This window comes from Phascolarctos cinereus, unplaced genomic scaffold (genome assembly GCF_003287225.1).
Source record: "Phascolarctos cinereus isolate Bilbo 61053 unplaced genomic scaffold, phaCin_HiC Scaffold_726;HRSCAF=1367, whole genome shotgun sequence".
NCBI lineage: Eukaryota > Metazoa > Chordata > Mammalia > Diprotodontia > Phascolarctidae > Phascolarctos > Phascolarctos cinereus.
The window spans coordinates 84,036,898-84,282,877 of NW_027556098.1; the positions used below are offsets into that span (position 1 = coordinate 84,036,898).

The 245,980-nt window shown below is 37.2% G+C and overlaps 2 protein-coding genes across 2 annotated transcripts; both read left to right on the forward strand.

The window, feature by feature from the left end:
- Window positions 1-91,248: 91,248 nt before the first annotated feature.
- Window positions 91,249-194,654, forward strand: RPS6KA3 (ribosomal protein S6 kinase A3). The gene is given in 23 exon segments (XM_020989910.2): window positions 91,249-91,653; window positions 106,984-107,040; window positions 131,628-131,744; window positions 134,560-134,641; window positions 139,603-139,683; window positions 140,859-140,938; window positions 141,612-141,718; window positions 148,425-148,462; window positions 148,641-148,783; window positions 151,355-151,425; window positions 152,819-152,907; window positions 153,039-153,103; window positions 155,042-155,144; window positions 160,108-160,232; window positions 168,432-168,471; window positions 168,474-168,556; window positions 171,070-171,159; window positions 176,566-176,724; window positions 179,844-180,005; window positions 181,891-181,967; window positions 183,639-183,756; window positions 186,781-186,921; window positions 188,085-194,654. Coding segments are annotated over 23 exon segments (2,220 nt in total). The 5' UTR covers window positions 91,249-91,584; the 3' UTR covers window positions 188,208-194,654.
- Window positions 194,655-205,925: 11,271 nt separating this feature from the next.
- On the forward strand, window positions 205,926-240,610 carry EIF1AX (eukaryotic translation initiation factor 1A X-linked). Its single transcript, XM_020989911.2, has 7 exons — window positions 205,926-206,270; window positions 226,557-226,640; window positions 228,880-228,983; window positions 231,931-231,981; window positions 233,279-233,360; window positions 234,086-234,177; window positions 237,294-240,610. The coding sequence occupies exons 1-7, from the start codon at window positions 206,255-206,257 to the stop codon at window positions 237,297-237,299; spliced, it is 435 nt and encodes a 144-aa protein (XP_020845570.1). The 5' UTR covers window positions 205,926-206,254; the 3' UTR covers window positions 237,300-240,610.
- The last annotated feature ends 5,370 nt before the right edge of the window (window positions 240,611-245,980 follow it).

The window sequence follows — 245,980 nt, forward strand, 5'->3', positions numbered from 1 at the left end:
AAATTTCCTTATAAGAAACAGTGGGACTTTGGGAAGTTTTTGTCAAGACATCATTTCATTGAATCAGAATTATACCTGTTTTGTATCTTCTACACTCTGCTCCCTGACTTGTTATTTCCCGACCAACAGTACATTCTCAATATAGATCTGATTAGTTGAACTCAACTATGTACAGATCTGATAAATGATAGGAACAAAGGCAAGGTGCAGCATAGAATGAATGTGAATTTGTCTCATTTCAACAAAACTGAAGTTAATTGAAAATCTGAATAGAAAGTTATACAGTTCATGTCAGCTTCCATTTCACAAATGGATCTTGGAGGAAAGTGTCTATTTTAATTTTGCTTTACATGAATGATTCAGTGGTGTCTGCCTTTGAGAGAGGGAAAAAAAAAAACTGGCAAAATGGTCCTGAATGTTGGATGGCCTCTGGCTTTTTTTCCTTTCTGCCTACATCTCTTTCTCACTCTGAAGAAGGGACATGCAGCTGCAGTCTGTCCCGGATTCTTCCTTCCATTCAATTTTATCAAGTATTTTGGAAGTCTTTGCCATGTGTTCCAGTGACTTCATTGGAAGTAATCATGATGCCAACTCACATTCTTGACCCTGCTTGTCCTTTCCTGCTCTTGAGAGCTGCATTGCTGCACCCTCAGACATAGCTAGGATGCTTATAGGTCCAGGGCAATCTTGCAGGGGCTATAAAAAGGGGTAAATCATTCTATGTGAACCCAAACCCTGATAACAAAGATAAAATCATGTTTAGATGAACATCAAGGCTTCTTTGAAAAGGGGAAAAAAAGGACAGGATATTTTAGCCTGACAAGAGTATGTGTGATAGTAGAGGGTGTGTGATGAGCTTTGCCTTGGGGACAGGTAGAGGTAAGAATTAGGAGATGATATGTATTTGAGTATTTGATATGTATTTGAGGGCAGCCAGGTGGTGCACTAGTAGAGCTCCAGGCCTGTAGTTAAAAAGACTCATATTTTCTGAGTCTAAATCTGGCCTCTGACACTTATTAGCAAAGTGAGACTGAGCAAGTCACTTAACTTCTTTGTCTCAATTTCCTCATTTGTACAAATGAGCTGGAGAAGGAAATGGCAAACCACTCCAGTATCTTTGCCAAGAAAACCCCAAATGGGGTCATGAAGAGTTAGACATGACTGAAAAATAACTGAACAACAAATGAATTGGAGTGTCAGGTCTTTTCTCTGATTATTATCCCTCTTCTTGTCCTCCTCTTCAGTTTACCAATCAAAATTTTTCCAAGGGACATGGAAGAGGGAATCTGATTTTAGTTTTTATTTTAGAGTGTGTATTGAGGCCAATAGGAGTATAGAAGCCTTGAATCAGCACCTTCCCAAGTCCAAAATGTTCGTGACCCAACTTGGTTTGCCATTTCCTTCTCCAGTTCACATTATAGATAAGGAAACTGGGGCAAATAGAGTTAAGTGACTTGCCCAGGTTCACACAGCTAGTGTCTGAAGCCAGATTTGAACTCAGGAAGAGGAGTCTTCCTGACTCCAGGTCAGGCACTCTATCCCCTGTGCTACCCAGCTGCTCTCAAGTTTGAAATACTCTGGGGATTTTTATGCCTTCAGGCACCTATTTTCTACCATTCTAAGGCAAATTTTCACTACTCTGGAAAATAGCAAGGATGCCTACAGCCTACAAGTTGCTAGTAAAGCTAAAAACAATCATCTTGGAAAAGGGTAGGTAAATTTGATGACAGATTTAACACAGAACATATGGATTGGTTCCTCTATCTAGCTATACAAATAGCCAAGCATGATACAGTGAAAAGAACTTTGGACTTGTAGCCAGGAAACCTAGGTCTGTATTCTGACTATATAACCCCAGGGAAGTCTGAACCTCAGTTTTTCATCTCTAAAATGGGGGTAATGATTGATACCTGTGCTTCCTACTTTGTAAGGCTATCAAGAGGAAAATGTTTTGTAAAACCTGAAAAACTATATAAATGTGGTTTATTTTTTACTTCATTAGCATATTCTTTCTTATATAATTTTTATGTTTATTATGGAAGTTTGGGAGTTTTGTTGTTGTTTTTCTTCAACTTGAGAGTACTGGGAATGATGAGGTCTAGAGGTTAGGGGTCCTGGAATCCTAACATCACAACATGTGGGGCCTCCCCGAAAGAATTCGTCCCAAGCCTTCTTTCAGCCAAAAAACAAGGTTTATTGAAGATTTATTGAAGATAGCTAGACTCGTAAGGAATCTGAGCATCTGTGACCTATGGCTAGATTGTGAAAATCTGAGCAGTGGCTAGATTTTAGGAATCTGAACAGTGGCTAGATTATAAGAATGTCAGCATCTTAACGGAGATGAGATGGACCTTATTTACAGAAAGACTAAAGGATGGATCTAGGAGTGGCCAAGTAGTCTATGAGGTAATGAACTCCAGGGATAGACAAGGGAGAATGGAGCCTAGATAGGATTAAGGGTGGGAAGTGGCCAGGGGACATAGGGAGGTCTAGGCTAGGTTAAAGATAACAGATTGGGCATAGCCTCCTGAAGAGGACAAGAAGAGGGATGATAATCAGAGAAAAGACCTGACACTCCAGTATAAATTGGGCAGCTAGGTGACAATGCACAGAGTGCCAGACATGGAGTCAGGAAAACTAATCTTCCTGAGTTCAAATCTGGTCTCAGACATTTGCTAGCTGTGTGACCCTGGGCAGGTCATTTAACCCTGTTTGCCTCGGTTTCTCATCTATAAAATGAGTTGGAGAAGGAAATGGAAAACCATCCCAATATATTTGCCAAGAAAACTCCAAATGGGGTCACAAATATAGTCAGACACAACTGAACAACAACAAATGTATAAATTGTAGAGGGGGGTGTGTGTGTAAAACTTTGGAAAAGGCAATTCCAGTTGAATTATGAGGTCAGAAGTCACACTGAAGAATGTTTGGAAGAGAGGAAGTAGAGGCAATGATTATAGTTGTCTTTCTCAAAGAGTTTAGCTGAGAATGAAAAGAGATATCAGATTATAACTAGCAGAAGATATTAGGATCTAGTTAATTGTTTTGTTTTTGTTTTTGTTTTTTAAGAATAGGGTAGATCTGAATGTGCCTGTAAGCAGCAGGGAATAAGCCAGTCAACAGGGAGAGTTTTAAGATAAGAGCAACAGTGAGCACAATTTGCTGAAGAGATACAGTCTAAATGTCTCATTTCAGTAGACCAGCCAGAATACAGCCTGGCCCATAACATTACTGTATGTGTTATTGTCCTCATTTTACAAATCGGAAAATTGAACTTCAGCAAGGCATAATTTATCATTCGTAGTCACACAGCTAGTTAAGTGTCAAATTCAAGATTCAAACCCAGGCCTTTCTGACACTAAGTCCAGCTGTCTATCCAGTAAACCATAATGTCTCCGTTATAAAATGAGATATTTTTCTGCTATAAAATAAGGGATAATGACTTGCTGCATTTTAGATATCCTTAAAGGTCGCTTCTAGCTCTAAAACTGTGGTATTATTGTAACATCCTCTCTGAGCCACTCAGATTGTAGGGTGTCCTGTGAGTAACATCCCCACTACAGTTGCATATGAACCTTGTAAGCACATTTCCCATTAACAATCAGCAAGGAGACACAATTAGCTCTTAACAAAGGCATTTACTAAGATGGCATAGTATAAATAGTAGTTACACAACATCCCCCCCCCCGCCATTAACCTGGAGCATATTCTCTTATTAATGCAGCGTCTAAACAAAGAGTGGGCACAAATTTAGAGCACAGTGGTGGGGAGGTACATGAGGGAACGTTTGAGGCCAACACCACAATTCCATCACCATAGTCGTCTCTCCCATAATAGATCCCTCACGAAGCTCCTCTTTGGATGCAGTGTCTCTTCTAAATGGGACACTCACTGTGCTTCCTGTGTCTAATCCTCTCCACATCTTAACTCTTGATTGCCAGGACTAGCTCTTTCCTGAGTCCATAGCTTGTTCTCTTTTCTGCTGCTAGAAGTTCTTCTCATTGAAGTGGCCGCCTCCCTTAAGCAAGAGTCTTTCTGTATCTGTGTCTGTGTGGAGTGTGTGTTATTCTCTCAACTATGTCTCTAACTCTCTCCAATGGCTGGATGGAGTGTCTCAGGGCAAGTAGCTCCTCTGATATCTACAATGGCCAAAGATGGAGTTTGGACTATACATGTTCTTAAAGATCCCTTCTAACATTAAATCACCTAAATTTATAATCCTCCTCAGTTAGGAGTCAACTTTGGAAATGTTTCTTGATGTTGGTTTACATAATGTAGCACCAAGCAATCTAAGAGGTAGACTCTCTCACTACAGAGTTACAATTAGAAAAAAGAGTTCTCCCTATCCTAAGGCCAATTTATATGGAATTTCATTGGACTATGGGACAATCTATATAGAACCAGTATTTCTTAGATCACTCTCCACATCTCCTCCAGAATCTGCATTATCCGAGAGAGAGAGAGAGAGAGAGAGAGAGAAAGGAGAGGAAGGAAGGAAGGAAGGAAGGAAGGAAGGAAGGAAGGAAGGAAGGAAGGAAGGAAGGAAGGAAGGAAAGAAGGAAGGAAGGAAGGAAGGAAGGAAGGAAGGAAGGAAGGAAGGAAGGAAGGAAGGAAGGAAGGAAGGAAGGAAGGAAGGAAGGAAGGAAGGAAGGAAGAAATAGTGAATGGGGCTGATGTTTTCCTGGTAGTTTAAGCTGGATATGAGAACAAAAGAGATACCAATTCAACTGTTAACAAAAAGAGGTCTGTTTACTCATAACATCAATTTTCAACAAAAATTCAGCACTCACTTTAGGAAGCTCAGTCCCAGGTCCGGTCAGCAGGGCAAGTGTGGTGACTCCCATAGCCTTGGGATATCCACCAAGTCTAAAGAGCCTAATTACATGGTGGACAGGCCTTTTTATGCCCTTATGTGAACAGGAAGTCGCATCATCAACAGGGGTCCTTGAGCCTTGGGCCCCCTGTGCTTGGTACTACTTTTATGGTTTTTAGGGCACGAAATGGCCTAAACTAAAGAGGGGAGTGCGTGCAGTAGGGAAATTCTACCTCATCACAGAAGGGGACATTGTGCAAAGCAGTCCCGAACAAGATGATGCCATTGATTTCAGTGCAGAAGATGACTCAGCTGAATTAATCTATCACCACTCTTTTAATTTCCAAAAGATATCATTCTAGGAAACCTCATTTATGTGAGCTGATACTCACAAGTTTACTTCGTTTTTCCCATTTGAATGAAATATGGTTTGGAACACCACCACCCACACCCACCCACATACCTTGGGCAGGAAAGTTTTGAATCTTTAGGTTCCTTGATGTCTGGGCCCCAGCCCTGTCAGCCCTACATATATACAAATGGATTTGTGTGCCTTTTGTGTCCAAAAATAATAATAACAAAATCTCTAAGTAGAGTGGTAACACAATCAAAGTATATTGTGCCTTTTATGCCTCTGGTTATGATACATAACATCCATTGTGTATCTATAATTCCCAATAAATTGCTGCAATTTGGACACGTGTGAACAACTTATTTTAACATCATTTCATATTGAACTTATATTTGGTGAGGAGGATGTTATTTATAGTCTTTTATTAATCATAATAACATTTTTACTGTACTTGTGTTCATCTTCTTCTAAGTTGAGAAATCCAAGTATTACCCAGCAAAACCTAAATAAGATTTATTATAGGACCCAGCTAGAATTTTTCCCACAGTGTTATTAATAATCATATGATACATCATCCCAGTATGGAAAAATATTTACTGAATTCAGTATGACATAAAATAAAAGCCCTATTTTCAACAGTTAATATTAATTCTCTAAATATGACTCAGAGAATAACAGTTTTATAATGCATTATTCTTAATAACTGCTATTTCATGTGAGAGGGGACAAAAGATTATTATTTGATACCTATGAAATATCTTTTTAAGTTTTTTTTTAATTAAGTACTCCCCACAGAATCTCACTGACTTTTCATTGAAATCTTTACATCACAACAGAAATTGCTCTCATAGGGGAAAGAATATTTAGAAACAAAGCTTGTCATTAGTGTAAGACAGAATCCATTTCTAGTATTCTGCTGCCTTTTTCATACAGTCATTCTCCTACGTAGTGTGGCACAATGGATGGAGAGCCAACCTGGAAACAAGAAAGACCTGGATTCAAGTCTTGACTCTGATAGGTAGTGGCTGTGTCATCCAGGGAAAGTCACAAACCAGCAGCGTGCTAGGCAACTTTTTAAGATCATAGATTGTAAAGACAGTATTAGCATATATTTGTAGAGGGAATTTTTTTACCCAGGAGTTTCCTTGGTGAGGAAATAACAGGTATCCAGGAATGAAATAACAGGCCAAGTTCCTATCCCTTTCTTCAATATCCTAAACCAAGATAATCCAAAAAGCGTTTAAGTGCCTACTATGAATAAAGTACTATGTCAGGCACTATAGACATACAGATATTCAAATTCACACTAGCTGAAATTATAATTATGTAAAACCTGGTACAGTCAGCTTCGCTATGAGGCTTTTTCTGAAAATACTATTTTATTCTAATGCAACTGATATATTAGGGAATAATTTTAGCATAACCAAATTTTGAGTTTGTGTATGTGCCATTTTGTCCAGAAGAAACAGTGAGAATACAGAAAAGTGAACCATTCCACAGTAAGTCCCAAGTTGCAATCCTTTAGACACCCACAACAACAATCAGACTTCAGGTCTTTTTCAAGGTAAAGTGCCATATTTATTGTCTATCTTCTGATGCAGTAGGAGCATGTGGGAGGAGAAAGGCTGGTCTTCACCCATCCCTCCTCCCCTCCCCTCCCTACCTAGCCTACCTTCCACCATGGCTAAAGGGCTGAGCCAGGGATGCAGCGCTACCCCCACCCCAGGCCACCTTCTTGCCCACATATACTTTGTCAGCCAAGCCCACTGACCAAGCAGAAGCTTTAAGCCACAGACATTGCCACTATTTATAGTAATATTTATGTATTTCTTAACCATTTAACATGTATAAAACTGTACCACTGTTTTTATCTCTTTTTTAATGTTTCACTGAGGAAGTTTTGGACTCCTGTATCCCTAACTCCTTTTCCATATAATTTCTGACATTTCAATTGCATAATTTTGTATTTCCCAGTATTTTTAGGAATGTATATGTCCATTATAGCAGAATTGACTATACATAGTTCCAGCCCAATAAAATAAATTAAGATGACTTCAGGATATTCATTAGTGTATTAGCTATACAAAGATAAAACAAGCCAGCAAAAAGGAGTTCTTACACTCAAATAGCTTTACACCTCCAGTAAAGTATTAATCCAATACCTTATCTTGTCAAGAACAGTTTTCTTAAGCTGGATGACTCAAGTGCAGCCATCAGTTGCAGTCTGTCCACTAAGTACCAGTCCAGCTAAGTTCAAAGTAGTTTCTGACTACTGACCTCCTTTAAATCCCAACTAAAATCCCTCCTTCTACAGGAAACCTTCTCCCAACCCCTCTTAATTCTAGTACCTTTCTTCTCTTAATTATTTCCTATTTATCCTGTATATAGTTTTCTTTGTATATATTTGTTTGCATAGCATCTCTCCCATTAGACTACATCCCCAGCACTTAGCATAGTACCTGGCACTTGATAAATGTTTATTGATTGATTATCAAAGATTAGCTACTATATAATTATTTTTGGTCATAGCAACTCAAGACTGTATAATAAAGTAGGAATCACTTCCAGTTAAGATGGTGGCATGAAAGGTCAGCATTTGGATGTGAACTTGGTAGGACCAACAGTATGTCAAAACCGTATTAAGTGTGAGCCAACTCTCCCCATACACTGAAGAGGTATGGGGGAAAGTATGCTCCTCCACCCCCTGGTGTTGAGGAGGAAGTACATTTATACATCTAATTTTGCTATATCTTTGAAGTAAAAATCTCTTTTAAAAGCTAATTGATGTTAATTAATTAAATGGATCTAGGATGATATTCATTGATGGGTAACGGTGTAGAAGATAACACTAAAATGAGGACTAGAGACAGTAACATTGAAGAAAAATACTCCCCACCTCTCAGGGGTACCCCTGGAAGTCTCAGGGAGATACATTGCTATCTTCACTCTGGAAGAGTGACCACAGAGTCCTTTACTATATTTGTATAACGAAATGTTCATGTTTGTTGGTGTGTGCCAGGTGCAGAAAAATAAAAAGCAAAAATTTAATTTAAATATGGATTGTAGAGGTGAAGCAAGAGATGGAGGGAGGTATGGGGAAAAGCCAAATTCATGGCCCCACAGCATTTATAAAATATTCAAATAGATTTCTAAAATTAGAATGAATGGGAAACCATAGTAAAAAATCATTGAGGCTGCTGATGAGACAAAATTCACTGCTATCGATATGCCAATTTTAATCTAGATTGTATGAATAATAATTTTGGATTGCTTCTCATAAATTTGGTCCTTATATATGCACATTGGAAATCAGCAAAGGTGAGCGTTAAATTTGATCTTTGGCTGTTGACTCTTAATTCCACTCAAAAATGTCTTTGCTCTTCTAGAAATAGAAAGTGAATTGTGCAGATCTCTCTCCTCTGTGTATTCTTCCTCTCTATCAATATTTGCAGTCTTTCATCTCCTTTTTATTTGCTTTGCTTAGATGATTTTTAGACCAGCTATTCAATTCCTTTTGCACCTGGGGAAAGGTAGCAGACTAGGTAATATTGAAAGAGATGAGATGATTATCATGAAATAAAGGCAAAAATTGAAAGTACAACATTCTGTGAAGGAAAAAACAATTTTGAACAAAAATTAAATCACATTCTATGAAGACTTTCAATTAAAAACAAGGAACTTTGTAAATAATTAGCACAGACACATCACTTGAACTAGTCTAAATTAGAAGTTCTGATTTAATAATACATAATATCTATTACCACATTTATATAGCGCTTTCAGGTTTGCAAAGATTTACATATATTATCTCATTCATTCCTCACAGCAGTGCTCTAAGACACATGTTATAATTATTCCCATTTTATGGCTAAGGAAACCGAAACCCAGAGAGGTTGAATGACTTGTCCAGGGTCATGGAACCTAGCAAGTATCTGAGGTAGGATCCAAACTCGAGTCGTCCTGACTCCAAGTCCACTGCCCTAACCACTATTTCACCCAGCTGCCATAAATAATTTCCCAGATTGAATATTATGAACATTAATAATCCCTGAGGGAAGAATTTATGATTTTGTATTAAATAATCTATTCAGCAATCGAATGAAGTCGTCATTGTAGATTTTTTCCACTAATGACTCTTGCAATCAGTGAATTTTAGAGATACTCCGAGCTTTCCTTTTTTAGCGTGGACATGGTGCATTTGCCACTCTTGCAATATTGCCTGTCAGATATTTCTATACTGTTCAGTGCTCTTATGACATTCAAAATGAACCATGTCAGTGAGATAAACAATCCTGAACCACAAGCAAATGAATTAAACTTTCCTGATAGTCATCGTCTATTCGGTCTCTTATGCACTAAAGCATCTGTTGCATCACAGTGACTCAGTAAATCTTGAAGAGAAATGTCACATTTAATCTATTCATGCGCATGTAATGTATATCAGGATGGTATCTGTGTCATAAGAGAATTTGTTAAAAGAACTGGGATGTGTAGCCTGGAGAAGAGGAAAACTAAAGGGCAATGTGATAGCTGTGTTAAGTATTCAAAGGCCTTTCATGTGGAAGAGCGATTACGCTTGTTCTCTTTGATCCCAGAGGGAAGAATTATTAACAGTGGATCTGCAAAGAGGCAAAATTAGACTCAGTGTCAGAACAAGCTTTTCTAACAATTAAAAGCTCTCCCCCAAATGGAATGGGCTGCCTTAGGAGGCATTGAAGAAGATCCCCTTTCTAGAGGCATTCAAAAAGAGCCTGGAGGATCACTTGCCAAGCCTACTGGTAGAGATTCTTTTTGGTTATGGGTTTTACTAGGTGGCTGCTGAGTTTTCTTCCAGCTCGAACATTCTGCGAAGCATTGTTCTGCTAATGCAATTTTCATGTGGACCTTGGAGTATACACAGACATTCTAGAACTCGTTCTGGCCTGCTAACTATCTAGTGAAGAGGAACCTTGTTGATTGCTGGGTTGTGGAGCCAGAACTGGGATACATTTAAAAGTCCCTAGCCAGTGTGGAAGCATATTTAAAAATCTCCTTTTTAGTGAAACCGAAAATATTAAGAAATTACATTTTTCTCTAGAATCTTTTCCAGACTCCCAGGAATAATCCCTTGGAAAGGTGATGGTTTGAAGGTTAAAAAGGGTCTTTCTTAGGGAAATAGATTAAGGATGATAAGCAAACAAATCTTGCTTTTTATAACATTGTTTTCCCCACACCTGCAACAATTAGCACTTGAGCCCACCCAAGGGAAATATCCTTTTTTCCAGTGAAAGGGAGGCACAATTGTTGCTTCTTATTCAGAAAAGATTCTCAATATCCATCTCACATTGCTCCCTCAAGGGGAATGGTCCGGGAAGAAATGGGATGGTGATTTGTTTACTTTACTATTCTGAAATGCTCATCCAAACTATAATTTTTGCATAATGAGACCTTTTCCTTAATCAAAATTCCCAGAAATGTTACCTCAAATTCTCTTCAAGTAGAGAGAGTACCATTTATGAGAAATACCTTTAAATTAATGTTGGAGGACATGGGGAACCATGCTAGTTTGGACATCTCTGACTCGAAGCAAGAAATGCTTGGATATAGATTAATGATAATTAAATAAAATTGTTTCTGACAGATTTAAGCCTAAAAACACAGAATATAATATTAGTATTCATATTTTTTTTTCTTCAACACCAGCCAGGGCAAGTCTCTTGGCTCTGGCTCTTTCTTGCCTGACTGGCATTGAAGAAGGAGGATAAACTGCTGTGGGCCTCTGGGTTAGGGAGAGGCCTTAGATCCTCTCTTACCCCGAGCCAGCATGAAGCTGAGAGTCAATGATCCTGCTGCTGTTTCTGCCATTTCTTTTTTTCTTTTCTTTTGTATCTTGCTTTTTAGGCGAAGGAGATCAGAGATGACTACAACTTTGTGAACTTCAAAAAAAGATCAGAATGGCAAGCCACCAAAGGTCCAGGTGCTGTAGTCCATGCTGGGATCTGCCAGAAACCAGAAGTTGAGAAACAAAGTACTTAGAAACTTCTGTGACTCAGCCCGTCAGTAGCAGAGATATCCGTCCCTCAGCAGCATTTAGAAGTGAACTTGCTATGGAGAAACTGCTATAAGTTCTAGTCCAATCTCTCCATGACCAAGGTATAATATGGATAACTGTGTCCCTAGATATTGGGAGAGTGAAGAATATCTATAACATCTGCTATTGCTATATTTTTACAATAAATATCCCTTTCTAGAAGTTAATCAATACTAAATGGTTAATTGAAGCTGGGCACTCATCACTATTGTTTAACCATAAGGGGGGGCCACACTAGAGTGGGGCCCCAAGCTGATGGCGTTAGAGAAAAGATTCCCCAACCCTTCAGGGGTACATACCCCAAGAACCCTGAATCAGTGACGGAGCTGCTCATATTGGGAAAGTGTGTGCAGAGCATCAATACACTCTGATTCTGTGAAAATCATTGAACCTTTTGCTCAGAAAACTGAGACAATGATTCTTAAAGATTAAGTTCCTGGAATGCATTTCCTGAATAGATCAAGGACAATATTCAGTTCTTGGAAAGCATAAGAACATTTATTCAAGACATAAGGTGCTAGAGAGCTCACTACTTCCTGAAGCAGCCCACATGCTACTCTTAGACAACTATGATTGCTGGAAAGTTTTTCCTTATATCAAGCTTAAATCTGCCTAAATCTAGTTACTTCCAGCCATTTTTTTCTACTCTGGCCACTGGGACTATGGAAAACAAGTTAAGTCGCTCTTTCACAGGGCAGCCCACTAAATAATGGAATGGGAACATGGAAAAAAAAATAGAGGAATGCTTCAACAATATCAGCCTCTAGAAGAGAAAAGTATTAAGCGCAAAGAGGAGGAACAGAAGCAGGGGACCAAGCCATCCTACAGAAGAGAAAAAACCTGGATTTTGCCCTCTACTGTTACTATGAGGCTTTTTAATTTTTTTATTGTGAACTTAACAATCATCAACAAACACAAATAACTCAGGGTACAAATAAAAATAGGAAAGAGAATTATAAGGAAAAATAAAATGCTACTTTAAAGTTTTCTAAAAGAAACATATGAATTTAGCTTAACAAGTTAGGAACAAAATTTTTGTCCTTTTACACTTTTTTTTTTTGCTGGGTATTTTAAAATGTTTTGTTGACTTTCTTTTCGTGCTTATCATTATCTACTAACCAGTCTCTCCCTCCACAAGTAAGAATCATCCATTATAACAAATACTGATAATCAAGCAAAAGAAAGCATCATATTGGTCACATCTGAGAATGCATGTCTGAGGCCTTTACCTTTGGTCCATCACATTCTCCCAAGAGGTGGGAAATATGTTTCATTACCAATTTTTTTTAAAGTCATGATTAGTTATTGCTTTGGCCAGAGTTCTGAAGTCTTTCAAAGCTGCTTTCCCTCCCATTATTATTGTGGTCTTTACATAGCTTGTTCTCACTCTATATCAGTTCATATGAATTTTTGCATATTTCTCTGAACGTTTCATAGTCATCATTTCTTAAGGCGCAACAAAATTCCACTACATCCATATGTCATAATTTATTCAGTGCTTTCCCAATTGATTGGCACCCACTTTGTTTCCAGTTATTTGCTACAATAAAAAATGACATAAAAATATTCTTGTACACATAGGTCCTTAATATCCTTGGGATATGTGCCTAACAATGGTATTTTAAATCAAAGGATATGTACAGCTTACACTTATTCATTTGTTCAGTCACATCCAACTCTTTATGACCCCATGGACCATAGCATGGGGTTTTCTTGGCCTAAAGACACTGAAGTGGTTCGCCATTTCCTTCTCTAGCTCATTTTACAGGTAAGGAAACTGAAGCAAACATGGTTAAGTGACATGCCCAGGGTCCCACAGCTAGTGAGCGTCTGAGGCCAGATTTGAACTTAGGAACATGAGTCTTCTTGACTCTAGGCAAAGAACTCTTTCCACTGTGCCACCTAGCTGCCCAATAATAATAATACCTAGCATTTATACAGTGCCTACAAATATGATCTCGTGTAATCCTCATAACAGCTTTGGGAGGTAGGTACTATTATTATTCATATTTTATAGTTGAGGAAACTGAGTCAAACAGAGGTTAAGTGACTTACCCAGGGTCACACACTTAGTAAGTGTCTGAGGCCAAATTAGAACTCAGGTCTTCCTGACTCCAGGGCCAGTACTCCATCTATTGCATCACTTAGCTGCCCTAGATGCAAATGTGCTCTGTGTCTTTAAGAAGCATACCACAAAGATGATAAATACTATAAACTATCATTTACTGAATTTCTCATAACTTTTGTTATTTGAGGAAAACATTGATCACTGTCAGCTATGACACTCTTGGGTCCTCCCTAAAAATGAGGGGAAAAGTGGGCTACCCCGGCTCAGACCAACAATAATAGCTAGCTAGGTGGGCCCATGTAGAGCTATATTCCAAAATTCTCAATAGCATTTGGGAAAATTTCTTCACCTATCCCATTTTAGTCCCAAAGTGCCTGAGCAAAATGCTAAATGACCATCTTTGTGATGAGGCTTCATTTGCTACAAACGGATTAGACATTTAAGAAAGCCCCTGTGAACTTAAATAGGAGAGTAATTCATTGGCATCTGAGGTCTATTTCACATTGATGTTAGGACAGAGAAATCAGATGGTGCCAAATGTTCTTTTAGGTCGATATTAGATGACTTCATAGCCTCTCACCAGCATCATTAATGGTTTGACATTTAGCACTCAAGTCCAACATAGTTCTTTGATAGCTACTGCATGAAAGAGAAAAATAAAAAGATGCTATTGAGAGGTTTGAGTATTTTTTTTCCCAAAAGGTTGGTTAATGCATTAAGGCATGGATTTCGTTACATGATCACATAACACTGACTAATGGAACATATAGTAGTATTCTAAAAATAATTACTGTACAGCTCTAGATGAACCAAGAGACGGAATAGGCATAGGCTTTAGAAATCTGAGGCCTAGAATAAGAGAGCGGATTCTTGGGATCCTGGATTTCCACACGCAAGACAGGTGAAGAGAATGTTGTTAAGTCAGGGACGTGGAGGGTCAGTAGCTGTCCTGGGCCATGACTGGGAAAATTTTCGTAACACCAGTTGAAGAATTCTCAATTTGGGATAGTAGGGAGCTGTCATAATGAGAAAGTTCCTGCCCAAAAACATTGACATTTTCTGGGTATTACCGCAGCTCTCAGGCAATCCATCTGTTACTCCTTATTCTCTGCTCAGGAAGAGGTCATAGTCGGGGAGGAAAAAGCCAAACTAAGTCACCAGGTATGGGTCAAAGAGCTAAAGAGTAAGAGTTGGAAAGCAATGTCTAGAATGGAAGAAAATAAAAATCCAAATGACCAACATCCAAGGGGAATACAAGAAATAAAGTCCAGAATCAAACTGAAGGGATTCAATTCTGAGTTTGACAGCAGGGGTTTCCAATTTAGGAAAGAGGTCACTCAATTTGTTGTACTCAGTGTTCCGTATGTATGTACATGTTCTTATGTGTAGGTGTACATGGTAGGTCCTACCCACTGTCTTAGAGTTTAGTATTTAGAATAAGAGGCCTAGAAACAGGAAGACCTAAGTTCAAATCTGACCTCAGATATCTACTAGCTGTGTGACCCTGGGCAGGTCACTTAACTTCTGTTTGCCTCAGTTTCCTCAATTGCAAAATGGGAATAATAATAGTTTCTATGTCCCAGAGCAGCTGGCAGGATCAAATGAGATAAAATTTTCCAGGCATTTATCACTGTGCCTGGCACAAAGTAGGTGCTTAATAAATGCTTATTCCCTTCCCTCTGAATTTGCCTCAACTGGTTAGCCCCCACTGTGCCCATTTTTATTTTTCTCCATGACAATGGCCTTCTCTGTCTCACTAGCTCAGTTACCCTGGCTTCCTTGTTGCTTTCAGTATCTTCCCTCTTGACTCTCCAGCAACACTGCCCCCATATTTGCCATAGTATTAATGGAAGATGTCACTTGACTTCTCAGCTCAGGATCCTACGATGTCTAATTTTATCAGGGTCCTCTGACCTCTGAAGTAGAGACAGCTGAGAAAATAGGGGAGGATTCAGAAGAGGTTACCAAAGCTTCTGTTTTCAACCACTGAGTAGGCCTGGCCTTGTGAAATTGAAGCCTAGAATAAGAAAACAGATACTTGGGATCCTGGATTTGCACATGGCGGACAGATTAAGAGGGTATCAAGTTTAATCCAAAATAAGAAACAAGGATGGGGTTAGTCCCAATCTTGGCAAAGAATCATCATCATCATCACACTCCTAAAAAATCTCTGTGCCCAAGATTTAGAACAGCTCCTCCTACCATGTAACCACCTTGGCTCAGCTCCTCACACCTCACACGTGGACTTCAAAAGGCTGCTGGTTGGTTTCCTTGCCCCAGGTCTCTGCCATTACAGTCTGTCTTCCACTCAGCTGTCAGATGGATCTTCCTAAAATGCAGGTCCAACCATAATCACCCCACTGTTCAATAGACTCTGGTGACTTCCTAAACTACAGGATCAAATATAAAATCTTCTGTTTGATTTTTAAAACCATTCAAAACCTGTCCCCTTTCTATCATTTCAATCTTCATATACCTTACTTCTCTCTAGTACTCTTCAATCCAGTGACTGGCCTCCTTACTATTTCTCAAACACAATACTCCCTGTCCCAACTCCAAGCATTTTCGCTGGCTGTCCTTTCTCCACCTCCTAGTTTCCCTGGCTTCCTTCAAGCCTCACCCTCTAAAAGAAGCCTTTCCCAATCCTCCTTTATCTTAGTGCCTTCCCTCTACAGCTTATTTATCCTGTACATATCTTGTGTGAACATGGCTGTTTGCATGTTGTCTCCCCCAGCAGACTGTGAGCTCTTTGATAGCAGAGACTGATTTTTTTTTCCTTTCTTTGTATCGCCAGCCCTTAGTATAGTGCCTAGCACATAGTAAGTTCTTAATAATTGCTAGTTGACTGACTAATGGTGGTCAGCAATGCCCAGCTCAGAAGACTTCTCCAGGGACACACATACAGCACAAGAGAACAGAAACAGATACACATGACAAGACTTCAAAGAACCCCAGACCCCCTTAGCTACATCAGACTGCCATAAAGGGGGCTTGCCTGGCTCTTTTTAAAGACAACTAATAACAATAATGATAGCTTACATTTATATAGCCCCTACTTTGTCAGAAGCACCATGCTCAGTGCTTTACAATTATTATCTCATTTGCTCCTCACAAAACCCTGAGAAGTAGGTGCTATTATATTCCCCCCCCCTTTTTTTAATTATTTCTTTTTTTTTTTTAGGCAACTGGGGTTAAGTGACTTGCCCAAGGTCACACAGCTAGTAAGTGTCAAGTGTTTGGTCTGAGGCTAGATTTGAACTCAGGTCCTCCTGACTTCAGGGCCAGTACTCTATCTACTGTGCCACCTAGCTGTTCCCTATTATCCCCCTTTTATAGATGAGGTAATTGAGGCAAACAGATGTTAAAGGACTTAGCCCAGGGTCACATAGCTAGCAAATAAGGCTGGATTTGAACTCAGACCTTCCTGACTCCAGGGCCAGTACTCTATGGACTTTACCACCTAGCTGCCCCTAAAAATGAGAAGATAACGAATGAATTAGCTAGAAAACTACTTCGCTTGCCTTTTTTTTTTTTAAGTGAAGGCAGCCTGGAATGTAACAAAAATTGAGAATCCATGCCAGAGTTATTGGCAGCAGCTGCTACTTTACTGTCTCTACGACTTAGCCACCCTGGATTCCATGTTGTGGGAGCACCTCAGGGATTATATTATCTCATGCTAGAATAACCAGGAGTGAATATCCTTCCTCCTCCATTGTTTAAGTACTGGTAAGCATCTTCTTCCTTGCATGTCTCACGCATGTTAAATATAAATCTACATTAATACATCATTGCATTCTCAGTCCACTGTTGTGGATAATTCCTCAAACAGAGCAAACTGCAACCTGTCCATGCCTTCTCATCCCACGCAGTTCTTCTCTGTATCTTCCCACAAATCCTCCATAAAGGATCTAATTAATGTATTCCATAGCCCTTTCACTAAGTCTTTAAGCATTTCCTGGGTATTAATGCAGATTTCAGGCAATCCATTTGTTATCCTTTACTCTCTAAATATGACTGGCCTTCCTCCTTTTCCACTTGCATAATCACTATTTCTTGGTAACAAGCCATTTTGATTAACATGCTATAGTCTCCATATGACCACCAAGCATCCCTCCATTGTTGACCTCAGCATCATCCACAATTTTGGTTCTTCAAAAATTATGGCTTTCTATGATTTGTAACCATATGGCCTCATCAGAAGAATGTTGCTGTTGAGAAGATGAGGTTTTGCTTCAGTGAGCAGCTTGGGATTATTGAAAGGTCTATACAATTGCCCAGATGTGACTCAGTATGCTTTTTTTTTAAGGCAATTGGGGTTAAGTGACTTGCCCAGAGTCACATAGCTAGTAAGTGTTATGTGTCTGAGGTCGGATATGAACTCAGGTCTTCCTGACTCCAGTGTCAGTGCTCTATCCACTGCACCGCCTAGCTGCCCTTTCAGTATGCTTTCTTCCTCCCAATTGTAATGTGGCCATTGATGGCCTTAAAGCATGCATGATATTTCCTGCTGGTTCCAATCCATGCTTTGGAAATCCCTTTTCCAGTCATGAGTGACTGATAAATTGGTATTATGTGATAAAGAGTTTTCTGGTTATCTTAAAAAAACATAGTCAGAATTGAGTTTGCATACTCTTCCCTGAAAGCTTTCCAGTGAGAACTGCAGTACTCCCTCCCCTCACATAGTCAGTCCTGTGTCCAGCTTACTGTCCATCTGCCTTGCCTATCCAAGATCCGTGAGCTGTCAGAATAACACGGGGCTACAATTCTACTGCACATCATATTTTCATCAATTTGATTTTTTCCTACATGGATTGTTAGGCTAATATCTCTTGAGGGGTCAAGTGAGCACTCCTAAAAAGTTCATAGTACAGTTAAAGCTATTCTTTGACTTTCATTCTCAGAAATTCACTTTGATGATGCCCAGGTTGTTTTCTTGATGTCCTGATTGTCCAGGCAATCCTTCCACTGAGTCATGCCCTATCTGACATTCTGATAATAGATTTCAACTTAATCTTCCTTTGGGAGCTTTGGTAGGTTTTTGATGACATACTTTATACTGAATCCGCCAGCCCATGTATCTATCAATTCCAGTGGGGAAGAGTCATGTGGAACATGTCAGCAGTTTCCCAGAGAAATCATCCTACCCTGATGGATCCATTTTTGGAGAATCTGGTGGGTCTCTACCCTCCTAAGACTCATCAAACATCGCATAAATATATAGGCATACCTCAGTGCCCCACCAAAGCAACATCAGACTCCTCATAAGCCACATCCTGCTTAATTCTTCAAATTCTCCCCTGACACACAACAGTCTCATATCCAGAGAATGCTGATTGAGAACAAAACCCAAGCCTGAAAAAAAAAAATTTGGAAAAAGTTTATTATTTCACATTGGCAGAGAAAGAACTGAAGAAAGGTGTGGTTAGTTCCCCTTAAGTGTCTGTAAGTTTTACATTACATAGAATTTCCAACAGGATACAAGAACACAATCAGCTGAGTGGCCTGCGCATGGGTAATTTCCAAAAAGGGTACAAGCACACAAACTGCTACAAGTAGGCAGTTTCCAGAGAAGACACATAGGACGCTTGAGATGTAAGCATAAACATTCAATAAAATTTTGGTAAAGCCGAAATGCAAGGTATTGACTGAACCCAAAAAAAGCCATTGGCCTAATCCAAAACACAAGCTTTGGGTAGAGTCCCAACCATTCCTTGCAGTAATATCTGGGTCTCTGGGGTCAGCATGACCTGCACATAAACAATATCTCACCACACAAAGCTATGTTCAAACAGTATTTTAAAAAAACAAGATATTTTCCCCACAGGAAACCGTATGGCTCAGAGGAATCTCAGCCCAAAATAACATTAGCAGAAGTCAAAAAAAGCACTTATTAAGTGCTATGTGCCAGACACTTATCAGGATTTTTATAAAAGTCAAAATCAAGCCCCGACTTCAAAGTGCTTATATTCTAATGGGGGAAACAACATGTAAATAACGAGGTACAAACAAGATAAATACAAAGTAGATGGAAAGTAATCTGAAAGAGGAAACACTAGTGGCTGGAGGGGAAATGAGCCAAATCTTGAAAGGAGCCAAGGAAACTAAGAAGTGAGGGTGAGGGGATAAAGCAGGGGTGGGAACCTGTGGCCTTGAGGCCACATATGGCCCTCTAGGTCTTCAAGTGAGGCCCTTTGACCTCTAGGTACTCAAGTGTGGCAGTCTGATTGAATCTATTCCATCAAAGGGCTGCACTTGAGGACCCAGAGGGCCACATGTGACCTCAAGGCAGCAGGTTCCCCACCCCTGGGATAGAGCATTTCAGGATTGACCAGATTAGTGTATTGTGGAAGGGAAATGTTTACATGGTAGACTTCTATGCTTTTCCTCAGCAGCATGTCCAGGAAAAGGAGGTCCAGTAGTAAGGTGGCTACTGATAAAACCAAATCCTTCATTGTTTCCCAAATCCTGTCCATTCAGAATGCCAGCTAGTGCCAGAATTTGGCAGGCTTAATAGCTTTCTCCACCTTCTTAGACACAAACCAGATCAGTTTCTGCTAAAACCCTGGGCAAGGGTGGTAGTGCCAGAGATCATCAATGTTTGGCACCTGTAATTAGGACCAAAGATACAAGAAACTAAACCTTCATGGGCCAAGGTGAGGAAACATGGAGAACACCATTCTAGAAATTACTTCATCCCCTGTATTGCCATTGGCCACAGAGATTGAGTGTTTGGCTCAACATAACACAGATTTTTGGACAATTATACTGCATAATGGATATAGTGTGCGACTTGGAATCAGGAAGACCTGGATTCAAATCCTGACTCAGATATTTTATAGCTGTATAACCCTGGACAAGTCATTTAACTTTTCTTCGCTTCAGTTTCCTCATCTGTAAATGGGGAAACCTCCTTCACAGGACTTTTTGTAAGAATCCAAAGAGACGTGCATGGTGCTTTGCAAATTTTAAAGTTATAAATACTAGGGGTCATGATGATGACGCAAAGGTGATTAGATTCCGCTCCATTAACTGTTAAGAATATTATATGGAAAGCAGACAAGGGGACATTGTTATCCTCTTCAGAGCTAGAGACCAAATCACCACCCTGCTATCGACAAGACCAGATCTCATTGATGCTATCGAAAAGCAGATAATACTCTCCTCCTTCCTCCAACAACTCTGGATTATGCAAATTTTTCACAGAAACTATTCACAACAGAAAAAAATTATACAGTTTAGGAGAAAGAGCTAATAACCTTGAGGGTAGCATTTGAGGCTCAATACCATCACCAGGAGGGGAAGCAGCAGCCCATAATAGTTGAAAAAAAAAACCTGGGATACCTCCAACAAGCTAGAAAACAACAACAGATAATTTGAGTATTTTTCTTCAATTTGATTAATTTTTCCGTAGCATATGTTTCAGACTGCTACAATTGGCATGCAAATGTCTTGCCATGAAAGGCAGGCTATGGCCCACCCCTCCCCCAGCCACCTGTGCAAGGAATATCACGTCTGGAGAATTTTGCAACCACACAAACTTGCCTAGGTTTCATAGAGCTAATCCAGCGACTCTCTCTTCTTGCTAATATGTTCTGGAGAACATCAATATTGGAAACTGTTTCTTTAATTCTATTATGAACAATTATGAACAAACATGAGTAGGAGATGAATTGGGAACCAAACGTGATAGCTTTGGGTTTTCTTATGTTTTCTGTAATTTATTAACAAAAATTATTTATTAACAAATTCTTTGACCAGGGCTTGGTATAACAGAAACGTTATAAATGTCAAATTTGATTCAGTCATGAGATATCACCAAAGGGCTTCTTTGTGAATCCTATGTACACAGAATTCCTACAAGATGCCCTCAAATAAATCCCTAAAATTTCAAGGTTGAGAGATAAATCATAGCACTCTCATATATATTTAAAAAAAGCAACGTCATTGCTTATTCCATTTGTGAAATCTAGTTCCCTCCATGACAGTTGATATTATTGATGAAATACATACTTTCAACAATCCCATAAGTTCCCCAAGTGTCTTCTTCATAGATGAAGCAGGGGCTTAATGAAGAATGTTTATGACATGTGTTCTACAAAAAGAGCACAACACACTTCTTCTATTTTGTTTGTTTCAAGAAGTAAAATCTTCTCCAGTATACAGGAAGATAGACATCAAATTCTTCATTGTATCCCAAGCAGCCATTTTTAAACACATGGTCTATTAATTTTCAAGTGCAGGAGCTCTTAACCTGGACTCCATGAATTTGCTTTTTTCAATATTTTGATAACTGCATTAAAATAAAATTCATTTCCTGTGTGATCCTATAAATTTTATGTACTTAAAAATACTATTCTGAAATGTCCAAAGTCTTTATTAGACTGTCAAAAGGGTCCATGAGACAAAAAAGGTTAAGAACTCTTGTTATAGAGTAAAATCCTCTCATCAACCGTTAGTATAATATGGTGTGGTTATTTTTTTCTCTTTATGTACTCCTGGCTATGGTGTCACTGGAATAGTACATTGCTTCTTTCCACCCAACCTTGTCACCCTATCTTTGGTAGGTAGAAACAGCATAATTTGAAAAATTCTACCCAGTTGTCCCAGATGTGTTCATTCAAATCCCAAAAGACTACTGAACAGTTTCACTGAGCTCCTATACTGGGAGAGAGACACTTACTCTGACAAGAGAAATATTCCAGAGGAGCCTGAGGGAAAGAGAACTTTAGACTTTGGAATTGCCATGCCTGAATCTGGATTTAATGAATGAGACCTGCTTGAAGATGAGAAGGGTGGAATGTTCCAGATTCCTGGGCAAGTTTCTTTGAGTCCAGAGGTTAGCAGAAGCCACAGCACAAAAAGGAAACTCCAGGACAAAGGCCCTTTGTCTGTCTGTCATTGCAATTGAGTTGTGACGCTGAAAGAATTGTGTCTTCTGCCAAGGCAGAAAACCATGGAGATCTTTTTCCTGCAATGGCCATATGACACCCAAAACAGCAGGATTTTTTTTTTTTTTAGAAAACAACTGGTACCACCTAAAGAGTTAGGCCACCTAGAATGTCTGGAGAAATCTCAGTGAAGTCAACAAGTCAACAAGCATTTATTAGGCACCTTCCAAACACATGCAGAGAAAGGCAAAAATCAATACCTGCCCTAGAGGGCCACACATTCTAATAAGAGAGATGCGAACAACTATGTACAAGATATAAACAAATTGGGGCAGCTAGGTGGTGCAGTGGACAGAGCACCGGCCCTGGAGTCAGGAGGACCTGAGTTCAAATTTGGCCTCAGACACATAACACTTAGCTATGTGACTCTGGGCAAGTCACTTAACCCCAACCACCTCGCAAAAAAAAAAAATCAAAAAACATAAAGATATACACAAGTTAAAGTGGAGGCAATCAGAGGGAAAGCACTAGCATTGAGGGGGAATGGGAAAAGCATGTCGTAGAAACTGAGATTTTTAACTGAGTCTTGAAGGAAGCCAAGAGGTAGAGATGTAGAGAGAGATCATTCCAGGCATGGGGGACAGCTAGTGAAAGGAAGCAGTGTCAGGAGATGGAACAAGGAACCGCAAAAGAGTCATTGTTGCTGATAGAGTACATGGAGAGAAGCAAAATGATTGGAAAGGTGGGAAGAGGTCAAGTTGTGAAGGGCTTTGAAAACCTAACAGAGGATTTTATATTTGATCATCGAAGCCATAGGGAGCTACTGGAGTTTATTAAATGAGGGGAGAGTGACATGGTCAGACCTACATTTTGTGAAGATTATTGTGTCAGTTTAGTGGAGGCATGGCTATAGCATCCTCTGATGGGAGTTTTGGAAGATTGTAGGAGTCACAATAGTGAGTAATGATGATGTCATCTGTAGGAGGCAATGCCTGCCTAGTGACTATAAATGCCTAAGACTCTATAGGACCCTTGGAAGTACATTGCTCTCTGAAGGTTGTGTTCATTTTCCATGAGCTCTGAGAAAGGAAAGAGAGAGAGAGAGAGAGAGAAAGAGAGAGAGAGAGAGAGAGAGAGAGAGAGAGAGAGAGAGAGAGAGAGAGAGACAGAGAGAGACAGAGAGAGAGAGAGAGAGAGAGAGAGAAGAGGAAGAGAAGAGAAGAGAAGAGAAGAGAAGAGAAGAGAAGAGAAGAGAAGAGAAGAGAAGAGAAGAGAAGAGAAGAGAAGAGAAGAGAAGAGAAGAGAAGAGAAGAGAAGAGAAGAGAAGAGAGATGGAAGGAAGGAAGGAAGGAAGGAAGGAAAGGAAGGAAGGAAGGAAGGAAGGATGGATGGAAGGAAGGAAGTTTGTTGCATTTTTCTCCCTTTACCTAGCAATAAAACTTTTCATCTTTGAGTTTTGAGAATTGTACACTTGTAAAGGGATTTGAAAACAACACACTGAAAGTGTGGTAGTCAGTAGTAGTCAGTTTTTCCCAGATCTTCCATCTGGCAGCTATGAGCCAAAAGAAATCAATCTCCCAAAGGATCCCAGAGGCCCTTTGTGGCATGTGAAAACCTCTGACAAGTTACTTAAAAGAGGAGTCGCACTGGCTATAGTTGGTCAGATTTAATAAGACCCCAATCTCATTGCCAGAAAAGGTATTGCTTTAGATATCTGTAAACAGTCAAAGGGCAGTTAGGTGACTCCGTGGATAAAGCACAGGACCTAGACTCATCTTCTTGAGTTTAAATCTGGACTCAGATATACTTACTAGTTGGGCAAGTCACTTGACCCTGTTTGCCTCAGTTTCCTCATCTGTAAAATGGGTTGTAGAAGGAAATGTCAAACCACTCCAGTATCTTTGTCAAGAAAACCCCAAATGGGACCACAAAGAATTTCACATGACTGAATAACAACAGTCAAAAATGAGAAGTTCTTCAAAATGATAAAATTATATTGACGTAAAAACTAACCTGGGTTAATCTGATTTGGATTTGAAGTCTAAGGCTCTAGGTTCAAATCCTGACTATTGCCTATATGATTCGAAGGTCCTTTACAACTCTAGATCTATGATCCTATACATAGGGTTTACTGTGAAGGAATTCAAATCCTGCCTCAGATACTTAATAGTGGTGAGATCCTGGGAAAGTCACTTAACCTCTTAGTGCCTTGGTTTTCTGATCAGTTAAATAATCAGGTTGGATTCAGCGGGGCCTCTAAGGTCCCTTTCAGCTTTAAATCTACAATCCTATGATCCCTCATTAGTTTTATAACCCTGAACAAGTAATTTGACTTTTCTGAGCCACAGTTTCCTCATCTATAAAATCATAGGTATAAGCTAGGTTGCCCTAAAAACTCTCCCAATTCTAAATCTATCTAGAGCTATCACGTAAGAATTATAACACCTCATCCAAGGCATGATGCATCAAGCTAATCCATTCAGACATTCACATCCTCACCCCTTCAGCTCCCTTTTAGGTATTGTCTTCCCCTCATTAAACCATAAGCTCCTCGAAGGCAGGGACCATCTTACTTTCTGCTCATATTTGTATTGCCAGTGCTTAGCACAGTGTCTGGAACATAGTAAGCACCTAATAAATGCTTATTGACAGGCTGACTGACTGAAGAGGAGTAAGAGGCAAAGTTGTTTTCCCAAGAACATAGACAAAGACAAAATGCCCCCTCCTTGTCACTTTTCATCTCTTGGGCATTATGTAGCAGTAGTGATTACAGGGAGCCTTTATTGCCTAAGGTTTTCAGTAGCCCTTATATTTTGTCACATATTTGCAAACTATAGTTCTATTCATCACTGCTGCCCCCACCCCCAGCCTCACCCCTTGGAGCTCACCAAAGCACAAGACCAAGGACATGTGTATTTATCACCCACATGGTGAGGGAAGCCCTGGAGCAGAAGAATTGCTTCACATTATCGGTGAATCTGGCATAGCATCTCCAGAAGATAGGGAGCCTTTGTGAGAACAGGCTGTACAGCCAGTAGAGAGATACCGGATACCAGCCTGATAGTACGAGATGACAGCTTTCTCCCAGAAGCAGACTGACCAGGAACATGTCTCAGCACGGACACAGACATGAAGTAAAGGAACCACATGTACCACATTCGTCATAATAATGTAATGCTGCCAAGTGTTTTCACTTGTTCAAAAAGGACCACCATGTTTATACACAAAGCCCAGTCACTGGGGCCGGGTCTCTCACTACAGTAGGCTCAACATCAGGACACAGGAATATACATACAGGTGCCCCTATGTCACTTCAGAGGAATCAGAAACTATCCCTTCCACATCCACTCCACATAGTAGTGCAGTGCCCCCACAATCTGGAAAATCCATATAAAAATTTTTGGGCCTCCCTTCATACCAAAGAGGACTTGAATTTTTTCCTTTTTTTTATGGAGTGTTTACAGTATAAAAAGATAAAATATGTTGATATTATATAATACTATGCATATATTTCATGCATTTCTGAGTTTCTAAACTTTTTCTGTGTCATCTTTTGGCCTTTGTGTGACATCTGTGGCTTCTGCAAAACTCCCAAAAACTTCCCATTTGATTTCTCATGCCAACTCTCGATGTATCAAAACCACAATGGGGAAAGTCGTGATGTGGAAGGGATGACTGTATTCTGTACACAGTAGCTACTCAGCCAAGTACAAGGGTTCAAATCCTTCCTAGAGCCAGGGAGTCAAGGAAGGCTTATCTTGGCAAACCTAGAAGTACTATGTTTGCATACCTAAAAGCATTATTTTCATTATTATTATTATTAATAGATATTGGCGCATTTCAATAGACAAACTTATTAGCAAAAGGCTATAACTTGCCAAAGCATAGAATGCTGTAGTTTTTAAAATAACAAAAAAAAAAACCTTGTCCTACCAAGATAAGCCATGGTAAAAAGAATACTACTTCTTTTTGTTTGTTTGTTTTTTAGGCAATTGGGGTTAAGTGACTTGTCCAGGGTCACACAGCTAGTAAGTGTCAAGTGTTTGGTCTGAGGCCAAATTTGAACTCAAGTCCTCCTGACTTCAGGACCAGTGCTGTATCCACTGTCCCACCTAGCTTCCCCAAGAATACTATTTCTAAAGTCAGAGAACCTGGATTCAAATTCCTCCTCTCAGTTCTACCACTTGTATGACCCTGGGGAAGTCACCTAACAGACCTGAGCCTCATTTTCCTCATTCGTAAAGTGAAAGACTTGGACTAGATGGCCTCTACAATCCCATCAAGCTTGACATGAATGATCATTAAAATTTTCATTTTCACTATGCCTTCTAAGTGAATGCAAAAGGCTTTTGATTAACCAGTCAACAAATATTTATTGAGCAGCTGATTGTGTTTTTGCTAGACCCTACAGAGGAAACAAGGAAATATAAGGCACCATCCCTGCTTTCATGGTGCTTGCCAACATAAACAGAAAAGATAACTAACAGTACAGGCGGTGGGTAGTGATGGCCAGACAACCGAGACAAACACTAAGCGTTACAGGTGCTCGGAGAAGGAAGTGATCTAGCCACAGTGTACAGGGAAGGCTTTCCAGGGAGGCTGAGAGCCAAACAGGGCTTTGGAGGACTGGAAGAGGAAAAAAGGGGAGAGAAAACAGAGTAAACACAGACCCAGAGGCCAGCAAACACAAGGAATGTTCACAGACACAGTTGGTTGATCAATTTGGCTCCAACAGAGACGTTTGCGTCTGGGAGGAGTAAAGGAGAAAACTGGGAAGGTCGACTTGGGACAAATTGTTGATGTCTTCCAATAACAAAGGTGATAGTCCAAAAAATCTTTTAAAGCAGGGGTTCTTTTTTTTTAATTAATTAATTTATTTTTATTTTTCAACATCCACTCTTATAAGATTTTGAGTTCTAAATTTTCCCCCATCCCCCTCCCAAGACAGCATGCAGTCTGATATAGGTTCTATATGTACAGTCATGTTAAACATATGTCCCCATTAGTCATGTTGTGAAAGAAGAATCAGAACAAAAAGGAAAATCCATGAGAAAGAAAAAATAAAGACAACCAAAAAAAGAGAAAATGCTATGCTTGGATCTGCATTCAGACTCCATAGTTCTTTCTATGGATGTGGATAGCATTTTTCCTCATGAGTCTTTTGGAATTGTGTTAGATCTTTGCATTACTGAGAAGAGCTAAGTCTGTCATGGTTGGTCATCATATAACGTTGTAAAACAGGGGTTCTTAACCTGAGGTCTATGAACTTGTTTATAAATAGATGGATTGATGGATAGATAGATTGGTAGACAGACAGACAGACATTGATAGCTTGTATTTCAGCATAACTTATTTCCTTCATAATTCTGTCTTTTATTTTATGCATTTAAAATAATCATTATAAAAAGTGCCTTCCGGGGCTGCTAGGGCACAGTGGGTAGAACACCAGCCTCAGGCATTTGACCCCATACTAGCTGTGTGTCCCTGGGCAAGTCACTTAACCTCGTTGCCTAGCTAAAAAAAACAAAAAGTGCCTTCCCTCAGAGACTGTCCCCAATTTTTTCCTGCATATTTCTTGTTTGTATAGTTGTTTGCATGTTGTGTCCCCATTAGACTGTTAGCTCCCTGAGAGCAGGGACTGATTTTTGCCTTTCTTTGTATCCCCAGCACAGCACACAGTGCCTGGCACATAGTAGGGTTTTAGTAGTAACTGTTAGTTGACTATGACTGTGACGGGATCCATAAGCTTCACCAGGTGGCTGTTGAATGGGGCTATGATGCATACACACACAAAAAGCTAAGAACCCCTATTTTAGAATCTAGACATACCTTCTCCTGTGGCCTGATACTCACCATCCCTTCTCTGTTCTTGCTGGAGACTTCTAACTTTCTAGCTAATTGGAGTTTCTCTACCTGTAACAGGTAGAAAATCAGTCAGAGGTAAGACCCTGAAGCAAGATTTTGCCACTTGCCCTCTTCTGCTTGTGGAAGCATCTCTGTTCACTATTGACCCAGGTTATACCCACACCGAACAGGGAGGAGTGAGAGCCTGGACCAATATGAGTGCTGGGATCAGAGAGCATCTCTCCCCAACTCCAGGACCTAAGATGGCCCTGGTAGAGGGGCACCAGGATAATAATATTCCGGCAGTGATTGTGCTGCATGACAACATGGACTTGCAGAGATTTACAATAATGATGTTAATAGCTGTGTTAATTGATATTGATTGACTTCCTGCTATAACCTTAAGGTCCTCTCAGCCATTTCTCAGACTCACTTGCTGGCTAGGTCACAGCTACAACCATTTCTCTTACGAGAGGAATAATGAGATATGGGAGAATTCTGGTCTTGTAATTGGAAGATCTGAGTTCAAATTCTGTACCTAGATGCTTCCTACCTGTGTGAAACTCAGTTTCTAATAATAATAATACCTAATCCCACTTAGGTAAAGAGATTCAGAGATTTTTCTTTTTGAAGAAAGAAAGAAGCAGAGCCATAACAGTGGCACAAGGTTTGCCCTTGGGAGCCAACATTCCAGGTAGGAATTGGATTGTACTTCCTCCGCCCCCTCTCCTGGGCATTGGAAAAGCTAGGTAATGCATTGGATAGAACACAGTCACCCCATAATAATAACTGACATTAATATAGAACTTTAAGGTTAGCAAGGCCCTTTACATACATCACCTCATTTAATCCTCACAACATCCCTAAGAGACAGGTGCTATTATTGACATTACTATTACTATTAGATTGGATAAAATGCAATTCGTGGAGTGAGTAAAATCCAAGTTCAAATCCAGCCTCAGACATTTATTAATTACACGACCCTACACAGGTCACTTAACCTCTCTGGGCCTCAGTTTCCTCATCTGCAAAACGGGGACAATAATAGCACCTACCTCACAGGGTTACTGGGAGGATCAAATGAGTTAACATATGTAAAGCAAACTTTAAAATGCTATATCAATTAATATAGCTAGTGATATCATTGTTGTAAGCCTTTGCAAGTCCATATTATCATGTAGCACACCCACCACCAAGATTATCCTGGTGCCTCTCTACCAGGGCCACCTGCCCCTTGAACCCTCTTAGGTCCTGAGGCTACACTTGGGAAATGAATGTGCCTGGTTTTTTTTTCAACATGACTATGCGGGCAGTCAGACCACACCGTGAGTCACTAACCACCTGCATTTACCCTAGGTACAAAAATTCCTAGTTAGCATTTTAACTGGAAACAACCATGGACATAATTCAATCCTGCCCCCCACCTCCATTTTACAGATGAGGAAACAAAGGTCTTCAATAGTTTAGGACTTTGCCAAAGGTCACACAATTAGTCAGCAGAGTCAGAACTAAAACCAAGATTTCCTGACTCCTCATCTAATGCTATTAATTCCTTACAGCAGACAACTGTGGAAATTCACTGGTTTTCATGTACAAAATGGATCTGATAAAGAACTGAAGGTTTTCCCCATCCTACCCTAGAGCAACAGCATAGGAAATCCTGAATTTTACTGTGATCTCATAAAGCATTCACTCTGCCTGTTCAGCACATGAGTCTGAAGCAAGCACTCTGAGAAATAAAATATTGGCAGGTTGGTCCAGCAGCTGCTCAGCCTAGTGACTGAAGCTTATTTTGGTTCATTTGCATTAACTCATCCATCTTAAACTCTTTTTAGTGCTTAACTAAATGCTGCTACCAAAAATATAAACCTCAACTTGAGAATCATTCATACTGATGACAAAACTCTTCCTTAAAATACCAGATGCTTTCCCTTTTGTTTGTATTAAGCTCTTTCCTCTCGGCAGAACTACACCCACATCATATTTTCTCTTTTCTTCCTGCTCAATCTTTTACCCCTCTAACCCAATGGAGGTAGCATGGTATACCAGCACTGGGCTGGGCATTAAAAGTCCTGAGTTCTAATAGGAGCTCACATTTTTAAAAAGGTTCTTGACTTCCAAAAACCCAAGGAGCGGAGGTGTGCTGGAGCCAGCTTGAACCAGGTCACAAGAGTCCACTCTCAAACTATCAGTATGAATATTTACACTTCAGAAATTGGTAAAAGCTTTAAGTCAGAGGTTGATTTACTGTTTTGATTGACTAGACATAAGAAAGTGATAAAGAAAATGTTATTGATACAGATGAAACTTTAAAAGTATGTCATCACTTCTGGTTTTGTTTGATTTTGTTTTTAGGAGAGCTGGTTGTTAAACATTTACTAACAAACTGATGCCTGAGGGTTATGTGCCATGGGTTGCCATAACCAACCCACTAGTGAGGGAGATAGTACCGGTATGATTATACCCATCTTACAGATGAGAAAATTACAACTGATAGAGTTTACACTTGCCCAAGTTGTTAGAACCAAGCTTAAACCTCAGACCTTCTGAATGAAGGTCTAGTTTCTTTTCACTATAGCGCTCCCAATGGGCTCATTCTCACAACCTCTACTCATGTTGGCCACTTGGGTAGAAGTTGACTACTTCTCCCCTCAGAGTTCTAAGAGTAGCTAGTGAGGGGCTGAACTTTCTACTCCCATTATTCCTAAGCCCTCATTTGCTGTGTTCCTTCTAGTTTCAATCAACTAGTTGACATCAATTAGCTTTTACAAAGGGATGTTTACTGAAATAGTCCTCAGCAAGGACAGGGAAAAGGGAAGGTAACAAGCATGCAATAAGTTCCTAGTATTTGCCAGAAAATCTGCTAAGTATTTTACAAATATTACCTCATTTAACATCCTCATGAGGTAGGTGCCATTATGATCTCCATTTTACAGTTAAGGAAACTGAGGCAGGCAGTGATTAAGTGACTTCCCCAAGGTCACATGGCTTGGAAGGGTCTGGATCTGGATTTGAACTCAGATCTTCCTGACTCCAGGACCTACTCTCCATTGTGCCACCAAGCTGCCTCCAAATTAATGGTATACTCTCCCCTCTGCACAAATTCTATTACTAAGGAGAGTGAGCTCAGACTTAAAGCACAAAGATCTTGTGTGACCTGTGTAGGGAACACCTGTGGACAAGGGATTTCGGGGGGGGGCATCATTTCTCCCTTTGAGGAGTCTCAACCAAGTTCACTTCTGGGTGTGATACAACAATAGATGGATTGATTCTTTGCTTTTATAAGACTCAATACCTCAATTGTTGGATCAGTTCACTGCTGGGCTGAGTCAAGAAGGTTGATTGGCTGTTGCACTGGCCTCTCCTTGGGCTCAGCCGATGTGCTGTCCTAGGTTCCAGGACTCTGGCTGTCTGCAGGACTTCATAAAGATTTAATAAATCTCCAGGTCTCATCAGATGCCTCAGTTCTCTCATCACAGGATGCTCATTCAACTTAGATCAGGAAAGAAGAGTCACAACAGGAACAGAGGTGCCACGTGCTCACATATATATGGTAACCAGGGGACAGATAGGGCCACTGCCTCTCCCCAACATGGATGATCCATAGCAATCTTCCTCAATCAGAAGTTGCCAGGGAAAACAGTGAATGAATGTGACTGCTTAGGTATTTAATCTTGACCAGCTCTTTTATCCCCTCTGACTTCCCACATCTTTATCTATAAATAAGAGAAATTAACACCATTTGTTCACTGCATATGTGTGTAAGTCCATTAACCTGACAGCAGTATCAAGGTATAGTTGGAAGGAAGAGATGCCTGAGACTATTAAAATAGTTGAAGTAATTGGTGATGTAGGCCTAGAGGTACTAGAGGGTTGACCATGGAATACAGAGATAGATTAGGAAGACTGCAGAAGTAGACTGACAGAGATTAGCAATTATTTGTATGTAAGAGGCAAGGGAGCAAGCAGTCAAGAATGAAGCCAAAGATTTCAGCACCAGTTCTGAGAATAATAAAATTAGACTTTGTTGTCATTTTTTTTAAAATTCAGATTCATAGTTGTGATGTATAAGTAAATTTCACAATGACACAGCTATGAACGAGAGTACCATCCAAAGTTTCAACAAGGATAGAAAACAGTGGTTTTAAAGATGTGATTTTTTTTTTACTGTGGAAACAAATTAGCAAGTGGCATTAAAGAAAACAAGCAGCAAAACAGGAAGACCCAATTGAATATACACAGAGAAAGATAGTTATGGGCACAATTTTCAAAACTATTAAGGACTGCATCACAAGATATATGAAAGGGGAAAGACACCAAATGACTAGCAAATAATAGACATCTTTACCACCAAAATGAAGATTATAAAAAAGATATCAACAATAAACACGTCTATTTTCTCACTTCTACAAAATCTTTAAGAATTTATATACATACTATATCAAGGACACCCTTGATGAAAGTGTGATAATAGGAAAGTCTTTTATGAAATGCCACATGTTCTGAGGAATCAAAATTGCAAATCATCCCAGTGGCAATGGAAGTAGCCATGGCGAGTGACTAGAGACTTTAGCATATTACCAACAACAAATTGAGGACCAAAAGTTGTGTAAAAATAGATATGTGACCTGAAGATGAGAGGGATCTAGTCATGCAGCAGGAGTGAAGGATAAATGGACAGATGACCTGCATGTTCCACTAGTACTCATGTAATGTCAAGAGACTTACAAGGTGACCCCAAACCTGGGGTAGATCTCTTGTGGAAGATTAATAGGCAAATAAGAGAAAAAGTTATAGCCAAACTCTTTCCAAGGAGTTGAAATGGTTTTTCTGCATCACTTAATCTATATCCTGGGCTCTGTGGAGCAGCCATATAGGATGGGAAGGCATGGGTGGATTGCCATATGAACCATTGGAAGTACTCACATCAATGAGTTCAAAGGGTGCCTGAAGTATGGCAAAACTTCTGCCATAATAAGCAAGCTGGACTTCAAGTCCATTCACTATGTGGATCTAGGCAGGAGCTTGGGGTGATTAAAACATAGCCCAATTTCTAGCCCAGAGGCAAATCTGCCTGCTGCAATCATCTATTTATCCTTCACTAATAAACGAAAAGATCAGTGTCTGTTGGCTTTGCTGAACTGTTAGGGGTTCTTTAATCTTTGTTACAAAGGGAAGTCTCATTATGCAGAGGGAAGAAAAGCTGTACATTCAAAAGTAAATGTTGTAAAATAAAAATTCATCAATAATTTTTTTTAGGGGTAGCTAGGCGGCTCAGTGGATGGAGCACTGACCTTGGAGTCAGGAGGACCTGAGTTCAAGTCCACCCTCGGACACTTGACACTTACTAGCTGGGTGACCCTGGGCAAGTGACTTCACCCCATTGCCTAGCCAGAAAAAAAACACCTTTTTTTTTTAATAATGGAGGGAATGAAATTTAAAAGGAAAAAAAATTCTTCTCTGCCCAAAACATCTTGTTTGTCAGCTACTGCCCATTTTGATATGCTTAAAATTGAATATGCATGTATCCTCATGGTATTTAATTAGCAAAGTGGTTGAAAGCAGCAGCTGCTCCACTTTCATTCACAAATTTTGGTTTAATTACATTCAGTACCCTTTTCCTAGCCAAGATGGTTAGGTTTCAATCTCCAGCTTTTAAAATAAATAAATAAACCCTTCTACCCACTAAATGTTGCATCATTTTAATTCATTTATTTTTTAATCTGGGAACCTTAAAACTCATTGCTGGTCCTGCTCAGCAGGAGAGACAATTACATTGCTTCTCCATTCCTGTTGTATCATCTCTTCATGGAAATTCTAAATCACTTTTCAAGAAGCTATTTGACTTCAATTACCCCCCAGAGATCTGGTGTAATTTTCTCATTTTATATGTAAAGAATTCTGAGCTGCAAACTTATATTTGTTTCCCTGGCACCTCAAGGCTGGCTTTTCTTTTGACCTTTAATGAAGATTCTTAAGTGATTCAAAGCCACCCCAGTAGAACAATTATGATATTTAGACTTTAATTCCACATGTATCCTTCTTAGTATAGGCGTCTTACTGGGCTTTCTTTAAAAGCAAAACAGTGTTACATTTTATTATTATCTGCTGATGCTAGGATATAGATCAAATTGGGGGGGGGGGGGTAAAGGGGTATTTCTACTCTCCTGAAAGGGGCTAGCTATAACTTTTTTCCCCCCTTACTTTAAAGGTTCTAAATAACATTCATGTAATTGAGAATGAGAGGTAGTGTGTCTTAATTATGTAGAGGGCTGGCCTCTAAGACAAAAAGGACTGAGCTCAAATCTTTACCTTGGATATATCCTGCCTGTGTGACCTTGAACAAGTCACAAGCTCTCAGTTACCTCGTCAATTTCCGGAGACTAAAAGTTGCAGAATAATCGATGATCTGTAATCGTTTCCTATACCAATTAAATCACAGGTCCTAGCCAAATGAAAATAAACTTGACACCTTGTTTTACTCAGAATAAAACTAAAAACAGAAACTTGCCCTGTTTAAAAAAAAAAAGTCCTCCTCAAACCAGCACCAAGCCCTAAAGAAAAAGGACAACATGGAATTGTCAGATTCTATGCAGCCATTTCATGGAAGGGCTTAGCTCAATTATTCAGGATACAGATGAACCGAGGGGTATCCACTTGTAATAGTCTTACTTTGAAGATTACATTTTATTGAGTTTCTAATCAGGAAAAAGAAACTTCAGACAAGTATCATCATAAACAATAGTGAAAATCAATAATTTTTTCTTTATGATTCACATATTCTCAGGAAGACAGTAATTGTTTTTCACGATTATTGCACCAAGAGTACAATAAAAACCTAACTGATAACACTGGATGGAGAAAATTCAGGTGTTCCTTAGGCACGCTGATCTCAGCAAGAATTAGTCCTGCGAAATTTAAAGAAAATATTTGAGAACAGCGGTGCCATTGAACAGTATATAAGGATCCCTGCGAGCTACATATTCACTTAGAAAATCACATACTAATATTATTTGTATTCTATTGTATTTTTATTTATATTGTTAATATTGCCCAGTCATATTTTAATCTGATTCAGTCATACTCAATAGTGTTCCCATTGCAGAGAGCTGTGTATTTGACACTGCTCTTGTATATATTCATCTGTTTATTTTAAATAATCTTTCCACACCATGGTTAAACTGGCACAATTTAATCCTGTAGCATTTTTTAATGAGGAACTAGGAGAAAAACAGTAATTAAGTTGTCAATAGTCTTCCAGTATATTCTTGACTCAGAGAGCAAGTTTGTCCAATTTAGAATTTCATGTTACCAAAATTTGCATACGGAAATCACAGAAAATGTTACTGAATGCATCTTTCACTGAGCTACTTTTTCTGGCAACATGAACTAACTTAAAATCTATTTAACACTAAATTTGAATGGCTTCTTAGAGGAAATATTTACATTTCATGCAAGGTGCATGATTAAGCAATAAAGCATGAAAGTGATACATGATAATGTAATAATTCTCATTTACTGTGTGGCTCAGCCTGAGCTAAAGAGCCAGCTACCATCTACTGAGCTCAAGGTACTTTGTATTAAGTGACAAAAATAACTCCTGCAATGTTCCATCATGATTGCCATTTTAAAAAGCAATAATCAAGAAAACACAGTTTTTAAATTCATATGTAGTAATAGAACTTTTCTTTTTTTACTGATCTTTCAGTTAAAAGGTAATGCTCAACCAGGAGATAAAATAGGTAGCTCTGAGTAAGAGGGAATATGAGTTAGTTCTATGAGTATCATTATCCAATAAAAATGCTTCCTAGCTGTGGGATGCTTTGGCCTTGGTTTTGTTGATGGAGAATACCTGTAGTCATCTGATACCATGCATGGCCAGATTGAAAGGATATTCCTACAAGGGGAAAATGCTAATTCTTATAAGGATAAATGTTATTAGATGATTGTTCTAAGACAAGTGAACTATTTTTCCAACTTGTCTCTTAGATTTTAACTGCTATTGATTCAAATCCAATGAGCCTTTATCATTCTTTATTTGATTTCAGATTAAACTATAAATGAAAAAGAATCATACAATTTTTCTTAGACCTCTAGGTCCTCAAGTGTGGCCTTTTGACTGAATCCAAACTTCACAGAACAAACTTAGTCAGAAGGCCATACCCAAGAGCCTAGAAGATCATGTGTGTCCTTGAGGCCGAAAATTTCCCACCCCGATCTAATCCAATTTTTATCTTATTTTTAAATTTGTATTGATATCTTTTGTTTCTACATTACCTTCATTTCCAAACATAGCCCTCTCACTTCACCTACACAGTTAACCGAGTTTTATAACAAAGAATAAAAAAGGGGGGGGGGGAGTAGTTCAGCAAAACTAATAGACACATCAATGAAGTCTGATAATATTCGCTATATTCCACACCCAAAGTCCCCCACCTGTGCAAAGAAGAGAAGAGAAAACATTTTCTCATCTTCTCCAGGGCCAACCTTGGCCATTACGCTCAGCTTTATTTGTTGTTGTTGAGCTTTTCATTTATATTGTTATAGTTTTTGTACATATTGTTTTCCTAGTTCTGTGAACTCTGCATCAATTCTTATATCTTCCCACATTTTTCTGAATTCTTCATATTCATTGTTTCTTATGGAATAGTAACATTCCCTTACATACATGTACCACAATTTGTTTAACTATTTTGTAAATAATGGCAGCCTCTTCATCTTACAGGTGAGGATTCAAGACCTAGAAGGTTGTTAGTTGCTCGAAGTTACCAGACTTAAATAGTGGCCAAATTAGAACTCAAACCTAGCTCTTATCATTCTCAGCTCCTCTTTTATCAACATTTTGACTATTCATACCTGAGCATAAATAGCAAAATTAAATAAGTGAAGTTTGTGTTCAGAACCCCTTCCCTGCTGGTATCATAACCCTTTAATCTCATGGACAATCAAAAAGAATACTTCATTCAACTTTACCAATGACAGCAAACTAATCTGATTTAATGTGTGTGTGTGTGTGTGTGTGTGTGTGTGTGTGTGTGTGTTCAGTGGGTGCTACTGGCCTAATTTGTTGCTCTTCACTTATTATTCCATTAACCAAAATTCAACTAATTAATATTTTCAAATAACTAAATTTGTTTTGCTACTCTCTCCTATAAGAAGAATGAAAAAAAAAATACAAGGAAATGTTTTAAAGTGATTTATTTTTTTAAATTCAGACTATATCCTAAACTCAGTATAAATTGAGTTCAACCTTCCCCCACCTCTACATCTACAACCTAGGCACTGTACAAGAATTGACCTTCAAAATGATAGTCCTAAAGTGCTGAGAAGTTATCAGTCATGGTAGAATCACAGAAGTTCCTCATTTGACAGTCTTATCTGTAAAATGGGGGTAATAATAGGCCTGCCTCCCAGGGTTATTTTGAAGATCAAATGAGATAATATTTTAAAACATGTTACAAACTTTAAAGTGCTATATAAACTTCTTGTTGTTGTTGTTTTGTTGATTAGTTGAGTCTGACTCTTTGTGACCCCATTTAGGGTTTTCTTGGAAAAGATACTGGAGTGGTTTGCCATTTTCTCTTCCAGCTCCTTTTACAGATGAGGAAACTGAGGCAAACAAGGTTAAGTGACTTGCCTAGGGTCACACAGCTAATAGGTATCTGAGGCAGGATTTCACCTGAGGTCTTCCTGATTCCAGGGCCAATGCTCTATCTACTGAGCCACCTAGCTGCCCCAAATAAACGCTACTTATTATTATTATTATTATTATTATTACTTATATCATTTAGTCCACTCACTCCCAAAACACTAATCTCCTTACAATATCCCTAAGTGATTGTTTAGGCCCCACTTGAACATCTCTAGAAATGGGGAACTCATTGCTTTCTGAGACCATCCTTTTCGTTTTTGAAGAGCTCTAATTCTTGGGAAGTTTTCCCTTGGTCAAACTAATCTCGACTACTAAGTAATTTCTTCTCAGAATTCTGCCCTCTGCAAGTTGATGTTTGTTGTTGCTTGTCTTTCATCCTCAAAGAGGACCATGACATCTGGAAGGTGAATTGGATTTGAGTGAAGGAGAGCTGTGCAAAGTTACCAGCCTCACTCTCTCCTCCAGAGCCATTTGGATCCAGTGGTGAAATATAGATCAGGACAACTGGATGCAGTAGGAGACCTTAGCCGTTTTAAGCAATAGTCTTTAACAGGTCTCAATCTGTCTGAGGCAACACCCATTCAGCTAGGTAAGAAAAAAGGCCAAAAAAAAAAGGCCTCTTTTTACCTATTAAAAAAAAAAAACTGGGAAGGCAAAAGACCCTAAGGGTTTCTGGCCTAAACAGAAACAATTGCTATTTACACTCACTCTGAGCCATCAAAACCAAAACAATGACCAAGATAGGCTTGAGCTGGGACCTATTGTTGGCCAATCAGTGAGAGCCAGAACGATTTAGGTTTTAGACGTGTTCCTTACTACCTCTGGGAAGTAAGCGGAAAAGAAATGATGGCAATAACAACAGCTTATTTTATTCAAGCACTTTGCAGTTCATAAAGCAATTTACTCATAAGAACTCTTGCAAGTATTATTACCCCATTTTATGGATGAAGAAACTGAGGTTCAGAGAGATTAAAGAACTAGAGCTCACAGTAACTCAGGGAGTATATACTGCAGTTGAATCTCAAACTCAAGTCTTTTGACTTCAAATCCTGTGTTCTTCCACTATAACTACACCATGTAAGTCTTATTTCTCCTCCATACTATATTCTTTAAATAGTCAAAGACAGTCGTCTTATCACCTCAAAGTCTCCTCTTCTTCAGGCTAAATATCTCCAATTCCTTCAGGTCATCCTCTTATGGCATGAGTTGGAATCACAATCACAGGCCCCTTCCTCTGGACATGCTGTAGTTTGTCAATGTACCTCTTAAAATATGAGCTGAACTCAATGCTCCAGATGAGATCTGACCAGGGTGGAATGCAGTGAGACTGTCATCTATCTCATTCAAGACAGTATTATTATCTTAAAGAAGCCTAAAAAGGAATTCTTTATTTTTTTACTGTCACTTCACGTTGATAACTCCTATTGAACTTGCAGTCCATTACAACCCCCAAATGTTTTTCGTATGACCTTTGGTCCTAGCACATATGCTTGTGCACTTGATCAAAAAAAAAAACCCATAGCAGAGAATCACTGAACTGCTTTGGGCAGAAGAATAATATGGCCAGATCATGGTGCCTTCAAGAAAATATTTTGGTTATCTACATGGATATTGAATTGTATGGGGGAGAGAATGGAGGTGGGAAACCCAGGTATAAAGTTATGAAATAATCCAAGCAAGGGGTGATGAGGGCCTTAACTGGGATGATGTCACTGTCATTGAAAAGAAGGTGACAGATACAAAAGACGTATGCAGGTATTGTCCAAAGGACTTCATAGATTATTGGATGTGATGGTTGAGGGAGAAGAAATAGTCACAGATGATTCCAAGGTTTCAAGCTTGGCTAAGTGGGAAGATAATGAAGACAATTACATAAATAGGGAAGTTAAGAAGTTTAGGGGATAAAATTGTGAATTCAGTTTAGATATGTTGAATTTGAGTGGACTGTATTAGTGGACATGGATAGCAGACAATTGGGGATACAACATTAGAGCTAAGAGGGGAAATGAGGGCTGGATATGTAGATTCGGGAGTCATCTGTATAGTCTTCATGCTCTCCATGAGTGGATGAGACTGCCAAGACATATACTGTGGAAAGAGAAAAAAGAGGCCCCTGAGGGTCTTCTTTGTTAATCCTTTTTTCTTTTTTTTCTTTTTTTTTTTTTAGGCAATTGGGGTTAAGTGACTTTCCCAGGGTCACACAGCTAGTAAGTGTCAAGTGTTTGGTCTGAGGTCGGATTTTGAACTCAGGTCCTCCTGACTTCAGGGCCGGTGCTCTATCCAGTGCACCACCTACCTTCCCCTCCCTGAAGGTCTTCTTGAAGAACATCCACACTTGGAGGCCAAGAATAAGATGAATCAACATAGGAGACTAAAAAAAAAATGGTGGAACAGGTAGGAGGAGAACCACAAAGGAACACTGTTAGAGAGTCAAGAAAAGAACCGAAAGAGTATAGAATTTCAGAAGCAAAGGAATGAAAGAATATCAGGGAGAGAGAAAAGTTCCTGGGTTAGAAAATTGTAGACAATATTTCAAACTATATAGATGTAAAGGAAGATGAAAACCAAGAAAAGGCAATCAGATGTGGCAAGTAAGAGGTCTTTGCTGACCTTGGACAGAATAATTTCAGTAGAGAAGTGGAAGATTTTTTTCAAATACTTTTTTTTTGCTAAAAATCTAAGTATAATTTTGTGTCTGGTATTTTCTTGACCTGCCAATCTAGTAACCTTGTCAGAAAAGAAAATTAGGTTAGTTTCAGATGATTTGTATGCTGAACCTATGCTGACTCATAGTGATCACCACTTCCCTTTCTAGGTATTCATAATATTGCCAGGAACTGATAACTGGTATACATTTTTCAGAATCCCCTTTCTCCTTTTAAAAAAATCAGGCTATTTCTTCACCACATTTGCCTGCTGCACCTCTCCTCAGTTCCTCAAAGATCATGAACATCCTTCAGCAATCTCATCCACACTGAGAGATACACAAGACCTCTCAGTGCCCCAGATTCATTTCATGCCACAACTTGAACTGATTTAAAATAACTAGGTACTGTCTTATATCTTCAAATCATGAATTTCACTATCTTAGCCACTTTTGTTTTATTGTTTCCAATTGGATTTTTTTTTGCCAAAAAGCAATTTAACTATTTCCAAATATTATACATACTAAGGAGAAAAGCTAAAACATTTTATTTGCTTGGTTTTTTTAAGTGATAGGACACGACACTTCCTGATGAACAAACAACCCCTCCCACAAAGAATATTCTCCTAAAACAGCTAAGCAAAACTATCAAATAATGTGATTTTCAAAGTACAATTTACTTGACACTACCAATTGTTAACAGAATGGAAAAGTTTGTACTTTATCTTGATAGTATGATACTAGTAATACCTGTTGTATTTTACCTCAGTTAATTATCATCATCATCATCATCATCAATCTCTGACATTTATATAGAACTTTAAGGTTTAATGACCTTGGGAGATTGATACTATTATTATCCCCATTTTACAGATGAGGAAACTAAGGCAAATAGGAATTAAGGGACTTGCCCAGGATCAACACAGTAAATGCCTGAGGCTAGATTCAAATTAAGGTTTTCCTGACTCCAAGTCCAGTACTCTATCCACTGTGACACCTAGCCATCTTCTCTGTGTTGTTTTCATTTACATTATCTTAATCATTGTGTATATTTGTATACTGGTCTTTTGGTTCTGCCTTCTTCGCTTTGCATCATATAAATCTGCCCCTATTTCTCTGAATTTTTCATATTTGCCATTCTTTATAGCACAGTTATAAGGAAAGGGGTAGGAAAGTGGACCTAAGTGATTTCACTGAAACAAAGAAAATGCCTCTACTAACACAGGTCAACAACCATCTCTGTAACCTAGAGTCTTAGAGTTGACTAGATCACTGAGAAGTTAAGCAACTTAACCCAGGTCACACAGCCAGCCAATATCAGAGATGAGATATGAGTCAAGATCTCCCTGACTATTACACCAAATCTGCATGTCAGGGTCTGTTCAGTCATTCCCTAGTCACTGAGTCCATATTTCCTGTCCAGCTTTTTATTACAAATAATACTGCTGGAAACATTTTTGTACATATGGACTTTTTCTTGCTGTCAGTGACTTCCTTGGGGTTTTTATTCCCAATAGTAAGCTCTCTGGAGCAAAGAATGTAAACAATTTCATCATTTTCCCTCTATAATTCCCAGGTGTTGTTTTTTTTCAAGAATAGTTGAAACAATTCAAAGCTCCACCAGCAATGAATTAGTGAGATATATAATTTTTTGAAAGCTTTTTTGAACCATGTTAAAGGAAAGGGGTTTCTCAATTGCAGCCTTCAGTTAATTATTAAAAATCAGATATTTTAGATTAGAAATGTTAAACGTGCAGCCAACAGCACACACTATTCCCAAGTGTTGACAAACTAGATTAAAATGTAATTGGGAAATATTAAACAAAATAAATGAAAGTACAATAAAATGTAGATGATGTTAATATTTGGTTTTCTAAATTAATATGAGACTTCAAGGATCCTTATATATAGCTTAGTGACCCCTGTTTCTGTTTGAGTTTTATACCACCGGTTTAGATGTTTAATTCAATAAATATGTAGAATCTGCTAAGTGGAAAAAGCACAGAAAAAAATTATTTTATCCAAATTCTAACATATGCTAGGCAAGTCACTCCATCTCTGAGCCTCAGTTTCCCTTCTGCAAAATGAAGGTAATAATACACACACTGCTTCCTTCACAAGGCTATCATAAGGAAAGCACTTTGTAAGCCTTAGAGTGCTGTATAAAATCGATTTATTATGAGGATGATTAGGTAATAAAACGGAACCCATATCTTGACTTTTCTGTTTAACAGAGGAGTATTTGTGTTTGTGGATAGACAGATGGCTTCAGAGTCAAGAAGACCAAGGTTCATATTCTGCCAGACACATAATGTGTGACCTTGGGAAAATCGCTTAATCTTTCAATTCCCCAAGGGCAACTCTAAGACTATCAGGTGTAGAGTAGCTGCTAATATGCCTTGGTACCATGAGTTTCCTCAACATTTAATAATATTTAATAAAGGGAAAATCTCAGATGCCATCAAAAATATGTTTTAATGTATTGTTAAGCAGAGAACTTCTGGACATCACAATGACATCCCTGAAGAATGGCTGCAATGATGGATGTTTGACAAACCAAGGAAGGAGAGTAGAAAAAGTATTTAGAGGTAGGTAGGCAGACTTTTAAGCACTCTGGAGTTTACCCATCCCCACCCCAACACATACTCTACACTTATGGCCAACTGCCCTAAGGAACACTGCTTTAGTTATTTGCCATTTCGCACCTTCATTATTAAGTCCTGCATGAACCAAAACCTTGCAGTTCAAGAAGAGTTTCTTTTCTATTGCTGTATTCTTGGATTTTATGCTAATTTTAAAGACTATTTTTGAATATGAATTAATCTAAATGTCAGACCCTGAATTCAAATGCCATAAACCATATACATTTCCCCGGCAATAAGTACTATATAAAAATGTTCTCTTTTGGAAGTGAAACAGCATTTATGAGATCAAGAGGACAATTTGAAAAAAAAAAAAAAAGGAAGCATGAATATTTTAAGGCAGGAGATATTGTGGCCTCCAGATTCTGACAGAATCCCTTCAATAAAGCATGCTATATGAATCCTGTTCTATTGGAAGCATAGTAAAGATTAATAGTATGTTTCAGTGCAGAAACTATACTACAGCTGCCTGGTTTTTCAAAGGGAGTTAGGGGGTCCATATGTATAAGTGAAAGATGGGCAGATTCAACCAAGGTCATTGTGCATCCCCAGATTCTCTAAGAGCTTATTCCTCATTAGATTTATCTTTCTGAATTAGAAAGATACCTTATTCTGAGATTATTATCCTTAAATTAACTTTTTTATCTTGTTCTGAGAATTTTATCCTGTTCAGGCATTTTTATCCTTGAATTTTACATAGATTATCAAGAGGCAGCACTGAGGACCTACTGAGGGCCTTGAAAGCCAAGAGGAAGGAATGAGGAAATGTGTATTTATTAAGTGCCTATTATATGCCAAGCATTATGCTAAGTGCTTTACAACTATCTCATTTGGTCTCACAACAACCCTGGGACATGGAGCTATTATTCTCCCCCATTTTACAGTTGGTGAAACTTGTCAAGTGATACAGGATCACAAACATGTCTGAGGCTGGATCTGAACTCAGGCCTTCCTAACTCCAGACCTATCACTCCAGGCACTGCGTTACCTAGCTGCTTCCAAGGAAGCAGGAGGACCTGGGTTCATACTGATTGGCTATCCTGGGTAAGTCATTTACTGCAACTAGAATTGCTGTAGGCAAGTGTTGGGGGTGGGGGGGAACCTACATTGGTAGAAGGCGTTTCCACATTTGGTAATTCTCCACATCTAAATCACAACGTCCAGTCCTTGTCCCCTTTTGTCTAATCTTTTTAGTATTGATTTCTGACAGGGAATTTTTTTAGCTTTAGTTCAAGCTCTTGCTATTATTGAAAGCATAATTTATTTTAGTGATTTGTTAGCTCCTCCCTCAAATGCTGGTTTTGCTTATCAGAACTAGAGAGAGTAGATGGAGGTCCATAGGTTCAAAGACATGAGTTGAATGTAGAAACTAAGAAAGAAGGGAAGAGGGAATCAAAGATCAAAAATAAGGAAGTGGCAGGCATAAATTAACAAAATCAAAGAGCAGATGGCTAAAAAGATACAGTAGGGATTAGCATGAACACCTATACATATATCATGGAGTGGAGATAAAGAAAAATTCAACCAAGAGATTTTTCAAAGTACCTGAAAGTCTAAGGAAGCAAGAGGGATATCCTATTTGTGGGACACACATTATTAGGACATTCATCTTATTAGAAAGGTGTGCTCTTTGTAACGGAAAAGACCAGTTACCCAGGCTATTGCATCAGCTGGATAAAATGTCCCTCAAGATCATCCAGTTTCCTTTCTCTGTAATTCCATGCTCACAAAAGCAAACCTTTCATAAATAATTGATTGCTCATTCTAGGAGCATGCAATACTTTTCACTAGACTCTGCTTAAAGGGTTCATTGCCCAGTCACCATCCTTTTAGCCAGTATCTTGTAGCATGAGTAGGACGTGATAATTCAGGTTAATAAAGAGGAATATATCCTTCCCCTTCATAAAATCATAAAATTGACATTTTGATTTACAAATAAATCTCCTGTGAACTGGGCTTTTTCATGATTAGTTTTATTCAAACCTTATAATTGAACTAATTCACAGTCCTATAGTATTTTAAGGTTTCCAAAGTGCTTTCCATAACAAATGAGCAACATTTACTGTCAGCTATAGCTAGGTGGGTTAAAATTGGGCATCAGACACTTACTAGCTGTGTGACTTGGGGCAAGTTATTTAACTTCTGTTTACCTCAGTTTCCTCATCTGCAAAATGAGAATAATAATAGTACCTACCTCCCAGTGTTATCGTGAGGATCAAATGAGCTAATATTTGTAAAGCTCTTTGCAAACCTTAAAGTTATATAAATTACTACTACTAGTACTACTGCTACTGCTACTGTTACTACTACTATTACTGCTACTGCTGCTACTACTACTACTACTACTACTATTACTGCTGCTGCTGCTACTAGTGCTGTAACTCCTCCTCCTCCTCCTCCTCCTCCTCCTCCTACTACTGCTATTGCTACTGCTACTGTTACTGCTACTACTATTACCATATGACTGGGGAATTGATAGGTAGCTCAGTAGTTAGAGTTTGGGGCCTAGAATCAGAAAGACTCATCTTCCTGAGTTCAAATCTGGCCCCAGAGACATATTAGCTGTATGACCCTGGGCAAATCACTTAACCCTATTTGTCTCAGTTTCCTCATCTGTGAAATGAGCTGGAGAAGGAAATGGCAAACCACTCCACTATCTTTGCCAAAAAAGCCCCAAATGGGGCAGCTAAGAGTTGGATATGACTGAAAACAGCTGAACAACAACAAAGCTATGTGACAGGCACTACAGTAAGCCAGAAAGTACAAACACAAAATGGAAACAATCTCTGCCCTCTGGTAGCTTACATTCCAATAGAGCATTGGATCTGAAATCAAAGACCCGAGTCCAACCTCAGACATTTACTAGATCTATGACCCTGGTCGAGACGCTTAGCCTATGTGTGCTTCATCCATAAAATGGGGATAATAATAGCACCTACCTCCCAGAATTACTGTAAATATCAAATGACAAAATATCTATAAAGCACTTTGTAAAACTTAAAGCAATATATAAGTGCTAGCTATGATTGTTAACTGTTTTTAACTTTTAATTTAATAGTTTAAAAAATAAACTTCTTTTGGCGATGAAAAGAGAGCTCTCCTTGGAGGCAAGAAGATTTGGGTATATGTCTGACTTCTGCCACACATTGGCCATGTGGCTCTGGGCAAGTTACTTAACCTCAGAATATTAGATTCAGAGAAGGTGTGGATCTATATTCCTGGAGCAAATTCCTTACCAAGTGCTCCCTTTATTGATGAAATCACAGATTCAATTTTAAAAGAAAACCAAACCATCAAAGCCACCATATAATATGCAGACCACTTACCATCAAATCTCATTAATGTGAACTAAATTGAAGAAAGGGCAGCCTGAACTAGGGAAAATTCTTGATCAGGTACTTTCTTAAAGAATTCAGAGTTTGTTTGGGTTTTCAGGGGTTTTTTAAAATACACTCAGTAATTGCTAACAATTTGTCTACTGGTAGATATGCTAATGAGCCTGCCCCAATGAGTGAAAAGTTTTGTTTTGTTTTGTTTTGTTTTGTTTTGTTTTGTTTTAAATCAGATCCTGAGATAGCATCTGCATAGGAAATTTCCGATGAAGAAACTCCTTTCATGTGATGCAGATGAAATGAAAGCAATTTTGTCTGTAATAATCTTAAAGTTGCCTGGGGAATTGAGAGATTGAGGGACTTGTCCAGGGTCACATAGCCAATACATGTGTGAGGTGGGACCAGAACACAGGTCTTCCTGACTATTTTGATAAATTTACATACCACAGTTTATTCAGTCATTCACCAATTGCTGAGCACGGTTAAGGCACATCTTGCACCCCTAACTTCCTGCACCAAGGCAAGTCTTCTGTCATCGCAATATGCTATATCTCCATGAAGATACAAGAATAACAGCATTTATATAGCACTTTAAGGCTTGCAAAGTGCCTTTGCATTTATACTTGATCCTCCAACAGCTGTACAAGGTAGGTGCTATTATTATCTCCATTTTACAGATAAGGAAACTGAGGCTTCAAGAGGATAAGTGACTTGCTTGGGGATCGTACAGCTAATAAGTGTGTGAGGTGGGATTTGAACTCAAGTCTTCCTGATCCCAAGTCCAGACCTCTCTCCACTATGCTACTTAGCTGCCTCATAAATAAATATAGATTACTCATAAGTAATCACTACACAGTGCTTAAATCATTCAAATTACTTTTTCTCGAGTAGAATAAACATAATTCCCACAAGTCTGCTAGATATTCTGCAGTCTTGTTTAATAACACCTTTTTTTAATATAAGGTAAAAATAAAACTTCAACCTAGCCCAAGTTAAATTATCACACATTTCAAATTACTAGAATCCAAGTTAATGATGTTTTTACCTTGCAGTCACATATCAGCAGATTCCATATTTACTCCACTTTATGTCATTTAATTGCTCACTCAAGGTAAATGCAATTGTTTTTTCATTCTTCTATGTTTAGAAATATAGTGCTCATTGTCAAGGCCATATCTCTTCTAGAATCCTAACCAAATTCTGATAGAGTTACAGGATACTAGAGAAATAAGACTTGTTTTTATAAACTATGAAAGCGAGGCTCAGAATCAGGACTTGAATCCAAGTCTCCTGATGGAATTTAGAGTATTTCATTATAATATCAGAGATCAGCCAAAACTGGGCCACATTTCAGTAGCAAAAGGAAATGCCATCATCTTCCTTCAGTTTGGGTTACCAAATGTTAATATATGGTGATAATACCAATCAAACTAACAGAAGCAACAAAAATCAATATTAGTAGAATTGTGGAAGAACACATCCACTCATTCATTGCCTGTGGAATTACAAACGCAGAATCTCTTTGAGGTACAATCTGATAGTACACAATAAAAAGTTCCAAATATAATCATATCCTTTCATCCAATAATTCTATTGCTAGAAATATACCCCAAAAGCTCTCTCAAAAAGAAAAAGCTATTAAAAAATATTCATGGAAGTATTATATGTAATTGTGAAAAAAACAAAATATTGGAAACAATCTAAATGTCCAGCAATGGGAAAATAATTAAATTGTGGCACGGTAATGAAATATTATAATGCAATTAAGACTGAAAAGTATGAGAACTACAAAAAGTCTGAGAAGTTCTTTATTAAATAATGTACAACAAGGAAAGCAGAGAAATGGGGTACATTATGATCATATGAGGAAGAATAAGTAAGAGTGAAAGACCAAAGAAATCTCCTAGGCCCTTGGTAGAAGCGACTGAAATAGTGTTATGATACCTTCTATGATTAAATTAATTAATTAAATGTAAGTCATTTATCAAATTTAATTATACTGATTTTGATCAAACATTTACATATAAATAAATGATCTAGTAATAAGATTAATTTGGGAGCATGTCTCATTTATCCTTCATTTATCAAGAGGCTACGATCTTATTATGTTATAGATATATTTCATGTGCTTTAATTAACTCTTTGTGGATGGACCTGTGTGGATTGAGATAAGCAATTGAGACGAGGGTTGTGGTTGTCAGGTCTCCAGACTTAGGAGAAAATTAGCAGAAAGTAAAGAGCAAAGAGGGGAGGGAGGGGACCTTTTATTTTGAAATTCAATTCAGTTCAACAAATATTTATCAAGCATTTACTATTGCAAGGCAGTCTACCAGACGGAGGGATACAAAAACAAGAAAACCCTGCCTTCAAGAAGCTTACTCTGTGAAGTGAGCAGAACCAAGAGGACTTTGTACACAATAACAGCCACATTCTGCAATGACTAAGACTGTTAAACTGAACCCTTCTCAGCCTTATGAGGATCTAAAACATCTCCAGAGGCCTCAGGATGGAAAATGCTGTCCACATCCAAAGAAAGAGCTATGGAAGTCGAATCGCTAGCACTTATTTTTACCTTCTGTTGAGTTTTGTTTCATCTTTCTGATGGTTCCTTCTATTGATTTTAATTTTTACTTACAACTTCACTAATGTGAAAATATGTTTAATGGGTATGTAAATGTAAAGCCTATATCAGCCTGTGCGCCGTCTTGAGGAGGGTGGGGGGGAGGAAGGGGGAGAAAAAGCGTATGGAAGTGATTGTTGATAAATCAAAATAAATTAATAAAATTTTTAAAAAAAGAAAAGAAGCTTACTCTGCACTGTGGCAATGCAACATATACTTAGGTAATTATAACCGAAATTAGGGAAAATGGAGGAAAGGAGAGACTAGACAAGAAGTTCTAGAAAAATTTGAAGATCTATATGACCCTTTGGGAGGTTGGGGGTGGGGGAAGAGTAACATGGAAGACTTAATAGAGAAGCTGGAACCTGAGTGGAGTCTTCTTAAGATTCTGAAAGGCAGAGAAAGCAGGGTGTGCTTTTCAGGCAGAGTGGATGGCTTATGTTAATGAGCAAAGACATGAAACCATGTGGCTGGAATGTAGGGGACTAATGCAAAATAAGATTGAAAAGATGGACTGTAGCTAAATTGTGAAGAGGCCTTAGATGCTAAGCTGAGGAGTTTGTATCTTACTTTGAAGGCAATTAAAAAAAAAAAACCTGCTGAAGGTCATCGAGCAAGGAAGTGATATGGTCAGACCTGAACCTGAGGGAGATTATTTTGCCAATTGTGTGAAGGACGGTTTGGAGAGAATGGAAAATGGAGGCAAGGACTCCATTTAGCCTTCTATTACAAGAATCTAGGCAACAGGTGGTCAGGGGCCTGCACTACAATGATGGCAGTATGAATGTATGGAAGGGAACAAATGCTGTAAAGGTTGGCTTGCCAGAAATTTGTTGGGGGGACAGGGAAGTAAAACAGAGGGAAGAGTCAAAACTGACTCCAAAGTTTACAAAGTTGGGAGACTTGCAAAATGGCAGATCCAACAATTTAAACAGAGAAGACTGAAGGAAAGACACATTTAGGAAGGAAGGTGATGAGCTCATTTTTGGATATGCTGAGTTTAAGGTGACAAGATTACCAAAGAAGATAATGTACGAATAGAAGAAAGGAAACAAGCATTTATTAAGTACCAACTATATGCCAGGTATTGTGGTGAGTGCTTCACAAACATCATCTCATTTGAGCCTCATGACAACCCTATGTGGTAGGTACTCCAATTATCTCCATTACACAGTTAAAAAAAACTAAGGCTAAGTGACTTCCCCAGGGTTACACAACTAGTAGGTGTCTGAGGTCAGATTTGAATTAGGTCTTCCTGACTCCAGGGACAGCTAGGTAGCATACTGGAAAGAGTTCTAGGCCTAGAGTCAGGAGTCCTGAGTTCAAGTCTGGCTTAGGACATGTATGAGCTGTGTGATCCTGGGCAAATCACTTGACCCTGTTTGCCTCAGTTTCCTCATCTGCAAAATGAGCTATAGAATGAAATGGCAAACCACTCCAGTATTTTTGCTAAGAAAACCCAAATGGGGTTGTGAAGAGTCAGACATGACTGAAACAACTGAATGACAACCATTTCCTGATTTTGGGCACAGCACTCTTACCCGCTGCACCACCCAGAAGACTTTGTGAAATACTCTCATTAAGATGAACAGGAGGAGAGTGAATCAGCAAAGAAGACCAAGAAGGAGTGATTGTACAGATGGGAAAACCAGGGGAAAGAAGTTTCAAGGAAGTCAAAGTAGAAGGGAAGCAGTCAACAATGTCAAAAACTGTCAAAAGGTCAAGGAAGAGGAATGAAAGAAAGGTCTTTGAACTTAGCAGCTAAGTGCTCATTAGCAAGTTTTGCAAAAGAAGTTCTGTCCAGTGGTAGGATCCGAAGTCATATTGTTGAGAAGGAAGGAATGAGCTAAAAAAATGGAAGCAGCAAAAGTAGATTTCTCTTTCTAAAAATTTAGAAGTGAAAGGAAGGATTAAAGCCTGAGAACATAGCAGGGTTGAGGGAAGGTTTTAATCAGAGCACAGCAGGGTTTAAAACCCATGAATTATGAATGGCAGTGGACAGTCTAGACTTCCCTGTTTCCTTGTCTTGCTGCTTTTCATGTAAACCCCAAGACACTTTCATCACCTGTCTTCTCCACTCCTACTCCCATGTTGCTGAAGAAGGAGATCCTGCAAACCTGCTGCTTGGGTTATTTTACATGAACAGATCGCTTAGTACTGCATAGTAATCCTTTTAACCATCTCTGGTGGATTCTTTATCCCCCTGGAAGCCATAGTTTAAAGATCAAAATGCAAGTGTTCAGTGGTGGCACTACTGACTGGAGAATACTGGGATTATCAGAGACAAGACTTCAGGTGTCATCAGGGTTCTGCGTCACAGATTTTGTCACAAGGAAGCAAGAGGAAATTTTTAATGTTTGTCACAGTATGTTTGCCTTGCTATTGGACTTCTTACTCACACTTCGCTTTGTAAATGATACAATTATGAGCTAGACCATGGAAGGGAGGAGGATGGGGCATCATGACCTGGCAGTGCAGAAAGACAAATTGTCTTCTCAACATATTGCACATTATGCTTCTTTACCAAATCCCCTGTTATAACTTTGATTTGCTTCTATAGTTGTCACTGGCCATACCTCCTGACTTTTTCTAGTGTTTATTTGTTGAAAGACCCATTTGTTATCAGATGAACAACTTGCTCTCCTATTTCTGTGTCAGTATAGTAGGGAGAGAGAAGAACAGCTGAGTAAGGCAGCAGGAAAGTGGGAAAATGGAGAGATTGTGCAGGAGGCTGCCCCAAGAGGATACTATTGTGATCTGTTAAGCACAGCCACAACCAGCATCATGAAGGAAAACAGACACAGGGAAGGCTGTTGCCACATCATTTACTGGTAGAATGATTGACTACGATTTCTAAGGGTTACAGAGAACTTGAGGGTAAGGATAGAACTAGGCATAATTCAGGTAAGGTTTAGGGACATGGATGACATAGACCCATATTTGGAGTCACTGGGTATGTCTCATATGTGAGGCTTATATGATCTCCTGAATGCTGCCGCTTTAGGAAATGGTGCTGGGAACATGGGCTCTGGGTGTCCCTGAGATGCTGAGTATGTGTTTCTGTATCTTGCTATATCTCCTGCCTGAGAGCTCTATATCTATACATGATGTGAGGGGCTGATATGATAAGACATTGGAGGCCAGTGAGCTCACAACCCATCCCTTAGACTGTATCACGGTCAAGGGTCAGTGGGCATCATAGGTCACTGAAACTTCAGATCCATTCTTAGCCCCATTTCCCAACTGAGACATGACTGTAGCCTTTCGAAGATTTTTGTAGGATTTTAAGGACTATTCTCTTTGATGGGTAATGAAAGGGAAAGTTCCCTGAATGAAAACTAAGGCAGACCAATGACCAGATTTCATCAAAAGATGATTTCCCTTGTGATTTAAAAAGGCTAGATCTTGCCTGTGGCTTACTCCCACTGTGCATGAATGGACAAGACAAACAGAACCTCAACCCACAATCCTTATTTCCCTAGAATACAAATAGATAGTACTCAGTCCCTAGAGCCCAAACCCTACACATGGCAGTTTGCCAGGGAGTTGCACCAACTTTACCATGAGGATAAATTTATTTTTTCCACTTAACAGTATTATATTTTTTTCAAATTACATGCAATGATAGTTTTCAAAATTCACTTTTACAAGATGACAAGTTCCAAATTTTTTCCTCCCTTCTTTCCCTCCCCCTTCCCCAAGACAGCATGCAATCTGATGTAAGCTATACATGTACAATCATATTACACATATTTCCACATTATTCATGTTGTGAAAGAATAATCAGAACAAAAGGGAAAAACCATGAGAAAGAAAAAGAAAAGATAGTATGCTTCAATCTGAATTCAGATTCCATAATTTTTTCTCTGGATGTGGACATCATGAGTCCCTTGGAATTGTCTTAGCTCATTGCTTTGCTGAGAAGAGCTAAGTCTATCGAAGTTGGTCATCAAACAATGTTGCTGTTACTATGTACAATATTCTCCTGGTTCTGTTCACTTCACTCAACATCAGTTCATGGAAATTTTTCCAGATTTTTCTGTAGCAAAACAGAAATCAGAGAAAGTATACACAGGGAAAAAAGAAAATATACATACATATATATATATATATATATGACAGTACAAAGATACAAAGTGAATGAACTCTCCCATTGGGAGAGAGAGAACTCAGCTCAATCAAAAGAGTACCAGATTTCACCCAAGGAAGCCAGAAGAGTCAGAAGGAAGAGAAGATCTCTTCTCTCTAGCTCTCAGCAAACTCTGCCTTACCCTCATGGAGGCACAGGAACATTGAGTGATCAATCTCCACCAAAGAAAAGAGCCCATACCAAGGGGCTTTGAGGATCAGGTTATATATATAAACTTCCCTTCATCCAAGACTTCTTCATCTCACACTTGTTCATCTTCTTACTCTATACTCTCCTTAAGATCAACCAAAGAACAAGACTTCGAGGTTTATAAGATAGTTTTGATGTGAACCTATACACACACACACACACACACACACACACACACACACACATTAACAAATAGTTCAGGCAACTAGAGGGGCTGAGCAAGAGGACCTCTTCTGCATTCTGAGAATGTGTTGTCCAGAAACTGTCACACATAATATATAATGACAGGGTTCCCCATCTTGATAAAATTAAAATTTACTATTCAAAAGTCACCATTGATACACCAAATAAACACAAAAAAAAATTTAAATAAACTTTCAAATGATGCTTGTATAAGCTTGTAGCATTTATATCTCTGAAGTTATTAAAATTTGCATCCTATAAAGTAATAGTAATAATATTGCACCCAGAGAACTGATTTAGGCACTGGGTAAATACAATGTTTAAATAATATACCATAGAAGGATATGACACATATACGTTACCAAAGGGAAGAATTTAGATGGATAAGAAAAGAAAGCCAAGGAAAGAACCTTAAAAAACAATCACTTCAATAGATTAGGAAGCAGACATAGGTCTCTAGATTTAAAGCCAGAAAACAAAGGGCTATGGGCCCAAGCCAAGACCTTTGCCCTCACCCCAAAAAGACTTTGGGTCCCATTTGTCTACAGGCCCCAGAAAACCCTTCAACCTTATGTGAACTCTTATCTGGTCAAAGATGTCTAGCAGTCTCTTGAGGTTATTATTATTATTCCTATCAACTGGCTCTTCCTTATTGTCTAGGCCCTATCTCCCAGTTCTTTGTTACCCTAATTAAGCCTAGCATTCCACTGTCTATTACTGGCCTAATAGCTCTGGGGTCTGGCCTATGTGTCTCATGTTTAATAAACCTTGTGTTTGGCTGAAAGAAGACTTGGGTCGAATTCCTTCAGACAGGTCCCACGTGTCATGATTTTGGGGTCCCAGCACCCCTAAACCTCTACACCACAAAAGGAGCTGAGAAATCATGTAGTTCAAGTCTTTCATTTTTCTTCAGAGGAGGTAAGAAAGGGTGACTTGCCCATGCCAGAAAGCAAGACAAGAAGAGTAGCTAGAAAGGTAGGAAGGGACTCAAGGAAAGAAAGTGCCCCAAGCAGGAAGAGTTCACAACAAGAAGTCATTGGATTTGACAATTAGGAAGTCACCAGTGAACACTGAAAGAGCACTTTCAGTAAGTGGAAACAGAAACTAGATTGCAAGGAATTAAGTAGAAAATGGATGGTAAAGATGTAGGGATCTAGAAAAAAAATTTTGTTGAACCACTAAAGAAATAAAAGATATGGAATGTTAGATGGATATGATGGGGTACAGGCCCAAGCTGAGACCTTTGCCCCTCACCCCAAAAAGAATTTGGGTCCTATTTGTCTACTGGACTCTCCTTGAATTCTCCCACTTGATCAAAAAAGTCTCTAGCATTTGCCTGAGGCTATAATCTTATCAACTGGCCTTTCCACTATTGCCTATGCCCAATCTCCCAATTGTGTTACCTCTGACCCAGCCCAAGCTCCATTGTCTGTTACCTCCCACCCATGACCCTATTTAGACCCCATTCTTCAACTTCCCAGTCACGCCCATTAAGATCCTCCCTAGATTCCTCCCTAGACCCCTCCCTCCCTCTTTCTGTATATAAGGTCCATTTTGTCTGCATTAAGGTGCTCAGATTCCTAAAAAACCTAACCAAGGGCTCAGATTTCTATAATCTAGCCAATAGCTCACAAATGTTCAGATTCCTTAAGAGTCTGGCCAATATGGTGGGTCTTTCATAAACCTTGTCTTTTGCTAAAAGGCTTGGGTTGAATTCATTTGGACAGGATCCACATGTCATGATTTTGAGGTCGCAGCACCCCTAAACCTCTAACTCTCAATAGATATGGAAGATGATGGAGATTATAAAGGTTAATGAGTCTTAAACATGTTTTTAGAGGATAAGAAAGAACAAGTGGAAAGAAGAGATAGAGGGTGCATTAGACAGAGGGGACAATCTATGGAACAAAAGTCCTAGGTAGTCTTATAGGATGAAAATAAGATCAAAGGCAGGTAAGATAAATGAATCAAGGACAAGTATGAGAATTTGTATTAGCAAGAGGTATTGATACCTCTTCTGAAAAGAGGAGAGACTAGGTAATGATGCTGAGAAGTTTTGAAAAGTGGGGGGAAAGGGGAGTTGAAGGAACTTGCTTTGGAGAGTCTTGATCTCAGTTACATCAGAGGTTAAGTCATAGTGTCAAGGTTGGAACAAGGCTTGGTGCTTGAGGAAAGAGGAAAAGGTTTAGAATAGTCAGGATCAGAAATGGGTATCAATGAGAATAAATTAGGATTGTTGAGCAGCAATAGGGGTTCAAATAAGATTATAAACTCCACATTTATAGTGGGTGAAATCAGGTTGATTCCATGACTCTGTACAATAACATGCAAGAGGCTGAGAGCAGGAAGAAGAAAAATAGAAAAAAAAATCTATTACTCAAAATTTGAATTACTCAAAATTGAACATGAGCAGGTCAGCATCAGTATAAGTCCTGAATGTCTAAGAAGTTGACTTGTGGGTAGCAAATCACTAAAATGTTGAACCAAAGGACAAAGATAGGTTCAAGTGGGATTGTTAAGCATTTTTTGTATTGTGGATCCATTTGCCAGTCTAGTGAAGCCTATGGATTTTTTAGCAGAATAAGGTTTTAAATATGTAAAATAAATTACAAAGATTACAAAAAATGATCATTTTGAAAAACAATTATCAAAATATTTTCAACAAGTCCACAGATCCCTGGTTAAGAACCCCTGGTAAAGAAGCAAGTGAAGCTTGAAGTGGGAAAATAGATTGTAAAATAGGAAAGTATCAAGATAATACTATGAAAAGATTGAGTGTGAATTGATGAGGATGGGATCTGAATCCCTAAAAGGAAAAGACCATTTCTTTGAAAGCAACCCAGTCCCTAAATTTTCCAGTACATTTCAGTAGCCCAGGTCGCTGGTGTCTCCTTCCAAGGCATCTGGAGAATTCCAGCCCACCTTGAATACTTTATTAGCTTACTTGACACTCTTTTATCCCATCTAAACCCTTTCTCTGTTACCTCTAGACCACCTCAGACTGCTTATCACTCCTTAATCCCATCCAGATCTTCCCACAGTCTTTTTTTGGTATAAAAATATCAGTCCCATCCTCATCAAATGCCCAGATTCCTTAAGAATCTAGCCCTCTTGTTTTGGAGTCACAAACCCTTCAGTCTCACTAGGAAACTCGCCCTCCCAACTGATGTCTTAATAAATGTCTTGCTACTTGGACTGAAAGAAGGCTTCAGTGGTCAAATTCTTTCGAGGCAGACTCCTGCCCTGTACCCTTGCATTTCGGGGTTTCTAACACCCTTAGACTGAATCATGAATGAATGCATGGGAGAGTTATAAAGATAAAAGCATGGAGTCAATGTGGAATTTAAAAATTCAAGATTTGGGACAGTCCATTAAGATCATTAGTTTTAACATGTATGATGTGGTCATTGGTTGTGAAGAGGCTGAGGAGTGGTGTGATCAGGATGTTAGAAAAATCATTGGCATAATTACTCCAAGAATAATGGAAAGTAATGGGATGGAGAAGAAGAAACGAGTCAGCCAAGTGCCAGACGAGGAGGATGCAACATAACCTCTTTCAGTCTCTACTTCCTAGGTGGCACAGTGGACACAACCATCAGCCTGAAGTCAAGCAAATCTGAATTCCAATCCTACTTCAGAGATTTACCAGCTCTGTAACTCTGAGTAAATCACTAAAGCTCTCTCTCTCTCAGCCTCGATTTCCTAGTTGTTAAGGTAGGGATGATGATAGCACCTACTCACTGGATGGTCATGGGAATCAAATGAGTACTTTGCAAACTTCAAAGTACTATGTAAATGCTAGCTATTATAATTATTATTATCTGTAAAATGGAGATAAGAATGCTTACAGGGGGCAGCTAGATGGCACAGTGGATAGAGCACTGACCCTGGATTCAGGAAGACATGAGTTTAAATCTGGTCTCAGATACTTGACACTTACTAGCTGTGTGACCGTGGGCAAATCACTTCACCCCATTGCCTCACAAAAAATGTTTGCAATACTTAGCCAACTAGACTATGGTTACTCCCTTGCCAGGATGAGATGTTTAAGCCAACTAGACTTTGGGAAACTTAACTGAGATAATGTATACAAAGTGATTTACAAACTTAACCGTGCCGTTTAAATGCTTGTTATTGTTGTTTTTCAGTTGGTCTGATTCTTCATGACCGCATTTAGGGTTTTCATGGCAAAGGTACTAGAGCGGTTTGCCATTTGATAGATGAGGAAATTGAGGCAAACAGGGATAAGTGACTTGCCCAGGGTCACAAAGCTAATAAGTGCCTGAGGCCAGATTTGAACTTAAGAAGAAGAGACTTTTTGACTCCAGGAATGGCACTCTACCCACTGTGCCACCAACTTGCTATTATTATTATTATTATTACTACTACTACTGCTAATATTACTATTAAGGAAATATACATCTAGGAAAAACAGTGGTAGTTCTAGAAAATTTTCTGTGTGTGTGTGTGTGTGTGTGTGTGTGTGTGTGTGCGCGCGTGTGTGTGTGTGTGTGTGTGTGTGTGTGTGTGTGTGCTCGTGTTTTATCTTCTGTTAGCTGAAAAGCTTCCTGAGAGCAGAGGACAGGTCTTATTGTCTTTGTATTTGTCCATTTTATCTATCACTCTTGTCTTCTACACACTTCAGCACTTTCAAAGATGTGTGGTTTTACCTGTCTGGGGATCCCCTGCACTGACATAAAAATCACAATCCCTCCACATCTTCTTAATCATTTTTATTAGTTGTTTTGCCCCCCTCCCAAAAAAAAAGGTCACTTTCTGGTACCCAAACTTCTGGTTATAGCTTCTTTCAGCTTAGCCTCAGAAAGAGAGTCAATTGTGGGATATGCACTGGAAGGATTTCCAGCTGGGTAGGGCCCTATTATGGTTTGAGCTATTCCCCCAAAAATTTTGAGAATCTATGGTTACTCCCTTGCCAGGGTGAGATGTTTAAGTAAGATTTACTATAGGGCCTTGCACTTGAGTAATATTTATCAATATTTCTGTTTTTAATTTTTTAGCAATTTTTTTCAAGTAACAATTGTTTTTAATTACTCTGTCCCTCCCTTTTCCTCTCTCCCAGTGAGTAAGGTAAATTAACAATAATAAAAATAAATCCTTCACTACATATGAACACAGTCTGGCATGAAAAATTCCCACATTAGTCATATCTAAAATTTATGAATATTTGTTAAAAGAATGAGTAAATCTAGGGAAAAAATATGGGGAAAAATTACTCCTGAAGGCAGTATGGTATATAGGAATAGTGTGGAGGTCACAAACCCTGGATTAAATTTCAACATTGCCAATTTACCTTGTAACTTGGGCAACTTGAATAATTTCTTTGGGCCTCAATTTACTCACCTGTTAAATGTGGGGGAGGGGTGGTAGACAAGAAAACCTCTCACATCCCCATTCACCTCTAAATCTACAGTTAATGGTTGGGTCTTCTAATTGCTGACCTTAAGGTTATTATTAGGCAAAACAAAATTGCAATTAAGCTTCCTTAAGACTGAGGGAAGAAGGAAGGAAAAAAGTATTTATTAAACACCTACTATGTGCCAGGCACTATACTAAGTGCTTTACAAATGTTATCTTATTTATGCGGTTACTAGGAGCAAATAAGCTTCCATAAAGTAATCAATAACTCCCCAATTAACTGTAAATACTTTTCTATGAATTCATTCATACAAAAATCTGTTATCACCTATCCACTAAGCACAAAAATGGATGATCCTGCAGAGCTCTGGGCTTGGGTTCAGATAGCGCTTGAGACACTAGCTGCTCGACCCTGGGAAAGTCACTTAATCCCTCTGTGCCTAAATTTCCTCAGCTGTAAAATGAGAGGGTTGGATTTGATGGCTTCTAGAGTTCCCTGTAGATACCACGATTCATATTAATGTAAGTAACTATTGATTAGACCATCATCATCGACAAAACAACACAAAGTACTTACTATGTGCCAGGTACTGTGTTAAGGCCTAGGGAAAAGATGAAAGTACAGTCCCTGCCCTCAAGGAGCTCACATTCTAATGAAGGGGATGCTATGCAAATAGCTATGTAACAACAATTACATACAGTGTAAATGGGAGTGGGGGTTAATCTCAGAAGGAAGGTACTGGGGGGACAGGAGGTTAACCAGGACAGACCTCTGTTAGAAGATGGGATTTGAACTGAGTTTTAAAGGAAGCCAGAGAGTCTGAGAGGCTGAGGGGGCCATGCACTTTATTAATGAGAACTACATAATGGCATGTAGATGGGAGAAAGAATGTTGTCTGTGATGGGCATCGAGGTTAGCTATGCTAGACCCCAGAATATGTGAAGCCGTGTAATGTACAATAAACTTGGACAGGTAGGCTGGAGCCAAATTGTAAAAGGTTTTAAATGCCCTTCACAGATCATCAAGCATCTGTCACACAAATCTGTTACCAGTCCTGTACATTAAACCTTTCTGGCTTGCTAGTAACTGCCAGAAATTGGACTCCACCACTGTAGCTTTCAAGGACTCAGGGTCACCTCCACAAAATGATAAAGCATCTGAATAGACTTTAATGAAACGACAAAAATACTTGTGGAAATTTTATTGAACTAAGAAGATCTTTTTTTTTCCTCAATGCTATCAGATCAAATTGTGCTACTGTTCATTTTTATTTTTCTTAATGTAATCTATTCTCTTAAAAAAGCATCACAAATATATATATTTCATCAATCTTTTATTTTGATATAGTTTCTCTACTAGTATCCTTACCTAGGCTATACAGACTTTTGGGACATTGTATAAAGGGACTTGCTGTGCAAAATAAGTGAGATTTCTTCTAAGATATTGATAGAGTATAGAATAGGGATAAGGACTGGATCTCTGGTATAGAGAACTCATAAGTGAGAAAACCACTGCAGACAACTTCTCTGTAGTTTATTGTCTTAAAGAGACTCCTAGAGCAACTTAGCTTTAACTTATAACCTATAAGTGACTGGCCCAGGATCACATACAGCCGCTATGTGGCAGAGACAGGATTTGAACCTAGGTCTTCCTGACTCTGAGGCCATCTTCTATTCACTGCTCCATGCTGCCTCTCTTTCACAGATCATAAACATTGTGGGGGAGGAATATAACCACAGGATTTGTTCCGTGGATCTAATCCCACTAATTGCCAAATTAAGATGAGGGTCTAAGATAGTGCTGCTTCCAGCATTCTGAGAACAAGGACTCCTTCAGCAACCACCCATTTGCCAGTGGTCCCATCAACACAGTCTTATGTGACCATCTGGTGATTGTCCATTCCAAAAGTCTAGTAAATATAATAAGACCCTAGTTTTCAAACAAACAAAAAAAAAGGTATCCCAGCCTGAGCCTGTGATCAAAGTCCCTCTAGAAGAGGATATTAGGAATTCTTACAATAATTGGACAGGAATCAAGTCCCCCACAGCTACCCTAGTCATATACTTTGGGTCTTGTGGTCTTATGACATAATGGTGTTACAAGCACAGCCTTGGGCTGATACACTGTATTACTTCAAGAAGTATACATAGGGACATTAATCAATGTCACTTGGTCAAAAAGCATTTATTGAGTGCTTACCATGTGCCAAAGCACTGAGGATACAAAAAAAGGCAAAAAATAAAAAAAATAAAAATCCCTGCCCCCAAGGAGCTGCCATTCTAAAGAGGGAGAACATGCAAATAACCATGTGCATATACAATATATACCGTGTAGATGGAACGATAATCCCAGAAAGAAGACACTATTAGTGGGCAGTAAGGTGGAGGAAGGGGAGAATAGGAAAAGCTTCCTACAAAAGGTGGGATTTGATGTGAGTCTTGAAGGAAATCAGAAGGCTGAGATGACAAGGGAGAGCATGCCAAACATGAAGGGCAACCAGTGAAAATGCACAGAGTTGGGGGGCAGTTAGCTGGTGCAGTGGATAGAACACCAGCCCTGAAGTCAGGAGGACTGGAGTTCAAATCCAGCCTCAGACCACACTTAACACTTACTAGCTGTGTGACCCTGGGCAAGTCACTTAACCCCAATTGCCTAAAAGCAAAAACTAAATAAACAAATGCACAGAGTTGGGAGATAGAAGGTCCACTGTGAAGAACAGCAAGAAGCCCAGTGTCCTTAGATCATCCACTGCATGAAGAGGAATAAAATGTACAATGACTGGAAAGGTAGGAAGGGACCAAACGGCGCATTTTATATTTTATCCTGAAGATAATAAATAAGGAGCCACTGTGCCACCAGGTACATAACTCTGTTAAGCAACCATACTACAAGACCTATCTCCAAAATAAGGGGAGGGAATGGCCATTTGTTAAGTGCCTCCTATGTGCCAGGCACTGTGCTAAGCACTTTACAAACATCTCATTTGATCCTCACAATAACTCTGTGAGGTAAGTGTTATTATTATTCCCATTTCTCAGTTGAGGAAACTGAGGCAGATAAAGGTTAAGTGACTCACCTAAGGTCACACAGCTAGTAAGTTTCTGAGGCCAAATTTGAACTAAGGCCTTTTCAACTCCAGAACCAGTGCTCTATCCACCGTGTCACCTCGCTGCCTCTTAAGTGCCTCTAAAATGTGTTCTGACAGCTATAGGCAAGTGTTTCTGGACTGGCCATATGGTGGGCAGCATTAAGTGGGTTTTAAAACGCCAAGCCAAAAGGCAATGTCCAAAAGCACTGGTGCAAAACCTTCATGCTATATCTAAAAAAACTTTAACATGAATGGTTGAATTTTTCACCTTAATGGTTCAAAAGATCAAGTAAGTAATCAATCAATAAACATTAATTAAGCACCTACTATATGCCAGGCACTATGCAACAAAAAGAGGCAAAAGACAGTCCTTGCCCTCAAGGGGCTTACAATCAAATGAAGTGATATGCAATCTAATGCATTTGTGATTCATATACTCTCTTTGCTGATGCAGAATAAAACCTCCTCCATTGTACTATATATACCCTCGCATGAGTTGTGTGTAGGTTAAAGAAAAAATTTGGATTTAAAAAAAAAGATACTTATTGACTAACTTTCTAGTGATAAATCTGAACTTAGCCAGGCTGGTCCACAGAAAACAGTAGCATTCATCTCACACCCTAACCCTTTCCAGATTGTCAGGTCCTCCTGGTACATAGTTCTTATGCCCTTGAAGAGCCATAGTACCATATCTTAATCAGGCAGCAGGTCTGGATTTCATTAGAAGGGATCCAAATATCCTGTAGGTGAAGACATGCTGTTCTCCCTCAGCCCTTCACCTCTAACATACAGGCAGCCTCTTCAGTTGTGAAGACCCAAATTTCAAATAGCCAGTTTACATGCTGCTCCTCATTCCTCCCTTCCACCCCTCTCTTCCTCTTACTTGTAAGCCAAAAATTAACCTTTATCATGTATAATAATCATAATCATACTCATCAGCACTCATGTAGTGGCCTACTTTATGTGTTACCAAGCTTGAGTCTCCCAACAACCCTGTAGAGTAGATGCTATTATTAGCCCCATTTTACAGATGAGGAAGCTGAGATTTGAGAGGTTGTGACTTGTCTAGGGCCCCACAGCTAGTATGTGACTGACGCAGGATTGACTTCCTGACTCCAAGTCCAACACTCTACTACCTTATTGTTACTGAAAAGAGAGTGGTAAAGGATGTGCCCAAGATCACACAGCTAGTTAGTGTCTGTGGCAGAATATGAACTCAGGTCTTTCTAATTCTAGGTCCAGCACCCTATCCACTGCACAATCTAGTTGCCTAATTTCTTTCTCCAGTACCACATCTTCTTCTAATTAAATCTGATTTTCAGATTCACCCACATTCAAGAGAAATAAATAGCTATTTCTTCTTCAATTCTATTGCTTTCCTGTTTTGTTTAATTACCAGCGCTGTCGTATTTCTATTAGTTTTCATTTCCCTCCCACTAGCATGAAATAGAGGTGGCACTCTATTATAATTACATTATCACCTGAAGCACATCTCTTTCTAATCTGAAGTAGTTTAGCTGTAATAAGAGGAAAGTAATAAGATAATGGTAGTGATTAAACCATTTACCACTCTGTAAGTCCCCCTCAAGAGCTTAACCTCTTCATGCTCCAGGCAACTCTCCAAGACCATAAGCTACAAAGAAGGAACCAATCTGCATTGGTGAAGGAAGTTTCCTCACCCAGGAATTCCCTATATCAATGAAATCACCGAGTCTCTATTACCTATCCCAATAGCTGAAGTTCAAATTTGTGTGAGGGAAGAAACCATTGTTTTCTCTTCTGCTCTTACACGTTAGGATTTTCTCATTTTGATGAGACATTTGTGTCTTTACCTCTCCTTGAGAAATGGGAATTTTTCATTTTACACCCAACAATTTCAATCACAGTGCTGTGCCGAGAGAAAAAGAGATAATTCATCTTTAGTCTAATGCTTTTATCCAGATAACTGTGACGTCAACTGCCTTGAATTATTGATTACTTTGTCTTGCAGTGTGGGTGGGTATGAGCAATTCCTTACAAAGTTCAATAATAGAAGCTGTTCAAAGCAGCACTTACGTGCCATAGTCACATAACCTTTGATTATATATTGTTCTGCATGGACCATGTTTTCAATTTGTCTTTTCAATTTATTAAACCTATTCTGATTGCCCAAAGGCAATGGAACATGGGCAAAATACAGAACTAGGAAAAAATCATGATGAATGAGACAGTCTTGAAACACAATTACTACAGGAGAAAGGGAAAAGTACCTAAATTGTAAAACTTAACTTTGGCACAATAGGAACTTATGAAACAGAATGAAAAACAGCCATCAGGATACAAGGAAAACTAGCAACACAACAACAAAGATTCTTGAAAAGTTTTATTAGCTAAAGACAGTTCTCTACAGTCTAGCATAAATAGATTTACTAAGCAAAATTAATGTCAGTCGAAGAGTAGATGCTGAGTAGAAGATGGGTATGCCAGCAGGGAAAATCAGCATTTAGTAATCCAAAGATGAAAGAGTAAAAAGGATGTTTTAAATGGAAAGGGATGAAAAATATGACCCTCACACACCCCCTCCCAAAAGAAAAAGCATCTGGTCAATGTTCACGACTCAAATTTATATAACCAAAAGCAAAAAATTTCAATTTCAGCAATTAGAGTTGTATCGTATCCCATTTTTATAATAATCTTCATTCAAATTGCATGAGTCTATAATTGTCATCTGTCTATTATACAGGCTGTCCCAAAAGTCTCAGCAAAAGCTACTGAAGCAATAGATAGAGTGCTGAGCCTGGAGTAAGAAAGACTTGAGTTCAGTTTTGTCATCAGATACTTATTAACTCTGTGACCCTGGACAAGGAGACCACCTGGCAAGCTATTGCAATAGTGTAGGGGTGAGGTAATGAGGGCCTACACCAGGGAGGGAAAGGAGAGAAGGGGGTATATACGAGAGATGTTATGAAGGTATAATCAACAGGACTTGTCAACTGATTGGATATGGGAGTTGAGAGAGTGAGGGGTTGAAGATGACACCTAGGTTATGAGCCTGGTTGACTGGGTGCCCATGATTATAATAGGGAAGTTAGAAAAAGGGGAGTGTTTTAGAGAAGATGAGTTCAGTTTGGGACATGTTGAGTTTAGGGAGTCTACATCCAATTCAAAATATCCAGTAGGCAGTTGGAAATGTGAGACTGGAGGTCAGCAGAGAGGTAAGGGTTAGATAAATAGATATGAGAATCATCCTGATAGAGATGACAACCAAATCCATAGGAGGTGACGCTATCACCAAGCAAAACAGTATAGGGGGAGAAAAGGACCCAAAATGGAGTCCTAGAGAAAACTCATGGTTAACAGGGGTGCAACCAGAATGAAGATCCAGCAAAGGGGATTGAGAAGGAGCAGTCAGAGAGGTGGGAGAAGAATCAGAAGACACCAACGTCACAAAAACCTAGAGAAAAGAGAGTATCAAGAAGATGACTGACAGTGTCAAAGCTTGCAGAGTCAGAAAGGATGAGGATTGAGAAAAGGTCTTTAGATTTGGCAACTAAGAATGGACAATTTTGGAGAGAACAACTTCAATTGAATGATGAGATTGGAAGCCAGACTACAGAGAGTTAAGAAGAGACTGAGAGGAAAACAAGTGGAGACACTGCCTATAGATGGCCTTCTCAAGGATTTTAGCCACAAAAGGGAAGAGAGATGTAGGATGATAACTAGGGAAGATCAAAGAAGCTTTTTTGAGAATGAGAAAGACATGGCGGTGTTTATAGGTAGTAGGGAAGCAGCCAGTAGATAGGAAGAGATTTGAAATTAGTGAGAGTGAAGATGTAGGTAGGGGCAATTTGCTGGAGAAGGCAGGATTGTGCGAGATCACTTGTGTTTGTAGTGGGGGTTACCTTGGGAAAGAGGAAGGTCACCTTTTCACATGAGACATGGGTGGAAGAGGTAATAATAATAGTAGAAGGCATTTGAGTTAGAGGACAAGGAGGAGGAGATAAGAGGGAGTTCTCAGTCAATGGTCTCAGTTTTTTTTCAGTAATATATGAAGCAAGGTTCTCAGCTAAGAGACAAAGAAGAAGGGAGCCATGGAAAGGTTGAGGAGGGATGAAAAGGTTTGGGAAAGCCACTGTAGTGAGTGAAATAGTGAATCAATTAGGGAGGTATAGAAGGATTGCCTTGCTGTTGTTGAGAGTCCAGTTGAGATTACATAGCATAAACTTGTAGTAGATACAATTAGCATAGTTTCATGATTTTCTTGAGATTCATTTAGCAGCACATGAGTAGGAGCAAAGGCAGTGGACTGTGGAAATAATCCAAGACTCAGAAGGATTAGATTGGTGATGGAGTAAGGGGCCAAGGGACTTGAGAGAAGGAGATAGTATTGTTGTTGGTGTAGAGTTAAAATGATTCACCAAGAAGTCAAGAAGGGGGAATAGAATAGAGTGTAGCCAGTGCAGGGGCAATGGCCTGGGAGAAAAGCAGAGGGGTAGAAGGAATACAGGTCAAGGTGAGGACAAAGAAGTTAGAGTTTATGGGGCGGAGAGATAGATGAAGTAAAAACAAATTGTGACCAGATGAAGGAACTTCAGAGTACATGGACATGGAAGTGGAACACTCATGGATGATAGCTGAAGTGGGATGGAGCAGTAGGAAGTTGAAGAACTGAGAAGTTAAGGTGTCTGAGGGAGTTACGTATGTTGAAGCTCCTTAGTATGAGGATAGGAACAGGGATGAAGAGAAAGACTTTGAAATAGGCATTGAACTCCTTTAGGAAGGAAGGAGAATGTCCTGGAGTTCAATAGGTAATAGTTGCCAGAATATGGATTGACTAAATCTCAGGGGAGATTTTCCAGAGGATGGCATTCCATCAGAGATTCCAAACTATGTTTTAATTCAGGATTTTTTTTTCCTTCCAGATCTGGTCTAGCACTCATAGTTTGTTTCTTCAATATTTAGATGGATCCACAATCTCATCAGTGTGGGTACTCTCTTCGCCAGGATAGAATACAAATTCTATTTGCATTTTTATCATGTGTAATTCTTAAGCACATCTTTCCATAAGTTCTCCATAAAGAATCTCCCTAGTGCTCAGGAGGCCTTCCTCTGCTTTGAGGTTTCCATGGTAGCAACTGATCTGTCCATTTATTGTATATCCTTCACAACATACTTTTGGCCCATATGTTTTTGTGGACTTTCACGCCAATTCTCATGCATAGTCATCACTGGCAAAATGTAGTATCCTACTTATGCTTACCATGTGTTTATCCACTACCTTTTGGGTCATCTTCAATTCCAATTCTTCCAAAACCATAACTTCCCATAGTTTACAACCATGTAATATTATCAGGAAAATACTAGTGATAAAGATTGGGTTGGTAGCTATTTGCAGCTTCACATTTTTAAATATTAACATTATGACTATAAGCACTAATTGTGATCCACTTCAGTTTCCTTCTCCAACTCAATTCTAGGCCAACTGAGTGTCCATCTGCAACTCCTTTCTCAGATAGTTAGTAGGAGATATAGCTAGATAGATACACACATATATGTATGTGTGTATGTATAGATGGATACAACTTGATACACATATATACACACATTTACATACACACACTAATTCAAAGGACTGTTCATTCCACTATATGCCACAGTCTGGACAATATTCATTTTCATTCATTTTCCCCTACTAAGGATAGATAACTCAATCTATTATGAATTATTATAGATTTCATAGAAGATATTTCATGAATTATTATAGATTTCATAGAAGATGTTTCAAGTCTCAATTCAAGCAATTAATATAATGAAATCTATGAATAGGGACATTTGTAGAATTTCATCATCAATAAAGAATCCTTATTTTATTTGGACTGTTTACATGATATCCTCTAAGATAAGGCTAATACCTGAAGTGAACATATGTCATCTTGTTTTATTCATCACTTGATGTCAATACTCAATGAATCATTAAACAAAACATATCTCTGTGAAAATAATTGCAGCTTATATGGCAACATCTGTTGTAGCAAATGAAAAAGCACAAAAATTTTACAAATAACTCACTAAGATCTTCCAAATTAAATCAACATATACTTTGACATTCAGTAACTTCAGTGCAAAGGTGAGCATAGGTGAGGATGCTAAAAATATGTTGAAAAATATGGTTTAATAGAAAGGAATGGGAAAAACTAAAGACAAGTAGACTTCACAGAAGCCTCATTCCTATATATCTTGAATACCTTCTTCAAAAGAAGAATTACGTGGTGCTAACCATGATGAGTAACAATAACATCACAAAATTAATTTGATTTTATTTTATCACATAGGAAATGAGTCATTCTTGATGTTGGAGCTATTCCTGAATCAATAGCCTGTATGCGGTCAGAACACTGTCTTGTCAGAGTAAAGATATAAATCAATAGAAAAATAATAAGAAATAAGGTTTAAATTAAAAACAACTTCAACCTGGCCTATTTAAATAATTACTGATGCTGAAAACTGGAAATAGATGAAGGAAAGGAGATGAACCCTGATTATAACAATTTCATGCATAAATTAATCTGATGTATATTGTCATAATAATGAAAACAAAATAACTTGAAACCACCTATGTCAGTAAATATATGCTTTACTTGTCAATTAGTGGTGATGTGTCAGCCAAAGGCAAGACTAGTTTAGAATATAGACTCATTTGTAAAATCTTATAGTTAAGAATAATGGAAGATTTTAAGCAGTATCATATCAAGTTAGAGTAAGTAGGAGAAGGAAAAAAGTTTAAATGAAACTTGCCAAGAGTTCCAACCAAGCATTCAAGGGCATTTAAGCATCAAACCAGAAAGGAGATAGCAAAAAGATAAAAGATGGAAAAGATCTTCCAACTTTTTTTTATAACAAATGTTTTTCATCATCAAGAACAGTAGAGTCACCACATGGAGAAGCTAACATCACAGTCATGTGATTCTTGAGGAAATGAAAATGGCGCTTAAGAAAACAAAGGTGGGAAAAGAAGTTGTACTAGACCAAGTATATATGGAGGTGATAGACACAATTCTAAAGACATACAGGAATTGATTCTCAAGGTATTTGAAAAAAGAAAGGTTAAGTTATTGGGGGAAAAAATCTTTTACTTTGTGATTACCCAAAATAGTATCCAAGAGACCATCTTGCCTCATATGCCTACTTTCCCATATATATAAAATATTCATTAGAGTAAATCTATGCATGTTTCATAGTAAATTGATGAGCAAATTAGGAAGAAACCAGCAAATTCTTGAAAGTTATATTCCGCAGTAGAACGCACCATTATCATCACACAACTGACCTAAAGATGTGTATTTATTTTTTATTAAAAAGTATTTGGTTGTGTAGAACTGACTCACCTATGCCAACAGACTAACTCCAACAAGATACCTGGAGGAAGAGAAATACAAACATCACATGTACACACACACACACACACACACACACACACACACACACACACCACACACCTCCACTGGCCACTTTCCCAAGACCCAGCACATTAGGAGAGACAAAGAAAGAAATCCCCAAATCAGAGAAATCTTTCTTCTGTACAATGTCATCATGCCCTTTCTGAATCCCAGAGACTTATCTGGGTCTGAATTGTTCTCTATAAGTAATTAAATCTTCCATGAGCCCCACTATAGCAGTCAGTCAATTATTACCAACAGTAGACTTCACTTTTCCTCTCCCTTAAGTTTCCCTACTACATACCAACTTCACAACACCCCCTATGACATCACAACACAACTCAGCAACAAGTAGTTTGGGGCCCTGTCTTGTAATAGTGCTGACCCAACTTCCCACTCCTAGATTTTTTTCTACCTTGGCCATAATACTATGTGTTATCATCCCTCCTACAGCCCCTTCTTCATTGCTCTAAGGTGTTTGGGATGGGGGGGAGGAAGTGAAGAGGGGAAGATTCTCTATATGACTCTACTGAAACCTCCTAATCAAGCTGAAATATAGGCATATTCAAATAATTCCCACATATGATCCCCTGGGTCATATAATCAAATGGTGATCCTACTTCTATGATACTTGCTTATATTACTTCTTCATCGATGGGAATGGCACACCTCAAATAGTGCATATCCAAGTCTATTCATGCTTTTTCTTTCTTTATGACTCTAGTTTATACTCTATCCATCCTCCAAAGGGATATCTGCTCAATTTTCTAGGAACCTTTCTCTAGGCTCAGTTTTTGATAATCCTAGGTAATAATAGAGTATAGGGGTTATCCATCTGTGATCTCTCTTTGTTGCTGCATAATTTTTTTTAGCCTCATTTTCCTACTGTATGCAGTAGGAATTTGGAGACCAACTTAACTAGCCCCAACTCCATACCATTTGATGATTATTTTGTGTATGTGTTAATTTTTGTTTTCAATTACAAATTCTCTCCTTCCCCACATATTGAGAAGCCAAGAAATACCATGTGCATTATATACATGGTCATGCAAAATGTATTTCCACATTAACCATATTGTGAAGAAAAAGTAAGAAAAATAAAGTGGAAAAAATATGCTTTAATCTTCCCTCAGAGTTTTTCAGTTCTCTGAAGGTAGATAGCACTTTCATTTGATGTTTTGTTGGGTTTGTTTTGTTTTGGTTTTTTTACACAGCTTCTTGTATACAATTCTTGGCTGGCAATGTGCTAAAACCTATTTGTGCCTACTTCTGGTGGCAATCCAAAAATCTCCCATGGGTCATGCTTATCTCTTGACTCCCCATACCATCTTCCCAAGGCAAGTCATTCCTGTTATTGCCATGAAAATTAAGGGGCATACATTGTTTCAAGGTACAAAACATAATGCCAGGGTGAATTTTTCTGCTCTATGGTAGTCCTAGCCTTTAAGTCACTAGGTTTGGTCATTAGGGGTTTTTAATTTCTGTCATCTGAAGCCCAGGAAAACCTATGTGCCAGAAGGTGCATGTGATTTACCAAGAATTGGTTTTCTACATCATGCTACCTATATTCCTACATCTTTGTTCTACACATTCTCCCTACTGCCTTCTCTGCTTCTGCGTGCACTGTAATGTTTGCTAAGAGGTCCAAATTTCTTTTTTGTAACTGTTGTTTATGGTTCACCAAGTCTGATATTTTTCTGAGAGTCTGGAATGCCTGTCAGGTATACAGGTGGGAAGAATTCATTGGCCTTCTGAAAAGGTGAGTTTCCAAAAGCAGAATGGATTGTGTTATTCTTGACAATATTTCCCATCATCAAGACCCATAACCGGACCAAATCCTGCTGTGTCTAGTGCAACAGTGTTGATACTATTTAAAGTCACAGTTTGCACTCTCTTCTGTCCAGTGACTTATAGGTGATAGAAACTAATCCCTAAGCTCTTTTGAAAGCTTCTCTAGAACTTGGAATGAAACCACGGGCATCTATTCAAAGGAACTGAAATAGGAAGTCCATGCGAGAGAATGACCTCCTTTAGAAAATAACACAAACATTGTCTGTAGGGCAGATGGTAGCTTTGGACATAGGATCAAGTGACACTTGCTTGAAAAATGACCTACCATCCTGAACAGATTAAGTGGTCAAAGGATATAAAGTTTTCAAAAGGAGACTTGTAAGCTATGAGTGACCAAATGAAAACATGATCTGAATCATTAAGTAAGAGAAATGAAAAGCAAAAGGACAATGAATTTTACCTCACTCCACACAAGTGGGCAAAAGATGAAAACATCCAAAATTGGAAATATTGTGGGAAGACAGGCCTTCTCATGCTCTGTTGGTAGAATTGTCAAGTGGTCCAGTCACTCATGTGATTATAGATCTAGACTTGGAAAATGTTTTAAAAGTCCATTGAGGCTGACTCCCTCATATTATAAGTGCAGAAACTGAAGCAAAAAGAGATTAAATGACTTGCCTAGGGACCTGAGGCAAAATTTGAACTAAGCTCTTACTAACTGCAGGTCCATTGACCTATGCATTCTGGGTTTCAGTTTGAAATTAGGCAAGAAAAGTGATTAAACTATCCATATCCTTTGAACCTTCAATTGCACTACTGAGTTTATACTCCATGAAAATGAGAAATTGAAACAAAGGTCCAAAATATTTCTAGCAACACTCTGCATCTGCAAAAAACTAGAAGCAAAATAGGCCCTTATTAATTGAGGAATAGCTACAAAAAATTGTAGCATATGATTATAATGGAATATTATTGTATGGCATAAAATGATGAACATGAGGAATTCAGAGTATGGTGAGATTTGCATAAACTGATACGGAGTGAAATAAGTAGAACCAAGAAAACACAATACGCAATGACTTCAACAATGTAAATGTACAGATCACTAAAAGGGTCACTCAAACTCTTAATGTTGGAATGACCACTGAAGGTCCTGGGGAAGATATATCAAAATACACCTACTCTCTCCAGGAAGGGAGGTGGTGTACTACTGGGACATAAAGTTGTACACACTGGAGACAAAGTTTCTATACTGTGTGGTTTTGCTCAGTTACTTTTCTTTGTTAAAAGACAAGATTCCATTTGGTAGGATCTTTCCAGAACTGTACACAACTGCCAAAATTCTTGGATACAGACAACAACCAACCAGCCCCCTTAACATTTGTGCTCCTATCATTGTGGTCATTGTGCAGCCTATCTCATAGAGGTACCTAGGCATCACTAAATATGCATCCCTTAGTCCTGGTAGGGAATCTCCCCATTCTGTCAGAGGAAATATCCAACAGACAACAGTTACTCCTGATTTTCCTATCACAAAGGAGCGACAGCATGCATAGAAGGATCACAAGATGTAGAGTTAGAGGACATAAATTCAAATTCTTGCCCTGTTCCCTATTACTCTGGGATCTTAGTTAAGTTCATTAACCTCTCTGGGTCTAAGTCTCTTTATCTGTGTAATGAAGGGGTTGGGTTAGTAGGCCTCTAAATTGCCTTGCAACTCTTAATCTATTATCCTATTCAAGGCCACCTGTACCTGATCCATAACAACAGTAGAAATCTATTAAAAGCTTATTCACATGGTCAAAAAAAAGTCAATGTTTGCTCTCACTGACCCTTGAAACTGATGCCAGCATGATAATGGATTTGGGTTAGCAGGAGGTGGGGAGAGGGGAGTGAGAAGAAGCCTAAAGCTTTTTGCAGTATTGAAGAATTGGTCATGGTGACATCAATGGGACAATCAAGCTATATGCCATTCTCAGAGGCTTCATGTCGCTATTCCCTGAGACTGTGGACAATCTGGGTCAGGCTCTCCAGTGAAAAAGGACAAAAGTGGTCAGGATCCATGATCCCAATAATTTTGTATAGTTTTATATCTTGGACCCTTACATTTACCCTAAAATAAAGGGGCAGAGTCTCAGACAGTAACCATATTAGAGGAGCAACCTAAGTTGCCTCAGGAAGGCCTTATCCACACATCCTCATTTATACCAGCAGGCTGCCTCCTCCCACCCCCATCCCCCCATACCCTTAGCCAATGAGTGAGTAGAAGTAGGAAACACAAACATCCCCCACACCTCCCCTAGCCACTTGTCCAAGGGTTGATAGGCTAAGAAAAACTCATGGCAAAATGCCCAAATCAATGAAGCCTCCCAGATATACCAAACTATGTAACCACACCCTTCTTGAACCCAAGAGGCTTATCTGGACCTGAGTCACTCCCTGTAAGCAACTGAATTGGTCATAAATCTTCATCTGTGGTCAGTCTTTTTATTGCTTTCTACAGGCGCTGCCTTCCCACCTTTTAAAATCTCTGCCATTACATGATACTCCTGTAAACCCTTGTGGCAGGACAATACAACTCAGCTGTGAGTGACTTGGTGTTTTCCCTTGCCAAAGGGTTGACCCCTCTTATAGCTCAGAGCTTTGCCCTTGGTCACAGGGTGGACAATATGTTTGGGAGACACTTTATTTAAAAATGCAGAGCCTTAGGGGCAGCTACATGGCGCAGTGGATAGAGTATCGGCCCTTGAGTCGGGAGGACCTGAGTTCAAATTTGGCCTTAGACACATGATACGCACTAGCTGTGTGACCCTGGGCAAGTCACTTAACTGCCTCGCCAAAAAAAAAAAAATGCAAAGCCTTAAAAACTTCATTTTATCGTCGTTACTGTTGATGTTATTATTGTTGTTCAGTCACTTCATGACTCTTCATGACCCCATTTAGGGTTTCCTTGGCAAAGATACTGAAGTGATTTTCCATTTCCTTACCCAGCTCACTTACAGATGAGGAAACCGAAGCAAACAGTTATGTGACTTGCCCAGGGTCACAAAGCTAGCAAATATCTGAGGCTAGATTTGAACCCAGGTCTTCCCAACTCCAGGCCTGGCCACTCTATCTACTGTGCCACCTAGTTGCCCTCATTTTGTTCTTCCAAGTCAAAAACAAAAACTTTTGATAAAATACAACACTCATTCCTCTTAAAAACACTAGAAAGCATAGGAATAAATGGAGGTTTTCTTAAAATAATAAGTATCTAAAAACAAGAGCAAGGTTTATCTGCAATTGGGATAAACTAGAAGCCTTCCCAATGAGATCAGGGGTGAAGCAAAGATATCCATTATCACCATTATTATTCAATATTGTACTAGAAGTACTGGCTAGAGCCATACAACAAGAAAAATAACCTGAAGGAATTAGAATGTGCTATGAAGAAACAAAATTATCACTCTTTACAGATGATATGGCAGTATATGCAGAAAATCCTAGAGAATCAACTAAAAAACTAGTTGAAACAATTAACAACTTCAGCTAAGTTGCAGATACAAAATAAACCTACATGAATCATCAGTATTTCTATGTATTACCCACAAAGTCCAGCAGCAAGAGATAGAAAGAAAATTCCATTTAAAATAACTGCAGACAATATAAAATACTTAGGATACTGCCTACAAAGACATGCACAGGAGCTATATGAATACAATTACAAAACACTTTTCACACAAAGACAGACCTAAATAATTGGAGAAATATTAATTGGTCATGGGTAGGTAAAGCCAATGTGATAAAAATGACAATACTACCTAAGTTAATTTATTTATTCACTGACATTCCAATCAATAATAAAATTACTTTATAAAGCTAGGAAAAAATAATTTAAAAAAATCATCTGGAAGAACAGAAGGTCAAGAATATGAAGGGAATCGGTGAAAAAAAAATGTGAAGGAAGCAGGCCTAGCAGTACCAGATGTCAAACAATATTACAAAGCTGTAATTATCAAAATAATTCAGTAATGGAAAAGAGAGTAATCGATCAATGGAACAGATTAGGTATATAAAGGAATACTACGATTTAGTGTTTGATAAACCCAAAGATCCCAGCCATTGGGTCAAGATACTCACTATTTAACAAAAACTGCTGGGAAAACTGGAAAGCAGTCCCATTTTCCAGAGTTGGCATCTTGTTTAAACAGATCTAGTTGGAAGTGTTGTCATTGCATAGCGTCTTCTCATCTATGTCCTTTGGTATTTACCTTGACCTTTTATTCTAACCAGTTGATGATCTGACTACAACAAGACATTTGATTGTGAAATGATTGCTCCATCTGTAACCATTCATTTTCTGTCTTTTAAGAAAGATCTAGTCAATTTTTTATGTATATGAGCATTGGGTACTCACTAAGTCCACCACTTGCCAATTTTCTTTTGAAGAAAGAATTTATGATATAAGACCTCTACAGATATAAGATATGAGCTCTACAGATCTTTTACCTTGTGATGGGAACAATATTTGCTAAGCCTGCCTCCTCTTCTGTACAAATTAGGGTATTTTTTTCCTCATGGAAGATGTATATTGCCTATGTAATTTGTGTATGTACACATGGGTCATCTAAATGCAGCTTATGGGAAGACATGAATAAATAATTTTGGAATTTCACTCACCCTTCTCCAAGGGATATGCCTGACTGGAGGAGAGCTGAAGATTAGAGTCACAAAGACTGATTACTCTGGTACCCAAAATTAGGTTGCCCTGTCAAAATAATAATAATAATAATAATGCCTCATTTTTGTATAATATTTAATATTTTCAAGTGATTTTCACCCTTGTTTTCTCATGTGACCCTTACAAAAGCATCATGCAGGTACTATTTTTTTAAACAATTAACAAAAGGAAATTTACTCAGCAAAGCAGGAATATGTTAAACAAGAATAAGTATTGAAGAAGACCAAGTTTATTTATTTGAGATACCCATCTTGGTCTGTCATCCATGCATTTGAACCCAACTATAGCTACTCCTCCTGACTATTTGGTATTTAGTCAACCAGGAAGTATTATAGTCAATAGACTGAGCTTTTAGTCCATTGAGCCAATAAAGTCTCAAAGATGGTATTTCATGCAGGTACTATTATTCCTATTTTAAGGTTAAGGAAACTAGAGCTGAGGTTTATCTTTGGCAAATTACTACCACAGCCAACAAATGAAAAAGCTGGAACTAAAACTCTCTACACTGCCTTCAGAGTCCCACACCAAACCAAATATACAGGCTTATCCATTTGGAGAGTGGTATAAGATAGGGAAGGATATATATCCAGCGATAAATGTTGGCAGTGGATGGAGACATCCTTCCTAAACTCTCTATCCCTCTGACTTCCTCCTCTATTCTTTTGCCCTTTCTCTAATCCTCTTTCTTATTAACTTAATCTATTATCTCTAATATGTTGTCTTCCCCTGCTCTACTTTTCCTTTTTCTGCACTCAACTAAGTTTGTTCCTTTAGGCTCCCTATTCTTTTCTCACTGTGTCTCCCAACAAGAATTCAAACTTTATCAAGATTCAACTACTTTATATTGATCAAAGTCATAGGTAGGAAACTTTGCACAGGGGGCAAAGGGAAAGAATGATACCCTTAATTAGGGTAAATGTAAAAAGAGAGACCTCAGGTTACTAGAGCAAGTAACAGAGAATCTGGCAGGTTCCTATTTTCACTAATTGTTCTTCCTAAGTAGTTGTTAGCTATGTTTGACTAGTCCAAGACCCTAAGAATGGCAGCCATGGTGAAAGAGACAATTGGGTGTTCCTTCCCACTCACCAGCCTTTCCTCTCCACTACCAACATAGCTGTTCACACATATATTCAATATGGTGTACCTATCTCTTTCTTTTTATACTGATAGTGAATGAATCCCAGCCCAAGCTAGAAGTAGCAAAAGGACAGTACCCTCCACCAAGGCATGAAGGCCATAGGGGAAGAAGCTTATCTACTAATTTGATCCTGGCTAAGGATAACAATGTCTGTATGGTATCACTCCCCACTGTGTGTATAGCAAATGGATAGAAGAAGAAGGCCTTGTTTCTGGGCCACCTGTGGTAGAGAGGGGTGGGGAAAATGAACTGTTAATTGCTTATGTGAACGGTTTCTTCTTCCGACTCTTTGGGTAGAACAGCTGTAGGTAGAAAAACCTGGTACAATTACAAAGAAGGGGGCAATGGGAAAGTGTGACAGTGGCAGTGGCACCGGCACCTTATCCTATGCCAATCAGATGAACTTCCCATCTGTTCCACAGTGGTTGAAGGTCAGGCACTAATAACCCTTTTTTACATGTTGGGGGAGGTCCATGGCAAGGACTAGATGGGCAGGGTATAATTGTCAGCTGAGATTTGCTTTAAAGAATGCTTCTTAGCACCAGCCCTGGATTCAGGAGGACCTGAGTTCAAATCCAGCCTCAGACACATCACACTTACCAGCTATGTGACCCGGGCAAGTCACTTAACCTGATTGCCTAGCCAAAAAAAAAAGAATGCTTCTTACTCTCCGCACCCTACATATATAGAACTCCTTAAAACAGAGATTTGATTGGGGGCCACTCATCATTCCAGTCCCTACACATACCTCCTGGTCTCAGCTTAGAAGAGAATCCTTAAGGTGGTGGAGCCATAACACCCCAAGGGAAGAGGAGATCCCTGTCTCTAATTTCCCTTCATCCTGGTGAAAAGGCAGTGGTAACTAGTCAGGCCAAACCTCTTCCCTGTGAGAAGCTGAGGTCACTGCTATTCCTACTTTTCCCACTGCTACCTTCCTCAGCATGGAACTATAGCCTCTTCCCCCACACCTCCCATTGGTAAGGTTGACCCTGAACCTCTAAACTTGGTGTACTTTAAATTCATCAGCACCGATTCATCCCCCTCCAAATTCAGTGGCATCAAGGGAAAATATTCACGTGCCCTACTCTGATTATTATTCTAATGATGATGACACCTACATCTAATCTCCAATCTAATCCTCTTGCTTGATTTCAATACAACCTTCCAAGTTTATAACCAATCTCTCCATGTCTCAAACTAAATATTTCCCTGACTTTATCACCTTCATATCAAATAAGCTTATTTTTCTAAATACTATGTCTCCATTGACAGCCATAGTCTTTCAACTTGGAAACATTGGAGTCATTTTCAATTTAGCATTACCCTTCATCACCTACATTGTCACTCATGAAGTCCTGTCATTTCTCCCTTCCAAATATCTCATAACTGTCCTTTCCTTTCCATTCCTTCTTTCACCACCCTAGTACATCACCTCAATCCTAAATTAGTCAATAGGCCTCCCAGCTAATCTCTTCCTCCTCTAATCTACCCAAAATTCTGACAAACTTGGAAGATGATGCAAAAACCAACTTTTTTAGGCATTAATGTGAAATAAATATAGTAAAATTAGTAGGAGTATTAAGGCCAATAGCACTATGAATGGGGTTTATAGACATCATTAACAGGGACATCAGCAATCACAAGTTTATAGATAATATCTGAATGGAAAACTTCTGTTTAGGAGAGTTTGCCAACTACTGACCTTCTGTACAGATGGAAGGACTTAGCAAAATGGTTATTGGTCACTTCACTAATAATAATAATGATAGCTAATATTTATATAGCACTTAATTATGTGCCAGGAACTGTGCTAAGTGTGTTACAATTAGTATCTCGTTTGATCCTCATAATAATCCTGGGAGGTAGGTACTATTATTATCCCCATTTTATAGATGAGCAAACAGAGGTTAAATGACTTGCCTAAGATCATACAGCTAGTAAGTATCTGAGACCAGATTTGAATTCAGGTTCTCCTGACTCCAGGCCTGGCATTCTACCCACTATGTCATTTAGTTGCCTAGAGTATAAATTATGAATGCATATCAAGCCTTAAGAACTAACACAGAACCAAATTTTAATTCTTATGTGTCTTTTACAGGGATTGAATTGAAATACCACCCCCTCTATGGTGTTTCACAGATCCACTCCATAAGTCACAACCTTCCCTCTTATACTTTATATCACTTTTGTTTTGCATCTCTCTTATGCATTTTAGCATGTAATACTACATATTAGAGTTGTCTGCAGATAACTAAACTATAAACTGAGAGCATAGGAACTGTATTTTATCAAAACTTTGTGTCTTTCCCAGAGTCTAGCACAGCACTATGTACATCCCTAATAATATTTAATATTTTGAATGAATTAATTTCAAACTTAATTTTAATTTATAAAATGTTTGCTTAATCTAGAACTCAAATTATAACATAAAACAGTAGTCATCAGAATTATTCAGTAGCAATCCAAAAGTTGAAAAGTAGATCAGGGCACAGAGTAGAAAAAGAAGAATCAGAAAAAATTTGAACTCCATAACTCAATATTAAATAAATCCAAGAATATAAATTACTTAGGGAATGACTTCCCATTGCACAAGAATTGCTGGGAAAATTGAAAAATAGTTTGATTGAAATTAAGTTCAGACCAACACCTTATGTACTATAATAAAATCAAGAAAAAACATAACACAAATATTAAAGTTGAAAAATTATAGGACAATTGTTCAGATGCGTTTCATAGCAATGATTGGAGTAAGAATTCTTTACCAAAGAATGAACAAGAGATGACTAAAGATAAAATAGATAATTTCAATCACATTAAATTGAAAAACTCCTACACTGACAAGCTCAATGCAACTAGAATAACAAGGGAAATGATCAACTGGGGAAAAGTCTGTATACTAAATATGTCTTACATGGGTCTGATGTCAAGATATTTAGAGGACTACTACAAATATATGGCCAAAGGCTATGCTCCAAAGGATAAGTAATCAAAGGACCTGAGTAAACAACTCTCAAAAGAATTGCAAACTATTAACCACATGAAAGATTATTCAGCATCACTAATGATTTCTTTGGAAAAATTAAAATTAAAACAACTCCAAAGTTTCTAATTCAGAAAATTACCAAAAATGACAAAAGATGGGAATAATCAATATAGAGTTGTAAATTGATCCAACTCTTTTGGAAAGTATTTTGGAATTGTGGTAAAAAAGTGACTAAAAAGTCAATTTTTTAAAACATCAATATTTTTCACCCAGATGTTCCATTGTAAGGTATATATTCCAAGGAGGGCAATGATAAAAAAAAAAAAAGTTCTCATACACACAAAAATATTATAACAGCTCCTTTTGCAGTAGCAAAGAACTGGAAACAAAGATCAATGCCCATTGATTGAGAAATGGCTATTACAAATGGTAGTCCATAAATGAAATAGAATCAATTAATAAGCATTTATCAGTATTTCCCATACATTTTTTAATTTATAGACTAAAACAAGCATTTCTGTAACATAGTACAATAAAAAGATGATTACATGTGAAGTTGCAAATCTACTATGTACAACTTGCTATGCCTTTCAAATATACAAAAAAAATTATCACGTAAATTTCTTCTTTTTCTTTCCTCCCTCCCACCTCCTATCCTAGAGACAGCTACCATTACACACAAATAGGTATACGTATATGTAAAATTATTCCATATATACCTCTCTTTATCAATTCTTTCTCTGGATGCAGATAGCATATTTCTTCATAGTCCTTTATAGTTAATGTATATATTCATAATAGATGAAATAACTTATTGGCTCAAATTTTGTTAAAACAATATGGTTATTACTGTATGCAATTTTATCTTGGTTCTGCTCATTTTTATTTGTATTTGTATTTTATTTTTTGCTTTTTGGTGAGGCAATCGAGGTTAAGTGACTGGCCCAGGGTCACATAGTTGGTAAGTGTCCACCTAGCTGCCCCTTATTCTGCTCATTTCATTCTCCATTATTTCCTGCAAGTTTTCTCATGTTTTTCTAAAATCATTGAGCTCATTGTTCCTCATTTCTTATAGCACAGTATTCCATTACAATCATATACTACAACTTATTCGGCCATTCCTCAATTGACGGCATCCCTGCAGTTTCCAGTTCTTTGCCACCACAAAGAGACCTTTTATAAACAAACATTTTAGAACATATGGGCTCTTTTTCTTTTTCCCTAATCATTTTTGGAAATAGACCAAGTAGTGGCATTTCTGGATCAAAGAGTACAGGTAATTTAAAAACTCCTTGAGCATAATCCCAGATTGCTCTCCAAAATGGTTGGATCAGTTCATAATTCCTCTTAATTATTTCTGATTTGTCCAGTATCTAGCTGTTGCTTGTTTTCCTATTGTCTCTTCCATTAGATTGTGATGTCTTGAGGGCAGGGACTGAGTTTCACCTTTTTCGTATCCCCAGGGCTTAGCACATAGTAGGTTTTTTTGTTGGGGTTTTTTGTTTGTTTGTTTGTTTTTGGTGAGGCAATCGGGGTTAAGTGACTTGCCTAGGGTCCCACAGCTAGTAAGTATCATGTGTCTGAGACTGGATCTGAACTCAGGTCCTCCTGACTCCAGGGCCAGTGCTCTATCCACTGTGCCACCTAGCTGCCCCCACACAGTAGGTTCTTCATAATTATTTATTGACTAACTGATTTATCAAGCGCCCACTTTGTGACAGGTGCTGGGGATACAGATACAGTAAATGAAATGATCCCTAATCACATTCTAATGGATGCTGTAAGAAAAGATGAATATGATGAATACTTTATGTTTATTTGCCTACCGTAATTCTTATAAAACTGATTTCATAAGACTTGTTTTAAAAGTTCCTTAAAAATCCCATGACATGAGCTACTCCCATATTTCGACATGACCAATACAGAGGGAGAGCACTGGATTGTGAGTTAGGAGGCATTGCTAAGTTTGAATTCTAATTCTGCTTACTAGTTTTGTGGCCTTGGGTGAGTCACTGAAAGTCCCTGGGGCCTCTGTTTACTTATAAAATGGAGCTAATCATGCCTGGGTAACCTACCAAACTGTTATGAGGAAAGAACTTTGTATACTGTGAAGAACTTTGCATACTGTGAAGGTCACTATTATAATTATAAATAACAAGTTGACCTACTCAGACTGCTTATCAGTCATTGAGAAACAATATATTTGTTCTCATTCTTATAGATTCTGCAAGAATAGAGATATTAGGAAGGAGATTTTTTTAAACATTTTTAGTCACTTTGTTTCATGTGTTGCCAAGTGATATTCTGTCTAAGATATTATCAAGGAAATGCATGATCAGAAAAAGACTTGGGCCAGTTATATAGGAAGATTGAGGGATAACAGATAAACAGTTGAGTTCTGCTCCCACAATATGTTGAAAAAAAAAAAAGACACAGAGGACTGTGGCTACATCCTGCCTGGAGAATTTATGTGGAGATACGAAAAACAATAGCTGAGGGTGGAAAAAAATAGATAGATGGTGATCTGTACTGGTGAACATCTGTGAAATTAGAGATCTAGTGGCTAAATAAACTTTTTCAATAATATCTGAATGACATTTGTCAATGAAATCTTTGCCCCATGGCACTTTTCACTGGTGGCACCGTAGATAGAGCACTGAACTTGAAATTAGGAACAGTCATCTTCATGAGGTCGAAATTGGCCTCAGACACTAATTAGCTGTATGACCTTGGGGAAGTCATTTAACCCTGTTTACCCCAGCTCCCCCATCTGTAAAATGACCTGGAGAAGGAAATAGCAAACCACTCCAGTATCTTTGCCAATAAAGCCCCAAATGGGGTCACAAAGAGTCAGACACACTGAAAAATGACTGAACAATAAATGCATTTGAGTATCAAGTCTTTTCTCTGATTATTCATCCTTCTTCTTGCCCTCCTCTTCAGTTTACCAATCAAATATCTTTGCAAAAAAAAAAAAGAAGCTAATGGGGTTGCAAAGAGTAGGACCCAACTGAACACGAACAAACTTTTCACTAAGAATTTTTTTTGATAATTTTAAAAGCATTATTCATAATGAAAAAAAATTTTTTTCTTCATTTCAGAGGTATGCTGGGGTCAGTATGAGTTAATGGTTAGAAAGCCAGCTCAGACTCAGGAAGATGGGGTTCAAATCCTGGCTCTAACCCACACTAGTTGTTGTTCTTCCTTTGTTTTTGACAAGGTCCAATGACATCACGGGAGGATGTCTTGACGTGCTCATGAATTGGATTTAAGTGAGGCAGAATTGCATAAATTCATCAGCCTGAATCTATCTGCCAGACTAGAAGTCCAGTGGCAAATCAAAAGTCAAGATGACTGGTGATGAGCCAGGATGGCCTTGGTGTCTTCGATGTCCGACCAAGCTCTAAGCATTCCACTGTACCTGCTTCAGCTGCCTTCATTGCTCTTTGAACAAGTTGTTGTCATCTGCACAGCATGTGAAGACACTGACTGGATGACCCTGAGAAAGTCACTTAACTTCTCAATGCCCCAGGCAGCTTTCTAAGAGGAATTTTACTCAGAGGGAGTTCCCTATACAGATGAAATCACAAGGGAGGGGAGAGGGAAATGAAATACTAACCTCTACTTGACAGCAAGGATGACATAAATAAATGATAAACATAAATAAATTTCTTATACTTGTTTCAACTGGTTCATGCCATTTTGGGCTTCTAATTTCAATATATTTTATGAAGTATATTTCTTAAAATTCCCTAAGGGCCTCTTTATCTTGGGTCCTGTAAAATCAATCCCTCATCCTTCAATTAAAAAGTATGTGGAAATGGTTGCATTTACAGTTAGCTGCAGATACAATTATTTGCTTTAAATGTTATGAGAAAAAGAATAATTGCAAGTAAATAATCCTTTAAAGTCTTTATCACACTAAAGAAATCTCCCAATAGTTTAACAAAATACAATTTTATAAAATACAAAAATCACTTGGAAATGAGACATTTAAAAAATGTGATTGATGTGATTCTTGATTTTTAAAAATGGTACATTTACCATTATGGTACTATTGTCATTTGCTCCTCATGGTGGTGATGGTTTTGTATTGCTCCATACATACACTCTTTTGCTGTCTTTCTTGGGACAGAAGGCTCATGTTTTGTTTTGGGTTTTTTTGGAGACAATTGAGGTTTGGGATTCAGTCTGCTGCCATGCAATAGAACATAATGTGATCCTATAGTGGGTTCTCAAGGGCCTTTCAAGTTGAGTTATGGTTGCAGGCTGGTCTTAAAAGCAAGTTACAGGGGAAAAAACACATTTGGATTTTTAAAATCATATTTTCCCATTGCAAATTCAAATCAACATTTAAAAAACACAAAAACAAACATTAAAAATACTTTCCAGGTACAATTTCTGCAAGACTGGGTTTTTTTTTCTCACAGTAGCAAGAAGAAAGGGATGGTCCATGGGGCCTTTTGTCCCACCACCAAAGTGGTTTGTGGATTGAAAAAAAAAAAAGAACCTCGGCTCTTACAAGCAGAGCTAAATTGATAGGTGGAGAAATGGATTGTTGATCAGATGAATTACTCACACAAGGAACACATTGTATTGTGTTCTCGCTTAATGTTATTACAGCTGTGTTTAATTTCAGTTTGAAATGGGAAATATTTTTCCTATGTATTATTTCCCTCTTATGAATTAACATTTACTAACAAGAACATTTAGTGAGAACTTTCTACTCTACTAAAATGAATACTGGAGGGAAAATTTGGGATTATTAAAACTTCCAGAATGACTTCACCACCTTGTCAGACCTCAAAGTCCCCTAATTCTTTTCTACCATGCCACTCTGAAATAAAATAATACCTCTTAGGACTGAACTTTTCAGAAATCAATCTAAAGAAGAAAATATTCCCTCCTTCAAATTACCTATCCTTTCTTCTCTTCCCAACCAAGCAAGACTCAGGTAAAGCTGCTCACTTTGAATCATACTTAGGTGAGTTTATTTGGATCACTATGTAAACAAAGTTTTGGTCATAGTCCATAATCATTTACATTTCAACAGATGTTGCAATAAAAGCAGAATAGTAGGTCATATGACACGCCATTTTAATTTAAGCTTTTGTACTCCATTAAGTGAAATCATCTGTAGGGATCACTCACAAAATTATTCAGTGTTACATACAGACACTTGGTTTAGAACAAGCACTCATAGGTAAGGCCACACATTTCATTAGGGTGTATAATTTAGGGAAATTTTTTAGGCATACATTTATTGAGTACTCAATAATAAAGGACATTTTTATTCATCAAACTAAAGAAGCCAAGACTTAACTAACCTTATTTTTTAACAATCATACTTTAAAAAGAAGCTAACAAATGAGACACCAAATATCCATTTTTTAAAAACATTTGGGTGTATGCATACCAAATAAGCTCACTTATATATTCAATTAATTTATGTTTATTAGATGAATGAATGAAAAAATGGACAATGTACAACATATATATGACAGGTTTTGTTTTTGTTTTTGTTATTAACCATAGTTTTAAGAAGGAAGAACTACATTGAATGGAAAATAATAAGTTGTTAGGATTAAGTACTTGATTTCCCTTTTAAACATAGAGTTTTTAGATTTCTGAAGAAAGCAAAAGGAAATATTCCAAATGTAAATAGAGCCTTTAAATTCACCATTACATTTAGTTTTCTTAAATAGATGTTATTTACATTCTTCCAAGTTCCACCACATAGAATCAGAGGCTTTTAGAGTTCAAAAGGACTTGAAAGAAGGTTGCTTTCCCTTTAATTTTCATTTCTTTTGGAAAAAAGTGTGAATTTTTATAGACCATCTAAAAATGCAGACAGAAAGATAATAAATGTGAACTTTATTCTTTCAAATAAAAAATGTTTTTAAACTTTCAAATAATAGTCAAATGTATATTTTACTATTTTCTTTCTTAAGCAATGTTGAAGACATTCAAAGGAAAAATTAAATTTTAGATAAGATTATATTTCCATGCATTTTGTTAAACTAATTAGCATGTATTTATAAATTTGGGGTGAAATTTGAGTAGGATAATATAATAATAATAATAATAATAGCTAACATTTATTTAGAATTTTAGGGTTAGCAGAATGCTTTACAACTATCATCTCATTTCATCTTTACAACAACTCTGAGAGGTAGGTGTTATTCTCCTCATTTACAGATGAGGAAACTAAGGCAGACGGGAGCTAAGTGAGTTGCTCAAGATTATAGTTAGTCACTGTTAGCTGGATTTGAAACCACGTCTTCCTAACTCCAGGTTCACTGCTCTATCCACTGTACCACTTAACTTTCTCTAATATAGCAGCTAAGAGTGTTGGACCTGGAATCTGGAAGACTTGGATTTGAATTTATTTCATTCAACCCTGAGCAAGTTACTTATCCTCTGTCTGCCTCAGTTTCTTCACCTGTAAAATGAGGGGGTTGGACTTGGTGACCTAAGGTCTCTTCCAGTTCTAAATCTGATATTATAAAATCTTTTTTTTCCTTTTTTTCCTAGGAACAGTTACCAGTGGTTACGGTTTTCTTTTGCGAAAAATAGAAGATGCTTCAGATAATGTAAAGGAATAGAAAACTTTTGAGAGATGTGATGATTCTTTCTTAACTTTCTAAACTGTGACAAATCTGTAACATTGTTCAGCTGTGAATCTGGATTTATATGAAGTAGAGATTGAGCTATGAGCCATAGTTAGTCATCTTGAACTTGTCCAGACTGACGTAATTCTACTTTTGAACAATGTTAAATACATGCACATTTAAACTATGTACAAAGGTTATAATTACAGCAGGAAACTAGTGGGGGTGAGGGAGGTTAAGTCTGGTTGTGCTGTCATGCATTGGGAATGATTTCTTGGAAACCTATTCCATAATTTCTAGTGATGTTTGCAGTTATTCTAAGCTGCAATTTCAAGCAATAACTTTCCAATATTATGCATGAGTAGGTGGGAGGAATTGAGGAGAGAGAACTAGTACAGGACAGAGTTAAAGGGGCAGGGGTGGGGACAGGAAGCAATTGATTAATTCCTTATTTTCACTTTGAAAACCAAGAAACTGAAAAAGGAGGACCAGAAGACTAGTGGAATGTGAGGTCATTACACTGCAGAAGTATGTAGTAAGTTTCACTCAGTGAAAGGAGTAGAAGGTTGGAGTACATTCTTTGCCAATTTTTCTTTACCAACACTACATTCAGATCCATTTTCTACCAATCAGTAAAACTCAACCCTGCCTTAGGCAAAACTGTCAGCTATCATTTAAAGTAACAGCTCTTTTTGATGACCCTCCACAGAAATTTCTCCCAGTCCTTACATTTTACTTGCTTAAATTTACCCAACTAAAGAAGAGGCAGTAATAAGAGTTAACATTTAGTATTTTAAAGTTTACAAAGCACTTTACATGTGATCTCATATAAATCACATGCAAAGTGATCTCATTTGATCATAATCTATGTTGCTCTAAAATTCAAATGAACAAAATATTTTACTCCTGTCAATAAGAAATGTAAGTCATTCCTTTCAGGTAGAAAGAAAGAGAATTGTATTTTTGTAAATCAAAGAATTTGAAGGTAACATCAGACCTTAGAGATGATTCAACCCTCGAATCTAGCCTTCTTTCTTTTATATGAAGAAAATCAGGCTAACAAATATTTATTGAGTGCATAGGTACCAAGCTATTATTAGCAACTTATTTAATGTTTAACACTAGGTACTAGGACTAACTCATCCACTGGTCTCATATAAGCTTATCAATTAATTTTTTGTCAAAAATATTCTAACATTTTTTGTGGCAAAATAAACGAATAAAAGCTTGAAATTCTATTTATTTTTTAAGATAAACTTTAAGAAGCTGATTACTGTAATGTTACACACACACATCAGTTTTATTAGCCATAAAATACTATTTTAGTCAACCAAGGATAGTGACTTGGAGCATTAGTCACAGGTTTGCTATTAATTTGCCAGTTGTCATGAAGCACAACATAGCACGCTTACTGTGTTTTCATTTGTTATGTAGGATAGTAATGTTTTTAAGTATGTTTGGAGGACACACAAAAAATTTTATGCTTAAATGCAAAATAATAGCAATATGCAACTTCAACCTGTTAGTCCTCAGACTTCTGTATGGCTGAATTATCACACACAAGGATGGTTCACTATAACAGATAAATTCAGATTGGGTTTTTTTAATTCATTTATTCTACAATCCAGTGTAATCACAGCATCATAAAAATATAGAACTCAGAGTAGCCTTACAGAGCATCTAGTCCAATAGCTTTCTTTTTACACCTGAGGAAACAAAACCTAGAAAAGTGGAATAACTTACTCAAGGACACAAAATATGAACAGATTTGGGGGGGAGGGAACACACCCGTGATTCGCTGGGTATAGAAAGGAGCTTCCAGTGACGAATCTCTCCCTACTAATACAGAACAACTGTTCTGCAATTTACAGTCTCAGCAAAATGACTAGAGGAACTGAGAGGATAAGTGAGTTGCACAGGATGACCAAGCCAGTATGCTTCAGAAGTGGTACTTAAACCCAGATCTTCCTCACTTTCCCTGATGTGGGTTTTTTATCCACTATACTATGCTGTTTTTCATACTAGATACTATGTCCAGCATTTTTCCATCCTACCCTTGGCTTTATTTTTTTGGTGGGTGCAAGGAGAACTGATTGGTCTCTGGAAAGACTCTGGTTCAGAATAAATAAGGAAAACCAAGCTTAGCATAAGAAATCCAAAGATCATAGGGTCAGAAGGGACCTTAGAGGGCATAGAGTGCACTCCTCCCCTTCATTTTGCAGATAAGGAAACCGATACCCAAAAAAATTAAGTTACTTGTCCAGCATCACAAAGCTAATAAGTGTCTGAGGGAGGCTTTGACCCTAGGCTAGGTCTTCCTGACTCCAAGTCCAGCACCTCTATTTACTATCCACCTCTACATTGTCCCAACTATTCAGACCAGTAGGGATGCAATAGAAGAAGGACAAGGGAGGAAGGTGGTATTGATATACCCAAAAGCACTTACTATATCTAAAAAATGCCTAAAAGCACTTAATATATCTAATAATAGGAGCAGGTATAGGCAACTGACTAGCCTGATGCCCTCAGACAATCTTGCATCGTTGTAAGGGGAAGGACAAATAGAAAACTTTTAAAGCTTCCCAAAGTTGAGTGGTTGGTTTGCAGTCTGGTCAGTTACAGGCTGGTGGTCAAAGAGCTAACTTACATCGATTTTGCAGTTGTGACCACGTAGTTATAGCGTGAGCTGAGGGCTAACGAAGGAGAAGGGTGATAGAGAAAATGGAAAGAGGATGATCAACATCTAGTACAGTTGAGAATGAGGGAGAAAAAAATTCGGCAGTTCATTAAGAACCCAGTGTACTAGTTTTCTTTACATCCTCGGGATTAACCAATTAGTTTTCCTAGTAACACTGAAATTGGTGCCTCTCCTCTAATAAGGGCTTGATTCTGAAACCAAGCTAGTAATGATAGACACCTGTTAGCAAACTGTAATAATTCTCACCTGCTTTAGAAAGGAAGCTATAAGCTTGTCAGGTATTCGAAGCCAGAAAACAGATCGATTCTTTTGTGTTATATGAAATGGAACTTTTTTCCCCCCCAATGTTGACAAAGAGCTAATCTATTATGTGAAATGTCTTCTGGCACAGTGCGTGGGTGGGGACCAAGAGGGAGTTTTGGCTGGGAAGGAACGGAGGTGATGCTATTGAAAACAATGGCACCAGAGAAATAAGTAAATGGAGTGTGCAACAGTGACTCGTCCGCTGATATTTTTTTTTCCTCCTTAAAGGCACTTAGTAACTTCAGTCGCCTTTCATTGTACAGTGTTGCCTTTATACACTTCTGAGAGAGTGCTTTGAAAGTTCCTATAACCCGGGCTGAATTAGGCAATCATACACTCATTTATATATGGCATGACTTCCCAGTCCTTCCCAACACTGGCATTTCTGATTTTTTTTTTAATTTTTAATGCTTTTGAGAGATAAAATTTCTAGTACCATTCGATTTGTATAGTGTGGTCCTTCCTCTTTATGGCAGAAGGGGGAGTCAGACCCTCTCTTGTCCTCTCCGGTATCTTACTCACTCCCACTTACTCCGCCCCCAACCAGACCTACTTTCTAACCTCATCTTTTATTTTAAATCAGCGGAATGATAGGAACCCTACTCTTCCTGCCTACAACATATTTTTAATAACTCCCTACCCTGATTTCTTTGGAGAGTGGCAGGATCAATTCATCTCGTGCTTCTGCGTTCGTGGAAGAATATCACTCTTCTGTAGCGCCGGCCACAGTAGTAAGCCCTGGGCTGCACAATATTGGAGGAATGTCGGGTTGGGGAGGATGAGCTGGGGGAGATAGAGATGGGGACTGAAACCTGAGTCCTTTTTGTGGACCACAAGGGTTCCTACTGGTTATCTGGAATCCAGATTTCGGGAATTTTACTTTGGGGAGAGTAAATCTTTCTAAGAGAAACAGGGCTCGAAGCAGAGCCTGGAAAAGCTAGTACCTCAAAGGACCCCCCAAAACATCCTTATCCGAGGCTTCTCTAGAAACAAGGGAATGGGGCATTTTAACTGAACAGAGGATGCTGTTATTATTCTCCCATGCTGTGTATACACACACACACACACACACACACACACACACTTAGTAACAGTTTGCTTTGTTATTATGATAAACCTAGCCAGAGGTTTTTCTTATACTGTGGGTCAAGGTCATTTGCCCAGGGATGGTCAGCCTGTACAGCGCCTTTTCTGCTACAGGCCGGCCTTCGGAGAGACAGACGGACAAAAGTGCCAAAGTGACAAACTACCCTGGGATTTTCTCCCACCCCACAGGAGTGAGCAAAATCCCCGGGATAATGTCATCCTCCCGTACGCTACACCCAGCTCTTACAGTAAGAGGGTTTCCCGGTCTCCCACACCTTCCGGTTTGGAAGCATTTGCCCCTTCCTCCTTTCCCTATCCATACCACTCGCGCAACACCCACTTGGTTTCCTTAGTCTCACCCCGCCCTAGGGTTGGGAGAGGCCAAGAGGAGAAAGAGGGGGAGGGTGGGGGAACCGGAGAAGGAGGCGGCATCGAAGGGCGTGGCCTCGGAGTCCCCGCGCCCCCTCAGGGGGCTGCGCACGGCTGCCCGAGCCTCGCTCTGAGGGACAGGTATCGTTTAGGCGCCATGTTGTGAGCGGAAGTGGGGGAGCGAGTGGCGGCGGCGGCGGCGGCGGTGGCGGCGGCGGCGGGGGCACAGGGAGAGGGAGCGGGGCTGGGAGGAGGAGCACAGGCGGCGGCGGCAGCGTTAGAAGGAGGAGGAGGAGGAGGAAAAGAAGAAGAAGAAGAAGGCGAGATCCCCACCGACGGCGGCCGCAGCCACCGTCTCGCCGCCCGCCGGTGCGGGCGCCTCGCCGAGAGAGTGCGGCGTTTCGGGGGGGTGTCGGCCCCCGTGCCTCCCCCCCCGGGGTCCCGCGGCCGCCGCGCGCCGGGGCTCTGGGGCTCAGGCGGAGGAGCAGGATTCCCCGAGAAGGAGGAGGCGGGAGAGGAGGAGGAGACGGTGCCGGTGGCTGCGGGTCAGGGGGGAAGATGCCGCTGGCGCAGCTGGCGGACCCGTGGCAGAAGATGGCTGTGGAGAACGCGAGCGACAGCGCCGAAGTGAGTGAGGGGCTGCCCCGGGGCGGGGAAGCCCGTCCGCCTCCCGGCCTCTTCCCCTTTCCCTCTCCTCCTGCCGGCGCCTCCGGCCCCTTCCCTTTCCTCCCTCCCCCGAGTGCCCACAGAGTCGTTCTTCCTTCCTCTCTGGTCCGAGATTCCGGGTTGGTTACTTGTTTTGTGGGTGTGTGTGTGCTGTATGTGTGAGTGTGTGTATGTGTTAATTTCTCCCCACGCACACACTCTGCTCACCTCATTTTAGGATGGGATGGGTATTTTTGTTTTAAGTGTCTGTGTAGGGGTTTTTTTTGGGGGGGGAGGTGTCTATTTCCATCCTAGGGTTTAAAGATAATGGGGTGGGGGCTGCGTTTTAATCCATTCAGTGGTTGGATGGGGGAAGAAGGAGACTGAGTCTGGAGTTGGGAAGTTTGACCCTGGCTGGATTCTCGGAGCTCCTCGGGACCCTCTGGGTTCATCGCCGGAGTTGGGGGTTTTGGGGGGGTAGGGGGGAGTTAGTGGCCGCGTGTGACTCGTAGGAAAGAGGGCTGCTTGCCGAGGGACGCAACTGCTCCGATGTCCCCACGGCTTTGTGCCAGATGCCGGGGGAAGCTGCTGAAAGGATTTTCGCCTCCTGCCGCAATGGTGACTTCTGCTGCAAAGGAGAAAGTTGACTCTTAAGGTCTCTTCTACTTTTTTCGGCTACCCCGCCCCCACTCCCTTGCATCAGTTTCTCCGATCTTTGACCTAGAGTTCCCTGGCCCTTTGAGCTTAACGAGTTTCCTGTCGCTTTGGGGTGGGGAGAGGGCTGGGCAGTGGTGGAGATAAGAATATTTGTAGAGAAACTGCATCTTCGTGAAGTACATTCTGGTTTCCTACCACAGGGATCCAGTGACCGTCATTCAGTTTCCCTGTGCATGCACTTTTTGGTCCCTGCCCTTGTCCAGAGCGTAGTACTTAACGTTTTTCACCCGGTTGCTGTAGCTGTCCCGGGATCAACTCTGCGGTAGCAAAAATATTATCCAAACGGGACGAGTTCTCTTCTGAGTGAAATGATTCCGAGTTCCGGGTAGTGGTGCATCATTATTCATTCCCGCTTTGCTTCTGCTGCTTCTCTGGTCTTTTCTACACGCTGCTGACTTTGGGAGATTATAGGATTGTGCATGTGTAGTTGTTACTGACTGACCCCATTTCTAGAAAGCATGACTGAAATGCGGGGGTGGAGTGGGGTAGGGTATAGTGTAGTGATGTGCTTGGTGTAACAGCAGCTTCGGTCAATGCCGGTCTCCGCAGTAAGAGGGACATATTGGGTTACAGTTTACGTCAGGGTGACCGTGGTTGAATTTAATACCGAACGGGACATTTGTATTCTCCAGTTTGTGAAGGAGGGAGGGGGAGAGATGCTGACATAATTTCAGGGTTTTTTCTCCCAGTTATTTCCACTGCCATAAAATGTTGTTTGCACACTTCTTGTTAAAAAAAAAAAACCAAATCTTATAAGTTTTAATAATACTGATTTTGGATATACTTTATGACTTGAATCATGCTTTTTAAAAAAAATCTCATTTAAATGCTACTTTTGAAAAGAGAACACAGTGCCCTCAACTTAGAAAAGAGAAATCTTGAGTACTGGCTACGGTACTAATCTTAAATAGAATTTATGTAGTATTAGTGATTTTGCCAGTGTTTTAATATGCTATCACTTAAGGATATCAGATTTAAAATGCTTTGTTCTTTAACAAGTATTATGAAAAATATAACTTTAATTCAGTCCATGTATGATCCAGATGTGACCATTTCAACTCATAAAATCTTCATTTAAAAATTCCAAATATGTGTTTAATGTCAATTTTATCCTATTTCTGGTAAACTCTTGGTGGAGATTTGGAATTCTTTAGAAATTCAGAAATCTTGCCTGTTTTCATGAAGGGTTTATATGAAAATTAGTTAAAATGTTAAATCAGTTGATTTACTTTAGTTATTGCCATGTTTTCTAAAACCAGCACATAGGATCTTGCCTTATCACTTTAAAATATTTTTTTCCTTGAAATTCTTACATAAGCTTTAAATATGAGAGGTTGGGCTTCAAATGTTTAATCTCATAAATTCTCAGAAGTTAAAAACTAGGTCGGCGATTCACTATTTAGATTAGAGCATGATATATAGTCTAGAGACCTTTAGGAAAGACCATCAGGGTTTGAATCCCACCCCTACAGCTTTAGACCACTTGACCTCTTTAAACTTGAGTTTCTTCATTTAAAAAATGTATATAATAAGCTATTTTACCTAACTCACAGAGTTTGTAACCAAAAACCACTATATAAATATCAGCTGTTATTATTAAAGTGTGGTGGTTTTCTTTATGGTAAAACCAAATGCTTAATTTGCCATTGGGGTTTTTTTTGTTTTCATCTGGACATCCTATGATTTTCAGGTGTATTTATTCTGATACAAATTTGGACTCTTGAGTATGGATGCAAGGATTTTCATCCAGCTTGAGTGTTTTTCTCCTTGTACCCCTAAGCATTCATATTGGAGAATAAAGGACCAAATGTTAACAAGCTTTTTATTTTTTTTGTCACACACACACACACACACACACACAACCCCCCCCCCCCAAACTGTGCTCCGTGTTTAACAAATGTTGTTTGGAATGGGTAAACATTTATACATCGAAGCTACAACAACAAAATGCAGTCTTTTTTTAAACCCAGAGAAAGTTTTCATTATTTAGTCCAGCATATGTTAATTCCTACCTGGGACACCCAGTGGTATTTTGGCTGGAGACAAAGTATGTTTATTGTTAAAGCTTTCACGAGTCAAACTTGGGAACATAAAAAAAGTGCTATTTAACATAAATGAGTAGAAAATAAGAATAAGTACATGCTGAAAAAAATAATTTCTGAAATGTTTTAGAGTGGTTAGACATGGCAGATTCATGGGATTATTATATGAAATGAACTTAGTGTGTTTGGAGAATACATCTCTTTGAGGATTCAAGAATAGCCAGATTCTTCCATAAGCAAATCTGTAGATAGGAGATCTCTCCAGTGTACTGGAACCCTTTCTCTAGGTCTTTTTACATTTCATAGATACCAGTACAGGTAGGGTATAGTGTAGTGATGTGGTTGGTGTTTGTTATGCTTCATTTTCAATATATGAGTGCCCTAGACCAGTTTTTTCTTGATAGATGCATTTACTCCCTAATAGCCGTTAGCTCACTTCTTGCACTTAGATCATCATTGGAAATATGTTGCAGCCTCTTTGCAGCCATTGTATACCTCTTCAGTAATATATCTTTTGCCGTAAGGAAGCAAACAAACAACAAACATTTATTTAGCACCTACTAGGCACTGGGTATACAAAGGCAAAAATGAAGTGAATGAACACTGCCCTCAAGGAACTTATATTCCATTGGGTGAAAGAATGTAAACTCAGAAAACGAAATATAAAACATGTTCAAAAGGGTGGCACCTGAACTTAACTTGGAAAGATAGGCTTGAACCATATAATGAAGGTCTTTAAATAACAAAAGAGTTTATATTTTATCCTAGAGGAAAAAGGGATCTACTGTAGTTTCTTTAAGCAAATATGCTTTAAAACTACCAGTTTGGCAGCTGAGGGTGCATTGGCAAGACCAGTTAGAAGGGGCTGGTGCTGTAGTCCAGGAGAGGGGAGATGAGGGCCTGAACTAGACTGGTGGCTTTGTGAGTGTGGAGGAGATAATGTGAAATATATTGTAGAGGTAGAAGGAAAAAAGAAAACCAAGTATTTATTAAGTGTTTACTGTGTGTATGGCTAAGCACTGAGAATATAAATATAAACAAAAAGAAAGATGATCTTTTCCCCCTAGGGAGTTTATGTTCTAATTGGGTAATACAATCCACAGAAGGGAACTAAAGGGTGAAGGCTGGGGTTTGAAGTCCAAAAATTTGCAGTTGGTCCAGGAGGGAAATGAAGGTTTACCTGGCCATTGCACAAAATGGAGGCCCCAGTAGAAATTCACCAGTGGGAGAATGGAACAAGCCTTCAAGAAAGACCCTGTGATTGTTAAATGTTCCAAGGAAAAGAGGTGATAGTAGCCCAGGGAAGTACCTGGATGAGGCAGCAGCAGACACAGGGTTTTTAACATCAAGAATTCAAGAACAGGACCTGGAGGGGAATTTGACAAACCTTGGCAACTGACTGGATATGAAGGCTGAAGGAAGAAAAAAGTTGAGGATAACTTCTTGTAAATCTAAGTAATTTGAAAGATGGTGATGCCCTAAACAGAAACAGGGAAGTTTAGGAAGAATAATGGGTTTGGGAAGGTAATGATTTTTTGGAGGTTGAGGGGATACATTATATGGAGAATATGTTTAAAACATGAAAAATACTTGAGCTAGAGATCAACTTGGAATTATTGGAAGAACTGTACATTTCTTAAATGTAATCCAATCTCATCCTATTCAATTCTGAGCCAAGCTCATTGGCCATCTGCATTGCTTATCTCAAATGTGTGTACTGATATGCTAACTCAAAGAACTGATTTTCCAAGTGAACTTGTAAGCAGTTTCCATCTAGTTAGTTTTTTCTGTATGAATTGTTGGTCATGCCAGTTTTGAATTATTTTGGCTGTCATTGAGGGAGGCCCTGTGATGACATAGGGCTTAATGCAATTAACACAATGTCATTTGCAGACGGGAAGATCTGGAGGACCTCACTATCTTTCCCAAAATTTCAGTCTCCATATCTCTTTGCTTTTTGGAAAACCTACCCATGTCCCCTGTTTAATGTGAAAAGGTATCAGTTCTGGAGTTTACTGTACATATTCACATAATGTACAAAAATTTTTCATATACAGTGTATGAAAAATGTACAAAAAATTTTCATATAAAGGATTTTATTAGGTACAGAACAATTTTTTTTAGGATCATAAAGTTGTTATATGTTAGAGTAGTCTAATTAATGAGGTCTTTGATTCTGTTTTTTGTCAACCACTTCTGGGTATAGTTTTTGAAGAGGTGTAGCATGGTGTGAAGTATAGAGAAATGGCCTTGAAATCAGGAAGACATGGGTTTAAATCTTGCTTATGAGAAATACTGGTAGTGTGACCCTGGACAAGTCCTTTAAACAAGCTCTTTGTGACCCTAGGCAATTCTCTGAGACTCTTGAGTTGCAGAGAAAGTTCAACTTAATTGGTAGAGGAAATTTCTGAGAACTTCCTGTAATGAAATCACAGGTCCATTCTCTCTGTCTCTATTCCCTTTAGTTTTTGAAAGAGATAACCCACATATCAAGTTCAGTTTCCAGTTCAGTTCTTGGTTTGGATTTGATTGAGAACAGGATCCAGAATACTGATTCACGGAAATGAGTTGTGATTTAAAAAAAAAAATTTAAAAAGAATTAGTCTGTAAGCAAGAATAGTATGTGCTTCTCCGGCAGTATAGCAAAAAAAAAAATTGTAACTTAGTTGATTGGAAATTAGTTTTGAGTTTCTGTTTATTATGGAGATTAATGGCTCATCTTTCATTAGTGGTTGTCACTGATTTATTTTCCAAACCTCATTTATTTGGTGTTGGTCAGTAGGAATTATTCCATCAGCTATCTCAAATTTTTCAGATACATGGATTAATGCCCCTTCCTTTATCAACCTTTTTCCTTCCCTCACTGTTCTCTCTAAACACAAATGTTCTCAGAAGCACTACAATTTTGGAATATTTTATTAGGGAAAAAATGCCACCAATATTACCTATATACCTTTGACAAGTTTTGTGTCCTCCAGGTGAGAACCCCTAATGTAGGTCCCTTTATTTTACATAGGAGAAAGCCAAGCTCTGGAGAGTTGAAGAGAATTGCCCTTAACTGCACAACAGATTACAGATATGAAGTTTTCATTTTATGCAGAAAACATGTTCAGGGTTGTCTGTTGATATATTTGTTTTTATAACTGAGATAATTTTGTAAAGTCAGTTTAAGATTAAAATTGTGATTAATAATCTCCCTGCTTGTCTAAAATTCAATGCAAATAATTCATGCCTCTTTTCATCTTTTCTTGTGCCTTACAGCACCTAACCCTGTTGTTTGTCCTTACCTTGAGCTCCAGTGCCTCTAACCCTCAATTCTTTCCCAGGCCATCACTCATATGCTGTTTACACTCTTCTCCATTCCTCTTCTTGACTCTTTCTTCTCTCAAATCCCTTGCCCCCTTAATTCTCTTCCTAATATTACCATGCCAAGACTCAGCCTTGGTTTATTCTCATCATCTACCTTCACTCCTACTCATGTGCTGCTGAACGAAGCACTTCTCCATTCAAGTAAGAGAAAATCATGAAACCATGTTGAATGAATCCACTACAGATTTATGTTATATAATCTCAGCTGGGCCCTCACTGCAGCATGGCAGTCCTTTTATACCTCTCTAATTTATTCACTCTCCAACTTAACCATGGCACCTTTTCTTAACTTTTCTATATCTCCTCAATCCTCTGATGACTCTTCTTCCCCTTCTCTTCTCATTTGAGAACGTTGCCTCATTTCACTGAAAAATTTGAGGCCATTCACTAAGCTTCCTCTTTTTCCCTTCTCATCTCATATCATTCAGATATCTTCTCCACCCCTATCTCAAAAGAAGTGGTTCTTCTCCTTGACATAGCAAATCTTTCTAATATAAATTTATTTATTTTTAGTTTTCAACATTCACTTCCACAAGTTTTTGAGTTCCAAATTTCTCACCCCTCCCCCCACCCCAAGATGGCATGCATTCTGAATACCCCTTCCCCTGTTCTGCCTTCTCTTCTATCTCTCCCCCCTCCCTTCTCTTATCCCCTTCCCCTTCTATTTTCCTGTAGAGCAGGATAGACTTCTGTACCCCATTTCCTGTATTTCTTATTTCCCTGTTGCATATGAAAACATTTTTTTAAAACATGTGTTTTTAAAACTTTGAGTTCCAAATTTTCTCCCTTCCTCCCTCCCCATCTACCCTCATTGAAAAGGCAAGCAACTCAATATAGGTTGTACATGTGCAGCTATGCAAAACACTTCCACAGTAGACATGTTGTGAAAAAACTAACTCTGTTTCCCTTAATCCTATCCTGCCCTCCCATTTATTCTATTCTTTCTTTTGACCCTGTCCCTCCTCAGAAGTATTTACTTCTGATTACCCTCTTTCCCAATCTGCCCTCCTCTCTATCACCCCTCTGCTCTCTTGTCCCCTTCTCCCCCTATTTCCTGTAGGGTAAGACAGATTTCCATACCCAATTGAATGTGTATGTTATTTTCTCCTTAAGCCAAATCCTATGAGAATAAGATTCCCTCATTCCCTCTCACCTTCCCCTGTTTCCCCTCCACTGTGAGAGACTTTTCTTTTCTGTTTTATTTTTGTGAGATAATTTACCCCATTCTACCACTCCCTTTCTTCTCCAAGTATCATCCTCTCTCATCCCTTAATTTTATTCTCCAGATATGACCCCTTAATCTTCAACTCACCCTGTGCCCTCTATCTGTCTATATATACATACATACAATTTTTTTCCTTCAACTACCCTAATACTGACAAAGTTATCATGAGTTCAAAATATCATCTTTCCACATAGCAAATCTTTCTACATGCACAATTTAATCCTGCTTTTTCCACTAGGTTGCCTTCTCTCATCTGCACGCTCTTTTCCACTGACATGCTGTAATAAAAAATATCCATGTCTCCCTTATTCTCCAAAGTAAACCCTCATGTGATCTCTCTGTCCTTGGTAGCTATTATATCTTTCCTTCATTTCATGGTTAAATTCTTTGAGAAAACTACCTACCATGCATGCCTCCACTTTCTTAACTCTACAGTCAGGATTCCAACCTTATCATTCAACTGAAACTATTGTCTCCAGAGTTAACAGTGGTCTCTTAATTGCCAGATATAATGGCGTCAATCCTCATCCTTCTTGACATCTTTGCAGTCTGCAACACTGTCAGTCACCATCTTCTGGGTGCTCTCTTCTCTGTAGGTTTTTGTAACATTGCTTTTTCCTGGTTCTCCTACCTGTCTGATTGTTCCTTCTTAGCCACCCTTTCTGGATCTTCATCTAGGTTGCCCCCACTAACTAACTATTCTCCAAGGCTTTTTCCTGGGTTCTGTTCTCTCAATATGCTGTTTCATTTGGTGATCTCAACAGCTTCCATGAATTAAGTTATCATCTCTATATAAATGACTGTCAGTTATATTTGTTCAGCTCTAACCTTTCCCCTTAACTCTCTAGTCTTGCACATCCAACTGACTATTGGACATCCCAAACTGGATATCCGGTAGACATCTGAAACTCATTATGTCCAAAACTGAACTCATCTTTCCCCCTAGAAACCCTTCCTTGTTACTGTTATGGGTGTCACCATTTTCCAGTCACCCAGGCTTAAAACTTAGGTGTTATCTGCAGTTCCTTACTCTCCCTTTCTTCCCCTAACTAATCTATTGCCAAGTTGTGTCCATTTGACCTTTGTGACATCTCTCACATATACTCTCTTTCTCTCCTCTGACACCACCACCATGCTGGTGTATAACCTCATCACTTCATGCCTGGACTATTGCAATAGCCCTCTGGTTGATCTCCTACCCCATCTCTTCCCACTCTAGTCCATTCTCCACTCAAGCATCAAAGTGATCTTCCTAAAGTGCAGATCTAATCCTCTTCCTATTTAGTGGCTCCCTATTACCTCCAGGATCAAATAGAAAATCCTCTGTTTGGCTTTTAAAGTCCTTATAACTTGGCCCCTTTCTGCCTTTCCAGTCTTCTTTTACCTTACACTTTCCCCCACCACATATTCTGTAATTCAGTGACAATGGCCTCCTCCCCTTCCCCCTCCCTCTCCCCGCTGATTCTACATTTTCACTGGCTGTCCCCCCATGCCTACCTCCTGACTTCTTTAAGTCTCTGCTATACCTACTGCAAGAAACTTTTCCCAGTCGTCCTTAATCTTAGTGCCTTCCCTCTGAAACTGCCCCTCAGTTTATCTCGTATGTGTATTATTTATACATGGTTTTTTTCATGTTGTCTTCCTCATGATACTGAATTCCTTGAGGACAGGGACTGTCTTTATAGCCTCATGGCTTAGCACACTGCCATGGTGATAATTTAATCCTTCAGAAGATAAAGGAACCAACTAGGGGAGAGTCCATTCTGTATCAGGTTCTCAATAGTTGTTTTGAACTGGTTGATGGAATGGAAATTATGGAATCCCTAAGAGAAAGTGAATTATATCCTCCACCCCCAGAGTTTGTGGTAGATAATTTGAAATGTACCCAAGATTTTGGGAAAGCAGATCTCAAAAGATTCAGAAGAAAGGTAGTATCACATGAACTAAAATGACCCCTGGGTGGGGGGAGATACTAAAAAATTAAATTCTCAAAGCAAAGGAAAACAGTTTCAAAAAGAAAGAAAAATGAGATTTGTCTTGAAAACTGTGTGAATGAACAGCCAATTCACCAGCTTATTTAGATTTTTAAGAAGAAATATGTAAGATAGAAGCAAGGTCAGGTAACAGTGAATATAAGAGTGTGGTGCAGTAAAAGTAATATAAGGAATACTAAAGCTCAGAATGAGATAACGCTGCTGACAGGAGCCTAACAACAAAAAGGGGGAAAGGAAGGAGTTAGCCATTTCCGAGATGAAAGATCAGAGAAAGGATTGCAACTTTTGCTTGAGTGGAAGAGACAGTGGTAACTGACAACAGAGAGAAGGCAGAGATGTTCAGTTCTTGTTTTGCTTGTTTTCTCTGCCTAGAAGAATGACCTTTGCACTGGAAATGACAGAACAAAAATGAGTAACGTGAAATTGATACCCAAGATTAATAAGGAAATTAGAACCTAGCTGCCCTTCATGTATTCAGGTCACCTGGCCCAGATAAGCTACATTCTTGGGTACTGAAGAAATTGGTGGATGTACTTTCTGAGCCACTGTCAGTAATATTTAAAGATCATGGAAAATGAGAGTGGTAACACAAGGTTGGAAAAGGGCAAATAACCTAATTTTCAAAAAAAAAGGAAAATAAATAAAATCTGTAAACTATAGGCCAGTGAGTGTTATTTCCATTCCTGAGAAATTTTTAGAACAAATCATTAAAAAGATGATTAGTGAGCATCTCAAAAGGGAAATGGTGATTATAAGAAAACACCATGGCAGTTAAGATCGTTATGCCACTCCAATTAATAATTGATTAAAGAATATGAACAGGCAGTTTTCAGAAGAAATCCAAGCTATCAATAGCTATATGGAGAAAATGTTCCAAATCACTAATAAGTAGGGAAATAAATTACGGCAACTGAGGTTGTACTTCACATCTATCAGATTGGCAAAATTGGGGGGAGGGGGAGGAAAACTAGAAATGTTACAAGGGCGTTGGGAAAACAGACACATTAATAAACTGTTCAAGGAGCTGTGAATTATTACTGCCGTTTTAGAAAATAGTTTGGAATTATTCCCAGAAAGTTACTAAACTTTCATACTCTAATTTTAACATTCCCTTTGACCCAGCAATACTACATTTCTGAAAGAGATCAAAGACATAAGAAAAGAACCTAGTGTACAAAAATTTATAGAGGCTCTTTTTGTGGTAGCAAAGAACTAAGATGGTGCACGTCAACTGGAGAATGGCTGAACGTTTGAATTCATGACATACCAGGATTGGTTGAAGGAATTGGGGAAATTTGGAGAAGCAAAGATGTTAGTTGTTTGGAAGTATTTGAAGGGCATTCATTTTAAGGAAGAATTCGCCCTGTTTTCTTTGTCCCAGAAGGCTGAACTAGGAGCTATGAAGAGAAATTGCAAAGAGGCAAATTTAAACTTGATGGCAGGAAAAGCCATCTAACAGAGCTATCCAGACATGGAATGAATTATATTTAGAGGTAGTAGATTTCTCATCCTTGGAGGTCTTTAAATTGATGTTGTTGGGTATGTTAAGAGTGGGGGATCCTTTCAAGTATGTGTTTAACCATATGGCCACTGAGATCCCTTCCAACTCAGATTATGTGCTTCATTAATTACCATTCTTAGTTTCCTATCAAGTAGCCTTCATCTGTCCATCTTGTCCACAAATACAGCATGAGTTTTACAGGATCCTATGGAACACAGATTTAGATCTGGAAGGGACAGTAGAGGCCATCTTATTCAACTCCCTCTATGGGTCATTCTGGCTCTGTATCTAAATCCAGCTCTAAATAAATACAACTGACCTTTCCAAGTGTTGGCAAACCATCCTTTTAAATATGCTCTAGACATTTGCCAAGAAACAGAGTCAGGCTCACTGGTCTATAATAAAAATGTTGTCCCTCTTTCCCAGTTTAAAAAAAAAAACCTGAAACTTTTTGTGTTTTCAGATCAGCAGCACCTTTCTTTTTTATCCATGATTCTTCAAAGATTACTGACAGTAGACAGCCCAGCAATCATATCCATAGGTTCTTCAAGGACTCTTGGAGGCAGTCTAGCTAATGATCTGTGAGATTTCATGGTCACTTCCTTCCAGGGTTTTGTAAAATTTCTTTTATAGCAGTCTGTTCTTTATTAATCAGAATCAGATCTAGAAGTTCTACTGTTTGAAGAAATACATTTTTATTGTTAAGGATAGTCAAGAATGTATTAGCTGATTTGCTTTTAGTGGAATGTTCCAACAGATGTCAGAGTAGTTCCTCTCACATGACTGTTATATGCCACCTCCATTCAGTTTATCTTCTTTTTCCTGAACTCATCATTTATTTCCTCCTCCAGCCTAGGGTGTCTCAGTATTTTTTTGCTTTGTTTTGTTAGTATGGGCCTAGGATTTTGTTAGTGTAGGGGGGCTCCCAGGGCAGTTGAGGAAACATACCACTGCAAATCTTAAACTGAGATCAGTGACATTGACCTTGCTGTCCATCTCCTGAATCCACATTTTCACTTCGCTGCCCCCTGTGCCTGTCACTTTCTCCCTTACTAGCTTTCCTAACTTCATTCAAGTCTCAGCTAAAAACCCCACCTTCTTTAAGAAGCCTTTTCCAGTCTTCCTTAATGCTAGTGTCTGCACTCTTGAGATTATCTCCAATTTATTCTGAATGTATCTTGTTAGTACATAATATTAATAGCCAGCTTTATATAATGTTTTAATGTTTGCAAAGCGCTTTACAAATACAGTGTTGTCTCATTGTAGCTTTACAACAGCACTGATGGTAGGTGCTGTTATTATCATCAGACTAGGAAACTAGGCATACAGGTTAAGTGACTTGTCCAATGCCACAAAGCTAGTAAATGTCTGAAGCAGGATTTGAATTCAAGTCTCTGACTCCAGGTCCAGCATTCTATACACCTAGTTCTCTCTAGTTGTTTACATTAAACTGTTAGCCCCTTGAGAGCAGGGATTAACTGGTTTTTGTCTTTCTTTGTATCCCTAGCTCTTAGGCACTTAATAAATGTTTGTTGAGTTGCCTATTCTTCCTGTGTTATACTTGCCATTCTTTATGATAAATGGCTTAAAAGATGTTTCTCTTTTGTCTTTGTGCTCCTACTATATTGCCTGGCACATAGTAGGTTCTTAATGAATGATCCTTGATTGACATAGGTGGATAGTTTTCTTCTCCCCTTCGTTTTTATTTTAAAAGCCAATTGATCAGTAATGCATGTCTCTAGGCAAATACATTTTTTTTCATAAATCTTACTTAGTATGCTTCATCCTTGACCAAATATTTACTATTCCTGTATTTCAAACTATAACCCAAAAATCAAATCCCATTTTTCAGATATTTTAATCAGTGTACATTTCCTATATCTTTTTTTCTTCTGAAATTCATACCTTTAGTCAGTCACAGTAATAAAAATACCACCTGTGCCTCCAAGTTATTGACTTTGCTCAGTATTCAGTATTATGGGAGAATAGATTTAGAACTGGAAGAGACCTTCCTTATCATCTAACCTTTCCCCACTCATTTTACAGGTGAGGAAACCAAGGTCCAGAGAGGTTGTGACTTGCCCAGGACACACAGGTCATTAAGTGGCAGGGATAGGATTTGAACCCAGTTTTTCCGAATCCAGTGTTCTTTCCACTGCATCATGCTGTTCTTAGGACTGGAGCTTAACTCCACACAATGATGAGACATCTTAGTAGGACTTAAATAGAAGTTCTACAAATGATAGTTTGTAAAAATGTGAATTTTTTATAACCCATCTATTGACCACTTTGTCAACATAAAACTTTGAAAGTAAGTTTGCTTTTTAGGGATTTTTTTTTTACTATAGGTAGTTATTTTCATTGTACTTTTTAGAGCAGCAGTGTTACCTAATGGGGAAAGTACTTGGTTTGAGGTCACAGAATTCCGTGATCGTTACTAGGTTCACAATCTGGCTCTGGCACTTCAAAGTTGTGTTATTTTGGCCACACAGAATAGTGCAGTTGGAAGGGGATCCCAGAGGCCATCCATTCCACCTATACCTGACTGAGAATCAGCTTTATAGCACTGCCCACAACTGGTCAGTCCAGCAGTTTTTGGAAAGTGTTCAGAGAGGGAGAAACTCATGGCCTCCTGTTTCAACCCTTTCACTTTTTGGACAACTCAACTTTTCATCAAACTTGAGATTCCATCTCCTACCTTCATACTTTTGTACAAGCTGTCACCCAAGGCCTGTAATAGGCTCTCTTCCCGTCTCCTCTTCAGAAGAATCCTTTTTTCAAGCCTCAGGTCAGGTGCCACATTATCCTTTCCCTGATTTTGTCCCCTTGCCCCAAGTTGCTATTTATTTCTGTACATTTTATTATTCTCCTTTACCAATGTAGGCTTCATAGGGACTGAGCTGTTTTATTTACTGTACTTTATACATAGTAAGCACATAGTTAGTGCTTGTTCAATTAAATTGTTATGCATTCTTGGAAATCCAAGTTGAAATACATTTTCCTGTAGGAGCATTTTTGTAATTGATTAGTTGCTGAAATATTATCGTTCAGTTAAAGTGTTATGAGTTAAGTCTTCCTGGTAACCTCATCAGTTGTCATGGCTTTAATTGACATCTCTAGGCACCTGACTCCCAGATCTAATCTTTCTCTTCATCTCTAACCTCATGTCACCAATTGCCTATTGGACATCTCAAAACTGGTTGTCCCATAGACATCTCAATATATCCAAAGGAGAACTCATTTCTACTCCCCAACACCTTAGCCCTTTCAACCCACCCTTACTTTTGAACTTCTCTATATCTGTTTAAGGTACCATCATTCTTTTAGTCATTGAGGTTTACAGTCTCAAAGTTATCCCTGACACTTCACTCTCCCTCATCCCAAGTATCCAGTCAGTCACCACATCTTTCTGGTTCTGCCACATTTGTCCCCTCTCTCCATTCCCAGCCACCACCCTAGTGAAGACTCTAGTCACATCTCTCCTGGACTATTGTAATAGCCTTTTAATTGGTCTCCCTGTCTTAAACCTTTCTCCTCTTCAATTCATACTCTGCTCATCTGCCAAATTGATTTTCCTGAAGCACATGCCTTTACCATGTTGCTTTCTGCATATCCTAGGCCTCCTCAGGGATAAAATACAACCTCCTGCTTGTCATTTAAAACCTTTCACAATTTCATTCCAACCCATCTTTCTAGACTTTGTTGTATATTACTCCCTGTCATGTACTCTCAGAGGTCTAGCCAGACTGACTATTTTTGCTCTTCCTCACACATGATAATCATAGCCAGCATTTATATAGTGCTTTATGACTTGCAAAGCACTTTATATCTATTATTTCACACATTACACTCTTCTTCATCAGTGCTTTTGTACTGGCTTTTCCTCATTCCTGAAAAGTATTCCCTCTTCACCCGTATCCCTTAGGAACCTTCCATCAAACTTAAACTCAAATTTAAATTTCAGACTTCAAACTTAAACTTTTTGAAACTCAGGAGCTACTTTCTACATGAAGCTGTACTTGATTTCCACCTCACCCTGGCAGTTAGTGTCCCACCCCCATTAACTTACATTTATTTTGTTTCATAAATGGTATATGTGCTTTTATGTACATATTATTTGCCTTGATAGAATATAAGCCCTTTGAAGGCAGAAACTTTTATTTTTGTCTTTGAATTCCAAGCACCTAGCATAGTTGGTATTTAATAAATGCTCATTGTTTGGCTAATTGCCACCATTTATAATATTGTTTCTGTAGGAAAATTCATCCCGAATTACCTACAGCTAACTTCAAAGCAAACTTTTTTAACATACCAATGAATTCATTGGAACCACCTATATAGTCCTATGTCATTCAAGCTGTAGACAACTTGTAGGGAAGAAAAAGAACTTCCATATATGCCCACATATTTTTAACTGAGTTAAGAACTGTTTTAGTAACATTATACTTGGTCCCCTTTTCACAGAATGGGCAGCAAATTATGGATGAGCCTATGGGAGAAGAGGAAATTAATCCACAGACTGTAAGTAAAACCAACCTTATTAAAATATAGCATAGGTAATTAACAGATCACTAGCTTTAGTTAGCTTTAATTTACGAGAAGGAAATTCCAGGATTCAAAATTTCAAGTGATATTGGTGGTGTAATATTGTAATATTAATATTACATTATTGGTAGCAGTAGTAGTAAAGAGTGATTTATGCTTTCAAAAATTGTAGTTGTCAAATATATTTTTTCTGTGGGACAAGTTCATTCAGCTGGTTGGTTGCAGAATGGAAACTCAAGTTTAGGAAGCCTTTGTGTCCAGGTTTGGTGTTCGATCTACTTCTTTTTAAAATCCATTTCTAATAAGCTTTTAAAAATATTTTTTGAAACTGTCTAGCTGATTTTGATATAAAGGGGAAATGACTTATTTCATGTTATTTATTGCTGACTTAGTTAAAACTTGGGCATTTAAAAAGGTTCAGACTGATCATAAATTTAGTAAGAATAAATGTCTGACATACTGGGAAAAATCCCCCCCCCCCAAGAAATAAACATCATGCTATAGTAAACTGAGTACAAGACTCAGGGTCAAAAGGCCTGATTACTGACAAAGTAGGTGACTACTAGAAAATTATTTTACCTCTCTGTGCCATGGTTTCTTCATCAGTACAGTGGCATTAATAAGACATTATAGGATTGTGAGGAAAGCACTCTATTAGTATGGTTTCTTTTTGTTTTGTTTTGTTTTGTTTTTAGGCAGTTGGGGTTAAGTGACTTGCCCAGGGTCACACAGCTAAGTAAGTATCAAGTGTTTGGTCTGAGGTCTAATTTGAACTCAGGTCCTTCTGAGTTCAGGGCCAGTGCTCTATCCACTGCGCCACCTAGCTGCCCCTGGTATGGTTTCTTAATAGGAATGATAAAGGTTCTGTATGGTCTCCTATACATATGTCAGTATCATAGAAGTTACCTTGAAAGATGTAACAACAGAATTTTATTTGATCCTCTGATTATGATCTGATTATGATTTTTTAGAGGATAAGCCACTAAATTTCTGGTTGTTCTTAATATAAAAATGAATATTTCCCACTCTTTTGTTGGTAGGATTCTTATACTTTTTTTCCTGTTGTGTCTATTACAGTATTATATTTGAGTAGATGAAGGCATTAATAAATCAATGTAGTCCAGAGCCCCATAGAGTTGGATTCCATTTGAAAGCTACAAAGAGTGGAAGTTTAGAAACTGTATAAAAAAGTTTTATAGATGAATGAGCCGTGGGGTACCTTCTGCATTTTAGTGGAAAGTATGCAATGCAAGGTTTGGAGATAGGGGGATTAGGTTCAAATCCTGGCTCTACTGCTTAATACCTCTGTGACCTTGAGCAAGTCATAGCTTCTCTGAGCTTCATATTCATCATCAGTAAAATGATGGAGTTGAATTTGCTTAATACTTTTAAATTATACTTAAATTCCAGGCTGTTGATTAAAGTGTGCTAATTCCTTCAGACAGATAGGTGATGGACATGCAGAATGAGACGTATATTTTGGTCGTAGCCAATGTGGGGAATTTGTTTTGCTTGACTGTGTATATTTATTACAAGATTTTGTTTTTATTTCAGAGGTTGAGATAAAGGTGGGGAGGAGAGAAAAATTCTATTAAAAATTAACTTTAGGGGTAGCTAGGTGGTGCAGTGGATAGAGCACCGGCCAGGGAGTCAGGAGGACCTGTGTTCAGATGTGGACCAAACACTTGACACTTAACCCCAGTTGCCTTTTTTTTTTTAAAGGGGGAAAAATTGACTTTAATTTAAAAAAGAAATGTGTAGGTGATGTTCGCGCACGCGGGTGTGTGGTGTGTGTGTGTGTGTGTGTGTTACATATAGTCTGCTGTTGAACTAATTCAGTAATTAAAATTCAGTAGCCAAAATAGGGAAAGGATAAATTTTGTGATGAACTCAGCCTGGAAAAAGTTTACATTCTAAAGCGCTGCAAGTAGATTGGTGGGGGAGGGGGTCGGACCTTATAGCAAATAAGAATGCACTTTGTTTAAAACAAGTGTATTTTGCCCACTGTTTTGCAAGTGACTTACTAGCAATGAATGCTATCCAAATATAGCTAAAAGATGAATTTGTGACCATCTCTTTTTCTGTATTGTAAAGAATATTTTATTGACGATAGTGGCTGCCTCTTAGGCTCATGTTTTTCTTGATGCCTTTGCAAAAAGAAAAAAGTTTCATTTACAATATGATCATTACATGAATCTCTGATTCTCCTGTGTCCTGTTTGTCTCTAGCTCTATACCATGCTGTTAGAATTTATATTCACCATTTCTTGTTTTAGCTTAATAATTGCTTTTCTGTCCTGTTGGCAGCTAGGTGGGACAATGGATAGACTACCAGGCCTGGAGTCAGGAAGAGTTCAAATCCAGCCTTAGATGCTTACCAACTGTGTGACGCTGGGCGAGTCACTTAATCCTGTTTACCTGAATAACAGCAGCCTGTTGTCATAAGATCATAGATTTAGAGTTAGAGAAACCATAGAGGTCATCTAGTCTAACCCTCTCATTCAGGTCCTATTTATATCCAGCTCAGTGTAGTTATTTTATGGAGTCTTTTTCATTGCTTATAGGCAGTTTTTCAAGATGTCATGGGAGATCTCATATACCATTAGCTTATAGGTGTTCCTAATAAAACTGATTAAGTTGATTATGCCATCTTGTAGTTTCATGGGGAAAGTTCTAGGATAGGAATCAGGAGACCTTGTTTCCAATCCCAGCTTGTAAACTTGTTGTATGACATTGGGTAAATCATTGTGCTTCTCTAGGCCACAATTGCCTCATGTATAATTTGAGGGTTTTATTTTGTTGTTGTTGTTTATTCAGTTGTTTTCAGTTTTGTCTGACTCTTTGTGACTCCATTTGGAGTTTTCTTAGCAAAAATACTAGAGTAGTTTGCCGTTTCCTTCTCCAGCTCATTTTACAGATGAGGAAACTGAGGCAAACAGAGTTAAGAGACTTGCCCAGGGTCACACAAGCTAGTAAGTCTTAGAAGCCAGAGCTGAACTCAGGAAGATGAGTCTTCCTAACTTCAAGCCCAGCACTCTGTCCACTGTGCTACCTAGATGTCTCTTAGGGTTTTATAGATGAATCTAAAGTTCCTTCCAGTTCTAGAATTCTGTGACTTACTGTTCCATGACTCTAGGAGAAATGAGAAATTCTGATAATCCCAGCCTTCTCTGTGTCTTCAGATAGGTGTTGGCAATCACAGTCTGTTTGTAGTCTTTCAAAAAAGTAAGCTTGCTTTTGATTAAGATTTCTAATTTGTCAGTAACTGAACTCATGGCCTTCAAAGAAGAGGTTTACAGAATAGTATTTGTCTTGAGTTCATATGACTTTTGTTGAGATAGGTTGGATCTATGAAAAGACTTTTGAAGTATATTCTGACACCAGCTTTTGGATTCTTTTTCCATTCCTGAATATGACTACAAAGATTATGAAATCTGGAATATGGTTTAATTTCACTGGTGCTAGAGAGTAGATTGGAAAGGGCAACTAAATTAATTTAACCTTTTTAGAGCAGACAACTCAATTATTCAAATATCATCTTGCATTTGTTATAGGGTATTATGTTTTTCAGAGTATTACTTTGATAAGGTTGGTGAATGTTTTGTAGAGATTTAGATCATTCCTTACAGGGCATTATAGTACACTAGACTAAGATCTAGATTCAGATCCCATCTCAGACGTTTACTAGGTACGTGATCATAGCCAAACCACCCTAAGCTCTTTACACCTCATATTCATCAGCAGCAGGATAGGAATAATGATACTTGTGCTACCCAAGTGACCAGATTAAAATTTTACTTAAATGAGTAGGTGGTATATTTTCTTAACCTGATGTGCAGCAAATATCTTAAGGTCCAGGACCTATATTGCAGTTCAAGGGCTATAGTGGAGGCAAATGAGGTTATACAATGTTAATTTTTTTAGGAGGGGTGGGCCAAAAAGTGTGGAACAGAGAATAAGTGAAGCATTTCTTAAAGAAGTCTCCTCCATGGTAAAATAAATGTACTTGGTTAATTAAGCTGATCATCATATAACAAAATGTCAACAGTAATTTAAATTCTCATTTGAATACTTTCATAATGCTAACATAAGTCAATATGTTAACCAAACATTGTCATCTTTGTCTTTAACTGCAAAAAAAAAGTATACAGTTTGAATGATAGGGGTAAAGTAACTGTCACACAACTGGTAAGTGACAGAGACTAGATTTGAAGTCCGGTCTTACTGACTTCAGGCCCAGTGTCCTATCCACTTCACCACCTACCTGCAAATGAATCTTTGTTTAGTAAAATTTCAGGCAGAAAACACAGAACATAATGGTCTTAGTAGTTATATGACTACTGACTTGGCTCCTGGAAAAAAGAGAACCAGCCCTGAGCAAACACTTTGTCATCTCCCTTTTTATTTCTATTCTCTCTTCCAGAACATGATCTGGTGTCTTCATCTTAATACTCTGAAAGACCAGGGGGCTCCCCGTCCCGCACCCTAGCATGCAGTACCAACCAGCTTTGACCATTCTTTGTCCTTTTGCTCCTTTCTCTTCTTTCCAGTAAAAACTCCCATTTCCTTATGGTAGCTATATTATAAAGATCAAGGGAAGTAAGCAATCTCCTCCCCACAAAAATAACCTCCCAACACTCCAGAATTTGCACTCATTAAGGAATATGCAGAAGAGAGATATATTTTTATGTCTATTTCTGTTTTCTTTTTCTTTGTTTATTTGGGGGGGGGTTACCTTCTCAACAGGAAGAAGACAGAATGGATATTAGAGAAATCTTGGTTGTTGCAGTCTTCCAAACTAGTACTGATAATCTTAAACTAAGGCATATGTGCTAGCATTGTTATCTCCCTAGGCAAAGTTTGCTTCTGTCTCTCTCCCATTTGAATTCTCCATCATTCTACATTTTCTTACCAACTACCTACTTAATACACTGTAGTCTCCAAAGTCTGTTGTCCTCTACCCAAGCTTGTCCTGCTCTCATTCTCCCCATTCCAATTAGAAAAAGCATTGGTTTACACATAAGTTATATTTCTTTTTCTTTTGGCAAGGCAGTTGGGGTTAAGTGGCTTGCCCAGGGTCACACAGCTAGAGTCAAGTGTCTGAGGCTGGATTTGAACTCAGGTCCTTCTGACTCAAGGGCTGGTGCTATATCCACTGTGCCACCTAGCTGCCCCTGTTCATATAGTTTTCAAAGTCCTTAAATCAGTAGATTTGCTCTTTTAGTGGGCGAACTTACATCTGAAAAAGGTTTACACTGATAATTTGTTTAGTAAACCTTTTTCTTTTGAAATACTAAGCTGTGAAAGAACTATTCTTTTCTCCAGATGCTAAATCTGCTGTGAAGCTACAGAGACATATTCTGATATTAACATCAACAAGTGGACTAATACTTTGTGATTTGGCTAGATCAATCTCATTAATTTAACTCCTTTTCTCAGCCCTCAGACAAAGGCAAACCAGTAGGTCCTCTATTCAATTGGCTTTGTCTTCCCAGTAATACATGGATCAGATACATTTCCAACAAGGCCAGACCTAGAAGCATAGGAGCCCAGGGAGAAATGCAAACGCACATAATTCAATAAACAGGAGTGTAATTCCTTGACTGTTGTGATTTAAGAAAATCTTCTGGTTTCATAGCCTGTGTCTAATCTCATACTTATACAGTACTTACACCATAAACATACCGCAAGAACTTGCTTTTCAAGACAAGTGATTTTTGAGCATCAGATCAAGACTAAGTTGTCTCTGCTGCTAGCTTTTACTCTAGTTGTTTTGTCGTTCCTTAGGAAGACTGTGGTAAATGCATAATCTCATCTGTGATACAGAGTGATAAAGTACTGGACTTAGAGTGACATCCCATCTCAGACACTTAACTGTTTGACCTAGACAAATCATTCAATCCCCCCTAGCTTCTATTTCTTGTTTTATACAATGTGGATAATAGTGACTATGGAACTTACCTCACAGGACTGTTATGAAGAGCAAATAATATAATGTAGGTAAGTTATTTTGCAAATTATAAAGCATTATATAAATGCCATTTATTAAAATTATTATGAATCTCACCTTATAGCTGATGGTAAACTATCTGTAGCTTAGATTGAAACAGAACTGGGACAAATCACTATTCTGCTATTACTTTTTAAAGTTTAGCAGATTATTGCACAACTGGAGAAGTTTGATTGCTTTTTTGTAATTGAATAAAAGTGTTTAGATTTAAGTTCATGTTCTGTAGGCGCACTGAAATCCTTTAGAATTAATTCCAGTAGCAGCCAGGATAATGAGGACATATGTACTGCTTCCTGTTGCCTCATAGTTTTTATTTTTTTGTTCTAGATATCTAATTTTTAAAAGCTTTTCATTTCACATAGTGTAGAGGCCAAGTATTTGGAATGAAGATATCTATTAAAAATGTTATTCTTACATTTTTATGGATCAATGTTATGTTCAGGCAATTGTTGACAACACTTTTGTCTGTAATAATGCTTCAATTCCAACAGGGTTTCTGTTGAATTTGAAAAGATATTTTGAAGGGTCTGCATTTGGATACAGGGATTTGTTGTCCATTTATGTTGGACAGCAAGCTCCAGGTGTATAATTCTGGCCACTCAGTAATCATCGTTAGTAGTAATAGTAGTATCATCATCATCATCATCATCATCATCATCTTATTCTAATAAATTCCCCCATTTGCTTCTGATACAAAGTGAGCTTTAATGAGTATGCGTGGCTTAAATTCCTTCTTACTCCAGTCCTGAGTAAGTCAAAGGAAAACCTTAGGCCAGTCCAAAAGGCCTGAATTAGAGAACTCATAATTAATAAAGCATTATTACATTGAAAGGGCTTGCTTTCCCCTCTCCCCCTTTTTAAACAAATGAGAAAGTAAGTGAAATATGTGTCAGGAGGAAACTGCTAATCATTAAGGTCAACTAACTTATAACTAACAAATCCAGCTTTAAGGTTTGTCAGGCACTTCGAATACATAGTCTCGCTTATTCCGCATAACATCCCTGTAAAGTAGGTATGAATGTTATTATCTCCACTTTAGTTTTAAGAAACTAAGCCTCAGAGTTTAAGTGACTTGATGAGAGGCGCACAGCTAGTAAACTAGTGTGGGAATTAGTGTTCAAGCTTGACTTAAAAGTCCAGTGCTCATTCTGTCATACCATCTGTGTTTAAAGGTCAACAAAAAGAACCACAAAAAGAATAAGAGGAAAGTGAAAAATATATGGAATGGGACTGAAGAGGAAAATTCCAGTGGATTATTTTCATTCCATACTGGACCTCTAGTGGGAGGAAGCTGCATCTGTAGTTCATTTTGCTAGATGCTACTAACTATTTGGAATTCTCTCTCTTATTTTTCTATCCAGGTCATAAATTATTGACAAATAGCTATAATTAAGAGAACTGAAACAGTTTTAGTAGTTAGTAACTTATCTACTTTTAAAAAAACTTTTAAGTATAAAGGAATACACATATATACAAATAAACAGACTTTGCCTTTAGTGTTTTGATTCTTCCCTTTTCTGTTACCTGTCATATCCAGTTATTGAGTCCATTACTATTCTGTTTCTGTTGTCTTTTGTATTTTATCTATTCGCCTGTTTCCTATCTTGTCATTAGCCTTACTGTGGTCCTCAGTTATTAAGCTCTAGTCCCTAGCATATTGCAAACAGCTGTGGCCATTCTATGCCAACTCTTAAAGTTTCCTTACAGTAAGGTAAGTGAAACTGCTTACTGAATGGTCCATCTGGTTGACATTTCTCATGAAGTACCAGCATTTTAAATTTATGTAGTTTTTATTCAATATTGTGTCTTATTTTAGTTGACCATTAGTATTACATTCTCCTTTTCATAGCAAATTTATAGATTGAATAACTTTTTTGAGTGAGAATTTGAGAACCTAGTCACTTTTTGTAACAGTTTCTATAGGGAAATGTGTTCTATTTGATGAAATTATATAAGTTGGAGGCTTTCTGATACAGAGATAATGCATTTCAGCAATTGATATCATATGTGTATTGTAAAACAATTTCCACCTCTACTGTTGTTCCTGCTGTGCTTTAAGATGTATTACAAAGGGGCAGCTAGGTGGCGCAGTGGATAGAGCATCAGCCCTGAAGTCAGGAGGGACCTGAGTTTAAATTTGGCGTCAGACCAAGCACTTGACTCTTACTAGCTGTGTGACCCTGGGTAAGTCACTTAACCCCAATTGCCCCCCCCCAAAAAAAAGATGTATTACAGTAAATTGCTTACAATAAATAATCCTATAAATAAGTACCTTCTTTGGTCCTTATCCATCAAATACTCACTTTTGTCAGCGATTTCTGTTATTAAGCAGAAGGGAAAGTAGAGTTATAGCTGAGCTCTTCCGGTTTTTATCCCCACTTCAGGAACTGGTAAATTACGGAAAGCAAGATATTGATAAATACACATCCATGTGAACAATTTTACTGTAATTTCTGACATCAATTAATACCCTGAGTTTTGGTGCCTTTGATTTTTTATTTTTTTACTTCAAGTTTTGTCACTAAGGAAAATTGAGTAGTTTTGCTTCAGTCAGTAACAAATAAGGAATCCTAGGGATGACTTTTTTTTCCGATTAACAAACATTGATTTTTCTCTTTCCTGCCTTCTCCATCTCCCCTTTAAGCAAAATAAAGAACCCATGTAACACATGCATAGTCAAGCAAAACAAATTCCTATATTGCCCATATTCAAAAAAACTGCTATAAGTTATCTCTCTGGGATAAAGACCTAGTAGAGGTATCACTGAATCAAAGGGTACGCACTGAAGTTGATTGAGTAGGGAGTGACATGGTCAGACCTGTGCTTTAGGAAAATCCTTTTGGTGGTGGAATGGAAGGTGTATTGGAATGGGGAAAGACTTGAGGCAGGCAGACCCACCAACAGGCTCTTGTAATAGTCCAGGCATGAGGTAATGAGGACCTGCACTAGAGTGGCAGCAGTGTCACAGGAGAGAAGGGGACATATTGAAAGACCTTGGCAACAGATTGGATGGGGAGGGGTTGCGGAGAATGAGGGGAGAAATTGAAGAATCCAGGATTACTCCCCTTAGGAACAGTTATGATTAGAGAGCATGAGCTGGAGGAGGATCCAGCAAAGAAGACTGAAAAGAGGTCTCTTCCTCCACCAGCTCCAGGCAGCAGGGCTGCACAAAGCCATTTCCCACCAGCTACATTGCTTTTGGACTTCTTTGGAACTCTCCATCATACTTCCCCAGAAAACTCTTTGTTGGGAAATCTCCTTGTGCTGCAAGATCGAATTTTCCTAGTACTCACATCTGTCACATCAGTACCCTTTTCATCTCTGTTGTGCCTTTTGGCTAAAGGGCCATGGACCAAAGAATCAAAGTCAAGAAAAAACAGAAAGGGAAGATAAATAATGAGAATAAGGGAGAGAACATCTTTTTTTAAAAAAAGGTACAAAAAATTAAATAACAAGATCAAAGCAAGAAAGAATAAAGAACTGACAAAACTCCAAAATGAGGGAAATGGGTAACAAATGGGAGGAGAGGATTCAGAGTGAGGAGGATGAGAACTGGTGGGAATAGGGCTACCTTAAAGTAGATTAAGCTAAAACAACTGAAACGGGCATAATACTATATTTAGAGAACAAAAAGGCATTAAAAAATCCCAGTTTTGTTGAGGATAATTAAGTTGACAGTACCCTTTTCCGCTGGCAATAGAGTTCTTAAGCTGCATTATTTTTTATGACTTCATAGACATTTAATTAAATATTTTTATTCTGACCTCAAATAATAAAAAAGAGTATTTCATACAGGCAGAACACAAAAAGAGGATTGTATGTGAAAACATGAATCCTCCATTTCATACCACTAGCTTTTTTAAAACAATTATGCATGTATGATATACTATACATGTCACTTTCAAAAACAATCCTGCTTGTTTGAGTTTCTTTCAGAATTTCCTTCTCTTCTGTAAATTTGCTAAGATGTTACAATGGCCTTTTCTTGGCATCAGTATTGCTAACATACACACCCCTTCCTTCCTTCTGTGTCCTATCCAAATAACTGAACAAAAGAAAGAAAAAAAGACCCTTGTAACTAATAAACATAGTCAAGCAAAATAAATCCATACAGTAGTATGTCTCTGTACCTTGTGTTCATCATCTCACTGTCAAGAGGTAGGTAACATGCTTCATGATGAGTCCTTTGGACTTAGGTTGGTAACTGTAACTGGACAAAGTTGGTAACTGCATTGATCAGAGTTCTTAAGTCTTTTAAAGTTGTTTTTCATTACAGTGCAGTTGTCCTTAACAGAAATTGTTCTCCTGATTCTGCTCACTTCCCTCTGCTTCGGTTCCTACCCGAGATTCCTTAAAATTATTTTTTATGGTGCAGTGATATTCCAGTACATTCGTGTACCACACTTTGTTCAGCCATTCCCAAATTTCTAAGAAGCATGCTAAGGTGTCTCCTTAAATTCTAGTTTTTTTCTTTCCACCTCCTCTTACCCTAATCTCCTTTTAAAACCCTCTTCAGTCTCATAAAGTTTGTTTTACTTGTTATTATTCTGTCACCAGTATTATCCTCCCTCTAAATCCTCCCTCATCCCCACTTGTTTCGCTGTTGAGTTTGATATATTTCTATACCAAGAGACTGGTTCATTTGGCACCCATTCCCCTCCACCCTCCTTCATGTTTATATGTTCTCACACTATTTATATGAAAAATTAAGTTCTGACATCTTCTATCCTAGTATATACTAGTATATTTTACCTTTTACCCTCACTTCTTCCCCTCTTCAAGCCTTCAAATTAGTCCACCCTCAGGACCTGTTTTCCTTATTAATTCCTTAAGTGTACCCTTTGAAGACATTAGGGTCCTGAAAAAACACTTGTTTTTTGCCATTACCCCCCACCATTAAAATATTACATTATCATATAACTCCTTCCACTTACTCAGATAAATGTATTTTATATTTCAAAGTTTCTATTCAGCTGTGGACTTTTCATCAGAAATGCTTGGAAGTCTTCTGTGTCATTAAAGATCCTTTTTCCTCCTCCCCACTCCTTCCCCATTTACAATTAGCTTTACAATAAGTTATTTTTGGTTGTATTCTTGGTTCTCTATATCTTTTGCCTGTTGGAGTATTGCAAGATCTCCTTAGCTTTTTAGTAGAATTTGCTAGGTCTCATGTGATCTTAATTGAAGTTCTTTGGTTCTTAACTCCTTTCTGGATGTTTGCAGTATTTTTTTCTTTGACATAGGAAGATCTAATTTTGGCTATGATATTTCTGAAAGGGATTCCTTTGAAGAGGTAATCAGTAGATACTTTGCCCTCTGATTGTAATAGAACTGTGCAGTTTTCACTTAATAATGTTAGAGAATTCAATTAATTTTAAAAGAGCTCTCCTTTATCTGTTTTCCAGGTCTATTGTATGTAATATCAAGTATCTTACATTATTATTTATAATCTTTTGATTTTGTTCTAATATTTCTTGTTGTTTCATGGAGTCATTGATTTCTGTTTGGTCTTTTCCAATTTCCAGAGTCCATTTGGATAAAGTTCACTTTTTTTTTCAAGCTACTTATTCTCTTTCCAATTCTTTGCTCAAGAGCTTTTATTTCATTTTTTTATCTCACTTCATTTATTCTAGGTATTCATGTAGTCCTTTTGGAAATCCATTTTTTTTTCTTTTGAATCTCTACTTGCAATTGTTATGGAATTAGATTTGCAATAATTTTTTTATACTTGTGAATGTTTTCTTTGATTTACTTATCTTTCCAGCTTTAGTTCCTGAGTTGGGTCTTTGAGTTAGTTTTGCCCTTGGCTGTAGTTTTGGCTGGAGTGTTCAGCCTTGTTTGATCTTGACCTGAATCCCCTGAGTTCTTGTGCTGACCTCTACCTCCCAGGACTAGGAACACCCCTCTCCTCCTCACCCCTCCCAGACCTTTGAAGGACAGAGCACTGATTCTCTCAGAAGGCAGTGTTAGGGGTTCTGGACCTGGGCTGTCTCAGTCTTATGACATTCTGGTCACTGCCACTACAGCTTCAGCCTCTGTTTCCTCTTTGTGATATGGGAATAATAATACCTGTCCTTAAATAATTCAGTATGTGTGATGACTAGGAAAAGCACTAGTATTGAAGTCAAATAAAATAAGTGAGTCAAGCCTTGATTATAAAACTTAACCATCTGTGTGACCATAACCAAGGCTTCTTCCTTGAATTAGAATTTAGATCTGGAAAAGACTTTAAAACTCAGTCCCCTCATTTTATATATGGGAAATTGAAACTTGGAGAAATTTAAAAACTTGTGCTGCTAGTGTCTTAGTACTCCGAATTCAGTGTTCTTTTCACTAGATTCAGTTTCCTTAACTTTAAAATGGAGATAACATTTCTTGCTTATGTCAAAGGATTATTTTGAGGAAAGCACTTTGTAAATGAGCTACTATTATGTATTTAAATATGGTTCATTTTTGTGTAAGATAGCATCTTATGTGACCTCTTGGCTGTGACCATTAGTTGTAGTTGAAATAATTAGGAACTTAGATTTTCCCCCTTTGGACTGGGCACCTAAACCTATTTCTTTCTCTATAATTTGAGGAGTTGGATTCAATCAGTATTTGTTGTTTTGTTTGTTTTTTTGGCGAGGCAATTGGGGTTAAGTGACTTGCCCAAAGTCACACTGCTATTAAGTGTTATGTGTCTGAGACCAGATTTGAACTCAAGTCCTCCTGACTCCAGGGCTAGTGTTCTATCCACTGTGGCGCCTAGCTGCCCCTTGATCAGTATTTCTTAAAGTAACTTTTTTCCCTTAAAGTCACTGAAATTTTTGAGTTTGAAATATATTGGCAGATCCCTTAAATGCTAATCTTGAGAGCTGAGAAGACTCTTGATATTTGGGTCACTTGGGGTATTATGAAATAGTTCAATCTAGGAAATACTTCTAAGATAAGAACATAGCAAGCAAAATAGAAGAACTTAGAAAAATGCCCATTTTATATTTTTAAGGTAGATGCATAAATAATTTCATATTAAGTATTTTAAGAGTAGAAAATATTGCTAGCAATATTTTCACAGAGCCTTTCTTCATATATTGTATAGACTACCAAGTTTCCATAGGAACTTGGTGGTGCATATAATTTTATGTGGTCCACACAGTTTTATCACATATTGATGTAGTTCATCTCTCAGGTTCAGTCCATCTAACATGACATTCTGTGTTTCAGTTTCTAAATAAAACTTCTGAAGGGCGATTTTGAAACTTTTCTAAATAGACTTGGAACATTCCTGAAATAAGCCTAAAATCTTAAGGTAGTTTTAAATATATCCATGTAACATTTTTTAGTGTAGGTCAGATAGGAGCAGAAATAAGAAGCAGTTAAATTTTTTGCATGTTGTAAGTCTTAATAGTTTATTTTGCATGTACCATTTCAGAAAAATCAAATTTATGCTTATTAGGAAATAAAATTGATTTTATAAAGTTATAAAGTAGTGTTGTACAAATGTACCACGTATTATTAAAGGATTACCACTTGTGAATATTTTTAAGTAAAATATTGTATCTGTTGTCATTAGTAATTTGCTGTTATCTTACAAGTTTTCTGACTTTTCTGGGAACATGGACTAAGGAACATTTGCCACAGGGTTTTACTATCAACAAATCTGTTTTGGTTTCCTGCAGTAGTCTACTTCAGTTATCAGCTATCTATGTACCCTGCTTTTAGGTTTCCCTTTGCTTTAACACAGGAAAACTATTGGGTCCTTTTCAAGCATTTTCAGACCCGCCTGACAGGAAATTTTCTAATTGCCGGAATAGTTGGTAGGAGAAAGAACTTCTAGGGGTTTGGTTTCCCTTTTTAAGTTGGGAACCTTACAGTCAGAAATTAACATCATGGTTTCATAGCCATGTTTAAATTTTGGGCCTTTCGAATTCGTTCTATTCAGGTAAGTTTGTTTGGCATTTTTAAAGGAAAATGTTTTGCTTGGGACTAGCCATAATCCAAATAATGAAAGCATAAAACTCATTGGTTTTCATAAGAAGCTTTAAAGAGTTTTTTTAAAGTATTGTTTAAACAGTAGACTTTTTAAAAGTGCATTGAACTTTCTTTTACTGAAAGTAACCCAGTAATATGTTCTAGACATCAGTTATAGTGCAGGTAGATGGATGTTTTATTAAACTTATTTACAGTGGCATGTAATTTGTGATATTCTGTAATAAATCACATAATACAGTTCCATTTATTAGCATTAAACAGTAAACATGGACAAAAATTAAAAATTCTCGGCATGAAACATTAAAATACAGTTCAAATGTTTCTTGAAGGGAATGATCCATTCTTAACATAGCTCTCAACTTCATGGATAAGTTCAAATCCTACTTTTTTCTAGAATTGGTAATTATCAAAAAAAATAGTTTGAAAACAACTGGATTTTTTATACTTTCAAAATATACTTTGAGTATAGAAAAAGTAACTTTAAAAATATATTTAACATTAAAATGCACTTATAAAGCAACAATTTAAATTGCATTTATCCAAGAGTCTCCTTGATATCTGCTTTCAGAACTGTATTTTAATAATTTTTTTGAAGACAAGAACAGTGCTGAGAGATATTACTATTAGAAATAAACATTTGTGTATAATATAGCAGTTATTAGAATTACTATCCACTGCCTTTTTTGTGGATGTGTATAATATAGCAGTTATTAGAATTACTATCCACTGCCTTTTTTGTGGATTTGTTTTTTTAACTTTAGACACCAGGAATTAGTTTACAGTACATCAGAATGTCCATTTGAAAGAAAAAACCAAACATAAATTTCACCAAATCAGGTATTAGTTAAGGTGACTTGATTTCCCTTCTTACTATTTTGTAAGTAACCAGCCAGATCAAATTCCATATATATATTTTACAACCATATCTTTTTGAGTGGTTTGGGGAGGGGAAATGTATTTTGGTTTTTATAAAGTTAACATTCATTTTCCCTCTGGAGTGTTATAAATCTAGATATGTCACAATCTGGAATTAGATATTTTGCCTTTGGGGAAAATAGGTATTTTCATTACAATTAGGATATAAGTAAAAGTTGTATATTTGAGTGAAGTCCTTTTGTGTGGAGGATTTTTTACATATTATTATGCTATTCTAGAAAATGAGTAAATGAGTGGGGTTTTTTGCATGTATTTATAGCCGTTTATTAGGTAGTACTGGAATGTTTTGCTTAGAACTTTAATGATGTTTTTAAAAAAAAGGTATTATAGAATGTAAATGCATCTAGAACATTTCCTGACTCTGGGCAGGGGAGGAAAAAGGAAATTATGTATACAAGGCAGGGAACAGTTCCAAATGTTGAGTCATCCTTTTAAAATCAGTTAATATCACCCTTGGTAAGTTTGTTGCCCTTAATATCCGCATGCCAGAATTAGTCTTATGTAATCCAAGTAATCAGGATTTAGCTGCTCTTTTTAAAAAATATTTTTTTCTTCTTTAACAGCTTTTAAAATCAGAAAAATACATTTCCTTGGCTTATAGCTCTGGAACAGGAACATTTTGGTTATACGAGTGTGGCTGTATATTTTTCATTAAACATGCAAATGTTTACAAAACCAGTTCTATGGCTTGGCTGGGCACGTGGCTGCCCGTATCCCTGCTTTAGAGCACAGACACCTCCAAATAATCCTTTTCCTTGTCATCTTTTCATTGTGCTTAAAATTTTTAGTCATTTCTTTGAGGTCTTCTAAATATGGGTGCTTTTTAAATAAATTAGGGCTCTTACCTCAGAAGGCTAGCAGCATGGGCTGTTTTATCCAATAAAATAGAATGATACAGGACATATAAATATTGACAGGATCATGTGTTTGGTTTGTGTGGGGGTTTTTTTTGGCTTTTTGTTTGTTTGTTTGTTTGGCTAGGCAGTGGGGTTAAGTGACTTGCCTGGGGTCACACAGCTAGTAAGTGTTATGTATGTCTGAGGCCGGATTTGAACTCAGGTCCTCCTGAATCCAGGGTTGGTGCTCTATCCACTGCGCCACCTAGCTGCCCCAGGACCATATGTTTGGGAAAGAACTGAAACATGGGGTGCCGCTTGGTTTTCTGAGAGGTGTCACAAAAGCACCAGCACTTTGAAAGTCCTAAGAACTAAGGTTTGGGAAGTTGGAAGCATCAGAACTAAATAGGAATACAGTAGGATATTAATAACTGTGCCAACTTCAGTTTTGCCTAGGATAGGATCAGCTCTTTTCAGATGAATATGTGCTTTATAGAATAATACGTAGAGCTAACTATAATTTTTTTTTAAAGTTTATATAACATAACAAGATTTGTAACTGCAAGTCCAGCGCTTAATGAATTATGCTGTACTGCCTCAGTGGCATACACGTATATTAAGTGTCTACCCGTGTCCTGTAATGATAAATGTTGAGTGCAATTGAAAGACAGAAGGGAAATAGTCCCAGGCCTCAAGGAACTTACATCCTATTGACAGAGGGTGGGGAGGAATACCCGAATAATTAAGTGTAACGCCACTTAGGGGAGGAGAGCGCGCAATGGGGAGAATAAGTGAAGAAGTGACATCTAAACTAAATCTTTCAGAAAGGAATTCTAAAGCAGAATGCTACTAGGAACAAGACTTGGGTGCTGTACATGAATTTGAATGAGCGTTAAAGTAGGAGAAATTATGGAGTGATCGGCAGCAGAGGAGAGGGTCTGGAAATGACAGTGGAAAAGCAAGGAGTATGCTGACATAAAGCCAAGACTGGGTGGGAAGGGTGGGAGAAAAGGGAGATAACGTATCTTATGAAAAGAGTCAGGACTCCATAAGTACAAGAAAATAGAGTATGAGTGGAAAAGTTTAATGATAAACAGGTTTCCAGAGAATCCAGTAAAACAGAAGAATTGAAGAAGGGGATGAATTATGAAGTCAGGTGTAGCAGGGGAGGAGCAGACTGATGACCCTGAATCACAGGATTTTAAAGGAACAGCATGTGGCAGTTAGCCAGTCATCTTAAAAAAGTACCAGTTTCTTTATTATAGGCCCGATTCTTTAGAACCCTTTGGTGATAGGCGCTTTGTTTTTCCTGAAAGAGCTGGAGGTAGAGACAGGAGCAAGTTTGGTCTAGTTAAATAAATACCTGCTGACAAAATCCTTAGGATGTGGACTGTCACTCAAGCACCAGTTCATAACTCCACACCAAGATAAGGGGAAATGAGGCAGTACCTATAAGAAGCCTGCCTGCGTATAGACGATGCACTTGGCTCCTAATTGGGCCTGAAGGTTCTGGTGAGGGCCCAGGTATTCTGGGCAGCAAGAGGCCTAGTAGCTGTGGTGTACACCCTAAGACCAATAAATCCTGCTTAGTAATGAATGGATAGGTAACTAAATAAGGTGAAGAAAACCAAATGAAAGTGAACTTTCTAAAAGAATAATTGGATTGTGCCTGTGATTTCATTTGTATAGTGAAGAAGCTCCCTCTGCCTATGTAGATCAACACTTAACTTTTACAGAGTCTAAGAGAGTTACCTAAGGTACCAAGTGGTTAAGTGACTAACTGAAAGTCAGTAGTAGTGGGAATCATACTCAGAACTTGAATCTAGTTCCTCCCAGCTTATATCTACTATATGCACCCTGCCTCTCAGGAGTGGTCGAGGACAATAATAATCAAAATTTACGTCGATACCTCAAACTCTTTTTTAGACTTTACTTCCTTTAGAAATGAGATGGGTCTAATATTCCTGTATATATGTTGCTTTTATAGAGGTTTTTACCTCGATTTTTATTTTGATATTGACATGTCAGGCGCAAATATTGATCTTTATCAGGTCTCTTATGTCATTGGAAATTCTGGATCCTCTCCTAGTTTCATCTAGTATATAAAGATAAGTCAAATAGGACAATGATTTGTTTTTCTGTGTAGAATCTATAGCTAACTAAGGGTAATAGAGGCTCTGACTGCTTCATATTCCTATCTAAAAAACTGAAGATCTTTAAAGTTGGAAAATTGATCTAGACTATGCACATTTGGAGTATGCAGATAAAAGGTTGGCCTGATATTTTGACTCTGAACCTGTTTTGTGTTCTCACATATATCATTCGTCAAGGTTTGACTACATAAAGTTTAGGACTTGTTAGAATTTTAACTTGGCAGGGAAATAGTATTTAATTTTACCTAGTTTATCTAGTATGTCTCAAGTGCAAAAAAGTTTAATGTCCACGGCTATAGCAGTAAAGCATTGAGTTATTCAACTGCATCCTTGACTGCAGGCTTAAAATGAATGGCCTGGATTAGGAGTATACTTTACCTAGAAGAGCAGATTTTCTCAATATAAAATTAATTGGTTCCTTCCAGGACTGAATCTATGATGTCACTTGACTACCAGAGACCTTGTCTTTATAAGTACTATGCCCTAATCATATATACTAACTGTCACTTGTTAGTACAGATTAAAAACCAGAGGAATACATTGATGTGCTCTTATCTGAATGGGAGAATTCCAAATGTCCTTGATATTTCCTTGTCTTGCTTCCTGTATTCTTACACAAAAGATTGAGCAGCCAAATGCTAGAATCCATCTACAGAGAACCTTATTGCTTCCTAACCTGCAACTTTCAAAACTATTAGTTTCTATCAACATACCTCAGACAGAGTTGTAGAAATGCTAGCAATAAAACCAGAGACAGAGAGAGATTGAGGGAATAAGCATAAGAAAGAGGAAACAAAATTATTGCTTTTTGCAAATGATATGATTTACTTAGTGAACCCTAGAAAGTCATCTAAAAAGTAATTTAAATAACAAATAAAATAACAGAGTATACAATTAACCCCCAAAATCAACAACCTTTCTGTATCTTACCAATAAAAATCAACAAGAAACAACAGTAAAAGAAATTTCATTAATAATAACTACAGAATGTATAATATTTTTGGGAACCCATCTAGTAAGACAGACATGGGAATTATATGAGTACAGTTAACAAAACTTTTTGTTTTATAAAAACAGGAATATTTAAATAATTGAAGAAACATTAATTGCTTGTGGTTAGGCTGTGCCAATATTATAAAAATGACAATACTCCATAAATCAATTTTTAAGTACTATACCAATCAAACTAACAAAAGGTTACTTTATAAAATTAGGAAAAAAATAGAAGGCATTGAGGAACAAAAGGTCAAGAATATCAAAGGAAATAATTTTTAAAGGAGGGGAGAGGAAAGGAGACTAGTAGTATCAGATCTTGAATATACTCAGTTATAATTATCAAAACTATTTGTTACCCACTGGCCCTGGAGCCAGGAAGACCTGAGTTCAAATCCAACCTCAGACACTTACTAGCTGTGTGACCCTGGGCAAGTCACTTAAGCCCAGTTATCTCCCCCAAAAAATCTCATACTTGACCAAAGTCAAACAGCTATTAAGTGACAAAGTGACCTGTTTGTTGTTGTTCTAAATAAAATATTTAGAAAGAGGGACCAAGTCATTTATTAGTAAATGGAGGAAACATCCTCAGCACATATCCTCCAGAATTAGGTTCTCACCCTTGAATGACAGTTGTGTGAGAAAAAAAAAAATCTCCTTTGAGTTGCATACTCTGGGGTTAGAAGAGCACAAAATAACTGGTTCAGGTGTTCTTAAAAATCTAGTGTGTTTTCCACTGTACCCAACTGTTCCTCCTTATCTTTTTAATTCTTTGTGGTGCCAAGCATAGAGTTCTGCACATGGTAGGTTTATTCAGTAAATGAATAAATCGGTTATTTTTAAAGTTCATGTAGCAATAAACTGTTATTTTAATATAAAGTTAGGAAATAATTTCCTGTTACTCTAACGTAATGTTGTTTGAAACTAATAGTATTATTTGTTGTCTTGGGAAAGGTTTAAAATGACAGTCTATGCTTTTATATATGTGATCTTGTTGGTATGAGTCTTGTGTGGGGGATACCCTCTGTGACAATTATCGATGCCTTTAGCAAGTGTACTTTTCCCTTTTGAGGGGAGAGGAAGTGGGTGGCTCATTTGATGTTAATATTCAGGTGGTCACTGAGCATTTATCTATGTAGATACATTCGTGTGTCAGGAAATTTTATGTGATCTTAGCATGAAAGATTTGTGGGAAGATAGTCCTTAAGGTTAATGCTCTATCAAGTTAAGGCTGGGCTTGAGTTTTTTTGTTCTTTTTTAACTAACCTCATAAGAATCTGAAATTCTCTTTTCCTTTCAGTTAATTTTCTAACCCTTAAGATGTCTGTGATAGAAAACTTTATTAGAGCCTGCCTGTTCCCTTCTCATATTTTCATCAATAATATTCTTGATGCATATATAAATGATTTTCATGAAGAAAAATTTTAAAGATGAGAAAATCAACGTATAATGACCTCCAATTTGCCTAGGGTGGGGAGAAGTTATTAATGTCATTTGTAATTTCTCCATTGTTTTGGCATCTTCAGTTTCCTCATATAAGTTGTAATTTGGCTTTCAAATATTTTAAAGATCAACTTACCTCTAGCATGGATTTTCTCATTGTGTATTTGTTCTGGTCCATCCCCTCTTACACAGCTTTTTCTTGAATGCTATTTCACACAACTAGTAATTATAACTTTGAATGTGAATGGGTTGAATTCACCCATAAAAACAAATGGATTAAAAACCAGAATCCAATAATATGTTGTTTTTAAGAAACACATTTAAAAATTAAAGATCCCTATAGAGTAAAAATACTTAATAAGACACCAAAATATAATAAAGAACAAGTCATAGAAATGATAAAATAGTTTTATTAAAGACAATGATAATAATGAGACAATATACCAAAACCTATGAGAAGCAGCAAAAGCAATAATCAGAGGAAAATTTATATCTCTAAATGCTTACATCTATAAAATAGAGAAAGAACAGATCAATGAAGTGAGTATGCAATTTTTGAAAATCTAGAAAAGGCTCAAATTAAAAATCCTCAATTAAACACCAGATTGAGAATCCTGAAAGTTAAAAGTGAGATTAATAAAATTGAATGTAAGAAAACCATTGAATAAATAAATAAATAAATAAACAAACAAACAAACAAAAAATAAATAAATAAATAAATAAATAAATGAAACTAGGAGTTGGTTTTATGAAAGAAAAAAGCACAGCAAAATAGATAAACCAGTTTGTTAATATGATTTCTTAAAAGAAAGAAGAAAATCAGATCATTAGTGTAAAAAATGAAAAGGGTGAATATACTAGTAGTGAAGATGAAATCAAAGCAATTATTACAAGTTATTTTGCCCAGTTATGTACCAGTAAATTTAACAATTAAGTGAAATGGAAGAATACTTAACAAAAATATAAATTGCCCCAATTAACAGAAGCTAGAAGCCTTCCCAGTAAGATTAGAAGTGAAACAAGGATGCCCATTATCACCAGCATTATTTAGTATTGTTTTTCAAATGCTAGCCTAAGAGAAGAAAAAGAAATTGAAGGAATCAGAATAGTCAGTGAAGTAATAAAATGATGTCTTTGCAGATGATAAGATGCTATACTTGGAAAATTCTAGAGATTCAACTAAAAAGCTAGTTGAAACAGATAACAATTTTGGGAATGTAGCAGGATATAAAATAAACCCGCATAAATCATTAGCATTTCTATATATTACCTACAAAATCCTGCAAGAAAAAATAGTAAAACATACCTCATTTAAAATAACTATAGACAGCATAAAATACCTGGAAATATACCTGCCAAGACAAGCCCAGGAACTACATGAACACAATTATAAAATACTTTTTATACAAATATGGTCAGATTTAAATAACTGGAGAAATATTCATTGTTCATGGGTGGGCAGAGCCAGTATAATAAAAATGACAATTCTGCCTTAACTAATCTATTTAATGTCATCCCAGCTAAATTAACAAAAAAAATCATTTTGTTGACCTAGAAAAAATAATAAAATTCATTTGGAGGAACAAAAGGTCAAGAATAGCAAGAGAATTAATGGGAAAAAGTGTAAAGGATGGAGTTTTAACGGTACCAGATCTTAAACTGTATTATAAGGTGGAAGTTATCAAAAGCTGTCTGGTAAAAAGGTGTATCAGTAATTAGAGTAGGCATACAATGCACAGTAGTAAATTATTGTGTAACTTTGTGTTTGACAAATGTAAAGTTTTAAGCCTTTGGGATAAGAATTCACTATTTGTTAAAAAACAACATTTTGGGAGAATTAGAAAGCTGTCTGGCAGAAACTGGGTATAGACCAATAACTTAACACTGTTTCCTAAGATAAGGTCAAAATGGATATGTGATCTAGATATAAAGGGAGGTATCATAAGTAAATTAGAAGAGCATGGAATATATTACCTATCAACCTATAGATGGGAGAAGAATTTATGGATCAACAGGCAATACAGAGCATTGTGAGATGTAAAATGGATAATTTTTGTCGCATTAATTTTGAAAGTTTTGTGCAAATAAAACCAACATAGCCGAGGTTAAAAGGAAAGCAGAAAATTTAGGGGAAAATTTTTATAGGCAGTTTCTCAGATAAAAGTCTCATATCTCAGATAGATAGAGAACTCTGTCAAATTTATAAGAATATGAGTCGTTCCCCAATTGATAAATGGTTAAAGGATATGAAAAGGCAGTTTTTGATGAATAAATCAAAGCTATATATAATCATATGAAACACTGTTCTAAATCGTTATTGATTAGGGAAGTACACATAAAACAAGTTTGAGATATCATCTCATACTTATCAGACTGGCCGAAATGATAGAAGGGGAAAATGACAAATGTTGGAGGGATGTGGAAAAATTGGGACACTAATACACTATTGATAGAACTGTGAACTGGTCTTTCCATTTTAGAGAACAATCTGGAATTATACCCAAAGAGTTATAAAACTCTGTGTGTGTGTGTGTGTGTGTGTGTGTGTGTGTGTGTGTGTGTGTGTGTGTGTGTGTGTGTGTACACACCCTTTCACCCAGTAATACCACTATTAGGTCTCTTTCCCAAGGTGATCAGGGAAAAAAAGAAAAAAAAACCTGTACTAAAATATTTATGACATCTCTAGGTCTGATGACAAAGAACTGGAAATTAAGGGGGATGCCCATCAGTTAGGGAATAGCTAAATAAGTTGTGGTATGTGATTGTGATCGAAGACTACTATGCTGTACGAAATGAAGAGCAAGTTGATTTTAGAAAAACATGGAAAGATATGAAATAATGAGGAAGGGAATGAGCAGAACCAGGAGAACGTTGTACACAGTAACAGCAATATTGTTTGAAGAAAAACTACGAACTTATTGAATAAGCATTCTATATATTATAAATAGTCAAATCAATTACAAAGGACTATGAAAGAACACAACTATCTAGCTCCAGAGAAAAAACTGATAAATAGAAAAATAGAACTATTCATAGATGCATAGGATTTTGTGTGTGTGTGTGTGCGCGCGCGTGCGCATGTATATATCTGCTTCAAATGGTGGCCTTCTCCAGTGTAGGGTGGGGAGGGAGGGATGGAGACAGTTTGGAGCTTAAAATGTAACAAAATAAATTAATATATACCATATAACGTATATATAATTTTTTTAAAAAGTGAAAAGCCACTGTTTTATTATGTTCATTCTTAAGCTTTTTTTTAATGTAAATACATAAACTTGCTAAATTTGGAAATTATGAGACATATCATGTTCTGTGTCATATTGCCATTAAGGAGCAAAATGAATTTTTAAAATAAATTTGGGGTTTTTGTTTTTCAGTTTAATTTTATTAATTTTTTTAAGTATTCTGCTTATAATTTGGTAGAAATGGAAGTTTCTTTAATCAAAGTGTTATTTATTGAAGTCCTACCAGGTGTAAGACTGTAGGGTTGGGACCACAGGTAAAAGTTTTACATAAATATTTTTTAGCTTCATTATAGAAGTAGTTCTCCACAATAGGATTTCTACTGTCTAGAAATATTTTTAAATATCTACATGAATCATAAGATTATTTTACTGTTTAATCAGATGTATCTGCTTATGGAGCAGTATATACTTTCTTGCTTTTCTAAATTGGCACTCATTGCACTTGTAAAAAAATATTTAAGCCTAACAATAATAATAATAATAATAGCTAGCATTTATATAGTGCCTACTATCTGCCAGGTACTTTGCTAAGCACTTGATAAATATTGTCGCATTTGATCCTCACAACAACCCTGGAAAGAAGTTACTATTATTATCTTCCTTTTACAGATGAGGAAAGAGGTAAAAATAGAGGTTAAATGACTTGCCCAGGATCACAGAGCTAGTTAGTGTCAGAGGCTGGATTTGAACTTAGATCTTCTTAACTTTTTAGACTCAGTACTTTATGCATGGCCCAACCTAACTGCTGTAAGCTTTGCTCCTTTTCCCACTAGTTTTTTTATATAAAATTTCAGTATTGGCATCGTTACGTATTTTCTTGTCTGCCAGTTGATTTGTTCCTTGTTGAAACCAGGCTTTCTATGTAAAGGTGACTTTGTTTAATTTGAGATTTTTTTTCTTAAGCTTGATAAAACTTTACTTTGAAGTGTTGTTTTCCCATGGCTATAACAGAGGTCTTTTATTTGCCTCAACAGGAAGAAGGCAGCATCAAAGAAATTGCAATCACACATCATGTAAAAGAAGGACATGAAAAAGCAGATCCCTCCCAGTTTGAACTTCTAAAAGTACTAGGGCAGGGATCGTTTGGAAAGGTATGTTATCCTTACATATGTAATGAAAATTAAGTAACACATACCACGGGATTTAGAAAACATTTTATTTAAAAGAAAAGCAACACATACCTATATCAGTGACTTCTTACTGTGACAGTGTATATGTAGTTATGAAATAAAAGAAAGCAACTGTCATCCACAAGTATATTGGAACCTCTTTGAGGACCTCAAAATAGCACAGGTCCATGCCCTACCTTACATTTTATCTTCAGAAAGCATGATCACTATAGACCTTCTCTAAAAAGGTTAAAAAAGAAAATAAATGACCAAGACACCATCTTGGCTGATGGACATTAATATTTTGCAACTTTTATTTCTGTAGAGTAATGTACAAATAACTGCATTTAAGAGCTAGAAGAAACTTTCCATTTCTTCTGGTCCAGCTTCTTTATGTCATGCAGAATTGTAGATATAACATATGTTACATTACTTGATTTCTTCAGGCCGGGACATCTGAGGCATTATGTCAGCTTGCACAATATAGAACCATCTACTCATACATAAAGTCTAAAGACATTGGTTAACAAATCCCCTTTAGTTGAATGCCCATTTGTTTTGTCATTTAAGGTTTTATTTTAGCCTATAAAATGCCAGATACGTATTTCAAAAAAGACAGCATCCAAGATCCTAGGAGTTGTGGGTTTTTTCACCCTAGATTAAAATTTGAATACTTTATTACAAATGCAGAAACTCTTTGTCATCCATCCCACTTAATCGATGTAGGCTAAAAAATATTTTATAATGAAAACAACCATGCAAGGCTTAGATGAGTCTCACAATAATAATAGCTAGCATTTACCTAGTGCTTTGAGGTTTGCAAAGCACTTTACAAATAGTGTTAATCATTTTATCCTTACAACAACTCTGGAAGATAAGTGCTACGAATATCCTCATTTTGGAGATTTGCCCAGGATCACACAGCTAGTAAGTGACTGAAGCTGTATTTGAACTCATTTTCTCTACTTTAGGTTCAGTGATCTATCCACTGTACCACCTAGCTCTGCCTGGCAATAAAAAACAGAACATTGTACTATTTTAAAAAGTTAAGCCAGAGCAGTTAGGTGTCACAGTGAATAGAGAGCACCAGCCCTGGAGCAGGAGGACCTGAGTTCAAATCCAGCCTCAGACACATACTAGCTGTGTGTCCCTGAGCAAGTCACTTAACCCCAATTGCTTCCTTCCACCAAAAAAGTTAAGCCAAGGCTATGTTTGTCAGACACTGAGTATGCCAACAGCCCAGTGAGGCTAGAAACAGGCGTACTAAAAGATGGGAGGGAAAGGTTTAGAATGGGGAAGAAGGCTTATTTCTCATTTATAGGCCAGAGCAGAGCTAATAAAGAAGCCTCAAGAGAAGACAGCTATCAGATAAATGCCCTAATTTTCCCTGTTTCTTATTTAATTTACATAGATTTGTAAAATCTTGGATTTGTAAATATGCATTCCTGATCAGTCTCTCTAGATTATTCTCCTGTCTAAATGATCTAGAGAGATCTTAGCTAATCTGAATGCTGCAGATTGACTAAAAAGGAACTAGGGAAGCTGAAGAATGTGTGCAGTCTCTTTGTAGGTTGTACTATTCCACCTGTTCTACACCGTAGCCTCATTGCCTATGGCAAGTTTTTAAAAGCCTTATTCTTAAATAGCTTATTTGTATACTTTATATTAAGAGTCCTTCCCTCTAAATCTTTGAGAGGTAATAAAATTCATTCCTGTTTTTCAGGGACTAGTGATATATTGGCACTTTGCTTCTCCTTTTCTACCTTTCTGGTTGCCTGACAAGAAGAAAAGCTTTAAAAATTCAGTTTTCAGTCCTGGGTACAGTTTGGTAAAAGAGTGAAACATCAGACATGCCCCACAAATTGTTGCCTTGAGCATTGTTATTTCATGGTAACATCAATGTATTATTTTTAAAATTTGCTATACATTCTACCAGTTGCTTATTTGTAACATTGTTCCTATGAACTCTCTGTAACAACTTTTCTGCTAATACTAGGAAGGTTCTCTCTGTGATGACAAATCCGCACCAAGGATTTGGATTATCTGGGGTATCTTTTGCCATGAATCATGTAGAGTAGACTTTATCCATATATAATTGGTTGACTAAGTGCTACACAGTATTTTGAAAACAGCCAAAATATTAATAAATGTATGCACCATGTCCAGTGCTTTCTGTTTCTCTCTTGTATTAAATAGGTACGCTTTATGCACTTAACTCCTAGGTACATTTGACTCCTAGGCAGGCCCTCTAGCTATGGGGCCCCAGGTGAGATGGGGAGGGGCCAGCCAAGAGGGGTGTCACCCGGGGAGGGGAAGGTCTACAGAAAGGTCCACTTATGTAAAGCCAGAACTGGCTATATATTTTATTTGTTAGAACAGTAAGATGATGGTTTAATTAACCTCATTAAATATTTGAAAACTGCTTAAATACCAAGGTAATTTTTAATAACAGAAACATTCTGTTGTCCTACAGTAAGAAATTGTAAATGAAAACTGTACCCAGTAATCCATTTGTGCAGGGATTTCTTTATCAACAGATAAAGTATTAAGTGAAAACCTCTTTATTATAACTTTTATCGAATTGTCTTGTAGACTAAAGCTATAGGGTTTTGCTGTGTGTAATTGTTAAATTTGAAAAGATGTAGTTCTATCCATAATTTATCTGAATCCACCTGGTAATAAACCACAGTATATCCTAATTAGGTTATATTATATTTTGAGTTAATATATTGAAGAGCAGTGTTTTGTAATGCTTATTTTAAACATTTTTTATTTTATTTTTTTTCATTTCAAATAGGTATTTCTAGTAAAAAAAATCTCAGGATCTGATGCTAGACAGCTTTATGCAATGAAAGTATTGAAAAAGGCCACCCTGAAAGGTAAGTAATAGTGCTTTTTGAAGGTCTAAACTTTATTTAGCATGGATTCCTACTTAATAACCTTTAAAAAAATTTTATGCCAGCTTTTCATAATCTGCTTTTATTTTCCTTCTTAAGTGCAGTTTTCTTTTGATGTAGCTTTCCTATAAGTCTTTATCAAGATGATCTGGAGGCATATGGAAAGTCAGAATGCAGATGCCTGGCTCTAGAAGTTCTAGCTATTCATAAGTTGTGCTCTTACCCCCCAGATGTAGACCTGGCAGCCTACAAGACTACAGCTATGGGTTTGATTCATTATATTCTACTTTCTTTAGATTGTTTAGAATTCTTTGTGTACCCAGAGACTCTCAGTAAGGTATAATTTTAATAATCTGGGTAAAAATAGTGTATATATAGGTCTTTCATATATTTCTCTGATTTTAGTTTTTGGTCTTTTATCTAATGGTTCTGGCTGAAGCCTATAATGATGATTCTGTTGGAAATTTGGAAAGCAGTGCCATATAATGGAAAAAGAACTGTAGTAAAAGTCAGGAGATCTGGCCCCCATCAATTCACTAGGCCCTTGAACAAGTCCCTTCACCTCTTAGTCTCAGTTTTCCTCATCTGTAACTGAACTGTATTTTAGCTCTAAAAATAGAATTCTGTGGTAACTATTATCATTAAACTTGATCTTTGGACCTCTGAAACAACTGTTACAGCTCAGTTCTTTTTGCTGTTTTAATGACAGTTATCTCTTAATATACTACCGTGAGTTTTAGTTTGTTCCCAGTATCATAATTGTTTCTCTTCATTGTGCTTTTTCTCTGAAGCACTCTGATTATAATCCTTAAGGAGTGTTTTTTTGTTTTGGTTTGGTTTGGTTTTTTTTTGGTTAGGCAGTAGAGTTAAGTGACTTGCCCAGGGTCACACAGCTAGTAAGTGTTATGTGTCTGAGGCTGGATTTGAACTCAGTTCCTCCTGAATCAGGGCTGGTACTCTATCCACTGCACCACCTAGCTGCCCCATAAGGAGTGTTTCTTAAGAATAATGTGCCTAGGGGGCAGCTAGGTGGCACAGTGAATAGAGCTCTGGCCTTGGAGTCAGGAGGACCTGAGTTCAAATCCAGCTTCAGACACTTAACACTTACTAGATGTGTGACCCTGGGCAAGTCATTTAACCCCCATCACCTCACCAAAAAAAAAAGAATAATGTGCCTAAAGCTTTACAAGGAAGGTTATTCTTGCTGTAGTTCATGCAGTGTATGAGAGGGGGAAAGCTGGCACAAGCACGTGTTGAAATAGTCCAGGTATTAGGTAAATCCAGGGTGATGTTGTAGTTATAGTTATATATATCAGGAAGCACAACTGAACAACAATATAAGGAAGGAAAATAGAATTTGGCAGCTAAATGAACATAGGAACAAAGGAACAGTGAATATGTGGTAATTGATTTCAGGAGAGTAACATGATAAATTTGTATCATCTTTTTCTTAGATGCAAAATTTAGCTAATTTTAAAGTAAATTCACCCCTAGCTCTCAAATATAGGCACTAAGTTTACAGATTTTTCTCTTTGAACAGATGATAGTAATTTATATGTATTTTGTACTAAGTCAACTGCTTTTTTAATGCATCCTTCTGGATAATGGGAGGATGACTTGCAGGGTGGTTACGACCTTGGGCTCTGTGACCCTTGTCTTCTACCTCTCAAATCCCCTGGATTTTTGTCTTGTCTCAAAACAGTTTTTAATTTGTAGAGGGAGAAATTATCTTATATTTTAAAAGAATCTTTATTAATGGAAAAATTATTAGGAGTATTCCTTGAGAGGTGATAGAGATTTAGAGAAGCTTTACCCACCTTTTTTTTTTAGCTCTAGACAGATCTTAAGTGGAATTAATATTTCATATCTGTTTCATAAAAATATTGGGAAAAGGTCATTATCAGGTGAGGAATTGGGGATAGAGATAGGGATCATGGAAGGTTTCCTGAGAGGAGGTGACATTTGGTTTGAGTTATAGAGGCTGAGTAAGAATTTGTTAGGCTGTGGAGAATTACATAGGGAATGGTGTAAGTGCAGGCATGGAGGAGTCACAGTGGTAATAGAGAAGAGGGGATAGAATCCAGAGATGTTGTGGAGATAGAATTTATAGGGCCTGACACCTGATTAGGTATGAAAGCTAAGGGAAAAGGAAAGAGTCAAATAGGAAGGAAAAGGATGAGTGGTGGGTACTAGAACAAGAAGTGGCAATGTCAGAAAGAAGAGTAAGTTCTAGGAGAAAGATAAACTCATTTTTGGACTTGTTGAGTTTTAGTTGCTAGTGGGAGATCCGGGTAGGGATGTCCTGAAGACAGGTAGAAATATGTGTCTGGAACACAGATGAGAGCTCAGGGAAAAGAGACAGAGGAATGGTAAGAGGAAAACTGGGAGACTAATGTCTCAGAAACCAACAGAGGAGGAAGTATCCAGGAAGAAAATGTGTCCAGACTTAAAGAGAGATCATACAGAATGAGAACTTAAGACCATTGGACTTGGCTTAGGATTACAATAGAATGGGAGACAAAAGCATCACTCAAAGGGATTAATGACAGGACATAGAAACATATAGTATAAACTACCATTTCAAGTCTTCGTAACTTCCAAGTCTACACTTACTCTCCTATTCTTTCACTATGGCCTTTGATAAAACATTGATTTTCAAAGTATTTTGGTGCATCTTTTGATCTATAGGCTGGTCTCGTACTAATGTTTGCAATTTGGTGGTTTCTTTATTTTTGTTTCTGGCATAATTGTATTTCTCTTTGAAGTTTCATCACAAGTTGCACCATTTTTCTCATTAATTTTGGTAGATATAGAAAGATCCGTGATAATCTTTTGTCCTTCTGAGTGGCATGTATTTCTAAAAAGTTAAAAATTAGTGATATAAACTATTGTTGAACCATAGAGACCCTAAGAGGGTGCCATAAAGCCCTTAAAACTGTTTTGTTATTCCAGGCAAGGTTTAGATTTAAAAAACTCACTACTACATAGGAAAAATGTATTCAAAGAAATGTAACGACTTTGCCAGCATAGATCAGTATAACAAATTCCATTTTAGGGTTTGTAGTTTACCAGAGCAAAAGAGAGCTCTTATTCTATTCTGAACCAGTATACTAATTAAAATTCTTGAGCATAGGGTGATTTATATTTGCTCCTAGTACTTTTACATAAGCAGAAGAAACTGGGTCAAAGAATTTTTATACAATTTTACATCAGAAGAAATAAAGGAAGACCAGTGAATGAGACTCTGCTAATTTTCAGCTCTGTATAAACAAGTCTCCTCAGTGTTACGTATAAGGAAATGTGGAAAATATTAATACAACAATCTTATCATGAAAGAATAGAAATATCTAGATAGACCTTTTCCCCCTTCTCTGTAAATGAGGAAATTGAGGGTCAGAGAGATTAAATAGCTTTCTGTGTTACATAGTTAATTGGTAGCAAAGGCAAGACCTGTCTCCTGACTACTGAAGTGATATTAAAATGTTAGGGGAAAAAGCTACCTTTGTAGCTGCTTTGTGTAGAATAGATTAAATGAGGTGTAAATGAGTCTTACTGTGAAACTGTTGCGCTGTTCTAGGTATAAAGTAATGGCCTAGATATAGGTTCCATAGGTTCCATGGGATAAGATGTGGAGCTGAGATGTGAGAAAATAACAGCTAGATTTGTTATTAATGTTATGGGAGTAAAGGAAAGAGGAGAACCTCAGACAATAAAGTTACTGGAAAGATAGTAATAGGAAAAATACACAGGATATATAGTAATGGGAAAGATGTAGAACCTTGGTTTAAATACAGTGAGTTTTAGATACCAGCAGGACTTCCAAGTGAAGAGCAGTGCTGATTAGAGAGAGAAGAATTAGTCTCTTTCCTGATTGCCTATTATTAGGAGCATTCTATCATTGTCCTAGATAAGAGGTCAGTGATTGCAGAATGAGAAGATTGGACATTAACTCTTCAGTCTAATTTATTTCTGTCCGTATTTGTATTCCCAAATCACCTCAGTAACCAAGTTACTAACACATGTAAAATATAGTAGGAACCAGAAGTTTACTCAAGGGGATAATTAGAGAAAGTAGGAAGGTCAGCTTTCCACTGCAGTGGTGTAATGAATAGAGTGCCAGGCTTGAAGTCAGGAAGACTCGTATTCTTGAGTTCAAATCTGGCCTCAGACACTTCCTAGCTGGATAGCCTGGGCAAGTCACTTAACCCTGTTTGCCTCGGGTTTCCTTATCTATAAAATGAGATTGAGAAGGAATGGCAAACTACTCTTAACTTTTCTAAGAAACTCCCAAATGGGGTCACAAAGAGTCACACACTACTGAAAATGAATAAAAAACAACAGAACTAATACCAGGTCTGTCCCTTTCCACTACAAAACAGTAGTCATGTTGTCCAGATTTTTAAAATTTCTGTCAGTGGCATAACTTTTTCTAGTCATCAGGACTCAAAGCTTAGTATTTCAGCCCTTTTGTCTTATGTAAGACAGAGTAAAAGAATATTTCAGTGAATGAGACTGTTCTTTTTCATTCCTCATATCCCAAATATATGAGACCTTCATTTAGCTCTCTTAAATTTCATCTTATTAGGTTTGACCAGCTGGCATCACCTATCGTACAAAAGCTTTTTGATTCCTAAGTACCATTCACTGTGTTAACAGTCCCTCCCAGAGATGCTTTAATCCATTTTAAAACCAGTTTTTAGTGTGCTTATTTTTTAAAAAGAAGGGAGAAAGCATTTCCAAGCCATATTTGAAGCTTCCAGTGAATTCTTCTTGAATATATTTAACTTAGATATATTTTGTTACTTTCTAGTGATTCAGAAGGCAACAGATTATATATTTATATTTACACACTTATAATACACACAAACATGGCTTTTCAGAAAAGTAATTAATTAAAGATTTCAAAACTATTCTGATTCAGTTATATGGACTTTGTCTTATAGTTCGAGATCGTGTTCGGACAAAAATGGAACGTGATATCCTGGTAGAAGTTAACCATCCATTTATTGTTAAGTTGCATTATGGTAAGTTATTGGGGGAATGGGAGAAGTTACTATGTATCAGACTTAAAGATTGGCTGGATTTTTAAGTAGTTTCATTTGTCTAAACTATGGTTGCTTAACCTTAGACTGGTAGTTATTTTTTTCCTTCCTGAAACTGAAATACTTTTTAAAGTAATTCTTAAATGTCTTGAGTTATAAATAGAAAATTATCTTTACAGTTGCTTGATGCAGCTAGTAATATGTAAAAATTAAATATATGCAGAAGTGTATTTGCCAATGTGTATGTTTACTACACAAAGTATGACAAATTAAAATACGGTACCTAAATGGTAGGCATAAGGTAAGAAGCATATATATGTTTAAATTTTGAAACTTAAACTACCATTTTTCCTACCAAAATACTGGTTTTAAACTATTCTTGTAGTACAACTTCCACAGTTTGATCTCTTATTTATTCCTTTCTCCCTCTGTATTTAGTTATGTTAAATTTAGTGTGTTGTTTGCTGTTACCAACTCCCAATTACAAGTAGTATTTGTAATGAGAGGAATAGTTTAATGTAGAGAAGTTTGTTGTGTGTTTTTGTATTTTGTTTTGGTTTTTTACTTTACATTGACCTTGGTGCCTAAATTTATTTTGGATTAAAATATACGTTCATCTTGGCTGTTTCAGGTAAATATTCTAAAGATAACACTTAATACTTGAATAAGAGCTATAAGTTGGAGCAGTCTTAAAAATAGGAATGCCAGAGAAGAATGTTGAGACAGCAGTAACCTTGTTCCCAAAACCCCAGACCATCTTGTTTCCTCATTATAAATAAAAAATAATGGCTCTTGTGGTGTATGGCTAGATCCAGCCATGCATTTTATAAATTTGATATTTCACAACCAGTCTGTCAGAAAATTAAATACAAGAACTGCAGTGAAGAAAAACTTAACAGAAGCTCTTACCACTTCCTATTTCATACTGATTTTTATATTTCCAAATTGAAGATCAGGAAAAATTAATGACTTGCACCAACCCCAATTTTAGCTTTTTTTAAGCTATAGATTATTAGCATTTCTTTTGGTTTTTTCTTTATTATTTATTCCTTTTATTCAAAAAAGTGTTTAATAAATTGCCCAAATAAACACTTAAAAATATAAACTATACTGATTGGTGCTTACTGACATTGTCTCATTTCAATTAATATTTTCAGCTTTTCAAACAGAAGGGAAACTATATCTTATTTTGGATTTTCTCAGGGGAGGAGATTTGTTTACACGCTTATCCAAAGAAGTAAGTAATTAAATCTATATTTTATTCCTTCACTGTGCTGTAACCTATCTGTGACATAAGATTCTCATTAAAGAATCAGTGACCCAGAATTGTTTTCTTACTCTTTAGTTTTGTCCTGAAAATAAGGACCTTACCTCTAGAAAGGTGAATGACTAAAGCCCTTTTATCTGCTGGCACTTCTTTCAGTTATGTCAAGTAAAAAACAATTGCCAATGGGAGGATACATCGAAAAGACATCCTTGAGTGATAATACAATTTCAGTAGTCCAAAAATGGTTTTCTGTTTAAGAAAGGGACTTTGCATATAGTAGGTACTTAATAATGGGTATTGAATGAATGACAGGACAACAGTTGAGTCATCACAGAGTTAAATTTTATATGATAAAAAAATCTTTGCTATGTCTCATAGTGCTAGATGCATAAGAAATATAAATATTTGGTCGATCAAATTAATTTTCAAAGCTCCTCAAAAACCAAGAGGGTAGGTTAATCCCTGGCTACATCCCTAGTGCATAATAAAGTCTTGATAATTGATTAGGTAAAGTGGAATATAATCATATTTGCAAATCGCTTTTTAATACCAGAGCCACAGGATAGAAGACATTGTTTTTGTTTTTAATGCACAAGAACAAACTAAAAATGAGCACTAAATAAAATTTGATTTCTTTCCTTAGGTGATGTTCACAGAAGAAGATGTCAAATTCTACTTGGCTGAACTTGCACTTGCTTTAGATCATTTACATAGTCTTGGAATAATCTATAGAGACCTAAAACCCGAAAAGTAAGGATTGCTTCTGTTAAGTTCCAAAATTCTCCTTTATAACTGTAGTCATGTATATGGCAATTAAAACATTGTTAAAACAGGAACAAAAATGTCAGTTGATAGACTCAATGTTTTAAGCTTAAAATTTTAAAGCATAATTGTCAGCAATAGCTGTCATGACCAATTTTAGCTTTATATAAAATTTTGATATGTGTAACTTGTGTTTGCACAGGTTTGTAGATTTAGGTCCTCATTTTACAGATGAGGAAACTGAAGCTAGGAGAGGTTAAGTCACTTAACAAACATTTATTAAATGGCTTGATATATGCTTAGCACTGGAGCTACAAAGAAAAGCAACAAGAAACTAGATATATAAAAGTTGTTTGGAGAGAATATAGAAAGTGTTCTGAAAAGGAAGGCACCAGCACCTACAAGGACTTAGAAAGGGTTCCCAAGAGGGAAAGCTTTGAAGGAAGCCAGTGGTCAGAGGTGGGAGGGCAGAGCATTCCAGGCATGAGGCACAGCCAGTACAAAAGCCCAGACATAGTGTAGGAAGTGTCATATTGAAGAACTGGAAATAGGAGTGTCACTTTATCATTAGACTATGAGGAAAGACGTAAAGTGTAAGAAGACTTAAAAAGCAGGAAGTGACTAGGTTATGAAGAGCTTTAAATGTAAAAGACTTTCTCTTCGATCCTTTAGGCCAGAGGTGTCAAACAAGCAGGCTGCAGACCAGATTGAAATATAATTAAGAAATATTTAACAAAATAAATCAAAAGTACATCAAAACAGATAATATATTTTAAAACCAAGTCAATATGCAGCCCACAGAGATCCTTATGTATGAATTAGTGGCTCCCATTTCTATCTGAATTTGACATCACTGCTCTGAGTAATAGGGAACTTGGCCTTTTTAAGCTAAAGTCCTTCCCAGGTCTCAGTTTGACTGAGGCAACGCCCATTCAGTGATTTAGGCTAGGTAAGGAATAGGAGCAAAAGAGATAGATGCCGGCAATAAACCTGGGGTGGGGTCTGGTTAGACATGACCTGGGGCATGGTGGGGGAAGAGAGTGAAGGCTGGAGGATGATGTCAAGTGGAACTGGTTGGCCTCCTGTGTGAAATAGGGAAGGGAAGAGTATTGCCAGTACAAAGGGAAATGACTTGGGAGAGAATTGAGATGTGGAAATAACAGAGGTCATGGTGAGGATAAAAAGTAAGGTTAGGCATCATAATACAAAGAGAAAGATGAAATTATAAATGATTATGATCAAATAAAAGAATTTCTAGTTCATGAACAAAGAAGTGGAATGCTGGATGGTGATAAAAAGATCTAAGGATGTGACCCAAAATGATTTATCCGAAGTCATACAGGCAACAAGAACCCATATTTGAAAAAAGGCCCTCTTAACTCCAGATCTAATGTTTTGTCCACTGTTCCATGCTGCTTCTCCTATACTGCCATTCTGCTTTGGTATAAACTATTTTGTTTGAAAGTCAGGTGAAGGCATCAGACATTTATTAAGCATTTGTTATGTGCTAGGTATTGTGCTAAGCTGTGGGTATGCAAAGAAAGGCAAAAACAGTCTCTCCTCTCAAGATGCTCAGAGTTTTAATGAGGGAGATGACACGAAAACAACCATGTACACCCAAGATATGTACAGGATTGACTGGAGATAATCTCAGACAGAAGGCACTAACATTAATGGAGACCAGGAAAATCTTCATGCGGAAAGTAGGACTTTAGCTGGGACTTGAGGGAACCCAGAGGAGGCTGGGAGGGAGATGACAAACTAGATTCTCTCATAAATGGAGAGATTTCCAGAGATGAAGGACGGCTGGTAAAAATGCATGGAGTTGGGAGATGGAGTGTGGTATGTGAGAAACAGCAAGGAGACCAGCGTCAGTGGATAGTGGAGAAATAAAGTGACTGGAAATGTGGGAGAGGACACTTACCTGTTGAAATTTTTATTCACTACATCTTGAGAAACAAATCAAAAACAAAAAGTAATTCTTTAAACTTCAACAAGATAAGATGTAACTTAGAACGAGGGTTTCTTTTTTTTTTTTGGCTAGGCAATTGGGGTTAAGTGACTTTCCCAGGGTCACACAGCTCGTAAGCCTTCAGTGTCTGAGGCCTTATTTGAACTCAGTTCCTCCTGACTCCAGAACCGCTGCTCTATCCACTGCAACACCCCAGCTGCCCATAGCAAAGGTTTCTTGAAGGCAGTACTTGGTAGCAGAAAGATTACTAAATTGGCAATGAGAAAACCTAAATTCTGTCCCTAATGTCTAGATAATCAATTTTCTCATCTTTAAAAATGAAAAATTTGATCTCTGAGTTCCCTTCCAGTACTTATTTTCTGTAATACCTTTTTAGAAGGTACTGTTTGATCCATTTAGAACTAATTGTGTTTTATACATTTTCCATTTTTTATCCTCTGTGTTTTATTTCTAGGTGAGTTTCACTCATTTCTATTTACTTCCCAAAGCACCTCTGTGGTTTTTTTGTTTTGTTTTTTATGATTTCCATAATATCTAATTGTGATGGCACAAAATTTGGCTTCTGGTAAGAATAAACAAAGTCATATGAAATCATAAGAGAGATACTTTATTCTTCTACATTACAATAGAAGAAAAATTAAGGAAGATAAGACTATTGAATAAAAGAAATATATAATAGTATTTATATCTCTGTGAAGCATATGCGCAGACCACTGGGTTTGTAGAACTACATAAACACAGGTTTCATGTCATGGAGCTCAAGGGAAGATTTGACAAGGTTCAAGAATCCTATTGTTGTTGTAACTCTTTGTGACCCCATTTGAGGTTTTCTTCGAAAAGATATTGGAGTGGTTGGCCATTTCCTATTCTTCTTACAAATGCGGACCTGAGGCAGAGTTAAGTGACTTGCCCAGGGTCACTCAGCTAGGCAGTATCTGAGGCCAGGTATGAACTCAGGAAGATGAGTCTTCCTGACTCCAGACCCAGTACTCTATCCACTGCACCACCTACCTGCCCAAGAAGCCTATTACAATAAGATGTGTATGTGTGTGTGTGTGTGTTTGTATGTACACATGTGTATGTGTATAATAAGATATGTAATATGTGTTATATGTATTGCAGAAATTATGTATATATAGATATATTGTGTGTGTTGCAGACACATATTCAGTTAATATTCATTGATATAGAGCACAGAGGATCTTGAAGTCAGGACAGCATGGGTTCAGATATTACCTTTGACACGTACTGGCTTTATTACTCTGATTTATTACTTTATTACTTTGCATTTTGTACATGCTGGCTTCATTGCCCTGATGCAGGTCATTTAGTTTCTTAGCACCCCTACTCTCAAAGACTAAATTGCCAAATACTTGTCAGTCTACATTAGTAAAGGGAATTTCCTCGTCAGCCTACACGGATTAAATTAGAAGTCTGAGCTTTAAAAAAAAATTACTAGATTGAATGTTTTATATATGTGCTATATATTTAATATGTGTTAAATCAGAACATTTTCATTGTGCCAATCAGGTGTTTTTCACACTTGGAGAGAATGTACAGATATTAGAATTTCTTAACAAATGTTGCTAACTATAAGTTAATACCTAATGGTAGTGCAAATAAAATAATCCTTATTTGATTCACTGCCATCATTTATGCCAGTAATGGTAGATCACAGTTAAACTTATTTTAAAGAATTTAGAGACCATTAGATTCATATAGTAATTTATGGCTATACCATTCTATCTTTTCCAGACTTATTCCACATAATTCCTCTTTCATAAATACTGTGGTCCTACAGAAATGACCTTATTTATTGTTCCATATACATAGCATTCCATCTCTTGTGTCTGTGCTTTTACACTGACTTTCTGTCCCTCGTGTCTAGAATTCACTCCTTCATATCCACCCTGTAGAATCCCTTCCTTCCTTCATGGCTTGGATTAACTACAGTTTTATACATGAATCCTTTCTGGATCCTACCTACCTGGTGATATCTTCCCCCCCACAAACCATCTTGTGTCTGTTTTGCACACGCCTATAATATGTACACATTTTCTCTCTTTGCGGGATGGTACACACATCATTTTCATCTTTGAATCCCCAATACCTACCACAATACCTAGCACATAGTAAGCACTTAATAAATGCTATTGGTTGGCTAATTATTGTGATAGTACATTCATATACATGTCACTTTTTTCTTCACGTCTTAAAATGTTATAATCTCTTAGGATGGCAACGGATTTTTTAAAAGGCTTAAGTCCCCAAATGACCAAATATATTTTATTATAACATGAGTAAATGCCAAATCTTCAGGATTCCTTCAGCATCAGTATGACTTTTTTACTTTAGTTATCAGCTTCTATTGAACTATGCTGTTTTCAGAAATAAATACCACCCAAAAATTTTCTGATATTCTTTTTTTACTGTTGTGACCTGTTAAATGAGGGGAGCTGACTTAGGTACATTCACAATATCATTTCTTTAGAGAATTAGCTTACCTTTGGGTAAGCCAATTGAAATATATAGTCAAGCAAGTACCAGGTCTTATATACCCTCCAAATCTATTCACATTTGGGATCATGGTTTTTGTTTTTTTGTTTGGTTTGGTTTGGTGAGGCATTGGGGTTAAGTGACTTCCCCACAGTCACACAGCTAGTGAGTGTTATGTGTCTGAGGCCGTATTTGAACTCAGGTCTCTTCCTGACTCCAGGGCCAGTGCTCTATCCACTGCACCACCTAGCCCCTTTGGGATCATGTTTTGCACGTCAGTACAGATTATGTGAATTGTTAACAAGTTAGTTTTCTTTTCCTCACAGTTAGTCAGACAGAAATTTTTTTTCCCCTTTTCTTTCCAAGGAGTTAGAACTGAACATTGATATGGTTGAAATCCTTCCCAGGGGCACTTCACAGTAACAGTATGGCCCTTAATAGACATGTCAGTGTTTTTTGAATTGTTAACAGTCTGGTTGCTGAAAATGGCCTTTATTCTCATTCTAGATTATTTTTCCCAACATGACTTATTCATAAGTTTTGTTTCGACTTCAGTTGATTTGTATAAGCATGCAAACATGTAACTCTAAAAAAGGACAATACAAAAATAATTAAGAACCAAAACAAAATACTAAAAAGTGATTACAGTTGTGCATGTAAGATGCTGCTGTGTTATTAACCAGTTGTTAAATAGAGCACAAGCTGGGTATACTAACTTTTACAAAGCTGTACCAAAGTTAGCATTCCCAGCTAGAGCTCTGTTTAACAGCAGTTAATAACACTACTTCTAGGTTACGTGCTTCATCAGAGTTACTTTTGTTGCTGTTTACAGTGCTGGAATTTTGTTATTACTTAAGTTTGTATCTATTTACTTAGCTGTAGTTAGTGATATAACTTAAATAACAATCCTGTGATGAAGATGCAGTAGAATGTATTAAGGCAGAAGTATTATGACTCCAACTATACAGGCTCAAAAAATTTAATACTTCAGATCAGAGAGTTGCCCTAAGTGGCACATCTGTGACTCAAACTTAGTTTTCAGACTCTAAATGTAGTTTTCCTTACATTGTATAATGCTATTATATATCTGGAAAGTAAATGCCAAATTGGGGGGGGGGTTGCCAAAATGTATGTAGTACTGTACTTTTTTTTTTAGGCCTAGAAGGTGGACTAGTCTATTGTGACTAGTCAATGAATATGCTTATGTTACTTGTACATAAGCTATTACCACATAGTTGGATTTTTTTTTTCATCAAAAAAATAGCTATTAAATAGGGGAGAAATACTTCTCCCAAATTTTTATAATTGTAAATTTTGTTCAAAAGACATAAATTGTTAGCTCTAACAACCACTGACTTGGAGGTTGAAAATATTTTTAGTTGTAAAGGAGTTTGAGGTTGGGGCTTAGGAGATGCTATTCCCACTGCTTCCATGGATTGAATTTGCTAGGGAAAGGCATTAAGTCCTCTTCACTTTAAAAGTTTCCCATTTTCCGCCCCTCTATGGATTTAACTGGGAGATTACAGTGTCTGTTTCTGAGGCTCCTGTAGGACCCTTCTGCAGAACCCTAGTGATGCTAATTTGGCAACCAATGTCATAGAAGATGCAATAACACACAATTAGAAAAGATTTACTCTTTGAATTAAAAGTTTTGGAATCTAGCTGTAAATGACTGGTAGTTGAATGTATAACTAACAGCATTTCCAGAGCTGCATTTGTATTTAGTGATAGCTATTTTAAGTGTTTCTGGGTCATTCATATAATATTATAATTTTACCTTTGGCATTTGGTATTGTTTTGTCAAAAATTATGTTAGAATAATAATAGCATGCATTTGTGTAGCACCTTTGCTTTCCACAACATAATACTGTGATGGCTATAATGCAAGTTTTCCCACTTTATAGGTGAAGAAGTTAATTGATTTCCACAGTTCAGTAAATAATGGAGCCAAAATTCCGATTGAGGTCTTCTCATTCCAAGTCCAAAGTTATTTTTCACAATACCACTCTACTTCCCCAATCTTGTTGTTTCACAGTTATTGCCTTCCAGGTACAGTTTAAAGTGATGTTTTCCACCCAGTATTATAATTTATTTCTCTGGATAAATATAATAAGTTTCAGTTTTAGCTACTGTGTAACAAATTCTTCTGTGAAGTTAGTTTAATATATTCGTATGTTCTAAAAATAAGATGGTAAAAGATTTTTAGACTTGTGTGTTCTCTTCCAGCATACTTCTTGATGAAGAAGGCCACATCAAGTTAACAGGTAAATATAAATCCTAATTTTATTAAAATATTAGTTCCTATCCATTATAATTCACATTGCCATTTTAAAGAAAATTACTGAAATAGAAAATAATATCTAAATAGAAAAAATATAAATTGGAGATTGTTTTAAATGACAAGTTCTTAAGGAAAATAATGAAATTGATTTTTTTTAACAGATTTTGGCCTAAGTAAAGAATCTATTGATCATGAGAAGAAGGCCTATTCTTTTTGTGGAACAGTAGAATATATGGCTCCAGAAGTAGTTAATCGACGAGGTCATACGCAGAGTGCAGATTGGTGGTCTTTTGGTGTTTTGATGGTAAGGCTTTGTTTATTAAATAAGAACAAGCATACCAAAAGAATAAGACTATGTTAAAAGTCAGTTAATTTATATTTTGGTTTCCTGTATTTGTAGATTTAATGGTAAATTTATTTTTATGATAGATTGAGACAAAGTTAGTCCCACCATAAAATCCTTCCTTATTTTAACCTAAAGTAAGAGACAGTCATAAGTAATAACAGGCTCTATAAATAGTGACTATAGCCAATAACAAAGAACAATCCAGTGTGTTATACTGTGTGAATATTTTCAGCAATACTTGTTACACAGATAGAACTCTGTCAGAAGCATATACTAAGGGAAGGAATGTGTATAATCCCAAATTTTCTACTAAGGCTGTCAGGAAATGGAAACTGTCCAATGAATTTGTAGCTTTTTCCCCTCATTTTACAAGTATTGTTTCCTTTCGAGGAGAGGCAAAGGGAGCCTTTTCTTGTATTTTAAATTAATAGCCAGATATCTCTTTGAAAAAGTAATATATACATAACAAGAAAGAAATTAATCTTCAAATTCCACAGGGATGTATCTTCTTGGTATCTCTGCATCTTTTGACACTACTGACTGCTATTCTACTGGATATTCCCTCCCTGCTGAATTCCATGAAAACTGTACTTTCCTGGATCTTTTCTTATCTTTACAATCCCTTCCTTGTCTCATTCACTTTACAGTCTTTTAATATGAGTGTTCCTCAGATGTTTGTTTTTGGCCCTGTTCTATTCTTTGCCTTACTTCATTCATTTCCATGGTTGCAATTACTGACGACGTTAAATGACTCACAAATGAACTCTTCTGAGCTTCAGATTCCCACTCCCAACTACCTATAGAACATCTCTACTAATTATCTAACATCTCAAATCCAACATGTCCCAAACTAAGCTTCCTCTTAACTTTGCTATTTCTTCAGTATCACCGAAGTTTGTTGCTTTGGGATATATATACCTCAGCCCTTTCCTTTCCCACCTACAATCAATTACCAACCAACAGATCCTGTTGATTACACCTCACAAAATTGGTTCCATCCTTCCCCCTTCTGTGTTACCCATTGCCAGGACCTTAGTAAATGCCTTGATTTCTAGGTACCTAGACTATTTCAGTAGACAGATATTCTTGCTGATTTACTCTCTTATCCACTGCCCTCAGTCCACTCTCAGTTTGCTCATCTGCATGAGAGCATTTTTATTTATTTGTTTGTTTATTTATTTATTTATTTATTTGGTGAGGCAGTTGGGGTTAAGTGACTTGCCCAGAGTTACATAGCTAGTAAGTGTTATGGGTCTGAGGCCGGATTTGAACTCAGGTCCTCCTGATTCCAGGGCTGGTGCTCTATCCAGAGCTGCCTCGCTCATCTGTAAAAGTAGGGATTTGGACGCAGCATCCTCCTCTAAAGCATCTTCTGGCTCTAAATCTATGATCCTATGTTCATTTTGCTGCCAGAGTCATCTTTCTTATGTGTAGATTTGGTAATGTCATTTTCCCACTTAAAAGTTTAGAGGAATTTTCTGTTGCCTTCTGAATAAAGTTCGTACTCCTTTGCCTGTCGTTCAGGGCTCTTTATAATCTGGCATTACCTTTCCAGTCTTACCTTATAGTATTCCCTTTCTATACACTATATTCTAGCCAAACCAGTCTCCTCTCTTCTCTCCATCCCTCCCCTCTCATGCCTCTTACCCCTTTGTTCATGTTGCTGCCTCCTATGCCTGGAGTGTTGTCCTTCTCCATCTTACCCATTGTATCCAAATGCCCTTTTCTTCATGAAGTTTCCCTGAATCACCCCCATTCAGTAATGTCTTTCTCCCTTATATCTCACATAGGAAGTACTTTGTTTTACAACTCTAATTCATTCACCATGTGATAATGTCTATATAACTCATAATGTTTGTTTTCCTGATTTTCCTGTCGTGGTGCTTCCCTTCATGTTAGGTTTTTCTTAGTTCTTCAAGTTTTTTTCATTTTTTTATTAGCTTAGTTCAGTTTCCTTATAGTAGTATTCTCTACCACAAGCCATTCCTTTTCCATAAGATTGGTTTACAAAGCAGTTTTTTAAAAATTAATTTATTTTGAACTTGTACTTAAATAACAGAAATGACTATACATACATTTGTAGTTTTTTAAAAAACTTATACACAATAACTCATATTTCTGTTGCTTTTTATTTTTTAAAATTCTATATTCTTTCCCCTGAATTCTCTCACAACCTCCCATTTGAAGAAAAAAGAAAAACAAAACCCTTGTTATGAATATGTATAGTAAACCAAAACAAATTCACATTGGTCATGTCACAAGCCGTTCTTCGTTTGTTAAATATATGAATTTTGATATATGAATTTTTCTGCCAAATGCTTCAGAAATATTTATGAACTTTGAAAATCTGAAAACTTTCAACTAATTAATTATGGTTCGTATATTTCTCTAAGATAACTGGCAAATGTATGCTAGTAATGAATATAATTAAATTATTAATTTCCTAGTTGTTTACATTGTGACATTTTTAGGTTCCCTGTTTGGCATTCATCCAATTAGTTGATGCAGCTAAATATTTTATTTTTGTAGTTTGAGATGCTTACTGGTACACTACCATTTCAAGGAAAAGACCGAAAAGAAACTATGACTATGATTCTCAAGTAAGTATTCTTATTTATATGACACTATAAACTTAAAATGTAGATTTTGTACTTCAAAGATCCATGATTTCATTGTTGTTGGCACTCCCTCCTTTAATGCCAATTGTAATTCCTGTACAGTTTGGTTAGTTAATCTTCAGAAGTTGCTGTGGCCCAAAAATACATCACACTGCAGCCAACTTTCTGAGTTACCCCTGTGATTTGAGCTACGGTGGTCATCATAAAACAGACATAGTCAGTCCAAGGGCCTGTACAATGTAAGCTCCTTGTCTCCTTTATAGGATCTACAAATGTTTATGTTCCACTGACAAGACTTTCCAGTGTCCAGAGTCAAATTGAATGTCACATAATAGGACTTCATTGAAGTATTTTTACTTTAGTAAATGACTCAGTCTGGAAATATTGAGAAAAATTCTAATTGGTGTATAAAAAGTAGCAGAGAAATGAATATTACATTCACTGTGGTTGGGGGGGCGGGGTTAAGTAAGAAAAAGGTCCATAGCTTTATAGTGCTGTTAATGACGGCTAAAATAGCCCTGTCTTATACCATAGGGTTGTTAAGAGGTAGCATGGTATATAGTACATAGAAAGCTGACCCTAGCTAAAGAAAAACTATATTCAAGTCCCACATCTATCTAACCCTGGTCAAATCAGTTAACTCAACCCAGGTATCTCTCTGAGAGCAGGAGCAGTTCTGCAGTGGTTGTCAAATTTCTTTACCTTGAATTCATAGGTCCCATCCAAAAACAAATTTGGGTTGTGGCCCCATTTTAAAAAACCTTTTTACCATTTTATTCTCAAGTTCAAACATTTCTCAATCATAAATCAGCATTATATTAATTTACTCAAGCAGGATACATAAAGTACATACCCAAACCCTACAGTACAAATTCTGCATTAATTCACATAGGAATTCTTGCATCCTACCTTTTTTCTTTTTTCTTTTTTTTTTAATTTTTAGGCAGTTGGGGTTAAGTAACTTGCCCAGGGTCACACAGCTACTGTCAAGTGTTTGGTCTGAGGTCATATTTGAACTCAGGTCCTCCTGACTTCAGGGCCGGTGCTCTCTCCACTGCACCACCTAGCTGCCCCCTTTTTTTCTTCTTGAAAATGGAAATGTCTATGTAAAACTTTTTCCTCTGTTTTTGCAAAATCACATTTTTAAAACATGTAACTTGCAGTGAGTATTTTAAATACATGAAAGAATTGTATTTAATTGTATCCATTTTCTAGGTGTTGAAATTAAACAATTATCAAAAAAAAAACTTTTCATAAATCCAAATAAATGTTTGGGGCCATTAATTTCCCTAACTTGTAGCTTTTGAAGAATCTCTGGGAAAGAGTGATACAAAACTTGATTATTTACTAAAATTTTTTATTGTTTAATCTTTAGAGCCAAACTTGGAATGCCACAGTTTTTAAGCCCTGAAGCACAGAGTCTTTTACGAATGCTTTTCAAACGAAATCCTGCAAACAGATTAGGTAAACTTTTTTTGCTTCTCAAAACTCTTATGTTAAGGTTTTAAGCTAACCATTTTATTAAGCAAATTATAATAAATAAATTTTACTTGCTTGAAGAGAAGTGAGCATCTAATCTCCGTGACTTTTGATAGGAGCGGGGCCAGATGGAGTTGAAGAAATTAAAAGGCACTCATTTTTCTCCACAATAGACTGGAATGTAAGTATTGAATAAAATCTTGCTTAATATGAAAATGCAGTGCATTATAATTGTAAGTGGAAAAAACGTTGACATAAGAGTCAGGGGGTATAGGTTTGATTGTCTACAATAATTTGCTTTGACTTTGGGCAGGGCAGTTTACTCTCCAAGGTTTAGTTTCCACGTCCTAAAATGAGGGATTTGAAATAGATTGTTTTTAAGTTCTATACAGGGCTCAGTGAAGAACATTTGCCCTACATCAGTTAGAGTGCCAGTACTATTATCCATGTACTTCCCCATATTTGTCAGTATGCCACAAGGGTATATCTTAGGCCTTCTTATCTCTCTGTACTCTCTTTATTGATGATCTTATCAGCATCCATGATTTCAAATATTATACTTAAGTAGATGACTCACAAATCTATATATCCATTCTGATTCTGTCTCCTGAGCTCTAATCCCACATCTCCATGTGTCTCCTAGGCATTGCCATGTACATGTCCCATTGGCTTATAAAGCCAACATGTCCAAGACAGAACTTAGTCTTTCATCTTAGACCTGGCCTTTCTCCTAACTTCCCTATCTATGTCAGGGGCACCATCATCCCTCCATTCACTCAAGTTCACCACCCAGAGATCATGTCTTCTGCTCTTCATTCTCTCTTACCCCTTCAACATATCAAACAATCATCAAGCACTTATTAAGCACGTGCTGAGTGGCACTCACTGTGCTGGGCCCTGGGGAGACAAACACAAAAATTATTTGTCTCAAGGAGTTTGCATTCTACTAGAATAATAAGTACAATTTAATAATAATATGTACAGTATGTCTATCTAGATACTATCTTGTTGATTCTGCCAGTACAACATCTCTTATATAGCTCTATCCCCTTCTTTTTGTTATGACATAACCACTTAATTGGTATCCTCATTATTTCTTGTGTGAACTAATTCAGTAGCCTCCTAATTGGTCTCCTTGTATCCAGCAATCACTTTTCCTTTCCATTCATCTTCCTCAGAGCTACCAAAGTCATATTTCTAAAATATAGACCTGACCATGTCAATACCCATCTTAAGAAGTTTCCATAACTTCCTGTTGTCTCTAGTATAAAACACAAGGGTCTCTGTTTGGCTCCTATAACCCTTTATAATGTCCAGCCTGTCTTTCCAGGCTAATTATACATTATTCCCCTTCAGTCACACTGTGTTCCACCCAAATTGGCCTCTTTACTAATACATTCCATTCTGTGCCTTTATTTACCCTGACTTCCAGTAAAATCTAAACTTCTTGAGGTCAAGCACAGTTTTGTTTTCTTCTTTGTGTCTCTTGCCTAGAGATTTGAGCCTGACATGTAATAGGGCCTTAATAAGTGCTTGTTGAACTAATTATGCAGTATTCAAAGTAAAAGGCCTTGCAAAAATACTGGCTATAAATCACTTGAGTATTTTTAGACTATCTCAGCTTTCTAGCTCTCTACTGCATGCCTATCCGTCTGTTCTCTACCTTTGGTTCATGGTACCCTTCCTGTTTTAACTTTGGCTTTCCTGCTTCACGGACCTCATAGAATAATTTTTCATAGCATTTAAGCCTGAGAAGGGATTTTATAAATCATCTAATTCAACCCACTTGTTTTGTAGAAGAGGCCCTGAGAAGTACAGTGACTCAAGGTCGAAAAGAAAATAAGTAGCAGAGTTAGGATCGAAATTCAGCTTTCCTTACTCCAAATCCAGTGTTAGCTTGCTTGCTTGTTTCTTTTTAACAATTCCACCTAACCTCCTTTGTCATTTGTTGTTACTGGGCTAATTGACCCTTAAACTGTTTTACTTCCCTTGGCCTTCCTTTGTCTTACCCTTTATATAATTGAGACTGAACACTATACTTTCTACTTCATAATAGCCTGTGATTCTAAACATTTTTTGTAGTTAACTACATATATAATTCTTATATCTTCCATTCTAGAAATTGTATAGAAGAGAAATTCTTCCACCCTTTAAGCCTGCAACTGGTAGACCTGAAGACACATTTTATTTTGATCCTGAATTTACTGCAAAAACTCCAAAAGGTAAAAGGAACCTCTAGCCATTAAAAAAAAAAATACTTGCAGCACCTAGCAGTGTCTTTTATAATTACAAGTGATACTATTGGTAGAAGTGTGAACTGGCCCAGCCATTCTGGAAAGCATTTTGGAGCTTTGCCCCAGAAGTAACTAAACTGTGCAGACCCTATAACCCAATACTACTACTAGATTTGTACTCCCAAAGATACCAAAGAGAGATGGGATCCGTACAGACAAAAATATTTATAGTTGTTCCTTTGTTGTGGTGACAGAGCTGAAAATTAAGTGCTTCCTATCAGTTAAGGAAATGGCTGAATTAACTATAGCATATGAATATAATAGAACGCTATCATTTTCTGAGAAATTATGGAGATGGTTTAGAAAAACCAGGGAAGACTTGTTTGAACTGATAGGAAGTGAAGCAAGCAAAATCAGGAGAAATTTATACAATAACAACAAATGTATAATTTGAAGAGGAAGTCTGATGTGGCAAATAGAGTTGTGAAGACTGGGGTTCAGGTCTCTTCTCTAGTGTATACTGACTCTGTGACCCTCTCAGTGCCCTGAGCAGCTCTCTGGACCTCTGAATTACAGAGCAAATGCCAAGGGCAATGATGATGTTTCTTCAGGAATTCCTTTTATGAATAAAATCATAGATCAAATTTTTTTTAATGGAGGCAGTGGTCAAGTTCAGGCTTCAAATACTACTTGAACTTTATTTGAGATGAGATAACTTCAAGATGAATCATATAATATAATTCTCAGTATTTCTCGAATGCCTAGACAGTGTTTTATTGAGAAGTAAAAATTAAAAGATGAACTGCATTTCAAAAATTGTTTTGAGTCTGCATAGTAGAACTTATCTGACATTGCGTTAATTTGTACAAACTTTGTAGAAAGAGATTCCTTCAGAACCTGTTTCAATAATAGAATTTTAGGAGATAAGGACAAAACTTTAATTTCATTGATATAGGAAACTCTTGGGTGTGGAAACTCTCTACCAAGGTAGGTCATCAACCTCTCTTCCCCTTTTAGTCTTTGAGAATTTCCCAGAGCACTGTGAAGTTTAAAAGATTTGTCTAGGATTAGAGCCAGTATATGTCAGATGTAGGATTTGAACCCATGGCTTCATAATTCTGCAATTGACTCTCTATCCACTAGCCATACTGCTTCTCCAGTTGGTTTTAGCTACAAAATCCTCTTAGAATATTTTGAACAGCCACTTAAAGCAACAACCAAAAAAATTAAACTGCTTTTATAATTTTTGTCAAGGAGGGAGTGAAAATAAGTGGAAACTGTGGAGAAAAGAATAGTAGCTTAGTGTGTTCACCAGTACATAGCACAGTAGCACCGTAATAAGGCACTTCTTCCTTAGTTTTCTCTGTTGGGTCATCATCCATGACCTATTCCCTAGTTGTTGGTGTTCCCCCCAACAAAGGTCTGTCCTAGAGCCTCTCCCTTCCCATTGTGAAAAGTGATCTCATCAGTTCCTATGGATTCTGGATTGTGATTATAATTATATAATATGTTACTATTATCATAATTATATTTAATTATGGATTATGGACATAATCTGTGTAGATGACTCCAAGTTCTGTTTATCCACCACTACTTTCTCTCATAGGCTTATCAACCGCGTTCTACATATTTCTTTACGCCCCATTAAGTACCTCAAATTCAGTACAGCCAAAGGAGAATAAAATATCTTTCTCCCTGAGCCTACCTCTTTTCCTAACTTTACTATTTCTATCATCATCCTTCCAAGGTTCAAAAACTAGGGATCATCTTTGACTCTTCAATCTACCTCATCCCTCATGCCCAATCAACTGTTAAATTTTTCAGATTTTTACCTCCGCATCTTTTGCATCTATTCCTTGCTCTCAATTCATAGGCTACTGTCTTAGTTCAAGCCTTCATTGCTTCTCATATAGACTATTACATTAATTTCTAATTGATCTCTCTATTTCTAGTCTCTCCTCTCTCCAGGTTATCCTCCACACAGCTGCTGATGTCATATTCTTAAAACACAAGTCTTACTATGTCACTGCCCTGCTCAGAAAGTTCTAGTGGCTCTCTTGTTATTTCTAGCGTAAAATATATGCATTTAAAGCCCTTCATTGTCTATGTCCAGTATATGCCTTACTCTTTTTCACATGCTTTGCCTTTCCTAGACTACCCCAAAGTTCCAAGAAGCCAGGAATCTGATAGAAAGAGAGAATTAGAAGCAGGGGTATGACCATTGAAAATGCCTGGAATTGGAGATGGAGTGTCTTTTTTGAGGAACAAAGAAGCTAGTGTCATTTGATTGAAGAGGACGTGGGTAAGGTCTAAGAAGACTAGAAGCTGGAGGAGGCAGGAATGCAGTTGTAAAAGGCTTTGAAGACCAAATAAAGGGCTTTACGTTTGATCCTGAAAGTGATAGGGAGCCAGTGGAGTTTATTGAATAGCATAGTCAGACCTGCATTTTGGGAAAATAACTTTGACAGCTAAGTGGAAGGTGGAGACTTGAGGTAGAGAAGAGAAACTAGCAGGCTGTTGTAACAGTCCAAAGGTGGAGTGATGAGAGCCTGCATGAGAGTGGGCAGCAGTGTTCTTAGAAGGTAAACTTCGCAGGACTTGGCAACAGAATGAATATGGAGGATAACAGAGAAGTTGAGGATAGCACCTAGGTTGCAAGTCTGGGTGACTGGAATAATGATGGTACCCTCAACAGTAATGGGGAAGATTTCAGAAGACAGACAGGTGGGAAGGGCATAATGGGTTCCATTTTGTACCTGTTGAGTTTTAGAATTCTTCAAGATATCCAGTAGACAATTAGAGATGTGAGAGGGGTCAACAGAGAGGTTAGATCTAGATAAGTAGATTGAGGAATCATCAGCATAGAGATGATAATTGAATACATGAACACTGATGAGATCAAGTGAAATAGTGGAGAGAGAAGACAAGACCCAGGACACAGCCATGAAGGACACCCATGGTTGTTGGACATGACCACTCTATTATATCAGCTATACAGATACCAAAGTGATTTTCCTTGAGCCTAGATCCAACTATATCTCCCCATCAATAGACTGTAGATCCTGTAAGATAAAATGTTAACTTCAGTTTGGCTTTTAAAGCCTTTCATAACAGCTTTATGAAAAGGTAGCTCCCCCACCCCATTCTGTGCACAAGCTAGGGCTGTGTATGTGGAACAGCCCAGACTTTTTTGTTGAATTGGTTACTGTAGTTGAACTGGTGTCTTCCCTCCCCACCCCCCCACCCTCATTTGTCCTTTGTTATAAGAATAGGTCTTAGAAAGGGCAGGGATACATTGAGAAATATAGATGATATAAAAACCAAATGACATTTTTAAAAAGGGGAAAAGCCTTTCACAACCTGGCCCCAGCCTATCTTTCCAACCTCATTATTCATCACTGCCCTTCCTACACTCTACAATCCAGTCATACGTACTGTTGGAAACAGCTCTAACACCAGCATTCTCTTATTTCATGTTCAATGTTTAAACAGATTGGTGCATTATCAAGTCATTGAGTTAATAAAAAGGGAATTCACTTTGACCTAACACAACCAAGATAATGCAGTTAGGATACACTGACATTAAGCTTCCCTGGACCCTTCTTCATATGGAAAAACATCTAGTCATCAGGGCAGGATATCGTGAAGGACATGTTGACTCATATGATCTCTAGAAATCCACCAAGTGGGAGGAGCCCTGACTTTATTTGTTTGGGCCTTTTTATACCCTTAGGTAACCACAAAACTGTTTTAGTGAAATAGGAGCCAATCTGATTCTTTAGTCAATTTGTATCCTTTTAGGGCAAACTGTTCTCTGTCACAGGAGGGAGGAGAAGAGGGGGCTTGACTCATGTTGGAGGGAAACGCTGGTAGATATTCACACATGCCTTATCTCTATTCTTCGCACATATACTCCTGTTTCCATGCCTATGCCCTTTCTGCCTGGAATATACTTCTTCCTCACCTGTGCCTCATAAAATCCTTCAAGATGTACCTCAAACACCATCTTGTACACTAAGCCTTTCCTGGTCTCCCCAACTGCTAGTATTCTTACTCTCTAATACCTTGTATTTATTCTGTATAAGTATATTTATATTGTACATATTGTTTCCCCTGAAAGAATTTGTAAGCTTTTTAGAGAATAATATTTAGAGAATAAGGATTATTTTACTTTTTGTCTTGGTACCTGGTTCACCTATCACAGTGGGCACTGATCTTTCCAGTTTTAAGTCCCAACTAAAATCCTACCTTCTACAGGAAGCTTTCTCTAACCCCTTTAATTCCAGTGCCTTCCTACTTTTAGTAATTTCCTGTTTATTCTATATGTTGCTAATTACATATCTGTTTATATATTGTCTCATCCATTAGATTGTAAGCTCCTTAAGGTCAAGGACTGTCTTTTACTTCTTTGTATCCCTAGAATTTAACGAAGTGCCTGGCATATAGTAGGTACTTAATAAATGTGACTGATTGATTGAAATATTTGGTGAATATACTTTTATGAATCCCTGATGTTATCAGTGTGGGAAGTCCTTTCCCTGGTGCAGATCCTGTCCATCTCTGCTGATTGTCTTGATATTGGCCATGGCCAAAACATTAATCATCCTGCTACCCAACCTCAGTAATCTCCAAATTTAGCTATTCTAGTCCTAAGACAGGAGTCTACCACTGGACCCATATTCAAAGCTTTCTCATCTTGGTAAGATACGTGAGCTCTTAAACTATCAAATTATATATTTGTGAGTATGGGTTGATAGGGAGGAGGAGAGGGTTGGGGCATATTTATGTAACAATGTGACCCAAACCAACAGTTGAGATTTTGATGGTTCTCATGTAACATTTTATATAAGCCTGTTCCAGTTATAGAACATTATAAGCCCAGGATAGTTCTTCCTTAATTTTAAATTTTTTAAAAGAATATTCCTAGTAATCATTTTCTCATCCTTCTCAGATTCACCTGGCATTCCACCTAGTGCTAATGCACATCAGCTTTTTCGAGGATTCAGTTTTGTAGCTATTACATCAGATGATGAAAGCCAAGCAATGCAGACAGTGGGGGTACATTCAATTGTCCAGGTAAGTGCATTTCTAAGTAACAAATTCACTCTTGGATAAAATAAAATTTATTATACAAATAATAAAAACTAGGTTTTATCTTCTCTTTCATAATAAAGATTAGCTACTTAAAATTAGATTTTTTTCAATAGTACAAAAATTTGGCATCATCCAGGAAATACTTCATTTAACATAGGAGAGACCTGCAGGAATCTACACTAACCAAAATGTGAAACACATACTTGATTGCAGAGTGGGATTTTTTGAGAATTGCAGCAAGCATTACCTCTACCATCTTTCCAAGGGTTTTTTTAGGACTGGATTAACTTATACTTTTTCTACCATTGGCTCACCAAGAAAACCCTGGTTAGCTGAATTCCCCTGGTCCCTTTGCTCTTTGTAAGTGATACAGAAACCAAAAGTAAGTAATATGAAATATACTAGATTGTTGTCAAGTTCACTTAAACCCATTCCCTTAAGGGGAATGAGTTAGCCTGAACCATGTAGACTCCCCACCCCCAATGCTATACACTTAAAAGCAATACCTATACTTATTATTTTTCTGTCCTCTTATGCATTGGAAAAGTGGAAATGCTGAAGGATACAAAAAACAAGGGGTAGCTTTATTTGGGGGGAAAAAACATGTAGGAAACTGGCCTAATGAATTAAAAATTTGACCTCGTAGAAGGAATGATGCTCAAAGAATTGAGTTTTATTATATCTTTTTTTTCTCCTCATATTGAACTTCATCTGTTGCTAATATTAAACAATATTTCATTTTAATGTTTTCATGTGAAGTTCAGCATGAATTTTATAATGATTTAAGATTTAGGATCAGTTCTTTAAAGTAAATGCAATATAATGCAGTATTTAGCCTTCGGACTTTGAAGTAATGCTGTCATTTGTTAGTGTTAATCTATCTAAGGCAGTTGTTTGAACACAGAAATTTAAAATAATAAACTAGCTATTTATAGACAGCATTTTCCCTAAAGAATTTTAAAAATATTTATAAATGCTTTTAATAAATATTTGAGCACCTATGCAAGGTATTACGCTAGTATTAGCCACAAATTTAAGAGTTGTTAGAAGTAAATGTAGTAGAATCCTGATATAACCCAATTTGTTACGTAGATTCAAATCTTATGCTCATCAGTTTAGTAGTCTTAAAATATAACTAGAGATGGCATGGCATATTGGTTGCTAGCGCTGGAGTTAAAATCAGGAAGACCCAAAGTCCTGTCTCATACATTTATTAGCTGTGTGGCCCTGGGCAAGTCATAACAGAGAAGTTGAGAAGAGCGTCTGGGTGACTGGAATAATGATGTGTGACCCTGGGGAGGTCACTTAACCCTATTTACCTCATTCCTTATCTGCAAAATGAGCTGGAGAAGGAAATGACAAGCCACTCCAATATCCTTGCCAAGAAAACCTCAAAGGGGTCACAAAGAATCAAACATGACTGAAGTGACTAAACAACAAAAAATGCACCACAGACTTATCATGAGAATACTAGCTAAATTTTATATGGTGATTTGAGGTTTGCAAAGCACCTCAAATCACTATATAAAATTTAGCTAGTATTATTGTTATTATTATAACTATATAAATAAAAGCTTTCTACAACATTACTATCCTAAAATGTTAGTCTGGCCCTTCCCAGCAGTAACAATAACAAGAAACTCCATTGTACTCCTATAAAATCTCTTTATAATAAGTTTTACCCAGAAAATGATTATAACAAATTCTGTTCAAAAGAAATATTTCTGTAAAACATTTCTCAGGTCCTTTTAACAGCCACTGGATTAAAGAGGTTGGTTATAAGCTCCTTGAGAATAGGAATTGTTTTGCCTTTCATTGTACCCCCAGCTCTATGCCTGGCGCATAGTAGGTGCTAAAAAAAATGTTTATTCACTAAGGGTTGTTTGTATCAGAGATGAGATAAGGATTTCTGAGTTTCAATTTGACCACAAATGCTGTTGTTGTCATTGTTGTTGTTGTTTCGTGTCTGACTTTTCATGACCCCATGGACTGTAAGACAGCAGGCTTTTCTATCCTCCATTCTCTTTTGAAATTTATCGAAGTTTGTGTTCCTTGTTTCCTTGACACTGTCCATCTCATCCACTGCCATCCTCTTTTGCCTTCAGTCTTTCCCAATATAACGATCTTTTTCAGTAAATCCCATCTTCTCATTATGTGGCCAGAATTTTTAAGCTTCAGCTTTGATATTTGGATTTCCAGTGAATAGCCTGAATTAATTTCTTTAAGTATGTCCTTGCTGTCCAGAGAACTCTCAGAAGTCTACTCCAGCACCACAATTCGAAAGTGTTAATTCTGCAGCACTCAGCTTTGCTTGTAGTCCAGTTTTCACAACCATACATTGCTATTGGAAAAACCATAACTTTGACTATGTGGGCCTTTGTTGGCATGATGATATATCTGCTTTTTAGTATGCTGTCTAGATTTGCTATAACTTTTTTTTTTTGGTGAGGCAATTGGGGTTAAGTGACTTGCCAGGGTCACACAGCTAGTAAGTGTCAAGTGTCTGAGGTCACATTTGAACTCAGGTCCTCTTAACTCCAAAGGCGGGAGCTCTATCCACTGCGCCACCTAGCTGTCCCATGTAGCTTTCCTTCTAAGGAGCAAGCATCTTTTAATTTCATGTCTACAGTTACTATCTGCAATGATTTTTGAGCCTAAGAATATAAAATCTGACACTGCTTCCATTTCTTCTCCCTCTATTTGCCAGGAAGTAAGGGGACTGTTTGCCAAGATCTTAGTGTTTTTAATGTCAGGCTTCAAGCCAGCTTTTACACTCTCCTCTTTCACCCTCATCAAGAGGCTTCTTAATTCCTCTTCACTTTCTCCTGTCATACTGGTGTCATCTGCATATCTGAGATTGTTGATATTTCTCCTAGCAACCTTAATTCTGGCTTTTGTTTCATCCAGTCTGGAATTTTGCATGATGTACTCTGCATATAACTTAAATAAATAAAATGACAATATACAACCTTGTCAAACTCCTTTTCCAATCTTAAACCAATCAGTTGTTCCATGTTTGTTTCTAATTCTTGTTTCTTGGCCCTTGTGCAAGTTCCTCAGGAGAAAGGTAAGATGATATGATACTCCCATATTTTTGAGGACTTGCCAAATTTTGTTATGTTCCACACAGTCAAAGGCTTTTTAGTGTAGTCAGTGAAGCAGAAGTAGATGTTTTTCTGGAACTCCCTTGCTTTCTTCATAATCCAGGGAATGTTGGCATTTGGTCTCTAGTTCCTCTGCCTCTTCAAAAACAAGCCTGCTCTTCTGGTAATTCTCAGTTCACAAATTGCTGAAGCCTAGTTTGTACAATCTTAAACATCACCTTGCTGATGTGTGCATTGCCCTTCTTAAGGATTGGGTTATAAACTGATCTTTTCCAATCCAGTAGCCACCGTTGAATTTGAAGGCATATTGAGTGAAGCATTTAACATCATCTATCAGAATTTTAAGTAGCTCAGTTGGGAATTCTGTCACCTTCATTAGCCTTATTGTTAGCAATGCTCCTAAAGCCCACTTGACTTTATTCTTTGGGATGTCTGGTTCTAGATCATTAACCACACCCATATTGGTGAACTTAAGATCTTTTTTGTATAGCTCTTTTGTGTATTCTTGCCACCTCTTAATCTCATCCATTTCTGTTAGGTCCCTACCATTTTTGTGCCCATTTTAGCATGAAGTGTTCCCTTGATATCTCTAATTTTCTTGAAGAAATATTTTTCCCATTCTGTTGTTTTCTTCTATTTCTTTGCATTGCTCATTTGAGAAAACATTATCTCTCCTTAATATTCTCTGGAATACTGCATTCATTTGGATATAGCTTTCTCTTTCTCCTTTACCTTTCACTTTCCTTCTTTCCTCAGCTACTTATAAAGCCTCATCAGACAGCCATTTTGCTTTCTTGCTCTTCTTTTTCTTTGGAATGTTTCTTGTTGCTGCCTCCTGTACAATATTGCAAACCTATGTCCATAGTTTTTCAGGCAATCTATCTACTGGATTATAATCCCTTAATTCTATTTGTTACTTTCACTTCATAAGGGATGCTATTTAGATCATACCTATATGGTCTGATGGTTTTCTGTACTTTCTTCAATTTAAGTCTGAATTTTGCAGTAAAGAAGTTCATGATCTGAGCCACAATCAGCTCCAGGTGTAGTTTTAATTGACTCTACAGAAATTCTGCACCTTTGGCTGGAAAGTATATAGTCAGTCTGATTTCTTTATTGACCATCTAGTGATGTCCATGTGAAGAGTCACCTTTTAGGTTGTTAAGAAAGAATGTTTGCTGTGACCCACAAGTTATCTTAGCAAAACTCTATTACTCTCTGCCCTGCTTCATTTTGTACTCCAAGGCCAAACTTACCTGTTATTCCAGTTATTTTCTGATTTCCTACTTTAGCATTCCAGTGCCCTGTGGTGAATGTGACATCTTTTGGGGAGTGTGATTTCTAGAAGATGTTGAAGCTCTTTATAGAACTGATTAAATTCGGCCTCTTCAGCATCAGTAGTTAGAGCATAGCGTTGTATAACTGTGATGCTGAACGGTTTGCCTTGGATTCAAACATGTATTATTCTGTCATTTTTGAGTTTATGCCCCACTACTACTTTTCTCACCCCTTTATTGACTATGAGGGCTACTCTATTTCTTCTTCTTTTCTTCTTTCTCTCTCTTCTCTCTCTCTCTCTCTCTCTCTCTCTCTCTCTCTCTCTCTCTCTCTCTCTCTCTCTCTCTCTCTCTCTCTTTTTATTGGTGAGGCAGTTGGGGTTAAGTGACTTGCCCAGAGTCACACAGCTAGTAAGTGTTGTGTCTGAGGTCACATTTGAACTCAGGTCCTCCTGACTCCAGGGCCAGTGCTCTGTCTACTATGCCACCTAGCTGCCCCTACTCCAATTTCTTCTACAGGATTCTTTCCCACAGTAGTATATGTAGTGATCACCTGAATTAAATTCAACCATCTCCATCCGTTTAAGTTCACTGCCACCTAAGATGTCGATATTTAATCTTTCCCTCTCCTGTTTGACCACATCTTACATTTCAGGTTCCTATGCAATATTGATCTTTACAGTATCAGACTTTCCTTTTGTCACCGGACACATCCTTAGCTGAGCTTCCTTTTGGCTAGTAACTTCACTGAACTACTTGTAGTTGTTCAGCACTCTTCCTCAGTAGCTTGTTGGATACCTTCTGACTTGAGGGGCTCATCTTTTATCGTTTTAGTACATTTAGTACCAATCAACTTTACTTAATCCTACTTACCTTAGCCACTCCACCCAAACAAAGCAACAGTTTGTGTATAAGTGTTTAATACATCTCTTTCCCTATGGGGTTTGAAGCAACTCTTTCCATTTGGTAATTCACTACAAAACATTGGACATATAATTCTGTTTAATCTGCAGGTTCTATAGCCTAGGAATATGATATTTAGTATTAACTTAAAACATTTTTCACAGTAAAAACAGTGTATATATTCCATGAAGTTATTATTGAATTTTAGCTGTGCTTTTTTGTTTGCATATTATTGTAAATTACTCACAGAATTAGTGCTGTTTTTGTCATAGAGTTTTACCTTAAATTCACCCACTGACTTTTAGACCTAATAGCTTTGCGCTATATATTATATTTAATCTCATTCCAGAGTGCTTCTTTCAAGGCAAGTTTTTTAAGACAAAAGGGTTTTCATCATTGGAAGTATTTTCAATCAGCATGTGATTTACGTATGGGGGAAATTTTTAAATTTAAAAGCTTATATTCATGTAAAAGAGGGCATGGCATCTAGGGATTGGCATGCCAGTTCAGCGTGAATTTGTAATTTTACATGAAACACAGGCTTTTTTTTTTTTGTTTGTTTGTTTTGTTTTTTTTTTTTAAGCTATACTGGTAAGAGTTGGGTAAGTGTCTCTAGATACAGGCTGATACATGTGCCCAAAAGTCCCTTAATCTAGAAGACTTGTCTATATTCCTTTTTCAGATTTTAAAACAGTAAGTACTTATCTTAGCTTCACAACTAATCATATTTAAAAGTTGTCTACTGTTAGTTACTTAGTATAGATTATGTTAAAGTTTTCTTTAAATATCATCTAGTTATAATAATTATTTGTTTTCAGTGATTTAGTGCTTTCATGAGAAAATAGCATAGTTAGAAGGAAGAGCACTAGTTTTAGAATGAGAGAACTTGGTTTCAAATCTTAACTCTGCCACCTGCTGTTCCTGCATAACCTGGGACAAGTCACTTAACTTCTCTGACCCTAATTTTCTCATACGTAAAATAATGGAGTTAGACTGGAAAATCAGTAAAGCCCCTTCTAAGTCTAAATCTCTGTTTCTAAGTGTTAATTGGTGTATCCTCAGCATTCAGCATAAATAAAACTTAATAGTACTTACATATAATATAGATGAGTAAATGCAGAAGGATATGTATAAAAAGTCCTTTTCTTAATATTTAATGGTTTCTACTATATTATTTACTTGCACAGACAGAAAGATTTATTCAGTTTTCAATAGAAATATCCTTAATTGGGCACATAGGTAGAATTGTTACTTTTAAATTGACATTCTCAAGTATTTTGGTTAATTTCATTGTGGAAATTAATTCTAAACAAATGAGTATCTATGAATTGTTTAAAGCCAAAAGCCTCAGATATAGCTGAAATGCTTTTTAAAATGAGAATTTTAGTAATTCATTTAGATTGTCATGCTAAATGAAGTTGTCATTAATTTTTTTTTAAATACAGATGTATTTTGTGTAAATTGATACTTGCTTTTACAGCTTAAAATCCAACTCAGTGCTTATTTAAAGAGTGCCTACTGTTTACTTTTTACAGGTTTTTTTACTTGATTTTTGGAATCTGAATTAAAGTTTTGTAGTTTTCAAAAACTGTTACTAAAGTCCATAAACCATCCCAGCAATCATACCTTGATCTGTGTTTTTTTTATTTTTGAAATTGTTTTTTACCTATATTTGATCTGTAGGTAGATCCTTTCCCCCCAGACATTAGGCTGTGGATAAAAAGGATAGATAGCTGTTTAATGCACAATACCTATGGGTATGCAACAAGATTAATTTTTAATATTGGTTTTTATAAATTTGCATAATCTTCATCCTAGAAAATTTTGATTTTCAGTGTTTAAAGATATTCTGTCGTTAAGTCAGTTTGCTTGTACTACAGCAGCTTTACATTGAAGTCTCAAAGCCCCCAGTAAATGATATTACACAAAGGGTGCAATTTTCAAACTTGTTTGTCAGTTCAAAAGGAAGCTTACATTCTATCAGAGGATATACAACACATACATATATAAGTGTAGATAGATGGATAGATATTTGTAACGAATACAAAATCATTGCGATATAGTTAGGGAAAAGAGAGAGAAAGAGCACTAGCAGTTGAGGCAAATCAGAAAAGGCTTCATGTATAAAGTTGTACTTGAGCTGGGTCTTGAAGGAAGTGACGAACTCTGTGAGGCAGAAGTCTGGAGAAGAAGTACATTCATGACGTGTGAAGAGCAATTGCAAAAGCATGGAGACAGAGAGGTGGAAGATAAAGTTCTGTGTGTGAGGAACCAAGAGAAGACAAGTTTGACAGTAGTGTAAAGTACATGAGAAGAGATATAATGAGTCTAAAGATAAATTGGGCCCAGGTTATGAAGGATTTTAATGCTTAGAAGATAATGCACATCCCACATAGCTAAGAAGCAAGAGCTTCCCATAACCTTTTATTCATGCAGTTGATAATTGGAAGAGATTATACAAGTCCCAGACTCCTAACTTCTAGCTTGCTCTTATTTGTTAGCCTAATTTGGAATTGCTTTTAAAAAAAAAGTAAAATATTTTGCTTACTGATGGTAGCAATCTGTAAATTAACCCTCATTTGGGGAAGACAGACTTTTTGTTTCTTGTTGATTAATTTATATCATTTTTTCCACTTTTGTCTTTTAATTCCCTTTTTAAAATGTATCCCTTTTGTCACCAGACCCATCCTCAGCTGAGCTTTGGCCTAGTAGCTTCATTTGTACTGTAGCTATATATTTTACTGGATGCATTTATAGTGTGCATTTACAAAGGGATTGTTTGTTGAAATTCATTGACTTGAAGTATTGAGGCTTCTAGGTAGCATACGTTTCCTACTTGTAAAATGAATCATAATATTTGTTGAAGCATTCATCAATTGATAATGTTATTTTGGTAGCAGTTGCACAGGAACAGTATTCAGTTTACTGATGGATATGAAGTAAAGAAGATATTGGAGTTGGCTCTTACTCTATTTGCAAGAGATGTATACATAAAGTCACAAATATGGAATATGCAGTTAAGGTATGTATTTGTAGTTTATTTAAAATGTCATTTTTACAGTTCACCCATGTAGTTCAGTAGTAATTAAAAACCATAATCCTCCTTGGAAAAGGCTGTCTTACATTTGTTGTAGCAGGTTAAGACCAAATTGCATATCTAATGACTATTAAAATCTGTATTAACCTGTTGTCATGGAGAATTTTAACCCCATGACCACTGAAACTTGCTTAGTATTTCTAAGACATAGAAAGGGAAGTTTATATACTTCTGAAGTTTGAACCTTTAGCTTGAAGTCAGTAAATATGAAGCTATAGTCAAACTTACTGCCTTTTTCCCTCAGCAGTCAGCAGGCTTTGACTCTCCATCTGGAGCAATTTAGTTGGAAATGGTTATTAAAGATTTAAGGCCTTTGACTGAACTTACATTTTAGAGATTTTGATGAGCAAAGCCTCATTCTTGAATGACTAGAGATGGTCTTGATTTTCACCACATTTGTATTTAGATATTATATACTCCAGAGAGGCAGCATACATAATGTGAGAGAGCTGACTTTAAAGCCAGGAAGACATAGGGATTCAGGTCCTGCCTCTGGCATATATAGGTTGTGTAACTCCAGTAAGTTGTTTAACCTCTTAGTGCCCTAGGCAGTTCTCTGAGACTCTTAAGGTTCAAAGTACATACCATACCTTGGCAGGGAGAACTTTCTCAGTTAGACATTACCTTTATCAATTATTGTCCCTATCCCCTGTCTATAAACTAGATGGCCTCCAAAGTCTCTTCCAGCTCCACATTGGTGATCCAGTTATTTATTTCTGGAGGAGATATTAGTAATAATATTTTATATTTATTTAATTATGTACTTTGTAGCATACTTATGTTGGATTGGTAAGCCTTGGTAATAATGCATTTTAATTTCCCATCTGTCCTGTTACTCTGACTGAAATTTGTGTCTTATGTAAAATTTGTGTCTTATGTAAATAAGAGGAATAAGACTCAAGCTGGGACAACTAGGATGTACCCAGCCAAAGTGGCTGACTCAGAAATGACTGAAACAGTCAAAACCTTTTTAGGAATTGTAGATAGACGTCAAAAAATTTTAATTCCTCCTTGGGTTGTTGGGAGGTGGCATGTGACTTTAAATAGATAGCAGGTTTGGGATGGTAGTAGTCCCACCTCAGGCTCTATCTGAATTCATATCTGTAGAAGTTCTGTAGAGGTGTACCTTAGATAATTTCTGGTTTCCACAGAGCCATTGGCCATCTGTCTAATCAGCATAATCAAGTAATCAACTGGTCATCTATTTTTAAATTCCTGTGGCAGTTGTATAAACATTCAAAGAACAATAAAGACACCTCTGATATATATTTAACTTCCATAGTTTTAAAATACAGAATTCCACTGCAGCTAAACAATGTGTTTATGTGGGAAATTACATGGTAGTTGGCTTTTTTTTTATGTGGCTAAAGTTTATACATGTTCTGCCTTTATTCTGAATTCTTAATTAATGAACTATTTTACACTTAAAATATAAGGATCACAAAGGGGAAAAAAAGGAAAGCACTTGAACAAAGCAAATAGAAAAGTTTAATTTGAAAATCATGTTAAATTATCAGAAAAGTCTTTTTTTTTCCAAATACTGTTTAAATATATTTCTGAAACATAGTAAAGCATTAAGGAAAATAGTCAGGCATCTGAAACACAGATTTTTAAGAGTTGAACAATTCCATTTGGATTTTAATAGGGCTTTCTTTGGTTAACCTTAGTTTTAGCTAAGTAAAAATTATCACTTTAAGGTAGTAAAGATTCCAGTGAACAGAGTTGCCAGTGTTCATGTGGAGCTGGCTCAATATAGCCAAGTCCACAGATTACTTATTTACTTATTTAATAGCAAATATAAGTGAAATTCATAGATCATATAATAGTTCCACTATAAGCAGCAGTTTTCATCACTCACCTGGCCAAATATATTAAAAGAACTACTGTGAAAAAGAAAAACTGAAGAATTGATTTAATTTTTTTCTTTCCATGAACACCATCATATAAATGACAAATAAATTGCCAAATAGTGGACAAAAAAGCAAAAAGGGAAGGAACTTGGATAATCTACCACTATATCACAGAAAATAAGTACTTGGAAATTAACTATGATAGCTCAAATTTTGAGAAAATGGCTTATGGAACTCTTCTGTCATTCTAAAATTATTGCATGTTCCAATTCCAAACCCAGTAATGATAATAAAATTAGGCTAGACAGCAGTTAAGCTACTTCTGACATTTTTTTTCTATTTGGCAACTTTAAAAAAAATCTTTGACAAAGTCTAGACACAAAGAAAAAAGCAAAATATTCCAGTTAGTATGGTCGCAGAGCTGGCAAATGCTAGAAAATAGAGAAAAATCCTTAATAATTTTAGTCTTGCACTAGTAAAATATGTTGTCAAAGGCTCACGTTTACAGTATTCATACAAGATAAATCCTAAAGTGTTAATCATTTTGGAATCTCTTGGTTATTCATATAAATACTGTTTCCTTTTTAGATTATTGATAAAAGCAAGAGAGACCCAACAGAAGAAATTGAAATCCTCCTTCGTTATGGACAGCATCCAAATATTATTACTCTTAAAGATGTGAGTTGATCCTTTTAAGATAAATTGCTTGATTTAACTTAATAACATTTGCAAATTTTTTCCCAGATTATTTAGTATAGTGCTATAGCAGCTGCTTAAGTTACTCTCTTTCAAGCTGTCCTACTTTCTGTTCTCCATATGTTACATTGTATCTTCTGCCTCTATACCTTTGCATAAGCTGTTCTAATAATTCAGTTGCAAATCATGGCATTACGTAACTTCCTGATATCATGGTCTTCTTAGAGAGCCAAAGACAAACAACAATCTGTGAATAGTAGTATTTGCCCCACTGGGGACCCAACTGTCCAGTTCCAGTTGGGCAACACAGCTCCTTCCCTTTTCTCCTTCCTTCCTCTTTTCCCTCCCTCCCTCCTCTGTTTCCTCTCCCATTTTTTGCCCCATTCTTTTGTCTGGCCTTAATCACTGAATGGGCATTACCTCAGTCAAACTGAAACCTAGGAGAGACTATAGCTCAAAAAGGCCAAGGTCTCCCACTGCGTCCAGGGCCGTCTCCAGTTGTCTTGATCTATATCTTGCCACTGAATCCAGATGGCTCTGGAGGAGAGAGTGAGGCTGGTGACTTTACACAGCCCACCCTCACTTAAATCCAGTTCACCTGCATGTCATGGCATCACATTCCAGAAGTCATGGTCCTCTTCAAAAATGAAGGACAAACAACAATCTTATGCCTAGAATCCTTACCTCTACCTCTTAGAAGCCTTTGCTCCTGACCCTTGAAATTACTTTGCATTTATTTTGTATACTTACTTGTAAACTCTTTGAGGGCAGGACCACTTTCTTTTGTATCCCAAGCACCTAGTCTGGTGGATAGTAGGTGATGAATAAATGGTTGTTGAGTTAAATTAACTTAGGACAACCCAAAGGGATTTATTAGCTATATCATTTTTAAAAGGTGGGTCAGAGAAGAAAGAGTTTTCACTCTACAGGACAGATGAGATCATAATAACTAATGATGGAAAGAAGGCAGATCTGTTCAACTCTTTTTTATGTTTTCTCTGCCAAGAATAATGCTTTTTGAACTAAAAGGACAGAATAAAAATAATTTGGGATTATTTGGCTAATTGGGAATTGAAAATTAAGGTAAATTGGTAAGACTTAATGAGTCCAAGTCACGAGGTCCAGTGTACTAAAAGAACCAGTGGATTTATTTCCATTATCTTGGAAAGACAAGGAAAACCAGAGAGTGCCTGGTTCTCAAAAGGTTCTGTGAAATACGTCTCAGATTTTAAAAATGAGAGTAGATTGTCTGTAAACTATGGTATAAGCCAGTAAACTTGACTTAAATTTCTTACAAAATTGTAGAATTTTATTAGTAACAACGCCTACTTGCTAGAGGGACAACTTTTGAGTCAGGAAGACCTGGATGCAAGTCCTGCTTCTAGGAACATGCTAGTTAGCTAGCTATGTGATCGTGGGCAGTTACCCTCTCATGTCATCTGGCAGCTGACTTAAGACTAGCAATAAATCAGTTGCTAATTTGCATTAGTAAAAGGAGTTTCCACACTGGGAGCCACATCAATGAAATCATGAGTCTGGACCAAAACATATATTACAAGCTTAATGATACTATTCTTAAGTGCATTTAAGTACTAACTGAATAACCAAACTAAGAGTAGTCAGTGATTTGATTTCAACGTAGACAAATGTCTGTAGTGCCATGCCTTTGAGATCTGTGATTGTCTCTGTTTTTATCAGTGACTTAAAGTCTTAAATGACATGCTTGTCAGATTTTCACATGACAGCAAATTTGGCAGTATTGTTAAATGCTTTGGATGAGTAAGGCAGAAGATCTTCACAACTTGTTCTAAATCTAATAAGCTGAAATTTAATAGGGTTAAACATAAAATCTTATACTTGGGTTAAAAATCATCTTTACAAATTCAAGATAAAGGAAAATGGCTAGATAATTCCTGTTAAAAAGATCTGGATTTGGGGGGCAACTAGGTGGCACAGCGGATAGAGCACCGGCCCTGACGTCAGGAGGACCTGAGTTCAAATCCGGCCTCACACCAAACACTTGACACTTAATAGCTGTGTGACCCTGGGCAAGTCACTTACCCCCAATTGCCTAAAAGCAAAAAAAAAAAAATGGGCTTTTTAGTAAATTCAGCATTAGTGCCTCAGCATTATTCAGCATCATGCTTTAATAGCCAGAAAAGATAATACCATCTTAAGACTTCATTAAAAAGGGCATCATGTGCAGAATGAAGAAGGTAATAATCCTGCTGTCCTCTGTCCTAGTCAGACCACATCTGGTACATTTTCAGTTGTGGAGGACACATTTTAGGAAGGACAAGGACATTGACAAGCTGGACAGTGTCCAGAGGAAGGCAGCTAAGTTTTGTTAAAGGCTCAAGATTCAGTTCAGCAAACATGTACTGATCACTTCTTATTTGCCAGAAACTGGTGACAAATAGAAAAACGAAAGTGTGCTTTCAAGGGGTTTACCTTCTGTTGCAGGAAAACAGCATATACACAGATAAATGTATTCAAACTAATTTTAGTTGAGAGAGGAGAAAACCAGCACCCAAGAGGCTAGGCAAGGTATCCTGTAGAAAGCGGTGTCTGAGTTGTCCTTTGAAGAAATTTGAGGGGTTCTAAACAAAGCAACAGTGATGCAGGAGAACCTCATGCACATGGGACATCTCCAGCCCAGAAGCAGGAGGTAGAATGCTACTGACAGGAAAGAGCAGGTAGGGCAGTATGGCCAGAATATGTGAAGAGGAATCTCAAATCAAAGGCCAAATGGCCACTTGTTAAGGTGGTTGTACAGAGGATTGTTGTTCGCATTTGAGTTGCACTAGATGGCTACTGAAGGCCCCTTCCAATTCTTATGTTCTAAGAGTTTTAGGTAATTTCAGAGACTACCTGTCCATAAAACAGATTGTAAGTCAAGAATTTAGATGTCTTTACTCACTTTTTTGTGGCAGAAGTTTATTATTGCCATTTTTTCCTCTGACTCCACCCATTCAGACTGGAGTAGCTCTGATCAGAATGAGGAATTTTATATTCTGTATGTGGTTCCATATCTGCAATTACAGGAGTTTTCAAAAAATCAAGTAGAGTAGATTGCTGCTGCTTGCCATCAACAGCGGACAGAAAAGAGTGCCAAGGAGAATGAGCCCAATATAGGAGGGGTCTGGTAGATCAGAACTGGTCTGGGATGGACCTGCTTCTGTCTCTCAGATAGCAGGAGTCTCAAGTGACATATAATGAAAGTTGTTCAAACCTTTCCTTTCAAAAAAGGGAGAGACCAATTCAGCACACATTTATTAGGCATGTATGTTCAAAGCTTTGTGTAAACATTGATCATAGACTGATTAAATGTCCTTATACCAGGGGTAGTGTGTTAACAGCAAAGGCAAGGACACTTTAAGTATGCTGGGGAAGTTTCACAAGAGGAGCTAACAGCACTTGAGCTGATTTGTTTCCTGGTTCGCTCAATTCAGAATGTGTTTCTGAAGAGAAGAGTAGAGAGGAGGGACAGCATTCTAGACAGCCTGAGTAGATGCATTCAGGCAGATGATGGCAGGACAAAATCAGGGAATAATTAATAATGGAGGGGGTAGGAAAATTGATGAGGGGAGAGATAAGGGGCCATGGTGCCAAATAAAAGAACATGCATGAGACTTTTAAATATGAATAGAACAGGAAGAAGTTCAAAGGGAGACACAGAAAAGCAGGACAGCTTTAAACTGTCATGTTAGATTGGTGTTGTATATACTTACATATATATGTTGTATGTATATACATATGCACTTTTTTTTTAAACAAGCTATGTAGTAGAAATTTGCAGCTTCATATGTGATCAGTCCTGTTTTATGGTTCTTTGTATATGGATATGTTTAGGGTTTTTAGGGTTTATTAAGTTCAGAATAACAAGAAAGAAAAAGAAATAAAGGCTAGAAATATAAGATGGAGTCAGATCACAGAGGGTTTTAAATGATCCAGGATAACAGGTCAGTATTTGATCATAAGGCAGTAAGCATTTAATGTTTTTCGGTGAACTAGAGAAGGGAAATGCTGGGCTCTGGCTTGCCAGGTAGGAAGCTATTAAAGTAGTCCAGGCAGGAATTGCTAAGGGGCTGAATGAGATTTGGTGTCAGGATGAGTTAAGAGAGGATGGATTCAGGAGTTATTGTGAAGGTAGCATTAATGGGACTTAATCTTGGAAGAGAGTGAAGAGTAAACAATTAACTGCCTCAGTCCTAAATTCTAAGAAGTTTCAGCCTTAATTTCTGTACCTTTGTCTAGTTAGTTTTCCAAATATGCTTCTGCTTATGATTGAGACAATAGAAATAGTAATGTACCTCATCAGGAAAGGGGGAAGATCAGAGGTCAGGGAAAATTTGGCAGATTTCACAAAGATTTAGGCCTTTATCATTTATTGAACATTCAGAGTGTGTTATATACTATACACCAGAAGTAAATAATAAAAAGCATCCCTGTTTTAATCTGTAACATATGAAAAGTTAGACATAGTTTTTGGTTAATTTATCATTTTATTAATCATGCTAGCAATAATTAATAAAAGGGATCAGAGATGCTCTTGAATGTCAGATCTCTCACAGAACCCACTCAGTGCTTATATAAGCCCTTGGAAAAGTGGTGTTCCTGAAGGTGGCAATCAACTCTGATTGGTTAACAATAAATGAGAGGAATGAATATCATAATGACAAGTGGACCTATTCCATTGAGAGGCTAGGGGTGGGACTTTGATTATGTCATTTACTTCCAAGTCACCCTCTGCCTTGGGCCATCTAAACAAAAGATCTACCTTCACCCCCCTCCCTTGCCCCCCCACCCAACCTACCTGAGTAGAACCCAATGGGCCAGAATTCACATTCGATTAAATTCTTCGTAAGATTTTTCTAGTTGGGTGGGGCAACAACTCAACCTAGATAAAAGGTGGGATAAATTTTTGGGAAAAGTCACAGATCTCCACAATAATTGTTATTTAATGATCATTTCTCTTATATCTAACCATATAAAATACATACATGTGTAGATGTAGAAATAACCTAAGAAAATAGAGAGTATTTTTGCAGATATGCTTTGATCATTAAAAGTAGATTTTCTTTCATTTTTTTGAGATGCTATTTTTAACTCCTATTTTTATATGAAAATGGGTATGAGCTGTTGGAGGGGGAGACATAGAAAGCTCATCAGAGAGGGGAGGGAATTGACTGCTAGACCGAGGTCTGAGATGAGTTAGAAGAGATCAGATAATAGCACAAGTAGAGTGATCCATGCCCTGTATTTGTAGATTTCTTTTTCTCTGTGGGCTGTGATGATGAATCTAAAATAAGTATAATGCTTTAAAGGTTTATTTTTGGACACAAAGCTTCAAAGAATCATTCACATTGCGATACTTGTATTTTGTAGGTCTATGATGATGGAAAATATGTCTATGTAGTAACAGAACTTATGAAAGGAGGTGAACTGTTGGATAAAATTCTTAGACAGAAATTTTTCTCTGAACGAGAAGCTAGTGCTGTCCTGTTCACAATAACCAAAACTGTAGAATATCTTCACGCACAAGGGGTAAGTGCTTTAAACATTTTATGTATGTCTCTAATACCTAGTTCTAACTCCTATTCACATAATTGTTCGGGTCTTCTTCATGTATATATCATTGATCTGAAAGCAAAAAGCAAACTCCTGTTGAATCATCATTGCTGTTTTGAAACCCTAGCCTACATTACAGTGCCCCAGAAGAGGGTAGACAAAACCTCCTTATATATAACCATAATGTTTTTTGTTAAATGAAACCTGATGCCATAGTTCTTGTGGCCCCCCCCCCAGACCCCAGCATACCCCCTAACTGTCAATCCATTGTAAAGGTGAAGCTATCCCTTAAATTAACCTATATGCACCCATTGAAATTCATAGCTACTTGGGATTGGACCAAAGGAGCCAAATCTTGACCTACTGTAAAATCTACTCTCTGGCCTTAACCAGGGAAATGTACGACCTTCAGTACACACAAACGTATATTGGGGGGAAAAATAGACTATAATGCTCACTGCCAAATACTATTTGAAAGCAACATTCCTCTTGCATCTAGCATTTGTGTTCCTTTGGGCCCAGCCACTGTTAAGTGGGTTTGTGCCAGTATTGAAAGTGGTATACTCCTGCCACATTTGTAAGATTTACCAGGCATCTAAAGCCTCTGGAGATAGTAGTAATTTTGGAACACTTTTAGAACATGGATTTAGCGCTTCACAGGAAGATGCTGCATCAACTGTGAGTGAAATTGTTTGATAGAAGTGAATCTTCAGGGTAGTGAGGCTGGTTGAATTGACTAGATGTCAGGCTTACAATTTGATTGAAAGCACTTGAGAATAATGTTGATTAGACCAAAGAGATTGTTCATAAAAAGGGGGCAGCAATATATGGAGGGAGGGGGAGAGAGATGTTTATGCTGCTCAAAAAAACCTCAGTTAATGATAATAAGGAACAGAATCCTATTTTAAATTGAATTTATAGCTGCAATATCACAGAAAAGTGTTGTTCTCATTTGGGTTTTTCCTTATTCTAATGTCATTTAGATTTCAAGGGACACTAAGAATTCATCATTTGCCTTTAGGAATAGAATACTCACTGAATGAAACATCAGGTATTCTGTAGTAGATGGCAAAAACATTTCTTCTGTTTCAATACTAGAGTAAGAGCAGAAATAACAATCTGCATCCCCGCAGTAGGAAATTCTTTCAAGATTATCCTAAATTTTGTTTTCCATGTTCTCAATCTAATGCAGAAGGGGAAAAAAATTGATGCCATCCTTAATAAATTTTTAAAAATAGCAACCATTTTATTTTGGAGCAAGTTCATCTCAAAGTTTAGTGTGAAATTCCTTTGCTTATACAGCATTTAAAAGTTATTTTCATACAAGAAATAAATATATATCCATTTGAACAAAATTAGAGGAGAAATGCTGGTCTTCTTAAGTTTTCAATTTTTCTAGGTCATTTTATACTAGGAGAAAAGAGGAGGAAAAATATTTTGCATATGTCAGGAAAGAAATATTTGATTAGTATCAAACAAATGAAAGTTCAGAACATCTTGTTATTCACTACTTACAGTTCTGGGTTTTTTTAACATCACTTCCTAATAACTCTCCCCAGTAAAACCTGCCTTTAAAACTTTAAAAATAAGTACATCCAAGCAAAACAAATAACACTTTGACTCTCTCTGAAAATGTATGCCTCATTCCACACCTATTCTTTACCAATCTATGCAAAAGAGCAGAAAATATTAATCATCGATCAGAGTTCTGAAGTCAGTCAACAAGCCTTTATTGTTTATTATTATTATGTGCCAGGCACTGTCCTAAGTGTTGAGGATGCAAAGAAAAGGAGAAAAAAAAACAGTCCCTGCTTTCAAGGGGTTCAGTCTAATGGAGGAGACATAATGAAAATAAGTATGTACAACAATATATATATGTAGGATAAATTGGAGAAATGACTCACAGAAGGAGAGAATTCTTTCATTGTTTTCCTTTTCATTATTGTGGTCATGTAAATTTTTCTCTTGGTGTTGCTTACCTCTTTCAGGATCAGTTTGTAAAACTTTCCTTAAGTTTCTCAGAATTCTTCATTTTCATCTTTTCTTATGGTATATAACATTATCTTACATTATTACACCATAATTTGTTCTACCATTCCCAGTTAACAGGCAGTTAGTTTTCTTCCTGTTCTTTGCTGCTTTAAGTATTTGTGTATATAGAATTTTTCCTTTTGTTTTTGACCTTCTTTGGGCAGATGCTAATGATTTCTTTGGGTCAAAGGGTATGTTATATATATAGACTGACTTTTCTAGTATAATTCTATATTTTTTAGAATAAGTGGACCAGTACACAGGTATACCAACAAGTTCTTTCCACATCCCCTCCAAAATTTTTGTCATTTGTCATCTTTTCTAATCTGTTGAGTGTGAGGTAATAAAATCTCAAAAGATTTGTTTTAATTTGCCATTTCTCTTATTAGTGATTTGGAGTATGTCATCATATGGTTTTAATAGCTTGCATTTCTTCATTTGAAAACTATTCATATCCATTGACCACTTTCTGTTCTTATATTTGTATCAATTTTCTATATTTTTTGGTTATAAGACATTTATCAGAGATATTTGATGTGAAGAATTTTGTCTCCCCAGTTAACTATTTCTCTTCTAATTTTAGGTACAATTATTTATTCAAAAGCTTTCCAATTTTATGTAATCAGAATTGTCCATTTTATCCATTAAAATGATCATCTCTGTCCCTTTAGTTAAGAAACCTTACCCTTCTCATAGTTACCTCCTTCAGTTCTACATTTTTTAAAATGATGAGCCTTTTTTATGTTTAGGTCATAAATCTATTTTGAAGCTTATTGTGGAATATAATTCAAGTTTCTGGTCTAAACCTAATTTCTGCCAAATTGTACTTTCCACTTTTCCCAGCAAGTTTTATTAAATAGAGAGTTCTTACCCCAGTAGTGGATATCCTTGGGTTTATCGGACACTAGGCTAAAATGTTCAGTGGCTTATGGTCTTGCTTAGCTACTCTGTTCACTTAATTAACTTATCTTTTTTTTTTAATCACTCCCTTAAGCCTACTTTTGCTTATTTGTGAAATAATAATGAAAACTTTAAATTTTCATTTTGATTTGTATTTCAATTAGGTGGTTCACAGAGACCTGAAACCTAGCAACATTCTGTATGTAGACGAATCTGGTAACCCGGAATCTATTCGAATTTGTGATTTTGGTTTTGCAAAACAGCTAAGGGCAGAAAATGGTCTTCTGATGACTCCATGTTATACTGCAAATTTTGTTGCTCCAGAGGTGATTATAATATTTATTAATGCCTTGTGTGATTAAGTTTAACAAAACATTTTCATTGTGTTGCAAAAAGAGTCCTTTTTTAGTACTATAACTGGAATATTTTAATGAATAATTTAAGCTGACACCCTTTTTTTGTTTGTTTTTGGAAATACAGTGAATCATGGTTCCTTCGTCAAGTGTGCTTCATCTCTTGCCACAAGTTTTTTATCTTTCTCTAACAATACATTTCTGACTTTCTATGTAATGTCTCTACTTAAATGGCATGCTCTAGAAAAACTGCCCATGCCCATTTCTCTATCACTATCAGTGTCATTATCTTATTTTTCTCTCAACCCAGAATTTTGGCATTATTTCTTTCCAGTTCCCACATTCATTTCACTGTCAAATTATAACAGTTCTTCCTTGTCAGTATGTCTGAATTCTTTACCTTTAGCATTCTCACCACCATCCTAATCAAAATCATCATCTCCTCAACAGAGACTATATACTTCTATTCTCAGCCACACCTTCTCCACTGATCTCTCTGTCTCTAGAGTCTCCCCATTTAAATCTGCCCTGTACAGGGCTGCTAAAGTATGGTAAATGATGAAATCAATGAACAGGCATTACCATCTCCCAGGCATTGAGCTCAGACTCTGGGAGTACAAGGAAAAATAGCTAATAATAATAATACCTGGCATTTTTATAGCTTTACATATGTTATTTCATTTGGTCCTCACAGCAACACTGAGGTACATGCCCCATTTTACAGATGAAGAAACTGAGGCTGATAGAGGTTAAGTGCCTTGCCCAAGGTCATAAAACTAGTAAGTAAATATCTGAGGCAGCACTCAAACTCTAGTTGTGTAAGTCCAGAATTCTTATCCACTGAGCCACCATTGTGATTAATAGAAGAGGGAACAGAAAAACGAGGAGGAAGACGATAGCTAGGATTTCTACAACACTTTAAGGTTTGCAAAGTGTGTTACAAATACAATATTATTTTATTTTTTTTCTTCAGAAAAACCCTGGGAGGTAAGGTGCTGTTATTATCCCCATTTTACAGATAAGGAAACAGGCATGCAGAGGTTAAATAACTTTCCTAGGGTCACACAGCCAATAAGTGTCTGAGGCTGGATTTAAACTGACTCCGAGTCCAGTGCTCTACCCCCTGCCCCACCCAGCTGCTTAAACTTACTACTTAAACTTAAAATGTTTCCCTAATATATCAGATCCAGAATTCTCTGCCTGGCCTTCAGGACCTTTACTTGTGGATTGAATTTCTAATTACTCCTCAGCATATGTTTTCTGCTTCAGCTAAGCAGACATGCTTGTCATAACTTTCACATTACTTGCTTTCTTCTACCTCTGTGCCTTATGTACTTTCTAAGTGTATGCCTTTCTCTATACTAATACATTACTCTCCTTTTCTTCAAAACCCACACCTAAATTCACAGCTTCCAGAATGTCTTCCATTTATAACCAGCTGCAGTCTAATAATCTGTAGCTCTGAGAAGGAAGGAAGCCCCTTGGAGAAAAATCATTGTCATTCATATACATATACATATACATATACATATACATATACATATACATATACATATACATATACATATACATATACATACACCGACACACACACACTCCTCAGCTTCCATAGTACTTGCTATATTGATCTCTACTGTATACAGTAGAACTTAATGTGTTGACTGTTACAATCAAAATTAATTTGAATCAAACTTTGTAACACTGGTGATGAAGGACAGCACAAATATCAGGTGTTTTTTCTATGTAGCTTTGTTTCAGGGAAGATAAATAGTCCATGACAAATCTAATTTTAACAAACAAAAATTTATTATCTAAATCAGGGTTCTGTGAATTATTAATATTAGCTTTGTTTTTACAGGTTTTAAAAAGACAAGGGTATGATGCTGCATGTGACATATGGAGCCTTGGTGTCCTTCTTTATACAATGCTTACTGGGTGAGTTCCTGTGTCTGTCATAAATATTTCTTCGCCCTTTATCCCTCCTATGTATTTTAAGTTTAATGTCAGCCTTTTTTTTTTTTAAATCTTGGACTTAATCTTTCTGTGGAAGATTTTTAGTTAATTTTTTTATGAAATCTATCAGATCTAAATCTTTATTTATATCACATCTGTAATTAGATTATCATTGATGATTTTCTATGGAATGTCTACCTGGCTTATGCTAATTTCTCATATTTTAATTAAAAATACATACTGCGTGTTAAATCTTCCTTGAATAAACTTTGTGAGTTTGGTGTAAAAAAAATTTTCTGTTTCAGGATACTTTAGTCTACAATGTTTTTATGTCTAAAAAAGGATTTTTAGTTTATTGCACATGTGAAAAAGTCCTTGAATTGATAATAATGTTTATTTGTGACATAACTGGAATAGAGTTTTTAAAATGGTAATTTCTGTTCCCAATTTTATTCGGTAGTGTTTTATAGTACAAATAATATTTAATTTGGAGCCAGGTAACATGGAGTCAAGGTTCCAGGTGTGCCACTTTATTAGCTATATGTTATCGGGCTAGTCACTTTGCTTGTCTATGCCACCAGGTTCTCATCTGTAAAATGAGAAGCTGAAGAATTTTAGAGGAATTGTCTCTATAGGTCTAATGCTATATGGATTCTCTCATTACATAGGATTTTCTGTTGTTTGCTAAATGCTAGTTACACAGCAAACTGGTTTTACACTGTGAAGAAATCTAACTCCAGTAAATAATCACCAGATAACCATAGCTTTTTAGTCACCAATATCCTACCCTCACTTTTATATACTAATTAATGGTAACAGGCTTCATATCCCAGCAGCACAACCATGTAGCCAATTGGGCACAAATTTTTAAACATGTTTTGTTTATTGAGAGGTTAGACCTGTGGAAATCTTAGGACATGCAAGAATAACAACTTCGTAAAAGTGACCCCATAAAGTCTTTTTTTAATATAAAAAAAGGAAAGTTGGTTTTGTTTGAAAGATAATTAACTCTTTCCAGCTTACACTTTCACTTTTTATTATGAAGCTTAAGTTTTAGGTCAGTGTTTAGAGCTGCAGGAACTTTAGAGAACATGAGTCTAAATCTCTCATTCTACATGTGAGAAAATTGAGTCACAATGATTGGGTGATTTGCCCTATGTAACACAAGTATAAAGATGGGTGTATGTTGTTGTTTAATCATTTTTCAGTCATATCCGACTCTTTTATCCCCATTTGGAGTTTTCTTGGCAAAGATCCTAGAATGGTTTGCCATTTCCTTCTCCAGCTCATTTTCCAGATTAGGAAACTCAGGCAAACAGCAATAAGTGACTTGCCCAACGTCACATAAGTAAGTGTCTGAGGCCAGATTTGAACTCAAGAAGATGAGTCCTCCTGACTTTAGACCTGGCACTCTATCTACTGCTCCACCTAGCTGCTCATACATAGATACATACATACATAAATACATGAATCGAGAGGGAGGGAGAGAAATCAGGCTGAGGTGTTCTATCTCTGGTATTTCAGATACAAAGACAAAGCACACAGGGCCTCCAGTAATTCACATTTGAGCAATATCCATCGTTGATAAAGTAACATTTACAAGCAAGCCAAAGTCTTAAAATGTAGTTACATTTCAATTTTATTGCAAATTAGCTACACTCCATTTGCAAATGGTCCTGATGATACCCCAGAAGAGATACTGGCACGAATAGGCAGTGGAAAGTTCTCACTCAGTGGTGGCTATTGGAATTCCGTTTCAGACACAGCAAAGGTAATTTTATATTTATATTATATAATTTTATACTTATGTTACATGTTCATATAAACATATGAAAAGTATGCCAAGATTTTGGGTTAATACATAGTATTCTTGATACTTAGGTAAAAAATTATCCCATTGTTTCTTTTTTTCCCCTAGAGGTATTTGACCTTTTTTGATTATCCTTCCAAAGTGACTTTTCATTAGAAACCCTAAATAATACTAGATTAAGAGGAACATGTTGGTTTAAATTATTCAGGCCCTTGGAGAAAGATTCTCATCTTTGATGTCCCAAGCAATGATGTAATTCCAACTGTTACCTCAGCCAATACAGAAAGTACTCCTGGCTTTTGCTTACAATGTTAAGGTCCTTGAGAATGTTGCATACACCCACTCCTTGCTACCTTCTCTCTCCTCAATCCCTTAGAGTCCAGCTTCCCCTATCATACAACTCTATTGAAATTTCTACATCAGAGGTTGCTAGTGTTATCCAAATGCAGTGATGTTTTTAATCTTAATCTCATTTAAGTATTTAATGCTGTTAACAACCCTCTAATTCTGAATTTTCTTTCTTTACTTGGCTTCTGAAGGAACTATACATTCCTGTTTCTTCTCCTTTAATGTTTCCATGTCTTCTTCACCCAATAAGAAGATTGTTCAAAGTTCTGTCCTTGACTCACTTCTCTCATTTCTTTATATGTTCCCTCTTGGCAGTTTTATATGCCTCAGCACAGCATTTTATCCCCATGATATCTCTCCTGAGCTCCATATTCATATTGTGGAGGGCCTTAGATGCCAGACTTAGGAGTTTATACCAACCTATTTGATCCTCTATCCTATTCACATGATTTGATCATGGTTCATGCTGTATCAACCTAACTTCTTGATTTTTCTTCCTTAAAAACAATAGGATCCCTGATAATTGCTTGACTTCAGTACTACTGAAAACAGTCACTTTAACCATTGATGCCCAACTTAGAATCCCCCTTTTTGGGGAATTCATCTTTGTGATACATGGTCTTCTGGTCCATAGCCCTTGTACTTAAGAGAGTTGAGTTCCATTGTTCCATTAAAAGCTGTAACATGGATTAATTTGTCCTCAAATTAACCACTAAATCTCCTAAACACCCTATATTATCATCTATGGGAGGGCATTACCATTGCAGCCGATTTAACAGAGGAGGTGTATGAAAATAACATTCCTACTGAGTTGTCATGATTTTATGTTGTTCTTTTCAAGCAGCTGAGCCAAGGCTTGAGTTCTGTTGGCTTCTTAGATTTACCCCAAGCCTACCAAACCTGAAGAGTGGTCAAAACAATCCTTCCCCTCAGGCTTCCAACCCCTTCTGTCACACAACAATCCCCTTAATTCAGGCTTCATCATCTCTCACCTGCATTATTGTAACATCCTCCTAACTGTCCTTCACACTGCTGCCAAAGTAATTTTCCTTTAGCACAGATACAACCAAGCGACTCCCCTACTCAACTCCAGTGACTTCTGTTGCCTCTAGAATAAAATATAAACTTCTGCCTTTAACCTTGGACCTCTCCTAACTTCATTGGACATTACTGCCCCTTCTTCACTTTGCAGTCCATCCTGCCCTGACATGTTCTTTAACTATCACTCACAGTCTGTCAGTCTCCCATTTCTGTGCCTTTGCACCTGTTGTTTTCATGCCTGGAATGCACTCTTATTTTACTCTATATTTATGCTGTATATTTTTTATAAGTACTTGTTTGTTTTCCTCCTTGCACATTATTGCATTTTTTGTACTTGGAGCTCCAGAATCTGGCATGGCATGGATTCTTAATCAGAACTTGTTAATTGAGTCTTGGATGTGTTATAATTACACACTGAAGAATAGCAGCTATAAAATGTATCTATATCTTTGCTTAATTTCATAAATATTTCTTGCTTGCAACTATATTGTGATCCTTGTATTAGTGCCACCATCTGCTTACTTTTCCTGTTATTCATTTTGGCAAATGAAGCTAGTTATATAGTGGCATACCTTTTGGACTAGTTTCATCAGGAATTTATGTAATATTAACTAGGGATTGCTGTTCATTTTACTCCTTTCTAATTGATACTCTGTCCTGCTCCCCACAGTGACTAGTTTACACTTTGTCTTTTCTCTTCAACCTTCCTACCTCACCTCTCCCCCAATCATCAGTAGAGAACTACCCCCATACTTAACTAAGAAAATAGAGGTCATTCACCATGAATTCCATTTTCTCCTCTTATTTGTGTATTAAAACCATTTGATATGTAGTATTTCTTCCTTTGCTCCAGTCTCCCATCAACCAAGGCCAGCACCTACGCATGTTCCTTTGGTCCCATCTTCTCCCAAAAGATTACCCCTACAGTCATTCCCTTTCTCTTGCTACTCTTCAATCAGTGTATCACAGGATTTGAGAGTTGGAAGTACCTCCACACACAACAATCTAATCTGACTCATTCGTGAAAGGAATCTTCACTGAAACCCAAATATATCCAGTAATCTCTTTCTGTCTACTGGCTCTTTTTCATCCTTGTGGTCTAAATCTCCCTATCCTTACAAAATGCTCAGTGAACCCTAACCTACTTCTCTCTCCTCCTTTTCTCAAATTTTTAGAAAAAGCTGTCTACAAAGATTGCCTCTTCTTCCTTTCCTCTCACTCAGTTCTCAGCCCTCTTCAATCTAACTTCTGACCTCATCATTCTAGTGAAACTGCTCTCTCCAAAGTTACTGATGATCTTTTAACTGATAACATTTAATGGTTTTTTCTTGATCCCAATCCTTTTTTATCTCTGTACTAAATTAGACAATACTGACCCGTTTGATACTCTCCCCTCTCCAAGTTTATAAGACTTTTTACTCTTAATTTGCCTTTTACTTGTCAGACTGTTCCTTGTCAGTCTCCTCTCCTAGGTAATTGTTCCTATTACATCCCCTAATTTTGTATGTGTTCTCCAAGGCTGTGTCCTAGACTCTCCTCATTTCTCTTTTTATACTCTCAAAAGACAACATTAAATTTCTTTTATTATGATTACAGGATCTTGTTTCAAAAATGCTTCATGTAGATCCACATCAAAGATTAACTGCTGCCCTTGTACTTAGACATCCCTGGATAGTTCACTGGGACCAGTTGCCCCAATACCAGCTAAACAGACAAGATGCTCCACACCTAGTAAAGGTAAACTTGCTAATATAACTTAACATTTTTAAGACGGTCCAGGAGACACTGATGACTAAATAAAGATTTCTAGAGATTCTTGCTGTCCCCTTCCTCCACTCTTCCATTGTTATTGAGCATTTGCCTTCTGTTGGGAGCTATCTCAACAAATTACAATGAGTAGATAAGGAAGAAAAGAAATCAGTAGGAACTTTTAACTCAGAAACACAAGAGAGGTCAGAAAGGAACAAAAGCAAGCAGGACAGCTTTGAAAGTCACTATTATTTATTTTAAAAGAAAATTATGCTGAATATAATAGATTCGATGTTCCATGTACAAGCTTTTTTCTGTCTTATGAATTTGGAAGTGTTTGTTTTATATACAGGTGTTTGTTAAGTTCAGAATTTTTTAAAATTCACAAAAAAAGGGAAAATTATTTCTGAATTCACTACAAATCTTAGGTGGGTATACTTTAATTTTGAAAAAAGTAGTGGATATTTTTGGATTTCCTAATGCTTCTTAAGCTTAAATCTGAATTGTGTGAAATGAAATAGTCTTATGTCTAGCCAAAATTAGTTTTATAAATTAATGAAATTTGAATTTAATATAGTCATATTTAAGCTTTCCTTACATAAAATTAGTTGTTTTTTTAAAAAGCAGCTTAAGGTTCATTTACTAAAGAATGTGAGATTGTTTAGCATAGATTGCTCCTAACTCTATAGAAACAAAACCTTTCCTGGGTAGAATCATTCATTAACTTTACTGTAGGCAACTGCTGGGACCCTAGTTCCTCCATCTGCCTGTTCAGATGGTTAATGTGTACTGTCCGGTGCAAGTCTCTCTGAAGACACCCCAGTTCCTTTCACATGATAGTGGTGTGATACAGGTTCTCCTCTAAAAAAGATAGCCACAAAATACTGTTGCTTCTAAGATTATGACATTGTAGAGTTCATGCCCTTAATTCTTAATAAAAGAGACAGGATTGTTCAATGTGACTGCAACAAAATAACTCCCAGTGTCATCCCACCAAACAAAATACAGTGCTCCATTTCCCACCCTAAACTTGGTCCTCCGTTGTCTTTGTGTGTTTTATCCAAAAGAGATATTTTAGCCTGGTGGTTTATTTTAGTCATACAGCTAATATAAATCAACTAAATATACATATTTTTTTAATATACCTTTAGGGTGCTATGGCAGCTACATATTCTGCTCTAAACCGCAACCAGTCACCAGTTTTGGAGCCAGTAGGCCGCTCTACACTTGCTCAGCGGAGAGGTATTAAAAAAATCACCTCAACAGCTCTCTGAAGTGACCTCAACCATTTACTTGGTACCATGGTATAAGATGATAGCACAAATCATGGCAACAGGTAGCACATACCTGAGAGATACCTGCAAGCACACACTGTCCCAGCTGGTACCCATAATGCTGCTGCTCCTGCTGCTCCTGCTTTCATCTGTTCTTGCTTTAAATGATTGTTGGCAAGTTAGACTTTTCTGGAGCTTTGGATGGAGTGAAAAATGGAAACAATGAAGATATGTTCACTGAATCAACCAGAAGAGTCATGAACACCACCTCTGTCATTAAACAAATATATATACACATATAGGTTTATATGTGTGTATATATATATATATATAAAATATATATATATACATATATATACATACACACACTGAATAATAAAGTACTCTTTACCATATAGCATTATTTTTATAGGGAATATTCCTTGTCCCCCAAAATATTCTTTGTTACTTATAAGGATGGACAGTTTCTGTTAAGCACTTAACTTAAACAATCCGTTTATATTAGCACTGTATCCTTTGTGCCATCCAGCATTTTGTATGTTTTTGTAAACAATTCATATACAGTACATTTCTGTACTGCTTTCTTTAATGTATACATGCCTTGTTTAACTTGGACCTTATTATGAATCAATTTGACAATTAAATCTGGTTAAGCAGTTCACCTGGATTAATCAGTATTGTTGGACAGCTTGAAAATTGCCTGATTGCTCAACAGCTATTGAATGTAATACTATGATCTTGTATAAACCCTTCCTCATGTCTATGTCACTGATTTTGTTCTTAAAGTGAGGTGCACTGTCATGCAAATCTAGGGAGCTGTTGTGATAGGGCAAGTTGAAATGGTGCATTATTATGCATGTGTGGCATGGTATCAAAAATATGCCAGAAAGTAGGCCTATCCACTTTGCAACTCTGTTGATTTTGTTTGTTTTTTTCTTCTTAGTTAAGAAATCTTCCCCCTTGAACTTTTTAATCTTGAGTGGTATTGGTTAATATTGGTTGTTTGTAGTTTAATTTTTGTTTTAAATTTTATTTGGGAGTTATAACTGTAAGACAGATAAGAAAAGATCATCAAAAACTCAGTGTCCATTGTAGCTGTGGTATTAGGTACTGGTTTGAAATTGATGCATAAATCACTGCTCTAAATTTGAAATTGAACTTAAACCTTATCCTATAGCAAAAAGTATTCTTGACCATCCAGTGTTGAGTTGGAAAAGATAAAATAGGAATTAGTTCATCTTTATGAATGATTTTATATACTCCTGAACATCTGGAACCAGGATACTTCATTCTGACTAGTCACCACACTCACCTAGACTGTCAGCGTTCATCAAAGAGATATGATGTGGCAGGTATCACTATTTTGTTTCACCATTGAAATTTATGCAAACGTGATTGCCCACCCAAAGTGTCTGAAGCATATCTCTGCCAGAATACCAGACATCATTATATATGCTTGTTTTGCAGAATGTCACTGTTAACAGACCGTGATCGTGGTTAATTAACTTAGTTCCCTTTCTGCTATTAACTAATCAATCCTAAGTATCATGAAAGATACTTGTGCAAGGAATAAGCTAATGTACCTCATTCTGAATGTGCTTAGTTAAATCTTATACACTAAGCCATATAAATCAGAAACTTTTTCCTGCCAAAAGCTTTAATTATTTCTATATGAGAGTATAAAACCAGAAGGCTTTGGTTTGGTTTATCTAAACATCTTATGGCAGCTGTTTATCAGGCCTTAAATTTATGAGCTAGCCTATTAATTTATGTCCTATAGATTTGAGGTTACAAATACCAAGAACAGAAACAAGGCTGAGTTCTGTATAAATTATGTAGTTTTTAATGATTTTGAATGAAAGAGAAATACCACTATTTCCGTAACATCTTGTAGATTGGAAGTAAGTTAAATGACAAGAGAGATTAAAACTAAATAAGAAAGATGATTGCTGAATTAAATATTTGTACCCCAAGTTATCCAGAATGGTTATCAGAAATCAAATGAAATAATATAACATAGGTGGGGCACCAGAAAGAAACTTTAAAGTTCTTGAAGTTATTTTAGCATAGGTAATGCTGGTATCTAGGAAAGTATTCATATTTTCTTCATTGCCTGGAAAGAAGAAATATTTTTCATTGACCCTGGTTGAACTAAGCATGGCTCACACTGACATCCATTAACATTGTTTGTTTTACATTATGTTCATGATTTGGGGCAGGACAAGATACAATTCAGGCAGATTGTTTTGTTTGTACTGAAGTTATTTGACTAAAATTTAAAAGGCAATTGTCAATCATAAAATTGTCCATTTGGAGCAGGAAAAAGGACGTTAGAAATCATCCATTCCCACCCTTTCATTTTACAAATGAGGAAACAAGGCCAGAAAAGTTAACGACTCAGTTTCCTTCACATTAAAAAGAGGGTTAGGCCCTCTAAGCTATAAGGTTCTATGATTTGAAATAACCTGTTCAAGGTCACATAGCTGTTTACTAGACGGCAAACTGGTATAATGAAAAGAATCTTGAATTTGAAGTCAGAAGCTCTGCCTTTTATTACTTGTGAGACTATGTCACCTCTTTGGGCCTCATTTATGTTATCTGTAAAATGAGGGAGATGGGCTAGATGAGCTGCTAGAAGTTCATTCCAACCCTAGAATCTTAAGACTTCCCAATCCACTTGACAAGTAAATTAAGATTTACCTTTTTCTTAGGATTAGCATTCATCAGACAAATATTTATTGAATACCTATTATCTTCTGAGGCACAGAATAATAAAAAAGTGCCTGCCCTCAGGGAGCTTAGAACTGATAAGGGAGACTATGTACACAAATAACTATAATACACTCTGTATTATTGGATACTCTGATTTTAGTATCATCAAAGAAGTGTGATCTTACCTGCTAGATTTAGATAAATTGTCTTAACTCTGTAAATAGCAATTCATATAATCACAAAGCTATCACAGTTGGTTAAAAAGCAGGTTATGAAAATAATTCAGGGCCCATTTTTTCATCCAACTTCCCCTTTTTTATTAATTGCTATGAATCCAGTTCTTCCACATTTCTCTAGTTATTGTATTAACACGGACATGTAATCTTATCTCCCTCACCAATTAAGCTATCATGTAGTATCTACAAGGTAATATTCTGTTTTGAAAAAGCTTCCTCTTTTGTCTTCTTGCATTGCCAGTAATGAATTGGGAGGCTTTTTAAAATTAAAGTATTAGTTATTAGAAAGCATTGTTTAGTTTTCTGAAGTGCTAGTAATTTAACATTACCCCCAGCATTCTAAAGATTATTTGGAGCACATCCACCATTCGTTTTGTTGTTTTCTTTTTTAAGAGATTGTATTAAAATTAAGATTTTTTTACAAATCACTTTTAACTTTTTCTGGTTCATTAGAGATATTAGGCATCACATCCAGGTATTTTCTATTTAAATGTGTATAATTGTATTATGACTATTTCCAGGATTGATTTTGTGCTTGTCCCAGAAAGTCTCAGTCCTGCTAGGTCTGTTACTGTGGTAGATGGAGCTTCTTATGACAAACAAGTTAAGTTTAGGGTTTGATCCTTGTAATTTTAAATTCAGGGACTAGATTAGATGTGTTAACAGATGACTTAAATTAGTATTGTGACTGCAGTTAATAAGGGTAGCCCTCTTTATCTCCAGGGTGCTTATATTTTGCTAATTTTAAATGAGAATTTGTGGAAATCTCTAAATGAAGGAATAAAATGAGGTTATTAATACCTGTGGTACTCTGCAGATCCAGTATAACCACTCTTTTTCCAGTTGATGGATCTGTATAGCTATACTAGACAAGCAAAGCAATCAGAAACAAATTAGTGCTATTTTTATCTATGTGCTTTGAAAAAGCAGTTTTTCATTTGGTTCCTATGTGACACAGTGCATCTCAAAGAAATCAGTACCCAAGCAACTTTGTTTTCTTAAACCTGGGATCTTGATCTCCTGTTCATCACTTTGTTTTGACTAGTCTTTTAACTGTTTGTTTAAAAGGAATACTAAAGGTTGGGATGAGGGCCTATCTTCTTAAGGCACTTTTCTCATGAATGCTACATAACCTTGAAGTTTATGATCAACAATTTAGATTTTTGTCTTGGTGATTACTACCAAATCTTCTAGCAGAGTGCAAGTAGAGATTACTAGACAAGGAAAAAATGGATATAATTCACAGAGGAACCTCAAACAAAAAAAACTTCAGAGTTAAGTTGCCAGTTACTATATGTAAGTGTATGAGAGAGGATAGAGAGGCTGGCTATAATACTAAGTAGATTAGTTCTGCAATCCAGTGGGGTGAAGATTTTTACTCCTATTGTAAAAAATTATAGTATTGAAGAAAACACATACTGAGCATTTTCAGCTGATGTATTTAAAACAGAATTTTAAATACAAAGCAAGGACATAAGAATATATAGCTTGTTTTGTTTTATCTTAGTAAATGCAGTTTACAGTACTCTAAAGCTTTGCTTCTTTATTTGGAAGAAAACAATAAGCTTCATGGTATGCCATTCCTTGGTAAGTTTAAAAATTATTGGGTGATGAGTTTTAACTCAAAAATTATATAAATTTATTAGCTTTATCTTAGCTCTTATCCTAATCAAAAAGGGAGATGTATACATGAGGGATGTAATTATTTTGCGGTTTTTGCTGGGGGTGGAGGGGTTAGAGTGGGAATGTACTTTAACAGTTTTTAAAAAAGAAAAATCAGATAAATATTTTTCTACTATTATATGATTATACTTTATACTAGTTTCTCTAGTATGGCATGCCAGGAAGCCCAAGGTACTACATCATAAATTAATAATGTATTGTACCTTTTATTAGGCAGTTAAAGTAGCATCAGATGCTTGGCACTACTGCCATAATAATGAAATGCTCATAAAAGATCAAATATTACTGAACAATTTAAATGATTAAATTATTCCCAAGTCTGGTCTAGGAAATTTTCCAATCATATTGTTAATGTGTAATCTAAGCTATTTCAATTGTATACATGAACAATTCTGGAAAGATATTGCTTGTATTCCTGGCACAAGTCGTCAGGTTTTGTAATCTTTAAAAGAAATGAAAATTTATACAATGAATAAACTTTCAAATACATATATACACATATATACATGCCACCTTTTTCACATACTTTTTAATTACCGTATGTCAGTTAGATAACAGCATGTCATCTCAAATTAAGGTTCTCTCCCTTAACTCTTATCTGTGAAATTGGGTTCCTAAGATTTGAATATATAACCTGCCAAGAATATGCCAAAGCTTGTTGAGTAAATCTCATAAGATAATCATTCAGTGAGACATTTTAAATTTTGTTGGGCAGATTTTATGTCATGCTATTTAGGGATAGTTCACTTAGAACATCTAGTTTGTTTTGGGTTTTTTTTTAAGTCAGTGGAAAGCCTCCAGGATTTTTGTCCAAACTATATACAAGTATTTGATAAGCATCAATCAGAGAAATTTATTATCAAGAATGACTTGTTTTATACATGAGTTCATGCTAATCACAAACCCAACTGGTGATCATCCTGAGGTAATGAAGTATTCAGTCTCATTAAAATTTGTAATCTTTAACAAACTGAGTTACCATTATTAAAGAGGAGACTAGTCTACAATTTTGTTACCTGAAATAACCACGTTGGAAAAATAGGTAATTTGTAATTATGGCTGCTTCTAAGGCAAGATCAAAGGCATATTTCACAATAGCTATGCTAAATTAACTACAAGTCCTCTGAGGTGGGTGTGGCAGAAGTATATAAAATCAAAGTGATTGAGAAAAGCATTGTTTTGTAAATCAATATTAAATTCTTTGCTGTGCAAAATAGCTTCTGGGATTTTAAGGATGAGAAGTATTAGTTTATGTTTTGTAGAGAAAGTCTTTACAACAAAGTAGGTATCCTTAGTGTTCTGCTAATTTTATTTTGAATAAACATAAAACTGATATTTTTACATTTGAATTAGAGATCTCAAATGGAAAAGTGGTCATTCAAATTTGCTCTGCCTTAAGTATACCTGTGTATTGAGTAGGAAATAACTATTATCCCACATATGGAAAAAGCATATATCTGAAGGAGAACCCCAAGATTGTACTTTAAGTGAAAAAGCAGTAATTTTCTTTCCCATAATGTGTATTTTAGTAGAAAAAGTGTGATGTTCTTATTCCCTTCTTAAAGTGGGATACCCATTAGTCACTTTTCATGAGCATAACTGAGTGTTAAATATGTTGAAGTTGAATAAAGAAGATTTCATTGTTATTATCTGAAAATTATGGATGGATACCAGACAATAAATGAGGAAGAAGACATGACAAAACAAATAATTGCAAGAGTATGGCGATGAAAAAATTTGAAACATTCAAAGCCAGAAGAACTTCAAATGTGTGTTTCCATTGCATGTTTCCCCCCAATAAAATCCCTTTAGTTAACTTACGGAGTCAAGAAACATGTATGTGTATTTTGAAAAAATGTGAAGTGCTAACTATATACAAAGTGTATATGATATATGGGGAAGCACATTTTAGAGAATGGCAACATCAAAAATATGCTAAGGAATCTGAAGTATCTCTGAATTTAAGATTGCAGAACACTTAGAAAAAAAACATTGATCTCCAGCATGTTATGTCACTGAATCAGAAGGATCTGTACTTGTCCACCCACTGGGGAAACAAAAACAGATTTTCATTTTTCTGCATGGACATGAAATTAATCCACAAGCATATTGAATATTTACTAGGTGCTAGGAATACAGAGACAAAAGTTTCTACCTTCAAGGAGTTTATGTTCTGTCAGACATCTACATATATGAGGATATACAAAGGAAATTTGGAGTGATGATCAGCAAAGGTCTATTGTAGGAGATGGCACTTCAACTGAGATATGAAAGCAGATAAAATTCTTGAGATGTGGATGGAGATGGTATGTCATGAATAAGGGCTAGGCTGGCTGGAGGATGGGATGCAGGAAAGGAAGTTTAATAAGCCCGAAAACGTAGATTGCAACTCGGTTATAAAGGGTTCTGAAAGCCAAATGGGAGTGTGTATGTTATTCTAGAGGCAACTAGAGGGAGCCACTGCAGCTTCCTGAGTAGGAGAATAAAATGTTCAGTCTTGAGTTTTCTGAGTATCACTTTGATAACTATGTAGATAATGTATTGGAGGGAAAAGACTGGCAGAGAAACCGTTTAGGAAGTTGTCACATTAATCTAGATGAGGAGTATTAAGGGCTGACCTAAAGAAGTAGCTGAAATGCTTGTGGCTTTTAAAGGGCTGATGAGAAGGAAATTATGATCATCTTGAATATATTATTAAAGCACTCCCAATTAAATTTGTTTGATGCAAAGGTACCCCAATCAATTGCTTAGCTCAGGGTTAGTGCTAGAGGGACCTGGATTTTCTTATGTGTCCTTTTTATTCCTTCTCTTAACTCCAAAAAGGAATTAACGAAATTATCTGCTTTTCTCCTTGCAATTTCAACTTTGGGCATTAACAACCCAAGTTTATTATGCCCTAGAGGGTAAAACAGTAATACCAAGTTGTTTGGGTTTCAGTTTTTTTTTAAAGTAAGACTGATTCATTTCTGATTAATTTAACTGGAAGTAGCAGGATCATAGGATTTAAAGGAGATAACCCCTTAGAAATCATCTAATCGGATTCATTTAACATGCTGAAACTGAGGCCCAGGGAAGTTAGTGCAATGTGTGTTGTTTCTCTTTGGAACAACTCAAACAAAAATACAAAGTATTTTGCATTAGCTGCTGTTAGATCCTTGTGGGAATCTTTTTTCCCTTCTCGGTAAATTGCAAAACTAATAGAATTAGATTTTTAACACTGTAAGGGGCCTTAGATTAGTCCAATTCTATCTTAGATAAGTCTAATTCTCTCATTTTTCCAGATGAGCAAACAGGCAGAGGTTAAGTAATTTACCCTAATACACAACTAGCTACTGGCAGATGTAAGAAGAGTACATTTCCTGGTGGTTGATGTGCTTCAACTTGTACTTACGTAGTTCCCAGTGCTTTATCCATAGATGATGCTCTCATTACGTATTTTTGAATTAAAAATTCTAGAAAATGCCATAAGTAAAGATGCTAGTTCCCTGTGAATTTACTCAATAGGATTTTTCTGTTACTGATCTAAGTTTACAGAGGTCTTTTTGAAAGCATAATTTTTTAGTAAGACTCTGAGGACATGACTAACAAGTATTAGGAGTTAAAAATAAAATAGCCTACATACTAGTTCTCATAAGGACAGCAAAGATAGAGATTACATGAGCTATATTTAAGTGGTCAGAATAGATCACTTTGAGAAGCATCATTCCTGAAATAAAGGATTAACATTAGGAAGACCCAAGTACAATTCTTTCCTCTGACATTCTTGACTTTGAGACCTTGGACAAGTGAGAAGGAATGTTAAGTCTGGGAGTTCCCCACACCAATCAGGAGCATAGCTATATGAAAGCTGGTGGCAAGATGGAGCAAGCACTGGGTCTTTAGTTAGAAAGGCCTGAGTTCAAATTCAGATTAAGATAGTAGCTATGTTATCCCTGGGCAATTCATTGAACCTCAGTTTGCCTCCGTTTCCTCAGCTGTTAAGATGAGAATGATAGCTCCCATTTGGAAAGACTATTATAAGGATCAAATGAGACCAAAAAAAAAGCACAGTGCCTAGCATATAGTAGGTGCTATATAAATGCTTATTCCCTACCCCCTTTAGTGGTAAAAGACTTCAGAGGTTATATAGTTTAAACCTCTTATTTTACAAATTAGTAAACTGAGGGCAAGAGAAGGTAAAGTGACTTGCCCATGATCACAGAGGCAGTAAGTAGCAGAGCTGGGATTTCAGCCCAGGTCCTCTGACTCTAAATCCAATATTTATTCCTCTCCACCACAGGTTGAAACCAAAAATTTATACATATATAGGTATATATCTATATGTAAATATACATATATAGGTATATATCTATATGTAAATATAGACATATACATGTTGGGTTTTTTATTTATTATATTTATATGTAGGGGTTTTGGTCCCAACCTATGCCAATGTTGTTTAGAGGAATGCAATGTATATGTGATATGTTATCTATCATGTATGTATATTAATATATATTTGTACACAAGTATGCCCCACTTCATTTTTAAAAGGCATTGTATACGAATTAAATAGAAAGCAAAAAACCTTTAGGTAAAAGATTTTGATTTAACCATAATGATCATTCTTTACCCATTCATCGAGGGGGGAATGGGTAACTGGGAGACACTGGGTCCTACCACGTTAGTGATTTGTGGTCACTTAGTTGGGTTTTTTCCCCCTCATTTCCCGGGCAAGAACACTTTCCACTATATTTGGACATTTATTTAGCATGTTTCACTAGATTACAAATCATAGCTTTTCTCCAAAATGTATTAGCACACACTTTTGCCCATGTTTCATAAAGTTCTATCCTGTTTTCCACTACAATAATAGTAGTCTTGTATATCTTCAATCATACCTACATATTCTCACCCATGGAGGGACACTTTCCTCAGGTAGTCTCATATTACAGCAGATCTGCTCTTTTGCATTAAGTACTGGTAATTGATAGATCCCTCAGGAGCCATAAGATTATATGGACTTCTCATCCATAATAAACCCTCTTTTGAAAATTAACTCCCAAGAAGGAGCTGAATTTTCCTTCAAATGCATTCTTACGAAGGCTTAGGAGAAAAGGTGATTTCTTCCTTACACTGATCAGCAAGAACCATCTTGTGAGCAACCCTTAAGCGAGGATATTTATATTGTCATCTGCCCACTGGAAAAAAATAATTAAATAGGTGACTATGTTAAATTAGCAAAAGCTATTTTCAGCTGCTTTTGGACCTTCCAGTTTAATACAATGGGCTTCTCAGCACCATAAGTCTCTTCATCTCTGTTCTATGGCCTCTCTAATGAATTCTACTCCTGGCTTCTAAATGAGAAGGATGTATGGCCAAAGTTAAATAAGAAAACTGAAGGTGATTTGGAGAAGTTCGGACTTGTGAAGGACAGGCATTGATCTGAAGAGGAGGCATTTGGGAGAACTTGAGAAACAGTTGAAGAATGACACAATCTGACAGGGAAAGATATAGGAGAACTGAAGAAGGTAGTTGAAGGCAAGGTATGTATGAAAAAGTAAGCAAACAAATTGAAACAAAATATAAGGTCAAAGAAAGAAGGAAAAGGCACTAGGGTGTGGGTGTGAGGCTATTTAAGGTGTAAAGTGTTAAGGAGCTAAAGAGGTGAGTTGTAAATATGGACAATCAGTTTGGATGACAGGGATGGAAAATCTGATCACTATTAAGAACGGAGAGCAGAACAAATAAGAGGTGACTTTCACTGAGTGCCTAAATTTTGTATATCTACCACAGCTAAAAGACTGCCATCTGGTTAAGGCTAGTATACACTAGAAGAGAAGGTAAAAGTTTTAAGGAATATCTCTCCACATTTCTGGTTATCCGAAACGATGAAATTTTCCTGAAAGAAAAAAAAAAGGAAAGGGGGCTTAAGTTGGGGGGAGCGAAGGAGAAAGAGTGGGAGGAAGGGAGTAGAAACAATCTACAGAGGCAAAAGGATAACATGACCTCTGGAAGAATGTTGTATTGAAGGGGAAGAATTACTGTTCACTCGGAGTTTTTAAAAAGCAAATTTAAGAGTCTTCCTGAAAAAAAAAGGAAGCCAGATACTATGAAGAAGATGAAGCCATTTATCATCTAAGGAATAATAAAGAAGATGCACAGGTAGTATCAGGAAACAACATCCGGAAAAAGAGTAGTAGTGGCTGGTGTGTGTGTATGTGTGTGTGTATGTATATGTGTGTATATATATATATAATATATATATATATATATATATATATATATATATATATATATATATATAAAATGTTAAAGCAGGTAACTACAATCCACTTCCTCTGATTCATAAATGGACATAAATGAAATGCCTGAAGAAACCTAGAAAGCATTCTCAAAGCATTCCCATTCATTTCCCTCCTGACAACTCTCTTGGATTTTATCATCTCCAGAAATTTCTTCCTGAAAGATGGAATCAGCTCTAAAACTCACATCTCGGTACCCTCTGCACCTGGGGCCCTCCTTTCCTCTAATTGTAGAAGTGTGGAAGGAGGAAATCAGCCCCTCCCAGGGCCTCCATTTAAGTTTGGGGCTCAGGGCACCACCTGGCTGCCAGACTTTTACATGCTCCATTCTGCATACCTGACCCTCCACCCTTCTTTTCATAGCACACACATGCTCCACATAGCTGCCAAATTGATAATCCTAAAGCACAGACCTAACCATGGCACTCCCCTAAACAAAAAGCTTCAATGTCTCTGTATTTCTTCCAGCATAAAATATGAATTTTTCTGTCTGGCATCTAAAATCCTTCACAATCTGGCTCCAGTCTATTTCTGCAGAAGGTAACACATTACTTCTCTTCACGTACTTAATGCTCCAGCCAAACTGGCCTTTTTACTGAAATCTCCCATGCCTAGAGTTCTCTCCCCTCTGTCACTTCTTCGGCCCCAACTCAAATACCACTTCATTCAATTCCCCCTTTCCTGATTCCCCTATTAAAGCTCTCCCCACATAACTGTTTTGTATATCCTGCATTTATTTATTAAAGAACATGTATATCCCTAGCAGAATGTAACTTCCTGAGGGCAATAACTGTCTTACTTTTTTGTAAGTGCATGGCACATAAGTACTGAATAAATGCTTATTGATTAATTGAAGAGATGGCTGGTGAACACCTGGAAAAGAAAGAACAAAATTAGGTAGATCAGGGTAATTCTGGCAACTAAATTTTACCAAAGTGTTTGAGAGAGTCTCTCATGCTATCACTATGGAAAAGATCAAGAGCTGATGGGGGAAAAAAAAGAGCTGAGGGAAAGGTAATAAATAGTACAATTAAATTAATTAGGAACTAGCAGAACGATCAGACTCAGAGTTCATTATCAATGCTCTGATGTCACCTTGAAAGGAGTTCTCCAATGGAATCCCCCAGGGGTCTGTACTTAACCCTTTTGGCTTTTGAAGACTATCATAACCTGCTTCTCCACCCACTCCCACTACCCTTTCAGTCTTCAGTGCACCCAACCTTCAAGTCTCTTCTACAATTCCACCTGCTACAAGAAGCTTTTCCTGATCTAATGCTAGTGCCTTCCCTTTAAGATGATGTTGAACGTATCCTGCATATATCTTGTTTGTTTCATAGAGTCTCCCCCATTAGACTGTGAGTTCCTTGTGAGCAAGGACTATCTTTTGCCTTTCTTTGTGTCTCCAGCACTTAGTACAGTGCCTGGCACAGAGTAGTCAGTTAATTAATATCTACTGACTATTGTTTAACATGTTTCGGTTAGGGCAGAGGGGACATCTATCAAATTTATAGATGACACAAAGATGGAAATAAATTAACCCAATGAATGACAGACTCAGGAGCTAAAAAGATTTTGACAGGCTAACACTTTAGAGGGAATCTAATAAGATGAGCTTTAATGTGGAAAAATGTAAAGTCTTACACTTTCGAAGTTGAATTTTTCAACCCATATACAAGATGGGGAAAGTCTGATTAGATAGTTTTGTCTAAAAAAGACCTAGAGACCTCACATTATGCAAACTGGCAAAGATGACAAAAACTGGCAATAGTCAACGTTGGAAGGGTTGTGAGATGAACACTAATGCATTGTTGGTACAGCTGTGAATTGTTACAACCATTTTGGAAAACAAATTAGAATTATGCATAAGAAAGTCCCCATAGACACTGTCAACCCTGACCAAATGACCAAAGAGTCACAGTAGCTCTGCAACTGCTGTTAACTCTAAAAAAAAAAAAAGCCAAGAGAGTTCACACAAGTTATCAAAACCACAATTAACTCTAAAAATAAAACAAAAATAAAATAAAACTAAAGAGCTGACAGTGGTTATTAGCAAAAGGCTTTCTTTATCCATTGGTGGAGTGAAACTAGATGTATGTGCCGCTGCTCCCCCCCCCCAAGTAGGAGACCATTTTTGTGTGGACAAATGTCAGTACTTATACCAATGGCTACACAGTAAGCGGTAGCTCTGACAATGGAGAGATAACAGCAACAACAAGACAAGTCTGATTCATAGCAGGACTTTATGACCAGAACACAGGTACTACTGGTGCTTGTCCAAGTTCAGAGACCACCTGGTGCTGGTGTGAAACACTTCTGGGATTTTGCTATGGCTGAGTTCTTCCAGAGGGTGAGCACAAAGGATCCTTGTTATGCCAAGTTCAGGGCACAGCTTGCTTGCTGGGCCTTAGCTCTGGAAAACAGGTTGTCTCCTAGTAGTAAAAAGAAAGAGATGGTCTTGGCATGGGGATCCTGACTGCATGGAAAAATTTATAGCAGTGCTTTTTTTGGTAGCAAAGAGTTGGAAACAAAGTAGATGCCCATCAATTAGGGAATGGCCAAACAAAGTTTGGTACATGGATGTAATGGAATATTACTATGCTAAAAGAAATGATGAATGTGATAAATATAGAAAAGCACAGAAAGATATACATGAACTGACACAGAATGAATTAAGCAGAGCATGATATACCAGAAGCAGAATACAATATACATAGTAACTACAACAATGTCAGCAGAAAGAGCAACCCCACACACCAAAAAACTAAAAGTGTATGTAATAAAATTATAAAAATTAAACATGACATAAAAGAAAAGCTATTAGAAGACACTCCCAAACCATCTGGAGAATGTCCCCTGTTATTGCACATTCCCCATGTTTTGGGACTTATTGATCAGTTGTGCTGATTTTTCCTCTTCTGTTTATTTTTCTTTTTTGTTATTAAAATATACTATTTATTATATGGTATGGGTCTCTGAAAGGGAAAGGGGAAAGGATACTGGGAATAACCATGTAGATATGAAAAACAAAAGGCATCGATAAAAATTATTTAAAAAAATAAAGATCTGGAGAATTTTAGGTCTCCCATGGCTAGAATGAATTTCCTCCTCACTTCTGCCTCACAAAAACCCTCTTTTCCTTCAAGATGCAAATACCTTCCCTCAAGCACTATCTTAACATGAAGCCTTTCCTGATCTCTTTCAGCTGCTAACATTCTTCTTCCCTAGATGATTTGTATTTATTATCTTTACATTTATTCTGTCATATCCCCCTGGGCCCCCACTGGCTAAAGGCCACATTTGTTACATTTCACTCTAAAGTTTTCTGGTACCTTAAGTGGATCTGGTGTCTAGGTTCTCTGCAAATGACTCCAGCCACCACTCACGGTGTTCCCCCAAGTGTAAGGGGAGATCCCTTATGCTCCAGTTCCATTTAGTCACTGTCATATTAGCTTTTACACAGAAACATTTACTTCAAAAGGTATAATCACAAAAATACAAACTTAATCCCCCCAACCTGTAGGAGCCATAATCCTCTCCCCTTTTACACTTCAGTCTCTGGAGAGGAGAGAAGATTGGGTCCATAGCTTAGCTCAGTCCCTATAGAGCACAGTCCCAGTTCCAAGTCTAAAACCCCCACAGTCTCCAGTCCAGGGGAAATTTGGAAGGTGAAATGATTTAAAGGAAAAGATAATGAGTGCAATATTGGACATGTTGAGCTTAAAATGTCTACTGGACATTGTATTCAAGATGTGTGAAAGGCAGTTGGAGATTTGAGGTCTGCAAAGAAGTTAGGGACGAATAGGTAGATTTGAGAATCTTGAGCACAGAGGTGATAATTAAATCTGTGGGAGCTGCTGAGATCACTAAGTGAAGTAGTATAGACAGAGAAGAGAAAAGAGTTCAGTATCCAGTTGTCAGTGGGTTAGTTAGCTTAAACTTGGAAGAGGAACCAGCAAAGGAGATTAAAAGAGTGGTCAGATAGGTATACTTATAGTTATACTTGTTTCCTTCATTAGAATGAAAGCTCCTTTTGATTAGGGATTACTTCTTTCTTTTTATTTTCATCCTTAATGCCCAGCACAATGCCTAACACATAGCAGATGCTTAATAAATGCTTGATTAGTTGATTTACTTGAGATATCAAAATGAGTCACAGTGTGATATAGTAGCCACACAATCTAATGTAGTCTTGGGCTACACTGAGACATAACTTCTAAGAATAAGGGATTGATTGTGACAGCTAGATGGAGCAGATCTAGGTGGAGTAGATAAATCACTGGGCTTGGATTAGGAAGACATCTTCCTGAGTTCAAATCTGGCCTCAGACACTAGCTATGGAACCTTGGGCAAGTCACTTAACCCTGTTTGTCTCAGTTTCCTCATCTGGAGAAGGAAATGGCAAAACCACTCCAGTAACTTTGCCAAGAAATCCCCAAAAGAGGTCACAAAGAGTCAGACATGGCAAAAATAACTAAACAACAAAGTCCTATTGTAACCTGCCCTAAGGAGACTACCTCTAGAGGATTGTATTCATTTCTGAGTGCAATTCAGGAAGAACACTGATAAACTGGAGAACATCCAAAGGAGAGCAACCAGAAAAGTGAAGAGCTTCAAGTCAGGCCTTAAAAGGAATGAAAAACAATGGAGGCTGTTCAACTTGACAAAGAGAGAACTTGGGGAGTGCATGACATCTGTCTTCAAGGACTTGAACAACCCTCATATGAAAGTTTTCTCATGTGAATTCTTATGTCATGTTCTACATGACCTCAAAGGGCAAAAGTAGGAGCAATGTGTGGACATTGTAAAGAAGCAAATTTATGTTGAACGTAAAAAAAAAAACTTCTTAACAATAAAAGCTGTCCAAAAGCGGAATGGGATACTTAGGGAACTGAGCTGGTCTTTGCCCCACCCCTCTAATGCAAGCTTTTAAGAAAGGGCTGGATGATATATAATATGATACATATTATATTATATGTATATGTACAATATGATATATATTGTATGTATGATACATAATCTTTTTCAGGTATTGGTTGGATAAGATGGTCTTTCTGCTCCCTTTCAAATCAGATTTTGGGATTCTACAAGAAATATTACCCATAAGCACATGTATACACACACATACATGTACATATATTTATATAATACAAATATACGTATATGTATACATACATACATGTATTATATAATCTTTCAAAAATCCCTTACTCCTTGCATTTCACCTCAGAATCCTAACAGAGTTTATTAAACAGATGTTGTCAAAGCAGCAGCATTCAGGCAGGCAGTTGACTTCATCGACAATCTTTTGCATTGAATCACAAAGGGCTAAAGAATCACAATCCTCATCTCTAACCCCTCTACATATATCACCAAAGAAGAGTGCTCTCTCAGTCCTTGGAATTTCCCCTAGCACTTTAATTAGGGATATGGTAAGATTATAAAACTGGAAATAGAGATTCCCAAGAGATAAAAGTTATTTGTCCAAAGTCATAAAGACATTTAAGTAGCAGAGGTAGAATTCTGGAAGCAAGAAGTTCAAGACCTTGCTCTTTCTGATGTACCTAGACCTTGTTGTGTATACTATGTATTTATTTGTATCTGTCTCAAATACCTTACTAGATTGTAAGCTCCAATTGGGCAAGGACTGTCTCATTTTTTCTTTTTACCTCAATGCCTAGCACAGTGACTTGCCCAATAGCTGTTGTTTTACTAAATGAATGAAATGTATGTAGAAAAAAATGAGATAATCTGTTAAACTCAATGTTTTGAGCAAAATAACCATTAAATTTATATTGTTTTCATACAAAGATGCATTGTGCTTACAGTAACTCAAACAACATGTATTAGGTGTTTTGAATACTCAAAACATTATATATTTTACTAAATTCCCACTTATTTTTTTGTGTCATAATTTACCATCATGTAGAGGGGGTTGTTGACTAACTGCTAGAAGCATTTCAATCTTCCTCTCTGAACTCCTCTCCAATTACAGTATCAGATTATTTACAAATCCCTTTCTGAACTCAGACTTTTATGTAAATATAACTTTTCAAGATATGTAATTTAATGGTTGGGGGGGGAAGAAGGCAAATTTGTCTTTATCTCTAACAAAAAAAAAACCCATGATTTTCCACAGACATTTTTAAAAAGTGTAGCCCTTTTAAATGATTATTTTTTTCGAGCTAGAGAATCCCTAGAAAAAGTTCTGTCCACCTCAGTTCCTAGTCGTTTTCATGGGCTCCCCCGAAATGTTTGTTGATTGTTTATTGGTGAAGGGCCCCGTGAGATGTCCCCTTAAAAAGTTGTATCTATTTGACCGTGCCGTCTATATTAACCACGTAGTGAAGACTTTAAGATATTAAGGACAGCACACCTAGAAACAGACAGGGGTCTGCTAAGGTGTCAATCAGCTGGAATCAAGCGCAGGGGTCCGTTTTACCCTCCGCCCCCGCAACAAATGTAGGTAGGTTTGGGGACAGGGTGGGAACGGTCTGCAGATGACGACGAAGAAGGCGCCGGTGGAGAATTCCCACCCAAGTCCTAAATAAACCAGAAAGACTCAAACTATCACGCCATTAGGTCAAAAAGGCCAGCTGTGATACAACAGCAGGCAGACGAAAAACGCCGGAAAAGTGCACGACGGAATGGGGACGCACCTGGGGAAGACGCTTTCAGAGCAGTGCGGGCTCCTTGGCCCCGCCCCCTCAAACACGACACATTCCACGCGCCCGGACGCAAAGGATTCTCGTCCCCGTGCGTTCTAAGGAGTCGTTGCCGTTGGCCGCGCCTGCGCGCCTGAGGCGGGGGGAAGCAACGCACGCTCACTGCGACGCCATTTGCTGGTTCTAGAGCGTGGGACGAGAGAGGTCGCGCGAGAGAGAGTTGCACACATACTGGGCAGCTAGGGCTTTCCTGCGCACGCGACATCTCCCCTGTCCGGCCCCCGCCTTCTCGCCTCCCCACGCTCCGGGCTCTCCCGAGCTTCCAGCTCGCGACCCAGCGCTCGCTCTCCCCTGCCCCTGCCAAGCGGCTCCCTTCCCCCTCGCCCGGAGAGGCGAAGCCCGCCCGCGCGTCCTTCGGAAGAGCCACCGCCCGGGAGGGAGACGGAGACCCCGCAGAGGCCGCCGCAGCCATGCCCAAGAATAAAGGTAACGCCTCCCGATCGCGGCCGACCCGCCCCGGGCCTGGTCGTGCCGGGCCGCGGCCTACGCCGCTCGTGGGCGCCGTGTCCACGGCGACCTTACCTCGCTCCTAGTTCGGGGCCTACCCGCAGATCCTGGGTGTCCCGGAAAAGGGAGAGAGGAAGTTACGGTCCCGCCTCTGAGTTGGGTCGCGGACGGGCAGAGTGCCGACGCCATGTTGGTAGGGCCTACGGGGGAGCAGATGCGGAGTCTCACCAGCCCTCCCCGCCTTGAGGTGAAACGGAGGCTCGCAGAGGTGCCCGGTTGACAGGAACCTGGAGGGACTCCGTCCGGGGCACCACGGCTTTAAAAGGGCCAGGTCTTCCGACCCCGTGTCTTACCGCGCCGGCCCGGAGCCTGCGCAGGGCTGTCGGCGTTTGCGCTCTCCAACTTTCTAGGATGGTGACCCTTGAAGGCCATTAAGACCCTCGACCAGTGGAGAAGGCTGCACTCTCCAGGAACGTTTTCTATGGGTTTCTCAACGTGCTTCAGTGGTTTCAGTCTTTTCTTTTCCTCCTCCTGAGATTCCCACCACCACCAAAAAAAAAGACTATTCTCTCCCCACACCCCTTTGCTTTTCAGTACGGTTGATTTGTGTGTTTGGGGGGTGGGAATACAAGCATTTCTCTTCAAATGAGTAGAGTACTTCAAATACTATAGACGCATCTTGTGATTTAAAATGTAATTATTAGTTGCTCCCTAGTGATGCGTGTTCTCAGTGCCCCGAAGTGGCATGTCCTGTCCGCCAAGCATTTTTTAAGCGCCTACTAAGTGCCAGGCCCTGGGAATAAAAGGAAGGCACGAGGTTGCTTTCGAGGAGCTCACAGTTTAATGTGAGAAACAACATGCAAACAACCATGTACGTACAAAAATAAATTTTTTTTGATAGAGATAGAGGAAAGACACTAACTAGAATTAAGGGAGATCAGGAAAGACTTCTAGAGGAAGATATGATTTTAGCTAGGACCATGCAAAACGCAGTAAGTGGAGAGATTGTTTTCAGCATCCAGTTTTAGGGTAAGTGGATTTCAGGATTCAGTTGGAGTGGTTGGAGATAGTGAAGAAATCTCATTTAAGAGGGGAAAATTCGTGAAAGAATTTTCAGTACACTGATTTTTCATTGAGTCTTGCCTCCTTAGCAATTGTGGGTATCCTTTCTTTCACAGGAGAATTCAGACAGAATTCAAAGTTCTATTTGACTTTAGCTCTCATAATCTGAAAAATCTGTTAATTCATCATTGTGGACTTCCAGTCTTTTCTTATGTGATTCTTGTCCACATTTTCCTCCCTAGAGTGTGTTCAATGTCTGTGTCTTTGTGTTAGTTACCATTGGCTAATTGAAGTTGTTCCTTGCCTCTCATTCTCACTACTATTATATTCATCTAATATGGTCATTCTTTTTGCATATGTGCATTTGTTGGATGGTAGTAAAATAACAAGAGGATGTTCTAGATGTGGTGAATTCTTTATTAGGGTCACTTCCTAAGAGATTTACTGGTTTATTTTATTCCAAGGTAGCTTTAACAATTGTTTGAAGACTTGTTTTTGAGGAGAGATTCCCATATGGAGATGATGCTTTAATTTTCATTAATTTGAAAATCCAAAAGCTTTGTGGATATAGTTTTGTTGATACTGACCATGGTGAATATGAATCTGAGATAGATGAAGTTGTAGGTGAGCCTTGTATAGAAACCAGTCATGATATTCTCAGACAACAGAATACAGTTGGTTTCTGGAAACACATATATAGTCAATTGAATCAGAATGAATATACATTTGTTAAGCACTTATCTGCCAGCCTCCGTGCTAAGAACTAGGGACACAAAGGCTTAAGATGGTTTCTGCCCTCTAGGAGCTCTAAACCGAATAGGGGAAGACTACACATACAGAAGCTGGAGAATGGAGGAGGCAATACTAAAAACTCAGCCTGGTGGGAAATGAGGTGTGAATTTCAGCATTGATTTCATCATACAGAATGATGAGTTTCTAGAGATTACGAGGTCAAGAAGAGCAGCCAGGTGGGAAATGATGAGGTGAATTCCTTGGGCTCCCTTTTTAAATTGTGGAGGATCTCTTTAATGTCAACTATCCACCCCTCCCAGTTGGACTGAGGGAGCAACCTTGTTTGTCCACCACATGTACTGTTCCTCCCTTTTGTTACAGCTGCCACTGGATTTTGAGATGGATACTATAAGACACTGAAACTTCACTTGATAACTTCCTTACCCAGCTGTGCAAGTCTGTTGCTTGCTAGTCTGATGTCAGGGAAAAATTTGGAGGCTTGGCGCCTATACCTATTTTGAATATTTGAAAACTTCAAGTCCACGAACTTTGTAAACCATTTTCTTCGTTCCTTCTTGAAACTCTTGGTTTTAGTTTTTACATTGTTAACTATAGATTTGTAACGAAAACTGTTCATGTTAGCTTGTTGTGGACGATAGGCCTTTTTTCCCCGTGGATCCCTTTGGCAGTCTGGTGAAGCCTTTGGACCTCCTCAAAGTAATGTTCTTAAATAACTGAGGGAAATGATAAATTTTAGTTACAGGTTAGTAAAAATAAAGAAGTAATATTTTTCCCATCCAAGTTCATGGAGCCCAAATTAAGAATCCCTGGCCTGCCTAATGTTTTCCAACCAAATGGGATCTGGAGCTTTCTTCAGTTGCCTTAACCTGCTTTGTTCCTTCTGATTCTAGGGTGGCAGGATAGCTTCCTGCTTCCAGAAATAGGTTTGCCCTATTCATGATGGCAATCAGTAGAAAACTTGATACAGTGAGTTAACAACTACACTAGCTAAGTTCCCAAAGCAGTCCTGATTGTAACTTATTGTTTGGAAAGGATTTGAGGAAAGGAGCTGCTTAGCAACTTTAAAGTCATTGTTTGACTAACTTCATTGCTTGTCTCTTGGTGATGCCCATCTGCCCTCATTTGCTGTCTCCAGATGTACGTTGTTCCCAAGTTCCCAGGGCTATTTTTAAATAATTTTTAGCCTTGAAGACTTGGGAGTGACTCTAGATCAAGCCTGTATTTTTCAACTTGAACTTGTACAGAGAGTTCCAGGGATTTTGTCCTATATGAATTCAAATATCAGTCAGGTACCTGCTGTAACCTCTAACTCATATCCTTCTCTGTTGTCTTTACTTGTATGTTCTTTATAAACTCTGAAGGCTTCTATCTGTGGTCCTCTTTTCTCTCAGCAATATCTCTTTTGGCAATTTCGTTTACTCTGTCTTACTTTCAACTACTATGTAGCTGACTTCCAAATTTGTTTCTCCAAACCTTAACTCTCTTGTGGTGGCACCTCAAGCTCAACTTGGCCAAAACTAAGTTTGTTTTCTTGTTTCTTAAAAAATCCTTAGTTTCACTTTAGCAGTCAGTGGCACAAGCATACTCCCATGAAAACTTAGCACAATCCTTTACTCTTCTCACTCACATCTTGCCCTATCATTTTTCTCTCTAATAGCTTACAGGTTGTTCTACACCCCACCCCACCCCCCAGTTTTCACTTCCAACATCTACCTGTTTTTATTCTAATAACCTTCAAAGGGCAACTTACGTGGAGTAGCTGATAGAATGTTAGACCTACAGTATGGAAGACCTGGGTTTAAAGTCAGCCACAGACACTAGCTATAAGGCTTTGGGCAAGTTATTTAACCTGTGTGCCTCAATTCCTCATCTGTAAAATGGGGATGGTAATAGCACCTAGCTCCCAGGATTGTTGTGAGTATAAAATGAGATATTTTAATAACATTTAGCAAACCTTAAAGTGCTATATAAATACTAACTATTGTTGTTAATAACAATAATAATAATTAGATCTTCCCACCTCCCCTTCACCCTAATGCCAGCTCTCTATTCTTATAGATAGATTATATTACTCCCTTCTGAGAAATCTTCAGTGGTTCACCAAGTAAAATTCATACTCATTTGCCTAGCATTCTAGATCTTCCATAATTTAGTGTCACCTTTCCTTCCTTCCACCTACCAGATTTATAATTTCATCTATGTGGCTACCTGCTGTTGAGGAAACTCCCTTCACCAACTCAGATTGATGACTATTTGCAGTTTGTAGTTTTAGAAGAATTTCCTGGGACACTGAGATGTTAAGTAGCTTGTCCAAGGCAACAAAGCTGACATGTGTCAGAGGTGGGACTGGAACAAGATTTTCCTAGTCAGCACTCTGTCCACTGTGTCTTAGCTATACCTTCATAACCCTGCATTTCCAGCCCTCCCTACTAATCTCTCCTGTGCTCTAGACAAACTGAACTGTCTCTTGAACAATCCCTGTTTTCCTACCTCATGTCTTTGTACTGTTCTTTCACATTGCTTTGTATCCCTTAAAGCCCAATTCAAATGCTGCCTCATCCATGAAGTCTTCCCTTATTCACTAATCCTGATTGTTCGCAATATGTGCATCAAGGACTCTTCTTCTCCCTTTCCACACACAGCTATTGCTGTTGCATGAAGTACAGAATTCACGTGCATATTAAGCATTGTCATTTTGATCTTTATTTAGCCCAAACAAGATATTTAGTATGATAAAGATATCTTTTCTAGATGTGTATCATTCATTACTTTTAAATTGTTAGATTGTTGTGATGGATAAAATACAAATTAATTTAAAATAACTGAATTCAAAATAGCTTTCTGTTGACACATTGATGTATTTTCTTAGTCAGTGGATACTAATGAAGGGCTTTGAAATTCTTCTACCTTGAAAAAGGGTCCTTGAATTCAAAGGTTGGGAACTACTGCTAGTAACTTCTTTCCTCTTTTGCTTTTAAGTGCTATGGGTGCAAAGCTTTTCAAGGAACTTATATTGGAGGGAGGAGAGAAACAAGAGAGATAAAACGTGAACACAGAGAAGTAAATTTCAGCCAATCAGACATTTATTAAGTGCCTGCTTTGTGCCAGGCGCTGTGCTAAGCACTAGGGATATAAAGGCAAGAAACAGCCTCTGCTGTCAAGGAGCTCACAGTCTAATGGGGGAGACCACATGCAAGCAACAATGATACATAATGGAGACACTGAGGAAAATCTTAAAGGGAAGACACTAGCAGTAAAGGAGGGTGGGGATCAGGAAAGTGGGATTTTTCCTGGACCTTGAAGGAAGCCGGGGAAACTAAGAGGTGGGTATAGGAGAGAGCATTTCCAGGCATGAGTACAGTCAGTGAAAATGTCTAGTCAGGAGATGGAGTACTTTATTCAAGGAACATTAAGAAGGCTGATGTCAGTGGATTACAGAGTACATAGGGATGAATAAGTTGTAAGATTACTGGAAAGGTAACGGTTGGAGAGGATGAGTTATAATGACCTTTTTAACACCAAAGAATTTTTATATTTGATCCTGGGGGTTATAGGGAGACCCTGAAGTTTGTTGAGTTAGGAGAGTGAGATGGTCAGACCTGTGTTTGAGGAAGACCATTGACGGCTGAATGGAGGATGAACTTCTGTGAAGAAAGACCTACGGCAAATAGACCAACCAGCAGGCTATTGCAGTAATGCGTGTGAGATAGCAAGGGCCTACACCAGGGTAGTACAGCATCTGAAAAGAAAGAAGCATAAACAAGAGATGTGAAAAGATAAATGCAGCAGGACTTGGCAACAGAGATATGGGGGTCACAGAGAAAGTAGGAAAGGTTTCTTATTTGTGGCACCTGAATTGTGCTATGAAGGAAACTATGGATTCTAAGAAGGGAGTGCATATGGAGGCTACCCATGAAAAGACATGGAATATTTTATATAAAGAATAGCTTCGTTGGAATGTGAAAGTCATAGAAAGATGAAGGCAGAAAAGGTATGTGGGGGCTGGTTTGCAGGTGTAGTTAAATGCTATCTATGCTCAGGCTATCAGGAGCCACTGAAGATTTTTTAGTGCTGTCATGTCTGTTTACATTTCTAAAGAAGAGACTGGAATTAGCTATTACAGTAGTCTAGGTAAGCAGTTATACAGAACCAGACTAGGATAGAGGCTATGTCCATGACGAGAAAAGTTGCCAGTGGAAGACTAGTTGTGGAGAGAGAATCAAAAAGATCTGGCAACTAGCTACTTATGAGGATAAGGAAGTCAGGGATGGCTTAGGATCTTCAGAAGTTATCTAATTCAACCCTCTCATTTTACAAATAAGGAAACTGAGGCCTGAGGAGGTGTAGTGATTTCCCAAGATCATAACTTGAGAAGCAGGATTTGTACCTAAGTCCTCTACCTGTAGAGCAAGTACTCCTTCCACTACACCGTACCAATTCCCTGAGGACTTTAAAGCTGAATACTTGGTTTTTTGGTAGAGGATTATACCCTGAATCTAAGGAGACTTAGAGAAGGAATGGGTTTGGGGAAATATGAGTTGTGTTTTGGTTGTATTGATTTAGAGATGGTTATGGGACATCACAGAGAGATGTCCAGCAGGCAGTTGGAAATAGGTCTGATAAGTTAGAGGAATAACACAAAATTTGGAATAGATCCAAATAATTTAGAATTTAGGCATTGTATTGCAATATAATTATATGTGTATGTGTCATTCACTGTACTAGACTAAGCTCCATGAGGGTAGGAGCATTGTCTTAGCCAAGTTTTGTTATCTTTCCCAATGCACTGTTCTCCACATAGTAGGTAATTAATAAAAGTTTCACTTAGAATACAGAACTGAGATGAAATAATTGAGTGTGCATGTGTACAAAAGAATTACCCAATATAATGCATCCAAGAAGTGGTCTTTCTGCCACTTACTTTAATACCTCTAAGGAGGGAGAATCCAATACATCTTAAGGCAGCCCATTCCACTTTTCAGCAGTTTTAATTCAAACCTAAATTGTCCTTTTTTGTAGTTTCTATTCATTGTTTCTAGTTCTGCTCTCTTGAGTCCAGGCAAGAGAACTCTGATGATCTTTCCTCTAAATCACTGCCTTTCAAATACTTAAAAAAGCTGTTATCTTCCACCAAATCTACTCTTTTTCAGGTTAAACATGCACAATTCCTTTAAATGAACTTATATATGTCATAGACTCAAGACCCTTCGTTAATTATTCAGGTTGCCCTCACCTGGATGCTCTCCAGCTTATCAAAGCCCTTCTTAAACCACAGTGATCAAAACTAAAGTATGATGAGGGCAGTGTGTGGTAAGACAGTCACTTCCCCCATTCCTGAAACTCATGTATCTATTCATGTAACACAAAATTTAATGAACATTTTTGAATGCTGTTACTACATTGCTAACTCATTAAGCTTACAGTCCACTAAAATGCCTAGATTTTTCAGTAGTGTATCCATGCCTCCCCTATCATATTGTGAAGTTGATTTTTTGTGTGTGCCCAAGTGTAAGACTTTAGATTTATTTCCACTGAATTTCATCTTATAGATTCAGCCCAATATTCGAGCCTGAACATGTCATTTTGAATCCTAACTCTTATTATCCAAGGTGTTAGCTATCCCTCCTAGTTTGGTGTAATTTACAAAGTGATTAGCATATCACCTATGCCTTTATCCAAGTTATTGATAATGTTAAGTGGCACAGGGCCAAGCACAGATCCCTGGGGTACTCTCCTGGAGACTTCTGCCATATCAATATTGAGCTATGAATAACTTCTCTTTGAGTAATTCCTTCACACCAATACTGATTGTATTAGCATCGAGTCCATTTTCTCAGTAAGAATAGTAAGAGATGCTTTAATCAGAAACTTTGATGAAGCCCAGGTAAATTATATCTATGTCATTCTTCTAATCTATAGTTTGATGATGAGGTTATTTTTGGTATGACTTGTTCTTGATGAAGCTGTGTTGGCCCTTTGTTATAATCATCATGCTTTGTAATAGTCATCAATTTCCTTTCTGATTCACCAAATTACTTTTGTAATAATCCATTCTAGAATTTTTCTTAGGAATCATAGTCAAGCTCATGGGTCTGTGGTTTGCAGACTCTGTTCTCTTTTCTTTTTTTGGAAATTAGGACATTTGCCCTTATAGGATTTAGTAGTGCCTCTCCCATTCCATGATCTTTCAGATATTACCAGTAGTGGATCAGCAATCACAACTGACAGTCCTTTCAAGTTCAAAGAAGTAGTACATATGATCCAGGTGACTAGTATTCATCTAGAGCAATATCAATTGCCTGTTAATCATTTTTTGTTCAGTCATTTCTAGTGTAAAGTTAATTTTCCTTTGCAAAGAAAACAAACAAAATAAGTATATTGAGCAGCTCTGCCTTCCCTCCAGTAATGTAGATTGCAACTATCCCTTTTTGTTCATCCTTGTCCTCCCATAAATTCATCACAAGGGCCCCAGCCACCTCTTTGAATGCTTTTCTCATTTTCCTCTGACACCAAGAGAGATACTAATAGAGCCATTTGGGCCATCTACCTCTTAACCCTCACCTTTTCCATATGACTAGCCTAACTTCTTTTTTATCATGTATTTCCCTGGTTGGTTGTTTTTCTTGGAGATTCCTTATTTGTTATGTGTTGTAACCTGCTCGCTCCTACCATGCCTCTCTCCATTACACTTTGTGATATCCATTTTTTGTGTTTATGATCAGAGCTTTCTAGAAGAAATCTATAAGGTATGGGGCAGCTAGGTGGCGAAGTAGATAGGTCTCCAGCCTCAGACACTTGACACTAGTTGTGTGACCCTAGGCAAACTCTTAATCCCAATTGCCTCACCAAAAAAAAAAATCTGTAAGGTTATAGATTCATTCTGTAATTCTATAAATCTGCAAAGTTAAAGAACCATTCAAGATTATAGATTCAGGATCAGTCTGAGCAGATGAAGAGGCCAAGCTCTCAGTGGTTATGTAACAGATCTCAACTATAAAATTCTGGTTACCCAGATTATGACATGCAGTTTAATAGACATGAACAGCCTATAGAATTGTCGGGGGAAGGGAAGGGCAGGGGAGAGAGATTTGCATGTGGTTTTTATTTTCTCTGACAGTTTGTGTGAAAGGACTGTCTTTATTGCTGTTAAACATTGTAGAATCAGCGACATAGAAAAAAGCGTAGAGATCACCAACTTGTCCTCATTGTAAACATAGAGAAACTTTAGCCAAACTTAATGCAACTTGCTCAGGGCTACACTTGAGGTGGTAAAACCAGGACAAAAGGGCAGATCTCCTGACTCACACAACATGGTAAGATAAAAGTTCAGAGAAGGGGGAGATCAATGTAGACTATTGTTATAAATGAAGAAACTGGGGAATGGGGAAGCCAGTTTTGTGAGGGAAATTGAGGTATTAAGTTCAAAGTAAAATGGAGGACCTAAATGGAAATGACCTGTGAGGAGCTATAAACTGGAAGTTTGGATGGCAACTAAAAAGGCCAAGAGGTGAGTAGAGGATTATACCTTGAGGATTATCCACAATTAAGGGAATGTGATTAGAAGAGCCGGTGGGGCCCAGAAAAAAGGAACTGGGATTGTGTACTGTATTTCAGAAGTTATTAGTAAGAATCATTTCAAGATGGAGGGAACTGCCAGCCATAATTGTTCTCTTAGTGAAATCAAGGAGTTAAAGACTGACAAGAGACTACCAGGGGGGCAGTAAATGGAAATCATTGACTACCTTTGAGATAATAGTTGTAGTGGACAGAAGCTAGATTATACAGGTCTTAAAGAGGAAATGTGGTAAGTGATAATAAAATGGAGGCAACAGGTATAGATCTCTTGCAACTAAAAGGAGAATCAGGGTAAATGAAGTTTATGTTTTATTTTAAATTGGGACTTACTGTTCATTGTTCATGTTTGAAATCAGGCGTGAAGGAGCCAGCCGAAAGGAAGTCTCTAATACTCCCAAAATCTATCTGGCTGAGCACCACCAGATTAATCTTCCTGAAGATCCCCTTGATCAGTAGTGTTTCCTGCCTTAAAAACCTTCAGTGATTCTCCTTTGCTTACAGGACCCCAAGTCTATATTTACAGCCTTATAAGATATTCTCTCACTTTTACACCCTCAATCCTTGCTCAAACCATTCTTGCCACCTGGAATGTCATCTTCCCTTAGCGAAATCTTAATTTCAGCTGTCAACTTGCATACCACTTTCTTTATGAAGCTTTCAGTGATCTCTCTCCTTCACATTCCTGAAGAGTCATTAATTTAGCACTTACTGTTGTCTTTGGTTATTTTTTTTCTTGTTTATCTTAATCTTCCTCAACTAGATAAGTAAAGGCCTTAAGGTTATGCATGTACCTTTTACTTTTACAATGTCTTTCCTCACTGTTGTTTCCTAGGTATTCTGTATAATAGACACTAAATAACTTGTTTTAGGGAGGAAATAAGTATGGGATTGATTTATGAAAGAAATTTTTGGTCCAAGTTCCATAAGATTAGGAAAAGAATAAAAAAAAACACAGATGAAGGATTTAACTTTAGTAAAGGAGGAGTTCTTTGGAGGCCAGAAATAAAGGGAGCTATAAGAATGGGAGAGAAATGTTTATAATTTGAAAGGTGGTTGTTGTTGTTTATCCTTCTTTCTAGAAGAGGAGCATGACATCAGGAACATGATGCCATGACTTGCAAGTGAAGTGGATTTAAGTGAGGCAGGGTTGTGTGCAGAGTCATCAGCCTCACTTTCTCCTTTGGAGCCATCAGAGTCCAGCGGCAAGACAGGTCAGGATGACTAGAGATGGCCCAGAATGCAGTGTCAGTACCTTAGCCTTTTTAAGCCAAGATCTTTCCCTGGTCTCAGTTTGTCTGAGGCAACACTCATTCCGTTATTTAGGCTAGGTGAGAAATGAGGCAAAGAATGGGAGAGGAAAGAGCCAAAGGAGAGGAAATTGAAATGGATGCATAATAGGTAAGATAGCTCAAGAATATCATTTACTTTAACTTTCCCATTCTCTCAGACTCAGTTTAGGAGGACAAAACCCAGAACTTTTCACATGGGAGAATCTATGGTAGGGGTTAAAACGTGTCTGATAACATTGGGGCAGTAGTGTAAAATTTGTTTGTAGCCTAAGAGCCACAGTTTAGGTACCAGTGTTTTTGTCTCTTTTTTTCCCTCTCAATGAAACAAAAAGAGAAAAAAGAGAACATAAGGCATTGGTTGCCGTAGAGTCTAAACCCAGACAGACAGTGGGCTACACAAAGGACATTGCAAAGAACATGGCCAGGGTAGCCAGGCCATGTACAAAGTAGACATAGAATATTTAGTAATGCTTGACAGGAATAGAGTTCAAAACCAAATCTCTGAGGCTGATACTAAGTGATATTTTTCAAGCTATCCAAAGAATAAAACAAGAATAATCTTGAAATATTAATCAGTAAACATTTATTAAGCTCTTACTATGTGCCATAGATTGTGCTAATTGCTAGGAATACAGAAAGACAAAATCAAATGGGGGAGACAACATGCAAACACATATGTACAAAGCAAGCCTTCTACAGGGTAAATAGAAAAAATTTTTTGGTGAGGCAATTGGGGTGACTTGTGCACAGTCACACAGCTAGTAAATTTTTTTTGTTTTGTTTTTGTTTTTTTAATGTATCTGAGGTCAAATTTGAACTCAGGTCCTCCTGCCTCCAGGGGCAATGCTCTATCTACTGTGCCACCTAGCTGCCCCAAAATAGAAGATAATTAACAGAGGGAAGACACTAGAATTAAGAGGTGTTGGGAAAGGCTTCCAGTAAAACGTGAGGTTTTAGTTAGGACTTAAAGGAAGTTAGGGAGGTTAGTAGTTAGAGCAGGGGAGGGAGAGCCTTCCAGGAATAGGAGAACACCTGGAGCTGAAAGGTTGAAATGCCTTATTCGTGGAGGAGACCCAGTGTCATTGGATCCAGAGTATGTCTTGGGAGGTAAAATGTAAGAATAAAGGTAGGAGGGGGCTAGATTATGGAGGGCTTTGAATGCCAAACAGCAATTCATATTTGGTCTTGAAGGCAATAGAACTTTATTGAATTATTGAAATTATTGAGTAAGGGGAAAGTGGAAGGGCAAGGAAGAGGGCCATAATCTGGCCTTCCCTCTTTTTAGGAAATCACTTTAGCGGCTGAATAAAGGAAGGAGAAGAGGACTTGGGGAGGAGATTTAAGGCTGGCTGACACCCCCCACCCCTGAGGCTTATTGCAGCAATCCAGGCCTGAGGTGATGAGGGCTGCAGTAGAGTGGTGGCATTGTCAGAGCACAGAAGGCATGTATGTACAAGAGATTTTACAGAGGTGAAATTGACAGACTTTGGCAAGAGATTTGGGGGCGGGGGGTGGAGGGAGATAGTGAGGAGTTGAGAATGATGCAAACCTGAGGGACTGAGAGAATGAAGTAAGTTTACATTTGTAGTTTGTAGTTAAATTGTGGTGAAAATACTCAGCTCCAAAATAGAAGTGTGAGCTGCCGTTTTATTTGTCAGCTGCTGGAATAGAGAGCATTGAAATTGCTGGCTCCTTTCTAAAGAGGGAAAGTCCTGTGAAGCCACAGCAAAGGTACTAATACGTGATGGCTCTTCATATCTTTCCCATTGCCAAATATTTACTTTGTATATATTTTATAATACTTCTATCTATGTATTCTTCTCTCCATAGAAGTCAAGCTTGAGGGGAGAAACTTTCATTTTTATTTTTGTATCCCTAATGCCTAGCATAGAGCCTAGAAATAGCAGGTACTCTTGTTGCTGCTTAATTGCTGGGGTTATAAGTAAAACAGTTAACTGGAGGACGATCTTGTCTACAAATTTCAAATAAAGGTCTGATAGCCAAGATAAATTAGAGCATTGATTCAAATGTATAAGAATAAGAATCATTCTTCATTAGGCAAATAAATTAAAAGGATAGGAACAGGAAGTTGTATAAAGGAGAAATGCGCACCGTCAACTATATGAAAAACATTCTAATTACTAATATTAAAAGAAATACAAACTCAAACAGCTCTGAGGTTCAATCTCACACCCATAAGAATTGAATAGGATCTCACAAAAGGGAATTATTGGAGGGGGTGGTGGGACGAGAGATACACTAATCCAGACCTGCACAATTTGGTAGTAGGTAGGACCAAAATTAAAATAGGCTAAACATTTTCAGGCCTCAGAGAGGTTTGTAGCAGCTCACTTGATTAAATTATTTTGCAAATAAACCATATTTTTAAAAAGGGAAATTTTGCTTTTTGGTAAGGCAATCAGGGTTAAGTGACCTGCCCACAATCACACAGCTAGTAAGTATCAAGTGTCTGAGACCACATTTGAACTCAGGTTCTCCTGATTTCAGGGCTGGTGCTCTATCCACTGCCCCATTTAGCTGCCCCTAAAAAGGGAAATTTCAGTGACTATCAATTATACTTATTACTTAAGATTTTTATTTATCATGAAATCACATTAATGTTAAAAAAAACTTACTTTTCTAAGCAGTACAAGTTTTAATACATTTTTCAGGTTTTCTTATTGTTTACATTTAGATGATGGGATATATCAGCAGCTTATTGTACTCCAGCATCGTGTTTGAAATCAATTTCTTTAGAAAACTAACTTTAGTAGCTGCCTCATTTTCTGAGTTTACTTTCTTGAACAACTGTCGTCTCCCACTGAGATTTTTCAACAATTTGGATGCTTTAATTTGTTTTTTCATGGGCGTCCAATTTGCTTAAGGCAGGATATTTTCATTTGAAATGGTGACAAAGATTGTATTCCTTTGGAATAGCTATTACTTCTCTGCAAACAAGGCACAATATTTTGTATTTCATGTAAGTAAACAAGCATCTGTTTGTTCACTCTGGATTAAACACTGTATATTATGATTCAGTGTTCCATTTCTTTTTGTCACCCATTTTACAAAGTCACTCCAAAAATTTTAATGTTTGAACCAAAAAAATCTCCATAGCAGCTGCTCACATACAAAGAAATACTGAACTGAGTGTCTGGCCTTGGAGAGAGCACCAGACACTCATGTAACTTGCAGGGAAGGAAGGAAGCCCTCGAGTTGTTGCCACTCATCACATAGCTAACATCAGCTGTTTTGGCAAGTGACTGCACTCATTTTGTCCCTGCTCAACACCAGCAACTACCGAAAACATGGGACTCCTTAGGTCATGTGACAAACAGGAGAGAGAGTGAGCAGTGGCAACCCACCTGCCAAGTTACATTATGGCATAATAGTGACTAGTGGAAGGTGGGTTAAGTGGCACACAAATAAAGCACATCCTTACTTTCTTTAACATCCTCTACGTTTTTCTTCTTTTTGCTTTTTTTTGGTGAGGCAGTCAGGGTTAACTGACTTGCTCAAGGTCACACAGCTAGTAAGTGTCAAGTGTCTCAGACCAGATTTGAATTCAGGTCCTCCTGACTCCAGTGCTCTATCCAGTGTGGTACTGTACTTCTATATGAACTAATTTCCTTACTGCAGCCCTGTAGGTAGTGGGATGTTATCTTGTTTTACAGATTAGGGCGCTAAATGACTTGCCTATTATATGATATTGAAGCCAGGACTCAGACCCGGTCTCTCTCCACTTGTGTTTTGTATTACATGATTAGTAAGTATGTTTCAAATTAAGTGAGATTCCCCCAAAGTTTGATGTTGATTTGCCTAGATTATTAGAACTGTTGCTCATCTACGAGTGACTTTTTTAACTTAGAAGAAATTTGAAAGGCATAGATCTTAGCTGTCTACCCAACTATATGAAGAGACATTAGATATGTGTCGATGAGCAGCTGTTACACCATAATATTTTGGGAAGGAGGGAGAAAATAAGCCTTTATGAAGTATTACTAAACCTACTCTGTACCAGGCACTGTGCTGGTTTTTTTACAAATATTAGTTCATTTGATTCTCAACAAACAAGCCTGCAGGGTAAGTGCCATTATCATCTCCATTTTATAATTGAGGAAACTGAGGCAAACCTCTAGGTTAGATACTTTGCCCAGAATCACACTAATAAGTAGGTGTCTGAGGCCAGATTTTGAACTTACAGATTCCAGGGCCAACCCTCCATCCACTGTGCCACCAGCTGCATGAAAATAAGAGAGGAGAAAACAGGTTGAAACTTCAGGCCACCTGAAGTATTTCTCAATCCAAGACTTCATCTCCATGCCTCTTGCCACCACCTTAGTACACCATTCCTCATTACCACCACCCTTATATTTTCCTATCTTACTCTCCTCTTTCCAGTCTGTCAGAACCTGGGATTCATCTAATTCATCCTACTGGCAGAATAATTTTCCTTGTGTTTAGATCTGACCATATTTGACTGTCTGACCATATCTGACCATCTCTCTATTTGAAACCTTTCGATGGCTTCTTTGCTTTTGCTTTACTAGAGAATCAGCATGACATACTAGGGTGTTGGACGTAAAGGCCGATAGACCTGGGCTCACTTTCCATCTCTAACACGTAGTATCTGTGTCACTCAGAGCAAGTCACCTTCTTTGTACCTGTTCTCTCATCTTCAGAAACAGAGGATTGGACCAAATGGCCTTTAACTTTTCCTTCCACCTTTAATAAAGGTATGGCCCTTTGATCCTTTGAACTGGGACCAGTAGGTAGAAGTTGAAGAGAAGCACATTTAGGCTCAATGTATTGGAAAGAATTAGAGATGGAATGGGCTGTCTCAGGAGATGAGTTCCCTATCACTTTAGGGAGAAGCTGATTGCTTGATTCTCAGGGTTATTGTAGTCTAGCCAGTTTCTTCAGTGCAGCTCTTAAAATTCTGTAGTTTTGTGAAATGCCAGCTCTTGCATTAAAACTTTCCTGATGCTCCTTTAGTCCTAATGAATTTTTTTTTTGGGGGGGGGTTGTCCGAATGAATCTTTACCTCTCTTAGACCTTATAAAACTTTGTTGGTACTTAGTACTGACTCCAGACCCAGTTAAGTACTTAGTACTTAACATTTAATTTTTTGTGTTGTTAATTGGGTCATGTCTCCTGTATTAATTTGTGGCTACAAATTGACAAATACTGTGTCTTAGCTAAACTTTGTATCTTCCCCTAGGCCTACCACAGTGCTATAAGCACAGTCAACTCTTAATGTATTGTCCTATTATAAATTATTATTATTATTAATAATATTTCTCTTGCTTTAGGGTTTGTATAGTGTTTTAATCCTCATACCAGCCCTGAGAGATAGATGCTATCATCATCTTGATTTTACAGATGAGACAACTGAGACAGGTATTAAGTGATTTGCCACATAGTGTCTGAGGCAGAATTTTAATTTGGGTCGAACTGACTCCAGACCCAGTGCTCTGTCCGTTGTACCATCTAGCTACTAATTAAATATAATAGTCTTGTGTTGTTCAGGTATATCGTAATTGTTATGTAACGGTTTTGAATGCAGCCCTGGAAGATGGCAGTGTGATCAAAAAAAACTTGTAATCGTCTAAATTTTACCCAGTACATTTGAATGTTTTGTAACAGACTCAAGTCACATGTTAGGTGGTGGATAGGTTGTCTTCTATGAGGAAGGCATGTAGCATGTATATAGAGCCCAGCAAAAGAGGTGTTTGAGATGAAAGTGTGGAGTAACTTACTGATAAAGAAGCTCTGACTCACTAATGATTTGAATTTGAGTTTTGATTCTGAAATTAGGAGATGGTTCAAGGAGGACTAAAGAATGAAGGGCAGGTAAAGGGGTGGATTTTAAGCTGTTTGTAAGACCATTTTGCTGTGACTTACATAGTAGTGAAAGCTCTAATATTAGTTTATCATGAAGTGATAATTGGATTAAATTCATTCTTAGTTCTAAATCTGTAATTTAAATATATAAACACCTTTTCCCCCTGTTCTTTGGAGAACTGATTTTCCTTAATGGATAAACCTTAAAGTTAGCATTCATTACAATATAGCAGCCTCAACATTTGAAAGAACAGAGCAAATGTGCTAGAGAAAGGTAGTTGAGTGCATTTTACAAGTTTTTTTTGTTCTGTTTTTGGAGGGTTTTTGTAAATGCATCTTATGGAGCATCAAGAAATAACCATATGAGATTCATGAACTGTTCCTCCTTTCTTAACTTAATTTAAGATACTGTGCTTTGATTATAGGTACCAAAGCTGGTCGCTTTTGAAGATAATTGTTTTACTACAAATAAATCCTTAGACTTGGTAATAGAAGATAAAAAGAACCTGGTTTTAACGTAGCTATTTGGAGGTAGGAACAATTGGCATCCAGCAAGTAGTAGCTAAAAGAAGCTGATGTTTCAAGAACTAAATCTGACCTGTCACGTTATGAACTCCAGGTGCTTGTAGATTGAATCAGTCTTATCTTTCTCTTAGACTGTGTGTTCCCCAGTGCCTAACACAGTGCTCTGCTATACACAATAGATGCTTAATAAATATTGGAAGAATGAATGGTGGTTCCCACATCCATGCTTAGTTTAATATATGGAGGCTTGAAAGAATTCTTTTGCTACACTACTCTAATTTTGAGATACTTCCATTCTCTTTCTCCCTGATGTAACAATATACTGTTATTGGGTTATACTGACCTATACTTCTGTCCCCAATTTCCTCTTATCATTCTGTTAATCCTCCAAATCTCAATTAATCCTGTGTTGATTTCATTTGAAAAAGCTGAATAACATTATTTTGAAATCACATACAAGGCTAGTTTGAATCTTAATAACTGTTTCGACACTAAATAACAATAAATGGAATTATGATACCCTGTGATGAGTCATTTCTTCTCCCACTTGTTCACTGATGAATAAGGATGTTGTGTGTGTTTGGATTCAGCAGGCTGTCCTGTTCTGTCCTTTGTGTTTCATTGTGGAGGAGATCAGAGCTTCAGCATTATGTGTATCTGAGTGGTGCAGAATAGCATCCATCCCCTGACCACTGGTTCTTACCCTTTTTATATCAGGTTTTTTCCCCACTTATCAAGCATTTATTTTATCTCCTATGCATATTTCTCCTTCCCTTGGTCACTCTTCCCTTCCCACCTGCCCCAACCAAACTGGAAAAAAATCTTTGTAATGTAGTGAAGCAAAACAAATTTCTATATGGATTGTATCAAAAAATGAGTGTCTTGTTTTGCATATTAGTCCATAACCTTTCTATCAGGAGGTAGTTGTCATTCATTTGTCCTCTGGAATTATGATTGAACATTGAGTGAATCAGGTTCTTGTCTTTAATCAAACTTGTTCCATTTTTTTACAGTGTAGCATATCAAGGGTTTGTAGTGCAGAGTCCACAGACCTCCAAGGGATATGAGTGAACTTCAAAGAACTGTGAATTTGGATAGGGGGAAAGAATTAACATGTTTTCACAAACCTCTAACTGAAATTTAGCATTTTCTTCAATTATTTAAAAATAATCTTCTGAAAAAAGGGGTCAGTAGGCTTCACTAAGATTGGTATATTAAAAAGATTGTTATATTTTAAGAAATTAAAAACACCTTTTCTGTGGTATCTTTTGAAGTTGAAATTTGTTTTACGTTGACTTTGAACTTCTTTCTCTCTCTCTCCCTATACCCACCTGCTACCTTGATGGGTTTAATGTATTGTTACATCAAACTCTAGTGTGTACATATGCATTCGTGTGCACGTTTTCTGGTTTATGAGATACCTTTTCCTCCATGTATTTTACATTCTCACATACCCAGTATTGAAAGTAAGACCCACCCTATTGCTCTATTCTTCCCTACTCTATTTTTCACCTCCTTTTTTTTCCTTCTTAATCTTATTACTACAAGACAACCCCCAAGCCACCCTGAAAGATTTGTAGGTTCTGAAGAGACATTGATCTCTTCCTTTATTAGAATTAGCAATTCATCTTGGCTTAGTCCTTTCAGTTACTCAGATACATTAACTTTTACTTTTAATTTCAGAGAGAGGCAGCTAGGTAGTACAATGGATAGAACAGGACCAGGAGAGCCAAAGTAATCCATTCAGACATTTAACTTGCTGTGTAATTGTGAGCAAGACACTTATCTGCCTCAGTTTCTTAATCTATAGAATGAGAATAACACACCTACTTCACAAGATTGTTGTGAATGAAACAACATTCAAAAAGCATCTTGCAAACCTTCCATCACTATATATAAATGCTACCCACTACTAGTAGTAGAAATCATCTTTAATTTTTTTCATCAGGAATGCTTAGAAATCGTCTATTCCATTTAAGATCCATTATTTTTCTATAGGATTGTATTTGGTCTTTCAGAGTAAGTTTGTAAGCCTTATTGTATTCCTCTTAGAATATTATATTCCAAGATTTTCCTTCCTTTATAATCGTTTTTCTTAGTGTTATGTGTCTCTGACTATAATTTCTTGGTACTTGGAGCTCTTTCTGGCTACTTTCACTGGTTTTTTTTCTTGGACCTGGAAGCTCTGGAATTTTGGCTTTGACATTCCTAGTAGTTTTCATTTCATAGATTTCTTTTCAGGAGATGATTTGTAAGTTCTTTTCTGTTTTCACTTTGTTGTCTGGTTCTAGGCAGTTTTCCTTAATGGTTTCTTGAATGTGATGTTGGAGGGTTTTTTGTTTTTTTAATTTTATGTCTCGTGGGATCATTTTGCTCTTTTTTAATTTTAAGGACTTCATTACTTGTTGAAGGTTTTTGGTTTTGTGGTGGGTTTGTTTTGTTTTGTTTTGTTTTTTACTTTTTGTTCTAAGTTATTCTCCTTCCATTTCTTTCTTTCAGAACCTCTTGTTTCACTTGTAATAAGATTTTTTTTAAAAAATCTTTTCCTTCATGTCTTCTAGTATTCCTTGTGACCAGGCCTTTTCTTTTTTTTCTCTGATGATTTGCTTGTGGTTAATCTGTCCTGTATTATCCTCATGGGCATTTCTCAGCCTATAATATTTATTCATAGTGCTCAGTGTCTTCTCTTTACTCATATCTCCAGTCTGAATTCCTGATTTGGGACTTTGTAACAAGACCAGGCTTTACTCCCTCCTGCATTCTTGAATGAGAGATTTAAGATCTCTTTGGTTTTAATCTCATTTCCTAGATTCCTGCTACTTGCTTTTACCTCCTCTAATGTGTTAAGTATAAACTTAGAGGACTGGCAGGTAGGTTTCAAGCCCCTATAGATTGTTTGAATTTGGAGTACCCCAGACTGACTTTTCCCCTTGTGCTTCCCAGTTCGAAGACTATGGGCTTCCTTTGCTATATTTTTACTGAAATATATATTGGAGTACTGAATTGCTCTACAAGTTTTTAATCCCTCCATATTAACCAGAAGTGTTATTGCCTGTTTCTAGGAGCATCATACCTTCTCTCTGGGTTTGAAGAAAATTGAAGATGCATCTGAAATAACATTTTTGTTTGGTTTTAAAATTTATTAAGCTTGTTTTAGCTATAGTTACTTTCAATGTTATATAAAAGTTTTTATAGTTTTTTACTTTTCAATCCTTAGGTAAGGGAGGTAAAAATAGGCGCAGAGGAAAGAATGAAAATGAATCTGAAAAAAGAGAATTGGTCTTCAAGGAGGATGGACAGGGTAAGTGTGCTACTTTTCTAACTAAGTTATCAAATTTCTGACGTGTAGACTGTGTTTAGGAGTTGTTAGAGGAAACCTGTTAAATTACAGTTTCCCTTGCCTTAGAAGGTGGAAAATGTATGGTTAAAATTCTGTTGGATTTTTCTTATAGGGAATAAAATTTTAACTATGGAAGACAAAGAGAAAGATTAGACTGACTTAGTAATCAGTACTCGACATCAGATGATTTCTTTCAGTGATAGTTACATGTATGATCAGTTGTGTTTTTCCTGGATTTATTTTTCACTTCTTTCTTTCCCTTATCAAGTTGGTCCTGACACTCCCCAAAAAGCCATAGTGTTGATCACAGAAATCTGAATTAAAGTAGAGAATGAGAAAGTAGAAATTTGTAGAGAAATACAGAAACATTTTCAGTTTAAAATGTCTGGCTAGGTAAAAGCTAAGAATTATTAGATAGCCGAGTTGAATGAAATTTTGACTGTGAGTTGCTAAATTAGAAAATATAATTATTAGTGAATATAACTGTAGCACCTTAGGCAGCCAAGTCACTTAACCTTGAGTTTCACTCACCTCACTTCTGAAATAAGTGGTGTGGGCTCTATTAGCAATGTCAGACTCAAATAGAAATGGGGCCGCTAAACATGTATAAGGATCCCTGGGCCCTATTTTGACTTAGAAAACCACAAAGTAACATTTTTGTTGGTTTTTTGTTTTGTTTAATTTTTTTGTTTTATTGTTAAATATTTGCCAGTTATATTTAAATTTGGTTTTGGCTGAGCCTGCAGGCTCCATGTTTTGACACCTCTATGCCACATAATTCCTAAAATTTCCTCCATTTGTAAAAAAAAAAATTTATATGTGTATGTAGAAACACACACACATACATACATACAGTTATACAAACATACACACCCGAGACTTCTCAAGGTTTCCTGTGGTTAGAAGGGTCACTGTTTATTAAAGGAAAAGCAACATAATAAATTAGAATAATAGTTATTATATATTTGAAAAAGTAACTTGATATTCTTTATGATATGAAATGTAATAAAACCTTACTATTTGGGCTAATTAGGAGAGAAGCCCAATTTAGTGAAAAGTCTGAATTGTGAGGATTTTTTACAAGATCCCAGTTTTATACTTTTCATGTACATGTAGAAATATTCAAACAGTTATTCTAGGAACATGATTTAAATGTATGAATTAAAAGAATTTTTAAATTACCGTATCATTTTCATATAAAATTTCAAAACAGAGTCTTTTAATGTTTGTGTTATTTTAAAAATAATGTGAATATGTAAAGATAATGATAGCACATGGCTTTAATCTTTGTCCCAGGGAGGCAGAGAGAGATATCTTGGGCTCAGGAGAAATGAGCTACAGTGGCATAAGCCAATTGGATGTGCACACTAAACCCATCATCAATATGGCAAGCCACCAGGTTGCTTAGCAGTCAAACCAGCACAGGTTGGAAACAGAGTAGGTCATATAGCCATGTAGCCATGTAGATCAATAGTGGGCTCAGGCCTGTGAGCAGTTCCTGTACTTCTAGCCTGGGTGAGATTAGGGACATCTGGAAAAAGAGAGAGACAGACAGAAAGAAAGTTGTAATACGTATTGAAGCTTTTATCAAACAGATTAATTCTTTGTAGCAGTTTTAAAGTCCTGGGTAAAATGTTATAAATGTCCTTCCTTCTGCACATGTATAGCCTGTGTCGAATTGCTTGCCTTCTCAATGAGAATGGGTGGGGAGGGGAGGAGGAGAGATAATTTGGAACTCAAATTTTAGAAATGAATGTTAGAAATCGTTTCTGCATGCAACTGGGAAATAAGATACCCTAATCAAAGGAGTATAGACTCTATCTTACCCTACAGGAAAGCAGAAGGGGAAGGGAGTAATAGAAGTGAGGGGATAATAGAAGGGAGAATAGATTGAGTGAAGGGAGAATCAGAATGCAAGCCATCATGGGGTGGGGGGAGGGGAGGAAAGGGGAGACAATTGGCAATGCAGAATCTTGTGGAAGTGAATGTTGAAAATTAAAAATTAATTGGAGAAAAAAATAATAAATGCACTTCCTTGCTATTCAAGTAGTATCTACTGCATTGTGTGACTGTATTAGCATTCAGCAGCAGAAATCTTTTTAGGATAAACCTTAGCAACAGTAATGTACTTTTAATAAGAGACCTTTGGAGAGCTTTCTTTTAAGGTATGATTTTTCTCTCTTCTACTCTTTGTTTTCAGAATATGCCCAGGTGATCAAAATGTTGGGAAATGGACGATTAGAGGCTATGTGTTTTGATGGTGTGAAGAGGTTATGTCACATCAGAGGGAAATTAAGAAAAAAGGTATGTGTGGAAAGGAATGAACTGGGTATTTGTTTTATAATATGACTAATTATAGTTTTAACTGCTGGGAAAAGTAGTTCTGCATTGGAGATCCTGTAGGGATATTCATTGCTGAAAGCTTCCAGATTTCCTTAAGATCCTGAAGCATGGTAGTGTGGAATAAGAACTGGATTGAGAGTTAGAGAACCTAAGTTCACATTCTGGCCACTTACTATCGCTATGATCTTCCCCCCCCCTTTTTTTTAAATTTTATTTTCCGTTACAAATAAATTCTTTCCCTCCCTTCATTGAGAAGTCATGAAATATAGCCATTATTCATGTGAAATCATGCAAAAACATTTCCACAGTAGCCACATTGTGGGGGGGTAAGGTAAGAAAAATAAAGAAAAAATATGCTTCAATCTTTGTTGAGAGTTCATCAGTTCACTCTCTCTGGAAATGGAGAACATTTTATCATGGGTCCTTTGAAATTATTGTGGATCGTTTGTATTGATCAGAGTAGCTGAGTCTTTCACAGTTGATCATCATTACAGTATTGCTGTTACTACGTGCAATGTTCTCCCGGTTCTGTTCACTTCGCATCAATTTGTATAAGTCTTTCAGGTTTTTCTGAATCTTTCCCTCCCCTCTCCCCAGTTATTTCTTATAGCACAATAATATTTCATCATAATCATGTGCAACAATTTTTTTCAGCTATTGCCTAATTGATAGGCATCCTGCTCAGTTTTCAGTTCTTTGCCTTCAGAAAAAGAGCTGCTATAAATCTGTACACATGGGTTATTTTCCATTTTCTTAGATCTCTTTGGGATACAGACCTAGTAGTGGTATTGCTGAGTCAAAAGGCATGCCCAGTATTGCCCAGTCGTGTTGCCCAGAATAGTTGGACCAGTATGATCTTTACTAAGTCACCTGGCCAAAAAGCCTGGTGAAGAACCTTTTTCAAAATAATGTTATAAAATATGTAGGCCTTACAAAAGAAGCCAATTATATTTAAAAACAGTTATCAAATTCACAGACTCCAGGTTAAAAAACCCTCTGCACTAGGATAAGGTTTAGCAATCATCATGGTTCACGTATTGATATTTTTAAAAATAAAACAAACTATCAGTTTTAATGGGTTTTTATATAAGTGGTCTTGAGAACAAAAGAATACAAGTATTATGGACCACTTTGCTTGAACTCAGAAAGCACCATTTTAATGTTTTCTATCCCAAAGTAGCACTAAGCAATATCAGGCAAAGGTATCAATGTAGGAATAATCAGCTTTTAAAATTCTTGTTGGATATTAGATATTTGAATATTCATACAAATATCTTATGGGTGTTTAGAAGGTAAAAGCTGATAACTGAGGCAGCCAAGTTGTAAAAAAGCATTGGATTTGGAGTAGAGACCTACATTTAACTTTCAGTTCTGCCAGTTTACCATCTCTGGTACCTTGTGTAAATCATTGTACTCTTTGGGAGTCATTTGTAAAATGAGAGGATTGAATGAGATGACCTCCTAAAGTCTTGTCTAGTTTGCAAGTATTATGACTCTACAAAATTACTGTGATTTCTGTGGAATCTTTAAATGTTTAAAACATCAATACACAAGTCATTTGTATATTATAGAAAATGTAAAAACATTATGGATCTGTTACTTTTTTCTAAATCATAGTTCTCTTTATAATTCTGAATAAAGACTTCCCCCAAATTAACTTATAGGTATGTAAATATAGCTAATATACTGTATAAGAAGGCATTTCTAAAATTTAGGCAGACCAGTTTCTAAGGTAAAGGTTTTGTTGTTCTCATCCTCTTCCCCCTATTTTCCCTCCCGCATATATCATTGTCTACAACCAAAGTTGCAGTAGGAATCTGTAGTGTTTAATAATTTCATATGTTTAAAATCAAGAAGTATAGCATTCAAAAGAACTCAGTGTAAAACTAGGGTATGCTGCCACCAGGTGTTGGTGGTAGACTTGTCAGTATGGAAACCCAGAAAAGAAGACAGTGTTAGCTAAGAGCTACATTAGAACTGTTTTTTAAAACAAATTTTAACATTTTGTAACAGTTTTTTTAAGTAACTGGATTTTTTCACATTACTGGAAAATATATTAATCAAACATTGGTTTTCTTCATTTACATAGTTCCTTTATTCTCAAAACTCTTCTGTTAAATAATCATAACTAGTGACTTTGCCTTTTCTAGTGTCTTTCCTATCTGATGGCTCCAAAAAAATTGAGTACCTTTGATGTATAGTAAATATTAGATACAGTATCAGAAGAAAGTTCTTGTTTTGTATTCCTGACTAAAATTTCTCCTTTCCTTACATAGAAATAATAGATTTCTACTGTGCGTGGAAATAGTCTGTGCTTAGGAGTACAAAGAATTTTTTCCCTTATTCTGAAGTCTTCATCCCAGTTTTCTTGCCTTAGGAAGCAACACATTTTTTACATTGGAGGAGGAATACAGTATTACCTTATACTTTGCCATAGCTCAATATAATAGCAGTATGTCACCCTTAAAAACAAAGATGATGATTGTTTTAAAATTTTTATCAGTTTCTCCAGCTAGGTGACGCAGTGGATAGAGCGGGACCTGAGTTCAAATCCGGCCTCAGACCAGACATTTGACACATATTAGTTGTGTGACCCTGGGCAAGTCACTTAACCCCAATTGCCTTTTAAAAAAAATTTCTCCAGTTTTCATCACATATATTTAAGTACCTTGCATGGTTGATTATCTTAAGAAGCTGTAGTAGCTTTACTGTCAGGACAGTAAGAAAATTTGGGTTGAGTAGATAATATCTTTGATTTTTTTATGTGTTTCTTTTCAGAACTTTGTATTTAACTGTTGTGTCAACTTATGATTTAGTAGAACATTCCATGTTTAAACTTAGTTTTGGTCTTTTTATTGTCTTGAATTTAGAGTTTAAATACAATGAACTCTTTCTTTACCTTTTATAGGTTTGGATAAATACATCAGACATTATATTGGTTGGTCTCCGAGACTACCAGGTGAATATTTACTGTTTGTTTCGTTTGTTTGCTAACATCCTTGTTAGCGAAGATCGGTTGAATGTTCTAGAAAGCCCTGAATTCTCTCTGACAGTGACCTTGTGATACATTTTTCTTTGTGTGTTGACTGCACTCTGAAGCAGTGCTTTTATTTCTTTATCATAAAACTCTTCCAATTCACTATTATAACGTCTCAGAACAGCATGAATAAACACATGTTCATCTTAGCCATGAACATGGCTGTTACGGTATGATTTTGTCTTATTGCCCTTCAGCCTTTATCTTTCCAGTCTCAAGGATCTTCATCCTTTTTATCTATCCTTATGGAACTTACTTCATCACTTTTGGTCAATCTGTAAGTTAGTTGCTTCCTATAAACAGATACTTAGCTACAGTAATCTAAAATATTTATTCATTGGTCCAGTTTTATTTTTTCAAGTGAAGATAAAATTTTCTTTAGAAGGTAGTAGTATATTTATCAACAAGCATTTAAGTACCTCTTGTTTGCCAGGCATTCAGCTAGGTCCTGAGGATTCAAATACAAAGAATGAAATAATCTCTACTTTCAGTAAGCTTCTTACAAGGAAATAACTGCATATATAAATTTGTGCAGTATGCATATAAAGAAAATAAATACTGTTAAATACATGGGAAGGCACCTAGGAATTGTAATCAGGAATGATAGACCAAAAAATTCCTATTCTCAATAGCTAATGCACAATTATGTTTTATTGAAGTAAACTCTGAACACATTTTCATGTAGTTGGTATTTTTCAAGTTCTTTTGATAGCTTTTTGTTTTTTAAAGTACATGTCAGGAGGACCCAAGTTCAAATCCAGCCTCAGACACTTGATACTTACCAGCTTTGTGACCCTGGACAAGTCACTTAACCCCAATTGCCTGCACACACACACACACAAAAGTACATGTCATTTCCAATATAGTCCACTTCAGTTGTCACAGTCTATGGAACATTCTGTAACCATAATCCTTTACCTCTCTATTATGAGGCAAGAAATATTTTTTCTGTGGTCTAGAACCAAGCTTGTTCATTAGGGTGCTAATATTTCTCAGCTGAGTATATTAGACACCTTCCTGCTGCTTGATAAACACATTTAGAAATATGTAGAAAGAAGCCAAAAAGGGGGTAAAGAGGTAAGATGGAAGCTTCAGAAGGGGAAAGGGAAGGAAATGAATTTATCATAAGTCTTATGCTTTCAGTGTTACCCATTTATGAAACTGTTGGTGATATTTTGGTTTAGCCAGTTTTTGAATGTGTTTTGTGTATGTTTTAAAGGATAACAAAGCCGATGTTATACTGAAATACAATGCAGATGAAGCAAGAAGTTTAAAGGCATATGGGGAGCTTCCAGAACATGGTAAGAAAATGACATCTGTAAATCTTTCCTCTAGCTGCTTGTTTTTGCTATTATTTAGGTCAAAAATAAATCTAAAGAATTGTCACTTTTACATATTTATAATTACCTGTGGAATTTAACTCTTTACTTTGCATACTGACAGGTATTGCAAAACAGGCAATGATTCCTAGAATACTACTTGAAGTAATTATTTGTGGAACTTCTATTCCCATGTGATATTTCTGGCCTTCAGGACAGTGTTGCTAAAAATAATTAATTTGGGGAAATGACAGAGTAACACATTTAAACAGATTCTCTTCTAGAAAGAATTAGTACATATCTAAGCTAAGCAAGAACAGGAAAGAATTTAGTGTTGGCATTGAATTTTTATAGGATATAGTGTTTTTAGAGCCTGAGTTATCATAATATAGTGAAATCCAGTAGGATTTTTGTTTTAGTTTTTTAATACAAAATTTTTTTTGAACTAAGAAAAATTGATGTTCCTTTTTAATGCTATATTACGTATGGATACCATTGCCATAAACTTCAAGGGGAGTGGCTATTATATGGGCAGTGTTAAATATAGCTGGTTAGAAATATTTGTTTTGATTGAATTGAAATTACTTGTCTTGTAAATGTACTAGATATTTATGCTATTAAATGGTTTATAAGAGATGTTGTTTTTTGATGAGAATTCATTTTTAATGATGTATAATGTGGTTTGTTTGTTTTTTTTTTTTATGTAGCCAAAATCAATGAAACAGACACATTTGGTCCTGGAGATGATGATGAAATCCAGTTTGATGATATTGGGGATGATGATGAAGACATTGATGATGTATGTATTCAAATGATCTCTAAAAAGAAACTCTTGATCTTAATATCATTTCATCTAAATATGTTCCAAGATTTACAATAGTAAAGCTATAATATTTCTTTAAAATACTGGCAGAGGAATTCAAACATCAACTTATTTAAGTGCAGTTTCAGTGGATTGTTATTGTTTTTTTAAGTCCATCAAACATTTAACCTTGGAAAGGTCAGTTTTCTTTTTGACAAATCAAGTGCAGGACAATTAGTAACAATTCCATGCTCTAATCCTTTAGTTTGTTTTGACTTTCATAGGAACCCTGAAAGAGACGGTCAGGGATCGTCATTGCCATTTCCAGATAAGGAAACTTGGAGCTCGGAAAAATTAAATAAATTGTCCAGGGTTATATGCCTAGTAAATGACAAATCCACAGTCCTTGTTTCCTAATCCCTTATTCTTACTATTGCATTTTACCCCTTTTTAACAGGTCTTTTGTTATAATCTGTTAATACAGTCATTATATTCATCCAGGATAAAAGTGTATAAAAAAGCTAGTTAACTAAATTTGTATTGGTTCCTATCTATGTAAAATATAATGTGATCCTTTAATATATATTTACTAGATAATTTTAATATGAATATATTTCACATAAATGCTGTACTAATATTCTATTATGTTTGTATATTCTGTTTCATAGAATATGCTAATATCTGATGCTGATAACTAGTTGATTTTATTTTGAACAGGCTTCTCCTTTGTCGTTTCATATATATATGCAAGTGAACACAAAACTTGTTAAAATGGAAGAATGTTGCCACAATTACTAAACCAAATAAGTCTTCTTTTTAAGTTTAAAAAATGTACACTGTATTTGCAAGACTAATAGATTGGTAGTTTATGGATGTGGTGGTGGTGGTATATAAGAGAATGGTTTTTCTCATTCTGAGAAAAATATATTGCTCTAGGTCACCCAATGACCCCCCCCAAAAAAAAGGTAAATTTGGTGACATTAAAAGGGCCTCCTTTTTTGTGTGTTTGGGAGGAACTGATAAAAGTTTGCTTACTGTGTGAACTAGAGGGTTGGGGAAAAGCTTTTGTGGAGGAAGTAGTTAATTTGACCTTGAAGGAGTAGTAGAATTTTAGATTGAAAAGGAACTAGGAAAGCAACTGCCACTCAGGGACAAAGTATATTTTTACTCCAAGCATGAGCCAAAATATGAAGGCAAGAATTACCTTGTTGTGTGTGTTTGAGTGGGGAAGACTGATTTGACTAGGTTGGAAGATTGGTGTTGGAGAATAGTAAGTGGCAGGACAGCTTTGGAAAGTTGAGTAGAGGATTGATTGTCATAGGCCAGGGGTGGGGAACCTGCAGCCTCAAGGTCACACGTAACTGTTTAGGACACACCTGACTTTTAACTGAACAACAGGAAGTCACTGAAGAGTATTGAGCAGGAAGTGGCATACAAATCAGTATCTTAGGAAAATTAAACGTGGCATCACTTTTAGGGTGAATTGAGAAAAGCTAATGGTGAAGAAGCCCAGATAGTAAACTGTTGGAGTAGTCCTAGCCTGGATTAGGGTAGTAGCAAATGAAATGGACAGGAAAAGATGGTTTCAGGAAATGTTCAGTACTTGAATGGTCTGTGAGTTCATCAATGAGGACTCTCCCTATACCATCATAGATCACAAACTTGCAACCATTTTAGTAGGAGATCTCTGAGAGTGGCTGTGGCTGAGAAGTTTTTCCCCCTGCTGTTAAGTTAGTGATGAGTTTTTTCAGGTTAGCTAAATTGGTATAAGAGACATTATATATAGAGAAAATGGAAAAGATTTGGTAATTAGTTTTATTTAGGGAAATTGAGTTACAGGTGATTCCCAAATTGATCCTGGAACAATTATAATGCCATATAAAAAGACAAGAGCGTTAGAAGAAGGGACTGGTTTGCAGGGTTAAGACAATCAGGAGAGCACGATTTGGGTTATATTGGATTTGAGGTGCACATGGAGAGGAGACAGGTCCAACATTTGTGAATTGTTAAAATAGTAATGATTGAGAGTGAATGATTTTGCTGATACGAAAGTATAGAGAAAGGAACCACACAGAGCCAAGGACTTCTCTATAGTCTGAGGGTTTTCCCCTCAGACTTTCTTTGGCCAGAGGCAGCTCTGTTGCAACTGGTAGATGGAATAAAGGAAGCTGTACCTTTCTGCCTTAACATCAAGACCCACACCTTGTTTCTCAAGTTCCTTTTCTAACCAGTCTGGCCCCTTAGAAAAGAACCTTTAATAAATAAGACTTCTCATGTCTACTAGTCGTCATACGTTTTAAGTTTAGTCTTAAATAGCTAAGTCTACAAAATAGGTCAAGGGTACTTAAAGATTTTATTTCATCAGTTCTTCTAGAAACAGTAGGTAGATGGTAAGGGGAGAGAAAAAACAATGGTGAAGAAATGATTAAGGACTTTGAGTGTTAGAGAAAATGCATTGCCCCCTTTCCTTTAACACCCTCATTACCTTGTAAGTTCATTCAATAAATACTTTATTAAATATCCCAACTGTGTAGCAGGACAGGTCCTGGGGCATGATAAGAGATAAAATTTATAGTTAGCAGGAAGAGACGTAGCAGTAAACATTAGAGGTACATAAAAAATGGAAACTCTTGTCATCTGAATTGTTGCACACCTGAAGTCTGTAATCAAAGTTTGTCGGTCTGTACCTAATCTTTGTTGCTGATTTGCCTCAGGATTGGGTCTGAGAGGGAGAACTCTATTAAGAGTTGAGAGAAACATCCTAACAAATGATAAAAGTTTATATAATGCCAGTTCTCTCTGCCATCATATAATTTTATACATAGCAGATGCCAAATTTTATTAAGAATTTCAAACACTGTAAATAAATATTCAAGTCTGGGTCTAAAATCTACAAGTAGATACTATAATAAAATGTTTACTTCTAAAACATGAGGAACTTACGAAAGTATTTGTTAGTCATGCTTTTACATTCCCACAAAATTAGTTGTATAAATAAATATTAGTGTGGGTTGTTAACCATCAAATAATATATTTTGTTAGATGATAAGATAATTATCATGGTTTTGTTAAAAATGGAATCCTTTTGTTTTGATTTCTCTTTTTATTTACAGATCTAAATTGAACCCAACATTTACATTCCGATTTTTCTGAGGATTGTTCTACTTTGATATTTTCGTTTGGATTTTTGGCCAAGTCCCATCCTGTTAAGAAGAATGAAACTTCATTAGCATGAGTGCAGCTTGTTAAACCAGAGTGATTTATTTTCAGTGTTTGTTTTAAAATATTTATATTTCTTTAAAAACTGATAATGCTGAATTACCTTAAGGGAAATGTTAAGCCCATTTTGTCTCTTTGGTGAATTAGATCTTCAACGTTTGGGTAAAGAACCATAACATCTATTTGGTTGGATTTTTTTCTTTTAAATGCATTACTGCCTTTCCTGGTTTGACCACCTCACTTCCAGTAAATTGATGTTTTGAATAAATTGTTTGCCCTATGATTATCATGGATTATAATTAAATCCCTAGTTTGAATTTGTGTCTTTTCACTGTACAGAGTCTTTCTGTATGTTCCAGTTGCCTATAACTTTTCTTGAGTTTTTGATAAAATTTAAGGGAGGCAGAAATCTGCATTTAAAGTCATAATGCATGGGTCTGTTTTTCATATTTTAATAGCTTATGGCTATTTTTATACTGATTTTGATATTGCACACATTCTCTCAGTAATCTCATCTGTTGCCACCATAAAGAAGTTAAATCTAAAAGAAGCATTTCAGAAATGCAGGTGGTTAAAACTGTTTTGAATTTGTAAGATTAGTAGTTGCAGAAATTGAACACTGGGTGGCACCCAATTATCTATCAGATATAGTCATACATTAGTTGCAGATTTTTTTTTTAATTCAACATGCCAAGAAAGTTTCTTAAGTAAAAAAAAATGATTAATTATCTTTTGAAGGTAAACATGTAGAATATTTTTACAGTACAGAGAGGTTATGTTTTAAATGTCATTTTATCTTAACCTTCAAAAGTCATGTACCTTGCAGGATAAAATTTTGGATAGTTTATGTAATACTTAGATTACGATGTATAAATGAAAATTTGATGTCAACTTCTAAAAATTAAGTTTTTGTCCAAAATTAACCTGAAGGGGTAGAGAAAACAATTGAAAGACAGGCTCCAGTTTCTGATGGAAGAGCCACCCCTAAGAAGTCTAATAAAAGACTAAATCATTATGTGGAGATGAACATATTTTAGCCTTACTTTGTGTTTTAGGATGTTTTTTGTTATGCATACATATTTTTGTACTTTGCTGGAATTTATTTTATTTTTATTTTTTGATCTGCACCAGTGATTCAATTGGTGTGTGAAACTTCCTCTCCCATTACAGATGGGCAGCTGTTACACAGTTTACAGTCTTGAAGAGTTGTCTGGGACACTGAGAAGTTAAATGATGTGATCTATGTTAGAGGCAGAGTTTGAACCCAAGTCTTCCTAATGTCAAAAGATTGGTACTCTATCTAGTATGCCACTCTGCCTCTAAGCTCAAAATTTATAGATCTTTATTTCCCCCACATGCTTCTTTTTAATCATTGTCAGTGATGATAAGTCATATTTATATAGTACTTTAAGGTTTACAGAGTGCTTTCCTCACTAAATTCTGTGAGGTTTAGGTATTATCCACACTTTGTAGATAAGGTAATAAGGCTCAGAGTTTGTGATTTTGCCAAGGTCATAAAGCTAGTTAAGTGTTAGAATCAGGATTTGAACTTGGGTCTCTCTACTCCATGTCCCGTGTTCTTTCCATACCATGCTGCCTCTCAACTAATAGTCATGAAGTCATGTTAAGGGCTGGACTATGTAAGAATACAATAAGCCACATTCTTATCCTATGCAATTCTAAGGAAGAAAATCAAATGTGTAGTTTGAGAAACTTACATCTATTTTGGTCCCCTGTGATCTTATAAATGAGGAGAAATAACAATGAAATGGAGGGAAAGCTTTATCCTTTTTTTTTTTAACAAGCCGAAATACTCCACACCAACTTTACTATTATTTCCTTTGTTAAACATCAAATCTTGGTAGAAATCTATGAGGTAAAGAGGTGTAACAGTAAAACCTAGTTTTCTTTATTCTATATCAAGCAAAGGAGACTAGAGCATAGACACAACTCAGTTTTTCCTTTAATCGCATATACCTAAGTATCACTAGTTAATAGGTGAGTGAACCTGAGACAGGTAATTGTTTGGACATATGGGGAAGGGATTTTTGGTTTGCTTACTAATTCTTGTAGGAAATGGTGCTAAAGGCTCTTTTTGTGACCATCATTTAACTTGTGTGATAGGACTTTCCCACAACAGATATACTGCTATGGAGAATTTTATCCAAATCATGAAATGAGTTGCTATCATGAAATGAGGTGTAACATTAATGCCTTGCTGAAAATATATCTATCTACATAGATATAGGCAGATATATCCTCTTGATAGGGAAGTATAAATAACAGGTATGTTCATTAGGGTCCAAATGTAATCATTGTTTACCTTAGAACTTCCAGAAAGCACCTTTATGTGAATGACATAATGCCTGTGAATTACAACAGATATTTTAAAATTCTCTGCATTTTGCATTTCACACATTTATTAGTGCATTTTTCTGCCAGTTCCTATAAGGAAGGCATAGATTCTACAAAAGATTAATGGATTCTAAATGAGACTCTGACTTATGAAATTTCCTGTGGCTACTTAACCCATGCATAACAATGCTGTTGGTGCACTGTAAGATATCCTGATTCTAGGGCTGAATCTCTTTGATCTAGGATTGCAGTGACTGGGTTTAAGGTTTGGTTGATAAGCAACTCATTTTAAAAAACTGTTTGGATTGGTTGTGGGATTTTCTTAAGGGGTTTTTTCTGATTAACTTTTTTATAAGAAATGGGAGTGGTCAGAAGAATTCACTATTGCATTCTTTGATTCCTGCAACACAGATATTGTGGTATGCACAGAGAAAATTTAAAAATCTAAGAATATTTTTTGGCAGTATGTATGGTACTGATGAATTTGAGAAATGGTCAAAATTGTTTCTGTTATTGATAATGCTTTTTGTTAGAGTGCATCTTTGAGTGCACTTTTTTTGCACTATTGATCTTTCTCCCTCACCTCCCATTAAGGGTGTAGATATACTATATCACTAAAGTGACTGGATGGCCAAATTAGAAAAATTAATATGTAAAGACTGTGCCAACATTTAATTCTTTGACTGTTAAATGCTATGAAATTTTACTGACACTTTCTGAAGAGATCAACTCATTTATGGAACCTGTAAACACTGCATGTTTAGAAATACTTGTACTTTAGTAGTGAATTGCCTTTGGTTCACCTACCACCAAATCTCTGGCATTGTGGCTATAAATATACTTGCTTTTAAAATAATTATTTGTGATTGGTAGTTTAACTTAATATCACTGTATTGCACAAAAATATTACATTATATGATGTTGAGTAACATCGATAAATATAAGCTGGAGGTGCTGATTTGCAGCAACCCTATTAGAGTGGTAATTCCAAGCTTTGAATAAAACAACTAGATTTTTTTGAAAGTAGACAAATGATGTGCAGTTCATTAGTTCTTTTTTTATATAGTAGAGAAGTTTTAAATAGCAATTAATTTTGAAAAATGAAATACTTATTTTCTAGGGTTGTCTTTTGTGTGAAATGAACTGCTCGGAGGGGTTGTTTCTTATCATGTAGTCTTTAAAGAGAGCCATCCTGATTAGTACTATGGTATATTAATTATAAGGGAGGCCATCAAATTTATACAGTAGTTTATAGCCTTCAATATTAATTATTGAGCAAATTGTATTGAAGATTAAAGTTTTATACTTACATTATGTGATTGCCATAGAGATTGAAAGAAACTTCAGTTATGCTAAAAATAGTGTTTTATCTTTAAGCTGTTTGGTAAAGGTAAGTTAATATTTAATTTATACTTGTTGAAGCACTTTAAATTTTGAATTGACAGATTACTTTAAACTACTCGCTCTAGTTCATCTTGCTCAATTTGGTTACTTGAAGAAATAAGTTGAATGTCAAGAGTAAGGCAGAAATTAACACAGAAGAGATTATTTAATTCAGCTTCTAGTTTGTAATTGAAAAATCGGAATTACACAGGTTAGAGATTGAGTCTCCTAATTTACACCAAGCTGCCCTTATGTCATCTAACTTGTTTATTTTGAACATGCTGTTTTAATTATTACTTTTCAAGTGTGAACATAGAAAAATGTAAATGGCATTGAACGCAACCAAGATCCAATTCATGTGCTACCTCATGCAATTTTAGAGTTGGAAGGGACTTTTAAAAATCATGTAGTAGACCCCTTCCCCTTTCATTTTATAGTTAAGGAACTGAGGCTCAGGGAGTTTGTGACTTGCCCATGGTCTTATGGGTCCATTAAGGCTTCCCTCAACTCTCCTCTCAACATGTAGAAAGGTCTTCGATTTTCCTGTTTTTCTCTTCATTATATGTAAGTTCAGTTGATCCTTCACCATTGCTTAGAGATCTTTTCTTTTATTCTGTGATTGACTCCTGTAACTACCTCTATTCCCTTTTCTCACCAGATGATCTTGACTTGCTTTACTGTGAAGACTGAGGTCATTATTAGTTGGTTTTTTTTACATGTTTCTTTATTCTGAACTTGACAAACAATGTCCAAAATGAACATTTGCCCATACCAAGTAGAACTTAAAATTATATGTAAAGCTGTAGCTATTAAATATTTTAAAGTACATATTAATTCAGTATGTTAATTTCAAACCTGTTCTGCTTGTCTGAATTTCCTTCTGAACTTGGTGTTCTGTGCATTTTTTTAAAATGCTTCAGTGACTGAGACTTTAAGGCCTGAGCTCCCTCATCTCTCCCATTCACTTAACCATTTATTTAAAAACTTATCACTCATCCTTCTCTCTGTATTAGAAAATGTAGCTTTATTTACCAAGGCTAACCACTCCACTTAGCCCATTTCCTCCTGGCTCTTACAGGAAATTGAGTCAATTGTTCCAGGCTCACTTTCAAACACTGCCACTTGTCTTCAACCTCTCCCCTCTTTACTAACACTTTCCTCTCTGCCTACAAACACAGTCAAGGCTCCCCTATCCTTAAAAAAAAAAAAGTGGAAGAGCCTTTGACCATGCCATTCCTTCAAGGTATCATCCTATATCTGTGAAACTAAAAGTCTGTATTCCATATATTTATTTTCACATGCCATTCATCTTTAATCCCATGCAGCCTAGTTTTTATCCCCATCATGTGACTGCATTGTTAAATCTAACAGCCTCTCTGTCCTTGACCTATTTTTACAGTGTTCAACACTTAACTATGTCTTCCATAACCTCATCTGTTGGCCTCTACTGACACCAAGGTTTTTGTTTGTTTGTTTTTTTGATTCAGTTTTCATCTCCAGATTTCTTCCCTCACAACCACACCCCCTCCCCTTATTGAGAAAGCAAGAGAAACAATCCATTACACACATGTATAGTCAAGCAAAACATTCCCCATGTAAAAATACATGTATGTGTACATGCACGCACCTCAGTCTGGCACTCAAGTCCATCACCTCTGTCAGAAGGTGGGTAGCAAGTTTCATCATGAATCCTCTGGTATTGTGGTTGGTCATTGCATTGTTCAGAGTTTCTCAGTGTTTTCAAAGTTGGTGTCTTTATGATATGAGTTCCAGTTGTTTACTTCACTTTATGAGTTTTCCCAGGTTTCTTTGAAACCATCCCCTTCATCATTTCTTAGAGTAGAATAGTATTCTGTCACAGAGGCAACTGGTGACTCAGTGGATAGAGTGCTGGGCCTGGAATCAAGAAGACCTGAGTTTAAATCTTACTAGCCGTGTGATCCTGACCAAGTCACTTGACCTTTGCAATCAGTTTTCTCAATTGTAAAATGGGGATAAATAACACCTACCTCCAGGGTTGTTGTGATGATCAAGTAAGATAATATTTATAAAAAGCATTTAGCACAGTCCTAGCACGTAGTAGTCCCTATGTAAGTGCTTATCATCTTCCCTTCCTGTCATATTTATGAATAGTACTTGTTCAGCCATTCCCCAATTGATGGGACACCCCCTCAGTCTCTGATTCTTTGTCACCATGAAAAGAATTGTTATATTTTTGTGTATGTAGATCCTTTCCCTTTTTTTTTTAATACCCCTTTGGGATATGGACATCAGGAGTAATATCATTGGATCAAAGGGTATGCACAGAGGTTTTGGAGCCTACTTCCAAAGTGTTTTCCAGAATGGCTGGACCAGTTCATGGTTCTACCAGCAATGCATTAATGTACCTATTTTCCCACAGCCCCTCCAACATTTGTCATTTTTTTGTCAGTTTTACCAACTTAATGAGTATGTGGTGGTACCTCGGAGTTGTTTAATATTCATTTCTCTATTAGGGATTTAGGGTATTTTTCTTGTGCCTATTGATAACTTGGTTTGTTTTGAAAACTGCCTGTTCACGTCTTTTGACCATTTATTGATTGAGATGAAAATCAGGTGGAGTCAGGAAGACCTGAGTTCAAATCTGGCCTCAGACACTAATCCATGTTACCCTAGGCAAGTCACTAACTGCTGTCTGCCACAGTTTCCTCAGCTGTAAAATGGGGATCATAAAATAGCACCTACCCCCCAGCGTGGTTGTGAGGATCAAGTGAGATAATAACTGTAAAGCACTTAGCACAGAACCTGGCACATAGTAGGCGCTTAATAAATTCTGATATTCATACCCTCCTCAAACTTGCCATGCTAGTGAAAGGCCTTGTTACCTCATGTCAGTAAAATTTTAACAACCTACTACTGACCTCCTTTCTCCCTAATCCATTTTGTACATCTGCTTCCTCCCCCCCCCCAAATATTCCTAACTAGTCATAATTCAAAAAACTCGGCGACTGTTACCTATAAGGTAAAGTATAAACTCCTTATCTGGGTATTTAAGGCCTTCAACAATTGGATTCTTAACTTTCTGGCCCTCATATCATTTCATTACACATTATGTTCTACCCAGATTTTATTTACACATATACATGCAGGTCACCCACCCAATTGCTAGGTTATTTCTCTGTATAGACATCTCACTGTTGAAAACTTGAGTTTAGGCTCAATTCTCTCTGAACCCCTCCCCATTTCCAGCTGAGAGTTATCTTTCTCAAATTTTCTTGGAGCAGTTTGTCTGGAACTCCTATTTTGCTTGGTCACATGTTATCTCATAGTATACATGTATCCTGTTTATCTGATTTTTAAGCTCCCTGAGGATAAAAATGTTTCCTCTTAACCTCCACTCCACCCCATCTTTATATCTCAGCATTTTGCCCTTCTAGACACTAAACTTGTTTGGATTGAATTGGTTTTGTACTATAGCTACTTGTGTAAAGTCTTAATCCCCTTCATGAATGTTAGCACCCTGAGGACGGGAATGCTTTTATTCTTATGCCCACTTCCAAGAGTAAAAAGCTTAATGTTGGCTAAAATATCAAACTAGCTCATACTGTGTATAAATTTAACTAGTCTCTAATCTGACCTATTGATTACAATAAATTTAATTTTTAAAACTTTAAATGAAGTAAAGCTTCATATGTTTTAAGAAGAACATCTTTTGATCAGCCCTAAATTGTTTCCTTGATTTAGATGATTTCCTTTATCAGCCTCTTAAAGTTAGAAGTATATGAACCGGACTAGAATTTCCTAATTGTTACCTAGTCTCTTCAGTTAAAGGATCTCCCAAAGTGTCTTAAGATCTTTTTCTCATGGAATAAACATTTTAATTCATGCCTAGCCTACAAACTACACGGCCTTCTAATGTTAAATTTGGCAAAGGTCTAGAGATAAATGATTCGTGCTTTACTTCCTACAGAAATAATGCTGGTGTTTTGAGGGTGGAATTTAAGGTGGTAGTACTTGTACTTAAACACTGAAAGACCTACAGTAAATCCTGAAAAATAATTTAAATGAATAAAGCAGAGGCTTCTCAGCCATTTTAATGTTATGGACCCTTTCTCAGAAGAATATTTTAAAATGCGTAAAATGAAGTGCATAAGCTACAAAGCCAATTATGTTGAAATTCATTATGCCTCCTTACTCCCAATTGATTCCTTGAGGGCAGGACTTTTCTCTTTTTTATCTTTGCATCTTCATGGATTTAATACAATCATATTAAGTAATATTAATACAGTAGTATAAAGCATGTAGGCACTGTTAATGAATTGAGCTAAGAATTGGATATGAATTGGTATGAATCAGATATTGTTGCTGTCCATTTCTGGAACTTAGAATCTTTTTTTTTTCCTGGTGGTCTAAAGATTTAAAAAAATGACAACTGTAAATAAACCCCAGCTAACATGCCAGTATAACCATATGAGCATTTTAACTTGGGCCTCAAAAAACTATATCTAATTTATAGTTTTTGACCCTTGTGACTAACAGTAAAATTTGACACAATCCATCGAATTTGGTAATATTGTATACTAAGCATGTAATAACTTTTGTGGACATTGGTTTTTAAAGTAAAGCATTAAGCACTGAAGGTATTTGGGGGGCTGGAAGAGCAAGAAAATGAATACTGATTTTGTTGAATGATAGTATGATAGGACCTTAGAGATCATATAAACTTATTTTCTCCTATTTACAAATGAGGAAACCAAGGCCCAAGGTTACTTTAAGGACTGGATGGGAACAGAATCAGGAGTAGAGCTCATTTCTCCTGACTACTAGTTGAGCCAGATGTATTAATCACTTGCTCTGTGCCAGG

What these genes read in the sequence shown, in the direction of transcription:
- EIF1AX (XM_020989911.2), top strand. An exon ending in CTTCAAGGAGGATGGACAGG is followed by an intron (nt 226,641 to 228,879) that starts GTAAGTGTGCTA and finishes CTTTGTTTTCAG; the next exon opens with AATATGCCCAGGTGATCAAA. An exon ending in GAGGGAAATTAAGAAAAAAG is followed by an intron (nt 228,984 to 231,930) that starts GTATGTGTGGAA and finishes TACCTTTTATAG; the next exon opens with GTTTGGATAAATACATCAGA.